The sequence below is a fragment of the Hyperolius riggenbachi genome, chromosome 5, assembly GCF_040937935.1.
Source record: "Hyperolius riggenbachi isolate aHypRig1 chromosome 5, aHypRig1.pri, whole genome shotgun sequence".
Classification (NCBI taxonomy): Eukaryota; Metazoa; Chordata; class Amphibia; order Anura; family Hyperoliidae; genus Hyperolius; species Hyperolius riggenbachi.
In genome coordinates, this window is record NC_090650.1 from 204,640,015 (window position 1) to 204,928,372 (window position 288,358).

General features: G+C 43.7%; 1 protein-coding gene across 1 annotated transcript; it reads right to left on the reverse strand.

The window, feature by feature from the left end:
- Window positions 1-5,757: 5,757 nt before the first annotated feature.
- Window positions 5,758-188,237, reverse strand: RECK (reversion inducing cysteine rich protein with kazal motifs). The gene is made up of 21 exons (XM_068236611.1): window positions 188,070-188,237; window positions 162,249-162,307; window positions 154,137-154,211; window positions 151,774-151,810; window positions 146,499-146,584; window positions 116,193-116,240; window positions 114,409-114,442; window positions 113,510-113,707; window positions 96,254-96,521; window positions 94,772-94,951; window positions 91,756-91,968; window positions 86,827-86,963; window positions 85,177-85,317; window positions 81,299-81,481; window positions 78,999-79,121; window positions 75,622-75,796; window positions 72,142-72,334; window positions 67,308-67,518; window positions 39,196-39,269; window positions 30,884-31,036; window positions 5,758-11,692 (listed from the first exon to the last, which is right to left on the reverse strand). The coding sequence occupies exons 1-21, from the start codon at window positions 188,161-188,163 to the stop codon at window positions 11,477-11,479; spliced, it is 2,898 nt and encodes a 965-aa protein (XP_068092712.1). The 5' UTR covers window positions 188,164-188,237; the 3' UTR covers window positions 5,758-11,476.
- Between the last annotated feature and the right edge of the window lie 100,121 nt (window positions 188,238-288,358).

Below are 288,358 nucleotides of genomic sequence, written 5' to 3' on the forward strand. Positions count from 1 at the left end.
TTTTTTTTTTTTTTCTCACAAAGTGTCATTTTCCGCTTACTTGTGACAAAAAATAATATCTTCTATGAACTCACTATGCCTCTCAGTGAATACTTTGGGATGTCTTCTTTCCAAAATGGGGTCATTTGGGGGGTATTTATACTATCCTGGAATTCTAGCCCCTCATGAAACATGACAGGGGGTCAGAAAAGTCAGAGATGCTTGAAAATGGGAAAATTCACTTTTTGCACCATAGTTTGTAAACGCTATAACTTTTACCCAAACCAATAAATATACACTGAATGGTTTTTTTTTAATCAAAAACATGTTTGTCCACATTTTTCGCGCTGCATGTATACAGAAATTTTACTTTATTTGAAAACTGTCAGCACAGAAAGTTAAAAAAATCATTTTTTTGCCAAAATTCATGTCTTTTTTGCTGAATATAATAAAAAGTAAAAATCGCAGGAGCAATCAAATAGCACCAAAAGAAAGCTTTATTAGTGACAAGAAAAGGAGCCAAAATTCATTTAGGTGGTAGGTTGTATGAGCGAGCAATAAACCGTGAAAGCTGCAGTGGTCTGAATGGAAAAAAAGTGGCCGGTCCTTAAGGGGGGTAAAGCCCTAGGTCCTCAAGTGGTTAAGGGGTCTGAACACCTTTTGGTCAAAATAAACAAAATAAACCTCACCCTAAGGGAGGTATGATAATAGCATGGTGTGGGGATGGATGACAGGCATTAGGCTCCTTTCACACCAGACAACGCGTGCAGGAGCCGTTCTCCTGCACGTGTTAAAAGCCTGCGGCGTGTCGTCAGGTATCTGCGGTGCGAGACAATCAGCGGCGGTAGCTATTAATTGAACCCGACGGAAACCGCCGGCTCCCGGTGGATCGACGCTCCTGGGTGCGTCGGAACTGCAACGTACCGGAACACAGCGTCGGGTGTGAAAGGTACAATGAAAGTCTATGGACTTTCATTGTACCTTGGTTAATGCAAAGAACTGCCTTTTGCGTTACAATGCAGAAAAGGGCTCTGGTGTGAAAGAGCCCTAACTTGCTTTCAGTTGCTGCTCCCCTTCTGAATGCTCTCCTCTGTCTTCTGCAGGCAGACTGGAGAAGATGGAGCAGAGCAGCTGCAACAGTTTGTAGTGCCTGCAGTGGTGTAACACTTATCTTAAAACAGTGTTTTAACACTACTATTACGACTGTTCTGTATATACGGTATTTTCATGATGTAATATGACCACTATCACCCTTTGTCCTTGGAACTGACACTGTTTAGGGCCCAGTAATGCTGGTGGACTTTGTTCCTATAACCAAGGAATTTCCATTCATTGTATTGTGCATTGCAAATTCCTGCAACCTCATTTTCTCCTAGTCCAAAATTTAAGTTGTATGCATTAATTGTCTGCTTGCATGCTGGTATGAATGGACTAATCCTAAAGTGGGAACCTTGACGATTTCCAGTGGGTTGGATTAATGTTAGAGTGCTTCTGCATTTTTGGAGTATTGACATCCTCCATTTTATTTGGCAGTTTTTTTGCTGTGTGTTTTGCGTTGCGGCAAGTGTAAGCTTTGAGTGCAAGGGTTAATACTGGTTTGCATTTTATTTGGCCACATCCCTTTGCACCTCCCTTTCTCCTATGTATATGGTCTAAGCTATATAAATCATGGACCAGAAAAAGTAAAGGCGAGAGTTGTCTGAGATCAGAAACAATGTTTTATAGACAAGTACGTTAAAGAGAGAGGCTATAAGGCCATCTCCAAGCAGCATGCTGCCCTTGTAACAACAGTTGCAAATATTATTAAGATGTTTCAGGTCCATGAAAACTGTAACCAGCCTCTCTGAATGTGGCCACAAGAGGAAATCAACCCCAGAAATTGCAGGAGAATGATAAAAAGCCAATGACAACTTCCAAAGTCCTACAAGCTGAACTCCAAGGTCATGGTCAGTCAGTGTCTGAGTGTACAATCCAGCACTTTGAGCAGCAATGGGCTTCATGGAAGAAAACCCAGAGAAACTGAATTGAAGTATCTCAAGACTGTGGCTCAATAGCTGGGATGAAACCATATGTTTACAAGCTGTTCATTTCAAATGTTTAACCACTTGAGGATCTAGCATTTAGCCCCCCCCCCCCCCTTAAGCACCAGCGCTGGTTTTCAGATCTGTGCTGGGTGGGCTCTACAGCCCCCAGCACAGATCAAATGACAGGCAGGGCGACCAGACCGCCCCCCTTTTTTCCCCACTAGGGGGATGATGTGCTGGGCTAGTCTGATCGCTCCTGCATACTGTGGGTGGGGGGGGGCACCTCAAAGCCCCCTCCACCGCAGGATTCCCCCTCTCCTCCCTCCCTTCCCCGAGAGATCGGAGGCTGCACAGGAACGGATCTGTCCTGTGCAGCCTCTAACAGGCTCCCCGCTGTCATGTGACAGCGATCCCCGGCCGCTGATTGGCCGGGGATCGCTGATCTACTACAACGCTGCTACTGTAGCAGCATTGTAAAAATGTAAACAAAGCAGATTATTTCCGCTTGTATTTACATTTAGCCTGCGAGCCGCGATCGGCAGCCCGCAAGCTATTCACGGAGCCCCCCCGCCGTGAAATGACAGGAAACTGCCGCTCGCGCGAGCGGCTGTTTCCTGATTAATTAGCCTGCAGCCGGCGACGCAGATCTGCGTCGCTGGTCCTGCAGCTGCCACTTTGCCGACGCGCGGTATGAGTGCGCGGTCGGCAAGTGGTTAAGGTAGTGGAATGTATGAGGTCTGCATAATAAAACTAAATGCATAGCTGGCTATAGATTTCTGGGGCAAGGCAATTTCAGTGCTATAAATCTACAGGAGTCTCGTGCCACATTGAACTTTGTGAAGTGTCAAGAGAAATTCTGGGCGGGACGGAGCTTTCACTCATTTTATTACACACATGCCGGAGAGGTAACGTTCCTTATGAAAAGGTCAGTAAACTTTCAGCTTGTTTCCCAAAAGATAGACAAAAATGTCAAATATGTATTTTTGCATGCTAATATTAGTGGGATTGACAGTAGGTTGTGAAAAATCTGTCAGGTTTAGGACTAGTCTATGTCCTCATGGGGAATTTAATTACAAAACCACTGTGGGTCCATTTTCACTACGTGCCGGCATACACGGCTATAAAGATTTGGCTGCGTGATGTGTTCTGAGGCAAATGTGATTCAGCAGCCTACTGATTTCAAAAGGCTGCTTTTCCCTCTCTGAATTCACATGTTTGTATTTTAGTTTAACGATAGTGAGGAAACCTGTAGGGAAAATGCTGCCCCTGGGGGGGGGGTGGAGTTACTTACCTTGGGAGCGGGAAGCCTCTGGATCCTAATGATCTCTCCCCTGTCGTCCTCTGCAGACCTGATCCAGCACTGGCTCCTCCAGAGAAATGGCCAACATAATATTTACACTGCAAGCCTGGCGCAGTATCAGCTTCCCGCTTGGGCTCCAGCAGAAATAGCTGAGCACTATAGTATCTGCTCTACTGCACAGTAGAACAGACCCGATCAGGTACAGCTATTTCCGCCAGAGCCCGAATGGAAAGCAGCTACTCCACCTGCTACTGCACACTGTTCGGATGACTCAGAGGTGAAAGCTGTAGTACGTCTGTGCGATCTGACTTTCCAGGGTGCCAGCACTGGATCAGAGTTGCTAAGGAGGATGAAGGAAGCCTCAGAATGCAAAGGCTTCCCCCTACTGAGGTAATTACCCCCTAGGGGCACTTTTTTCACTACAAGTACTCTTTTTAACAAATTCTGAATTTAGGCTGTATTCAGTATATGATGAGCTGTTGTGCTCTCGGGCAGTCCAGCTCTGTATAAGGTGAGCTCTTGTGCACACGGGCAGACCAGCTCATGCTCGGTATAAGGTGGGCTCTTGTGCATACGGGCAGACCAGCTCTGTATAAAGTGAGCTCTTGTGCTCTCGGGCAGACCAGCTCTGTATAAGGTGAGCTCTTGTGCACACAGGCAGACCAGCTCATGCTCGGTATCAGGTGAGCTCTCGAGCACATGGACAGACCAGCTCTGTATAAAGTGAGCTCTTGTGCTCTCGGGCAGACCAGCTCTGTATAAGGTGAGCTCTTGTGCACACGGGCAGACCAGCTCATGCTCGGTATAAGGTGAGCTCTTGTGCACACAGGCAGACCAGCTCATGCTCGGTATAAGGTGAGCTCTCGAGCACATGGACAGACCAGCTCTGTATAAAGTGAGCTCTTGTGCACACGGGCAGACCAGCTCATGCTCGGTATAAGGTGAGCTCTTGTGCACACAGGCAGACCAGCTCATGCTCGGTATAAGGTGAGCTCTCGAGCACATGGACAGACCAGCTCTGTATAAAGTGAGCTCTTGTGCACACGGGCAGACCAGCTCATGCTCGGTATAAGGTGAGCTCTCGAGCACATGGACAGACCAGCTCTGTATAAAGTGAGCTCTTGTGCTCTCGGGCAGACCAGCTCTGTATAAGGTGAGCTCTTGTGCAGATGGAGAGACCAGCTTATGCTCGGTATAAGGTGAGCTCTTGTGCGCACGGGCAGACCAGCTCCAGCTCTGTATAAGGTGAGCTCTTGTGCACACAGGCAGACCAGCTCATGCTCGGTATAAGGTGAGCTCTCGAGCACATGGACAGACCAGCTCTGTATAAGGTGAGCTCTTGTGCACATGGGCAGACCAGCTCATGCTCGGTATAAGGTGAGCTCTTGTGCACACAGGCAGACCAGCTCATGCTCGGTATAAGGTGAGCTCTCGAGCACATGGACAGACCAGCTCTGTATAAGGTGAGCTCTTGTGCACATGGAGAGACCAGCTTATGCTCGGTATAAGGTGAGCTCTTGTGCGCACTGGCAGACCAGCTCTGTATAAGGTGAGCTCTTGTGTGCACGGGCAGACCAGCTCTGTATAAGGTGAGCTCTTGTGCACACGGGCAGACCAGCTCATGCTTGGTAAAAGGTGAGCTCTTGTGCGCACAGGAGACCAGCTCATGCTTGGTATAAGGTGAGCTCTTGTGCACATGGAGAGACCAGCTTATGCTCGGTATAAAGTGAGCTCTTGTGCATATGGGCAGACTAGCATTAGCTCTGTATAAGGTGAGCTCTTGTGCACATGGGCAGACCAGCTCCAGCTCTGTATAAGGTGAGCTCTTGTGCACATGGGCAGACCAGCTCCAGCTCTGTATAAGGTGAGCTCTTGTGCGCACGGGCAGACCAGCTTATGCTTGGTAAAAGGTGAGCTCTTGTGCGCACAGGAGACCAGCTCATGCTTGGTATAAGGTGAGCTCTTGTGCACATGGAGAGACCAACTTATGCTCGGTATAAAGTGAGCTTTTGTGCATATGGGCAGACTAGCATTAGCTCTGTATAAGGTGAGCTCTTGTGCACATGGGCAGACCAGCTCCAGCTCTGTATAAGGTGAGCTCTTGTGCGCACGGGCAGACCAGCTTATGCTTGGTAAAAGGTGAGCTCTTGTGCGCACAGGAGACCAGCTCATGCTTGGTATAAGGTGAGCTCTTGTGCACATGGAGAGACCAACTTATGCTCGGTATAAAGTGAGCTTTTGTGCATATGGGCAGACTAGCATTAGCTCTGTATAAGGTGAGCTCTTGTGCACATGGGCAGACGAGCTCGTGCTCAGTATGGTATGAGCACTGTAACTTTTGCAGTTGATGAAAAAAAAAGTCAGACCTATAGTTCTGTGATCACATATGTATTACTTTAAGTGACTTAAAACAGTTACAATATTTCAAATCTGTACAATCACATATATAGCATCATAAAGCCTTGTAAAAACATGTATTATAAATATATTCATTTCATAAGCAAAATGATAATATAGAACATAGACACATATGTATTTACTTTTAACTAATTTTGATAAAATGTATTCAAAGTCTAAATACACAATAATTGGGACAAAACATTCATAATTACAATTGCAGTAATAAAAATGTAAAAAAAAATATGCTTAAGAGAATATACATGGAAATAGTGTTTGTGCATATAGTCCTGAGTTAGATACAATTGTGACCTCCACATACACACTTCAGCAGAATTATACGATAAATACATCAGGCCCATAATTATTTGACCTCAATAGTCGCTGGATGGGCCATGCCAAGTTCCCCATCACAATGCACTAGTTGAAACAGAAAGAGAGCAAAAATAGAAAACTTGGGTCACTTAAGTCCGAACGCGAGGAATAAGGAATGCATGGATTCAGCACACAAGACTACTCTTATATTCCATTTGCAAAATGTGATTAAATTATTTGCTTAAACATAATTCTGTCTCTTTACATTTGAGAGCCATATACAATAACACTACGTGATGCACATAGCAGCATATCGCACTCTTGAATGTAAGAGCCTGTGATATTTGGCTGCACAAATTGTCTGACTGCTGTATAATACTGGACATTTGTTAGGGGGGTGGTTTGAGAGAATTACTATCAATAAAGCCATCAAATAATCTACAAAAGTGCTTTCATGGCAGAATCTTGTTTAAAAGATCTAAAAACATTCTGTATAAGACTTCCAAAATTCACTTATAAGAGAAAACATTTTTACATTATCAGAAGTATATTGTAAACACTATACAAAATTACCTTCCTATCTGCAGGAAGAAAAAAAAATACAATACAATATAGGCTTTGGCATAGAAGTTTTCACCCTGGGAAGACTACTTCAAATCGAAATACAGTATAAAGCAAGTCCCCTTTCTTACCATTCCAATCATAGATTGCAATACGCCACTTGAAATGACACATTTTATAGACTAAAAGGGTCCTACATCCATTTGTTTAAATGGAGTTTAACAGCTACCGGACCTTAGTGATTGAAATCTACGCCCTGTTTGGGAGCGGTTATCCCTGCCAGGGCATAGATTTCAATCTTCTATGTCGCGCGTTCTCACTGTTCCTGTCCCCAGTGCTGTACCCACTCGCTCTATCACACTGAGAGCTTCCGTATATTGGGCAGGAGCCAATGGCTCCTGACACCGTGATTGCTGTGAGCCAATTACAGCACTTAAAGGGAATCAGAGATGAAAAGTCTATAAAAAATGAAAAAAAAAAGATGTTATACATACCTGGGGCTTCCTCCAGCCCCATAAGCCTGGATCGTTCCCACGCAGCAGTCCTCTGCTGCCTCTATCGCCGGTCCCGTCACTTCCGGCGGACACGGGCAATTGTACGCAAGCGCAGGGACGCCCTCCATATCTTTATGCATGCTCCTGCACAATACGGAGGGAGTGCATTGCGCTTGCGTCGACTGGCCAGAATGACGGGACCCGGTACCGGCGGATAGAGGCAGCGGAGGACGGCGGTGTGGGAGCGATCCAGGCTGATGGGGATGGAGGAAGCCCCAGGTATGTATAACATCTTTTTTCTGTCTTCTCTGGTTCTCTTTAAAAAGGCACGGACAGCTCTGTGTACCAGAGCTGTGGTAAAAAGATTTTTATTGTTACCAGTAATCAGCCCGGTAACCGGTCCAGTCTGGGTCTTCTGCAATTGCGTGGACCTGCGCATGCGCAGTAGAGTAGACCCGGACTGATCGCGGCTGAATGGCAGACCGTGGGAGGACAGCGACATGTTTATGCTACTGGAGGAAGCCGCGGGTGAGTATCAAATCTTCTTTTTACCACAGCTCTGGTTTACTTTAAGCAGCCAGAGCCATTCAGTCTAGAAAACAAAAACAAACCCTAAACACTGTTGTTTTTAAACTTGGCCAGGCTGACAGAGCTGAGCCAGTTTTATGATAGAAAGATTCATTGTACAAGTAGATGATTGTCAAGGCATAAGCACTTCAATAATATTGTTAAATTGTATATAGGTGTATAAATGCAGATTTAAACCTGGCCTCAGAATAGAAATGGTAGAGGTGAACAAGAGAATGCACATCATAACAATGGACAGAGGCCAGTTAGCTATGTACAAGCAAGAAGTTTTGAATCAGGATGATACCATTTATTGGCTAACTTAGAGATGGATAAACAGTGAGCTTTCGACTTATAAAAAGCCTTCGTCGGACTGGTTCCTGACCAAAACTGAAAAACACAGCTTATATACACTGACATACAGAGGAGAAACATTCTTTAGCAAACATAAATGTAATTAGATGCCTTAACTGTTACTGAGGAGGCTTTCCCAGGCATCCTATCTAAATTGATAAGATCAATAGAATCCTCAACATGACATAAAGCAGACTCTAGTGATGAAGAGACATTGTAAATTCCGAATTCAAATGTACAAGCTATGTACAAGAAATTATTTATAGATCCAAAGCAGGTAGATGTGCCAAAGTTCACCACCAATGGGAATCGGTATTTAACACTGCTGGTGACTGTTGCCAAGGGTGATGCAAATTAAGATAAGGTAAATGTGAGGAATATCAGTGTTCTGTAAGTAGCATGTCTGTTGCAAATATCAATGTAGACAATTTTCTGAAAAAAGCTGCAGACAGGCATGATGCATACCTCCAGCGCAGAATATCTTTGTGAGGGGGAGAGAAGTCTAAACTCTATAAAACAAAACTAAGGATTATCACCAGCAAATAACCTTCACATGTAATACTCGAGAGACTTACGGTAATGCACAATTTCAAACACTAACAACTATACCTCTGGCCCAGAGGTTAATAGCAGCAGTACAGAACATCTTTATTGAAGGTTTACAATTAGAACTGGGCTCATCTCTGACTTCACAAGATACAGGAGGTCAGTAAATAAAACTTTTTATTACATGGAGCTTCTACCAAAGCCCTTGGTAAATAAAAATAGTTTTATTTACTTGCCTCTTGTCTCCTTTAAAGGACAACTTAATAATACGGAGGCTGCTGTATTTATTTCTTTTTAAACAATACCAGTTGCCTGGCAGCCCTGCAGCTCTATTTGGCTACAGTAGTGTCTGAATCACACCAGAAACAAGCATGCAGCTAATCTTGTCAGATCTGACAATAATGTCTGAAACGCATGATCTAATGCTTGTTCAGGGTCTATTGCTAAGAGTATTTTAAGGCAGAGGATCAGCAGGATAGCCATGCAACTGGTAATGCTTAAAAGGAAATAAATATGGCAGCCTCCATATTCCTTTCGCTTTGGTTCTCCATTAAGGCTAGCCAAGTAGGTGCAGGCTAAGATGGGCAAATCGGGAGTCCTCTCTCATGTGATGCAGTATATAGCCCCATCCACTGTGGGCTGGCAGGATGTGAGCTCTGTCCAGTACGGAAGGGAATCAAATGGAATTAAGTGAGCACTCCGATATTACTTTAAAGCTGGCCACTAACAGTCCAATTTCTAGCGAAAAATCGTTTGAGCAATCAGAAATTCTGATCGGAAGTGAAATATTGTAATACATCGTTCACTACACCATCAACGAACCAATCTTTCCTTCCTATCTATCACTACCAACAAGAAAATCCAAATTTTGGTTCGACAAAAATTCATTCGGACAACATTTTTTTCACTCGTTCATAATCGATTGTGTCCACCAACAGAGATTATTTACAACCAATTCGATCAGAATTTCTGATCGCTCGAACGATTTCTCGCTAGAAATTGCACCATTAGTGGCCACTTTAACAATCGTCAATACAGATGGCTATAAGCTGTGTTATAACAGATTGGCAACTGCCCACTACACACTAGCTGCACCCCTTGATTGAATTGCCTGGCCTGGGGAGTGTATCAAGTGCCTGTGAGCAGTAAAGCCATGCTCTTATGTGATTCTTTGTTTTTGAGAAGTTTTTAGATGCCAGTTTCTATTGCATATCATAAGCTTCAATAATGGTATATAGGGATTTTACTGTTAACCTCTGCACTGGTGGCATAAAAGTTAATACTTCCCTCTTCACTGGCAATGTAACAGGTCCTAGGCATGGATCCCACAATGTTCTGTATAGCTGCCAGGTCCCTGTGCTGTAACCCAGACCGGTCACCTATCAGATTGTGAACAAATAGGTAAGAATAGACTTTCCTAGTACAACCCCCCCCCCCCCCCGACTGAAAAAGAAGAATAGACTTTCCTAGTGTGGTGGCTGAATAGTGTAATGGTTAAGGGCTCTGCCTCTGACACAGGAGACATGGGTTCGAATCTCCGCTCTGCCTGTTCAGTAAGCCAGCACCTATTCAGTAGGAGACCTTGGGCAAGTCTCCCTAACACTGCTACTGCCTATAGAGCGCGTCCTAGTGGCTGCAGCTCTGGCGCTTTGAGTCCGCCAGGAGAAAAGCGCGATATAAATGTTCTGTGTTTGTTTGTTTGTTAGTACACTCCATAATAGATAATAGACTTTCCTAGTACACCCCCTGACAGAAAAAGGAGAATAGACTTTCCTAGTACACTCCATAGCAGATAATAGACTTTCCTAGTACACTCACTGACAGAAAAAGGAGAATAAACTTTCCTAGTACATTCCTTGAAAGAAAAAAGGATAATAAACTTTCCTAGTACATTCCATAACAGAAAAAAAGAGAATAGACTTTCCTAGAACACTGACAGGAATCCAGTTCAACACAGGTAACATCACTGACTTTCCTTTTATATATCCTTTTCTATATCTCTAGCAGTAATAGTTAGTAGACAGCATTAGATCAGAATAGGAATATGGAACTCCGAAGCCAGTAGGACATTTTTGTGGAGAGTTCCAGGCTCATGAGAAATCAGCTGTTCTTTTTAAGTTGCATTGGCTGCCTCGCTGCTCTAGGAACTTGCCCTGCCAAGCATTACTGGGTGGTTGTCCATACAGACATGATCCAACTGCACTGACAGAATTCTGCAGCTAAAGTTATGCATGCTAGTCTCATCCAAATATTCACATGTATGTGTATGGAGTGGAAAGAGCACAACTGATGCCAACAGGCCAGCTTATATCAGTTTGCACTACAGCAAGAAGGGTCTTATAGTCAAACATATGTGATGTATCAACAGTGGTCAACTTGTGCTCTTCTACTGTACACAAAAGTGTTGTGTCAAGTTTGTGGATTTTAATCTCCTTGTTGGGATTGTCATTAATTTTACATAAACGGACAGTGTGTCTGAAAGGATAAGCCTGCACCATACAGGCAGATGTGTAGATGCTAATAGGCAAATTCTACAGCCAGAGATGAGATACAAGAGAAGCCATTGGCTGATATATGTCCCAGGTATGATGTCATGTTGAAGTGTAAGGTGTCTTGTGCTGTATAAACTACATATAAAGTGATCACGTTGATTGAAATGCATGTTAACCAGCTTACCACAAAATAATAAAACCTACACCATTTTATAGGGGCTATCTACAGAAACATATACATATGCATAGAGGAGTCTGATTGCCATTGTGTGGAATGCTAAGTATTAGCTTTCTCATTGAATGTGCACGGGAAAAAGACAAATACAATCCTTCACTTCCATATTCTTGCATAGTCAAGTTTGGAAAGTTTCTTGTAAAACCATGTAACTTGAATTACGCAAGCAATACCCTATTTAATTAAAAAATACTTAAAAAAATAAAAGCATGTCATAAATAGCAAAATATATAAAGAAAGTAAATTAGGATAGGAAAACATAAATAAGCGCCATTAGTAACATTTTTTCTAGAGTCTGAATTAAGAGCTAATGATATCTGAACTTCAGACGTGATGAGCGCTGATAACGGCACTTGGGACGCAATAGTCGGACTGTCAGAATTTATAAGAGAATTTATCTTCTCTGCTTCTTTATTGCACGCTTCAATCTAAAGAGAAAAAAAATACAGAAGCAAACACCAAAATAATTATTTATATATTGTATAACATGAAATTGATTGTATTCTATTGTATTTTATTATTATTTTTCCCAAAGAAGTCTTTATTTGAGTAAATGAATAAAGTATAACAATACAATGCATATACATCTTTTGTATCATCATCACAAGGAAAATGGCAACAGAACATAATTTCCTCTCGCAATGCTAAACATCAGGCTTATCAGCACATCTTCTCTAGAATATAGCTATATTTTATAAGTCAAACTCTTGAGGATTACGTTATTTGTGCCTACAATAGCTATAACCATTACTTAAAGCATAACTAGAAACAACTGCCTATTAAGGCATATAGTTAGTAAGTATATAACACCAACATGTGAAGTTGCGGGCTAGATGTTACAGTAGGTATATCTCCACAGTGCCTTCAAGAATGCGCATGTTGCGATCTAAGTTGTTCAGCAGCTTTGGTATTGAGGGTGATAGCGACCCCATATCTATTCCAACTCCAGACTCTTTATAAGAGTGCTTGAAGGGAAAGGTATTCCTCTGTGGTTTTGAAATCCACCCATTGTGCCCAGGTGATGGCAAATTTATGGATTCTATCCAATTTAGTTGCTCTAAGCTCTTCCATATAGTATATGAAATCTACTTTCGCCAGCCATTCCTTCATGGATGGTATTCTATCCGATTTCCACCACCTGGGGACAAGGGTTTTAGCTGCGTTAAGAAGGTGGATCAGGAGGGAATTTCTATACGTCTTGAGAGACATGTCATTGTGGTGAAGGAGTAAGGCCAATTTATTGAATGGTACATTGAAGGAAGAGATTTTCCCTGCCCACTTATGCACCAGTTTCCAAAATCTCACAATTTTGGGACAGTCCCACCATATATGCTCGTATGTAGCCTGTAATGAATCACATCGCCAACATTTTGTGGGGTAGTCTGGAATTATTTTATTCAGAGCCACTGGCGTTTTATGCCATCTAGTAAGAATCTTGTAGTTGGCTTCTTGGACTGAAGAGTTAACTGAGCATTTATGGGTGAGTATAAAAATGTTTTCCCAATCCACCTCTCCCACCTCATCTCCCTCCCCTTTTTCCCATTTGTCGGTGAATGGCAAGGGCGTTTCTTGGTTTAGGTTTTCTAGAGCCTTATACATTAGAGATACTGTATGGGGTACTTCATTACCTGCCTGACATATTTCTTCAAAACCTGACAAAGGTTTACAGAATTGCTGTTTATTAGAGCTATTGCTGATGTATGAGTGAATCTGACGTAAGGACCATGGAGGGATCCTAAAATTCTGATGTGTATCACTGATCTTCCCCTTGACCACAAATTGACATACTTTGTATTCAGCATTAACCACTTCCCGACCGCCTAACGCACAGAGGCGGCCGGGAAGTGGAGCCCTTAAGGACCGGCTCACCCACAGAGGCGGCGGTCCATTTAAGGGCATGGGCGGAGCGATCGCGTCATCCGTGACGCGATCCTCCGCCGGCGCCTGTCACCGCTCGCTCGCCGCAACATCCCGCCGGCTATACGGAAGCGCCGGCGGGATGTTAACCCCGCGATCGCCGCATACAAAGTGTATAATACACTTTGTAATGTTTACAAAGTTTATTATACAGGCTGCCTCCTGCCCTGGTGGTCCCAGTGTCCGAGGGACCACCAGGGCAGGCTGCAGCCACCCTAGTCTGCACCCAAGCACACTGATTTCTCCCCCCCCCTGCCCCAGATCGCCCACAGCACCCATCAGACCCCCCCCTGCCCACCCCCCAGACCCCTGTTTGCACCCAATCACCCCCCTAATCACCCATCAATCACTCCCTGTCACTATCTGTCAACGCTATTTTTTTTTTATCCCCCCCCTGCTCCCTGCCCCCTCCTGATCACCCCCCACCCCTCAGATTCTCCCCAGACCCCCCCCCCAGACCACCCCCCCCTGTTTACTGTATGCATCTATCCCCCTGATCACCTGTCAATCACCTGTCAATCACCCGTCAATCACCCCCTGTCACTGCCACCCATCAATCAGCCCCTAACCTGCCCCTTGCGGGCAATCTGATCACCCCCCCCACACCAATAGATCGCCCACAGATCCGACATCAGATCACCTCCCAAATCCATTGTTTACATCTATTCTCTCCTCTAAACACCCACTAATTACCCATCAATCACCCATCAATCACCCCCTATCACCACCTGTCACTTTTACCTATCAGATCAGACCCTAATCTGCCCCTTGCGGGCACCCAATCACCCGCCCACACGCTCAGATTACCCTCAGACCCCCCCCCCCTTATCAATTCGCCAGTGCATTAATTACATCTGTCCTTCCCTGTAATAACCCACTGATCACCTGTCAATCACCTGCCAATCACCTATCACCCATCAATCACCCCCTGTCACTGCCACCCAACAATCAGCCCCTAACCTGCCCCTTGCGGGCAATCTGATCACCCACCCACACCAATAGATCGCCCGCAGATCCGACATCAGATCACCACCCAAGCGCAGCGTTTACATCTATTCTCTCCTCTAAACACCCACTAATTACCCATCAATCACCCATCAATCACTCCCTATCACCACCTGTCACTGTTACCTATCAGATCAGACCCTAATCTGCCCCTTGCGGGCACCCAATCACCCGCCTACACGCTCAGATTGCCCTCAGACCCCCCTTATCAATTCGCCAGTGCAATATTTACATCTGTCCTTCCCTGTAATAACCCACTGATCACTTGTCAATCACCTGCCAATCACCTATCACCCATCAATCACCCCCTGTCACTGCCACCCAACAATCAGCCCCTAACCTGCCCCTTGCGGGCAAACTGATCACCCACCCACACCAATAGATCGCCCGCAGATCCGACATCAGATCACCACCCAAGCGCAGTGTTTCCATCTATTCTCTCCTCTAAACACCCACTAATTACCCATCAATCACCCATCAATCACCCCCTATCACCACCTGTCACTGTTACCCATCAGATCAGACCCTAATCTGCCCCTTGCGGGCACCCAATCGCCCGCCTACACGCTCAGATTGCCCTCAGACCCCCCCTTATCAATTCGCCAGTGCAATATTTACATCTGTTCTCCCCTGTAATAACCCACTGATTACCTGTCAATCACCTATCAATCACCCATCAATCACCCCCTGTCACTGCCACCCATCAATCACCCCCTGTCACTGCCACCCATCAATCACCCGCTGTCACTGCCACCCATCAATCAGCCCCTAACCTGCCCCTTGCGGGCAAACTGATCACCCACCCACACCAATAGATCGCCCGCAGATCCGACATCAGATCACCACCCAAGCGCAGTGTTTCCATCTATTCTCTACCCTAAACACCCACTAATTACCCATCAATCACCCCCTGTCACTGCTACCTATCAGATTAGACCCCTATCTGCCCCTAGGGCACTCAATCACCCGCCCACACCCTCAGAATGCCCTCAGACCCCAGCCCTGATCACCTCGCCAGTGCATTGCTTGCATCTATTCCCCCCTCTAATCACACCTTGAGACACCCATCAATCACCTCCTGTCACCCCCTAGCACACCTACCCATCAGATCAGGCCCCAATTTGCCCCGTGTGGGCTCCTGATCACTCGGCCAAACCCTCAGACCCCCTTCCGATCACCTCCCCAGTGCATTGATTGCATCTATTTTCCCCTCTAACCACCCCCTGAGACACCCATCAATCACCTCCTGTCACCCCCCTAGCACTCCTATCCATCAGATCAGGCCCAATACAACCTGTCATCTAAAAGGCCACCCTGCTTATGACCGGTTCCACAAAATTCGCCCCCTCATAGACCACCTGTCATCAAAATTTGCAGATGCTTATACCCCTGAACAGTCATTTTGAGACATTTGGTTTCCAGACTACTCACGGTTTTGGGCCTGTAAAATGCCAGGACGGTATGGGAACCCCACAAGTGACCCCATTTTAGAAAAAAAAAGACACCCCAAGGTATTCTGTTAGGTGTATGACGAGTTCATAGAAGATTTTATTTTTTGTCAAAAGTTAGCGGAAATTAATTTTTATTGGTTTTTTTTCACAAAGTGTCATTTTTCACCAACTTGTGACAAAAAATAAAATCTTCTATGAACTCGCCATACACCTAACGGAATACTTTGGGGTGTCTTCTTTCTAAAATGGGGTCACTTGTGGGGTTCCTATACTGCCCTGGCATTTTAGGGGCCCTAAACCGCGAGGAGTAGTCTAGAAAACAAATGCTTCAAAATGACCTGTGAATAGGACGTTGGGCCCCTTAGCGCACCTAGGCTGCAAAAAAGTGTCACACATGTGGTACCGCCGTACTCAGGAAAAGTAGTATAATGTGTTTTGGGGTGTATTTTTACACATACCCATGCTGGGTGGGAGAAATTTCTATGTAAATGGACAATTGTGTGTAAAAAAATCTAACAATTGTCATTTACAGAGATATTTCTCCCACTTAGCATGGGTATGTGTAAAAATACACCCCAAAACGCATTATACTACTTCTCCTGAGTACAGCGGTACCACATGTGTGGCACTTTTTTACACCCCAAGTACGCTAAGGGGCCCAAAGTCCAATGAGTACCTTTAGGATTTCACAGGTCATTTTGCGACATTTGGTTTCAAGACTACTCCTCACGGATTAGGGCCCCTTAAAATGCCAGGGCAGTATAGGAACCCCACAAATGACCCCATTCTAGAAAGAAGACACCCAAAGGTATTCCGTACGGAGTATGGTGAGTTCATAGAAGATTTTATTTTTTGTCACAAGTTAGCGGAAAATGACACTTTGTAAAAAAAAACTATTAAAATCAATTTCCGCTAACTTGTGACAAAAAAATAAAAACTTCTATGAACTCACCATACTCCTAACGGAATACCTTGGGGTGTCTTCTTTCTAAAATGGGGTCATTAGTGGGGTTCCTATACTGCCCTGGCATTTTAGGGGCCCTAAACCGTGAGGAGTAGTCTTGAAACAAAAATGACCTGTGAAATCCTAAAGGTACTCATTGGACTTTGGGCCCCTTAGTGCAGTTAGGGTGCAAAAAAGTGCCACACATGTGGTATCGCCGTACTCGGGAGAAGTAGTACAATGTGTTTTGGGGTGTATTTTTACACATACCCATGCTGGGTGGGAGAAATACCTCTGTAAATGACAATCTTTTGATTTTTTTACACACAATTGTCCATTTACAGAGGTATTTCTCCCACCCAGCATGGGTATGTGTAAAAATACACCCCAAAACACATTGTACTACTTCTCCCGAGTATGGCGATACCACATGTGTGGCACTTTTTTGCACCCTAACTGCGCTAAAGGGCCCAAAGTCCAATGAGTACCTTTAGGATTTCACAGGTCATTTTGAGAAATTTCGTTTCAAGACTACTCCTCACGGTTTAGGGCCCCTAAAATGCCAGGGCAGTATAGGAACCCCACAAATGACCCCATTTTAGAAAGAAGACACCCCAAGGTATTCCGTTAGGAGTATGGTGAGTTCATAGAAGATTTTATTTTTTATCAAAAGTTAGCGGAAATTGATTTTAATTGTGTTTTTTCACAAAGTGTCATTTTCCGCTAACTTGTGACAAAAAATAAAATCTTCTATGAACTCGCCATACTACTAACGGAATACCTTGGGGTGTCTTCTTTCTAAAATGGGGTCATTTGTGGGGTTCCTATACTGCCCTGGCATTTTAGGGGCCCTAAACCGTGAGGAGTAGTCTTGAAACGAAATTTCTCAAAATGACCTGTGAAATCCTAAAGGTACTCATTGGACTTTGGGCCCTTTAGCGCAGTTAGGGTGCAAAAAAGTGCCACACATGTGGTATCGCCGTACTCAGGAGAAGTAGTATAATGTGTTTTGTGGTGTATTTTTACACATACCCATGCTGAGTGGGAGAAATATCTCTGTAAATGGACAATTGTGTGTAAAAAAAATTAACAAATTGTCATTTACAGAGATATTTCTCCCACCCAGCATGGGTATGTGTAAAAATACACCCCAAAACACATTATACTACTTCTCCTGAGTACGGCAATACCACATGTGTGGCACTTTTTTGCAGCCTAACTGCGCTAAGGGGTCCAAAGTCCAATGAGCACCTTTAGGCTTTACAGGGGTGCTTACAATTTAGCACCCCCCAAAATGTCAGGACAGTAAACACACCCCACAAATGATCCCATTTTGGAAAGTAGACCCTTCAAGGTATTCAGAGAGGGGCATGGTGAGTCCGTGGCAGATTTCATTTTTTTTTGTCGCAAGTTAGAAGAAATGGAAACTTTTTTTTTTTTTTTTTTTCTCACAAAGTGTCATTTTCCGCTTACTTGTGACAAAAAATAATATCTTCTATGAACTCACTATGCCTCTCAGTGAATACTTTGGGATGTCTTCTTTCCAAAATGGGGTCATTTGGGGGGTATTTATACTATCCTGGAATTCTAGCCCCTCATGAAACATGACAGGGGGTCAGAAAAGTCAGAGATGCTTGAAAATGGGAAAATTCACTTTTTGCACCATAGTTTGTAAACGCTATAACTTTTACCCAAACCAATAAATATACACTGAATGGGTTTTTTTTTTTAATCAAAAACATGTTTGTCCACATTTTTCGCGCTGCATGTATACAGAAATTTTACTTTATTTGAAAAATGTCAGCACAGAAAGTTAAAAAAATCCTTTTTTTGCCAAAATTCATGTATTTTTTGATGAATATAATAAAAAGTAAAAATCGCAGGAGCAATCAAATAGCACCAAAAGAAAGCTTTATTAGTGACAAGAAAAGGAGCCAAAATTCATTTAGGTGGTAGGTTGTATGAGCGAGCAATAAACCGTGAAAGCTGCAGTGGTCTGAATGGAAAAAAAGTGGCCGGTCCTTAAAGGGAACCTTAACTGAACGGGGGTATAGAGTTTTACTTACCTGGGGCTATTGCCAGCCCCCTGCAGCAGTCCTGTGCCCTCGGTGCCGCTCTGGAATCCTCTGGTCCCCCGCTGTCACTTAGTTTTGTTTTTGACGACTCACCAGTCGCCGGCCGCCATGCGTATTATTGGACGCATTCACCAATGCAATTAGCGCTATTGCGGACCGCAACGCGTACAAAAATACGCGTTGCCGCATTCCGCACGCGTAGATATGCGGCAACGCGTATTTTTGTACGTGTTGCGGTCCGCAATAGCGCTAATTGCATTGGTGAATGCGTCCAATAATACGCATGGCGGCCGGCGACTGGTGAGTCGTCAAAAACGAAACTAAGTGACAGTGGGGGACCAGAGGATTCCAGAGCGGCGCCGAGGGCACAGGACTGCTGCAGGGGGCTGGTAATAGCCCCAGGTAAGTAAAACGCTATACCTCCCGTTCAGTTAAGGTTCCCTTTAAGGGGTAGAAAGCCCTAGGTCCTCAAGTGGTTAATGTCCTGCGTTTTAAGGAATGGGCCTAGAATTCCTGGTCCAAAATCTAGATTGTAAGTTAGACTGGTCAATGGGCTCTTTATAGATGATAATTTGAGCCTTTTGCAGGCCATCTGGAAGGTTGTTGTCATACTATTAATGAGCGCAAATTCACTTATAGCCCTTTTGGCTACAGGGTTAGGAATCCATGGAATGCATCTAACAGGTTGGCCTAAGATTTGTTCATCTAGATCCACCCATAATTTCGCCCCTTTGTGGCATGACCAATCAATGATCCTGGTGAGGATGCAGGCCATATGATATCTCTCAAAGTTTGGTAGTGCCACTCCCCCTTTTTGTTTGGGTAGGAAAAGTATATGCCTATTTATACGTGGAGCAGTTTTATTCCAGATGAAGATTCCCACCCTACGTTGGATTACCTTCAAAAATTGCTTGGGCAGGTGAATTGGTATAGCTTGCAGCAGGTATAATAAACGTGGAAGTACATTCATTTTGACTACAGCTATCCGCCCAAACCAGGACATAGTGAGCCCCTCCCACTTCTTAAGGTCAGTGAAGATCTTAGCTTGAATGTCTAAGAAATTCTGCCTGAAGAGCAGGCCAGCGTCTCTGGAGAGTTTAATGCCCAAATATGTAATCGCTTCCTTGTTCCACTTAAAGGGCATGGAATGTTCAAGTCTCAAGGCCTCTTCATTTGGAACTGTAATGTTAAGAATCTCTGATTTGTTCAGATTCATTTTAAAGTTGGACAGTGTTTCGTAGGTTTTAAAGACCTGTAAAGCAGCTTTTATGGAGGATTCAGGGTTTGTCAAAAATAGAAGAACATCATCAGCATATGCTGCAATTTTATAGGTTAAGTTACCTACTGTCACTCCCTGAATAGCGGAATCCATATTTATATGTCTGATGAAGGGCTCCAAAGTTATAATAAATATCAAAGGCGATAAGGGGCAGCCTTGGTGCGTGCCATTATTAAGTGGAAAAGGATTGGACAGGGTCCCTTTTACTTTTATTTGCGCCTTTGGTTTAGAGTATAATGACATAATTTTCTGTTTTAAGTGGTCCCCCACCTCAATAAAATTCAAAACTTCCTCCATGAAGTCCCATGCTACTCTGTCGAAGGCCTTCTCCGCGTCAACCGAGAGGAGAAGGCCCTCGACTTTTCGCTTTGACATGAACTCTATCAGGGTAATGGCTTTTGTAGTATTGTCCCTGGCTTCTCTTCCAGGGACAAACCCCACCTGATCCTTTCCTATTAATGAAGGTATGATCTGAATTAGTCTGTTTGCGATAACCTTGCTGAAGAGTTTTGTGTATACGTTCAGCAAGGAGATCGGTCTATAATTGGAACAATTTGTGTCATCTTTCCCTTTTTTGGGTATAATCGTGATATGTGCCTCCTGCATTTCTGTCGGGAGGGGTTTATCATTTGAAATTTCATTGAATAATTCAGTCAGATGTGGTACTAATTCAGTCTTAAAAGCCTTATAATACGCCCCTGAGAATCCATCAGGTCCCGGGCTTTTATTTGGTTTGAGAGACTTTATAGCTGTTAGTATCTCATCTTCATGAAAAGAATCCCCCCACTCCTCAATCACTCGAGGGTCAATTTTAGGCATTCCTGAGGTGGACAAGAAGTGACGTATTTTTTGGAGTCTATCCGATACAGTTCCGGGTTGGCTACTCTCTGATTTTAGGGAATAGAGTTCTGAATAAAAATCTACAAAGCTATCTGCTATGTCGGTTGTTTTGTGTAATAATGTCCCTGTTTTGGTACGAATAGCTTTGATATCACCTCCTATTTGTTTTTCTCTGAGTGCTCTAGCTAGGTATTTCCCCGGTTTGTTACCTGCCTCATAAAAGATACCTGTTCTTAAGGTGAATTCCGTCTGGAAACGTCTGTCCATTACTTTATTAATCCGTGCTCTAACATCTTTCAGTTTGGTTATGTTTGTCTGTGAAGCATTGGTTTTTGTGAGTAATTCTAATTTACAAAGCTCCTCAAAGAGGGCTTCTATCTCTCTCCCCTTTTCCTTTCTGAGCCTGGCCTGCTCTCCAAGCAGAAGTCCCCTTGTTGTACATTTGTGTGCCAGCCAAACCGCTGCTTTGCTGACCTCTGGTGTCTTATTAGTAACGAAGAATGCTGCCAATTCCCTCTTAATTTTTGAAGTAACCTCTAGGTCCGTTAATAAGTGTGATGGGAATCTCCATATGAAGGTTTTATCTTGTTTTATACCTAGTTCAATTGTAATTGTCACTGGTGCATGATCTGATCTGGTGCGTGTGTCGATCCTTGCACTCACAAATTTTGTCAAATCTTGCTGTGATAGGAATATATAATCGATCCTGGTCGATTTCTCATGCAAGGCAGACCAGAAAGTAAAGTCCCGTTCAGAGGGATGGCTAGACCTCCACGTATCAACAAGCCTCAACAATGCCAAGTTCTGTTTAATCCTGTTCAGGACTTTGTATCTCGTAGAGGATCTACCATCTGAGGTATCCAGAGATGGATTCAATGCTACATTAAGATCCCCTCCCAGTATAAGCATTCCTTGCACAAATGATAGCAGAATGTCAGTAACTCCGGCTATGAATGTGGCTTGACCTTTGTTTGGGGCGTAAATATTCCCAATTGTGACTGGGGTGTTGTTAAGGAGACCTTTAATAAAAATGTACCTTCCTTCTTCATCGGCTCTACTATCCTGCAATACCCAGGACACTTTACTTGACACCAATATAGAAACGCCCTTAACTTTTCCACCAGGGGCTGTTGCATTGTATGCTATGGGAAATTTATTATCTCTTAGATTAGGGGTTTTAGACCTCTGAAAATGAGTCTCTTGCAGTAATAGTATCTCACAGCGGAGTCTATGCGCTTCTGATAACACCCACTTTCTTTTATAGGGGGAATTCAGTCCTTGTGTATTTAAGGACATTATTGATATCTTGTTTTTGGCCATGTCCCTTGGAGTATTTGTATGACTCCGATAGGGGTCGTTTGTATATACTGAGGCACTCAGCGCTTGTGCGCTCTTCTAAAGATTCTGAACGTTGTGGAGATAAAGTACGCTTGCAGGCCTTTAACCGCTATACAACCTCTTATTGGTGTTGATACAGAGTAGAGGAGATCGAACACCTCTACAACTAATCTGTTAAGATGCGTCAACGTCACCGGATTGTGACGTGTCTTGGGTTGGGGGGGTGAAAAGAAGAGATTGATCTACTCCTACTTACTGTGTAAAAGTTGATATTCAATGCTCTGGTATGTAGATGTGGAGACTGGTTTTAAATGTAGCGCATTGGGGAGACAAGAGTCTTTTTATATATTATAATAACGTAGCTTGCTTATTGGTCATTAGTCGTTTTAGGCGAGGTTCCTATGAGGTAGCGGGCTATATTGGGGGGGTATTGGGTAGTTTAGGGCAGTAGGTAGTAAAGCCCTATGGGTCTTACTAGTATGAGTATGCGAGGCCCCCGAGTGTAGCAAGAGCTCCCCTGTGAGACCCATTAGGGAGCAAGACTCACTTTTCTGACATTGCTGCATACGGATCCCCAAGCAATTGGTCCTTACTTCATTTCTCTCCCCCTGCCTTCCACCCGTGGGATAAGTCCTGTACCGAAACATGTAAGTTATAGTGTATTGTAAATTATATGGTCCCCCTTTTTTCTCTGTGGTCCCCTATGCAGCAATATCGAGCCCTTATAACCTCGTTAAGAGACGAAAGGAATACAATTATCCAATGGCAGCTGCGAAGAAAACATGAAAAGCAATATAATATCTAAGGTACTTCTAGAATAGGTTGGGCATAGCATAAACCAGTGCTAATTATACTTTTTCAGCGGGATGAGAACCTTAAAAACACTTTTGAGGAACTAACATCCTAAAGGCCGAGAGTCCAGACTCTGTGTAGTTACTGAGTGCATATGCATTATGGAGTTTATCTATGATAGCTCTAGCAGTAGCCACTGAGTTCGGCCCCAAAAGTTCAGGTAACACCACAAAATGAGAACAAGAACAAAAACAAAACATCAGGAACGGAACAGTCAGAGGACCCTTTGATGGTTCAATCTGGACTTAAAGTTTTGCTGTGCACCAAGGATATGAGAGTGTCATTGAAACGGCCTCCACTTCCCTCTAGCCCGAGGTTATCCGCACAAATCAAGTGTCTTAACGTGTAGGGAGACTAGTGAAGGCATATCCAAAACAGTACCCTCCCTCTCCTCAAAGACAAGACCTCCGGGCTAGTAAAAATTAGGGGGGGCGTATATATACTATCAGCAAATAAGGCCAGTCAGGGTGAGATAACTATAGATTCCTGTGTAGGAATCCCCCTTATACTTAGCTGTCCTCTTGTGAAGAGCTTGCCGACGAATCATCCGAGGTGCGGGGGCTCCTTTGTCTCTCTTGTCTGTAAGACTTTCTCTTTTCGTTTTCCCGGCTACCTTTTTGCTTGCTTGTATTTCCGAATCGGCTGTGTTCTCCAGATCTCGGCCATGGTGAAGAAATGCCGAACTCCGACTTCCATTCTTTCAGGGTAGGAGCTTTAATTTGTAGTGCGTCACAGAAGGATTCCAATTCCTCTGGTGTTTGCAGCGTATGCCACCTCTCTTGGTACAAGGCACTAAGGCCAAAAGGAAACCGCCATCTGTATATAATTCCTTTATCTCGTAATAATTTTAGAAGTGGTTTAACCACTTGAGGACCTAGGGCTTTCTACCCCTTAAGGACCGGCCACTTTTTTTCCATTCAGACCACTGCAGCTTTCACGGTTTATTGCTCGCTCATACAACCTACCACCTAAATGAATTTTGGCTCCTTTTCTTGTCACTAATACAGCTTTCTTTTGGGGCTATTTGATTGCTCCTGCGATTTTTACTTTTTATTATATTCATCAAAAAAGACATGAATTTTGGCAAAAAAATGATTTTTTTAACTTTCTGTGCTGACATTTTTCAAATAAAGTAAAATTTCTGTATACATGCAGCGCGAAAAATGTGGACAAACATGTTTTTGATAAAAAAAAACCCATTCAGTGTATATTTATTGGTTTGGGTAAAAGTTATAGCGTTTACAAACTATGGTGCAAAAAGTGAATTTTCCCATTTTCAAGCATCTCTGACTTTTCTGACCCCCTGTCATGTTTCATGAGGGGCTAGAATTCCAGGATAGTATAAATACCCCCCAAATGACCCCATTTTGGAAAGAAGACATCCCAAAGTATTCACTGAGAGGCATAGTGAGTTCATAGAAGATATTATTTTTTGTCACAAGTAAGCAAAAAATGACACTTTGTGAGAAAAAAAAAAAAAAAAAAAAGTTTCCATTTCTTCTAACTTGCGACAAAAAAAAATGAAATCTGCCACGGACTCACCATGCCCCTCTCTGAATACCTTGAAGGGTCTACTTTCCAAAATGGGATCATTTGTGGGGTGTGTTTACTGTCCTGACATTTTGGGGGGTGCTAAATTGTAAGCACCCCTGTAAAGCCTAAAGGTGCTCATTGGACTTTGGACCCCTTAGCGCAGTTAGGCTGCAAAAAAGTGCCACACATGTGGTATTGCCATACTCAGGAGAAGTAGTATAATGTGTTTTGGGGTGTATTTTTACACATACCCATGCTGGGTGGGAGAAATATCTCTGTAAATGACAATTTGTTAATTTTTTTTACACACAATTGTCCATTTACAGAGATATTTCTCCCACTCAGCATGGGTATGTGTAAAAATACACCACAAAACACATTATACTACTTCTCCTGAGTACGGCGATACCACATGTGTGGCACTTTTTTGCACCCTAACTGCGCTAAAGGGCCCAAAGTCCAATGAGTACCTTTAAGATTTCACAAGTCATTTTGAGAAATTTCGTTTCAAGACTACTCCTCACGGTTTAGGGCCCCTAAAATGCCAGGGCAGTATAGGAACCCCACAAATGACCCCATTTTAGAAAGAAGACACCCCAAGGTATTCCGTTAGTAGTATGGCGAGTTCATAGAAGATTTTATTTTTTGTCACAAGTTAGCGGAAAATGACACTTTGTGAAAAAACACAATTAAAATCAATTTCCGCTAACTTTTGACAAAAAATAAAAACTTCTATGAACTCACCATACTCCTAACGGAATACCTTGGGGTGTCTTCTTTCTAAAATGGGGTCATTTGTGGGGTTCCTATACTGCCCTGGCATTTTAGGGGCCCTAAACCGTGAGGAGTAGTCTTGAAACGAAATTTCTCAAAATGACTTGTGAAATCCTAAAGGTACTCATTGGACTTTGGGCCCTTTAGCGCAGTTAGGGTGCAAAAAAGTGCCACACATGTGGTATCGCCATACTCGGGAGAAGCAGTACAATGTGTTTTGAGGTGTATTTTTACACATACCCATGCTGGGTGGGAGAAATACCTCTGTAAATGGACAATTGTGTGTAAAAAAATCAAAAGATTGTCATTTACAGAGGTATTTCTCCCACCCAGCATGGGTATGTGTAAAAATACACCTCAAAACACATTGTACTACTTCTCCCGAGTACGGCGATACCACATGTGTGGCACTTTTTTGCACCCTAACTGCACTAAGGGGCATAAAGTCCAATGAGTACCTTTAGGATTTCACAGGTCATTTTTGTTTCAAGACTACTCCTCACGGTTTAGGGCCCCTAAAATGCCAGGGCAGTATAGGAACCCCACTAATGACCCCATTTTAGAAAGAAGACACCCCAAGGTATTCCGTTAGGAGTATGGTGAGTTCATAGAAGTTTTTATTTTTTTGTCACAAGTTAGCGGAAATTGATTTTAATAGTTTTTTTTCACAAAGTGTCATTTTCCGCTAACTTGTGACAAAAAATAAAATCTTCTATGAACTCACCATACTCCGTACGGAATACCTTTGGGTGTCTTCTTTCTAGAATGGGGTCATTTGTGGGGTTCCTATACTGCCCTGGCATTTTAGGGGCCCTAAACCGTGAGGAGTAGTCTTGAAACCAAATGTCGCAAAATGACCTGTGAAATCCTAAAGGTACTCATTGGACTTTGGGCCCCTTAGCGTACTTAGGGTGTAAAAAAGTGCCACACATGTGGTACCGCTGTACTCAGGAGAAGTAGTATAATGCGTTTTGGGGTGTATTTTTACACATACCCATGCTAAGTGGGAGAAATATCTCTGTAAATGACAATTGTTTGATTTTTTTACACACAATTGTCCATTTACATAGAAATTTCTCCCACCCAGCATGGGTATGTGTAAAAATACACCCCAAAACACATTATACTACTTTTCCTGAGTACGGCGGTACCACATGTGTGACACTTTTTTGCAGCCTAGGTGCGCTAAGGGGCCCAACGTCCTATTCACAGGTCATTTTGAAGCATTTGTTTTCTAGACTACTCCTCGCGGTTTAGGGCCCCTAAAATGCCAGGGCAGTATAGGAACCCCACAAGTGACCCCATTTTAGAAAGAAGGCACCCCAAGGTATTCCGTTAGGTGTATGGCAAGTTCATAGAAGATTTTATTTTTTGTCACAAGTTAGTGAAAAATTACACTTTGTGAAAAAAAACCAATAAAAATTATTTTCCGCTAACTTTTGACAAAAAATAAAATCTTCTATGAACTCGTCATACACCTAACATAATACCTTGGGTGTCTTTTTTTTCTAAAATGGGGTCACTTGTGGGGTTCCTATACCGCCCTGGCATTTTACAGGCCCAAAACCGTGAGTAGTCTGGAAACCAAATGTCTCAAAATGACTGTTCAGGGGTATAAGCATCTGCAAATTTTGATGACAGGTGGTCTATGAGGGGGTGAATTTTGTGGAACCGGTCATAAGCAGGGTGGCCTTTTAGATGACAGGTTGTATTGGGCCTGATCTGATGGATAGGAGTGCTAGGGGGGTGACAGGAGGTGATTGATGGGTGTCTCAGGGGGTGGTTAGAGGGGAAAATAGATGCAATCAATGCACTGGGGAGGTGATCGGAAGGGGGTCTGAGGGTTTGGCCGAGTGATCAGGAGCCCACACGGGGCAAATTGGGGCCTGATCTGATGGGTAGGTGTGCTAGGGGGTGACAGGAGGTGATTGATGGGTGTCTCAAGGTGTGATTAGAGGGGAGAATAGATGCAAGCAATGCACTGGCGAGGTGATCAGGGCTGGGGTCTGAGAGCATTCTGAGGGTGTGGGCGGGTGATTGAGTGCCCTAGGGGCAGATAGGGGTCTAATCTGATAGGTAGCAGTGACAGGGGGTGATTGATGGGTAATTAGTGGGTGTTTAGGGTAGAGAATAGATGGAAACACTGCGCTTGGGTGGTGATCTGTTGTCGGATCTGCGGGCGATCTATTGGTGTGGGTGGGTGATCAGTTTGCCCACAAGGGGCAGGTTAGGGGCTGATTGATGGGTGTCAGTGACAGCGGGTGATTGATGGGTGTCAGTGACAGGGGGTGATTGATGGGTGATTGATAGGTGATTGACAGGTAATCAGTGGGTTATTACAGGGGAGAACAGATGTAAATATTGCACTGGCGAATTGATAAGGGGGGGTCTGAGGGCAATCTGAGATTGTAGGCGGGCGATTGGGTGCCCGCAAGGGGCAGATTAGGGTCTGATCTGATGGGTAACAGTGACAGGTGGTGATAGGGGGTGATTGATGGGTGATTGATGGGTAATTAGTGGGTGTTTAGAGGAGAGAATAGATGGAAACACTGCGCTTGGGTGGTGATCTGATGTCGGATCTGCGGGCGATCTATTGGTGTGGGTGGGTGATCAGTTTGCCCGCAAGGGGCAGGTTAGGGGCTGATTGTTGGGTGGCAGTGACAGGGGGTGATTGATGGGTGATAGGTGATTGGCAGGTGATTGACAGGTGATCAGTGGGTTATTACAGGGAAGGACAGATGTAATTAATGCACTGGCGAATTGATAAGGGGGGGGGGGGTCAGAGGGCAATCTGAGCGTGTGGGCGGGTGATTGGGTGCCCGCAAGGGGCAGATTAGGGTCTGATCTGATAGGTAAAAGTGACAGGTGGTGATAGGGGGTGATTGATGGGTGATTGATGGGTAATTAGTGGGTGTTTAGAGAAGATAACAGATGTAAACGATACATTTGGGAGGTAATCTGACGGCGGGTTTGCGGGCGATCTAATGGTGTGGGTGGGTGATCAGATTGCCCGCAAGGGGCAGGTTAGGGGCTGATTGATGGGTGGCAGTGACAGGGGGTGATTGATGGGTGATAGGTGATTGGCAGGTGATTGACAGGTGATCAGTGGGTTATTACAGGGAAGAACAGATGTAATTAATGCACTGGCGAATTGATAAGGGGGGGTCTGAGGGCAATCTGAGCGTGTAGGCAGGTGATTGGGTGCCCGCAAGGGGCAGATTAGGGTCTGATCTGATAGGTAACAGTGACAGGTGGTGATAGGGGGTGATTGATGGGTGATTGATGGGTAATTAGTGGGTGTTTAGAGGAGAGAATAGATGTAAACAATGGATTTGGGAGGTGATCTGATGTCGGATCTGTGGGCGATCTATTGGTGTGGGGGGGTGATCAGATTGCCCGCAAGGGATAAAAAAAAAAATAGCGTTGACAGATAGTGACAGGGAGTGATTGATGGGTGATTAGGGGGGTGATTGGGTGCAAACAGGGGTCTGGGGGGTGGGCAGGGGGGGGGGGGGTCTGATGGGTGCTGTGGGCGATCTGGGGCAGGGGAGGGAGAAATCAGTGTGCTTGGGTGCAGACTAGGGTGGCTGCAGCCTGCCCTGGTGGTCCCTCGGACACTGGGACCACCAGGGCAGGAGGCAGCCTGTATAATACACTTTGTAAACATTACAAAGTGTATTATACACTTTGTATGCGGCGATCGCGGGGTTAACATCCCGCCGGCGCTTCCGTATAGCCGGCGGGATGTTGCGGCGAGCGAGCGGTGACAGGCGCCGGCGGAGGATCGCGTCACGGATGACGCGATCGCTCCGCCCATGCCCTTAAATGGACCGCCGCCTCTGTGGGTGAGGCCGTCCTGCAGGGCTCCACTTCCCCGCCGCCCCTGTGTAGTGGGCGGTCGGGAAGTGGTTAAGGGTCCATCTCTGCCGTAAGGTGATAGGCGATAGGTCTTGGAATATGGTTACCTCTGCCTCATTGAAGAAAATCTTCTCTTGAGACCTTGCTGCCTTCACAATTTCTTCTTTTAGTGGGAAAGAGGCCAAGCAGCAGATAACGTCTCTCGCAGGGTCTGATTCACTGCCTCTCTGCTTCAATGCCCTATGTAGACGTACAAATTCTATAGCAGCATCTGCTTCCTTCTCGAAGAGATTGTTGAAAAGCGATTGAAGGGCTTCCATGAGCTGCGTTGGTTGGATTGATTTGGGCAGTCCCTTTATTCTAAGGTTGTTCCTTCTGCCGCGGTTGTCTAAGTCACAGAAGGATTCCAATTCCTCTGGTGTTTGCAGCGTATGCCACCTCTCTTGGTACAAGGCACTAAGGCCAAAAGGAAACCGCCATCTGTATATAATTCCTTTATCTCGTAATAATTTTAGAAGTGGTTTAAGGGTCCATCTCTGCCGTAAGGTGATAGGCGATAGGTCTTGGAATATGGTTACCTCTGCCTCATTGAAGAAAATCTTCTCTTGAGACCTTGCTGCCTTCACAATTTCTTCTTTTAGTGGGAAAGAGGCCAAGCCGCAGATAACGTCTCTCGGAGGGTCTGATTCACTGCCTCTCTGCTTCAATGCCCTATGTAGACGTACAAATTCTATAGCAGCATCTGCTTCCTTCTCGAGGAGATTGTTGAAAAGCGATTGAAGGGCTTCCATGAGCTGCGTTGGTTGGATTGATTCGGGCAGTCCCTTTATTCTAAGGTTGTTCCTTCTGCCGCGGTTGTCTAAGTCTTCCATAATGCGAAAGGCTTGCTGCATCTGAAAGTCTTGTTTGGAGGATTGCTTTTTCAGCCGTTTAATATCTCCCGCTTGGGCCTTGGTGGTGTTGGAAATTGCTTCCACCTTCGTGGTGAGCGTCTGAATATCACCCCTCACGGAGTCAACCGCTGCTTGAAACGCTGATTTTAGTTCTCCTGCAACCGCGGTCAGGTCTCCCAGAGTCAGTACCTTAGTGGGTGGTTGCGATCCTCCACCATCTACCCTTGTTTTCTCGTTCGCCGCTACCATATCCTTGGGCGTGTTCTCAGGCTCAGGCGCCATCTTGCTTCTAGTGTTAGCACCAACAGCGGCTTTCTGCGGCTTGAAAATTTCCGGGATGCCTCTTTGTGTCTGTTTTGGAGAGGTGTCTTTCTGACCTCCAGCCTGCTTCCCCTGCTTGTCCTTCTCCTTTACCATCGCCACCGGTCAGTTTAAGCTACAGTATTTCACCGAAAGGCGCCTGTCTCCCCGGAGCTCTCTTTCTAAGCAGCCATTCTAGACGGCTTCCGGTCACGCCCCCCCCTATTGTATTTTATTAAACCCCTAGTTCCGCAAACTGAAGACCTAATGTATAAATGTTGTATAGAAGTTGTGTGTCCTAAGTAAAAGTTGAAGTAATGATTTATGTGGTTTTAGTTTGCCTGTGTCTGTAAAGTAAGTTTGGCCAAGTGATAATTGCTGCATTTTTGGCGACAATAGCATCTGTATGCCTATATATAGAGATAACTATAGCATCACTCTTTGAAACTAAGCAGCTTTATTTTTCAAAGCTTCTGATGTAAAGGGTGTTTCCTACAGTGACTAATCAAAATCTCTAATTAGTAGAAATGTTTTAGTAAGAAGGAAATGGGTAATTCTTACCTGTATTGCCTTAGGGTGATTGTCAACTGGTAACACAAGTACCACAATCTCTGATTCCACACTGAGATAGCCAAACACGTCACACTGGGGCACTGAGATATGAAGCCTTAGCTTCTGTAGAATGTCCATGACTGTTATTGGCAGTTTCTTTATCTTGGAAGCAAAAGATTATCTGTTACAAGCCGAGAGATATAAATACTGGCAACCACTGTTCATATTCAGCTAGCAAATTTACATCTTTCTGATTGCAGCCAATTTTCATTTTATGGCAAGTTTGAGTTTTAAGCAGTTATATCACACAAGGCCTGTTCTACTAAATAAGGTAGACTCATGTGGATACCATATCAAGTTCTAGAAGATGTTTTATACCTCCTACAAAGTAACTTCATCACTTCTAATAAGTGAAGACAATTTCTAGACAAGATATAAGTACAAGTAATCCATGTATGAGTCAAAACCCTACATAACTTGTACTATTGTGTAGATGTTAACTTTTGTTATACATTTTTAGTTCTCAAACACATTGAAAAAAATCAAAAACGGGTTCCTATAAACTAAAACAGAAAACAAATCTGGACCAGAATATAAGGTACAGTGTGACCTAGGAGAAAAAGTGAATTGAATAAATGCTCCTACATTTTTTTCTAGGTCATTTTTTTCACAATGTATCAATAACAAGCCTTGTAAGCCACCAGCAAGCAAGAAAATACACAGAATAAGTTTGACAGAATTTTTCAGCTACTTTTTGGTACATTTTCAACTGCAGAGTGCTGAAAAGTTATTTTAAACAGAAGGTGAAAAAATATCTCCTAAGAGAAAGCTTAGGAGAAAAAGTGAATTGAATAAAAGCCAGATTGACTAAGTACACATCAACCGTAGACAGATGTTCCAGATGTAACAATTGGAAAAAATACTAACAGGATGTCTTTTTAGAGACTTGGAGTACCACTAGTTTGATTATTGATGGGCTTCAAGCCTCATGTTCCAGATTTTATTAACTGTAGCTGGAGAGCCACTGCCACCATATAAATGATCTTGTATAGTGGGAGACTTTCATGCTCCAGGTTCACCCACATAATGAGAATCAGAAGATCCTTCTTCCATTTCAGGGTTACTAATTTCCTTGCCTAAAATATGTTTACACAATGTATCGTAATTCTGCAGCTGACTACAGGTCAAACTTGAAAAATTAGAATATTGTGCAAAAAGTTCATTTATTTCAGTAATTCAACTTAAATTTGTGAAACTAATATATGAAATAGGAACCCTTTGTAGGGGTTTTGGATTAATTAGCTGATTAATCTGGCACTTTGAGCCTGGAATATTGAACATTTTCACAATATTCTAATGGACTGAGATCTTGATTTTGGGGTTTGCATAAGCTGTAAGCCATAATCATCAAAATTATAACAAAGGCTTGAAGTATCTCGCTTCCCACGCAATGGCTCTACTCTACTTCATGTAGTAGTTTTATAGTAGTATATTTAGTTTGTAGAACCTATACCCAAAATAATGAATACAAAAACATGACAGAGTACCACTGTCTGCACACATAAATAAATGATGGAACTTGTGTGCACCTGGTGGCTATTACAATCAATGAAATATCCACATATGACTAAAAAGGGTTATGTTTATTCCTGTTAAAGAGAACCCGAGGTGGGTTTGAAGAATATTATCTGCATACAGAGGCTGGATCTGCCTATACAGCCCAGCCTCTGTTACTATCCCAAACCCCCCTAAGGTCCCCCTGCACTCTGCAATCCCTCATAAATCACAGCCACGCTGCTGACAAACAGCTTGTCAGAGCTGGCTGTGTTTATCTCTATAGTGTCAGTCTGCTGCTCTCCCTGCCTCCTGCAGAACTCCAGTCCCCGCCTGCATCCCTTCCCTCCCTGCTGATTGGAGGGAAGGGATGGGGGCAGGGACCGGAGCTATGCAGAAGGCGGGGGAGCAGCTGAGACTGACACTACAGATGTAAACAGAGCCTCACAGCACGGCTGTGATTTATGAGGGATTGCAGAGTGCAGGGGGACCTTAGTGGGGTTCAGGATAGCAACAGAGGCTGGGCTGTATAGGCAGATCCAGCCTCTGTATGCAGATAACATTCTTTAAACACACCTCGGGTTCTCTTTAAACCCACATACAGGTTTTCTCATGTGCTTTTGCAATCCACAAGAAATTCCCTCCCTAAACCTGTGTGACTCTCCCAACCGTTGAAATCTTCAAATGCAACCTAAAAGCTATACTCTTTATGAAAGCTTATAAGCTGACCAAGATCCGTTTAGCCAAATGGATCTTGTTTGTTCCTAGACTATTCAGAAAGGCACAAATAGTTTTATTTTATATGTAGTCTTTCTGTACCTCTTGTGTCCATATCGAAGTAGAATATAAGTTTGAATAATCTGTGTCGTCTCTCCTTATGTATCATGGAACATTGTCTACATTCCTAGCAATACAAATATGCAGTAGTAAGAAAAAGTATGTGGAATTATACGGATTTCTGGTTGAACCTCCTTTGGCAGCAATAACTTCAACCAAACGTTTCCTGTAGTTGCAGATCCTCTAGTGCACAACGTTCAGGAGTAATTCTTGACCATTCGTCTTTACAGAACTGTTTCAGTTCAGCAATATTCTTGAGATGTCTGGGGTAAATCGCTTTCTTGAGGTCATGCCACAGCATCTCAATCGGGTTGAGGCCAGGACTCTGACTGAGCCACTCCAGAAGGCGTATTTTCTTTTATTTAAACAATTCTGTTTTACTTCTATGCTTTGGGTCATTGTCCTGTTGCAACACCCATCTTCTGCTGAGCTTCAGCTGGCGGACAGATGGTCTAAAGTTCTCCTGCAAAATGTCTTGATAAACTTTTTAATTCAATTTTCCTTCAATAATAGCAATCTATCCAGGCCCTGACGCAGCAAAGCAGCCCCAAACCATGATGCCCCCACTTCCATACTTAGCAGTTGGGATGAGGTTTTGATGTTGGTGTGCTGTGCCTCTTTTTCTCCACACACAGTGTTGTGTGTTTCTTCCAAACAACGCAAGGTTGGTTTCATCTGTCCACAGAATATTTTGCTAGTACTGCTGTGGAACATCCAGGTGCTTTTTTGCAAACTTTAAACGTACAGCATTTTTTGGGGGACAGCAGTGTCTTCCTCTTTGGTGTCCTCCCATGAACGCCATTCTTGCTCAGTGTTTTACATTTCGCAGATTCGCTAAAATGGATGTTAGCATATGCCAGAGAGTTTTGTAGGTCTTTAGCTGACACTCTAGGATTCTTCTTCACCTCATTGAGCATTCTGCATTGTGCTCTTGCAGTTATCTTTACAAGATAGCTACTCCTAGGGAGAGTAGCAGCAGTGCTTAACTTTTTCCTTTTATAGACAATGGCCTCAATTCACTAAGCTTATCTCCCGTATTTAATGACGTTTCTATAGTTATCACTATGGAGATGAGGCATGTAGTATTCAGGAAACATTTTACCTCAGGCAAACCTAAAGTTAACTCTTCAATCCTTAAAATAACTCCAGATTTCTAAAGCCGCATCTACACGCGTAGATGCGGCCATGATGCTCCTTATCAATCGAGCTGCTGATGCGGCTCGATTGATAAGATCCGACAGGACGGATCTCCGCACCGCCGATTCCCTGCTCGCTCCCCGCGAGGGGACAATGGCAGGGAATCGAGCGGAAGATAAGCGGCGCCAGCGGGGACGAGCGGGGAATCGAATGCGGTGCACGCGCGGCGAGCGGGGACGCGGCAGGCACGCGCGGGGACGCGGAAGAGGCGATCCGGTGGCTAATCGAGCCGCCGGATCGCAGCCTCATCTACCCGTGTAGATGAGGCTTAAAGTTAAAGACAGGCTGTTAGTTAATGTGAAAATAACTACAGAAGAGGTAACTTAACTACAGAGGAGGTAACTTAACTACAGAGGAGGTAACTTAAGGAATGAAGAGATAAGGTAACTCTCTCACTGGCCTCAATTCACTAAGATCATGCTGGAGATAATAAGGCAAGAGAAAACTTACCTCCACTAGTAAGAGAGTTATTTTATCTCTTCAATCCTTACGTTACCTTCTCTGTAGTTAAGTTACCTCCTCTGTAGTTATTTTCACACGCAGTTAATGAACAGCCTGTCTTTAACTCTGGAGTTATTTTAAGGATTAAAGAGTTAACTTAAAGACAGAAGAGTTAACTTTAGGTTTGCCTGAGATAAAATGTTTCCTGAATACTACATGCCATATCACCATGGTAACAACTCTAGAAGAGTTATTAAAGACAGGAGATAAGCTTTGTGAATTGAGGCCACTGTGTGGTGGCAAGTTATCTCTTGCCTTATTATCTCCAGCATGATCTTAGTGAATGGAGGCCAATTTGTCTTACTGTGGACTGATGAACTGCAAGGCTTTTGGAGATACTTTTACAATCCTTTCCAGCTTTATGCAAGTCAATAAATCTTAATCGTAGGTCTTCTGAGAGCTCTTTAGTGCGAGGCATCATTGACATCAGGCAATGCTTTTAGGGAAAAGCAAACCCGTAACTGGGGTGTGTTTTTTTATATATTGCAGGGCAGCTGTAACCAACACCTCCAATCTTATCTCATTGATTGGACTACAGCAGGATGACACCTCACTCCAATTAGCTCTTGGAGACGTCATTAGTCTAGGGCAGGCATGGGCAAACTAGGCCCTCCAGCTGTTAAGGAACTACAAATCCGACAATGCATTGCAGGAGTCTGACAGCTACAGTCATGACTCATCAAGGCAAATGCATTGTGGGACTTGTAGTTCCGTAACAGCTGGAGGGCAGAGTTTGCCCATGCCTGGTCTAGGGGTTCACATACTTTTTCCACTGGCACTGTGAATTTTTACATCTTGTGTTAAAAAACCCATTTCATTATTTGTGTGGTATTCGTTTAAGACTGTGATTGACTATTGTTGTGACTGATGAAGATCAGATCACATTTTATGACCAATTTGTGCAGAAATCCATATAATTCCAAAGGGTTCACATACTTTTTCTTGCTACTGTATTTATATTTAATATAAGCACACATTTGATAGACCTTCCATGGAGCCCAAGGCCTTTTCATACGTTTTAAACTACATGGCTGTCTCTTCATAATGAAGCCACATTTCATGGGTACACTTTAAAGGGAACCAGAGATGAACATTTCACAAAATAAACATATCAGTCGATAGCTTGTAAAGAATAAATGCTCTACCTGATAATTTCGCCACTCTGGTGTGCCTTTTTTAGTGTTTTTGATCAATTATTGCTCCAGGAAAAATCAAATATGCCGCCGGCTCATATCCCTTCAGCTTTCGGGTTATGAGTTGTTCTGGATGGGCTGTCTAGGCTATATGAGACTAGGCTGCTATCTAGGCTATATGAGAAAAGCTGCTGCAGCCTTTCATCTGTGTGCTTTCATTTTGGTATGATGTGCAGCTGCCTGTAGGAAGAGCACACAGAGCACACAGATCATATTGCATATTGCTCTTAAAACTTGTCTGTTTCAGAGCTTCTCTCTCAGCAGGAGCAGCCCCTCCCATGTCATCACAGCTCTCAGTATGCAAAGCAGGAAATCTGAGCCAGGAGGTGGCAGGCTTGGGCTTGAAAAGACTCCACAGAAGAGTGACTCAGCTATAATTGATTCCAGGTCAAACCTAGACTGAGCCAGTCGGGGATTCTTATCACAGCTGCTAATAGACTAATTAAGCAGATAAGAATGAAACTAAAAGCAGGGTAGTTGTTTACTGTCATGTTCCCACTGATAAATGTAATAAAATACACGAGGGTGCTTAGTCTCTGGTTCTCTTTAATGAGTTACTTTCATAATGATTGAACTACAGTATAATCTCTTTATAATAAACTCGGGTATAGTAATAATTTGGGTATAGTAAACTACCTCTCCAGGTCAAGGCCATTCACCATTATAAGCTATGCGAGCAACGCCTGGTATAGTAAACCTGGTTATAATAAAACTTCTGTTATAGTAAACATGTTTTTTGGCCCCTACATGACGCTGACTTTGGATATAGTAAACAGTGGGTGGCGCATGCCTCATATGTCAGTGTGAAACCCATGGCCTGCTGCTCTCTTTAGGCTGGTGCTGCAAGTCCCACCCACAGAGGTAATGGAGACAATCACAGGAAGCGAGTGGCTGCCTCTATTCAGTGATGGCTGCAATTTTTAAGGAGCCCTGGATACTGTACCAGCATATGCCAAGCCTGGCTATACAGCCCTAAAATATAAACCATGTAGTCCACAAAATGTGCAAGTGCTTGTACTATACCACCAATGAGAGGGCAGAGTTGGTCTTTTGAAGCAGAGAATGTACCAGGACATGCTGGGCCATTTATAGGACAATTTCTGATATAGTAAACCACTTTTCCCGGTCCCTTGGAGTTTACTATAACGAGATTGTACTGTATAGGTACAAAAGTTAATTTAGATTTGAATAGTGTGGGAAGGGGTTACAACCAATCTTGCTTCATATTGCTGTCAGAACCTCCATCTGGGAGGGCACTTCTCACATCCTCTTATTATTATTATTATTTAGTATTTATATAGCGCCGACATATTATGCAGCGCTGTACAGTATATATATATATATATTGTCTTGTCACTAACTGTCCCTCAAAGGAGCTCACAATCTAATCCCTACAATTGCCATATGTCTATATTATGTAGTGTAAGTACTGTAGTCTAGGGCCAATTTTTTAGGGGGAGCCAATTAACTTATCCGTATGTTTTTGGAATGTGGGAGGAAACCGGGGTGCCCGGAGGAAACCCACACAGACACGGAGAGAACATACAAACTCTTTGCAGATAGTGCCCTGGCTGGGATTCGAACCAGGGACCCAGTGCTGCAAGGCGAGCGAGCTTACCACTACGCCACCGTGCTGCTCTTAGAGAATAAGGGCAAATTTAGATATTTTTTCCCCTTGTTCAATAAAAATGATCAGTTGTCTGAATTTCCCATTTTTTCACTACAAGTCAATCAGGAGTGGCAGATATTTCTGATCAATTTTTCAGAAAATTGAATGGTATAGGATAGATTGTCAATTTCCACATTTAAAGACCTACCAGTTCCCCTCCAGGAACTCCTCCTGTCACCTGCAGCCTCCTGGGGATTCCTCTAGCTGCCAATTCCCTTACGGGAACTCCTTCTGTCAGCTGCAGCATCCCGGGGATTACTGCAACTATTCGGTACCCTCCTGTGACCCCCACAGTCTGCTCCCTTCTCTGGTTTCTCCTGCCTGTCTGTTCCCATCACTGGTGCGGCGGTAATCCTGAGGGTCGTGACCTGGCAACAAAGTAGTCCACCACCCACTAGGGATGACGGCCCATCATCCCTTGCGGGTTGCGCTGGTGAAGGACGTGCTCGCTTAGACCCCATGCCCTGGGGCTGCTCGCCCCTTGATACCAGTGATAGGATCAACAAAACCCCAATGGTATGCAAGAACTCTGACACCACCTTAACACAATTAACAGGGTTTTTTGGGGACAGTAAGAAAGAGTCAAAACTACCATCAATTTAAAAAAATGGCATTTCCTGCCCTCAGGACCTCAAAGGATTTGCATTAAAATCAAGGAGGTCCAGAACAGTACCAAAAACAAGATAGCAGCAAACCCCTAAATAAGGCTGTAGCCAATATCCAGACTATCAAAAACTACAATACTTTCTTGTTTTACTTAACCACTTGAGGACTGCAGTGGAAACCCCCCCTAAAGACCAGAGCAATTTTAACTAAATGGGCCACTGCTGCTTTAAGGCATAGCTGCAGGCCTGTACAACTCACACAAGTGATTCCCCCCCCCCCCCTTTTTCCCCACCAACAGAGCTCTCTTGTGCCACCAACAGAGCTCTCTCCCTTGTGTTTATTTATGTTTTAATAAATATTTATGTTTTTTTTTTACTAATTCTTTTTTTTTCCCTAACAAATTCCCTCCCTCCCTCCAGCCGGCCAATCACGCGATCGGCTGTCATTGGCTTCTCTGTGAGAGGCGCTCACTTCTGCATCTAGACCCATTGAGTTATACTCCTGATTGCCTGATGAAGCAGGACCACACCTGCGAAACGCGTTGCACTAAGTGGAGTTCAATAAAATATTTTTGTATTGATCTATTGTGACTCAATTGAGTTTTATATTTTTGAGGGAGGTAAGTCCACCTGAACATCCCCCTCTTTTAGACGGTTTTTAAATTTTTATTCTACTTTGGCGCCTCTGTACACCAAGCCTTGCTGAAATGCACTTGTATAGAGATATGGACATGAATGAATATTACAGAACTTTAAAAAAATTACCTTAGCAAAGAAATTCAGCTTTTCTTTGTCATATAAAATTCTTAATACACCAGCACACACTGGACAACATGCTCCTGAAAGTACAGAAAAGTGACACAAAAAGGTACCACATTATACATCGAAGGTCAGGTATGTATAAGCAAAATGACTTCTGTACAGTCACAGGCATTGATAGAAGACATCCATTATAATATTATAAAGATGCTCAACTTCTCAGTAAATGTTATGTAACAGATGAGGCACTGTCTGCCAACCTCAAGGGCACATCCCAAGTGATTGTATACACATCACAGACCACAAGTATGACTTCTAATATCTTGATTCTATTCCCACAAAGGCAGCTTCCATAATACACACTTGCAATATTCAATCAAAGAACTTGCTCTCTTTATATCAGTAATACGTAGCCAGAAACTTTCATCCAGGGCTTACAGCATAGCCATTCTTAATTGTAATCTTAACTTTGCTTTATCTTTTGTGTTTAGGGAGTAGCGCTTTAACCACTTCAACTTTTTCAATACTTATCACAACAAAATGATCTATACCTTGTTTTTCTCCCCACAGATTAGGATTTTTTGGGCCGATATTTGTTTTAAGTAATTACTTTACATTCTATGCATTTTTAAAGGGAAAATCAAGGAAAAAATGAAAAATTACACAATTTCTCCAATTCCAACCCCTATAGCTTTAAAATAAAAAAAATGCTATGGTACTTGAAAGGCAAACTTGGCGGATATCTGGGCAAACTTGAAATATAAATCTGCAGAGACTTCTGCAGTAATAATTGGGGGGGGGGAGGGAGGAAGATAGGGAGGAGACCAAACGCTCTATTAACCCTCTGGGCGATACAATTACATCGCCCAGAAGGGGGCGCAGCACTTTTTTTTTTTATTTTTTAAATCATGTAGCGAGCCCTGGGCTCGCTACATGATAGCTGCTGCGCAGCGGCATCCCCCCACCCACTCCGATCACCTTCGGCGATCAGAGTAAGCAGGAAATCCCGTTCTGAACGGGATTTCCTGCTGGGCTTCGCCGGTCGCCATGGCGACAGGGCGGGATGACGTCACCGACAATTACATCGCCCAGGAGGGGGCGCAGCACTTTTGAAATTTTTTTTTATTTTTTTAATCATGTAGCGAGCCCTGTGCTTGCTACATGATAGCCGCTGCGCAGCGGCATCCCCCCACCCACTCCGATCGCCTTCGGCGATCAGAGTAAGCAGGAACTCCCGTTCAGAACGGGATTTCCTGCTGGGCTTCCCCGGTCGCCATGGCGACGGGGCGGGATGACGTCATGGACGTCGTGACATCAGAGGGAGTCCCGATCCACCCCTCAGCGCCGCCTGGCACTGATTGGCCAGGCTGCGCAAGGGGTCAGGGAGGGGGGGGTGCGTGGCACGGCGGGTAGCGGCGGATCGGCAGCGAGCGGCGGCGATCAGAAGTTACACGCAGCTAGCAAAGTGCTAGCTGCGTGTAACAAAAAAAAAATTACGCAAATCGGCCCACCAGGGCCTGAGAACTCCTCCTGCGCGACATACCCCGAGCTCAGCTCGGGATTATCGCCCAGGAGATTAAGGCCAAACTACGCTACTGGTTATATAGTAGAGAATGTAGTCTTAAAGAGGAACTCCAGTGAAAATAATGTAATAAAAAAAAGTCCTTCATTTTTACAATAATTATGTATAAATGATTTAGTCAGTGTTTGCCCATTGTAAAATATTTTAAATCCCTGATTTATATTCTGACATTTATTACATGGTGACATTTTTACTGCTGGCAAGTGATGTAGCTGCTGCTTGCTGTTTTGGCAGTTGGAACCAGCTGTAAACAGTCATACAGCGCCCCCTAAAAGTCTGTTTGTGAAAAGGAATACATTTCTCATGTAAAAGGGGGTATCAGCTACTGATTGGGATAAAGTTCAATTCTTGGTCGGGGTTTCTCTTTAAGCTTAGATTAAGAGTATTTTTTATCACTTTTGTTTATATATGGGGATGGTTGAGAAATTTTGCAATCAGTGGGATAGAGGAAATGGAGTTATGAAACATGAGGATTAGGAGGATAGCCTAAGACTAAGATGAAAAAGGGACTCTTTTTGTACTTCCTTTTCCTCTATGCTCATTTTATCGTCCATCTGTACCACTGCATATATGTGACTATATTTTCCCCATCAGGATCCACAGGAACTATGACTGAAGTTCCGAGATGTTTTATATGATCTTTTTTCCTGTGCTGGGATACAATTTAAATGTATTATGAAAAATGATACGGCTTGTTGAATATTGTTAATTGTTATGTACAATTTTCTTTATGCTGCATCAATAAAAAGATTTATGCAAAAAAAAAAAATGCTACCATACATAAAATGCACACATTTTATCTGCCTATTTGTCCTGGTTATCACAAGGTTTGAATTATGTCCCTAGTACAAAGTATAGTGACAATATATTTGGAAATAAAGGTGTATTTTTTCTTCGTTGTGGTTTTCGTTTTCTCATTGCACACTACCAATGATTACAAGCCCTTATTAGCAAAAATAAGAGTAAATACACCCTCATGTCATACATATTTAAAAAATTGAGGCCCTAAAGTAACTATTTATGCATTCTCTTTTCAATTCTGTCACTTTTGTGCTTTTTTTTTTTTACAAGTGTTTTATCCTGATACAAAGTATATGAAAATACCATTTTCAAAGTTCTGGTACAATTGCAGCAAAACTATAAGTACAAATGTAAAAAAATATGTGTATTTGAGTAGGGGTGGGTCTCTAGTCTCCAGAATGGTGACATTTATGGCTTTTCTTGACAGTTCAGACAATCCATGGGCTTTTCTAAGAAAGAATGACTGTATTTCATTTGGTGCAAAAAATGGCCTTGAAAAATCAATTGGTGCTGCTTATGGTTAAGTGTGTATTGCATGGCCAAAAAGCTATCTGATTATGTATATAGGGTATCATTTTAATTGTGACAAGCAAAAGAATAGAATTTTGAGATCTGAGGCCTATGACATTTGATTTTTTTTTTTTTAGCTGCAAACTGAATGAGAAGCGATAACATTTTTATTTTTTACATTTTTTTCCACATTGGCACAAAAAATAATTAAATTACATAGGCCTCATCTCTCAAACACCCCAAATTCTATTCTTTCCCTTGTCAAGGCTAAAATCATAACCTATATACATAATCAGTTAGGTTTTTGGGCACATGGCAGACTGTAAACTACTAATAGCACTAAAGGCCCTTTTTTTCACCAAATGTAACAATGTAATTCTTTCTTATCAAAGGGCCAGGAGTGACAGAACATTTCATTCATGTCATTAATGTTAAGATTCTGAAAACTAGAAACTGATCATCCCCTGGGATCATCCTGCGCATGTGCAGTACGATATGGTCTCCTACTGCGCATGTGCATTACACTCACGGAGGCGGGAGCATGATCGAGGACGCGCGCAGCCAGGGTTGTGCAGGCGCAGTCACCAGTGAATGGCTTTTTAAGCCACTGTGGGGACCAGAGGATTGTTACAGGATGTCGCAGGTACAGGGCGGCTGCAGGGGGCTGGTAGAAGCCCCAGGTAAGTGAAACTCCTTTTTAATGTTTAGTTAAGGTCCCCTTTAACCTCCTTGCCGGTTATCCCAAGCTGAGCCTGGGGTAACACGTGCAGGCGGATTTCTCTGGCCCTGCTGGGCCGATTTTCGCAATTTTTTGGTCCTACACGCAGCTAGCTCTTTGCTAGCTGTGTGTGGTACGCGATTGCCGCTAGGCTAGCTACATGATTTAAAAAAAAAAATTAAAAAAAAATGCTGCGCTGCCCCCTTGCCGCGAGAATTGGACCGGCAAGGGGGTTAAGCAAGGAACACACTAGATGCGTTTGTGCACGTTTTGCCACGGACGGCAAAGTGCGCAGGATTCTACAGTGCACACGCACCTGCTTCAGCACGTGCACGCTCCCACATGTGCTCTTTAAGGCAGGGAACACACTTGTAGGGCCGTTTGCCCCTGCGATTCCCGGGTCTCCGCCGGCTTTTGCGTTAATGTTTAACGCAAATGTTTTCTGTGAACTTTTACACACTCCCGTGTTTGCGGTATCATGTACTTTATGAAAATGTGTGCATCATGCAGCAAAAAGCAGAAAGCTGTGCAATTTAAAAACAAGCAGAAGTTAAGGTTCCCTTTAGGCAGGGAACACACTAGACGCATTTGTGCACGCTTTGCCATGGACGGCAAAACATGCGCGATTCTACAATGCGCATGCTTGTGCACGTGCATCCGCACATGCACTTTAAGGCAGGGAACACACTTGCAGGGCGGTTTACCCTGCGATTCCCAGTTCTTTGCTGGCTCTTTCGTTTGTGTTTTAATGCAAAGTTTTTTCCATAAATATTTTCGCATCTCTGCGTTTACCGCAGCATGTACTGTATGCGAACATGTGTCATGTGGAAAAAAAGCTTTGGGTAGGGAACACACTAGTTGCGTTTGTGCGCATTTTTACATGGACGGTAAAACGCACATGATTCTACAAGCTATTCAAGTCAATAGCCTCGTGCGGGAAACGTGTGTCGTTCACGTTTTGCGTGTTTCCACGCATTGTTAAATTGCACAATTTTCTGCTTTTTTCCCACATTTGCATAATGTACATGCCATCAGAAATGTGGAAACGTTCCCAGAAAAAAGTATGAGTTAAGCGTAAACGCAAAAGTGTGAACACAAAAGCCGATGGAGACTCGGGAATCACAGGGGAAAACGGTCCTGCAAGTGTGTACCCTGCCTTAAAGAACAGGTGTGAGGTGAAAAAAAGATCTATCTACCTTGGGCTTACTCCAACCCCTCGCCGCAGTTCTCCCTCCGTTGCAGATTCCAACCTCGTCAGGTCGGTATCCTTTGCACCTATGTGAGCGCTTGGCAGTGACGCTCGTAACCATGCTCACATGGCCTGCAGCATATTCCCCAGGCGCAGAAGTACTGCGCCTGTGCAGAACGCTCCAGGCCACATGAGCAAGCGTGATCGCAGGCACAGAAGATGCTGACCTAGCAAGGTTGGCATCTGCATCAGAGGGGATCCCAGGATGCTAGAGCTGCGGCAAGGGACAGATAGGCTGAAAGAAGCCCCAGGTTGTCACTTTTAACCACTTCCTGACCACGTCACGCCGATGGGCGGGGTAGCGGCGGCAGCCCCAGGACCGCCTAACGCCGATTGGCATAAAGTCCTGGGGCCAGCTAATGCAGGAGATCGCGCGCAGGCTGCGCACGCATCTCCTGCTTGGGGGCTTCAATCTCCGAGCTATTGCCGCTCGGGAGACTGTTAAACGGCGTGATCACCATCTATTTACATGTACAGCACTGCAATCGGCAGCAGCGCTGTACTGGGGACAGACGTGTCACACAGCTGTCCCCCTGGGGGACAAGAGAGCGATTGGCTCTCATAGGCAGAAGCCTATGACAGCCGATTGCCGTAATTGGCTGGCTGTGGGGAGGGAGGGAAGATATTTAAAGAAACAGGGTTTTTTTTATTAAAAAACACTAACAATAATATTTATACATAAAAAAATAAACATGGGGGAGCAATCAGACCCCACCAACAGAGAGCTCTGTTGGTGGGGAGAAAAGGAGGGGGGGGGGGGAAATCACTTGTGTGCTGTGTTGTGTGGCCCTGCAGCTTGGCCTTAAAGCTGCAGTGGCCTATTTTACTAAAAATGGCCTGGTCACTAGGGGGGTTTAGCACTGCGGTCCTCAAGAGGTTGAAGTGCATATTAGTTTGCGCGGTCAGTGTTGCTCGGATGCCCCCCAATCACGAATTTGAGTAAATCCGTCCACGACAGCATCAAAATCTGGATATGCCATGATCATGGCCTGAATTTGAATCTGAGCTCCGGATTCGACTCGGATTTTAGCCGTGATTACATGTAAAATCTGTGATCATTGCCACGATTGTGGATTTGACTTTAAAGTGATCCTTAAGTCTATAAAAAAAATGAGATTTACTCACCTGGGGCTTCCCTCAGCCCCCTGCAGCCGTTCGGTGCCCTCGCAGCCCCGCCCAGATGCTCCTGCACCCGCCAGCGAACACTTCCGGTTTGGCCGTCACCTCAGGTGAGTAAATCTCATTTTTTTTTATAGACTTAAGGATTACTTTAAGGTTAATACCAAAGCGTGGATTATAAAGGTGATCAGTGGCTATAACTTAAAAAAAAAAAAAAAAGACCTTATAGTTTTTGAGAAAATCAGTTTTAAAATTTCAAATGAAAAAAGTATTTGTGATTAAAAACCGCCAACAGTCGCCGGCTTTAGTGGTTAATAGCAAAGCCCCCTTACATGATATAAACACCAAATTTTCATGATATGTTAAGTAGAACAGTGAGAACAAGGGGCAACAAAAAGACCTTATAGTTTTTGAGAAAATCAATTTTAAACACTGGACGTTTTAAAATGTCCATTGGTCCATTAACAGGGAAAAACTGGATGTTTTAATACTATTGGTGGTCCAGTAGTGGTTAAAGAATAACTTCTAATTATTTAAATTTTACTTAAGTCAGTTTCAATTACTTTTTCAATATGCTTGTAATCTGCTATGAAATAACATTAAGGGTCTGAGCACACTAGCACGCTTCTGTTTGCTTTTCTGCAACACATCAATGTTACAGATGCTGAAAAGCAAACATAACTGGACACAAATGCGCATGTGCTCAGGCTCTAAAAAAATCCTGCAATGCACTGGTCCTTGTGCAAAATCAGCTCCAATTAAATAGACTGTCTCCTGTCAGAGTGAGGAGTGCATTAACCAAAAACAATTAGACCAGCACAAGACATCACTTGAGCACCATAATGTGTGTAAACTGAAATTTGCTAATGAGCTAATATTCAAATCAGGAGAAAAGCAGTACCAGACCAGTCAATGTATTTATAAACCAGACTTTATTTAAACCAATAGAATACCAATAAAAACTATTAAGACAAGACACAGAACACTTATATTGCGCTTTTCTTGTGGTGGACTCAAAGGGCGCCAGAGCTGCAGCCACTAGGACACACTCTATAGGCAGTAGCTGTGTTAGGGAGTCTTGGCTAAAGTCTCCTACTAAATAGGTGGTGGCTAGGAAGAACCGAGATTCAAAACTAGGTCTCCTGTGTCAGAGACACAGCCCATAACCATTACACTATCCAGCCACTGCATTAAAAAAAAAAATCACCGACTAGGTGATCAAGGGGGACAAAGCCAGGATCCATATAATAGTAATTACCGTATATAAGAGAGATAATAAATAGTATTAACAACCGGAGGATAACAATAGAATAATCTTAAAAAGATCAACAACAGTTTCACACTGAAAACCGCTACAAACTCCCTGCTATTTTGCCACAATTTTCAATATGAAACATACTGTTTTTCACATTTATTTTCTGTTTTTCTCTCCTCTCCACTAGGCTGCTGTTACAGTGCTGTGTCTGATCCTGTGCTGCTGCTATTTCTCTGCTCTCCACTAGGCTGCTGTGTCTGCACCTGTGCTGCTGCTATTTCTCTGCTCTCCACTAGGCTGCTGTTACAGTGCTTTTTTTTTTTTTTAGGACATCAGCCAAATTTTAGCCCGGACCAAAAAAAATTACTTCATAGCCATGCTCCTGCGTCCCTGGGCCCAGATTCGCATCATTGTCCCACAAATACTACTACAAACAAAAAAACAAAAAAGAAGAAAAGAAACAGAAACAAGGAAAAAGAAAGAAAGGGAAAATAAAGAAAGAAAGTTCAGCATAGTAGTCGAAAGTCCGCAGAAAATTCTATTTAGGAAGATTAAGTTGAATTCAATGCCCTCTCCCATACTTTTTTAATCTGGTCAATTGCCAAATTCCCTCCAGAGCTAAATCCATCCCCAATCTCTATACTAAAAAAAATGATGTCAACTTTAATTTCCAATCTAACAAAGATAAGGGTGTAGTATCTTTCCATCTATCTATAATTATTTTTTTAGCCATAAGAGAAAAAATATAGAGGGTTGAGGATAAAATCGAATGAGCAGGTTTCTTAGATTGCCCAAACAGCGCCATTACCTCGTCCATTAAAAACTGAGGATTCAACGTACTCTTAAAGAGAATCTGTATTGTTAAAATCGCTCAAAAGTAAACATACCAGTGCGTTAGGGGACATCTCCTATTACCCTCTGTCACAATTTCGCCGCTCCTCGCCGCATTAAAAGTGGTTAAAAACTGTTTGAAAAAGTTTGTTTGTAAACAAACAAAATAACCACCAAAACAGGAAGTAGGTTGATGTACAGTATGTTCACACATAGAAAAATACATCCATACACAAGCAGGCTGTATACAGCATTCCTTTTGAATCTCAAGAGATCATTTGTGTGTTTCTTTCCCACATGCACTGAAGTTTCAGGCTGCTCTTTTCTTCCTGCAAACAGCTTTGCCCTTGTTTGTAATTCCTCAGTATGTGAAAGCCCAGCCAGCTCAGAGGACGATTTATCCAGCTTGTAAAAGATAAGAGAGAGAAGAGAGAAGCTGCTCTAATCTAAATAACACACAGGCAGTGTGCAGAGAGGGGCCCGGAAAGGTGAGTTCATAGCAGAACCACAACACTGAAGAACTTGGCAGCCTTCCAGACACAGGCCGACAAGTCTGACAGGGGAAAGATACATTGATTTATTACAGAGACAGTGATAGTATAAAGTGCTGCAGTTAGCCAGAACACATTAGAATAGCTTTTGGAACTTGTAGGATGATAAAAAACAGGATGCAATTTTTGTTACGGAGTCTCTTTAATGAACCTTTCCAGATCCGCCCAGAATGGTGATATCCCTTTACAACTCCAGAACCAATGCACATAGGACGGGTTTGGGGTTCCACATCTCCAACAGCCTCTGTTATTCCAGGCCCTCTGATCCTCAGTTTTTCGAGGAATACGGTACCATCTGGATACCAATTTGAACTGGATTAGCTTAACATTGGTGCTAGCAGGGAACCATATATCCCTAAATACTAGACTCCAATTTACATTCCTTATCTTAGGTCCCAAATCTCTTTCCCAACCAAACGAAACCTGGGTCTGCTCAGCCTTCTCGTTAGAAATTAAAAAATTATTCATTTTACCCAGCGCCTTATCAGGAGTTGTACTTGCTATAAAGTAAGATTCCACACTATTTAGACTTCTTCTTATGGCAGCCTTTTTTTCCAAAGATGTTACAAAGTTATTTACTTGGAATTTTCCCAGCCAAGTTGATTGGGCCACTGAACCATCTACAAGGTGCCAAATTCTCAGTTCTTCATCTAATTTGTTTATGACAAACCAGCCAGAAGATTGGCCTGGAATGAAATCAGGGTTATCATGCAGCTTCTGTAACGGAGTCTGGTTTCTTGCTTTCTTTGCTTCTTAATTCATCAGCTTTAAAACCGCTTGCAACGTTGGTCGGATAAATGGGTGGGATGATCCGCCTATTAATCCCTGAATCACTTTAGATATCCATGAGAGCGCTTTCTGAAAGTCAACACAACGGGATTCCATTCTGACCCAGGTCTTACCTCCCACAATCTTGTTCCATTCAAGCATCCGCTTTAAAAGATTTGCCTGATAATAACAGGCCAGGTCAGGCGCCGCCAATCCTCCGTCCTCCCTTCTCCTAATAAGCCTATGATATGCAATCCTCGATACTTTATTATTCCATATAAATCTCTGGAAAAGCCTATGTAAGGAGTTAAACCATGATTGAGGAATAAAAACCGGAATATTTTGAATTAAAAAAACAAAAGTTTTGGAAGCAAAAAGGACTTAATAATAGCCACCCTTCCAATAATGTTAAAAATTGGTTTGTTCCAATTTTCCAAGGCACTGGTACAATGCTCCAGAACACCCTTGAAATTTGCGGAAAATAGACCTTGAGAATTACTACAGACCTTGGTCCCCAAATAGGTAATTTCTTTGGTCTGCCACGTAAAATCCATAAAGGCATTAATCCTGGACTTCATCTCTGGACTACATCCCAAGTTAAGGACCTGTGTTTTCTTTACATTCAGCCTATAATTGGTGCATAAGGAGAAACTATCGAGTATCCGCATAACCTCCTTCAGAGAATTAACTGGGTCCGTCAGGGTTAAGATCAGATCGTCTGCGTATGCTTGCACTTTAATCTCGTAGTCCTCCACCACCAGACCGTGGATTTGCTTATTTATCTGTATAGTTTGAATCAAGGATTCTATTACTAAATTGAATAAGATGGGTGATAATGGGCATCCTTGTCGGACCCCATTAGCAATTTCAAACTCCCTTGCCAGGACACCATTAACATTAACACAGGCCGACTGATTAGAGTATAAACATTTAATTCTATTAATGAACGTGGACCCAATACCAAAGTATCCCATAGATGCGAAAAGATATTTTCTGGACAGCCTATCAAAGGCCTTTTCCGCATCGATGGCCAAAAGAATCGCTGGGATTTTGTTCAGATTACTGGAGTACACGAAATTGTTTATCACCATAAGATTGTCACCAATTTGGTGGCCTGGTCTAAAACCGTTTTGTTCCGGGCCCAAAAGCTTGGGCAGCAATCTAATCAAGCAATCAGAATTCATCAAAGAAATAGGTCGATAATTTTCACATTTTTGGGTATCTTTACATAGTTACATAGTTACATAGTTATTTTGGTTGAAAAAAGACATACGTCCATCGAGTTCCACCAGTACAAAGTACAACTCCAGCCTGCTCCCTCACATATCCCTATTGATCCAGAGGAAGGTGAAAAAAACCCCTACAAGGCATGGTCCAATTAGCCCCAAAAGGGAAAAATTCCTTCCTGACTCCAGATGGCAATCAGATAAAATCCCTGGATCAACATCATTAGGCATAACCTAGTAATTGTAGCCATGGATGTCTTTCAACGCAAGGAAAGCATCTAAGCCCCCTTTAAATGCAGGTATAGAGTTTGCCATAACGACTTCCTGTGGCAATGCATTCCACATATTAATCACTCTTACTGTAAAGAACCCTTTCCTAAATAAATGGCTAAAACGTTTTTCCTCCATGCGCAGATCATGTCCTCTAGTCCTTTGAGAAGGCCTAGGGACAAAAAGCTCATCTGCCAAGCTATTATATTGCCCTCTGATGTATTTATACATGTTAATTAGATCTCCTCTAAGGCCTCTTTTCTCTAGACTAAGTAAACCCAGTTTATCTAACCTTTCTTGATAAGTGAGACCTTCCATCCCACGTATTAATTTTGTTGCTCGTCTCTGTACCTGCTCTAAAACTGCAATATCTTTTTTGTAATGTGGTGCCCAGAACTGAATTCCATATTCCAGATGTGGCCTTACTAGAGAGTTAAACAGGGGCAATATTATGCTAGCATCTCGAGTTTTTATTTCCCTTTTAATGCATCCCAAAATATTGTTAGCTTTAGCTGCAGCGGCTTGGCATTGAGTATGATTATTTAACTTGTTGTCAATGAGTACTCCTAAGTCCTTCTCCAAGTTTGATGTCCCCAACTGTATCCCATTTATTTTGTATGGTGCTAGACCATTGGTACGACCAAAATGCATGACTTTACATTTGTCAACATTGAATTTCATCTGCCATGTATGTGCCTATATAGCCATCCTATCCAGATCCTGTTGCAATATGACACTATCTTCCTGAGAGTTGATGATTCTGCAAAATTTTGTATCATCTGCAAAAATAGCAACATTGCTCACTACTGCATCTACTAGGTCATTAATAAATAAATTGAAGAGCACTGGACCCAGTACAGACCCCTGTGGGACCCCACTGCTAACAGTCTCCAATTTTGAGTACGATCCATTGACCACAACTCTTTGTTTTCTGTCCATTAGCCAGTTCCCTATCCATGCACACAGACTCTTCCCCAGTCCTTGCATCCTCAACTTTTGCACCAGACTTTTGTGGGGAACAGTGTCGAAGGCCTTTGCAAAGTCCAAGTATATCACATGTACAGCATTCCCAATATCCATATTAGCATTCACTACCTCATAAAAGCTGAGCATATTAGTCAAACAGGACCTGTCTTTAGTAAACCCATGTTGATGCTGAGAAATAAGATTATTTTCTACTATGAAGTCATGTATAGTATCTCTTAGTAACCCCTCAAATAGTTTGCATACAACTGATGTTAAGCTTACAGGTCTATAATTTCCTGGATCTGATTTTTTGCCCTTCTTAAATAATAAATTTACCTTCCTTCGGGATTAAAACAATTGTGGCCTTATTTGTGATAGTTGAAAAAATCTCAGACTCCTGTACGGAATTAACCATAATACAGAAAGGATTGGACAGTTCTTGGGCAAAAACCTTATAAAATTCATTACCGAACCCATCTGGGCCGGGACTCTTTCCAATTTCCAGATCAGCAACTACCTAAAGAAACTAGTGCTCTGAAATAGGAGCATCCAGCTTTTCTCTTTCCTCACAGCTGAGGGACGGAATTGGCGAACCTAACAAAAAAGTGGACCCATCATTCTTGGCTGGTTCTAAATTCTATAAACTTTGGAAAAAAATTGTAAAGGCTTCCCCTACATCAGCTAAGCCAGAAACCAATTTCCCTTCCTTATTATATATGGATTCAATTAATCTTTTGGCTTTTTCTTTCTGGAGGAGTTCAGCCAAGTGTTTCCCTGAACGATTAGAGTTGACCATATGGTCTCTAATGTTCTTTCTAAGTTGTTTTTGACATTTGCTATTCAACAAGTTATTCAACTTGTCTCTTGCCCTGATCAACTCTAGTTGATTAGAAGGGGATGGATCGCTTTTATGTAGTTTTTCCACTTCCTGCAAAGTTGCCAGCAGGTTGTCTACTGCTGATTTTTTTTCTTTATAAAGTCTACAACTATGTTTTATCATCAGACCCTGCAGAACACATTTCAGAGTATCCCAAAGTAGGGATTCACGCGTATCCTCTGATCTGTTTAGTTGGTAAAATTCAGTTATACATTGTTTCACCTCACTGTTAAGCAGAGGGTCTTTTAATAGATCTACATCCAATCTCCATGTCCTGCCCTTATTACGGTTAGAATCCCAACTCAGAGTTAAAATCAAAGGTGCATGATCTGAATATGTAAACATACAGTGCTGTGTCTGATCCTGTGCTGCTGCTATTTCTCTGCTCTCCACTAGGCTGCTGTGTCTGATCCTGTGCTGCTGCTATTTCTCTGCTCTCCACTAGGCTGCTGTGTCTGTACCTGTGCTGCTGCTATTTCTCTGCTCTCCACTAGACTGCTGCATCTGCCCCTGTGCTGCTGCTATTTCTCTGCTCTCCACTAGGCTGCTGTGTCTGCTCCTGCGCTGCTGCCATTTCTCTGCTCTCCACTAGGCTGCTGTGTCTGATCCTGTGCTGCTGCTATTTCTCTGCTCTACACTAGACTGCTGCATCTGCTCCTGTGCTGCTGCTATTTCTCTGCTCTCTACTAGGCTGCTGTGTCTGCTCCTGTGCTGTTGCTATATCTCTGCTCTCTACTAGGCTGCTGTGTCTGCTCCTGCGCTGCTGCCATTTCTCTGCTCTCCACTAGGCTGCTGTGTCTGATCCTGTGCTGCTGCTATTTCTCTGCTCTACACTAGACTGCTGCATCTGCTCCTGTGCTGCTGCTATTTCTCTGCTCTCTACTAGGCTGCTGTGTCTGATCCTGTGCTGCTGCTATTTCTCTGCTCTCCATTAGGCTGCTGTGCCAGTGCTGTGTCTGATTCTGTGCTGCTGCTATTTTTCTGCTCTCCACTGTGCTGCTATTGTTCTGCTCTCCACTAGACAGCTGTGTCTGCTCCTGTGCTGCTGCTATTTCTTTGCTTTCCACTAGACTGCTGCATCTGCTCCTGTGCTGCTGCTATTTCTCTGCTCTCTACTAGGCTGCTGTGTCTGATCCTGTGCTGCTGCTGCTATTTCTCTGCTCTCCACTGGGATGCTGTGTCAGTGCTGTGTCTGATCCTGTGCTGCTGCTATATCTCTGCTGTCCACTAGGCTGCTGTGTCTGATCCTGTGCTGCTGCTATTTCTCTGCTCTCCACTAGGCTGCTGTGTCTGGTTCTGTGCTGCTGCTATTTCTCTGCTCTCCACTAGACTGCTGCAACTGCTCCTGTGCTGCTGCTATTTATCTGCTCTCCACTAGGCTGCTGTGTCTGCTCCTGCGCTGCTGCTATTTCTCTGCTCTCCACTAGGCTGCTGGGTCTGCTCCTGTGCTGCTGCTATTTCTCTGCTCTCCACTAGACTGCTGCATCTGCACCTGTGCTGCTGCTATTTATCTGCTCTCCACTATGCTGCTGTGTCTGCTCCTGCGCTGCTGCTATTTCTCTGCTCTCTACTAGGCTGCTGTGTCTGATCCTGTGCTGCTGCTATTTCTCTGCTCTCCATTAGGCTGCTGTGCCAGTGCTGTGTCTGATTCTGTGCTGCTGCTATTTCTCTGCTCTCCACTCTGCTGCTATTTTTCTGCTCTCCACTAGACAGCTGTGTCTGCTCCTGTGCTGCTGCTATTTCTTTGCTCTCCTTTAGACTGCTGAATCTGCTCCTGTGCTGCTGCTATTTCTCTGCTCTCTACTAGGCTGCTGTGTCTGATCCTGTGCTGCTGCTGCTATTTCTCTGCTCTCCACTAGGATGCTGTGTCAGTGCTGTGTCTGATCCTGTGCTGCTGCTATATCTCTGCTGTCCACTAGGCTGCTGTGTCTGATCCTGTGCTGCTGCTATTTCTCTGCTCTCCACTAGGCTGCTGTGTCTGGTTCTGTGCTGCTGCTATTTCTCTGCTCTCCACTAGACTGCTGCAACTGCTCCTGTGCTGCTGCTATTTATCTGCTCTCCACTAGGCTGCTGTGTCTGCTCCTGCGCTGCTGCTATTTCTCTGCTCTTCACTAGGCTGCTGGGTCTGCTCCTGTGCTGCTGCTATTTCTCTGCTCTCCACTAGACTGCTGCATCTGCACCTGTGCTGCTGCTATTTATCTGCTCTCCACTAGGCTGCTGTGTCTGCTCCTGCGCTGCTGCTATTTCTCTGCTCTCTACTAGGCTGCTGTGTCTGATCCTGTGCTGCTGCTATTTCTCTGCTCTCCATTAGGCTGCTGTGCCAGTGCTGTGTCTGATTCTGTGCTGCTGCTATTTTTCTGCTCTCCACTGTGCTGCTATTTTTCTGCTCTCCACTAGACAGCTGTGTCTGCTCCTGTGCTGCTGCTATTTCTTTGCTCTCCACTAGACTGCTGCATCTGCTCCTGTGCTGCTGCTATTTCTCTGCTCTCTACTAGGCTGCTGTGTCTGATCCTGTGCTGCTGCTGCTATTTCTCTGCTCTCCACTGGGATGCTGTGTCAGTGCTGTGTCTGATCCTGTGCTGTTGCTATATCTCTGCTCTCCACTAGGCTGCTGTGTCTGATCCTGTGCTGCTGCTATTTCTCTGCTCTCCACTAGGCTGCTGTGTCTGCTCCTGTGCTGCTGCTATTTCTCTGCTCTCCACTAGACTGTTGCATCTGCTCCTGTGCTGCTGCTATTTATCTGCTCTCCACTAGGCTGCTGTGTCTGCTCCTGCGCTGCTGCTATTTCTCTGCTCTCCATTAGGCTGCTGTGCCAGTGCTGTGTCTGATTCTGTGCTGCTGCTATTTCTCTGCTCTCCACTCTGCTGCTATTTTTCTGCTCTCCACTAGACAGCTGTGTCTGTCTGCTCCTGTGCTGCTGCTATTTCTTTGCTCTCCTTTAGACTGCTGAATCTGCTCCTGTGCTGCTGCTATTTCTCTGCTCTCTACTAGGCTGCTGTGTCTGATCCTGTGCTGCTGCTGCTATTTCTCTGCTCTCCACTAGGATGCTGTGTCAGTGCTGTGTCTGATCCTGTGCTGCTGCTATATCTCTGCTCTCCACTAGGCTGCTGAGTCTGATCCTGTGCTGCTGCTATTTCTCTGCTCTCCACTAGACTGCTGTGCCAGAGCTGTGTCTGATCCTGTGCTGCTGCTATTTCTCTGCTCTCCACTAGGCTGTAGAGTTGGGCCGAACCTCCGATTTTAGGTTCGCGAACCTGGTTCGCGAACTTCCGCGGAAGGTTCGGTTCGCGTTAAAGTTCGCGAACCGCAATAGACTTCAATCGGGATGCGAACTTTGAAAAAAAAAATAATTATGCTGGCCACAAAAGTGATGGAAAAGATGTTTCAAGGGGTCTAACACCTGGAGGGGGGCATGGCGGAGTGGGATACATGCCAAAAGTCCCGGGGAAAAATCTGGATTTGACGCAAAGCAGCGTTTTAAGGGCAGAAATCACATTGAATGCTAAATGACAGGCCTAAAGTGCTTTCAAACATCTTGCATGTGTATACATCAATCAGGTAGTGTAATTAAGGTACTGCTTCACACTGACACACCAAACTCACCGTGTAACGCACCGCAAACAGCTGTTTGTGTAGTGACGGCCGTGCTGGACTGGTGCGCACCATGGCGAGAGTGCAGGTTTTGGTGGCTTTACAGCCCATATGGTCGCCTGGCTGATGTAGCTGAATGACAGAACAGTGACTGTCCAGCTGATCAAATTTGGTCTGACCACAATGAGGCAACGACCTTATTATCGTGGGTGTGCCCCCCGAGACACTCATCTAGGCGCCGGTCATTGCTTCATTGTGATACGCAAGCCCCTTCACCACGGCAAGGTAATGATCACGAAGGGGAATGGGCGCATGTACATGCCTTTTCTTTTGTTGTTGCAGCTGCCCGCAGTGCAGCCAGAAAAATTAGGCAGTCATGTACACGCACCAGAAAAATTATTACAGCGGCCGCTGCTAGCAGCGGCCTAAAAAATTCAGCGATCCGCCTGGAGTCCCGGACCCTGTTGGTGGTGGCGGAGAAGGTAGTCAAGCGGCCTGCAGGCAGACATGCTGTGTGGAGGGACTGGGAGCGACTTAGTCTTCTTGGGGCAGGCCAGGCAGCCAGTCACACGGCGTGCAGGCAGAGATGCTGTGTGTGCGGGGACTGACTTAGTCTTGGGGCGGGCAGCAGCCCTCCGGGATCCATGCCTCATTCATTTTGATAAAGGTGAGGTACTTAACACTTTTGTGACTTAGGCGACTTCTCTTCACTGTGACAATGCCTCCAGCTGCGCTGAAGGTCCTTTCTGACAGGACGCTTGCGGCAGGGCAGGAGAGAAGTTGGATGGCAAATTGGGACAGCTCTGGCCACAGGTCAAGCCTGCGCACCCAGTAGTTCAAGGGTTCCTCATCGCTGTTCACAGCAGTGTCTACATCCACACTTAAGGCCAGGTAGTCGGCTACCTGCCGTTCCAGGCGTTGGTGGAGGGTGGATCCGGAAGGGCTACGGCGAGGCGTTGGACTAAAGAACGTCCGCATGTCCGACATCACCATGAGATCGCTGGAGCGTCCTGTCTTTGACTGCGTGGACACGGGAGGAGGATTAGTGGCAGTGGTACCTTGCTGGCGTTGTGTCGTCACATCACCCTTAAAGGCATTGTAAAGCATAGTTGACAGCTGGTTCTGCATGTGCTGCATCCTTTCCACCTTCCGGTGAGTTGGTAACAGGTCCGCCACTTTGTGCCTGTACCGAGGGTCTAGTAGTGTGGCCACCCAGTACAGCTCATTCCCCTTGAGGTTTTTATACGGGGGTCCCTCAACAGGCAGGACAGCATAAAAGACGACATCTGCACAAAGTCGGATCCAGTACCCTCCATCTCCTCTTGCTCTTCCTCAGTGACGTCAGGTAAGTCAACCTCCTCCCCCCAGCCGCGAACAATACCACGGGAAGGTTGAGCAGCACAAGCCCCTTGCGATGCCTGCTGAGGTTGTTCTCCTGCCGCTGTCCCCTCCTCCTCCTCCTCCTCCCCCAAAGAAACACCTTGCTCATCATCCTCTGAGTCTGACTCGTCTTCTGCACACGACTTCTCTTCTTCCTCCTCCTCCCCCCTCTGTGCTGCCGCAGGTGTTGAGGAAACAGCTGGGTCTGATGAAAATTGGTCCCATGCCTGTTCCTGCCGTAACGGTTCCTGGTCACGCTCATTCACAGCTTCATCCGCCACTCTACGCACAGCACGCTCCAAGAAGTAAGCGTAGGGAATTAAGTCGCTGATGGTGCCCTCACTGCGGCTCACCAGGTTGGTCACCTCCTCAAACAGCCGCATGAGCCTGCATGCATTTTCCATCAGTGTCCAGTTGTCGGGCCAGAACATCCCCATCTTCCCAGACTGTTTCATTCTACTGTAGTTGTAGAGGTAGTGGGTCACGGCTTTCTTCTGTTCTAGCAGGCGGGAGAACATGAGCAGGGTCGAGTTCCAGCGAGTCGGGCTATCGCAAATGAGGCGTCTCACCGGCATGTTGTTTTTGCGCTGAATTTCCGCAAAGCGTGCCATGGCTGTGTAAGACCGCCTCAAATGCCCACAGAACTTCCTGGCCTGCTTCAGGACATTCGCTAAGCCAGGGTACTTTGCCACAAATCTTTGAACCACTAGATTCATGACATGTGCCATGCAGGGTATGTGTGTCAGCTTCCCCATATGCAAAGCGGCAAGCAGATTGCTGCCGTTGTCGCACACCACGTTGCCTATCTCCAGGTGGTGCGGGGTCAGCCACTCATCCACCTGTTTCTTAAGAGCAGCCAGGAGAGCTGCTCCAGTGTGACTCTCCGCTTTGAGACAAGACATGTCTAAGATGGCGTGACACCGTCTTACCTGGCATGCAGCATAGGCCCTGCGGAGCTGGGGCTGTGTAGCTGGAGAGGAGAACTGCCACTCAGCCAAGGAGGAGGAGGACAGCGAAGAGCATGTAGCAGGAGGAGAGGAGGTGGCAGGAGGCCTGCCTGCAAGCCGTGGAGGTGTCACAATTTGGTCCGCTGCGCCCTGCTTGCCATCGTTCACCACCAGGTTCACCCAATGGGCTGTGTAGGTAATGTAGCGGCCCTGCCCGTGCTTGGCAGACCAGGCATCCGTGGTCAGGTGTACCCTTGACCCAACGCTCTTCGCAAGAGATGACACCACTTGCCTCTCAACTTCACGGTGCAGTTGGGGTATGGCCTTTCTCGAAAAATAAGTGCGGCCTGGCATCTTCCACTGCGGTGTTCCGATGGCCACAAATTTACGGAAGGCCTCAGAGTCCACCAGCCGGTATGGTAACAGCTGCCGAGCTAACAGTTCCGCCACGCCAGCTGTCAGACGCCGGGCAAGGGGGTGACTGGCCGAAATTGGCTTCTTCCGCTCAAACATTTCCTTCACGGACACCTGACTGCTGCTGTGGGCAGAGGAGCAGGAACCGCTCAAGGGCAGAGGCGGAGTGGAGGAGGGTGCCTGTGAAGGTGGAAGGGAGAAAGCGGCAGAAGCAGATAATGCACCTGATGGAGCAGGAAGAGGAGAAGGAGGGTGGCTTTGCTTTTGTGTGCTGCTGCTGCTTTTGCTCAGGTGGCCATCCCATTGCTGTTTGTGCCTTTTCTCCAGGTGCCTTCGTAAGGCACTTGTCCCTACGTGAGTGTTGGCCTTTCCACGGCTCAATTTTTGTTGGCAGAGCGAACAGATGGCTTTGGTCCGATCTGAGGCACACACATTAAAAAATTTCCACACCGCTGAGCCACCCTGGGATGTGGGCACTATGGGGACCTCAGCAGCTGATGCTGAAGGGCAAGTTGGCTGGCTGTACATAGGTGGCGATACATGGTGCCGGACTCTGCCACCAGCTGTTTCTGACGAAGAGCTGCCCCAGCTTCTTTCAGCAACTTCTCTCCTCCTACTACTCTCTGACTCCCCCTCTGAACTGTCCCCCTCTTCATCTCCTCTATTGGGAACATACAGAGGATCCCTATCATCGTCATCATCGTAATCATCCTGCCCAGCTTCGCTTGCCTCAGACAAATCCAAACATGCATCATCAGTAGGTCCTTCATCCTCCTTACACGTTACATCCATAGTGTTGCCGGGTAACTCAAATATATGAGCTGGTGAAAATTCATCTGGCTGTAACAACAATGGCTGTGCATCAGTGATTTCAACACTAAATAATTCTTGCGAAGTGTCAAATGCAGCGGAAGTGGTGCTAGTAGTAGCGCTGGTGGCTGAGCAAGATGAGGTGTTCTGTGTCGCTAAATACTCAACCACGTCCTGACAATCTTGGGAGGTGATGGGACGTGCCTTCTTCCGAGCACTGTACTGTGGGCCAGGTCCACACGAAATTACATTTACACGACCTCGCGCAGACCTGCCGGGTGGCCTTCCTCTGGCTCTGGCACTACCTCTTCCTCTACCTGTTTTGTCCATATCGGGTATGCACGGAGTGGTATATCACACTGCGTGCACTCACGTAGGTAGGTGGGTTCACTTAACTGCACAGGTATGCACACTGATGCGGTGGGTTCACTGAACAGAACAGGTATACAGTGGCGGGTTCACAGAACAGGTATGCAGTGGCAGGTTCACTGAACACAACAGGTATGCAGTGACAGGTTCACTGAACACAACAGGTATGCAGTGGCGGGTTCACTGAACAGGTATACAGTGGCGGGTTCACTGAACAGAACAGGTATGCAGTGGCGGGTTCACTAAACAGAACAGGTATACAGTGGCGGGTTCACTAAACAGAACAGGTATACAGTGGCGGGTTCACAGAACAGGTATGCAGTGGCAGGTTCACTGAACACAACAGGTATGCAGTGGCAGGTTCACTGAACACAACAGGTATGCAGTGGCGGGTTCACTGAACAGGTATACAGTGGCGGGTTCACTAAACAGAACAGGTATACAGTGGCGGGTTCACTAAACAGAACAGGTATACAGTGGCGGGTTCACAGAACAGGTATGCAGTGGCAGGTTCACTGAACACAACAGGTATGCAGTGGCGGGTTCACTGAACAGGTATACAGTGGCGGGTCCACTGAACAGAACAGGTATGCAGTGGCGGGTTCACTGAACAGGTATACAGTGGCGGGTCCACTGAACAGAACAGGTATGCAGTGGCGGGTTCACTAAACAGAACAGGTATACAGTGGCAGGTTCACTAAACAGAACAGGTATACAGTGGCGGGTTCACAGAACAGGTATGCAGTGGCAGGTTCACTGAACACAACAGGTATGCAGTGGCGGGTTCACTGAACAGGTATACAGTGGCGGGTCCACTTAACAGAACAGGTATGCAGTGGCGGGTTCACTGAACAGGTATAGAGTGGCGGGTCCACTGAACAGAACAGGTATGCAGTGGCAGGTTCACTAAACAGAACAGGTATACAGTGGCGGGTTCACTAAACAGAACAGGTATACAGTGGCGGGTTCACAGAACAGGTATGCAGTGGCAGGTTCACTGAACACAACAGGTATGCAGTGGCGGGTTCACTGAACAGGTATACAGTGGCGGGTCCACTGAACAGAACAGGTATGCAGTGGCGGGTTCACTGAACAGGTATACAGTGGCGGGTCCACTGAACAGAACAGGTATGCAGTGGCGGGTTCACTAAACAGAACAGGTATACAGTGGCAGGTTCACAGAACAGGTATGCAGTGGCAGGTTCACTGAACACAACAGGTATGCAGTGGCGGGTTCACTGAACAGGTATACAGTGGCGGGTCCACTAAACAGAACAGGTATGCAGTGGCGGTTTCACTAAACAGAACAGGTATACAGTGGCGGGTTCACAGAACAGGTATGCAGTGGCAGGTTCACTGAACACAACAGGTATGCAGTGGCGGGTTCACTGAACAGGTATACAGTGGCGGGTCCACTGAACAGAACAGGTATGCAGTGGCGGGTTCACTGAACAGGTATACAGTGGCGGGTCCACTGAACAGAACAGGTATGCAGTGGCGGGTTCACTAAACAGAACAGGTATACAGTGGCGGGTTCACTAAACAGAACAAGTATACAGTGGCGGGTTCACAGAACAGGTATGCAGTGGCAGGTTCACTGAACACAACAGGTATGCAGTGGTGGGTTCACAGAACAGGTATGCAGTGGTGGGTTCACAGCACAGGTATGCAGTGGTGGGTTCAATGAACAGGTATACAGTGGCGGGTCCACTGAACAGAACAGGTATGCAGTGGCAGGTTCACTGAACAGGTATGCAGTGGTGGGTTCACAGCACAGGTATGCAGTGGTGGGTTCACTGAACAGGTATGCAGTGGTGGGTTCACAGCACAGGTATGCAGTGGTGGGTTCACAGCACAGGTATGCAGTAGTGGGTTCACAGCACAGGTATGCAGTGGTGGGTTCACAGAACAGGTATGCAGCCAGACAGGAACAAGTTAAGCCTAACTAATCTTTCCCTGAGAGACAGTCTGCAGCAGCTCGCCCTACTCTCACTAACGCAGGCAGCACACGAGTGACCGTAATGGCCGCCGCTGCCTGCCTTATATAAGGGGGGGGTGGGGCTCCAGGGGCTAGTGTAGCCTAATTGGCTACACTGGGCCTGCTGACTGTGATGTAGAGGGTCAAAGTTGACCCTCCATGTGCATTATGGGGCGAACCGAACTTCCGCAAAGGTTCGCCTGCGGGACGCGAACGCGAACCACTGAAGTTCGCATGGAACCGTTCGCAGGCGAACCGTTCGGCCCAACTCTACTAGGCTGCTGTGTCTGATCCTGTGCTGCTGCTGTTTCTCTGCTCTCCACTAGGCTGCTGTGCCAGTGCTGTGTCTGATCCTGTGCTGCTGCTATTTCTTTGCTCTCCACTCGGCTGCTTTGTCTGATATTGTGCTGCTGCTATATCTCTGCTCTCCACTAGGCTGTTGTGACAGTGCTGTGTCTGATCCTGTGCTGCTGCTATATCTCTGCTCTCCACTAGGCTGTTGTTACAGTGCTGTGTCTGATCCTGTGCTGCTGCTATTTCTCTGCTCTCCACTAGCCTGCTATGCTGGAGCTGTGTCTGATACTGTGATGCTGCTATTTCTCTGCTCTCCACTAGGCTGCTATGTCAGTGCTGTGTCTGATCCTGTAATACTGCCATTTCTCTGCTCTCCACTAGGCTGCTATGCTGGAGCTGTGTCTGATCCTGTGCTGCTGCTATTTCTCTGATCTCCACTAGGCTGCTGTGTCAGTGCTCTGTCTGACCCTGTGCTACTGCTATTTCTCTGATCTCCACTAGGCTGCTGTGTCAGTGCTCTGTCTGACCCTGTGCTACTGCTATTTCTCTGATCTCCACTAGGCTGCTGTGTCAGTGCTCTGTCTGACCCTGTGCTACTGCTATTTCTCTGATCTCCACTAGGCTGCTGTGTCAGTGCTCTGTCTGACCCTGTGCTACTGCTATTTCTCTGATCTCCACTAGGCTGCTGTGTCAGTGCTCTGTCTGACCCTGTGCTACTGCTATTTCTCTGATCTCCACTAGGCTGCTGTGTCAGTGCTCTGTCTGACCCTGTGCTACTGCTATTTCTCTGATCTCCACTAGGCTGCTGTGTCAGTGCTCTGTCTGACCCTGTGCTGCTGCTATTTCTCTGATCTCCACTAGGCTGCTGTGTCAGTGCTCTGTCTGATATTGTGCTGCTGCTATTTCTCTGCTCTCCACTAGGTTGCTATGCTGAGTCTACAGTGTATTTTGCTACTGATATTATAGGCTTGATATCTCAGCGCTCATAGCTTCTACACACTCCAAGTTATAAGGGTAGGGAGGGGACATGTGACAAATTGCAACTTGTTCCTGAGATAGGGTATATTGATGCTATCTTGTGAATAAGTGGTGCTGCGGGGTGTCATTTGGCACAGATGTAGTTTGTGGGGTTCCCTCCCAACCCTTAAAATTTGGAGTGTGTAAGAGCAATGAGTGCTGAAATATCCAGCCTTTAAATGGAGGTAAGAGGGATATGGAGGCTGACATGTTTGTTTCCTATTAAACAATGCAGATTGCCTAGCTGTCCTGCCGATGTAAACTGCCGCTAATACTCTTAGCCACGGCGGACCCTGAACAAGCATGCAGATCAGATGTCTATGACAAGATGGCGCCGGACTCGGACGCCGCGGCCACAGGGCTCCGGTCTTTTTCCGTTTTTTATATGTAATCTGGTCCCTGCTCACCTCTGAGCTCCTCTACACGCTGAGGGAGAACATGCTGGCTCGGCACCAGCCATCGGGTCTCGGTCCGCGAGAACATCAGCCGTTCGCGACCCACGTGCAGGACCCAGCGAGCACCGCGGCAGACATCAGGAAGCAGGACGGAGCCTGCTGATCCACATCGATGCGGCCAGACCACCGGCTTTGCCACCTGCATCAGTCACCCGCATGCCACACAGCCCCGCAGCTCGCCATCCGAAACGGCTCCCTGAAGAGAGGCCCTGTCCACCACACATCCCAGCCACAAGGCCGGCGCAGGTCTTCATTGGCCGCACTGCCGCCCCCATCAGCTGTTGAGCGCCATGTCCTGAGGTCAGCGGATCGGCACGCTCCCTTAGTCAGGGGAGTCCGGACGCGGACCCACCGCTGCGGCTGCCCACGGGATCATCTCGGGAGGCCAGGTGACTTCAGAGTCTGTACAGTCTCTGTACTGTCTCGGTCACCGTCGAGTGAGCTCCACCGCCGGGTACCCTCCACCACCGGGTCCCCCCTCACAGTGCCACTGGGGTGATTGCCAGCGGCTGCGTTCTGAGGCTCCGGTACCGGCTCCAGCTCCTTCGCCTCACCGATCAGCCAGGAGTCCTGGGTCTGGCTTGTCCACGTGGACCGCAGCTGTTTCACCGCCATGTGTCTGTACACTGCTGCTGCCCTGGAATAGCAACTCTACTGGCTGCAGGTAGGCTATCACGCAGCCACAGGGGCGATGCTGCTCCCCATTTTATGTGCCCTGCCACCACCAAAGGAAACCCCCCTGGCCTGTCCATCACTGCTGCCAGCCGGGGTGCCCCAGGCCCCACATCCACCGCCCAAATGTGCCCCCGGGTGCACCCTGACCCCACAGGACACCCCTGGCCTGTCCACCACTGCTGCCCAGCCGGGGTGGCCCCAGGCCCCACATCCACCGCCCAAAGGTGCCCCCGGGTGCACCCTGGCCCCACAGGGCCCTCACTGTGTCTGCACCCTCACCAACCGGACGTGCGGCTTGAAATCAGGAGCACTACTCCTCGGGGCAACCTGATCCGAGTGAACTCTGCTGTCCGCCTCCACCATGATGCCCCTCAGCTTTCTCAGTTTCTTTCTCTCTACTTCGTGGACAATCGGTAGCACCTGTCTTGTTGGGAGCGTGTCGCTGTGTAGCGTCTAGTGCCGAAAATGGCAGCGCTCATATCAGCTCTCATGCTGCTCCTCCAGTCCCACTCTTTTCTGTTCCTGCTATTAGTGTTTGCTGTGCTATGTTTCTGTATTACGTTAACCGTACGTGTATGCTGTAATGCTCTGTTTGCTTTTTATTTTTGCTTTTATTGTTTATATGTATGTACCATGCTTAACTGCATGCGATGCTGCACTCTGCTTAACTGTATGCACAAGCTGTAATGTTGTTCTATGTATGCTTGTCCCATGTCTATGTATGTGCCATGCTAAACTGTATGTTATTTTCTTGTGTTCTTCACCAACGACCCTGTATGTGCCAAAACCAATTCCGGGTACAACCCACCGTTGTACTTGGCGAAATAAATTCTGATTCTGATTCTGATTCTGAAATTTGACAAGATTAGCTGCATGCTTGTTTCAGGAGTGTGATTTTTGCTGGGAACAATTCATTTTTTTTCAGCAGATTTACTGGCCAATCAATTTTCCAATTGTTTTTCTGATCAATTTTCTGATCGTATTCCAGTCACTTCTATGAAAAAAATCGATCAGAAATCAGATTGGACCTGTCGGAAATTATCTATTGAGCCATCTATCTGCCAAAAAAAACTTCATAATTCATTCCTAGCATTAGACCCTACTGACCAAAAAAATCAGCAGCACTGCCAGGCAACTGGTATTGTTTAAAAAAGGAAATAAATACGGCAGCCTAAATAGGTCTCGAACCTCAGGATCCTTTTAATATCAGCAAATGCAAATCAGGGATGAGCTGCATGTGATGTCATTACCCACAAGATTGTGCATCAGTAGGTCGAAATTTAACCATTTCTGAGCATCACGTCCGGGCGGCTGCTCTGCCACGCTTCGGCGCGATCGCAGGCGTGCCCCCGTGCTGTCCCCCGGTAGCCCTGGTATCAGTGAACGGGAACATGGTTCCCAATCACCGATCCGTGTCCCCAGCAGAAAAACCGAAGCGCTCTTACAAGAGGCTTCAGTCTTTCTGCACGGAAAATTTTCGGCGTCCCCCTTGTGCTTCCAGTTAGCCAGAAGCACAAGGAGAAGAAAAAAAACTCAAGGTGGCCATCTTGTGGCCAAATAGTAAAACTACATCTACATATTTTTAACATTACAACTTACACATATAATAACATTAAAAATGAACTGTTTATTTCCCACACCAAAATATTACCCAAATAACATTTTTAACCTCCTTGCCGGTTATCCCGAGCTCAGCTCGGGGTAACCTGCGCAGGAGGATTTCTCAGGCCCCGCTGGGCCGATTTGCATAATTTTTTTTTGTTACATGCAGCTAGCACTTTGCTAGCTGCTTGTAACATTCGATTGCCACCACTACCCGCCAATTCGCCGCTACCCGCCGCGCCGAGCCGCCCCCCCCCCCCCCTGCCCCAGACCCCTGCGCAGCCTGGCCAATCAGTGCCAGGCTGCGCTGAGGGGTGGATCGGGATTCCCTGTGACGTCCCGACATCCATGACGTCGGTGACGTCATCCCGTCCCGTCGCCATGGTGACCGGGGAATCCCTGCAGGAAATCCCGTTGGGGGATGCCGCTGCTCAGCGGCTATCATGTAGCAAGCCCTGGGCTTGCTACATGATTTAAAAAAGTAAAAATAAAAAAAAGTTCTGCGCTGCCTCCTTGCCGGCGGGAATTAGACCAGCAAGGAGGTTAATGGGAAAAAAAATTACAATGTAAAAAAAAAAAAAAAAAAAGGTATAAATAGTTACCTAAGGGTCTGATTTTTTTCAAATATGCATTTGAAGGGGGTATACTATGAACAAATTTTAAATTATAAGCTTGTAAATAGTGATGGACGCAAAACGGAAAAAATGCACCTTTATTTCCAAATAAAATATTGGCGCCATACATTGTGATAGAGACAACATTTAAATGGTGTCATAACCGAGACAAACGGGCAAATAAGATACATAGGTTTTAATTATGGTAGCATGGATTATTTTACAGCTACAATGGACGAAAACTGAGAATTAATTTTTTTCCATTTTTTTCTTATTAATCTTGTTAAAATGCATTTATAAAAAAATAATTATTAGCAAAATGTACCACCCAAAGAAAGCCTAATTAGTGGTGGAAAAAACAAGATATAGATCAATAAATTGTGATAAGTAGTGATAAAGTTATTAGCGAATGAATGGGAGGTGAAAATTTCTCTGATGCATGAGGGGAAAAATCCCCGCGGGCTGAAATGGTTAAATAGACCTACGCTGTGGGAGGGGCTTCACCTTTTCAACTGGATTTCCATTGAGTACTTTTTCCCCTCTGAGAACTGGGTTTTCTCTGACAAACCTGCCATCAGCTTCGCACTGGTGGTGAGTTTATTTCCACCTTACAGTTCCTCTTTAATAGAAATATTTTCATCTCACTTTGCTTTTTACTGCATATAAAACACAGCCATTCCATTGCGTATCTAACAGACATTGGGCGATATTTATTTATTTTTTGTATTTATAAAGCGCCAACATATTACGCAGCGCTGATTTTGCAAATCAACACGCTCGCTCTGTGCATCTGTTGCTATTATTGTGAAGAAATAGGATTTAAACTTTTAGGCCTGTTTCACACCTGTGGCAATTCTGCCGCAATTGTGCTGCGCTTGCAATTCCAAAAGTGCTACATGCATAAACAAGAATCGCAAACACAATCACAACAAAGTGGCATAAAAATTGTCGCAAAATTGCCATGATTTTCAGTGTGAATCAGGCCTTACAAAATCTTACCTAGCTGCAAACTGCAATGGAAAGATCATTTTTAATAAAACTAGATTGAAAAAGAAATGTGTGCAACACCAATCTGCATTCATAGAAATTGTATAAAGTAGAATTATACTTCCTTTACAAAACTCCGTGTGCAACGCCTAGGGATTAGTAACAATTGTTCTCCTTTACAATTTGTGCATAGCCTAAAGATTAGCACGATATACAGATAACTAGGCAGACAGTAGACAGACACATGGACTTCCTTGCTTACCAGGGGGTATAACTGGCTTACAGCCTACTTTGGGGATCTGTGGACACTGAACCGAGGAACACTCCATGTGAAAGCTGCGGTCTGAAAGTATCCCTACGTCCTGACACCGGCCATAGTAATCCACAGCAACCCGATCTGAGTATGCACTGCACACATTAGTATAGGTTTCCCCATTGTGTCCACACACTGGTTCCACAGATTTGCAGAAATGCTATAGAAATGCAAATTGGTCCAGCATTAGATTAAACTGTCACACAGTACAATACTATATGAAAAGCTAAACATGTAATGTGTTTAAAACAAATTAAAACCACAAAGGTGAAAGCCTTAACAATTTTTATGGATTATGCAGGAATCAAAGTAAATGAACATGTGTTTTCTGACTGCTAGAGGACTGAATATTTAAAAGTGTAACTGCAGCAATACAGTGTACCTTGCTATTTGATTTTACTACTCACATCCACTAGTATTAGCCCAGTACTTCCATGCAGAACATCACCCTTTCTAGTGTAGAGACCATCACCCTGTGGAAATCTGTTAATTGGCTGCTCTTGCTACTGCGTCCTCCCTGTCCAATTTGGTGTATGGTGTCTACTATAGAGAATGCCATCCATACACAAAACTATGAGGAGCCCGAGGGCGCTGGAACAGGTACATGTAGACAGATCTCACTCTGAATGAAGGAGATGGATTCCATGTGGCCTGTTTTAGGCCGGTGCCCGAGGTGATAAATGAACTGAGAGAGCATCAATAGATTAGTGTTCCATATTTATAAGGGGTCCTTGTGTTTGGAAGGATAAGCTAATTTAAGGGTAAAGCTTAGGGTAGGTATCATGAATGGGGATCTTGTTTAGGTTAGGTATTTTTAGAAGGTAGACGTTAAGTGGCAGAAAGTTGGGTGGTTGCCAAAACCTGGGACTGGGGATCAAACAAGCAATGCCAAATGCAATCATACACCACTGCTAGAGCTGGCACTGGAAATGATAAGGGTAATGGATTAGTGAGCACCAGTAAACTAGTGATAGGCATTAATAAGGGGAGAGAGAATAGTTTGATCATCTAGGGTTAGAACTAGCATTGTTTTGGGAGAGATTACAGTTAGGCATCACAAAGGTGTAAGTTAGACATCATGAAGCGGAATCTTTTTAATGTTAAAGTGGATCCGAGACAAACTTTTGCTGCCTTAATTTTTCTGCCCCTTACATATAGTTTATTGGGCACTCTACCCCCAACATGCTATTTTAAACTTTATTTATTATCTAATTGCATGTAAAATGTATCCATGCCCCAAGCTCCTCCAGCGCCTAGGCTGCAAGTGCTCATGGGAGCTCAGCCTGGGGAGGAGGAGGAGGAGGAGACTTGCTGAAGCATGCATGAGATTTCAGAGGCAAGAGGGGAGGAGAGCGGAGTGGAGTTTTTACAGGCTGAGGGAAGGAGGTGCAGAGCAGCTTGGCTGTGTAATGATGACAAGCAGCCACCACTGAATCTGTCCTCTGCTCGTCTATTCTGGTCTGGTACGCTGGCTCCTCTGCCAGCAACAGATGCAAATTACAGAGGGTTATCAGAACAGCAGAGAAAATCATTGGGAAACCTCTCCCTCCACTTGACCTCCTCTACGCCACAAGACTGCGCTCTAGAGCCCTGCGGATCACAAGCGATCCATCTCACCCAGGCCACCACTACTTTAACAAGCTTCCATCAGGCCGGAGGTTTCGGGTCATTGCCACCAAGACCGAAAGGCACAGGAACTCCTTCTTCCCCTCCGCTGACAACCTCTTAAACTCCTCCTAAACTACAGCCACGTACCCCCACTCCACCAGGGTCCCCCTGAACTGTAACTGAAGAGACCTGAAGCTGGGAAACTATACTGTAGCGCTACTATGTCACCACCTCTTTTGGCTGTCTAGTGTACACGATCTGCCTTGCTGTCCAATTGTCCACGGTCTGTTAGTGTTACTGTCTTATTGTGCTTTTATATATTGTTTTATTGTAGTATTATCTATTGTCTTATTGTGCTTTTATCCACTGTCTTGCTTTGCTCGGAGTTTGTACGTGCCAAATCCAATTCCGGGCATGACCCAGTCATGCTTGGCGAAATAAATGATTCTGATTCTGATTCTGAAGCAGAATATGGCTGCTCTCATTTGATCACAGGAAGAAATAATCATATACTGTTGAAGCTGGTTTAGGTTTTTTTTGACAGCAGTAAATTCATTTTTGGTTTTGGAGGCACCTCACCTTCTCACTAACTACCAGTTGATTTCCACCTAAGCTGTTTGCAGCTAGATTTACTGTGTAAACCATCTAAACTTTAGATAAGATATATAGACAATGGTGATGTTCAAATAGATGCAAATAGCTTTGAGTTGATGCAAATGTATGCAATTTTTGTTATGAATGCAGCCCCCTGAGGCTTTTTCACCAGCCCCCCACTCTCAAAATCTTCTACTTATAGAAGCGGTCCACTGCATCTTTAAATATCTGCGACCCACATAAAGAAGAGCGGTGCTGGCACCACCCATCCACATGGGTCCAAGTGGGCTGCAGGTTGTCACCTGGGTATGCTTCACTGTCTGTAGCAAAGATATTCTTCAGGCACCACATGAATGGCTGCTTTTCCTCAGGAGGAGAATTCCTCTGTGTTGCAGGACATTCTATCTGCACATGCTGTGTTGGGGGGCATACTATTGGATTTGGTTAAATGGGAGGCATAATGGCTGCACATGTTAACAAGTAATAGTTTACACTACCTAGGCTTAATGTAATGTTTTCTACATTTCTTCATGTATACTCTGGCCCCCCAGCAGTCTGAAGTATGTTGACCTGGCCCTTGACCGAAAAAGTTTGGGGACCCCTGGCTTAGCCTATCTAGGTCACTGGCAGCTATTGGGGGACATGGACACAGAATATAAAGGAGTTACCCGGGCGCAGGCCTCCGACTACTGTATACTGAAGGCAGGCAGCTGGAGCCATAGTGGAGACAGAAGTTTGGGACTTGCCTACAGAGGTATCCAGGGACTGAAGACGGCTGCATATAGCTGACTTCTGTACTGTGAGTAACTTATCCACGGGGGACAGTGCTTACAGCCCACCCCACACAGACACTACAGGAATCCTTAAAGGGGCTGCACAGCACTGCAATATTCACAATAAATACTTGGAAACCTGTGTTTGACACATCAGGAGGATTCCCTGTCATCCGATGAACTAGGTCACTGGTGTATTTCAGTACTGGAAACCAGGAAAACCTTAAACATGCAGTCTGTATGTTGGTACACACAGGACTGACCAAGCCAGAGGCTTCTAGTTCATGCCACCCCCCTTTTTTTTAGCGTTGTGTCACACAGTTTATATACGTATACATTCCTACTATGACTATTCTTTCTTTTATATATATTTTCTGTATTTTTTTTTATTTAGTTTTACACTCTCAGTGCATCAGATGGCCCAAGTGTGTATATAAGGGTGCATGCCTTAAGGGTCATACTGTAAGCTGAAGGACAGACAATGTATATACTGTGTAGATTCTCAGACGGAACTTGAGATAGATAGATATATATATATATATATATATATATATATATATATATATAACATGAAATAGGAGTGAACACAATTGATATCGACTTATGACTTTTTGTGGATAATCACATGATCCCAATTACAAGTGACCTATATATAGATGTATTGCTGTATTGTGGTTGATTTTAATTACCAAGTATTTATTGTGTAAAATCTTTTTGATACCAATTAAGGTGTTATCCTGTTCAAATTAGATACCCTACACTGCCTAAGTCTTGTTTACATATCTCACTTTTGTGAATAATGTCCAAATAATGTGAAAAGCATTGTCAGAATTGTATAGAAATTGTCCCTTGATGCTTAGTAACTACTGTACTGTGTGATACAGTATATACTTGTGTGTATTGCATCACACCAAAAATCGGGAGTTTATGCAAAACAATACATCCAGAGATGACACAGCTGAGTTTGCTATTTTTCTGCCTGGACATTATTCACAGACATTTTAGAACCTTGTAGTACACGTCACATCTTAAATTATTGCTACAGAATCAAAATGGCAACCAATGTCCTCACCTCACAGAGCATAAATCCAGTCTTACTGACTTCATGGTCATGGCAACAACACCATGACCTAGATCCACTCAAGCCTTCTTATAAGACTATTGGAATACTAAAGTGAATTTAAAAAAAAAAAAATAGGTTCCTTGTAGACGCTTTAAGGATGTTGATAAATTTCACAAGCACTACCCAACTGACAGTTTGCAACAGTTAAAAATCAAATACAAAACAAAATATGAATAGACTGTTTACATTAATGATGCAGCAAACATCAGAGTAGAATGATGGGAAATTAGTAATTTTTGGTTGATAAACAATTTTTTTATTTGGCCGTATGAATTCATGAAAAAAATTATAAATTTGATATTTAGTTTAATTTCACTTGTTTACTGCTTTACTTTTCAGATAGTTTACTGCATCAATACATTTGATATGCACAAATGGAAACAGACACATATGGATCTAATACCACTGCGGTCTCTCAATGAACGTAATAAGTAATTTATTGTGTAGGTAAAAATGAAACTATGAAATGGTAGAAACACATAATTAGATGGAGACACATTGTGAATTGCTTTACGGTAACAAAGTTCCTTACTTAAGAAATTAAGAATTCGTATCAGTGTCTGTTTCAGTGAATATCCACTGTAGTCTTGGGAGAGAAAAATAATACTTAGTCAGAATCAAGCAATAGAGAAGAAAAAGGTCTGGAAAATTTCTGTCATTAAAAGTTTACTTTATATATTCTTACCTGACAGGACCCCTTATAAGATAACTGTTTTCCCCTTTGATGTAAAGTGCAGATGTTAGGGTGTTCCACATTGTCGCTATCACACACAGGATCCTGCACATGTTCACACTTTGTTTGTCGAGGGATACATTCGTACTGACGGCACTCAAACTTATCAAAACTGGTGAGGCAGACTTGTCTTCTAACAATGCATCTGCACAAGCACAAAGTCATCAAATTAATTCATTGCATTTAAAGAAATCTGTAACAAAGCTAAACAGTAAGGCCCTGTTTACACTTTATCAGTTGGTACGCTGTTTTTTTTCCTTCTCCATAGCAGTGCATTGTGAAAAATATTTCAGTTATAATGCGTTAAAGAGGAACTCCAGTGAAAATAGTGTGATAAAAAAGTGCTTCATTTTTACAATAATTATGTATAAATGATTTAGTCAGTGTTTGCACGTTGTAAAATCTTTCCTCTCCCTGATTTACATTCTGACATTTATTACATGGTGACATTTTTACTGTGGGCAGGTTATGTAGCTGCTGCTAGCTGTTTTGGCTGTTGGAGACAGCTGTAAACAGCTATTTCCTGTCTGTGAACCTTGTTACATTGTGGCAAACTGTCAAAAGTACCGCGGTCCTCAGAGCTTCTTGTGGGAGGGGTTTCAACACAATATCAGTCATACAGCACCCCCTGATGGTCTGTTTGTGAAAAGCAATAGATTTCTCATGTAAAAGGGGGTATCAGCTACTAATTGGGATAAAATTGAATTCTTGGTTGGAGTTTCTCTTTAAGTGTGAACTGTGCCATTGGAAAACATGGGCATTACTTTGAAATCAGTTTTCCTTTCAGTTATAACTGAGAGCAACTGATTAAGTGTAAACGGGGCCTAACCATTCTCCAGTTTCCCAACCATAGACTATTTCCAAGGCAGAAGTGTCGTTCCCAGTGAATGCTCATTGGTACAGACTGACTATGCTGGAATCAGAATGTGTCCTACACGGTTATTTAGCTGCTTCTCTAATGTATGGGGAGGGGGTTGTCGGAGATATCAAATTATGATGTCCTGGTTGCATTCTGAGAGCATAGGAGGAAGTGCAGAATTGACACTGTGAAAGTGCATTCTGCATTTCATTTGTAGTAGTTCAAATTGGTGAAGTCCCTTGAATATTCCCCCAACTCCATGGCTCCAAGAATTGGATACAATTAAAAAACATATATATTTTTTTCTACAGGAATGATATTTTAAAAATTGATTTGTTAAAAAAAAAAAAAAAAGAATGATCACTGGTAAATCAGTTTGCTGGGAAACCATCCTCTACCGCTATTGTTATTTCCTGGCCACAGCATGCTCCCGCTCAACCTCTCTCCTCTCCTTTTACATAGGGCTGAATAGGCTTCTAGGGACAGAGCAAAGCAGCAATTTGTATGGAGTTTGGTCACCTGGAACGATTACAAGCAATCAAAGTTGCAGGTGTGTAATAAGGCTGGATTCACACCGTGCGTGTTGCATAACGTACACGTTATAATGTGTGTAAACTTCAATGGAGACTTGACATAGGTGTTAATTCAAACATTGAATGCAACACATTAGAATACCGTTAGGGTGGGGGCCGTGAGAGAAGGCTGCACGAGCCGTCCCTGCAAACATGCTTCGCAGCGTGGAACCGATGTCTCTCTCAATAAGAGAAGGGTAAGGTCCCCTAAAATAAGTTGAATAATGTGTAATGCATAGGTTTGCTTCCATTATTTGTATTGTGAGATGCATTAGTTCTTAATGCACCTGTTCTACTGCAATGAGTACAGTTGTGCCTTTATGAGGCTTATTAGCCATATGCAGTGAGTGTTTGTCAGGTGCATCTTGGTTAGATGCGCGACCATTTCATTGAATCTTTTGTTGCATAACATTAGAATACTGTGATCAGTTACAGCATAGAGATGTGAACAAGCCTATACAACTGTCTGGTAAGTGAGTTGACCTGCAGCACAAATGATGTAGTGTGAAAGGACACTTTCGCCAGGCATGCAAGGCAGTTAAATATCTTAAATCATTCTACAATACCAACTTTCATTAATGTGCGGTTTGTACGTACTTGTTAAAGGATGTGCATATAAGTATTACATAACTGCAAAGCCTTTCTCATGGGTGTTAACTGTTAGTGAACCATGAGATACAAGCAATCGGTAAAACCCTATAGTAATATGATCAGAGAGATGTTAAAAACACAAAACAGGTCAAGTGTATCAGTAACTGCCTTGACCTATGCTCATATACCTATACAGTGCTCATCACATACTTGCAATAGCTTTGTAGAGTTAATGGGCCTGATGCTATTCCAGGTGATAAGTAGCTTGCAGATGCGAGCTACTTATCACCTTGCCATCGCACGAGGATTACCGGCAAATCCTATTGCCAGTTTCACTCGTGCGATGGCCGATCGTTAGGGAGCATTACTCAGGCGAAAGCCTGAGTGATGCTCCCTATTCCCGGGCGATGGGGAGCGAGGTTTACCCTGTGGTGCTGTCCATCAGCACCACGGCCTCGCTCCCCACACATGCGCACAACCCGCCGAACATCCGCCGCCATCTTCCGCCTGTGAACCAATGGGGAGCCCCGGCGGCTGAATCAAAGATGCTTTGCCGGGACTCTGTTATTAGTGACTGTAATTACAGTAACTCGTACACTGTAATTACACAGCGGGGACTTGCGGCGAGATGCGGCGGCCGACGGGTGTAAAGCTGCGGTAAGGAATTTAAGCATTTAGCTTTGTGGGGGGTTGCGGAGACGAGCGGCGGCCGGCGGGGAGCTCTGGGGGTCTCTTTATTAAAGGAGACCCCCAGATGCAGCGGCGATGTCGTGCGTTAGCATGTTTAGACCTGCTTTTTGCAGGTCTAAGCTAACGGTCATGTCTGCCTGGAAGCATCGCTTCCCGGAGGCATGCAAAGTGTAATAGGATAGGGTGTAAGGAACTTGCTGGGCGATAATATCGACCAAGCGAGTTCTTTTAGCACCCTGCCTAGGGCTAAATGCAATTGGATCAGGCGACTTTATAGTCGCCTGATTATCGGACTCACCAGCGTTTAACACTGGCGAGTCTGACAATTGCATCAGGCCCAATATCTGCTTGCAACTGTAACAGCATCCAGGAGCTTTTTGTTTTCCTTCAGAATGTGCAGTCTTCCTATTTAAGTAAAAAGAAATAGAATGGCTGCACTGCTACGTGATTTAATTTTGTAGCTACAGTCACTATTTGCAAGCAACTTTGTAGGAAAATTGAGTATCACTACTTTAACTTCTCCCTCTTGTAAATGACACAGTATTAAAAGAGGTTTTAGGGCTGGGTAGACTGCATCAAGTAGTCATATTTGGCTTTTCTTGTATATACCAATCTTAACAGTTAATTAGAATTCCCTCTAACGCTACCCTGCCAAATATAGAACCTGTTGGTGAGACTTGAATACTGTTTTCTGAAACACAGCGAAGTATAACTACTTACCTCTGAGCTTTCTGGGGGCAGGGGTTAGGATTACATGGATCTTTTGAAGAACACAGTCCAAATTCAAATTGGTTATCGAGTAAGCCAACACATCGTGCTATGCAAGCACTGGGATAAGAACGTCCATTTTGACCACACACAGGAACAAACTTATCTGCACAGTTGCAAGGCAATCCTATAATTTCATAAAAAAGTATTACTATAGTTATAGACATATCAAATATAAAAAAAGTATGCCTTGGAGAACCAAGGAAAATGGATTTAACAGATTAAAGTGCAAGCCTGGATTAAAAAAAAAATCTAAACTGAAAGCTAAAGAAATGTACACATTCACCTCATCCATGGTACTCTCCAGGCTGATCTGTCCCGGAATCCCTCTATCTGAAGCTGCTCACAGTACTATAAACCCTTTCACTGTTTAATTCTGGTGGCATTCTCACTCAGTCTGTGAACAGCACTGTGGCCAGAAATTGAGATTCACATAGCGCTTTATACTGGGTCACATGATGGAGCTGTATTTGGATTCAGATTCAGGCAGTGGAGAAACCATTATTATTATTATTATTTAGTATTTATATAGCGCCGACATATTACGCAGCGCTGTACAGTGTATATATATATATATATATCTTGTCACTAACTGTCCCTCAAAGGAGCTCACAATCTAATCCCTACCATTGCCATATGTCTATATTATGTAGTGTAAGTACTGTAGTCTAGGGCCAATTTTTTTTAGGGGGAGCCAATTAACTTATCTGTATGTTTTTGGAATGTGGGAGGAAACTGGAGTGCCCAGAGGAAACCCACGCAGACACGGAGAGAACATACAAACTCTTTGCAGATAGTGCCCTGGCTGGGATTCGAACCAGGGCTGCAAGGCGAGAGAGCTAGCCACTACGCCACCGTGATGCCCATATGGAGGACAGTAATATGTCGCTCTATCCTACAAATTTTTTTTTTTTTGGGGGGGGGGGATGTTAGATATTTACAGTACTGAATACATTAATTGTATACTTATAGTTCACAAGACTAATACATTTGTAATGAGACAGTACAGGCTGAATACACAGGTAATCAGCTTACCAATGCAGAAATGACTGAATGATCACAAGATACACCTACTTAACAGTAATCCTGACCTCTTAAAGCATACATCTGGTGTAACTTAAAGCGGTTTAACACCCAGCATTACAACTTTGCTTTAAAAGATTGCTTACAGCTTACAAACTATTATGCCAGATTTTTTTTTAAGCAGAAATTCACTGAATGGGTTAAACATGACATTTTAGTGTTGGATTTAACTAGGAATCCGCATCCGTTCTTATCTGTAGTTACAAATGTATCTTTATTTGGAATACAAATAGACCTTTGAAAAGCCTGCAGGGGAAGCCCTCTTTGTTCTCTCAGAGCAGTGTTTGTTTGTTACATTGTAGATAGATACATTTGTAACTAAACAAGCAAGCACGAGGAGCATTTCTAGCTAAATGCAGCACTAAAATGTCATGTTTAATCCATTCAGTGAATTTCTGCTAAAAAAAAAATCTGGCATAATAGTTTATAAGCTGTAAGCAATCTTTTAAAGCAAAGTTGAAATGCTGGGTGTTAGACCACTTTAAGTACCAAGAGGTATGTATGCGAATACTGGCAAGTTATAACTACCTGGCGTGCCATCTGTGTAACACTCTTCAGCGGAGCCCTGAATCAGCCAGATTATGGTGCATACCTTTTTTCACTTCCAGTCAGAACAACAAAACGCATAGCGGGACATCGCGAATTTCCCGTTGTACTCGTATGTCCTGCTATGTGGGACATAATTTCAGCGCTGGTTTGCAGACACATCTGCGGGGGGAAAAGGCCGATCTCTCTCCCCTTGTATAGTGGGCATGTAAGAGTACATGCCCACACAGGTGGTGCACCCCTGCCCCAAACCGGAAGTGCGCGATCAGCGCTACCAGTAAGTGACCAATGCATTGAATTTTCCTTGCATTTTCCTTGCTGATTCCTTGCAGATTCCTCGCTTATTCCTTACTGATTCCTTGCTGATTCCTTTCTGCAGATTCCTTGCAAAATTGCATAGAGGAGCAATGGCATCCTATGCAATGGACATGGAGGAGCGTCTAAATAGTAGCCAGCATTTCATTGCTCTAATTCCCAATCAGAATACCAAAGATTGCATCGTGTGTAGTGACATGAAGACACCGGGTGGCAGGCATAAAACCACCTATTATTGCGAAACTTGCTCACGCAAGCCAGGATTACACCCAGGAAATTGCTGTAAAATTTACCATATCTTGGCTTTCTTCTCTGCTACCAGCCAATAGAAGATGCCTAACTGTCCAAATAAGGTATTAAATTAAACGTTATAATGTGTTCTTTAAAATAAGATATACCATGTTACTATGTTATGTTCCATGTTAAAATGGGAGAGAGAGTAAGAGGGAGAGTGCATTTCTGTAAAAAAAAACTCCGAGCAGAAACAACTCCATTTAGGAAAAAAGTGTGGAAAGGGGTCAACCTCCTTGCCATACTTTTCAAAAGTATTTTTTCCTCGTGTTTGGTCAACAATTTATATTTGACTAGAGATCAATATAGTTTTTTAAAATGGAAATGAGGGAGTACTAGTCATTAAACCACAGCTTCCAACTTCAGTTACATTCCAGCCCAATCTGCAAGGTTTTGGACAAGTCAATGAACTCACTGTGCTAAGTAATCAAGAAACATCACAAACACATACAAAGGTTGAGCAGTGGGACAGTTTTGCCCAAACTACGATGTGCATCAGAGTGAACTCTCCACTGTACACACTGGCTCTGTGCAGATTCATGATCCTCTACCCAGCACACAGCTGCCTTCCCTTACAAGTTCAAGAACCCGCCACTGTTTCCAGGACATAGTAGACACAGTGCTCTGCTCTACACACAACACTAAGTCCACAACCCGTCACCAACACTGGCTGGGATTTGCATAATTGACAAATCTCATGATAATGGGAGAGGAATCCACTTCTGTTATATGTGAATATACTGCACAATGTCAATACATTTATCAAAATTACCGGGCTGTGAATTCCACAGATTCTTTGGCCTCTTCACTACAAAAGAACTGTAATCAGCTGCTGAAGTGATGGAGATCACATTCCAGGGTGGAGAATGGGTTCTCACTCTACCTGTACAAAGCTTTTCAGCGCTTGTAGTTGGGACTCTGAACAGTGCTTTTGCTTGTGTATGAGGGTATTTTAGGGAACTTAAAATAAATCTTTACACTATAAACACAAATCTGCTCTGCTCGAAGATCACAATTCCTGATCTGGCAGATTGTAGTGCTCAGGTTTAGGGAAACCACCATTCAAATCATTATACTTGATAGTGAGCTCCTACCTGTAAACATACTTCGATCATCTTCAGAGCTGATTTCATTCAAACACTGACGTTTGGAGCACTGCACTGTTCCAGCAAGGCATGAGCAAATATTGCAGTCCACCTTGAAGGATGTCCCATGATCTGCGATATATATATAAATTAACATTTCTATGTAAAAAGGTAAACCCCGAAAAATAAAAAACACAAGAAATAGATTTTTTTTGTTTTGGTAAGTGCTTCATTTTATATTGAAAAAAAAAGGTACACCTTATAAAAAATTCCATTTTCTAATGTGTTTTCAGTTTGGTTGAAATCTTAAATCTGTCCGCTGTCTGTGTTCAAGTCAATAATAGCTTACATTTTATTTGTGAGCCATTATAGACCTAACCACAATAATATGCAACCATGAAGCTAGAGAAACCTGTAGTTCTCTGCATTATCTGGCATGATTTCAGACATCCTGGATGTCTTTGTGTATTTGTAATAACATAACAAAGGCTAACAGAGAGAAGATCTACAGTATAAATATTTCACAAAACCAAACACTACCCCGTTCAATCCATGAAAAATATCTGGTACACCTTGGAGTATGGATTGGCAAATAACAACGTTATTGATCCATTCATTAAATAAATATATGACAAACACTGTAATCTGCCTCACAATAAAATATGACCATAAACATTATCTCACCTTCATCTGAAGTTTGCTGCATTTACTGGTCAGTGGTCACTACAGTTCAATAGCCATATACATTTAGAATGGATTCCTGCAGATCTGAAATGGAGTGTCACTTATCATATGATCATATAGAACTGTGAGACAGAATTACTGTGGTTGCCACATTCCATGAGAATGGTTCAATAAACTCCCATTTGCTAACCTATGTCCCAAGGTGAACCAGATTTTAATGTTACGTGTAATAATTCTGGCAGAATGGCCAGACCTGAGAAGATGCACTACTCAGGGCCAGGACAACAAGGTCCTCCAGTACTCAAGGCAGAAATACTAAACTACTCCTCCTCACAAACTCATCAAACCTAGGGCAGCTATTTTTCATGCCCCCCCCCCCTTCCCCAAATACCTGCTCAGGCTGATATTGAGATGTGCTTCCTAGCACCATCCCCCACCCAGATCAGATGCTGCTTGCAACCTCTCCTTACTGCTGAACCCAACCCTGGCGCCAGTCTCGCCTCTGCCTCAAGTTGGCCCTGAAGCCAGTACTCTAGTTCTTCACGGTGTTTATAGCTCACATTATGGATTAGTGTGGTAGGTGAGTTTTGACTCTGCAGAATGGCAGATGTTCACAGTATACTGCATTGTTTTGTAGAAGCTTTGTAGCAAATACTACCATGTATGTTAAAAGTATAGCGAGGATTTGGTCAAGCAGAGCTGACTACAACAACCAGCTGAATGTGATCATTTCAACTTAGTTAACCTATTCATTAACTAAGGGGGCAGTTATGATTTCTCATGAGTAATATGGCCATAGAATAGTTTTGTTTGTCAAATAAATTAAACAAAAATGCAAAAACTGTTAAATGATTTCTGAGGTTCTATTCGACTAATATTACATATCTGTAAGGATAAATTCATACATGGTGAAGTTTGATTGTCCTGCAGCAGGAAAGCCTACAGCAGAACCATAGCACTATTTCATATTTAAATCCCTCAGCGGCAGCATGCACTGACAGGGTGATTTCTATTGCTCTCTCCACCCCCCCCCCCCTCCCCCGCTTAGTGACTCCCTGTGTACCACTGTAACGTTGTATGCTCATCTTAGCCTGAGGTCTGCATCTCTGTCATAATCTATAATTACTCTTGCAGATCCTAAAGGTGGCCACTTACCATACAATTAAAAGATCCATTCTTACACCAATTTGATAATTACGACACTTTGTCTTGAAAAATTGAACGCTTTTTTTTTTCATCTGATCGAATTTACCGTTTTTTCTTTTTTATATATATATATATAAAAGATCGGGAGTGATGGATTTTTCTGATCGATTTTTATCAAATTTGTATGGTGTGTGGTAGATTGTCAATTATTTGATATACAGACCCAAGCATTTTTTCCTGAGTTTTCAATCATTGTTTTCATAATTGGGGAAAAATTTTACATATGTGTGTAGTACATTGGTCAGATTTTTGAAATGTTACAATCAATCACAAAAATGTATTGCAATTCTTAAATTGAAAAGATATTAAAAAAATTGTATGGTGTGTTTAGCCTTTAGAGTTAATTTTGAGTAGATACGGATCTAGGATTGGTCTTGTGTTACCACACAGTATATTCTCCATTTCTGTAAATTACACACTTATGCGCTGTCCTCCAACAATGCAGGTCTTCTGTAGATCAACACATTGCAGTTCCATACAGTTTTCAAGAGAACCACTTTGTCCACATGTGCAGATTTTATAGCAGCCAACATCTCGAGATGGTAACTGAATGAGAGTTCCATGCCGCACAAGGAATTCAGATGCTTCTCCAAATTTGCAGCCTAATGAATATTAAATAGAAAGTGATATAAATGTATAATGATGATGGCTGGAAAGGTAGACAGATGCACATCTCCACAAGTACCCTCTCCGCTAGAACTATTTGCAAAAGATGGTGTGGGTAACTGATCAAAAGTTACAGCTACTTCCTGTTTACTTCCAGTTGAAACTTAATTTTCCTCAACACACACTACTAAATCTACAATGAACCTCTTCTCTGTAGATAACAAATTAATAATAACTTTACAGAAAGAATACACTATTTTCAAAGGAGCTATTCAAACTCTTGGCATAACAAGCAAGAATGTGGGTAAAAATACTAGCAACAAAAGTCAGCTATGGGTATGTCTGTTACTCGGAGGTACCGGGCATATCACAATGTGTGAGGTAAATACAGTACAGATTTGCTTTGAGTTTTCCAGAACTATGGCACTAGTTTATGCTGGGAATACACCAACAGTTTTTTCGGCAGATAGATAGCTCAATAGATAACTACCGACAGGTCCGATCTGATTTTGATCGTTTTTCTGATCGATTTTCTCATAGAAGTGAATGGAGGTCGATTGGAAAAACAATTGGAAAATTGATAAGAAAAACGTTAGGAAAGTAAATGTGCCAAAAAAAAAAAAAAACCCCACACATATTCCCTGCATAAGAGACTGGATGGAAAACAAGAAAAAGGGGTCGGAAGACAGTGCTGTTTCTGGCATACTCTGGTGGGAAACGAAGTGCAGATATTGCAATATGCCAGCATAATTTATTTGACCCCTTTTTATCATACAGGCATGTAGTATAAACTGTTGATAATAAACAAACTTCAGTTTGTGCAAATCATGGTTAGAAACATGTTGTTTGAAAGTGTTGCATTGCTTACTACAGTTGTTGCCTGACACACTGATTATCATCCCTTTACTCAATTGTGAATTGTGACATTTTAGCCATTTAGTAATTCAGTCTTGCTTTTCAATACATTTTCTTTTCAGATAAGGTACACATATTTTGCTACTATCTCTACTTGTTATATTGACTAAGCTGTGATTAAAAGCATGCTTTAAAAGATTACAGGTATGCTATAATATACTTATTTATCTAGCAGGAAATAGCTGGAGCATTCCAAGATCTATTTTTTGTTTCCAGACTGATGTACATTAATCACATGGGAATGGTGAAAGTGGTTTTAGATTACTATTTCTGGCCACTGGGATTTGTTAGAAGCCAACCGCCAAGCCTAAAGCTGCAAGATATTTGCTTTACCAAAGCAGACAGCATTTCATTTGAAAAGATCAACTCAAGAATATTGCTTCCTTTTTCTCTAACCTGTATAAAGGAAATTCACAAGCTTTTGCTTTGTTTAACTATTCACTTTACTAATGTCGGGTTGTCACAGATTTCACCTTCTGTTCTAGTTGTAACAAGATATATCAATAAGAAGTACAAAACGTTTGTGAACAGACACCATCACTTTGTCTTAAATCGGTTTCATTTTTCACAAAGACATGCACATTTTGGATCTGATTAGTGACCATGCTAGGCAGCAATTTACCAGGATCAGGAAAGTTCCGATTGTGGTTTTACAGAAAAAAACAAAAAATATGAATTACCTGCCATGGCTTATTTGGTAGATTATTGCTAGATACAGCCAGCAGGCTTATATCAGCTATCTGAAAAAGCAGATACCAGTACTACTGGCACTGTCTATTCAGTCAACATAGAGAAGACTTTAACCACTTGAGGACCGCAGTGTTAAACCCCCCTAAAGACCAGGCCATTTTTCAATAAATTGGCTACTGCAGCTTTAAGGTCAAACTGCAGTGCCACACGACACAGCCCACAAGTGATACAACCCCCCCTTTTCTCCCCACCAACAGAGCTCTCTGTTGGTGGGGTCTGATCGCCCCCAGATGTTTGTTTATTTGTGTGGGGTTTTATTTAATAAAAAAAGTGTTTTTTTTTAACTAATGTACCCCCCCTCCCCCCGCCAGCCAATCCCCGTGGTCAGCTGTCGAAGGCTTCAGCCTATGACAGCCGATCACCTCTTTGCCTTAGGAGGGGACAGCCGTGTCACAAGGCTGTCCCTAGTACAGCGCTGCTGTAGATCACAACGCTGTACCGTTAGACGGCAGTTTCGCCATCTAACAGTCTCCCGAGACTGAAGGCAGGGCTCCGCTCACCAAGCAGGAGATGCGCGCGCAGCCTACGCGCAATCTCCTGCAAAATAGAGCCCCATCGGCGTGACGCGGTCAGCTAGGAGTTAAGCAAGCTGACAAGGAAGATGACAAGATTATTTTAGCGTCACAGAAAACTTCAAGTTAAGGTACCCATACACTACATCGATTTCCTGCCGATATCAGCAGATTCGATCACTGTGATTGAATCTGCTGTGAAATCGTTAACGCAAATGTTGAGCGATTGACCGTTTTCCATCCGAAATCGACTGATTCAATTGATCTGTCCAGGCAGAAAATTTTGCTCAATCACCGGCGGGTCGGTACCGGGTAGTTAGCGGCATTTGATTCGGCGAAGACCGACACAGCAATACTAATACCTGTCCGCCAGCTCGAGTCCTGTGCTGTTCCATTCTTCGGCTGTCCCGTCCTGTGAGAAGGGGAAGTTCAAACATGCTGAAATCGATTCAAAATCTGTGTGCAGTGTACGGGCAGCCAATAGATCTCTCCCTGATCAGATTTGATCAGAGAGGGATCTATCTGTTGGTCGATTTGGCGACAATTGACCAGAGTATGGCAGCCTTAACGTATAGGTTAGGCTGTAAGAAAAGAACCAGGGGCGTAGCAATAGGGGCGACCGCATCGGGGCCCTTGGGCCAGAGAAGCCCCAAGGGGCCTCCCTCAACTACAGTATTAGCTCTCTATTGGTCCTGTGCTCATAATAATCACTTTTATAGATACTTTGAATAGTGGTAATCATTAACAAACTGCTCCCCATCCCCTTCTTGCACCTCTGACAGTGTAGTTGCCATTGGCAGATTTTGGTGCGCCGTATCAATTGTTATGTATGGAGTGTTTGGGGGGCCCCATTGTAAAACTTGCATCGGGGCCCACAGCTCCTTAGCTATGCCACTGGAAAGAACCCTGACAACTTCTATCAAAATGAAAATGAATTACAATCCCTTCATAGTTTATTGACTACAAATAAGCACATACGGAACAAGGCCAATGATTCTGCCGAAAGAACCCCATTTACCTGTGTAGGTAAACCTACAGAAGTGTGCAACCAAAAAGCACAAGAAGTTCCCTTATTGCATAACTCTACCTACTCCTTTAGGCACATGTCCATGTGAATGGGTCCCTTGTGTTTAAAACTGTGACAAGGGTGGTATAGAAGTGGGCGACCATTTGCCACCCCCTCTTGCACAGACAACAGCCTTATGTTAATGTGATAAGGGTTGGTAAAAGGACTCAGTCAGGTGGTCTACTCTCATATGGGAAAGAAACGCCCACTCCCTTGGCAATAAGAAGCTACCAAATGCAGCCTACCAGAAGAGAGGCATACATTCAGTATATTTTTTTGCAAAATGTAAAAGCACGCAATGTATAACTAGGGGATTAGGTCTAGTTGCAGCTACTCAGCCTTTGTAAATCAGTTACATGGCTCTTAGACCTAACAATGTAATATTTTTTTTAATGAAAAACTGGGAGGAGCCAGGCTTTTTTTTTTTTTTAGCTGCCAAAATAATTACCTTGAGCACATGAATATGGAAGGCAAGGTTCCCCAGGAAGGCATTCTTTTCTGTTCACCTCACACAAATGATTTGCTGGACATGGATTTGGGTTACATGGATGTGTAACATCCTCTACCACATAAACCAGTGGACTCGACCCTGTAACAAAAGAATACAAATTATGAAGGGGATTCAAGACATACAAACATATTTTTTAAGCAAACCATTATCTATGATTGTTTTGAGTAGTGCAGACTACAAATGTTCTTTCTTGTATCATTACGGTATCACTATGCCAAAGGAATAATGTCACACACAGTATAAGGGGAAGAAAAGGTGAAACTGCAGTTTCATCTTGTCAGATTGGGCTCCAATTGTGTGCATTCCGAACTACATATATACACATAGAACTACATATCTACAAACTATACAGCCAGGTGTAGCTTTCTTGGCATTCCAGCCTGCAATAGCATCCTGCACTAATGGCACTGGATGCTATAGCGGGTGGGAACGCAAAGAAAGCTACGCGTGGCCCAGGGCGCGCATGCACAGTTGCCGCTTCGATGAAAGTAGCTGGCGGTCGGAGAACGGAGGATCATGGAAGACCAAAACGGGACAGGAAGGCTGCAAGGGGCTGGCAGAAGCCCTTCGGAGGAAGCTTACGGAGGCGGGGAGGGAAGGGACTTAGGCGGGGAGCCGCGCTATACAGAAGGCAGGGGAGCAGCAGTGAGTGGAAGCCATAAGGTAAACAGCAGACTAGTGACAATCTGCGTGTCGCTAGCCTGGCGGTTTTTATAATGGGGGACAGCAGACCACGGGGGAGCCTGGGGGCACCTTGTAAGGACACAGAGGGTGGTGATTGTATGCAGAATGTGCCTCTGTGTCCTAATATTGATGTCACAAACCCACCTCGGGTTCTCTTTAAAGAGAATCTGTATTGTTAAAATCGCACAAAAGTAAACATACCAGTGTGTTAGGGGACATCTCCTATTACCCTCTGTCACAATTTCGCCGCTCCCGCCGCATTAAAAGTAGTCAAAAACAGTTTTAAAAAGTTTGTTTATAAACAAACAAAATGGCCACCAAAACAGGAAGTAGATTGATGTACAGTATGTCCACGCATAGAAAATACATCCATACACAAGCAGGCTGTATACAGCTTTCCTTTTGAATCTCAAAAGATCATTTGTGTGTTTACCTTCTGTCCCCTGCTTCTCTCATGCACTGAAGTGACAGGCTTCCTGCAGACAGCTCTGCCTGTGCCTGTGTTTGTAATTCCTCAGTATGTGTCAGCTAGCTACTTTCACAGCCTAACAGAGGAGGATTTTTATCCAGCTCTCTTCTATCACTGATAAGATAGCAGAGACGCTGCTGGCTTATGTAAATAACACACATACTGGAGTGTGCATAGAGGGACCTGGAGAGGGGTGTGCATAAACAGACCAGCACGGAAGAGTTGGCAGCCTTCCAGACACAGGCCGACAAGTCTGACAGGGGAAAGATACATTGATTTATTACAGAGACAGTAATAGTAGAAAGTGCTGCAGTAAGGCAGAGCACATTAGAACAGCATTAGGAACTTGTAGGATGGTAGAAAAAAACATTGTAATTTTTGATACAGAGTCTCTTTAAAGAACAAAGAAAAAAATTATATGGACTAGCACTTACGAAGATAGGTGTCCAATGGAATACAATCTAATGTATCGTCCGTAGAAGACAGAAGCTCACATATGCTTTCTGCTGTATGGCTTTCCGGGAATTTACTATGATCTCCACACTTTCTTAATATTTCCACACAATCTGTTCTATATGAATAAAGAAAATATTAGAACACAATAATCAATTCTTTCTAAAAGAGACAGTTTATACACTATCCATTATGCTATTATTAACTATTATTATTAAGTATTATTACTGTTTCTATAGCCACAGGAGACAAATAACTACTGTTTCATACTGTTCACGTAGGAGATTGGGGGCAGGGCCGGTTTAAGCAACAATGGGGCCCCAGGGCAAAATAAACCTAGGGGGCCCCCCAACATTTACCCCGGAACAAAAATCGGCATACCTTTTTTGCAGCTGGTATAGTCAGGGTGTGAAGTCACTCCCAATCGGTCGGAGCTTCACATTCTGGCTATCCCAGCCTGCATGGGGGACAAGGGGTTAAAAAGTTTCAGGAGGGGGGACCCCACATAATTTTGTTATTTTTTTTTAAATTCCCACACTCTAAACATAATTTTTTTTTTGTGGGAAAATAGAAAAAAATGCCAGGGATCTTCATACAGCCATATTGCGGCTGTATAGCGATCCCTGGCCAAAGCGCTGCGGCTGCGTATAGACCCCCTGGAAACCCCGTCAGGAAATTTATTGCGCTTTCATTTGATGCATGTAAAATTACACTACCGTTAGGTTTGCTACTAAAAGTGACATTTACCACATTTAAAAGTATACTTTTTTCCTTTAAAACTTTAAAATCGATTTTCTCAAAAACTATAAGGTCTTTTTGAAAAATGTTTTTTTCCTCTTATTCCTAATGATCTCCTTAACATATCCTGCAAATTTATTGTTTCTAGCATTTAAGGTGAATTTGCTATCAACCAATAAAGTCGGCAGGTTTTTAAATGTGTATTTTTTTCCTTTGAAACTTTAAAATCGATTTTCTCAAAAACTATAAGGCCGATTTCAAAAAATTTTTTTTCCTCTTGCAGCCACTGGGGGCCCCTACAAGCTCTGGGGCCCTGGGGCAGCTGCCTCCTCTGCCTCTATGGTAGCGCCGGCCCTGATTGGGGGTAGTCGAAATCACGTGGGACAACGCCTGCTTTTGATGTCCTCTGGGAATGGAAATCAAATGTCTCTTAATTTTGATGTGGAAATGAGCCTGTCTGGTTTCTTCCATTCCCTGAGCAGAATGTCCTCAGTCATGGAGCATGGTACAGTCCGTAGTCCATGTTTCTGTTTACTGAAAAGTGGCTGACGAGAAACTGACACACTTGTAGATGCAGCATCAAAGGTACTTAGTGATACTGAAATGGAAAAAGCATGTGGTCTTTTTCTAGCATGCATCGCTCTCATCTTTGCTGTTTAAACCAGTTAGCAAAGGTGAGCTCTTAGTAGGATGTAGAAACAAAAGAACAAGGGTGCGCTCCTATGGTGCATTCACTTTATTTACAGGTATCACGCTTAAAACAATTGCACTTACATTGAATGTGCAAGTATTGCACATGTAGGGGTCAACCGGAAGAAGGCGTGGCTAAGCAGGAAACGCGTTCTGACGAATAGATGGCTTGCCAGAAGGAGTAGGAGCCGGCGGTTGTCCCCAGTCCACCAGCCTTACATCGTGCACGGACCCTGAAGCCCTGGCCAGGCTCAGGAAGTGGGAGTGACTCGCTGGCGGCCCCCTACATGTGCAATACTTGCACATTCAATGTAAGTGCAATTGTTTTAAGCGTGATACCTGTAAATAAAGTTAATGCACCATAGGAGCGCACCCTTGTTCTTTTGTTTCTACACCTCAGATTCCTGGCACCACCCAGCAAAGGGAGCAGCACCGTGGGCATAACATTCATTTAAAGGGCCATACTGAGCTATAGCTAGCGCCGGATTTACACTTTTCTCTTAGTAGGATGTGCCAGTCAACAAAGCGGCTGATGGTTGACAACATCCTCAAGATTTTAGGACTGTTGGAAAGGAAAAGGTATACATGAGTATACATGTGTCCACTGTACTGGGCAAGGAAGCATCCACATTATTTGAGCCAAGTCCTGAATAAGTGTGTAGTGGCGTCCCTACCATGGGGCGGCCAGGAGCGCTCCGCTCCGGGTGTCAGCTCCAGGGGGGGTGTCATCAAGGCCTCCCCAGAAGCCTTGATGACACAGGAGGGGAAGCAGCGCTGAAGGAGGGGTGGCAGCGTCGGCGGGGAGGGGGGAAATACCCCCCCACATCTCCCTCACCTGGGTCCCCTCCTTCGGCGCTTCCCCTCCACGATTGCCGGCAACGGACACTGACCAGTTTACCCGAGCAGGGCTACGGGAAGATGGCCGCCGACGCCCGCACTGGAGACTAAAATAGACGGCAAGATGGCCGCCGACGCCATCTGGCCGTCTATTTTTGTCTCCAGTGCGGGCTTCGGCGGCCATCTTCCCGTAGCCCTGCACTGATGACGCAGCAGGAGACGGCGCGGGACATTCAAGAGGAGCTGCGGAGAGAGAGGCTGCCTGGGATTCGGAAGAGAGGTTTCATCTGCAGGTAAGTGAATGTTTTTTTTTTCTTTTACAGGTGCACCGGCCACCCACCGCTGCTGCCCACCTACCCACCACTGCTGCCCACCTACCCAGCAGGCTACCCAGCAGGCTACCCACCACTGCTGCCCACCTACCCACCGCTGCTGCCCAACTACCCACCACTGCTGCCCACCTACCCACCAGGCTACCCAGCAGGCTACCCACCACTGCTGCCCACCTACCCACCGCTGCTGCCCACCTACCCACCACTGCTGCCCACCTACCCAGCAGGCTACCCAGCAGGCTACCCACCACTGCTGCCCACCTACCTACCACTGCTGCCCACCTACCCACCACTGCTACCCAGCAGGCTGCCCACCTACCCACCAGGCTACCCACCACTGCTGCCCACCTACCCACCACTGCTGCCCACCTATGCACCACTGCTGCCCACCTACCCACCAGGCTACCCAGCAGGCTGCCCACCTACCCAAAAGGCTACCCAGCAGGCTGCCCACCTACCCACCACTGCTGCCCACCTACCCACCACTGCTACCCAGCAGGCTGCCCACCTACCCACCAGGCTACCCAGCAGGCTGGCCACCTACCCACCACTGCTGCCCCCCTACCCACCAGGCTACCCACCTACCCACCATGCTACCCACCTACCCACCACTGCTGCCCACCTACCCACCAGGCTGCCCACCTACCCACCAGGCTACCCAGCAGGCTGCCCACCTACCCACCACTGCTGCCTCCCTACCCAGCAGGCTGCCCTCCTACCCACTAGGCAATCAGGCTGCTCACCCTTCACCACCTACCCACCAGGCTATCAGCTTGCCAACACTCAAATCTGCTACCGATATTGTGTATTTTGTGGTCAGATCTGCTACCGTCATTGTGTATTTTGTGGTCAGTTTAACTACCGATATTGTGTATTTTGTGGTGAAATCTGGTGCTGACATTGTGTATGTTCTGGTCAAATGTGCCGCAAGATTGAATGATTTTTTTCTGGTCAAATCTGCCGACATGATTGAATGTATTTTCTTGTGAAATCTGCTCACATAACGTGTAATGTCTGGTGAAATGTTCTCGCATTACGTGTATTTTATGTTGAAAGCTTCTGACATTTTGTGTATTTTCTGGAGAAAAGCTGCGCAATGATGTGAATTTTCTGGAGAAAGGTTGACTAAAACTTGGGTGCACTTTTAAATTAGCTCCGCCCCATCCGGTCATAGCCACACCCATTTTTCGTGTACCGTGGGGGGTGTCTTTCAATACCTAGCACCGGGTGTCAAATGCCCTAGGTACGCCACTGGTGTAGTGTGCCAGCGAAGCAGGTAACTTTGGCGCACAACGCTGGGCGCTGTCATAGCACTGGCCAGACCCTACATTACATCTCCCTCTGAGTTGCTACAACTTAGAGTTGGAATAGTATTTAACGCCACCGGGAAGTTTATCGGCAGTAGGGAGAGCCATCACACGTACTCTGTGCCAGGCCTCTCAATCAACAAAGTGACTGCTGGTTGACCATCCTCAAGGTTTAAGAACTGTTGGAAAGGAGAAGGTATCCATGAGTATGCTTGTGTGCATTGTTTTGGGCATAGAAGCATCCACATAATTTGTGGCAAGTCCTGAACATGTTTGGGGTCTGCCAGATTGCATATGTAAGCTTAAACTTGAGTGTGGCAGGAGGCGTGCATGCAATTCCGATTTTTTATATGATCTGATTTTTGTTTCCGTTTAAAAAACATAGCAGCATGCAGTACTTTTTTCATCGGAATCAAAAATCGGATCGTACAAAAAAAATCGGAATCGCATGTAGTGTGCAAAAGGCTGTAAACAGGTTTTTACACATGGTTTTCTGCAGAAGTAGTTTCTTCTACTGTTCACCATGTAATTTGGGAAAAGGAGCCTAAACATAAGAATAAAACTGAGCATTATATGCTTCATATGTACAAGTGAAACTCGAAAAATTAGAATATCATGCAAAAGTAAATTTATTGCAGTAGCTCAACTTAAAAGGTGAAACTAATACGGTATGTGAAATACGAACCCTTTGCAGTTGTTTTGGGTTAATCAGCGGATTAGAGTCTGACACTTTGAGCCTAGAATATTGTAATGGTCTGAGATTTTGATGTTTTCATAAGCTGTAAGCCATAAACATCAACATTATAACAAATACAGGCTTGAAATATCTTGCTTTGCATGTAATGTGTGTAACTTGAATTTGAATTGCTGAAAAGAAAAAAAGTTGAATTACTGAAATAGATGGACTTTTGCCTGATATTCTAATTTTTCACTTTTCACCTGCATGTGTAAGAGCACAGTGATCAAAAACTGTTCAGAAATAATGCTAGAAATAGGTGTGACTTACTTGCAAATGATGCTGCCTCGAGTTCTACCATGGCAAGGTTTAATCTGCAGAGAGCAAGCAATTGCCTTCCACATTTCTGGATGACACTTCCTAATATCAAGGACAGGAATATTCATGAACGGCATCTTGATGCTTCCTTTCTCCCACAGCTTCATGTCATTCATTGCTCCTTGGTCTGATTGAGCATTACAACTCCGGAAAAATTCAGTCGGCCTGAAAAATAAGAACACATTATATTCACTTATGTTCAACTGTAATTTTTTATTCAGTTTTATTGGATTGACATACTGTAAAAATAACATATCATTTATGATAAACATTCAGTTTTTTTCTTTACACACGTAAGATGTGGGAGGACTATGGAAGGTCTGATTGCTTGCTTCCTTAAAAATAAATCCTACTTTCCTGGCCTGGTTCTAACATAATCACTACCAGCTTTCATTTAACCCATTTGCAGATTCAAAAGATTTGTCTCATTTGAGATAAGTGCACTGCTTTTGACCTTAGTCGGCAGAACTCGTTGTGCTGTAAATTCTTGGAATGCTTTGATGTCTCTCTGTTAGCAGAAAATATAAAAATGAAAGCAGAAGTTATTGTCTCATAATGCCCCCTAGTGACAAGTGGCCATAAATACATGTTACAGCAGTACTAATTAGAAGCAAGGACATGTAACAAATAAGAAATAAAAAAATGTGTTAAAATAAATTGGCCTGGAGTGCTTGCAAACCTCTAAATAAAATGGCTGCAGTTTAAAAAGCAACAACATATTATACAGAACTTTATCATAAATATAAGGGGTACCAATGACAAACCAAAATATAGTATAAAGATAAACTCTGATATATAGAGGACCATGTGCAAGTGAGCTTGCACGTATAAGGATAATTTTATGAAGCCAGGTCAGGAGTACTTCATACAATAATACAATTTATTTGCTGAAGCCTAGAGGTAATACAAGGTGATCATCACACCAAAATAGTCATTCATAAACAAACGGGAGGACCTCTATATAAACTGTGTTAAATGGCAATTTTATTGATCTGTGCAGAGATTACAAACACTATGCCAACATTCCTCTATCCAGATTCAGTCAGTAAACAACAATCAGTCTATTTAATTTGCAGAAAACCAACCACTGCAATGGAACATGTCTATTGTGGAACTAAAGTGATCCTTTAAGGCCCATACACACGTCAGATTTTTTTAAACGACGGGTCGTTTGCAGTAGTGGTCTTTATCCAGCGCTGTCCTGCTGTTCTGGAATGTCGTTTTAGTTGTTTAATGGGTTCAGTCAGCCAGCCAGGACTGTCTGTTGATGCGGCAGGAGCAAGTGTTCGTGAAAGGGATGGCTAAATTAATGACAGCAGCGACTGTCTTGAGGACTGATCAGACAGAGGTTGACTTGAGGACTTAGAACCAGTGTCTGGTTTGACCACTACTGGCTGAGGACCTGCATTAGAGCTACAAGTATTAAGTGACAAATGTTTGAGTCATTTTATTATTCTGCAGATTTTATCGTACATTCTCAAGACTATGCTGGTTGCTGTCAGTGTAAACCCAAACCAACAAGTGGTTACACTATACTGTTTGCTAATATTTGCCACTTTTTCCTGGATTCCTAATGACTTGTATCAGTAGGAATGGAGGTGAATCCTGACTCGTCAGTACAGTTTCTAGAAAATGACTGGTTGGAGTGAGCTCCGAGATGTCTCCCAGTGCATCACTGCTGAATATATGCAAACTGAATTATCGCAAATTCTTTCTGTTTTAAGAAAACAAACTTTTGTTTTCCATAGCATTTTAGTAAGGGGGCTTTTAGGACCACTGTAGCTCCTTACACACTCCAATGAGTTCTGGTTCACCATGAGCTTGCTGGTTAGTCTGTACCTCTGGGTGTTTCAAGCTCTACTCCATAGAGCCAAATTAATCCATGCCATGCACTGTTGAGGATCAACCAATCCGAAACAATCTGTATGCATGTTGGATTATTATGGCTCTGTACAAATTAACAAGCTGACATATCATTGCATTCCAGCGGTCCTGGAGGTGTGTTTAGCTTCTAAGGGCAACAATGGTTAATTTGCATATATTCAGCAGTGATGCACTGAGAGACATCTCGGAGCTCACTCCAACCTAAATTATCGCAAATTCTTTCTGTTTTAAGAAAGCAAACTTTTGTTTTCCACAGCATTTTAGTAACTGGGCTTTTAGGACCATTGTAGCTCCTCACACACTCCAATGAGTTATGGTTGACCATGAGCTTGCTGGTTAGTATGTACCTCTAGAAAATGACAAACTGTCTTTAATTAAGTTACAGCATTTTAAAACTGTTTCATTTTTTAGATAAACTGAGAAAATGTCTATTAATATACCACATGTCTATTTATGGGACAGTAGGAGTATTGTCAGATAATGTAAGTGCAGAACCAATTGTGCACTTGAATAGCTCCACCCCAGGGTACAATTAGTGTTTGGTATATTATTATTATTATCATCATTTAGTATTTATATAGCGCCAACCTCTTCTGCAGCACTGTACAGAGTATATCGTCTTGTCACTAACTGTCCCTCAGAGGAGCTGACAATCTAATTCCCTACCGTAGTTCTTTATGTATGTATTGTATAGTGTATGTGTTGCAGTCTAGGACCAATTTAGGGGGAAGCCAATTAACCTATCCGTATGTTTTTGGGATGTGGAAGGAAACCGGGGTGCCCGGAGGAAACCCACTCAGACACAGGGAGAACATATAAACTCCTTGCAGATGTTGACCTGGCTGGGATTCGAACCAGGGACCGAGCGCTGCAAGGCGAGAGCGCTAACCACTACACCACCGTGCTGGTATATCAGATTTTCAGGGTGATCAAACGGTGTGACTTCCTACAAGCCTGACTGTACCTTCCTGTGACAACTACAACGTTACACAAAGCCACAAAAAAGAACACATTTCTGAAGTGGGACAGATTGAGTCCAACATGCAGAGTGGCAAAATTAATGGGCAAACAACGCAACACATACCTATTGTTAAAGTTGGTACAGTATGTTAGGTTCCGACATCCTAACTGGCATGGTTCTCTTACATCTGCCAGGCATGTTATCATTGGCACCTCCAAAGTGTTGTACTCGCATGCCAATTCAAACTCTTGCCAATTTTGAGTATTTCCCCAGCTGGTGCTGTATAATTTAGTACATAATTCCCTAAAACAAAAAGACACATTAAAGCACCCAAATATTGTACTGAAATAGTATTTTTTCATTTCCATTACAAAACTTTTAAAGTCCAATTCCCAATACAAATATGTTGCTAGTTGTATGTAGAGCGGGTGTAAAATACAGTACTGTAAAATGTTTACAGTACTGTAAGGCTACTTACACACTAAGACGTTGCGTTAGGTGCTACGTTAAGGTCGCATAACGTGCACCTAACACAACGTATGGTGGTGCGGGAGAGGACGGTAGAGTGAGCCGCGTTAGGCAGCTCTATCTGCATAAGGTCTCCCAGAGTGGCGCTGATTGGCCGGCGGGACCACGTGATGCGGAGCGAGACACTCCGCATCACGTGGTCCCGCCGGCCAATCAGCGGCCGCCAGTGCAGTGCATATTAAGTAGCCATGTGCGCGGCTACTGTAGCGGCATCTCCCCGCCTCCTCTCCGCCCCCACTGAGCATGTGCAAACAGTCTAACGCGGCTAAAGCCGCTAGTACGCACAGCATGCTGCACTTTCACTACAACGTGCAGTGTTACATGTAACGCAACGTGGGCAGTGTGAACAGCCCACTTGTGTTACATTGCTGTGCGTTGGGGGAGCGTTACAGGCTGCACTAACGTGCGCCTGTAACGTCCCTGTGTGGAAGCAGCCTAAAAATACAGCTTATCTAGTAGTAAAATAGTTGAGCATGCTTGAGTTGCAGACTCATTTTATGTTGTGATTTAACTGTCTGGGACTAAAACATTGTTTTACAAATAAAGGTTTGGTACAGAATACAGCCACAACACTAAGCTTACAAAACGTATTTAACATAAATTGAGGAAGGGCTTTGCTCCAGCTAATTAGAAATGTAAACAAATATGTCCATATGTAAAACATTATAATTACTTTGCCTAGTGAGGTATTGTAAAGAAAAATTAAAGGTATTTATAAAGAAGAGATTTCTTTTAAGACCTCACGATTAAAGAACAGATAGAAGAGAATGAGAAAAGAAACTCATCAATTTATTATAAATTGTATCTCTATCAACTGTGATTGTTTAAAAAGTAGGCAGTTCAAAACAAATTAAAACACTCTGAACCAATAAGTCTGAACTGTGGTATTTTAAACACAATACCCTAACCTTTCAGTTATGATAACCACAGTGTTAGCAGTTGATTTTCAAATGGTCATGGTAAAGAAAATGCCATATGCTGACAATGAAATTTGATTGCTCCACAATTTGCCATTACTAGCATAACTGCTTGGGTGATCTTCAAAAGACCTTCTGGCTCTCAATAGCTTTTATTTACCTGCATATTGATGAATTTGCTTTTGAACAGCAATGAAGTTTAGCCCCATCAAGTCCAGTAGAAGGTGGAGGGGCAACTGTGACCCCAGGATGTGCTGACCTAGAACTTTCCAGAAAGCATTGCCAGAGAGGGTCCTGTGGTAAAGGCATTTTTTTACAAGCAGTGATTATGCTCTCAACAATCTCAACCTCTGTTGTTTTGGTCATGAGAATTGTTTTGCAAGCGGTCCGACAATCATGGTCCTCAGCTCTGTCACAGCAATATAGACCTGTTGAGAATTAAATAAAAATAAAACACTCGTGTCCATACAAACACTGTATACGACTATATTGTGAGATGATGCTTGGCACACAAACCCAATTCTGTGGCACATTTTAAACAAAATGCACACTCCATATCCAAGGATCTCATATAAAGCAAGAATGTCTTTAACCACCATGCTTCCTGAAGTCAGCTGTAATTTTGCCTGATAACTATTACCAACCTTACCTACTGTAGTCTGCTAGTGATTTACCTCGTATCTATTACCAATCTTGACTAGTGGGACCACAATACATTCCTCATATTTGCCTCACCTCCAGTCTAGCAAACCCTGGGTACTAAGCTTGTACCCTTAGTTGTGTGTGGGACATGCGTAGGACTTATGGCCCAGTGCTACTGTGCAGCAAAGTAATCCAGTATCTACCAGAGGTGCTTGTCCATCATCCTATCGTGGGTGTAGTACAACTAAGACTCCATAAAAAAAAAGTGCTTACCAATTGGGCAGTATAGTGGTGTAGTGGATAGCACTCTTGCTTTGCAGTGCTGGGTCCCCGCTTTGAATCCCAGCCAGGGCACTATCTGCAAAGAGTTTTGTAAAGTATGTTCTCTCCATGTCTGTGTCGGTATCTTCCATGCACTCTGGTTTCCTTCCAGATCCCAAAAACATTCAGATAAGCTAATTGGCTTACCCATAAATTGGCCCCATACTACAACAGACATAGGACCATGGTAGGGATTAGATTGAGAGCTCACATAAAGAAAAAAATGCCTGACTTAACCACCACCTAATAAATAGCTGACTGTACCTCTAATTAAAGAGGGAGCGACTTCACTAAAAAAAAGCATCAATAGTCAATAAATACAGCATAGTACATACAGCCCAGCCAATCCTAAGCCGCACACACCTTGACAAAGTTTGCAAGAGGGTGGGTGTAGTGCGTAGCTGAGCTGGTTTAAGTCTCATGGCCTGGGAGCGCTCCCATCAGCAGCGGTAGCAAATCTTTGCATACATGCGGTGTCAGCGCCTGCTCCCTGGCTTAGCTGTACTATCCACTGCGGGTACAGTTCACATCTGCATTGCAGAACAAAAGCTGCATGCCAACAGCAGCCCTATGAACATGCCAGTGCATCATTCTGAAGGTGAATGGATGGTGATCGTGACTGTATCATCGACACCGGGACGTGACCTACAGGTGGTTAGATTTACATGCAACTAATTGCTGTACTTGCTAGCTGAAGAAATGTGTTATCCTTGCTAACCTGCACTGCTATATAGCCCTCTCTGAAGATCTGGAAGTTTGTAAGTGTGGTATGTAGGAGCGCTCATACATGGCCATTATTTTTTTTTTTTAATAGATTGGTCTGTCTTTTTGTATACTTCACCAATAAAGCTGATTTTGTATTTTTTTTGCTTATACCATGAGCAATTATGCTGTATTTATTTATTGACTATTAGATTGAGAGCGCCTCTGAGGGACAGTTAGTGACATGAATATGTACTCTGTACAGCGCTCTGGAAGATGAAGGTACTGAATACTAAATAATAATAATAACCTGCAGATAGTGGTATGTAACAGCAACTCTCAGGCACATATTACCTAGCTACCCAGTGCCATCACTTCTAAGTACCCAACATACCAATAGCTATAGCCTATGTAGATTACTAATATATTTTTTAACCCATGCAAACTGAGTTAATTTAAATCATTCATAATTTGTCTAATGACAAATGAAATAGCAATAATTGGAGCATATAATGCATGTATTAGTTTATTTTGCACATTTGTAGAGACAAAATGTCTGTTGTGTTTTACGGTGAACACTTCAGAATTCACATAACTGTTCTTCAACACGGTTTACAATCTCAAGCCCGTCATACTCTGCACACCCTAGAGCACATTGTAGGGGTTTGTCAGCTAACTTAGATGTAGATTTTTCTGGGCTCTGCAAAGAAGTTGGAGCACTCGGAAGGAAACCCACATACACAAAGCACATTCAGATACCATGTAAATAAAGTCTGCTTCGTACTCTACCACAAGGTGAAGACTTGGGGCCAACATATAACCAAGACGACACATCTGATCTGGTTGTTTTCAGCACAGAACAAAGCAATAATCTTATGCCTGTGAGACAACTGGACAACCACTACCAAATACTATTGGGAAAAAGAATTGTCAGGCCAAGCTTCTTTTTTGTTTTTTGTTTTTTTGTGGGTTGCTCCTGAGGGTGGTCAGAACACATCATGTCTGGCCATATAATCCCTGTACATATATAGCTGTATTTATATATATGCAGACCTGTTCATCTTCCCTGCTGTGTAACAAACAAGCCCTCAAACAATGAGCAATCAGCAATGAGTGAGGGTACCAGTATTTCAAGTATACATCTTCACTATTAATGTGTCACAAAATCAACACAAAGTAGACAATGCATTTGACAGAGACGGATAACATAAAAACAGACTATACATCACAGTATAATGTCAGGTTGTAGACCCGGCCTGATGCACATTTTGCAACTTGAGAGCAGCTGCTTCTTCAAAGGCACAAATGCAAGTCATTGTCTGTCTCCACGATTATACAGTAGAGGCAAAGAATACATGAAACGGGTATTTCATATGAGTCCATACACAGCAGACAGTAACAAGAGCAATCGAAAATGAGGCACTATAAATGCTGACACTGATTCAGTGTGATTAATGATCAAAGATGTTGAGTAGAAGATTTAAAGAGCAGGAAACTTCAGAGGCAAATATTACAACTTCTGTTTTTAACCCACACCAGCTTAGTCATTTATAAAGCCTGTTAAAAAAAAGAGGAATTTGCATCATGTATACAATGTTTGAAAAATGTAGATGCAGAAAACAAAGCTGCTGACTGGTGGATTGAAAAATCCAATACCGAGCAATATTTGCTGTAGCTTTGTGTTAAAACTTAACTATGTCTTCTAGTATGTATTCTTAGTGGTAACCCCGAGCTCAGCTCGGGGTAAGCCGCCGCAGAGGATATCTCAGCCCCTGGTGGGGCGATTCGCTCCATTTAAAGTGCTGTACGCGCAGCTAGCACTTTGCTAGCCGCGCGTACAGCTTGATCGCCGCCGCTATGCTGCTATCGTCTGCACGCAGCAGCGGAAGAGGCCTCCCCGCCAGAGCCCTGCGCTGCCCGGACCAGTAACTTCTAGGCAGCGCTAAGGGCTGGATCAGAGGCGTTTGACATCATTCCGATCGTCGCCATGGCGACAGGAAAAGCAAAACAGGGGAGCGCGTTATATACTCTGTTTGCTATTGATGCCGGCGACAATCGCACTAGAGGGACACATGCGCCCTCTAGTGTTGTTTCATGTAGCTACCACTCTGGTAGCTTTACATGAAACAAAAAAAAAAAGAACCCTTTATGAACCCTTTACCACTGTGATATAATGACCTACAATGAATGCAGCTATGCACCTAGTTAATGTTAACCTCTCTTTTGAGGTCACTCTGGGCATCCTTACAAGTCTCCAACTAACACTACTATTTATTACCCCAAATGAATAGTGACTCCTGGACAATCAGTACTGGTGATAAACACCACTGGTGTACATCAGGACAATGAAAACTTTACAAGAACTACACCCAGCAGAGGTGACTGTGAAGACAAAAAATTATATACTTACCTAAGAAGAGGGAAGCCTCGGGATCATCAAGAGCCTTACCACGTCCTCCAGACCACCATGGCTCCCCGATACCATCTTGAAGATCACAACTGCACTCCTCTTCATGCATGAGCACTGCCATGCTGCACCCACATGAGAAGGATAAGGGGCATACTATGGAGGTGTACAGTAGTGTTGGGCGAACATCTAGATGTTCGGGTTCGGGCCGAACAGGCCGAACATGGCCGCGATGTTCGGGTGTTCGACCCGAACTCCGAACATAATGGAAGTCAATGGGGACCCGAACTTTTGTGCTTTGTAAAGCCTCCTTACATGCTACATACCCCAAATTTACAGGGTATGTGCACCTTGGGAGTGGGTACAAGAGGGAAAAAAATTTAGCAAAAAGAGCTTATAGTTTTTGAGAAAATTGATTGTAAAGTTTCAAAGGAAAAATTGTCTTTTAAATGCTGAAAATGTCATGTTTCTTTGCACAGGTAACATGGTTTTTACCGCCAGGCAGTCATAAATGTAATAAAGAGAAGAGGTTCCATAAACAGGGACCGGTAACGCTAACCCAGCAGCAGCAGCAGCACACGTGATGGAACAGGAGGAGGCGCAGGAGGAGAAGGCCACGCTTTTTGAGACACAACAACCCAGGCCTTGCATGAGGACAAGAAGCGTGCGGATAGCATGCTTTTTACCGCCATGCAGTCATAAATGTAATAAAGATAAGAGGTTCAATAAACAGGGACCGGTAACGCTAACCCAGCAGCAGCAGCAGCACACGTGATGGAACAGGAGGAGGCGCAGGAGGAGAAGGCCACGCTTTTTGAGACACAACAACCCAGGCCTTGCATGAGGACAAGAAGCGTGCGGATATAGCAGCAATGCTTTTTGCCGCCATGCAGTCATAAATGTAATAAAGAGAAGAGGCTCAATAAACAGGGACCGGTAACGCTAACCCAGCAGCAGCAGCAGCACAGAGCACACGTGACGGAACAGGAGGAGGCGCAGGAGGAGAAGGCCACGCTTTGAGACACAACAACCCAGGCCTTGCATGAGGACAAGAAGCGTGCAGATAGCATGCTTTTTACCGCCATGCAGTCATAAATGTAATAAAGATAAGAGGTTCAATAAACAGGGACCGGTAACGCTAACCCAGCAGCAGCAGCAGCAGCACAGAGCACACATGATGGAACAGGAGGAGGCGCAGGAGGAGAAGGCTACGCTTTGAGACACAACAACCCAGGCCTTGCATGAGGACAAGAAGCGTGCGGATATAGCAATGCTTTTTGCCGCCATGCAGTCATAAATGTAATACAGATGAGAGGTTCAATAAACAGGGACCGGTAACGCTAACCCAGCAGCAGCAGCAGCACAGAGCACACGTGATGGAACAGGAGGAGGCGCAGGAGGAGAAGGCCACGCTTTTTGAGACGCAACCCAGGCCTTGCATGAGGACAAAAAGCGTGCGGATATAGCAATGCTTTTTGCCGCCATGCAGTCATAAATGTAATACAGATGAGAGGTTCAATAAACAGGGACCGGTAACGCTAACCCAGCAGCAGCAGCAGCACAGAGCACACGTGATGGAACAGGAGGAGGCGCAGGAGGAGAAGGCCACGCTTTTTGAGACGCAACCCAGGCCTTGCATGAGGACAAAAAGCGTGCGGATATAGCAATGCTTTTTGCCGCCATGCAGTCATAAATGTAATACAGATGAGAGGTTCCATAAACAGGGACCGGAAACGCTAACCCAGCAGCAGCAGCACACGTGATGGAACAGGAGCAGGCGCAGGAGGAGAAGGCCATGCTTTTTGAGACACAACAACCCAGGCCTTGCATGAGGACAAAAAGCGTGCGGATATAGCAGCAATGCTTTTTGCCGCCATGCAGTCATAAATGTAATACAGATGAGAGGTTCAATAAACAGGGACCGGAAACGCTAAACCATCCCAGATGTTCATTGGTCATGTTACTTGGTTGGGGTCCTGGAGTGTTGCGTAGTCATTTCCAATCCAGGATTGATTCATTTTAATTTGAGTCAGACGGTCTGCATTTTCTGTGGAGAGGCGGATACGTGAACCTTGCAGGCAACGGCATTCTTCAAGCTTCGGGTTATTTTGCTGACCACGTGCTCATGCAACTCAGGCACTGCAGAGCGCGCAAAGTGGTAGCGGCTGGGAACCACGTAACGTGGGATGGCCACTGACATCATGCCCTTGAAGCTGTTTGTCTCCACCACTCGATATGGCAGCATTTCGCAGGCCAGAAGCTTGGCTATGCTGGCTCTTACTGCCACGGCCCGGGGGTCATTTGCTGGCAATTTCCTCTTGCGCTCAAACATCTCCGAGACAGACAACTGAACCGTAGGGCTGCACAACGAAGGGCTGTTGGTTGTTGTGTTTGATGAACACTGGGAGACCTCAAGAGCACTACTCCGGAAAGTGACAGTGTCAGCGTCATCTGATTTTTTGGAATGTTTTGAACCACGCAATGGCTGGGCTACTGCTGCTGCTGAGGCGGGTCTGGTGGTGAGTCTGGTGAACCCAAGGGAGGCAGTGTTGCTGGTGGTACCCTGTCCTGCCGCGTTTGCCCACAGAGTGGGATGTTTGGATAGCATGTGGCGGCTCATGCTGGTGGTGGAGAGGTTGTTAATACTTTTCCCCCTGCTCAGGCGGGTCTTGCACACCTTGCAAATCGCCATGGTAACATCCTCAGTGCAGTCTTCAAAGAAAGCCCAGAATTTGGAGCACCTGCCTTGCTGGCGATTTCTGTTTGCGCCTCTTTTGCCTCTCACTTGAACTTCCACGCTTGTGGTGCCTGAAATTGCGCGCCGCCTACCTTGTGGCACAAGGCGAACTCGTGCAGCAGTGGGTTCTTCAACAGACTCATCTGTGCTGCTGCTACGACGGCGATGTTCTCGTTCACAAACAAAATCTGGGTCTATGTCCACATTGTCCATACCCTCCTCTTCCATCTCCTCAAACTCGTCATATGTCATTGTGGGGGGCCGCCGCCGTGGAGTACAGCTCCCCAGCACAACCGTCAGGGGAAACACCTCTTCCCTTGCCCCTCCCTCTTTCACCGGATTTCTTCCTCATTTCACTTATCCTTACAGTACACGCTGACTGGCAGCAGTACAGTGGCAGTACAGAAATGCTATACAGTGGTGGGTGAGCGGTGTACCACTATTGCCAGCAGCGACACAGAGCACAATGCTATACAGTGGCGGGTGAGCGGTGTACTACTGTTCCCAGCAGACAAAGAGTGGCAGTAAACACAATGCTATATAGTGTGGCTGAGCCGTGTACACAGAGTGGCAGTAAACACAATGCTATATAGTCTGCTATATAGTCACCCCGAACGGGGTGATGTTCTGCAGCACCCGAACAGTGGCGAACACTGTTCGCCCAACACTACTGGGAACGCAGATTTTAGTACCTAAACACACGATACAACATGTTTTCCGGGGTCGGACTCTGAGGCACATACAGATGGTCCCGATCATCATCCTCATCATACAACTCTTCTCCTGAGTCTGACCCACCCACCACCTCTGCCACCCCAACATCCCCAGACACAGTCACAGACCCCTCATCGTCCTCAACATTAACTTGGGATGCTGGCCTGAGCCCGACCTCCTCCTCCACATCAGGCCCCATCATCCCCTCAATGGCAGCCCTCATTAATCGCTCTGGCGCCGGACCGATGGACACAACGTTCTCCTCCGGGGAGGGCTGCTGCTGACCACTGGCTGCTGGGGTGGATGTTATAGCTTGCGTGGGGCGTTGGCTGTTGCTGTTGTTGGGAGTGCTGCTCACAGCGGAGGTCTCTGAGGAACTCATGGTGAGCTCATATAGTGGTTGACGGTGAGTGGAGTATTACTGATCCCAGCAATATACACACTGACTGGCAGAGTACGCAATGCTATATAGTCTGGCTGAGCCGTGTACACAGAGTGGCAGTGAACAATGCTATATAGTCTGGCTGAGCGGTGTACACAGAGTGGCAGTACACACAATGCTATATAGTCTGGCTGAGCCATGTACACAGAGTGGCAGTAAACAATGGTATATAGTCTGGCTGAGCGGTGTACACAGAGTGTCAGTAAACAATGGTATATAGTCTGGCTGAGCGGTGTACACAGAGTGTCAGTAAACAATGGTATATAGTCTGGCTGAGCGGTGTACACAGAGTGTCAGTAAACAATGGTATATAGTCTGGCTGAGCGGTGTACACCGAGTGTCAGTAAACAATGGTATATAGTCTGGCTGAGCGGTGTACACAGAGTGTCAGTAAACAATGGTATATAGTCTGGCTGAGCGGTGTACACAGAGTGTCAGTAAACAATGGTATATAGTCTGGCTGAGCGGTGTACACAGAGTGTCAGTAAACAATGGTATATAGTCTGGCTGAGCGGTGTACACAGAGTGTCAGTAAACAATGGTATATAGTCTGGCTGAGCGGTGTACACCGAGTGTCAGTAAACAATGGTATATAGTCTGGCTGAGCGGTGTACACAGAGTGTCAGTAAACAATGGTATATAGTCTGGCTGAGCGGTGTACACAGAGTGTCAGTAAACAATGGTATATAGTCTGGCTGAGCGGTGTACACAGAGTGTCAGTAAACAATGGTATATAGTCTGGCTGAGCGGTGTACACAGAGTGTCAGTAAACAATGGTATATAGTCTGGCTGAGCGGTGTACACAGAGTGTCAGTAAACAATGGTATATAGTCTGGCTGAGCGGTGTACACCGAGTGTCAGTAAACAATGGTATATAGTCTGGCTGAGCGGTGTACACAGAGTGTCAGTAAACAATGGTATATAGTCTGGCTGAGCGGTGTACACAGAGTGTCAGTAAACAATGGTATATAGTCTGGCTGAGCGGTGTACACAGAGTGTCAGTAAACAATGGTATATAGTCTGGCTGAGCGGTGTACACAGAGTGTCAGTAAACAATGGTATATAGTCTGGCTGAGCGGTGTACACAGAGTGTCAGTAAACAATGGTATATAGTCTGGCTGAGCGGTGTACACAGAGTGGCAGTACACACAATGCTATATAGTCTGGCTGAGCGGTGTACACAGAGTGGCAGTACACACAATGCTATAGAGTCTGGCTGAGCGGTGTACACAGAGTGGCAGTACACACAATGCTATGTAGTCTGGCTGAGCGGTGTACACAGAGTGGCAGTAAACACAATGCTATATATAGCGTGGCTGAGCGAGGTGCACAGTGGCAGTACACACAATGCTATATAGTCAGGCTGAGCCGTGTACACAGAGTGGCAGTACACACAATGCTATATAGTGTGGCTGAGCGAGCGGTGTACTACTATTCCCAGCAGACACAGAACAGTAAACACAATGCTATATAGTGTGGGTGAGCGAGCGGTGTACCACTATTCCCAGCAGACACAGAACAGTAAACAGAATGCTATATAGTGTGGCTGAACGAGCGGTGTACCACTATTCCCAGCAGACACAGAACAGTAAACAGAATGCTATATAGTGTGGCTGAGCGAGCGGTGTACCACTATTCCCAGCAGACACAGAACAGTGAACAGAATGCTATATAGTGTGGCTGAGCGAGCGGTGTACTACTATTCCCAGCAGACACAGAACAGTAAACAGAATGCTATATAGTGTGGCTGAGCGAGGTACACAGAGTGGCAGTAAACAGAATGCTATATAGTGTGGCTGAGCGAGCGGTGTACTACTGTTCCCAGCAGCGACACACAATGACTGGGGGGGACCCTGGCTAGCGTGGCTGGAGAGCGAACTACCCTGCCTGCCTACCCAAAGCTAAACCCACAGAGAAATGGCGGAGATATGACGTGGTTCGGGTATTTATTTACCCGAACCACGTGACCGTTCGGCCAATCAGAGCGCGTTCGGGCCCGAACCACGTGACCCGTTCGGCCAATCACAGCGCTAGCCGAACGTTCGGGGAACGTTCGGCCATGCGCTCTTAGTTCGGCCATGTGGCCGAACGGTTTGGCCGAGCACCGTCAGGTGTTCGGCCGAACTCGAACATCACCCGAACAGGGTGATGTTCTGCAGAACCCGAACAGTGGCGAACACTGTTCGCCCATCACTAGTGTACAGTACTTGAGTGGGTGCAGCGCAACCTGCTCATGATGAAGAGGAGTGCTGTCGCGATCTTCAAGAGGGTACCAAACAGCAGTAAGTAGTAAGTAGTAGCGGCCGCAATCAGGAATCTGACATGCTCTGGTTGGATTTTTTCAGGGGTCAGGGCATGGCAACAGTAGGGGCCAGGAGGACGGTCAGTTAGTCAGGCTTGGGTCACACATAAATCTGCACATTTCTGGTCCAGTCCTGTCAGTTGTGCACCCATTTTCTATCAGTTTTACCTGACCGGACTGGAAGTGTACACATAGAAACTCAAAATACAAAAACTGACAGGACTGGACCGGACCGAACATGTACAGATTTATGTGTGAACGCACCCACTGAAACACAAACAAAACTGATGCCAACTGTCAAAAACTGACAGGACAGGACTGGACACCCTTTTATGTGTAAACCAAGCCTTAAAGAGAATCTGTACTGTAAAATTCTTACAATAAAAAGCATACCATTCTATTCATTATGTTCTCCTGGGCCCCTCTGTGCTGTTTCTGCCACTCCCTGCTGCAATCCTGGCTTGTAATTGCCATTTTTATGCAGTGTTTACAAACAAAAGACATAGCAAGTGATAGGCTGAGAGTAGCTCAGTGTGTGAGTCATACAGAGTGTGCAGGGGGCCTGGAGAGGGTGTGTATAGCTTCTATCCAATCACAAGCAGCACAGCACATTCCAGCCTGACTGTCTGAGCCCGACAGAGGAGAGAAGATTAGATCATACAACAGAGATAACACAGCCACTGTGCAACTAGGAAAGGCTGCAGTAAGACAGAGCACATTAGAACAGCTATAGGAACTTATAGGATAGAAGAAATAAGGCTCAACATTTTGTTACAGAGTCTCTTTAAGGGTCAGATTTTTGTATTGTTAACAACAGACAGAAAAATTGATTGCTATTCTTGAATTGAACAGATAGTTAAAAAATTGTATGGTGTGTGCCCCACACACCATACAATTTTTTAACTATCTGTTCAATTCAAGAATAGCAATCAATTTTTCTGACTGTTTTTAACAATACAAAAATCGGACCACTGTACCACACACCTGTGTTTAATTAATTAGATAAGGGCTTACAATTGATGGAACACACAAAAAAAAAAACACAGGAAAAAATACACCTTTATTTCCAAATAATATATTGTCACCATACATTGTACTAGGAACATAATTTGAATGTTGTAATAGCCGGGACTAATGGGCAAATGCAATGGGTGGGGTTTTTATAGTAGCATTGCTATTTTAAAACTATAGGGGGTGAAATTGGAGAAATAGTTTATTTTTTCTTTTGTTTTGTGCATTTGCCTTCAAAATGCATAGAAAATATAGTAATTACTAAAAACAAGTATCGCCCACAAAAACCTTAATTTGTGACGAAAAAAACAAAATATAGATCATTTACGTGTGATGAGTAGTGATAAAGTTATTGGCGAATGAATGGGAGGAGTGCTGACAGGGATAATTGCTTCTGCCCTGAAGGTGAAAACACCTGCGGGCTGATGTATTAAAAAAATTGTATGGTGTGTGTTTCCATGTTATCCCCCACACCAGTTTAAAAAAACTACTGTGTCTAGAGACATGACTCAAAATGTGTAGAAAAGAATTGGTAGATGAGGTTAGTATCAACAGTTAATCTACTAGAGGCAAAATAAATCTTTTGTTTCTTACAAAGGTTTGTCGTCATTGAGGTAAGCTACCTCACGTTTTTGTCAATTTTAAACTGCTTTTAGATGCTTTCATCTATGATTAGGGCGCCTCTTTACAATTGTCTAGTGCATCTTGTACCCCCATACGTGTCCAGTTTGAGGGGTGGAGACAGACCACGCGTGGTCCCCTTTCTTTTACCCAAGGAGTGCGACCGCATCTAGGTCCTCGGTGACCTCCCCGAGTGGTTTATTGTCTCCACATGCTTCCTACGGTCGGTTGCCCCTCTGCAACCCACCTTTGTGAGTAGAATTTCACTTACTACAATTACCCGATTGTATTGACATACTGCACCATTGGGCTCCCCGTTTTCATTCCCTGTGTCCTTTTTCAGAAGGTGTCCTGACACCCACTACTATTTTTTGAAGAGACAGAAGTTCAATCTGTTTCAGTTTTTTTAAGTGATTTCACATGCTCTTTACAAAAAGAAAAAAAGGGTAAAGTCTACTTCTCCTATGGACTCACCCAGCTCTGATCGTGCTTCTTATTAGCTTGAAAAATTAATCAGAGCAGGCGTCACATAAACAAGGAGATCCATTAACAGAAATAATTGTGGATTGCATTCAGTTAAAGGAATTAGAGCTTTGTAGGGGTTCCATCTCATTATCATCTGGGAGAATATGTTTACAAGAAGAATAAACAATGTCTGGGCAATCATATTCTTTTACAGGACTCCTCAGAGTTTCCCAACAGGGCTGCATCTGAAAGGATAACAATAAATATGTATTAGCCTAAGTGATAGAGGAATAGTAGTTGCTGCACCAGAAGGACCACCACCAGTGAAAAGAACACTCAGGATCAGAACATTTAGTGTTCATAAAACATAGTGGCTGAGGCGAGAGAAACGACCAACAGAATAGAAGAAATATTATCCAAGATATAAGGGTGAACTAAAACCAGTCTCCTGAAGGAATTGCATAGCACCCTCATGCATGAAATGTTAATTTATGAATAGGCAGACTTATTAATCTGGTAATCGGGGTCCGCAGAGCAGTAGTACAACAAATTTACCTTTGGTAGTATGCACAGCATGCCAAATTGTATGCAGCAGCATAATAACTTACCCCTGGGCTGGGAGTTCAAAAGGAAGTAAGCACATGCTTAGATTGAGTCTGAGATAAAACCTGGAAGCAGAGAAAGCAGAAGTAAAACGGAAACTTGGATGTTGTGGAAAGCAAAGGGCTTGTCAGACATACAGCAAATATTTCCCTGGCAATACGCCTGAAAACCAGGAAGTGCTAAGTGGAAATGTTCCTCAGAAAAGAAGTCTTCCTAAAGAGCAAGACCAGAGGAGACTGGATGGACTAAGGACCAGGTATGTGAACTTCCTATGTAGCAGTAAGGTAAGGACAAACAATATAGGGAAAACAAGCAGGCCTGCATGTATTTTTCTGTGGTAAACTTCTTCTACCCCACTTAAGAACATCCAACTTACGACTGACCCACCAATACGAACGACCAAAAAAGGGGAACAAGTCAAAAACATTTTTTTTAAAAAAAAACCTTGGAATTTTTGAGAAAATCAATTTTAAAAAATTCTAAGAAAAAATTGTTACATTTTGCAGTACACTATGCTGTATGGCAAGTGCTGCATGCACATGTTATACATTTTAAAGCAAACCTGTGACCCAACTTGGACCCTCTGGACGTTTGTGTGGATTACGTGAAATCAATTAAATTTCAAAATTGTAATTACATAAAGTCGTAATTGCTAAATTTTACATGAAATGGAGTAAAATCTGAGCACAGCTGCAGCCATGAAGCTACACACGTGGTGTTACAAAAGCTGCTTTTTGGCTGCATCTTAATTCTCAAGCGTGCAGAAGAGGTCTAAAAGTATTAGAGGCAGAAGATCAGAAGGACAACCAGACAAAATTTGCATGGTTTAAAATGAAATAAATATGGCAGCCTCCATATACTTCTCACTTCAGGTGGCCTTTTAGCACATCCTTATTCACTGACCCAGAAAAAGCACGCAGATGCGGTAATTTGACTTGCCAGACTTCAATGGTTGCATGCTTACAGGTCCCCCTTTCCCCAAAAGTGCGCTAGAAAAATAAACAAACTGGACCTCCTGTTTAGGATGTCTAAGGATCTAACCACTGCAGCCTTCCAATCCATGCTGGTAGGTTTTTGCAATGGTGATGTCATGTCCAGTTGATGAATTAAAGAATACAAAAAGAGAGACGAATGAAGAAAACACAAAACGAAAGAGTAAACAGAGATTTAAACAAGAAGATAAAAAGCATACAGAAGAGGATTACAGATGAAGAAAAAAGTATAACACAAGAAGAAATAACGATACAGATCACAAGAAAAGTATACAAATAGGTAAAAATAAAGGGTATGGGTTTAAGAAAAAAATAATATAAAAAATGTTTTAAGTAAAAAAAAAAAAAAAAAAAAAAAAAAAGAAGATGTATTGAGTGTATGTTTTAAATTATTGAGTGGGAGTTTTATGAAAAATTTCCCTGACAAATCTGCCAGTCAAAATCTTTCAGACGCATATTTTAAATTCCTGTACATAGTGTTATTTGGCATGAGAACGCTGTTACCATCGATGACAATGAATCACAGTTTTGCTTATTGAGTCTGAAACTTCCAGTTTTTGCTGATCGCACCTCTGGCAAATCACTCACTAGAGCACTTTTGGCCACGATTTAAAAAAAAAAACTTTGTGTAACGATTGTGGAACTTTCTCCGTGATCAGCGCACAACTCGTGCGCTGATGCGGCGGAAATCCTCCACAGGCGTATATTTGCAGGAACCCAGCAAAAGGTGCAATGCACCTGTAGAGGGAAATTCCTGTCGGCAGATGGCGCTGGGGAGTGCAGAGGAACCTATCCTCTGTACCTCCACAAATGCCAGACAGGAATTGTACGAAGCGCAGAACGCAATCGCAAGAGAAGCGATTGCGAATGAGAACGAGCAAAGGGACAGGTTGTATGTGTGTGCGCCAACCTAGTCGCCACCCCACGACAGTGCACACACAACAGCAGATATGAAATAGGAACGCGATCGCGAGAGGTGCGATCGCCAGACGTGACACAAGGCAGATCAGAACAGAATACGAGGTTAGCAAAGGCACAGCAAATAATACAATGAGAACAACAAAGAAAATAACAAACGCTAACTGAACGCGAACACCGCACTCATTCGCAACAGTGCACGCGTTTGTGCGCGGTCTCCACGTGATAAGCACAATACAGACAAGCACGCCTAACTAACCAAGACAAGACAGACACCACACAAACGCGCTTGCTACACGGTTGCCTTACCGCAGGCACCAGCAAGCGCACGCAAACAGACAGACAACGAGAATCGATCAAACAGGAACCACTGCTCTTACCGTCAGAGCCAGTGCGAACCAGGTATCAGAAAGACCCACTGCTCTTGCTGTCAGAGCAGTGTGATCCAAGCACACGACAAACAGAAGGAGTAACCAGCAGCGACCGCAGCCGAGGTTAGCTCCAAGATCCAGACCAGAGGAATCCACTGCCACTAACGCTAGGGCAAGTGCGATTCAGACAGACAGAACAGAAGGATTCACAGCACTAGGGCAGGATGCCAGTGCGATCCAGGTACAGAGTAGCAGGACAGAAGGATCCACAGCACTAGCGCAGGATGCTAGTACGATCCAGGGAGGCAGAACAGAAGGGTCCACAGCACTAGCGAAAAGAGGCTAGCACGATCCAGGGAAACAGATCAGAAGGAGCTACCAGCAACAACCGCTGTTGCGGTTAGCACCTAGACACACAGAACGATTTCCTGTCGCTGGGACAGAACAATCGCAACAGACAAACAAAACAGATAAACAATCCTAACTGCACAGAACGATTTCCTGTCGCTGGGACAGAACAATCGCAACAGACAAACAAAACAGATAAACAATCCTAACTGCACTAGGGAAACCTGCCTAGTGCAAGTTCCAGGAATAACTCTAAGCTGATCTTCAAACAAAGAGCATGGCTGACACTCCTCCAGGAGTGTTTCACAGGAAGGAGTCCTTATTACCAGCCAAGCATTGTGGGAAACAGATAGTACTTATAGAGCAAGCCCACAATGGATGTGGCTAGGCAATTTGTATGATAAACGTATGCAAATTCCTCTGCAGCAAGCTGCAGAACTGACAAAAGGTCTCTCTTAAAGAGACCTGCAGAATGCAGACCTGAACAGTGGTCAAAAAGCTGCCTGTCTGCACAGGCAGCTGAGCAGATTCTCACACTTTGCCAATGAAAGTGGATGGTGGTGAACCAATTAAAGTGATTGTGATTAGAGATAATCAAAGGACATGCAGAATTTTGTTAGCGTTTGTACTGTAATGTAAAGATTTAGACATTAGAGCATGGGAATTGCTTCTGAAAACACTTACAAAACGCTAGCACAAAGCCTAGTGGGTCCCTGGCTTTAGTCTGTATCCAGTGAGTTCTCTGTTCCCTGTTACAGGCAGTTTCATACAAAAAAGCAGCAAAAGAAGATACATATTCAAACACATTATCCAGAGACATACTGCAGGATAACATAGTCTACTGCAACATAATGATGGTAATGTGCTCACTGAGTTTTATGGGCATTGTGTTTCTGGGCACTTTCCATTATTGTGCAATGCATCACACATGACATGTGTGCATAGTGCTAATGCAGGAGGGAGTTTAGGGGTATTGGTGAAGGAGGCCCAGCCCTAAACCCCGCCTACTACTCCCTGGCACCTGCACTGGTGCAGAGATGTGAGGAAGAGATCACATGAGATCCACAGTAGCCTAGAAGCACTGCGTTTAGATGCTAACATAGTAGCTTTATCCTTATTTTCAAAACATTTTGCAAGTTAGTGTCCACTTTTAGTTCCCAGAACTAAAGAAACGCCACATTTTAATACTTCACAAGCCCTCTTGTGTGAAACCTCCACTGATGCCGCCATGCCAGGATACACAGGAGCATTTGTCGAGAGTCACATTTGAACGCAGTCAAGTAAACAAAGCATGTGCTGCGTGGGAAGCGATAATGATGCATGCAGTCATAGCCAAGGTTTGTACACCCAAAACACCACTACCAAATGCACAAATAAAACAGAAGAACCACCTGGACAAATGCATCATACATGTTGTAGGTATTTCAAAAACAAGGCCTAAGCTTTTAAAATCAGGGAGTATTAAAGATTTTAAACCGGACCTGAACTCAGAACATCCGCTCCGCCGATACACAACAGCATAATAACCTTTAAAGAAAAGCATGTATTTGTTACAGCTGATACAAATCCTAAAATAATTCTGCACAGTTTCTACTTCCTGATTCATGGAAGTGAATGTGCTTTCAAATGGGCTTATCTGCCATCTCTGCCTATGGCGGTTATGTGACACAGGGGAGAGATGAAATTACAACTTGAGAAAAATGAGGGGGAAGGAAACAGGCTAAACTCTCTAAATACATACAGGGTGCATTTCTCTCGGTTTTCATTTTGTCCTGTGCAAGAGTTCAGGTCCACTTTAAAGGGAAACAAGAACAACTTACTATCAGCCGGGTTTCTCATGGGATAGGACTGAGTGTAGTTGTTCACACACTGCACTAACTGAGGGCTGATTGAAGCACAGTAATTCTCCACTGCTTTGATCTGTGATGGCCCTGGTGAAGAGTCAGTTCGGAATATAGCTTGACAGTATTCCCGGCAGTTGGTGTGTCGCCCAGCATAGCTGCAACATACAGATCCCACTGAAAGAGAAATCGTGGCAGTTCAAAATGAATTGTGCTGCTTAAAACATAATTGTGTACAGTACAAACTGATGTACTACAACTGAAAAATATATGTATAAAAATGTTCACTAGCATACGTCCTAATATCGAATAAAGTTCACAGAAACATTCAGTTCTTTTCCTAGTGAGATTATTCTGTGCAACTACAAGAGACACAAGAATAGCCCTTAGGAATAACATGCGGGAATTCTCAGTTGTTACGCAACTAACAGTAGATAATGCTATTGTAAGCTTTCAAACCTAACTTCCTTCTTGAGACGTGACACAGAGCTAGTTTAGAGCCATTCAAAACTGGATGTTACATGTAAGGCCGAGCCGGCGAGCACAACATTCAGTCTCGCCTGATCCAGCTACAAATTCGTTGTGATTGCGGATGTCAGTCAAGGAGACTGCTCTGGCTCAGTTATCTGATATCAGCGGTGACCATGACAACCAAATTCTGAGAAAATACTATAGTTCCCATTGCTATGTTCAACCATTAATCTGTAACAAAATATATTCTCCAACTCTTAATACATGAAACCTCCAGATGTGAAAAATCATAAAAAGAAAGTCTTGAAAACATAAATAAAAATTAATGAAAAAGATATGATGGCCCTTCCATATAATTTATACAGCCACATAAAAAATCAGGATCCATTTAAAGACAACATACTTACTTTCATTCCTATTGACACAGCTAATAAGTGCACTCTAAAAAAATAAAGGAACAGAATATTAGTGGTTTAATCAAATATAGTGTAACTGTATTTTTATTTTTTCCTTTAAAATGTATAAGAAGTAAATTGATTCCTGTGGGGAAAAAAACACAAAGAAAGAATAGTTTGTCACAAACAACAATGTATACATCAGTGATCTGCAAACTTGGCTCTCCAGCTTTTAAAGCGGTATCGTCACCATAAAAAATCAAATTTCAACAACAACTGGTCTGAGTGTATTAAGTGATAAAGATTTTAATCCTGCATTCAAAACTTTCAAAACTTTTTCTGCTGTTATGATTTGGAGTTATCCCATACTTAAGGAGCACTGGCCCTTTAGTAGTCGGTGCCAAAGAATTGCAAGCTGGGGGTTCTTTTATCTATAATCTATTCCTCCTTTTCCCTTTATTTCCCTGCCAGCTGCTTATCTGAAACCTAATCCCCTACTCACTTGTGTTTACAAGCAAGGCTGAGGTGACTAAGCGATTGGAGGAGACAAGAAAAAAAGTAAAGGGCAGAAATGACATCACGAGTTAGCCTTAACTGTGGGCAAAAGACATGGCCCCCACCACTAACAAAATTATCGTCATTTACTATATAACATTCACTGAAATCAAAACGTGGACAGTATAATACATGTGTTATGTAAGTAGATCAAGTATTTATCTACTTATGTGTATAGTACCTCAGCGCAAAAAGGGGTGTGGAACTTGCCCCGGGCTATGCAAGCCCACTCGAGATGTAAACAGATGACAGTACAATAGAGGTTACATCTAGCTGCCCAAATACTTGCTGTAATCCCGATCTCTGTATTTCAAGTAATCGCGATATCACAGCGGCTGGGGATAAGAGCTTGCTCGCTCTACCACTTCCTGTTTCCGGTCCGTCAAGCCCTACTGCCAGTAGGGTGCGTGCTGCACTGCAATGTAGTTCCGTGCGCCAATAAAATCGCACCGGACAGCCTAAAAAAGAGATAGGCAACATATAGTGCAGAGAGTAGCGAAATGAGTGGCCACCGCTTAGGAATCACTTACTAGAAGCAGAGCTTGTTTATTGCACGTAATAAAACACGTAGACTCCTCTCCCGACTTGAGTTTCGGCTGTATGCCTTCCTCAAGGCATACAAGTTCCACACCCCTTTTTGCGCTGAGGTACTATACACATTTTCTCCATCATTGGGTCTGAGCCGACCCCACCTCTAGCAGCAACACATTCATCCACACAAGCGCAAACTTTTTCCTTATTTATCTACTTATATATGTGTTTTTTTTCCTGGCATAGTATGGCTGATCCTACTGCTTTAAGGAACTACAAGTCCCACAATGCATTTGCCTTTATGAATCATGACTGTGGCTGTCAGACTCCCGCAATGCACTGTGGGACTTGTAGCTCCTTAACAGCTGGAGAGCCAAGTTTGCAGATCACTGGTATATATCAATAGGGTGTCATAAGTGGTGATAAAGTTTTTTTCTGTTTAAATAAGGACACAGCTTAAAAGTCAAATCTGCTCTATGCCATAAGGGAAAAACAAGAAGTAGGTGTGAAGCGGTTTAGAGAAAACAAATATATACTCTGCTGTTCAGTTCAAATACTTAAATCATGATCTGTTTTTACTGAACTTATGAATGTAAACTTTACTTATGGCTAATAGTACCAAATGTATCAGCATAATCTGTGGAATCCTTTTGCTGAAGCAACAACAACTTGTATTCCCTTTGTAACAAAGGACATCATTACAATCGTACCTCATATTGCTTTCTGCAGGTTTTTAAAATGTCATTCGTTGATGATGCCTAAACAGGAATGATAAAAGAAGAACTTAGTACATACACATTATAAAATCCATTGAAACCACTAAAATGGGGTATTAAAACTTTACAAATTCGGTTAAACTTTTATCACCTATTGGGGTTAATTTTTTTTATATTTATATTTTACCCTTTAAGGCCCTGATTCAATACATTTCTATTTAAAAAAGAAAAGAAAATAGCGAAGTACGTAATTAGTATTGCATTATTATTTCCGGTTTAACCACAAATACCAAATAGAATTTTGTGGCTTAGCTTAGTTTAGTGGGGAACACAAAAGGAAGCGATAGAAATACATTTTGAAGAACAGGAGATGTCTTTGTGCTCTGAATCCACTTAATGGGTCAAAAATAAACTTTCTGGTGTCTACAGGGCAGCATACTAATGTGCAATCTTCCCCTTCCCTTGACTCAAAAAACCATGTCTCTGAATAATGGCGTTACATCCTGTACCAACACTATTCTTGTTTCTCTCACCAACTACAAGAGGAACCCTGGATCCTGTTATCTCTTTCCTGCTTATCTCCAAAGGTTTTTGTGTGCAGACCTCAGCCAGGTTAAACTTCTCCAGACTACGGTCCTCTCCAAGGTCCTCTCTTTGGGTCACTGAGAACCTTTCTCTGGGGCTCTCTAGGAATTATACCTGTATATATTGCTTCCTGTATTTTATAAACCTAAATTATATTTAGGTCCCCGCCACTTGAATACTCTATTTGCAGTATTTGCATATGTGCTTTACTTTGATCCCTCTTTTATCTGGTGCTGAGTTTGCATTGGTATAGAGTTTATTTTGTTTGCTTTTTCTGTAAGCTGGAATCAGTCTTTGGGTTTTCCCTCTCATCTCATACTGTATATGTGAACTATGGAAAGGAGTGGTTGGCAGCAATCTAGGTATGGGCAATGTGTTCAGCTGACACCAGAGTGTTACATAATATAAACAAATGTAAGGTGTTGGCATAAATACTGACCAGTTATGCTGGTACATATATTTTTTCCTTTGTCTGTTAATTCATGCCCTCTTTGAGATGGACTCTAAATGACTTCCATCTTCATTTCAGCTGCCTATAATAGGGACTATAGAAGCGACCATCACAAATCAAAAAGATGATGCGGAATAACTGTTTTATCCTTTTAAAAAAGTGAGCAACTTTGGAGCTAATATTTGTTTTTGTTCAGATGTCAACATTAATACACATTTATTGTCAAAAATATTGAAACCGTGACAGATCAATTCTCATTGTGGAAATTACAAAAACATTAGCCTTAGCACCTAAATAGAATCATATAAAAAACAAATCTAGTCAGATTGCTTCATATGTCAGCTGTGGCTTGATATATGTATCCTACTAATATTATAAATGGGAAAGTTCAGATGTTTGGATATTTGGACATTTGGATGTTTGTTACTCGATCATGCAACAATGGCTGAACGGATTTGAATGAAATTTGGCACACACATAGTACATTACCTGGAATAACATATAGGGTACTTTTTATTCCCATAACCGAAAAGTGGGCGGAGACAAATACAAATTTCACTGGGAAAATGTAAACTGCAGCCATTCTTAGACTGTTAATGGTAGGATTCTCAAACTCTGCACAGTCAGTCACTGGATGACTGGGATTAATATTCAGAAAAGTGGGTGGAGCCTACAAAAGCCAATCAAAATTCACCTATTGATTTGCAAGGGGAATGTTTAATTGCTGCCATTCTTGCACTGTTAATGGCACAAGCCTCAAACCTGGTACAGTTGGTCATAGGGTGACTGAGGGTCAAATTCAGAAAAGGGGTGGAGCCATAGCCAATCAGATCTGTTTCATTTCAATGCAAATTACTGATGCCAAACACTGCAAAGCTCACAAACTAGGTCATTGAGCAATTGAGTAATCGTGTGTTAGGGTTAGAAAAAGTGGGCGCAGCCAACACCAGCCAAATACATGCCTGGGCAATGCTGGGTCATCAGCTAGTAGGTAATAATTATCTGCCCAGAGATATTGCCTATACCCATCACATTCGCCTGCGCATTCATCCACCAGAATATAGTGAGCTGTATCTTATAACATGCTTTTCCATGACATATCCCTCTATACAAAACAGGGCTTCAAATATGGCAGCTTCCATAGGATTCACACATCGGGTCCCTTTTAAACAGTAGAAGATTTCAGCACTATATACAATCAAATCCATAATACCGTTTCCAAAAACCAAGTATAAGAAAGAAAAGTCACTAAAAAGAAAAGCTAGAAAGAAACAACAGAAAAAATTCCTAAGCTTTGAAAGATAAATGTAAATGATCTGTTTTAAGACATGCACATGTGCAAAAACAGCAGGAATAGTATGGTGTCATCTTTCTCCTTGTAAGAGAGAACAAAGCAGCAAGCTGTAACATAAGACATGCAGAGCCAAAGACGTACGATTCAAGTTAATGTTCCTAATATAGAACTGATAGCTCTTGTATTAATGAAAGAAAGACTTGAGAGTCATCAGACTTCCTGAAGACCAGCCAACCACACCAAGTGGAGGTGAAAACTTTCATTTTATTATCTGTTGCTACCAGGTTCTCTGAATGTATCATGTAACATAGAGTCTCTGTCTGAGCACTTACAGTATAGTTTCTTGAAGTAATAAATCTGGCTACATTTACAGCAAACCTACAGTTAAAACTTCCTATTTCCTCTTGCAAAGCATATGCAGATCAGATGTTTTTCTGACATTATTGTCAGATTTGACAAGATTAGCTGCATGCTTGTTTCTGGTGTGATTCAGACACTACTGCAGCCAAATAGATCAGCAGGGCTGACAGGCAACGGGTATTGTTTAAAAGAAAATACATTTGGCAGCCTCCATATTCTTCTCATTGCAGCTGTCATTTAAAGGACACCAGAGGTGAAAGGGATGTGGAAGCTGACATATTTAACCTCCTGAGCGGTATGGACGAGCTCAGCTCGTCCATCACCGCCGGAGGCTGCCGCTCAGGCCCTGCTGGGCCGATTTTTATCAAATAAAGTGCAGCACACGCAGCCGGCACTTTGCCAGCCGCGTGTGCTGCCTGATCGCCGCCGCTCTGCGGCGATTCGCCGCAAGCAGCGGCGAAAGAGGGCCCCCCTAGCCGCCTGAGCCCTGCGCAGCCGGAACAAAACGTTCCGGCCAGCGCTAAGGGCTGGATCGGAGGCGGCTGACGTCAGGACGTCGACTGACGTCCATGACGTCACTCCGCTCGTCGCCATGGCGACGATCTAAGCAAAACAAGGAAGGCCGCTCATTGCGGCCTTCCTTGTTTATTATGGGCGCCGGAGGCGATCGGAAGAACGCCTCCGGAGCGCCCTCTAGTGGGCTTTCATGCAGCCAACTTTCAGTTGGCTGCATGAAATAGTTTTTTTTTTAATTAAAAAAAAAAACCCCCGCAGCCTCCCTGGCGATCTCAATAGAACGCCGGGGAGGTTAAGGGCACCTCTACAGATCCTTTTTAACTATTTCTGAAACCCAGCCAGGAAGCAGTGAGGCACGCTAAAGCTGTGACAGTATTGGGGGGGAATTATGAATGAAAAACCTATTGGGAAAAGTAGCCAATGATAATATTCTCTCCAAATTTCTGTTTGTAGTACAGAACCTATGAAGCGCTCCAAACAGCTAGCCTTTATCTGATCAAAACTGGAAGCATTCAATAGCCAGGCTGGTGTTAATCCAACAGAGTAAGTCAATCTCCGCTGAACTTACAAATCGGTTCTTACCTCCCTGTGCTTGTCCTGAAAGCTTTCACTCTGTTGTGTTTATGAGCAGCAGAATCCATGGACTGAGTACATTTATTTCATATACCAATGATTGGAATTTTTGTACTGCCATTTTATTTCCTTGTTTGCAGAATACTATCATTTGTTAGAAACAATGTTTTTTGTTTTGTTGGTGTACACATATTTGGGTCATTTAAGTGGTGAAGCATTACGTTATATGTATTTTTGATCCACTAGATGGCATCAGTGTGTGAGATTATCAAACATACAGTGGAGGAAATAATTATTTGACCCCTCACTGATTTTGCAAGTTTGTCCAATGACAAAGAAATGAAAAGTCTCAGAACAGTATCATTTCAATGGTAGGTTTATTTTAACAGTGGCAGATAGCACATCAAAAGGAAAATCGACAAAATAACCTTAAATAAAAGATAGCAACTGATTTGCATTTCATTGAGTGAAATAAGTTTTTGAACCCTCTAACAATAAAAGACTTAATACTTAGTGGAAAAACCCTTGTTTGCAAGCACAGAGGTCAAACGTTTCTTGTAATTGATGACCAAGTTTGCACACATTTTAGGAGGAATGTTGGTCCACTCCTCTTTGCAGATCATCTCTAAATCCCTAATGTTTCGAGGCTGTCTCTGTGCAACTCTGAGCTTGAGCTCCCTCCATAGGTTTTCTATTGGATTAAGGTCCGGAGACTGACTAGGCCACTCCATGACCTTAATGTGCTTCTTCTTGAGCCACTCCTTTGTTGACTTTGCTGTATGTTTTGGGTCATTGTCGTGCTGGAACACCCATCCACGACCCATTTTCAGTTTCCTGGCAGAGGGAAGGAGGTTGTCGTTCAGGATTTCACGATACATGGCTCCGTCTATTTTCCCGTTAATGCGATTAAGTTGTCCTGTGCCCTTAGCAGAAAAACACCCCCAAAGCAAAATGTTTCCACCCCCATGCTTGACGGTGGGGACGGTGTTTTGGGGGTCATAGGCAGCATTTTTCTTCCTCCAAACACAGCGAGTTGAGTTAATGCCAAAGAGCTCTATTTTGGTCTCATCAGACCACAGCACCTTCTCCCAGTCACTCACAGAATCATTCAGGTGTTCATTGGCAAACTACAGACGGGCCTGCACATGTGCCTTCTTGAGCAGGGGGACCTTGCGAGCCCTGCAGGATTTTAATCCATTGCGGTGTAATGTCTTTCCAATGGTTTTCTTGGTGACTGTGGTCCCTGCTAATTTGAGGTCATTCACGAACTCCTCCCGTGTAGTTCTAGGATGCTTTTTCACCTTTCTCAGAACCATTGACACCCCACGAGATGAGATCTTGCGTGGAGCCCCAGAGCGAGGTTGATTAATGGTCAAAAACCTCTTTGTTACAGCTGATACAAATCCTACAATAAATCTGCAGTGTTTCTACTTCCTGGTTTCATGGAAGCAGACATATTGTTAACATCCTGTGCTTGCAAATTAGCTTATCTGCCGTGACAGTCAGGTGACACAGGGGAGAGATCAAATTACATTTTGTGATTAGACACAGATGAGGGGGAATTAGACAGGCTAAACGCTCTAAATACATACAGGGTGTACAGGGAGTGCAGAATTATTTGGCAAGTTGTATTTTTGAGGAATAATTTTATTATTGAACAACAACCATGTTCTCAATGAACCCAAAAAACTCATTAATATCAAAGCTGAATATTTTTGAAAGTAGTTTTTAGTTTGTTTTTAGTTTTAGCTATTTTAGGGGGATATCTGTGCGTGAAGGTGACTATTACTGTGCATAATTATTAGGCAACTTAACAAAAAAAATATATACCCATTTCAATTATTTATTTTTACCAGTGAAACCAATATAACATCTCAACATTCACAAATATAAATTTCTGACATTCAAAAACAAAACAAAAACAAATCAGTGACCAATACAGCCTCCTTTCTTTGCAAGGACACTCAAAAGCCTGCCATCCATGGATTCTGTCAGTGTTTTGATCTGTTCACCATGCAGCAACAACCACAGCCTCCCAGACACTGTTCAGAGAGGTGTACTGTTTTCCCTCCTTGTAAATCTCACATTTTATGATGGACCACAGGTTCTCAATGGGGGTTCAGATTAGTGTTGGGCGAACATCTAGATGTTCGGGTTCGGGCCGAACAGGCCGAACATGGCCGCGATGTTCGGGTGTTCGAGCCGAACTCCGAACATAATGGAAGTCAATGGGGACCCGAACTTTCATGCTTTGTAAAGCCTCCTTACATGCTACATACCCCAAATTTACAGGGTATGTGCACCTTGGGAGTGGGTACAAGAGGAAAAAAAATTTAGCAAAAAGAGCTTATAGTTTTTGAGAAAATCGATTTTAAAGTTTCAAAGGGAAAACTGTCTTTTAAATGCGGGAAATGTCTGTTTTCTTTGCACAGGTAACATGATTTTTGTCGGCATGCAGTCATAAATGTAATACAGATAAGAGGTTCCAGGAAAAGGGACCGGTAACGCTAACCCAGCAGCAGCACACGTGATGGAACAGGAGGAGGGCGGCGCAGGAGGAGAAGGCCACGCTTTGAGACACAACAACCCAGGCCTTGCATGAGGACAAGAAGCGTGCGGATAGCAATTTGCATTTTGTCGCCATGCAGTCATAAATGTAATACAGATGAGAGGTTCAATAAACAATAAACAGTAATTGGTGTTGTCCAGAATGCGCACAATGCGTGGGTCGCGTTCAATGCAGTCCTAGGCCGAGGAGGTCATAGCCTAGGGTTAGCAACGTCTGAATCTCACGAAATGTCTCATGCAGGTAGAAGACATATTGTTAGACTTGGGCTCCAAAGATGGGTTCCCTACATCTCTGCAAACCAGAGTTACAGGGCTCCAAATTTGGTAAAATCCCCCATAGGCTTTCATTGGGACTCCTATTTACAGTTCCAAAATCTCACATCTTTTCAAAGGGCAATTGCTCAGCAGTGGCAAATTTTCTAGCATTGTAGGGACCCTTAGGGGGAACATGACTGGTGAGTTTCGGGCCCCTAGGCCAAAGAGGTCATAGCCTAGGGTCACAAAAACCTGTTTATTTGGGCTATTTCAATGGTAGTTATGCTGACGTACATAAATCTCAGCCATGGCCGTTAGCAACGTCTGAATTTCACGAAATGTCTCATGCAGGTAGAAGACATATTGTTAGACTTGGATTCCAAAGATGGGGTCCCTACATCTCTGCAAACCAGAGTTACAGGGGTCCAAAATTGGTAAAATCCCCCATAGGCTTTTTATTGCCTCCCTATTTTTACTTTCCAAAATCTCACATCTTTTCAAAGGGCAATTGCTCAGCAGTGGCAAATTTTCTAGCATTGTAGGGACCCTTGGGGGGAACATGACTGGTGAGTTTCGGGCCCCTAGGCCAAAGAGGTCATAGCCTAGGGTCACAAAAACCTGTTTATTTGGGCTATTTCAATGGTGGCGAGTCTGACGTACATAAATCGCAGCAATGGCCGTTAGCAACGTCTGAATCTCACGAAATGTCTCATGCAGGTAGAAGACATATTGTTAGACTTGGATTCCAAAGATGGGGTCTCTACATCTCTGCAAACCAGAGTTACAGGGCTCCAAAATTGGTAAAATCCCCCATAGGGCTTTCATTGGGCCTACTATTTACCGTTCCAAAATCTCACACCATTTCAAAGGGCAATGGCTCAGCAGTGGCAAAACTCACCAGTCATGATCCCCCTAAGAGTCCCTACAATGCTAGAAAATTTGGTACTGCTGAGCCATTGCCCTTTGAAAAGATGTGAGATTTTGGAAAGTGAAATAGGGAGGCAATGAAAGCCTATGGGGGATTTTACCAATTTTGCACCCCTGTAACTCTGGTTTGCAGAGATGTACGGACCCCATCTTTGGAATCCAAGTCTAACAATATGTCTTCTACCTGCATGAGACATTTCGTGAAATTCAGACGTTGCTAACGGCCATGGCTGAGATTTATGTACGTCAGCATCACTACCATTGAAATAGCCCAAATAAACAGGTTTTTGTGACCCTAGGCTATGACCTCTTCGGCCTAGGGGCCCGAAACTCACCAGTCATGTTCCCCCTAAGGGTCCCTACAATGCTGAAAATTTGCCACTGCTGAGCAATTGCCCTTTGAAAAGATGTGAGATTTTGGAAAGTGAAATAGGGAGGCAATGAAAGCCTATGGGGGATTTTACCAATTTTGCACCCCTGTAACTCTGGTTTGCAGAGATGTACGGACCCCATCTTTGGAATCCAAGTCTAACAATATGTCTTCTACCTGCATGAGACATTTCGTGAAATTCAGACGTTGCTAACGGCCATGGCTGAGATTTATGTATGTCAGCATAACTACCATTGAAATTGCCCAAATAAACAGGTTTTTGTGACCCTAGGCTATGACCTCTTTGGCCTAGGGGCCGAAACTCACCAGTCATGTTCCCCCTAAGGGTCCCTACAATGCTAGAAAATTTGCCACTGCTGAGCAATTGCCCTTTGAAAAGATGTGAGATTTTGGAACTGTAAATAGGAGTCCCAATGAAAGCCTATGGGGGATTTTACCAAATTTGGAGCCCTGTAACTCTGGTTTGCAGAGATGTAGGGAACCCATCTTTGGAGCCCAAGTCTAACAATATGTCTTCTACCTGCATGAGACATTTCGTGAGATTCAGACGTTGCTAACGGCCATTGCTGCGATTTATGTACGTCAGACTCGCCACCATTGAAATTGCCCAAATAAACAGGTTTTTGTGACCCTAGGCTATGACCTCTTCGGCCTAGGACTGCATTGAACGCGACCCACGCATTGTGCGCATTCTGGACAACACCAATTACTGTTTATTGTTTATTGAACCTCTTATCTGTATTACATTTATGACTGCATGGCGACAAAATGCAAATTGCTATCCGCACGCTTCTTGTCCTCATGCAAGGCCTGGGTTGTTGTGTCTCAAAGCGTGGCCTTCTCCTCCTGCGCCGCCCTCCTCCTGTTCCATCACGTGTGCTGCTGCTGGGTTAGCGTTACCGGTCCCTTTTCCTGGAACCTCTTATCTGTATTACATTTATGACTGCATGCCGACAAAAATCATGTTACCTGTGCAAAGAAAACAGACATTTCCCGCATTTAAAAGACAGTTTTCCCTTTGAAACTTTAAAATCGATTTTCTCAAAAACTAAAAAAAAAAAAAAAAAAAAAAAAAAAAAAAATTAAAAAAAAAAAAAAAAAAAAAACTATAAGCTCTTTTTGCTAAAAAATTTTTTCCTCTTGTACCCACTCCCAAGGTGCACATACCCTGTAAATTTGGGGTATGTAGCATGTAAGGAGGCTTTACAAAGCACGAAAGTTCGGGTCCCCATTGACTTCCATTATGTTCGGAGTTCGGCTCGAACACCCGAACATCGCGACCATGTTCGGCCCGAACCCGAACATCTAGATGTTCGCCCAACACTACACGTGACCTGTTCGGCCAATCACAGCGCTAGCCGAACGTTCGGGGAACGTTCGGCCATGCGCTCTTAGTTCGGCCATATGGCCGAACAGTTTGGCCGAACACCATCAGATGTTCGGCCGAACTCGAACATCACCCGAACAGGGTGATGTTCTGCAGAACCCGAACAGTGGCGAACACTGTTCGCCCAACACTAGTTCAGATCAGGTGAACAAGGAGGCCATGTCATTCGTTTTTCTTCTTTTATACCCTTTCTTGCCAGCCACGCTGTCGAGTACTTGGACGCGTGTGATGGAGCATTGTCCTGCATGAAAATCATGTTTTTCTTGAAGGATGCAGACTTCTTCCTGTACCACTGCTTGAAAAAGGTGTCTTCCAGAAACTGGCAGTAGGACTGGGAGTTGAGCTTGACTCCATCCTCAACCCGAAAAGGCCCCACAAGCTCATCTTTGATGGTACCAGCCCAAACCAGTACTCCACCTCCACCTTGCTGGCATCTGAGTCGGACTGGAGCTCTCTGCCCTTTACCAATCCAGCCACGGGCCCATCCATCTGGCCCATCAAGACTCCCTCTCATTTCATCAGTCCATAAAACCTTAGAAAAATCAGTCTTGAGATATTTCTTGGCCCAGTCTTGACATTTCAGCTTGTGTGTCTTGTTCAGTGGTGGTCGTCTTTCAGCCTTTCTTACCTTGGCCATGTCTCTGAGTATTGCACATCTTGTGCTTTTGGGCACTCCAGTGATGTTGCAGCTCTGAAATATTGCCAAACTGGTGGCAAGTGGCATCTTGGCAGCTGCACGCTTGACTTTTCTCAGTTCATGGGCAGTTATTTTGCGCCTTGGTTTTTCCACACGCTTCTTGCGACCCTGTTGACTATTTTGAAAGAAACGCTTGATTGTTTGATAATCACGCTTCAGAAGCTTTGCAATTTTAAGAGTGCTGCATCCCTCTGCAAGATATCTCACTATTTTTTGACTTTTCTGAGCCTGTCAAGTCCTTCTTTCGACCCATTTTGCCAAAGGAAAGGAAGTTGCCTAATAATTATGCACACCTGATATAGGGTGTTGATGTCATTAGACCACACCCCTTCTCATTACAGAGATGCACATCACCTAATATGCTTAATTGGTAGTAGGCTTTCGAGCCTATACAGCTTGTAGTAAGACAACATGCATAAAGAGGATGATGTGGTCAAAATACTCATTTGCCTAATAATTCTGCACTCCTTGTATTTCTTTAAGTTTTCCTTCTGTCCTGTACAAGAGTTTAGGATTGTTAAAAAGTTATTGAACTTTTACAGTTGTGTTGTAATTTAGTTAATGGTTTGTATATACCAAACTGCCGTATGACCAGATTCCCTGCGTTTCAGTTATGTGGCAGCTGCTTGCACTTTGTTACTTATGTCCTTGTGGTCCACAGCTGAGGACTCAGCGCTTCTGGCTGCTTGCATCTTACGTAATTTCTTGCTTTCATCATATTAATGGGCAAAAGCCTTTCTTCCACTTAAGAGGATGCAAGTTAGCTTCTTTTTTGTTTGTGAGGACTCTGTGATAATTACAATAATATAAGGAACATGCAAAGGGGTTGATATCCTGCACATCTACTGCCAACACCATTTTTTCATAATCTGATCCACTATGATTTGTGGCTACAGAGATACAGTATATATCTTCCTTCCTCCTGCCTACCATTTGTGGGAATAGTACCATACCTGCATTGTATGATGTTCTTACCATATTAGTAAGGCTTAGATAACCAAATCCTTACCTATCTTTATCATTTAAAGGAGGTATATTATTAACCTGCTCATATTTGTAATAAATGACAACTATCAATAGATACCGTTTTAAAGCAATATAAGTAATTAATAGGTCAACATTTGTTATAAAAACAGTAACTGTAAAAAAAGATTTAAAAAATCCTGCTATTATCTTTGAAACAGTTTGTCATAAAGATACTGACAGAACCTGCCTTGTGAAGTGATGTGTAGTATGACTCATTTACCGTTCTCCCCCGCCATGCAGTGTAAGCTGTGTGACCGCTGCAGGTAGGTAATCAAAGGAGCAAGAGACATCCATTCTCGTTCCCTCAGTGCCGATTTTAACTGACTGTGCATGCGCGGATTGCGCGCTATGTAGAGGTTCATTGGCTGTGTCACTTACATTGGAGACAGCAGCATTAAACTTCAATTTAGTGCACACATGCACGGTAAGTAAAGATCAGCACAGTAGGAGTGAGAGTGGATTCCTCTTGCTCCTTTGATAATCTACCTGCAGCGGCTAACAGCATGCTGTGAGAGAGAACAGTAATGGGTCATGCCACACATCACTTCACAGGGCGGGTTCTCTGTGAAGATGGACTGTCCTATTGTCAGTATGTTTCGTGGCAATCTGTTTTTAAGTTACATATGCAGTAGTTACATACCGGTAGTTTAGTTGAAAAAAAGACATTCGTCCATCAAGTCGCACGGAAACAATAAATTAATTAAATAACACCATCCTGAACCTGCACTTATCCCAGTTGATCCAGGAAAGGCAAAAACATTACAATGCCTGGGCCTATTAGCCTTTAAAGGGAAAAATTCCTTCCCGACTCTAGATGGCAGTCCGATAAATCCCTGGATAAACTCTTTCAGGAATTACCTAAAAATTATAGCCGTGGATGCCCTTCATAGTTACATAGTTATTTTGGTTGAAAAAAGACATATGTCCATCGAGTTCAACCAGTACAAAGTACAACTCCAGCCCGTCCCCCACATACCCCTGTTGATCCAGAGGAAGGCGAAAAAACCCCCACAAGGCATGGTCCAATTAGCCCCAAAAGGGAAAAATTCCTTCCCGACTCCAGATGGCAATCAGATAAAATCCCTGGATCAACATCATTAGGCATAACCTAGTAATTATAGCCATGGATGTCTTTCAAAGCAAGGAAAGCATCTAAGCCCCCTTTAAATGCAGGTATAGAGTTTGCCATAACGACTTCCTGTGGCAATGCATTCCACATCTTAATCACTCTTACTGTAAAGAACCCTTTCCTAAATAAATGGCTAAAACGTTTTTTCCTCCATGCGCAGATCATGTCCTCTAGTCCTTTGAGAAGGCCTAGGGACAAAAAGCTCATCCGCCAAGCTATTATATTGCCCTCTGATGTATTTATACATGTTAATTAGATCTCCTCTAAGGCATCTTTTCTATAGACTAAATAAACCCAGTTTATCTAACCTTTCATGGTAAGCGAGACCTTCCATCCCACATATCAATTTTGTAGCTCGTCTCTGCACCTGCTCTAAAACTGCAATATCTTTTTTGTAATGTGGTGCCCAGAACTGAATTCCATATTCCAGATGTGGCCTTACTAGAGAGTTAAACAGGGGCAATATTATGCTAGCATCTCGAGTTTTTATTTCCCTTTTAATGCATCCCAAAATTTTGTTCGCTTTAGCTGCAGCGGCTTGGCATTGAGTACGATTATTTAACTTGTTGTCGATGAGTACTCCTAAGTCCTTCTCCAAGTTTGATGTCCCCAACTGTATCCCATTTATTTTGTATGGTGCTAGACCATTGGTATGACCAAAATGCATGACTTTACATTTGTCAACATTGAACTTCATCTGCCATGTATGTGCCCATATAGCCATCCTATCCAGATCCTGTTGCAATATGACACTATCTTCCTGAGAGTTGATGATTCTGCACAATTTTGTATCATCTGCAAAAATAGCTACATTGCTCACTACTGCATCTACTAGGTCATTAATAAATAAATTGAAGAGCACTGGACCCAGTACAGACCCCTGTGGGACCCCACTGCTAACAGTCTCCCATTTTGAGTACGATCCATTGACCACAACTCTTTGTTTTCTGTCCATTCGCCAGTTCTCTATCCATGCACACAAACTCTTCCCCAGTCCTTGCATCCTCAACTTTTGCACCAGACTTTTGTGGGGAACAGTGTAGAAGTCCTTTGCAAAGTCCAAGTATATCACATCTACAGCATTCCCAATATCCATATTAGCATTCACTACCTCATAAAAGCTGAGCATGTTAGTCAAACAGGACCTGTCTTTAGTAAACCCATGTTGATGCTGAGAAATAAGATTATTTTCTACTATGAAGTCATGTATAGTATCTCTTAGTAACCCCTCAATGCAAGGAAAGCATCCAAGCCCTTTTTAAATGCAGATATAGAGTTTGCCTGAGGTAAGATGTACTTCCTAAGGTAAGAGGTTACACATTTTTTAACCACTCTCACTGTGAAGTACCCCTTTCTAAATAGATGGCAAAAACTTTTTTCCTCCACCCGCGAATAATGTCCCCTTGTTCGTTGTACAACCCTAAGGTCAAAAAGCTAATCTGCCAAGCTTTTGTATTGCCCTCTAATGTACTTATTTATGTTAATCAGGTCACCTCTTAGTCATCTTTTTTCCAGGCTAAATAAGCCCAGTTTGTCCAAACTTTCTTGGTAAGTGAGATCTTCCATCCCTCTGATTAATTTAGTTGCCCTTCTTTGTACCTGTTCCAGAAGGTCAATGTCCTTTTTATAGTGTTGTGCCCAAAACTGTATTCCATACTCCAGATGTGGCCTCACAAGTGATTTATACAGAGAGAGTAGTATACTAGCATCTCAAGATATTATTTCCCTTTTTATGCATCTCAGAATTTGTATTTGCTTTAGCTACCACTGCTTGGCATTGTATATGATTACCTAACTTGTTATTGACCAGTATTCCCAAGTCCTTCTCCAAGTCAGATGTCCCCAGCTGTATGCCATTTATTTTATATGATGATCTACCATTGGTGCATCCAAGGTGCATGACTTTACATTTATCAACATTAAATTTCATCTAACACGTGCCTGCCCATATGGCCATGTTGTCAAGGTCCTGTTGTAATATGTCACTATCGGTCTTCGTGTTGATAATTCTGCATAATTTTGTATCATCAACAAAGATGGCTACAATACTCTGTATTCCGTCTACTAGATCATTAATACAGTAAATACATTGAAAAGAATAGGACCAAGTACTTACCTCTGTGGTACCCCACTGCTAACAGTTTCCCATTTTGATTATGCTCCGGTTATCACCACTCTTTGCCTTCTATCCCTTAACCAGTTTCTCTATCCACATACACACATTTTCTCCTAGTCCCTGTATCCTCAGCTTTTGTACCAAGCTATTGTGGGGAACAGTGTCAAAAGACTTTGCAAAGTCCAAGTACACTACATCTATAGCTTTCCCAAGATCTACATTTTTATTCACCACTTCATAAAAGCTGAGCATGTTGGTGAGACAGGACCTGTTTTTAGTAAAACCATGCTGTTGAACTGAAATAAGATTATTCTGTGCTACATAATTTTGTACAGCATCCCGTAGGATACCTTCAATCAGTTTACACACAACTGATGTTAACCACTTGAGGACCTAGGGCTTTCTACCCCTTAAAGAGAATCTGTATTGTTAAAATCGCACAAAAGTAAACATACCAGTGCGTTAGGGGACATCTCCTATTACCCTCTGACACAATTTCGCCGCTCCTCGCTGCATTAAAAGTGGTTAAAAACAGTTTTAAAAAGTTTGTTTATAAACAAACAAAATGGCCACCAAAACAGGAAGTAGGTTGATGTACAGTAGGTCCACACATACAAAATACATTTATACACAAGCAGGCTGTATACAGCCTTCCTTTTGAATCTCAAGAGATTATTATTTGTGTGTTTCTTTCCCCCTGTTCTCATGCACTGAAGTTTCAGGCTGCTTGTTTCTTCCTGCAAACAGCTTTGCCCTTGCCTGTAATTCTTCAGTATGTGAAAGCCCAGCCAGCTCAGAGGACGATTTATCCAGCTTGTAAAAGATAAGAGAGAAGAGAGAAGCTGCTCTAATCCTAAATAACACACAGGCAGTGTGCATACAGGGGCCTGGAAAGGGGAGTTCATAGCAGAACCACAACACTGAAGAACTTGGCAGCCTTCCAGACACAGGCTGACAACTCTGACAAGAGAGAGACAAGTTGATTTATTACAGAGATGGTGATAGTAGAACGTGCTGCAGTAAGCCAGAACACATTAGAATAGCTTTTTGAACTTGTAGGATGATAAAAAACAGGATGCAATTTTTGTTACGGAGTCTCTTTAAGGACCGGCTACTTTTTTTCCATTCAGACCACTGCAGCTTTCACGGTTCATTGCTCGCTCATACAACCTACCACCTAAATGAATTTTTGCTCCTTTTCTTGTCACTAATAAAGCTTTCTTTTGGTGCTATTTGGTTGCTCCTGCGATTTTTACTTTTTATTATATTCAGAAAAAAAGACATGAATTTTGGCAAAAAAATGATTTTTTTAACTTTCTGTGCTGACAGTTTTCAAATAAAGTAAAATTTCTGTATACATGCAGCGCGAAAAATGTGGACAAACATGTTTTTGATAAAAAAAAACCCATTTAGCGTATATTTATTGGTTTGGGTAAAAGTTATAGCGTTTACAAACTATGGTGCAAAAAGTGAATTTTCCCATTTTCAAGCATCTATGACTTTTCTGACCCCCTGTCATGTTTCATGAGGGGCTAGAATTCCAGGATAGTATAAATACCCCCCAAATGACCCCATTTTGGAAAGAAGACATCCCAAAGTATTCACCGAGAGGCATAGTGAGTTCATAGAAGATATTATTTTTTGTCACAAGTAAGCGGAAAATGACACTTTGTGACAAAAAAAAAAAAAAAAAAAGTTTCCATTTCTTCTAACTTGCGACAAAAAAAAATGAAATCTGCCACGGACTCACCATACCCCTCTCTGAATACCTTGAAGGGTCTACTTTCCAAAATGGGGTCATTTGTGGGGTGTGTTTACTGTCCTGACATTTTGGGGGGTGCTAAATTGTAAGCACCCCTGTAAAGCCTAAAGGTGCTCATTGGACTTTGGACCCCTTACCACAGTTAGGAAGCAAAAAAGTGCCACACATGTGGTATTGCCGTACTCAGGAGAAGTAGTATAATGTGTTTTGGGGTGTATTTTTAGACATACCCATGCTGGGTGGGAGAAATATCTCTGTATATGACAATTTTTTAATTTTTTTTTACACACAATTGTCCATTTACAGAGTTATTTCTCCCACCCAGCATGGGTATGTGTAAAAATACACCCCAAAACACATTGTACTACTTCTCCCGAGTACGGCGATACCACATGTGTGGCACTTTTTTGCACCCTAACTGCGCTAAAGGGCCCAAAGTCCAATGAGTACCTTTAGGATTTCACAGGTCATTTTGCGGAATTTGATTTCCAGACTACTCCTCACGGTTTAGGGCCCCTAAAATGCCAGGGCAGTATAGGAACCCCACAAATGACCCCATTTTAGAAAGAAGACACCCCAAGGTATTCCGTTAGGAGTATGGTGAGTTCATAGAAGATTTTATTTTTTGTCAAAAGTTAGCGGAAAATTGATTTTTATTGTTTTTTTCACAAAGTGTCATTTTCCACTAACTTGTGACAAAAAATAAAATCTTCTATGAACTCACCATACTCCTAACGGAATACCTTGGGGTGTCTTCTTTCTAAAATGGGGTCATTTGTGGGGTTCCTATACTGCCCTGGCATTTTAGGGGCCCTAAACCGTGAGGAGTAGTCTGGAAATCAAATTCCGCAAAATGACCTGTGAAATCCTAAAGGTACTCATTGGACTTTGGGCCCTTTAGCGCAGTTAGGGTGCAAAAAAGTGCCACACATGTGGTATCGCCGTACTCGGGAGAAGTAGTACAATGTGTTTTGGGGTGTATTTTTACACATACCCATGCTGGGTGGGAGAAATAACTCTGTAAATGGACAATTGTGTGTAAAAAAATCAAAAGATTGTCATTTACAGAGGTATTTCTCCCACCCAGCATGGGTATTTGTAAAAATACACCCCAAAACACATTATACTACTTCTCCCGAGTACGGCGATACCACATGTGTGGCACTTTTTTGCACCCTAACTGCGCTAAGGGGCCCAGAGTCCAATGAGTACCTTTAGGCTTTACAGGGGTGCTCACAATTTAGCACCCCGCCCACTTGCCAGGACAGTTAACAAACCCCACAAATGACCCCATTTTGGAAAGAATACACAACAAGGTATTCCATGAGGGTAATGGTGAGGTCATTGAAAATTTTATTTTTTGACACAAGTAAACATAAAAATATAAACCGGGGGTGTCCACACTCAAGGGAAATTCAAACATGCCGTCTTATATCGCCAACCCAGGACAGATCAGCAATATCAAGCATGGAAACCGATCCTTCTTCCCACTTTTATGCTTACCCGTTTGGTTTTCAAGCTTACCTCTCCTCTCCCTGCGACAATGTGCAAAAGACCACTGAGTGTGTGCCTACTCCTGTGTCTGGAGTTCCCTAGGTTCTAATAGTGTACCTGCTCATGGTACCTCTCAAAACACTGCCCTACGCATAGGCCAGGCTGGTCAGGACAGCGGGGACAATAAAAACTGGTGTCATTCCTTCTTCCAGTCCTGCTGCAGACACGACAACGTTTTCTTCGGATGCGTTGACCTGGGGCACACGGAATCTGATAGGCGTAATGCCTACCATGCAGTCGGCTAGTTGCATCTGGGGGGGGGGGGGGGGGGGGGCTGGCACCTCCTGGATACAGGATGTCCAGAATGATCTGTTCCTGAAATTGGAGGAAAGATCCAGTTCTCCCAGCCTTACTGTAGAGAACAAAGCTGTTGTAAACTGCCAATTGAATCAGATAAAAAGACACTTTCTTATACCAGCGTCTTGTTTTCCGGGTCATTAAATAGGGCGCTAACCTCTGGTCATTGAAGTCCACCCCTCCCATGTTGACATTATATTCGTGGACGACAAGGGGCTTTTCAATGACCTTAGTTGCCCGTTGAATTTGGACTGTCGTGTCGGTGTGAATGGTGGACAGAAAGTAAACGTCCCTCTTGTCCCTCCATTTCACCGCGAGCAGGTCTTCAGTACGCAAGGCGGCCCTCTGCCCCCGTTCAAGTCTGGTGGTAATGAGCCGTTGGGGGAAGCCCTGGCGACTAGGCCGCGCAGTGCCACAGCATCGGATTCCTTCTAACTTTAAGTGCTGAAAGAGGGCCACACTTGTGTAATAATTGTCCACAAAAAGATGGTACCCCTTCTGGAACAAGGGTGACACCAAGTCCCACACAACCTTTCCACTGCTCCCCAGGTAGTCAGGGCATCCGACCGGCTCCAATTTTGAGTCTTTTCCCTCATAGACCCTAAAACGACATGTATAGCCTGTGGCCCTTTCACAGAGCTTATACAGTTTCACCCCATACCGGGCGCGCTTGCTTGGGATGTACTGTTTGATGCCAAGGCGCCCGGTAAAGCGTAAGAGGGACTCGTCTACGCAGATGTGCTGTTCAGGGATATAAGCATCTGCAAATGTTGAGGACAGGTGGTCTATGAGGGGCCGAATTTTGTGGAGCCGGTCATAAGCAGGGTCTCCCCTTTCATGACAGGTTTCGTCGTCGTTGAAGTGCAGGAAGCGCAGGATGGACTCAAATCGTGTCCTGGACATGGCAGCAGGGTACAAGGGAACATGATGTACTGGGTTCGTAGACCAATACGACCGCAATACATTCTGTTTCATTAGTCCCAAGTGAAGGATAAGGGCCAAAAAGATTTTAATGTCGGAAACTTGGACTGGTTTCCACCCGAAAGGCTGGGCATACATGCTCTCCGGGTGCTCGGTGATGAATTGTGTGGCTTTACGGTTGGTCTCAACCACAATTAAGTCCAAGAGAACCTGGGTGATGAACAGCTGCAACAATTCTAGGGCCATTCCTAGATGAGCTGTCGCCACCTGGACTCCAGACTGGGCGGTGAAAGGGGGCACTACGGGTGCGGCGGAATCAGGGGATTGCCAATCTGGTTGTGCCAGCACCTCTGGGAGTCTATGGGTACTACGGGCCCGTCTTCTTCTTGGTGGCTGCGACGGGGGCACTACTGCACTTGCCACCGTACCAGTTTCAACTTCCATGCTGACGCTCACCACTTCGCCAGGGTCTACAGAAGTATTATTTGAGAGGTATTGGGGTTGGTGGGAAGTGGGGTCTCAGAGGCAATCAAACAATCACGGGACAATCAAATACAATTACAGCACAATCGATTCCAATCACAGCACAATCAAATCTGATGCACTCGGAAGGTGATGGGGGGAGGGTGGGATTGGGTGTGGCGGGAAGTGGGGTCTCAGGCAATCAAACAATCACGGGGCAATCGAAGCTGATCACGGGACAATCAAATACAATTACAGCACAATCGACTCCAATCACAGCCCAATCAAATCTGATGCACTCGGAAGGTGATGGGGGGAGGGTGGGATTGGGTGTGGCGGGAAGTGGGGTCTCAGGCAATCAAACAATCACGGGGCAATCGAAGTCGATCACGGGACAATCAAATACAATTACAGCACAATCGACTCCAATCACAGCACAAGCAAATCTGATGCACTCGGAAGGTGGTGGTTGGAGGTGGTGGGGGGGAGGGTGGGGTTGGGTGTGGTGGGAAGTGGGGTCTCAGGCAATCAAACAATCACGGGACAATCGAAGCAGATCACGGGACAATCAAATACAATCGCAGCACAATCAAATACAAGCGCAGCACAATCGAATACAAGCGCAGCACAGTCAAATACAATGCACTTGGACGGTGCTTGGGGGGGGGGGGTCTGAGGGCGATTTGAGGGGGTGGGGGGTTGATCAGGAGCCTGCACGGGGCAGACTGAGTCCTGATCTGATGAGAGGCAGACACAGGGGGTTACTGATCAAAGATCAGTTAGTGATTGCTGGGGAGGACAGATGTAAACAAAGAGCAGGGGATGTAATCAGAAAGGGGGTATGAGGGCAATCGAGGGCCTGGGCAGGTGATCGGTTACCCCCGCGGGGCAGTTAGGGTCTGCTCTGATGGGTGGGGGTGCTGAGGGGTGATGGACAGGTGATAGACAGGTGATCAGAGGGGGATCAGAGGGGGATCAGGGGGTAAGGTAGCTGTATACAGATGTATACAGTATACAGGGGGGTAGTCTGGGATGGGGTCTGGGGGTGATCTAAAGGTAGGGGGGGGGGATCAGGGGTGACTAGGAGGCAGTTAGGGACCTAAACTAAGGGGCAGCGTCGCTAGTTAGTGGCAGGTGGGGGGGGGGGGGGTGGGGGTTTTGCAGGGGTGCAAGGGTGCTGGGCAGGGGTCTGCTGGGGTGATCAGGGGGGGTATGAGGCCTGGGGTGGGTGATCAGGGAAGCTGTGGGCAAAATAAAGCACTGTGCAATGAAACTTACGAGTGGTTCCTCCTCGCTGGTGGTCTCTGCAACAATGAGACCACGAGGCGAGGAGGAAGCACGTATAAGGCACTTTGTTTACCTAACAAAGTGCCTTATACATCCTGATTGGCTGAATATGCGGATTCCTCCGCTCGCGGCTCTGCTAAGTGGCCGGCGAGCAGAGGCAAAATGCCGGGCTTCCGACTCCCGGCGGAGGATCGCGTCACGGATGACGCGATCGCTCCGCCCATGCCCATACAAGGACCGCCGCATTTTGTCAATACGGCGGTCCTTGCGGCGTCCACTTCCCGGCCGCCATTTGTCTATACGGCGGTCGGGAAGTAGTTAAGCTTACTGGTATATAGTTTTCTGGCTCTGATTTTTTTCCCCCTTCTCGAATTAGGGCCAGTTTCCACTGCAAAGTGATGCCACTGCAAAGTGATGCGAATGCGGCGCCCGCTTCACTTCCACATCTCCCGATGGGACGCGGCTGCGGGTGGATGCGGCCGCGCGAGAATCTGCAGCATGCTGCAGATTCTCGGAGCGCTCCGCACTGCTCCGCATAACATGCACGCAGTGGAAACTCTTCCATTGCTGTGCATGTGTTTCAGGACACCTGCGGTGCGATGCGGCTGTGTAGCCGCATCGCACCACTCCTAGTGGAAACGGGCCCTAAGGGAAAAAAATCAGCTGTATGCCAGTCATAAGGAACTGACCCACTTGAAAGAGATTCACAGAAAATAAGATGGCTTATCCATAACTGAACTTAACTCCTTTAATAGCTCCTTTAGCACCTATTTCAGTAAGGAGTTTCTTGGGCAAGTCTCCTTAACACTGCTACTGCCTACTGAGTGCGCTCTAGTGGCTGCCTCGCAAGCGTTTTGAGTCCGACAGGAGAAAGGCGCTATACAAATACAAATACAAATACTGCCAAATACTGCCATTATTAATACCCGGGGTGGATAGCATCTGGGCCAGGTGCCTTTTCTATCTTAAAAGGGAACTGAAGTAAGAGGTATACGGAGGCTGCCATATTTATTTCCTTTTAATCAATACCAATTGCCTGGCAGCCCTGCTGATCCTCTGCCTCTAATATTATTAGCCATAGCCCCTGAACAAGCATGCAGCAGATCAGTTGTTTCAGACTTTAAAGTCAGAGCTGAAAAGACTAGCTGCATGCTTGTTTCTGGTGTTATTCAGATACTACTGCAGAGAAATAGACCAGCAGGGCTGCCAGGCAACTGGTATTGATTAAAAGGAAATAAATATGGCAGCCTCCGTATACCTCTTACTTCAGTTCCCCTTTAATCATATTTAAGCGTTCCTGCACACCTTCCTGTGTTAGGCAATTCATGCTGAATAAGGAATATTGGGAACAACCCAGGGCCATATTTTGAGTTAAAGGGACTCCGAGCTCTACCTAGAAACAAAATTTGAACTTACCTGGGGCTTTCTCCAGCCCACCATAGGTCGGGAGGTCCCTCGGCGTACTTCTGACCCATCTTCCCGGCCCTCCGAAGAAATAGCACCCGGCGGCTCCCGGGTGACACCGAGACGAGTGTCCTGCTCCCTCTTCCTGATAACTCACGTCCGTCGTCATCACGCCGGCCGCCTCGTGTCATCACAGCGGCCGGGGTGACAGTACTGTGCATGCGTGATTAAACCGTGCATGCGCAGTACTGTCACACCGGCCGCCATGATGACGCGAGGCGGCCGGCATGATGACGACAGACGTGAGCTATCAGGACGAGGGAGCAGAACACTCGTCTCGGTGTCACCCGGGAGCTGCCGGGTGCTATTTCTGTGGAGGGCCGGGGAGATGGGCCAGAAGTACACCGAGGGACCTCCCGACCTACGGTGGGCTGGAGAAAGCCCCAGGTAAGTTCAAATTTTGATTCTAGGTAGAGCTCGGAGTCCCTTTAAAGGCTTCACCTTGGTAAAGACAGAAGCAAAGCAAGCATTTAAAATTTCCGCTGTAGCTCTGTCCTCCACATTTCCCGAATGCAATTTTTTTTATGTTTGTGTTACTGCTATTGTCTTTAATTGCAAATATTTCCCTATTTATTTTTTGCAACTTCAATTTATTTAGTTTTTTTGCACTTGAAAATACACTTGATTTTTTTTTTTACAAATATAGCAAAGACAATGTATGCTGGTTCGAAGGAGATATAACAGTACCCATCATACATACAGTGGGTTGCAAACATGAATCAATTTTATTGGAATTTTACATGAAAGACCAACGCAAAGTGGTGTACACATGAGAAGTTGAACGAAAATCATACATGATTCCAAACATTTTTTACAAATAAATAACTGCAAAGTGGTGTGTGCATAATTTTTCGGCCCCTTTGATCTGAGTGCAGTTAGTTGCCTATAGACATTGCCTAATGAGTGCTAATGACTAAATAGAGTGCACCTGTGTGTAATCTAATGTCAGTACAAATACAGCTGCTCTGTGAGGGCCTCAGAGGTTGTCTAAGAGAATCAAGTTATTGAGAAATGTAAAGCAGGCTTAGGCTTCAAAAATAATTTCCAAAGCCTTGAACATCCCAAGGAGCACTGTTCAAGCGATCATTCAGAAATGGAAGGAGTAAGGCACAACTGTAAACCTACCAAGACAAGGCCATCCACCTAAACTCACAGGCCGAACAAGGAGAGTGCTGATCAGAAATGAAGTCAAGAGGCCCATGGTGACTCTGGACGAGCTGCAGAGATCTACAGCTCAGGTGGGGGAATCTGTCCATAGGACAACTATTAGTCATGCACTGTACAAAGTTGGCCTTTATGGAAGAGTAGCAAGAAGAAAGGCATTGTTAACAGAAAGCATAAGAAGTCCCATTTGCAGTTTGCCACAAGCCATGTGGGGGACACAGCAACCATGTGGAAGAAGGTGCTCTGGTCAGATCAGACCAAAATGGAACTTTTTGGCCAAAATGCAAAACGCTATGTGTGGCAGAAAACTAACACTGCACATCACTCTGAACACACCATCCCCACTGTCAAATATGGTGGTGGCAGCATCATGCTCGGGGGGAGCATCTCTTCAGCAGGGACAGGGAAGCTGGTCAGAGTTGATGGGAAGATGGATGGAGCCAAATACAGGGCAAACTTGGAAGAAAACCTCTTGGAGACTGCTAAAGACTTGAGACTGGAGCGGAGGTTCACCTTCCAGCAGGACAATGACCCTAAACATAAAGCTAGGGCAACAATGGAATGGTTTAAAACAGTGCTGTCCAACTTCGCGGGCATGGAGGGCCGTTTTTTTTTCAGACCACATGGCGGAGGGCCGGCAGACCACAGACCCACAAAATACACAGATTGGCTGCAGATTTACCCACAAAATACACAGATTGGCTGCAGATTTGCCCTGGCCACAAACCGCACTCAGGTTGGCTGCAGATTTACCCACAAAATACACAGATTGGCTGCAGATTTGCCCTGCCCACAAACTGCAATCAGATTGGCTGCAGATTTACCCACAAAATACATTCAGATTGGCTGCAGATTTACCCACAAAATACATTCAGATTGGCTGCAGATTTACCCACAAAATACATTCAGATTGGCTGCAGATTTACCCACAAAATACATTCAGATTGGCTGCAGATTTACCCACAAAATACACAGATTGGCTGCAGATTTGCCCTGCCCACAAACTGCAATCAGATTGGCTGCAGATTTACCCACAAAATACATTCAGATTGGCTGCAGATTTACCCACAAAATACATTCAGATTGGCTGCAGGTTTACCCACAAAATACACAGATTGGCTGCAGATTTACCCGCAAAATACACAGATTGGCTGCAGATTTACCCACAAAATACACAGATTGGCTGCAGATTTGCCCTGCCCACAAACTGCAATCAGATTGGCTGCAGATTTACCCACAAAATACACAGATTGGCTGCAGATTTACCCACAAAATACACAGATTGGCTGCAGATTTACCCACAAAATACAAAGATTGGCTGCAGATTTACCCACAAAATACCTTCAGATTGGCTGCAGATTTACCCACAAAATACCTTCAGATTGGCTGCAGATTTACCCACAAAATACACAAATATTGGCTGCAGATTTACCCACAAAATACACAGATTGGCTGCAGATTTACCCACAAAATACATTCAGATTGGCTGCAGATTTACCCACAAAATACACAAAGATTGGCTGCAGATTTACCCACAAAATACACAGATTGGCTGCAGATTTACCCACAAAATACACAGATTGGCTGCAGATTTACCCACAAAATACACAGATTGGCTGCAGATTTGCCCTGCCCACAAACCGCAATCAGGTTGGCTGCAGATTTACCCACAAAATACACAGATTGGCTGCAGATTTACCCACAAAATACATTCAGATTGGCTGCAGATTTACCCACAAAATACATTCAGATTGGCTGCAGATTTACCCACAAAATACACAGATTGGCTGCAGATTTACCCACAAAATACACAAAGATTGGCTGCAGATTTACCCACAAAATACATTCAGATTGGCTGCAGATTTAGGGCTCGTTTCCACTGTAGCGGTGCGGAATCGCCTGGATTCCACCGCTGAAGAAATCGCATGCGGCTGCGTTTCCGCATGCAGATTTACCCGCGATTTCGCATGCGATTTCGCATGGCAAGGAGCCATGCGAATTTAACCATGTCACTGCCTGTGTTAAGTTCCATTGGCTTTCATGCGAAATCGCATGCGAAATCGCGGGGAAATCCGCATGACAAAGCTGCATGCGATTTCCCTATTGAATACATTAGCGGCGATTCGCCTGCATTCCTGCCGCACGCGAATCTGTCGTGCAGATTTTCCCCGCACCGAAAAACGCCGCCGCCGCCGCACACGTGGAAACAGCCCCATCCACTAACATTAAGTATGCGAATCCGCATGCAGTGCCCGCATGCGGATTCGCTATAGTGGAAACGAGCCCTTACCCACAAAATACACAAACATTGGCTGCAGATTTACCCACAAAATACACAGATTGGCTGCAGATTTACCCACAAAATACATTCAGATTGGCTGCAGATTTACCCACAAAATACATTCAGATTGGCTGCAGATTTACCCACAAAATACATTCAGATTGGCTGCAGATTTACCCACAAAATACATTCAGATTGGCTGCAGATTTACCCACAAAATACATTCAGATTGGCTGCAGATTTACCCACAAAATACACAGATTGGCTGCAGATTTACCCACAAAATACACAGATTGGCTGCAGATTTGCCCGCAAAATACATTCAGATTGGCTGCAGATTTACCCACAAACTGCAATCAGATTGGCTGCAGATTTACCCACAAAATACACAGATTGGCTGCAGATTTACCCGCAAAATACATTCAGATTGGCTGCAGATTTACCCACAAAATACATTCAGATTGGCTGCAGATTTACCCACAAAATACACAGATTGGCTGCAGATTTACCCACAAAATACATTCAGATCAGCTGCAGATGGGCCCACAAAATGCAGTCAGATTGGCTGCAGACTTGCCCACAAAATGCAGTCAGATTGGCTGCAGTTGTGCCCACAAAATGCATTCAGGTTGCCCGCAGATGTGCCCACAAAATGCACTCAGATTGGCCGCAGATGTGCCCACAAAATGCAGTCAGATTGCCCGCAGATCATTTTTACATCTTTCCGTGGCCGTTATCAACGTGTTTCATCCACTCCACTGCAATGATCTGCCCGTGTGACGTCACCACTCCCCAGACAAAGCGCAACGTTACCAGCAGAAGCAGCGGGCGGTCAGTAAAAATGAACAGGCTGCTCAGTGTAATAATTCACGGGAAACCACCCGTGAATTTAGATTGCCCAGAACGCCCCCTCCCTCGTTGTCCCCCGTGCTGCCGCCTGTAACTCACCTCAGATCAGCAGCGGCGGGCAGGAGATCGGACTCGGAGCCAGTCACACCGGCGCATGGCAGCCGCGCGGTGAATTTGAATGGAGGACGTGACATCATCGGTCACGTCCAGCACGTAAAGTCCCCCGTGCGGCTGTCATGCGCTGGTGTGACTGGTTCCTATCTTCTTCTGCTGCCGCCGCCGCCAATCTGAGATGTGTTAGAGGCGGCAGCACGGGGGACAAAGAGGGGGAAGCCTATAAATATATAATATATAGTCCGCGCAGCACGGGGGAAAGGGTTTTTATTTTTTTGTAAAATAAATAAATAAAAGTTGCGCTACACTACAGCATGGAGCAGGGGGGCCGCTGCAGGAGGCCTGGTGGGCCGGATGCGGCCCGCGGGCCGGCAGTTGGACAGCACTGGTTTTAATCAAAACATATCTATGTGTTAGAATGGCCCAGTCAAAGTCCAGATCTAAATCCAATAGAGAATCTGTGGCAAGATCTGAAAACTGCTGTTCACAAACTCTGTCCATCTAATCTGACTGAGCTGGAGCAGTTTTGCAAAGAAAAATGGGCAAGGATTTCAGTCTCTAGATGTGCAAAGCTGGTAGAGACGTACCCTAAAAGACTGGCAGCTGTAATTGCAGCAAAAGGTGGTTCTACAAAGTATTGACTCAGGGGGCTGAATAATTACGCACACCCCACTTTGCAGTTATTTATTTGTAAAAAATGTTTGGAATGATGTATGATTTTCGTTCCACTTCTCACATGTACACCACTTTGTATTGGTCTTTCATGTAGAATTCCAATAACATTGATGCATGTTTGTGGCAGTAATGTGACAAAATGTGGAAAACTTCAAGGGGGCCGAATACTTTTGCAACCCACTGTAAACAATTGAGGATAAAAAGATAAAAAGGAAGAGAAAAAATACATTTAGAACAAGACGTAAAAACTAAATATCAAAAATTACATGAACATAACATCGAACATGCACAGCTTGCATAAATGGCTGGTAACCATGGCATAGTGTCATTAGGGTGTGGGGCCACATGCTATAGAAAAGGATCTATAACTGATATGGTTCTTTAACTAAGACTCCTCCTGTGAATGTGGAGCGAGGATCCCATGTGTTTTCAAATTTAAAACCGACTCTGAGCAGAGCTTTAAAATTAAAATCGGCACTTACCTAGGGCTTCCTCCAAACCCTGTAGCCTGTGAGGTCCCTTGGCTGTCCTCCAGGTCCTCTCTGTGGTTCCGCTGGTGGCCCTGTTAGTGCGACAATTTCATTAGAAGTCTTGTGCAACTGCACATGTGCAGTCCACGCACCTGGCTGGATCACACGCACATTGCCGTAAGACTCCTGCACGTTACGGAGGCTTACAGCGACAAGAGTGTGATCGAGATGGGTGCAGGACGGGCCGCATAGGCAAAGTTGCGCACAACTTCGGCCAAAGTCGCCGCAATAATGGGTCTGCCAGTGGGACCACTGAGGGGACCCGGAGGACGCCGAGGGACCTCGCGGGCGCACTGATATTCCTAACACTTCTCTGAGGCCAGTTTAAAACACACTTCCCAGAAATCCGTAGCAGAAGGACAAGCCCACCAACAAAGAGCTTGCTCAGTCATCAACAGACAGCCTCTAAAGCACAGGTCAGAGTGGGCTAGGCCCCACCTCTTTGGAGTCATAGGGGTCCTAATCCAGTCGTAGAGGATACTAGGTTCCTTCATAGAGCAATTGATAGAGGATCGGACGTTTCCCTACTTATTAAAGAGGTTGGTGTACAAAAAAATCTATATTTGGTTCCTTTAAATACCTGATCTATTTTGCACTATATTTTTGGACATGTTAAATAGAAACAAAATTACATTAGCACTTTACTTTTGCTAAATTTCTTTGAAACCAGGTTCTCTAGAACCATGGGACAGCAGAGGTGATGGTCATGGGGTTTTAAACGGTTGTTAGGAAGTGAGCAATGACCTGCTTTGTTTGGTGAAGGCAGTGTATGATTGCACTGTACAAAACTCCCAGGTGGGTGTTTGGAGCCTGGATTGCTGTTACCCGCTGATGTGTTTCATTCATTGTGATACAGCTGAACAGCTCCTTTATATAAATTGGTCTTTCCACACAAAATCTGCCAGAATATTCAATGGCTATCTGGTGTTGCTTAGCCCTGGCCTTCCCCTGTATTGCATCTTGCCTCTGTGCCCGCTCTGCTACCCTAATCACTGGCGTGACCCGATATCTTGCACTTTTAAATTTTCTCTTTTGCCTTCTGATTTTCTTTTATTGTAGGTTTGTACATATTGTTTCTTTAGTTCATTATGTAGCCAATATTGTATTGTTCACTGGGCTTGGGTTTGGTGGTGCGATTTGGTTATTTGTTCTTCCACTTTTTTACCATATTTCACTAGTATACGGTAAAGTGTATTCTTCTCAATAAAACAATATTTTTCCTTGTTCTGGTTTCAGTCTTCAGCATTTACTGCAGACAGTGGTCGTTCGCTACTGGCTAGTACAGCCACGAAACAACTGTATTGAATTATTCAGCAACAAACATCCTTCTAAAGATATGAAAGGGAAATGGAGATGAGCTTGCTCAGTTTACAAAAAGGTTTTTGCATTGTAAACTATATTTTCCATAGAGAAGAAAATGATTGTGCAAATACAATGATATTTTGGCAAAGTAAAAATTGTTATACATATTTATCACTAGAAAATCTCGGATGGTGAGAACAGTTAGAGTCAACTCACAGACCAGCACCAAAGACCTAGAATATCATCTTGCTGCAGATGGAGTCACTGTGCATCGTTCAACCATTCGGCGCACTTTACACAAGGAGATGCTGTATGCGAGAGCGATGCAGAGGAAGCCTTTTCCTCCGCACACAGCACAAACAGAGCCGCTTGAGGTAGCCAGCTTAAGTTTGGAATAAGGTGCTGTGGACTGATGAAACTAAAATTGAGTTATTTGGGCATAACAAGGGGTGTTATGCATGGAGGCAAAACAACACAGCATTGCAAGAAAAACACCTGCTACCTACAGTAAGATATGGTGGTGTTTCCATCATGCTGTATGGCTGTGTGGCCAGTGCAGGGACTGCGAATCTTGTCAAAGTTGAGGGAGGCATGAATTTCACTCAGTATCAGCAGATTCTGGAGACCAGTATCAGCAGATTCTGAAGTTGCGCCAGGGCTGGATCTTTCAACAAGACAACAACCCCAAACACTGCTCACAATCCACTAAGGCATTCATGCAGAGGAACAAGTACAACGTTCTGGAATGGCCATCAAACCTGAATGAACTAGAGGTGTTTTGTAAAGAGGAATGGTCCAAAATACCTTCAACCAGAATCCAGACTCTCATTAGAACCTACAGAAGTGTTTAGAGGCTGTAATTTCTGCAACAGGAGCATTTACTAAATATTGATTCCATTTATTTTTTAGTAGTGCCCAAATTTATGCACCTGCCTAATTTTATTTAAACAATTATTGCACACTTTCTGTAAATCCAATAAACTTCATTTCACTTCTCAAATATCACTGTGTGTGTCTCCTATATGATGTATTGAACGGATATTTTTTATCATAACAACCAATTTATACAAGAAAATCATGACGATTAACAAGGTTGCTCAAACTTTCGCATCCCACTGTACATTACATCTATATAAGTTTCTCAACAGTTCAAAATGCAGCAAGATATGCTTCTGGTTGCAAACAAACTGTAAGTCAAGACAGAGATTCATAAAAATCACAAAATACTCAATTCTTAACATTTTCAATTAAAACAGTTGTGCAACTGTAAACATATTTAGTGGCAGCACTACAAATATTATTAAGTAAGCCATATTTACTGTATCCACATACATAAGAAAGGATATAGAAAAAATAGTCTCACCTGTTTACAGGCTCGCCGACACTCCGATACAATTGCTAATTCACAGCATCCAAGGCCAACCCATCCATCTGACTTTTTTGAGGCCCCTTTTAGAAATATAGTTTTAAAGTGATGGCTAAAAACATTATTAAATACAAGTAAGAGCATGAGAATTTCAAAACATCCCTGTGCTACTGCGGCATCCAAAAGAATGTGTGGTGAGGTTGTATCACACCTTCTGGTGGAGAGTTTGATCAGGCAAATAATTGCCTTAGCTAGGAACAAAAATGTCTAGGACAGTCATACATTGTAATCCAATTTACAATTTTGTAATCCATACATGATCCAATTTACAGTGGCCTGTGCCAACAAAAATCAGTATTCAAACATGCAGGCTCAGTTTGCCAGGTTACGTCCTGGTAAGAGGCTGGTATAGTAGTTGAGAATGCAAGGACTGGGAAAGAATTGGTGTACATCAGGAAATGGCTAAAAAGCAGGTGACTAAGGACATGTTTAAAGGATGGGTTGAGATTTGCATAGTGTGGTAAATATTAATGATGCGGAGTGAATATTAATGACCAGGTAAATGAAATACACAGAGGGCCCAATCCAATCCACTTTTTCCCTTAAAGAGGAACGGTAGTGAAAATAACATTATTAACAAAATTGCTTATTTTTTGACAATATCCATTTATAGATTATTTAGTCAGTGTTTGCCCTTTGTAAAATCTTTCCTCTCCCCGATTTACATTCTGAAATCTATGAGTGGCGGTGTTATCTTTAGTTCTGCCAGGTGATCTGTACGGAATGTTCGTTTACTGAATGTCCTATGCAAAGAGAGAAATGCTGCTTGCATGGCTGTTGGAAAAAGGTGTTATTTCAGGTTCAAAGACAGCAAACTGTCAGGATCATGATCATGACATCACACTGTGGGAGAGGTTTCACCTCAATATCAGCAAACCTTTGTTATAGCCTTTACGTGCGGTAAACGGTGCTCCAAGCATAGCGCAGGCGTGATAAGCAGTATCACGCTTTTGTGAATCAAGCCAATTGTGTGCTCTTAAAGGAGCTGCTAAATGATTTTTGCATTAAAGCTCTTTTTATGAATGTTTGCACCAGCAATTAAGGATTTAATTTGCTGAATCTATGGCATTTCAGCAAATTTGTTTAAGGAATGAGCCAGTCTTGTACCACTGAAACCTTTGAGTCTATCCCATTTACTGTACTGTTCAAATTCAGCTTGAAACCTAGAAACTGCATTGAGTTATGTTAAAAAAAACATTTTTAACCCTGCCATAGAAGATGTGATCAGTGTGTGTGAAACACAGGGAAAACTAATGAAAAACTTTAAAAGACTGCTCTAATGTACCAAATATACTGGTCTATAAGTGGAGAACTGTAGGCCGGAACCATAGTGTAAAAGTTTAGGGGTCGTCTTATACTCAGGTCAGTCCTCCATTGTTCAACTTATAGCCTATGTGTGTGTGTGTGTGGGGGGGGGGGGGGGGCGGCGGCTCTACCTCCTGTCCCTTGCAGCACCCAAGCACCAGCTACCATGAACCCCCCACCACCACACACATCACTACCCAAAGAAGGGCTGCATCTCTAGATCCTACATCTCCTCCCCTCTGCGCAAGATGCAGAGTGCTGGGGGCAGCATCCTCTCTACTTCCTCACTCACGCCAGTCTACGTGCTTTAGCGTAGCTCTGGCTCCCTTTGTCACATGACTTTGGGTGCCAGAGTTACACTAATGCTTGCAGACCCGCGCAAGTGGAATGTTAAATGACAACTTCCACTGCAGCGCTACCTCTGCATAAGATTACACAGAGGGGGGAAATAGAGAGAGGAAAATCCGTTTCGGCAGTGGTGGGAGGGATCCCAAAATGTGACCTACAGCCCAGAACTACATTACACCACTGCAACTAACAGTCCTTGTCTATGGGATCTACAGCCCATGTAGTGTTTATGCTGCAGGGGGCACCCTATTGCTACAACTACATGCAGATGATAGAGATCTGTGACTTTTCTATCACCATGGCTGCTGCAGCTCTGTGTGTTGCTCAAGGTTGCGGCAGTTTTGTTTTAAAGTTACTATTCAGGGGCATAACCATATACAATTGATTCTCACTGGTGAGCTCTGGAGCAGGGGTTGGGGGGCAAACGGCACATATGTGTTCTATAACCTTTATTATTTCCTCCACCCTACGTTTACATGACTATAACCATGTCGTGTATGCACTGTGTGTAAGTGTGACCTGTCAGTTAAAGCAAAGAAGTGTCACACTGACGGGGGGCATGGGGATAGATCAGAGGGTTAATGGCTACATGTGGGGGTTTGGAGGAGTTATTGGCTGCACTTGAGGGCCAGGAGAGGTTAATGGCTAGAACACTTTATGCAGTGCAGCCATTAACCCATCTGGTCCACAAGTGCAGCTGCTAACTTCATCTGGTCCCCAAGCTCATTACTTGAGTAATTAAAGAATCACTTTAGGAAGGTCAGATATTGGGGTTTACTTATACACAGGGTTGACTTATATTCAAGTACATACAGTAATTTAAAGGCATATTTAACCTACACTAAAGCTAATTGATAACATTGCTGGCTAGAGGACAAATTAGTAGATTGTTTTGTAAGTAATTGATGTGCAAAGTAGAGAACATTATCTGCTTTTCCCTTATGTCTGGTACACACTATGAGATTTTCTGGCAGATTTACTGTCAGATTGATTATTTCCAACATGTCCGATCTGATTTTCGATCGATTTCCAATCATTTTCCGATTGATTTCCTACTGTTTTCCATTCACTTTGATGAGAAAATGATCGGAAATCAGATCGAACATGTTGGAAATAATCAATCTGGCAATAAATCTGCCAGAAAATCTCATAGTGTGTACCTAAGATTTACTGCATTATTTACACAGCTTAGTATTAGCTGAAAACAATCTGATAATTTCAGCATGGCAAAGGCACTTATATCATTTAGCTTATGAGTGAAGTAGAAGTTTGATTATAAACACTTCCAGTAGCTTTAAGGCTCCCTGCACACTGCAAATCCATTTTGCGATTCCTCTTCCGATTCCGATTTTCAATTCCGATTTTCCCTGAATACATTCAACAAAAAAAACGGATAAAAAAATGCAGCATGCAGTAAAGATTAAAAATCGGAATTGGATGTAAAAACCGATTAAGAAGCGGAATCGGAATCGCATGCAGTGTGCAGGGAGCCTAAAGCCATTTATATATTTTTCTCCTATTACTTTTATGCTGTGTTTAAAGGGACACTATGGCGAAAAATTGTAAAATGTAAAATATGTGTAAACCTAAACAAAGAAGAAGCACGTTTTTTCCAGAATAAAACGAGCCATAAAGTACTTTTCTCCTATGTTGCTGTCACTTACAGTAGGCAGTAGAAATCTGACAGAAGTGACAGATTTTGGACTAGTCCATCTCTTCATAGGGGATACCCAGCAAGGCTTTTATTCTTTGTAAAGATATTCTCTAAAAAGCATTTAAACAATGATGCTGACCATCTTCCCTGCTCGCTACACAGTTTTTTGACAGTTGGACAGAGCAACTGCCATTCACTAAGTGCTTTGGAAAATAAATAAATCCCTGAGAATCCCCTATGAAGACATGGACTAGTCCAAAACCTGTCACTTCTGTCAGATTTCTACTACCTACTGTAAGTGACATCAACATAGGAGAAAAGTCATTTTACTCTGTAAAGATGTACTTCTTATTTGAATATTTTTGCACATATTTAAAATTTTAGTTTTTCGCTGTAGTGCCCCTTTAAGGTTTTAGACCATAGACTAACCTTGAGTTTCATCCCACTTTAATCATTGTAAAACTTTGTGCTTGGGGTACAGAAAGAAAAGTATCTTGAGAAAATCAAATATCCTTAAATATTGGAAAACTGGGAGACCAAAAAAACAAAACAAACAAACCCAAAATCGATACAGTAGATGAATAGGCGTGTAAGGATACTACTGTCCTCACTTGGTATTTATTTCCTCCAGCAGCCAGGATTGTTACTCTCTGATAAAAGATATTTTCTGAAGACAAAACTCTGATGGACTACTGAAGACTAGAAGAAGGTGTTGATGAATCAATATTTAACACCTTTGGTTATCAAGCAGGATTTCTCGGAACCTGCACATGCCCAGTTCAAAAGCTCTCATGTGCAACCACAGGCCCTTCCTGGTGAATATTCGACTGACAGGTCAATCAAATATTAAAGATGTCGGGAACGAGGAATGGGAGGGACCCTAAAAACATGAGCAGCAAATATAATGTCAACAGGAAGTCATTTAAGCTACCATAGGCTTAATTCAAAATGGATTGGTTTTGGCTTCAGGTGTTCTTTAATGGGAGAAACTAAAAAGAAGACATATGAAATTGGGATGTAGTAATATAAGGAATACAATGAGAACAACATATGAGGCTATTACAATGAAAATACTGTAATACCTCCTATAAATACACACACTTTTGAGATCATGCCCCCTACGTAATAAAATAACCAATTATCTTAGTCTCCATTTTTACCCTTAAAATGTTTTGTGATAGTTTGAGGAGAAAAAAGTACACAACGGGCTCTATTCACAAAACTTCTCATAAGTGACTTATTTATAATCTATATAATAAAAATAACTTTATGCACATTTACAAGCAAAATAATCACTCAAAGTAAGTTGTTCCTGATTAACTTAATTTCAATATTACTTTTCTTGCCTTAATTATATAATATTTTTGCTCTTTGGGAGCTTAAAATGTAACAGAGATTAGGTGAAAACAGAGGAAAAAGCTTTGTGAATCATGCTCAATGTAGCAAAAAAATACCTTTATTTCAAAATCATCGCTCGTCACTATTTAATATACCAGTGACATAATTCAAGTTTTATGATAAACAGAACAAATAGCCAAATACAAGTTTTTATGAATATTACCATTTTTATTTTGAAACTATAATGGATGAGAACTAAAAAATGGTGCATTTTTTCAATTTCTTCTTTTCCATTAAAACACAAAGAACATAGAACAATTTTTGGAAAAAATATAGCCCCTAAGTAAGGTCTAGTTTGTCCCAAAAATCACCAATATACACATCACATAGGCGTTATAAAAAATCCATCGATGAATCAATGACAAAACTAAAAAGCCAAAACTGCATTACCCCAACAAGCAGTTAAAAGTGACCACTACACTTTTATGACATAATTCAATATACATTAATGAGAAATTTAAAAAAAAAAAAAAACTATAAGTAAAATAAAAAAAAATGTCATCTCACCTGGTAAAGAGGAATTCATACAGTTCCAAATTTCTGTCTGAAAAAAAAAACAAGGCAAGGAGAGTCAGTACAGTATTTTAGTTTAAGATGTAAAAAATACTATTATACAATCCATCCCGCACACGCACCCTCCAGCCCTGCCCCACTGTGATAGACCACGGCACTGATTGGAAGACGCTTGCATGTGGTGAGATGGTGAGTGTAACATCCCACGAAGCATAGCTAGTTCAGAAATAATTTTCAGTGATACAAATTGTACCTTGGTTTAGGTAGACTGTCAACCACCCACACAGGACGCCACCCACGAAAAGCAATTTCAGCTTAAGCCAGTTTTGAACATACATAGCTTTCCATTGAAATGAAAAGGTATCTCCCTGGGATGTTATCAGGAACCAGAAGTCATATCTTGTGAGAATTAAGGGACTTACATACTTGCAACCTTGGCCTTTTCCATTTGTGTATGGGTCCCGCACAACATCTGCCAACTGCTTATTAGCGATCAGGCATGCTGGAAAACCATGATGATTACGATTGTTCTATACCGCCACAAGTGTGCAGCTTGCTTACACTCATCTTCCCCCTCCCCTCTCTACAGAGGAGAATTGCTAAGTAGCATATTTGAATGAGAAAAGGCCCTTCCAAGCAATCACGAGCAACTATTTGGAGCAGCCTTCGCTCCCAGCGTGTATACTATAGTCCTTAATCCTGGAATTTCACATTCTCGGGGTGAAACTGAGAAAAAACATATATTGCTTCCACCAGGCAGAGACAAGAGATTTTACTATCCTGTGCTCATTGCACATTTGCATGCTCATAGTTAATAAAGTTTTATTTTAACCACTTATGTGGTTTACGACAGATTATCTACATCCTGCAGGACTTCAGTTCCTGCCCAGGGGTGAAGATAATCGTCTATTGTGGTGGATGGCCACTGCGTGCTCCCGCGCTTGATCCCGCGCATGTCCTGGCTGCTGCCCTTTAGAGGCAGCAGCCAGGATGGTCCCGTATCCCGTATCAATGATCGCCGGCATCAATGAAATGCCTGCAGTCATTTTAACTAAGGAAGTAACACGTCCACGCATTACTTCTTGTTCATACACTAATACTACACTAACAGTGAATAATGCGCAAGGACATCTTGTGGCCAAATAGTAAAATTACACCTACATACATTTATTTTAATAAAAATACCCACACTTACAATTAAAATTAACACCTTACCTCCCACACTCTTCCATAATTACCCAAATAAAGCTTTTGCATACAAAAAGCCCAAAAAATACATAAATAGTTACCTTAGGGACTGAACTTTTTTTTTGAATATGCATGTCAAAAGGGTATATTACTTTATTATAGTATATAGTGATTACTATATTATTTTTTAAAAAATATGAGCTTGTAATGTAATCGATGCAAAACTGAAAAATTACACCTTTATTTTCCAAATAAAATATTAGCACCACTCATTGTACTAGAGAAATATTTTGAATGTTGCAATAACTGGGATAAATGGGCAAATAAAATGTGTGGGTTTTAATCACGGTAGCATATATTATTTTAAAACTATAATGACCAAAAACTGATAAATAATGAATGTTTTCCTTTTTATTCTTAGGGAGCTGGGTTGGAGAAAATTGGCATTATTGAGAGTGCTGGGAAGGAGAAAGCAAAAGCTTTTCTAAGCGCTTTGTGATTTTAAAAGCTCTTGCTAATGTCATCCTATGTGTGTATTCACACTGGAGTGATGTGATTTAGTAAAAATCTCTCATAGCATTGCATTAGCAAGCGCTTTTAAAATCTCTAGTGTTTAAAAAGCTCTTGTAGTGTGAATCAGCCCAAAGGCTAAAGACACACTGTGAGTTCTTTCTGGGAGCTTTTATCTCCCTCAGTGCTTTTTCAGCTTTTTTTTTAAAGTGCTCCCACTGACTTGCATTAAACTGAGGTAAAATTGTAGCAATCGCAATTTTTACAAAAATCATGATTGCGGCAAATTTACAGCGATTTTAATGCAATTCAATGCAAGTCATTAAAAAAAAAAACACTTGTAAAGCACAGAGGGTCAGAAAGCGCTGAGGGTCAGAAAAGCTCTCAGAAAGTGCTCAGTGTCTCTACAGCCTAAGGATTGTTCTGACATCCACATTTCAGCTGGAAATTCATCTTTTTTATGGCTATATCTACTATATATCCATGTCAGAGGAATTTATTCCTACTTTTTCTCATAGGGACAATTGTAGTTTGAGAAAATGCCTCAACTAAAATAAGATTATTTGCTCCAGATGCGTTTTATATTTATACGGCTACTGTACAACGAATGTCAGATTTTATTTTTATTAGCAGTTGAAATTAATTAGTGAGTCATTCACCATTGATGGAGGACAATACTCTGGTGCCCTCTGTAGTAAATGCTTCTGTTGAGACTCACTTTTGGAAGCCAAAATCTAGAACAAAAAAAAGACAGGCATAAGTAAACCAAATAACATAGAAAATGTTCTAACAGATCAAAGTTACACATCAATAGAATTAGGGCTGGTTCACACGGGTGCTAAAATGACAGTGACAGCAGTTGGAGTAGTTTGTGTAAATGTTGCAGTAAATCCCGTTATCTCCTCTTGGATGCTATGTCTAGCGGCCACCATTGCCTGTGGTCCCATGTCCCCCTATGTACCCAAAACACAACAATGGAACAACAGATACTGATGCGAACCAATACCAAATGCTTTCATTGGCAGTCGCAGAAAAGAGTTTAGCAATGGCTTATACGTATATCAAGTCCTGACAATAACTTGAAAGTAGGAAGTTTTAAATCAGAATGATACCATTTATTGGCTAACTTAGAATCAGATTTTGACCCTATATACAGATCAAACGCTATTTCCTGATATACAAACAGAATGAAATAAAAGACATCATCCAGAAAAAAAATCTACCACCTTGGAAACCTCATATGCACATATTTTTTTTCCTAGATAAAATATATTTATCTATGTTTGACAAGGTCATAAAAACCATTGAAAGCATGGCTATACAGTAATAAGTGAATTGAGCCACCCACGCCTGGATTTGATTTTCAATCTGCAGCAAAATGAATGTTTAAAAATAATGTCATAATGACAGAACAAGACATCCCAGGGATTTACTGTCTTCTCATATAAAACTGTTGTCCTGATCAAAGCCTTGACAGGAGATCAGTTAGTCTGCTCTACAACAGTCAACCGATAATGTTCACAAGATATGAGGTTTCATAAAAGTATAAATTCTTAAAGTAAACAAGTCACAAACCTAAGCAAAATCAGGTGATGACAAAATACACTGCTCAAAAAATAAAGGGAGCGCTAAAATAAGACATCCTAGATCTGAATGAATGAAACATACTTATTAAATACTGTTTGAGCAGACACATGTTGACACAATGATAAAAAGAGTAGCACTCGATCAAATAGGGATAAGGGTGCCCAAGCCTCAATGGATCCTCACACCTTTGGATCCAAACCAGGTATACAAAAGGAGATGGAGGCTGGCACGTCCAAAAATAGAAAAGCTCTTTTATTGGAATGACATATTAAAAACTGTGGCTATACAGCGCTGTATAGCCACAGTTTTTAATATGTCATTCCAATAAAAGAGCTTTTCTATTTTTGGACGTGCCAGCCTCCATCTCCTTTTGTATACCTGAGCAGACACATGCACATTTATGGTCCGCTGGAGGTCATTTTGCAGGTCTCTGGCAGTGTTATTTGTGTTTCTTCTTACACAAAGGAGGTAGCGGACTTGCTGCTGGGTTTTTGCCCTCCTACGGTCACCTCTACATCTCCTGATGTACTGGACTGTCTCCTGGTAGAGCCTCCATTCTCTGGACACTACACTGACAGACACAGCAAATCTTCCTGCCACAGTTCGCATTGATGTGCCATCCTGGATGAGCTGCACTACCTGAACCACTTGTGTGGATAGTAGGCTCCGTCTCATGATGCAACTAATGTGAAAGCACCGCCAGCATTCAAAAGTGACCAAAACATCAGCCATAAAGCATTGGAACTGAAAAGTGTTCTGTGGTCACCACCTATAGGACCACTCAATGGGGGATGCCTTGCTAATTGCGTATCATTTCCACATGTTGTCTATTACATTTGCACAACAGCATGTGAAATTGATTGTCAATCAGTGTTGCTACCCAAGTGGACAGTTTGATTTCACAGACGTGTAATCGATTTGGAGTTACATTGTGTGGTTTAATTGTTGCCTTTATTTTTTGAGCAGTGTATATAGCCATGTTATCTTCAAGACAAACTGCTGGTCAAAACACTCAGTTCCAGAAACTGCTGCTGAAATCAGATGAAAATTAAATTTAAAGTAAAGAGACCTTCCATACTAGTCATTGAAGATGTAAGTCACGTTAACACCCAAAAATATGTCTGACTTACTTTTGTCCTAATTTTCAATACTATTTAATTCTACTCAGAGCCGGGCCAACACATAGGCTGGCGAGGCTACGGCCTCTGGGCGCCTGTCAATCAATTAACTCATGAGCGCACTTCGGATCCTTAAGTGCCAGCCCGCCCTGCAATTTACCGGCCGCTGGTGGCAGTGGCGAGAATTTGTCTCTGTACACTCACTCTCTCTGAGAGAGTGTACAGTTGCCATGGCTACAATAACGCTGCCTGCACCGCCCCCCGCTCTCAAGAGCCGATGCCAGGCATGTTGTTACTTTATATCAACCTAGCATGCAGCTCACTCGTAAGCCCATGCTTACTGTGGCTGACGCTTAGTGGCTCTCGCATGAGTCCCGCCCATGGCCCGCCCCTCAGTCCCCTAGGAACATAACTCTCCTCGGAATATGCAGCCGCGCTAAGCCATATGCAGAAGCTAATTCAACTGCATAGGAGGTGAGAAGCGGCTCACACAGAAGCTAAGGAGTATTGGAGAGGTGGGGAAAGGTCCATAGTAGGTGTGGAGGGGGCTGGAAGCAGGCACTTAGAAAGTGTATTACACAGGCACAGACTACACCTCGCTCCGCTCCGTCCCGCCCCCTCACTGTGCGACCAGCCACAGTTTAAATGGGAGAGCGGCAAGCAGCTACTGACTTCAGGAAAGAACGCACATGTGGGAGACAGATTAATTCCAGCAGGTCTTCTCCCCAAGATAAAGGTAATGGCTGAGAGGAGATGTACAGCCTGCTTACTGGGAGGCCAGTGTTGTTGCTGTGAGGGGCTAACACACTATTTTTGACATTTGAGGAGGACAAATTAAAATATAACTTTTAATATAAATAGCTTTAAAGTTATATTTTAATTTATCCTCCTCAAAGGTAAAAAATAGTGTGTTTAGTTGAAACTCAGGCTATTGTGAGTTTCTGAGAGTAGGGGGATCAGAAAGAGAGAGGGGTCATTGTACTGCAGGTGACAATCCAGCACACCATGCCACCTACCTTTCTGCCCAGTGTGCTCCTTCCCTGCATGACTTCTGGTGAGGTGACAATGCTGCAGACCATGCCACCTACCTTTCTGGCCAGTGTGCTCCTTCCCTGCGTGACTTCTGGTGAGGTGACAATGCTGCAGACCATGCCACCTACCTTTCTGGCCAGTGTGCTCCTTCCCTGTGTGACTTCTGGTGAGGTGACAAGGCTGCAGACCATGCCACCTACCTTTCTGGCCAGTGTGCTCCTTCCCTGCGTGACTTCTGGTGAGGTGACAATGCTGCAGACCATGCCACCTACCTTTCTGGCCAGTGTGCTCCTTCCCTGTGTGACTTCTGGTGAGGTGACAATGCTGCAGACCATGCCACCTACCTTTCTGGCCAGTGTGCTCCTTCCCTGCGTGACTTCTGGTGAGGTGACAATGCTGCAGACCATGCCACCTACCTTTCTGGCCAGTGTGCTCCTTCCCTGCGTGACTTCTGGTGAGGTGACAATGCTGCAGACCATGCCACTTACTGTAAGTGGCATGTCTGCTTCATTGTCACTTCAGCAGGTGTCACCCAGGCAGGGGAGAAGTGCACTGGCCAGAAAGGTAAGTGGCATGGTCTGCAGCATTGTCACCACACCAGAAGTCACGCAGGGAAGGAGCACACTGGCCAGAAACTGGTTAGTCAGTGGCATCATGGTCTATGCTGCATCGTCATCTTGCCATTTGTCACTGGGGCACACCTGGGCCAGATTGGTAAGTAGCATGGTCTACTGCATTGACAACTCACCAGGTGTCACCCAGGGGACAAGCTTGCCAGACAGGTAAATCCTGGTGAGGTGACAATGTAGCAAACCATGCCACTTTCTAGTCAGGCCAGTATGCTTCTTCATTCCTTCCTTAGTGCACCACACATGGTTTATTGTAGTGGCGTCCCTGCTCCTGTGACCTTTGAGAGGGTGGGAGGGAAGGAGGAAACTCTGTATAGGAGAGTGAGGGGAATCTCTAAACACCAGGAACTTGTATAAGGGGAGGGAGGCCACTAGATACCAGGGAACAGTATAGAGGTGGTAGGGGGCGCAGCATATGTAAAATTAGAGTGTGGTTAAAGGTGATGCAGGGGCGTGTCTTAGTGTCCCTCTTTCCAGACTTCAAAAGTTTGGAGGTATGCTTCACTTGATGTGGTCACAGTGCCTGCTTGTGCTTGCTGAGTCTGCCCCCCTTCCTCAGGCATCACGTCACGACGGTCACATGACGTCAGTAACGTCCCTCGCAGGCGTCTTCTCTGGCTGGCAGAGCTGACTGCGTAGTGGGGAATGGGCTGCACCCGCGGCCATAATAATCAAGTGAGTAAGTTAGACAAGTCAGTGCAATGAAGACAGTAAGCTTGCTACAGTGTGTGTCACATAGATAGTGACTGAGTGAGGAATAGTATCCTGATTCCATCCTGACTGACTGCCTGGTTAGTTGTTTGCTGAGATCTGCCTGCCTGCGAGCAAGCAGCATAGTGTCTGTCACTTGTGTATATAGGTGCAGAATGAGTTTGTGGATATAGTATATCATTCATTCTACACCTATGTGGCCAGAATTATGCTGCATGCCTTAAAGTAGTTATCAGGCAAATATTTTATAAAAAGCTTTACTTACCTGGGGATTTTTCCAGCCCCCAGCAGCGGACTGTTCTACGCTGTCACCTCCGCTCTCCCGGTCTCTGTGCTTGGTGCAGAAGCCGACCCCGAGGTCATCCGCACTGCGCATGCGTGAACCGCCGCTGTCAATCAAGCCCATGTTGTACGCAACTTACTGCTCAGGCACAGTAGTTCTGCGCCTGCGCAGTAAGCCGCGTACAACGTGGGCTTGATTGACTTTGGCAGTTTGCACCGAGCATGGAGCCCGGGACAGCGGCGGGGAGTGGAGATGACAGCTTGGGACAGTCGGCTGCTAGGGTTTGGAGAAAGCCCCAGGTGAGTAAAGCTTTTCATTTAATATTTGCCTGATAACTACTTTAAAGGAAATTTGAGTTGAACTTACCTGGGGCTTTTTGCAGCCCCCTGGAGTCCTCCTGTGCTGTGCCCACGGTCGCGGTCCAAGACTCTCTGGCCAGCAGCGGGCCTCCTCAACGCACTCCCGGGGGCGTTTGCCGCATCTGCCATTTATGAAAATTGCTAATGCACATGCGCAGTGTGAGCAAGGCTTGGGGCCGCACATGTGCAGGAGCCGGCGGCAATCAGCCAGCTTTGTGGCGGTCGCCACTGCTGGCCAAAGGGACTTGGACCGATGTGTCGTGGGCACAGAAGGAGATTAAATGGGGGGAGCGCCACTTGGGGGGGGGGGGGGGGGGGGCGCACTTGGGCAGCCCAGCCTCTGTTGGTGGTGGACCTTGTCCCGGCCCTGATTCTACTTCATAAATCACAATTCCAGATACTACCAATTGTTTTCATTTTCACATCAGGCAACTTCTGATTGTGCTTTCTTTCTCACATCCATAGTTTGGATTGCTGTGGAATGTGTGACAGATGCACACTTCAAGCAAATCAGATGAACTGTACAAAGTGATCAGTTGAACAACACTATCACTTTTACAGAAGGTACACAGGATGCCACATGCATATGCATGCAAGGTGGAAAATACAGCATTAGACTCTGAGTTCCTCTGATGGTCAGTTATTAAAATGACTATGTACTCTGTATAATGCTGCAGAACAGGTCAGTACTATATACAGTAAATGCTTAACAATGGAATGGTAAGATACTGCATATTAAAACTTGCTACTTAAGGTGGCCACACACACCATACAATTTTTTTATATTTCTTTTCAATTCAAGAATTACAATCAATTTTTCTGACTGATTGTAACATTTGAAAAATCTGACCAATGTGCCACACACGTTCAATATTCCCTCAATTATAAAAAAAAATAATTAAAATCTCTTTAAAAATTGCTTGGGTCTTTAAATCAAGAATACCCTACACTATTCATAAATACTGATCAGAAAAATCCGCCACTCCCAATAGTGTACACACGCTGGATTCTTGGCAGGAGGACCGGAGCTGCGGTTGAGGCAGAAGATAACGACCGCCCTGGTCGTTATGTTTTGCCTCAACCGAGTTTCATCTAGTCTGTGTACACAGCTTAAAGGACTCCCTGTCCTGTGTACACAGCTTAAAGGACGCCCCGGTCGTTATCTTCTGCCTCAACTGAGTTTCATCTAGTCTGTGTGCACAGCTTAAAGGACTCCCTGTCCTGTGTACACAGCTTAAAGGACGCCCCGGTCGTTAGCTTCTGCCTCAACCGAGTTTCATCTAATCTGTGTACACAGCTTAAAGGACTCCCGAGGCGAATGAGTATATCATTTTTACTCACCTGGAGCTTCTTCCAGCCCCTTTCAGCCTTTTCAGTCCCTCATCGCAGCTTCGGTCCTCCTCGGTGTCCCGCTGTCTGCCCCCACAGAGCACCGACCTGGCAGCGGGTCGTCACTTTTGCGCCTGCACCTTGTGCTCGTGCGTCCATGTCGTCTGGCGCATACTGCACCTGAGGACAATTACTTTGTTCGCCTCAGGAGTCCTTTAAGACAATACTCATTTAAAGTGAACCGAGCATCATTTTAAACACCCAGGGCAGCTCTATAGCAAATTAAAAATGCATTCTAAAAATGTGGTTTATTATTAAACCAAAAAAAACCCTTTCATTTTACCTCATCTTTTTACATTTAAGGCCTTTTTCACATTGGGACGTTGCGTTTGATGCGACGTTAAAGTCGCACAACGTTCCCCTAACGCAGCGCATGTAGGTTATGAAATTGGACGTTATTTTGCACTGTGTTATGTGTCTCTCGGTGCGCCGTTTTTGTTGCATACTGATGGAATGAAAACGGCGCATGCGTTACATTTAAAAAAAAAAAAAACCTTACTGAGCATGTGCAACACACATAACGCAGCAAATGTATTGCTAAACTGTGAAAGAGGCCTAAGGGTTAAAATAGACACCTCTTCAGTCCATGAAAGGACTTGCAGACTCAGAGCAACATATGATGGAAGGCAGATAAGAAATCACCTCATTAGACTTAATTGACCACAAACAAACCCTGAGTCTTCCCCATTGTACTTCAAACAGAAAACATTAGTCACACTTGAAGAATTTAACACCTAGCCTGGATAATGGCGGTGGAAAAGTAGCAGGTGGTTGAACTTCTGAAACATGGCAGCCCTTTCAGCTATTAGAAGCCAGGAGCTGCTTAGATCCCTTTAACAGTAGCCCTGTTTACAGATAGGGACCAGACCAAGAGGGGGTTAATAAAACCACTAAATTCTCACTCCTAGAACCCATGCTAATTAATATAAATTCCCCACTGGAAAAAAAGAGGGAACATGGAGAGAATACATCTCTAACATTTCATTGGTAAAGCATGGAGTTATCCTGGGTTGAATTAAGCTCTACTTATGACCTACCACATAGAATGTAAAGATGGGTGCAAGCTAGGAGCTATGTCTCCTCAATATTATGTGAGCATAAAGCTCAGGGGCTTACAAACTCTGAAGAGACCATCCCAACCTAAACTACAAATGCAAACCTCAATTATGGCATGACACATTTCCTCTCAAATTCAGTAGATACTGCACTGTTTCTGTTGACACTGCTCTTTATCTGCAATGTCTATGGGCAAATGTGCAGATGGAAGAATTGACCAAAAGTAAAGCTCCATACACACGCTTGATTAAAGTCAGCTTAGTTGGCCAATAATGTCCACCTCAGCCGATAATCCTGCCGTCATGCATGTGCCGCTCTGTTGGCTCTCTGCACCCCCACATAACAACAGAACACATCAGCTATACAGCTGACATTGCGTCTTTACTGTGTTGGCCCTGCGATGACATCCGTCACAGGCGTGACATTTTGCTCATTTTTCTAATAATATAACTTTAGGAATTTAAATGTTAATAGAGTCACACATTTTGTTATTCATTTTGTGATTAAGCATCAAAACAATGTAGTATTACACACAAGACAAGACTGAAAATCTGTATTGGACCTATACTAACAAAACAAAGTTGCAAATATAAAAATGAGTGCTTACCTGTATGCACATTTCACGGCACATAGAGTTGTCCTTCGCCTGATAGCAGCATGAAGAATCTATACAAAGCATACATTTACAATGTGAATTTGTCAAAAAATTCTGCAGGATTGCAAAAAAATGTTCAAAACTAAATATTGCTACCAAGTGTACATTTATATGTAGAGTATGAAGTACAAGGACTCACTTAAAGGGACACTTAAGTCAAACAAAAAAAATGAGTTTTACTCACCTAGGGCTTCCAATAGCCCCCTGCAGCTGTCCGGTGCCCTTGCCGTCTCCCTCCGATCCTCCTGGCCCTGCCGGCAGCCACTTCCTGTTTCGGTGACAGGAGCTGACAGGCTGGGGACGCGAGTGATTCTTCACGTTCCCAGACACATTAGCACCCTCTATGCTGCTATATGGTATATGATATATGCTATAGTAGCATAGATGGCGCTATTGTGGCCAGGAACGCGAAGAATCACTTGCGTCCCCAGCCTGTCAGCTCCTGTCACCGAAACAGGAAGTGGCTGCCGGCGGGGCCAGGAGGATCGGAGGGAGACGGCGAGGGCACCGGACAGCTGCAGGGGGCTATTGGAAGCCCCAGGTGAGTAAAACTCATTTTTTTTTGTTTGACTTAAGTGTCCCTTTAAACAGCAAAATTAAATTACAAAAGGAAATAATATGAGCTAAAATTCAAAGAGGGGTAGTCACAACAATTAGGGTGCCCTCACAACTGATGTACGACAGCAATCAACATAAGGTAGGTGCCACCAACGAACCGTGAAGAAACGTCATCAATCGGTTTTCTGATTCCAATTACAATCCAGATTGCTTGTCTAAGGACAGCACAGAGAGAAAAACCTGGGGTCTGCCTATTCTTGTGGCTGCAGCTGTTATCCTGGGAGGACAATGTTTTTCTTTAATTGCCGAGAACAAAATAATCTTCCTTTAGCAGACCACTCACAGTTAGGTGTGAACACCAACCATTTGGCTTGCCACTGCCAGAGAGACCCAGCAGGAGAACAGACTTGTTGGAACCACTCTGGCAATATTTAAAATAACTGTATTGTATGATTTTTGCTTTTTTTAAGAGATACTCTACTTCTGGTCTATATGAAAATGTTATCATGTGATCGGTAAGGTCATGTTGAGTATCCCCATATTAAATTTATGAAGCTGGAATAACCAGCAAACGGGTTATTAAACTTCTCAGTAACAGAATATTCTACGATATTCATGTATGGTATTAAAGTGATCCATATTCTTTGGGGATTGTGAATTTGGTATTATTATCTGTGTGCAATGAATGTGGTCTGAGATATAGGAATGTCAGAATATTTGGGATCGTTGTTCCCTCCACAATTAAGAAAACGCCCAGCAGTCCACCCCTGCTATCACAGCAGTTATCACGCGAGCTGCTGTGTGTAAAGGCTTGCACGCAATCACGTGCACTTTTCACGTGAAAATCGCACATCATTGTGCGCAAACCTTCGCTTATCACGCAAAGTAACGCTGTTCCTTGCGCGTGGCAGCTCGCATGATAACTGCTGTTACAGTAGTTATCACACGTTAGTGAATCAAACCCCATGTATGGATTGAAGCTGGCAAGAGAGCCCATGGCTGCCTTCCTGTGTTCTGAAACAAAGGAACTTTAAATTTCTTGGATTTCCACATAAAAGGACATCTTCCCTCCAAACCTTAAAGTATTCATCTTTTGTTTTTCCCTTTTATTTTACACTGTGCTACCATCTCTATAATTGTTGCTTTCAATCATTTGATGTATATATTAATTATTGATATTGCATTTACAATAAAAGATGTAAAGTCATCTTCTCAGCTGCATACCTGCTTTAAAGAAAACCTGAACTGAAAATTAAAAGACAAAATAAACATACACAAGTCATACTTACCTCCTGTGTAAACTACTCCTCAATCTATTTTTCCTCTCCTGCTTCCTGTTTGTCCACTGTGATCAATGGAATTCTCCGTCCTCCATTTTGAAAATGGCTATTACCCCATAACAGCTTCCTGGTCAGCACACTGTTAAACTGTAACATCGCCCACTTGAGCCATAGGGAAACATGGACACATCAGTTCTCCTCTCAGCTGTAACTGACAGCAACTGATATATAACTGGCAGCAACTGATATATTTCAGTTCTAGAGGGGCGTGGCTACAGAGCATGATGGCTGCCTGATCCATCAGCTCTGTACAGGACACTGACAAAGCGGCTCACTGCGACTTCCACAGCACCCATCCACCGCTAAAAATGGCAGAGGATCGTTACAGAGACTCCCCGGAGTGGACCAGAGTGCAACCCAGGAGGAAAACTTATATTCCCAGACCAAGAAGACTGCTTGATCTTTTTGAGGAAGAAGAGCAAGATGGTGCCCGCCAGGAGGACAGGGGACAATACCAAGGTACAGCATAGCGGATTCCAGCGCATCCAGGGCGTTTTGATGCCCTTAGACATGGCGAAATGTCACCCATCCACACCACCCACACCACCTTGCCACCTAGAAGCTCCTTCCTTGGCACCCCAGAGTCCCCAGCTTCCAGAAGCAGAAGTCCGCTGAAGCAAGGAGGAATTCCGGAATTCAATACGAAATTCCGGAAAAAAGACACGGAAAGCACACGGAAAGAGGTAGGCCAAGCTGTAATAACATCATCTCCAGCGTCCAGCTATACAGATCCCTTCCTTGACATCCCTGAGACTGATCAGCCACTTACATTAGCAATGATGAAGGGCTTAATGCAAACTTTCAGATCTGCTTGGCAATGTGACATGCAGGCGATGACAGATGCTATGACAGCCATTGCCATAAAAACAGACAAAAGGGTCCTGGGAATAGAAGAGAAGCTGAAGGTGGTGACAGGGGCATATAATGAGCTGGTGGTATCTCATGAGGCATTAGTGTTGGAAGTGAAGGAACTTAAGGAGAAACAGACAGATGCAGAAGACAGGAATAGAAGAAATAATATTAAACTGAGAGGAATCCCAGAAAGTGTTACCACAAACCAGCTCAGAAACTATGTGGGGGATGTTTTAAAAACAACCTTGCCAGGATCATCTGATATAGACAGAGTTGTGGATAGAGTGCACAGACTACCTAAGCCCGCTCATCTGGGCCCTAACGTACCAAGAGATGTAATAATGAGGGTGCACTACTACCATATAAAAGAGGCTTTTCTAGACACCACCAGAAGAGGCCAAAAACTCCCACAGCCTTATCAAGACCTGATTTTGTATTCAGACCTGTCACAGAATACCTTGAAAGCAAGGAGAGCATTCTCCACAGTTACTACCACTCTAAGAACCAACAAGATAGAGTACTCATGGGGATTTCCCACAAAGTTAAGAGTGACAAGACAAGGATCAAGATACATCTTCCATTCACCCCAAGAAGGTCTTGATAAACTTGCCAGTTGGAATATTCCTGTATCTGCTCCCAAGTACAGATCATACAACCAAGCTATGGACACCACTCCTGCACAGGAAAACAAAGATGAAGCTGAAAAATCCTCTGTTGCTGGAGCAACAGATACCTGAACTATCTTGGGGATTTCAGTGTCGCTTCACAAACTTTCCCCTCCATAGAACTTTTCTCCTTGCTCATCTTGAGTCTCTTCCCTGATTACACCTTGAGGAAGAGGAGGACTGTTCTCACCTGTTGCCCACGGCTGTGGGCAATTCCTGACGAGATGACCTGGACAGGTCATCAGTTTTTCTTGTTTGTTATGTACTGTATGTCTTTTCTTGTTGTTTTTATGTTTTCCTTTTCAGGTTGGACTGTTTTTGATGCTAAAAACCTTTTCTCAAAAATTGAGAAATCTAGAACCTTTTTGAACATTTTTGTTTATTCTCTCACTTATTGTGACTGCCTATTTTTCTCTATACAAACTGAGTTATTGCTCACTTTATGGCAACTCTGGAGATTTTTCACGCAAAAATTGCTGCAAATGTTCATTTTCTCACGTATTTTACTGTTTTTACCTTTTTTAACATGTTTAAAGCTAAATTTGAATACATTCCAAAAGGTTTATGTAATGCGTACAAAAATACGCAAAAAAAGTTTTTTATATTATCTATATGTCATAATCTCTTTTTTCCCTATCTTCTCAGTGAATATATATGATTATTTTCACTTAAGGAGAAAACACCAAGACCACATAAGAACTTCATCCAGAACTGTAAATACTACGCTATGTAAGTGCATTGATCTTTGTATGTATGTCCAGAACACTTAAGATTATATCTCTGAATGTGAGAGGCTTGAACTCACACAGAAAGAGATATCTCACTCAAAAGTTGATCAAAGATGAAGGTGCTGAGGTAATATGCCTGCAGGAGACACACCTCAATAAGGAAGGGGCCTCTAAGTTTAAATTGTACCAATTTTCTTCCATTTATCACTCCACTTTACAAAAAAAGAAAAAAGGGGGGGTATGTGTGGCTATAAAAGATTCTGTGGGATTCGAATTACAGGAATTCTTTAGTAGTAAAGATGGCAGGATGGTGATATTAGTAGGTAAAATAAACTCGCAGATATATACTATAGTTAATATTTATGCCCCAAATAGTGGCCAAATCAGATTTTTAAATAAAAAGTTTAAGAAAATTGAAAATATGACCAAAGGCAATTTAATTATCGTAGGTGATTTCAATTTAGTAGTTGACCCACAAATAGACTGTTCATATTTGAAGAAAAAAACACCCCCCACCCTAAGACCAACCCTTATGAACCATGAGCTATATGACGTTTGGCGATGCATGCACCCAGGAGAGATAGACTACACCCACTATTCCCCAGTATTCAAATCCTATAATAGAATAGATTACTTATTTACAGATAAATTCACACTCCCCCTGATTAAAAAAATAAACATCAACACTAGGTCATGGTCAGATCACTCCCCAATAGTTTTTGAACTACAAATAATAGGGTCCCCACCTCCTTCTTATATCTGGAAGATGAACAAAAATATATTATATTCAGAAAAGACAGCCCCATTAATAACACAAAAAATAGAGGAATATTTCAAGCTAAATAATAACAATGAAACATCCAAGGCTAATATGTGGAACGCACATAAAGCATTCATAAGAGGGGTTTTCATACAACAGGGATCTATAGAGAAAAAGAAACGGAAGGAAAAATATGAAAATATTCTGAAAGATATTAAAACTATGGAAAAAGCGATATACGATAAAAAAGAAATATCTTTAATACCCAAAGTAGAAGAAAAAAGGAAAGAACTCAGTGAAATGCTATATTGCCAATATGATAAATGGCAGTGTATCATGAAGGAAAATTGGTACTCAGACAGAGATAAGGCAGGCAAGCTTATGGCAAGGAAAATTAAAGGAAGAAGGATTGCACATAGAATCTTAAAGATAAAACACCCAAAGAATAATGTAATGGTACACCATCCAAAAGAAATTGTAGATGCCTTGGCAACCTATTACGAATTCCTGTATAACCTAAAAGTAGACTCAGGAACACACCAACCCACCCAAACAGAAATTGAGAATTACTTAAGTAGTGTAGACCTTCCTTCATTGGAAGAGTTTGAGAAAAAACAAATTAATATTCCTTTCCATATTAACGAGGTTGAAAGAGCAATTAAATCCCTAAAAAGAAATAAGTCCCCAGGTATAGACGGATTCTTAGGAGAATACTATATAAAACACATACATTTACTAAAAGCCCCTCTAACAGAATTGTATAATGAAGTTGCTAAATCAGGTAGTTTCCCCAAAGAGTCATTAGAAGCCATAATCTCACTAATCCCCAAAGAAGACAAAGATCTAAGTGACCCAAGTGGCTACAGGCCCATTTCTCTTTTAAATGTAGACTTAAAAATATACGCAAAAATTATAGCTAATAGGATAGATCCCTTAATCCCAAAATTAATACACCTAGATCAGGTAGGCTTTGTTAGGAACAGAATGACTAGTGATGCTACAAGAAAACTTTTAGCAGTACTACATGAGTTGGAAGGTAGCAAAAGGCCCTCTCTGTTAGTCTCTTTAGACGCAGAGAAGGCCTTTGATAGAGTTAACTGGTCCTACTTATCAAAGGTTCTGCATAAATTTGGTTGTGAAGGCTTTCTACATAAAGCCATAATGGCTCTATACACTACACCATCAGCCAGAGTACTTTCTTCAGGTTCCCTCTCTGATCCATTCAATATAACGAATGGTACTCGACAAGGATGCCCTCTCTCTCCATCAATCTTCATCTTGACACTGGAGCCTTTAGCTCAAAAAATTAGGAATAATAAGTTTATACAAGGAGTCAAATTTGGAGATCAGGAAACAAAAATAGGCCTATATGCAGACGACATATTGTTATATCTGCAAGACCCTAAAACATCACTTACTTATCTAGACTCAGAATTGAGCCTCTTTTCAAAAATTTCTTGCTACAAATTAAATAAAAACAAAACTGTGATTCTCCCCTGTAATATGGACCCCAACACAATATTATCCCTTAAAAAAACAACCCAATATACGTGGAATGATAAATCCTTTAAATACCTAGGTATATATATTACTCCCACTATATCACAAATTTATAAAACAAACTATGAACCATGGATATACGGCGTTAAGACCCAATTGGATTTACTATCAAAACTAGAGTTCTCATGGTTGGGAAGAGTGGCAGCGATAAAGATGATGATCCTCCCCAAGCTCCTATACCTATTCAGAAACCTCCCCATTAAAGTCCCTCAAAAATTTTTTACTCCAATCCAAAAATTGATCAATAAATTTGTTTTATGCAATAAATCACCTAGATTCTCATATGATATACTCACACTACATTCTACAGATCTGGGTCTTGGAGTACCTGATATAGGTTTATATTATAGAGCTACTATCCTGGAACAATCTAGAGAAATATGGGTCGAATCCAAAAAACAATGGATAGTATTGGAACAAACACATAATTCCAATAGCTCTTACAAAGGTTTGCTAGAAACCAAACTGTTATGGAAAACTACATCAAAAATTACCAACCCAATAACAGCTAACACAATAAAAGTATGGAAAGATTTTGTAAAACGTTGCTCCAAACATCCCTTATCCACTAAACAGCTCTCTATTCCACTCCATAATATTCATAATGTGGTCAAAAAAATCTCTATTGATAATTGGATAGATAAAGGAATTATATCAGTTGATAGGCTACTCCAAGACTCAAAAATAAAAAGTTTCAATGATATTATGACAGAATTTGATATACCCCAATCTGATGAATTCAAATATATAAAGATTAAAAAGTTTTTCAAAACACATTTCCCTATACCTATACAGCTCCCTCCCCCAATAGTTAAATTATTAAGCCCAGATCAATATCACATGAAAGGCACGGCCTTATTTTATAGAACCCTTTTAACATCTAAAGGAGACTCCCCTCAATGGCAACTTAAAAAATGGCAAGAATATTTCAAAGAAGATATAGAACAAGAGGACTGGGAGAGAAGTATGAGATCACTTAAAAAATCCTCCCACTGTATCTCACACCATGAGAATCTCCTAAAAATAATATGGAGATGGTATATGACTCCTAGTAAGATCTCTAAGTTTGACTCCAGTGTTTCCCCCCTATGTTGGAGAGAGTGTGGGAGAGAGGGCACCCTAGAGCACATTTTCTGGGAATGTCCCAAACTACAAGGAATGTGGGAAGATATAGATAGATTATTGAAAAAATTACCTGTGAACCTATCCCACATCCCATCAAAAATGGCTTTACTACATTTAAATATTGCTGACCTTCCACCAAGAGAGCGCATATTATACGACCATATTTTTGTGACCACTAGAGCGTTGTTAGCAGAGAATTGGAAAACCAAATATGTACCTACTATTGAAGAGATCAAAAAAAGGGTTAACTTCAATTTATCTGCAGAAAAGAAATGGGCTATGAACACAGGGACTCTAGAAACCTTTACAAATAAAATACAAACCTGGCCTGTACTCTACCCAGAGACTGAAATTTTTGATTTTTGATCTTTGATTTCTGAACAATATTATATTGTATATATGTACGTTGATAAGATTTCTACTTGAATATGTAACTTTGCCTCTCTCTCCTCTTTCTCCTTTTCTCCTTTCCTTTCCTCTTCTATTCATCCTCTCACACTTTATAAGAGATAATAATCAGGTTCTCTTTAGTTCTGGTTTCTATACAAATGCAATAGAAGCTATTAGATTTAGTGTTTTACTTAAACATATATAGAACATAGATAAGATAAAAGTATAAGAATACCTTATGTATCTGGCTAACCAACTAGCACAGACTAGATTTCTATACAGATATAGAACATATGTAGTCTAGTTCACCTGTCCTTCCTACACAGAAAAAATTTAAACTGAAGTCCTATCTGGGTGATCGCTGGTCGGCTGCCTAGTAGGGACAACTTATACCATATTAGGACAATAACTTGATAAGAAAATGGTTTTGGTTCCCTGGGATCTCTGTAGGGTGGTTTTATTCCCCCATTTCCCAGGTCGAGCTGAACCCATTACTGTATATGTACATATCTAGCATCTTGGTGCTCTGGACTGCATACAGATATGGTTATAGGATTATAAACCAACACAGACAAATGTATGTATATAGATTTTGTTATTTTGTAGACAAGAAATACTGTTTGTATCCTGTATGTACCGAAAGTATGTAATTATATCATTTTCTTTCAAAGTTATCGGACTTACTGTTATAAGTCTGCTGTTGTAAAATTCAAAAACTGTTCAATAAAAATTATTGAAACATATATTTCAGTTCTGACAAAATGTTGTCAGAACTGGAAGGGATCACTGTAAGAGGAAAATGGTGAGCTTCTGAGAGGAACTGATGGCAAGGTAACTATGTAATGTTCATTTGAAGTTACCTCATGTGTTTATTTTAAATAATTTTGCTCAGTACAGGTTCTCTTTAAGCAGTAACTGATAAAAAGAGTAGCACTCATCCAAAGCAGGGATATGGGTGCCTAAGCCTCAAAAGATCCTAGCTGTATTACCACTTTTTAATGTTTCAATAAAAGAGCTTTTTTCACGTTTGGAAGTGCCAGCCTCCCATGCTTCTATTACCTGCTTTAAGCAGCGCAGAAAGAATCCTAGCCTTTCTGAAGATTTGCTACCTTAATTGTATTGTATTTGCTACCGTATTGTATTGTTTTAGCCAAAGTAGTGTATTTAACAATTTTTATTCGCAGGTTTAGAATAGTCAGTAGGTCCTCTGTCCTTCTACAGTGGTGGTGGCAGCCCTGTGCCTGAAATGTTGTGTAGTGAAGGGTTTGTGTCCCTCCCTCCTAGTCTGTCTGCTGCCCAATTCCAGTGCTTTCAGTGCATCAATTGCATTCACGAGGTGGGATAATCTGTGTGTTGAAATAGATTGGAAGGCATTGAGCGGTCCCGCAACTAGGGGTGTGTGACAGTAGGTAATCTTTCCTCTGGCGGAAAATGTGGACGGTTCCCCCTGGGTGGTGGCCATGCCTGGAGGTGGGCTATCTGTGATTCTCTTCCCCCCCCCCCCCCATGGGGTGCAGTTACTATGCTCCTGTAGAGTTAGAGTGCTTAGGGTACTGACCCCCCCCCCCCATTTTGGGGGGCATAGGAGGCCTACACGCGGTGCCTCTGTTGAAATGCAAAGTATTTTATGTGGACCAACTCCTGCAGGGCATAGCAGTGAGGATGCAATATGCATTTGATGTGCCCTTTTAATTTGTCAACAAACATTTTGGCAGCCAGCATAAAAATCAGGTGATACCTGGTTTGAGCACACACCTTTTTTTCTTTTAAATGCAATCAAAATAAGTGAAGCCCCTAAAAATGCGAATATATATGGCCAGATGGTAGACCCAGCTCCCATTGTTGTTAGTGATCACGGCCATATTTATAGCGTGGTGTTCACAATAATTGCTACTTTACTGGTTACTAAATGGTGCTTGAAAAAAAAAAAAAAAAAAAAAGCACAAATCTTCATTCTTACCTATGGCATTTTTCCACTGTACTTTGCTGACCACCACTTAACAAAGTAGCGGTATGTGACCCATGGACTTTCACTGCTGCTGTCTACTTTTTTAAAAGTTGTCAGAACTAACAGTGGTGAGTGGCAATCAGTTCCTACAATCAAGCATACCTGTCAATTTTTTCAGATGAGAAAGAGGGACACTTTAAAGGATTCCAGAGCCGAAAGGCTCTGGTAAAAACTGAAGCAGCAGTGGGCAATAATCAAATACCGTTGCTACCACCTCCGTACCCCCGCTGCTCTTCTCCGGTCAGTCCCCTTCTCCTGGGCAACCTCAGGGATTCAAAGCACGGACTGTAAAGGATTGCGGAGATGCCGCCGCACGGTCTGGCAGCGGGGCGGCTGTCTCCGCGTTCAGACCGGCGGTTTCCGCACAGCAGCATGCGTCTGGTTTGTCTGAGCCTTCTAGTGCACACAGATGGAGAGCTACGCGCGCGCACGCTGGGAGGCAGGACCTTTATGCCAGGAGGAGAGGGATCAGCTGATTAGGTTGGTCAGCTGATCCCAGAGCGGACTGTCATTGGCTGAGTGGCGCTGGGTGGCGCTGAGGAGTGCATGCGTAGTCCAGCCAAGCGCACACCCAGGATGCGCTCCCGGAAGCCCCAGGTATGTATAAAATTCTCTGTCCCTCTATCTCAGGTTCGCTTTAAGGGTAATTACACAGTGTGCTGCGGACCGGAGGACTTTCTATGGCCAATTTGAGAAGACCCAGGAGGTGGAGGACAGCAGTGAGGGAGCGATCTGCGTGGAGGGGGCTGGAGGAAGCCCCAGGTATGTATAACATTTTCTGTCCCTCCAGCTCATGTTCGCTTTAAGGGTAATTACGGCACAGTTTCCCTGATCACCAGGGAACAAAACATATCTTATCAACATACTGTAAGCTTGCAAGGGCAGGGATACCCCCCTAGTGTTTCTTGTTTCTGTTGTACTTAACCAATCGGTGATGATTCAAACCAATGCATAGCTCCTCATTTCTACCTCATCATCCTCAAGACAACTGTTTGTGCATGATGCTGGATAATACCTGTTGAGTTCTGTCATGTTTAATGTGTGTGGGGGATTGGATGTAGTATAACATGCAAAAACAGTATTACAAAATCAGTGTCCCACAGTTGGATTTGACAAAAAAACAACCAGAAATAGTTGAAACTAAAAATCCTAAATCCTAGCCATCAATACTGCGTGGTTTGCTCACTTTCTTCCTGTCTGCTCTAGTGGTGGATTCATTACATTTTTTCACTGACATTGTATAATTAACCCTCTATTAAACTTAGTATATGGAATAAGAAAAGTACTGCTGTGCAGTGTCCATATAGAATTAGCAAGATAAAAAAAAGTCCTAAGTATGGTATAGAAGTGATGCTATGCAGCTTCCAAACATATGGCATTTGAACAGAGTCATATCCAGCATAAGTGCTACTGTGCAGTTTGAGTGCAAATTGATTAAGAACAGATTCAAAATAACACCCAAGACACAGAACAAAAGAAGTGCTACTGTGTAGTGTATGCCCATAATGAATAAAATAAATGCTCAGAATTACACTCAGGATGCAGCACAAGAGAAGTGGTACTGTGCTGTGAATGAGAATACTGAATAAGCACAAATACTCAGAATTACACCCAGTGCAAACAACAAGAGAAGTGCTACTGTGCAGTGTCTGTGCATACTGAACAAGAACAAATACTCGGAATTATATAACTAACACAGAACTTTTATATCACGCAGACTCAATTTATATCCTGGCGGACTCAAAGCTCCAGAGCTGCAGCCACTAGGACGTGCTCTATAGGCAGTAGCAGTGTTGGGGCGACTTGCCCAAGGTCTCCTACTGAATAGGGCGAACCCAGGTCTCCTGTGTCAGAGACAGACCCTTAACCATTACACTATACAGCCACATATACAGTGGCTTGCAAAAGTATTCGGCCCCCTTGAAGTTTTCCACATTTTGTCACATTACTGCCACAAATGTGAATCAATTTTATTGGAATTCCACGTGAAAGGCCAATACAAAGTGGTGTACACATGAGAAGTGGAACGAAAATCATACATGATTCCAAACATTTTTACAAATATATAACTGCAAAGTGGGGTGTGCATAATTATTCAGCCCCCTTTGGTCTGAGTGCAGTAAGTTGCCAATAGACATTGCATGATTAGTGCTAATGACTAAATAGAGTGCACCTGTGTGTAATCTAATGTCAGTACAAATGCAGCTGCTCTGTGATGACCTCAGAGGTTGTCTAAGAGAATACTGGGAGCAACAACACCATGAAGTCCAAAGAACACACCAGAAAGGTCAGGGATAAAGTTATTGAGAAATGTAAATCAGGCTTAGGCTACAAAAAGATTTCCAAAGCCTTGAACATCCCACGAAGCACTGTTCAAGCGACCATTCAGAAATGGAAGGAGTATGGCACAACTGTAAACCTACCAAGACAAGGCCGTCCACCTAAACTCACAAGCCGAACAAGGAAAGCGATGATCAGAAATGCAGTCAAGAGGCCCATGGTGACTCTGGACGAACTGCAGAAGTCTACAGCTAAGGTGGGGGAATCTGTCCATAGGACAACTATTAGTCATGCACTGTACAAAGTTGGTCTTTATGGAAGAGTGGCAAGAAGAAAGCCATTGTGAACAGAAAAGCACAAGAAGTCCCATTTGCAGTTTGCCACAAGCCATGTGGGGGACAAGCAAACATGTGGAAGAAGGTGCTCTGGTCAGATGAGACCAAAATTGAACTTTTTGGCCAAAATGCAAAACACTATGTGTGGCGGAAAACTAACACTGCACATCACTCTGAACACACCATCCCCACTGTCAAATATGGTGGTGGCAGTATCATGCTCTGGTGGTGCTTCTCTTCAGTAGGGACAGGGAATCTGGTCAGAGTTAATGGGAAGATGGGTGGAGCCAAATACAGGGAATTCTTGGAAGAAAACCTCTTGGAGTCTGCAAAAGACTTGAGACTGGGGCGGAGGTTCACCTTCCAGCAGGACAACAGCCCTAAACTTAAAGCCAGGGCAACAATGGAATGGTTTAAAAAAAAAAACATATCCATGTGTTAGAATGGCCCAGTCAAAGTCCAGATCTAAATCCAATCAAGAATTTGTGGCAAGATCTGAAAACTGCTGTTGACAAACGCTATCTATGTAATCTGACTGAGCTGGAGCTGTTTTGCAAAGAAGAATGGGCAAGGATTTCAGTCTCTAGATGTGCAAAGCTGGAGACATACCCTAAAAGACTGGCAGCTGTAATTGCAGCAAAAGGTGGTTCTACAAAGTATTGAGTCAGGGGGCTGAATAATTACGCACACCCCACTTTGCAGTCATTTGTAAAAAATGTTTGGAATCATGTATGATTTTCATTCCACTTCTCCCGTGTACACCACTTTGTGTTGGTCTTTCACGTGGAATTCCAATAAAATTGATTCATGTTTGTGGCAGTAATGTGAAAAAAATGTGAAAAACTTCCAAGGGGGCCCGAATACTTTTGCAAGCCACTGTATATCTGTCCTGCATTTATGGATATAGGTAATCTATTTAGGCTCAGCTTCCATTTGTCAATTTTAAGTAGCCAGAGTAGCCTTCCAGTATTAAGCAGTCCTCTAGTAACAGTAGCCATAGTATTAGATAGCTCCAGGTAGTCCCCATTATAGGTAACCAGAAGCTCCCCCACCAGTATAGGTAGCCATAGGTAGCCCCTTCCCCCCAGAAAAAGTACACACCGAGTAAAAGTATTCCGAGGGCCACAAGTAGTATAGTAAGAAGGACCCCCCCCCCCCAGTATAGGTAGCCAGAGGACCCCTAGTTTAGTTAGACAAAGGGATCCCCAAGAAGTACCCCTCCAAGTATATATAGCCATAAGGACACCCCAGTAGAAGTAGCCCCCCAGTATAGGTGGTCAGACGTGATGCACCCTTCCTTCGAGTATAAGTAGGTCTAAGGACACCCCAGTAAAAGTAGCCCTATTTAAAGAGTAAAGGGTTGCCGGCACTACAAAATCTGTAACCGTATCACTGGGAATAAGGAAGGAGAAATGTTCTAAAGGCCACCTTGTTATTGTAATAAATACTGCGTGCTCAGGACAGATGAATGGAATACACACATTGGATCAGCATCAATAGGAAAAACAGTTGAGTCAGGCACTGCAGTGATTGCTGTTTTAATGGTGTTTCAGGTTTAAATAAATCACCATAGTTGTATCAAAAATTGTGACATTTAAAAAGGTAGGTACAAAACATCATCATCAATGAAAAATTCGTCAAGTGCAAAATTCGTCAAGTGCAAGCATCTTGTGCATTCAAACAGTTGCAAGAGGAGGATGTCCTACCATGTCAAGTGGTGGCGGTGGTGGGTGCAGGGCAAAAACGGTAGCCTAACGGCCATTTCGCACGGCGGTGCTTCTTCCGAGGCTGATCATTGACGATGATGTTTTGTACCTACCTTTTAAATGTCACAATTTTTGATACAACTATGGTGATTTATTTCAACCTGAAACACCATTAAAACAGCAATCACTGCAGTGCCTGACTCAACTGTTTTTCCTATTGATGCTGAAAAGTAGCCCTATGAAACCCCACCCCCAGTATAAGTAGCCAGAAGCAGCCTGCCCCCCCCCCCCCCCCAATATAGATAGGCAGAAGGACCCCCCAGTACAGGTAGTCAGATGCAACACCTCCCCCCCCCAGGAAGTGATAGCCATAAGGACGCCCCAGCATAGGTAGTCAGATGTGCTCCCCCCACACACACACTTCTAGTATAGGTAGTCAGACCATCCCCAGCATAGGAAGGTAGAAAGACCCCACCCCCAGTATAGGTAGTCTGACATGACCCCCCCCCCCCCCCACTCACACACCAGTATAAGTAGCCAGAAGGACCCCTGGGTATAAGTAGTCAGAGGTTCCCCAGTATAGGTAGGCAAAAGGACCCCCCAATGTAGATGGACAGAAGGATTATCCCAGTATAAATAGTCAGAAGGAGCCCCTAGTACAGGCATGGGCAAACTTGGCCCTCCAGCTGTTAAGGAACTACAAGTGCCACAATGCATTGCAGGAGTCTGACAGCCACAGTCATGACTCATAAAGGCAAATGCATTGTGGGATTTGTAGTCCCTTAACAGCTGCTGGGCCAAGTTTGCCCATGCCTGTACTAGTAGCATGATGAGAGAGGATGCTGCAGTCATGGAGATGGGGATGCCTGGAGACTGCAGAACGCCAGTGAAGCCCAGGGATGTGAGTCACTTCTGATGTGGTTTACTGCCAATACTCTGAACCTTGGGGGGTGGGGGAAAGGTGGGGGGGGGGGGGTTGCCAGCAGTGGACACCAATTATTTACTACAGGCTCAATACTACTTCCTTCAGCTGATACTATTTACCCTAATTTCAAAGTTTCCAATTCACCCATACCAGCTTACATATCTTTTCAACCAGCTCAGGGAGGTCACAAGTGGCCTTGGAGGGAAGGGGGCAGGGCGGGGATTTTGTATGCCACCCGATTTTAGTGGCAACTATTCTAAGTGGCGTTTTACATATTTGAACATTTTTCTGGAATTTGCGGGGAACGGAATTAAACAGCCATAGGACATTGCTGTAAAATAATGGAACAGTCTGCTACATCCCAGTGGTTTTCAATGACATTGGTGTGATCTGTTTTTATCTTCGTATGTGATTTTCTTTGCTAAGCCTATTTCCTCCTACTACAGTTATTGTCTTTTACCATTGATCAATGTGCATTTATTTAACCTAGGGGTAGAATCGCCACCTGTAATACCTTTGCGGCAGAATGCCGAGACCCAGGCTGCAGCTCGGATTTCCGGGTCCCGGCGAGCCACTGACGTCGCACTCAACTCCCATTGGATAGGCGGAGGACGCGTTCTCAGTACGCGCTCTGACGATGTAAACAGTAACCACGTGTGTGTGTGTTGCGTGTCAGCTGATACGATGGGCTTCTATTGGTTGTTTTCGATTCTGTTTGTTTCTAACTGGTTAGTCCTTGTATTTAAGCATGGTGAGCCCCCCTAGTCATCGCCCGTGATAGCATTTAGCTTTAGCTTATTGCTGGGTATGTGCTCACAAAACTATTTATTCCTGTTGCCGACTCTGCCTTGTATCCTGACCACGTTTAGCCTCTGAGTGATTCCTATTGCCGACTACTGCCTTGTATCCTGACTACGTTTTCTCTACTGGATTACCTGTTGCCGACTCTGCTATTGTACCTGGACTACGCCTACTAGCTGCCTGGATTGACCTCTGCTTGGACACAGACTTGCATGAACGCTGCCTGGACCGACATCGGCTTGTCTAAAGATTACGCCATCTCTGGAAGTGTCCTGGGCTGTCTTGTTACTCTGGAATATCAGCCTCTGCAGTCATCTGGTTTATTCTTCTGGAGTGCCTCATCCTACAGGCCTCAGGTGACTATCATACATATATTTATGAATACTGTGCCCATTGCATTGCTAGAGTTTATAGGTTCTGTTTGGTGGATTGCTATCTGTCAGTCTGTATGCTACATCTAACTGCAGGGTGTATTGTAGTATTGTGTCAGTTAGGAGTTGGGCAGGTGTTACGGGCTGGGCTATAGGTCAGTCATATGGGCATACAGCCTGACCTATAGTCATTGACCAGACAGGCCTGACACTACCATTTTTAACAAGCCCCAGCTGAATTAAGATCCTTTATATGTGGACAGCTCCCCTTATACATTTTGGAGTTGCTATGCTGCACTGGTAGTCTTGACTGTTTGCATGGTATTATACAATCTGAAGACTACCAAAGAATTCTGGGGTGAAACATAGGGCCTAGTGTCAAAAAACTTTATCTTGGCCTGAGGTCACAGGTCTTACAGCAGGACAATGACCTAAAGCATACTTCAAAATGTACCCAGAAATTATTTAAGACAAAGGAGTGCTCTGAAGTTGCCAGTCAGGGGTCCAGATCTAAATCCCATAGAGCACCTACAGAGGGATCTAAAAACAGACGTTGGGAGAAGTAGCCCTTCATATCTGTGAAACCTAAAGCAGCTGGCAAAGTAAGAGTAGTCCAAAATTCCAGCTTCCAGCAGAGAGAATAAAATACTAAATGGCTGTTATACAAAAGTGATAAACATAAGTTATTCCTTCCAAACGGTTTACTAACAAGTATGATCATAATAATAACATTACTAATTACAACATCTCATGGTAAGCCATTTTAGCCAGATTTGCACAGCTAGACTTGAAAGGGTTAAGCTTGGTGTAGAGCACGCATACATTTTCTTGTGATTGAGCATAATAATAACATTTGTATAGCGCTTTTCACCTGTTGGACTCAAAGTGCTTAGGAGCTGTACCACTAACAGGATGCCCAATAGGCCATGGTGGAACATTAGGGAGTCTTGCCCAAGGACTCCATGCTGAATAGGTAACTGGCCGCAGCTAGGACCCGAACCCTTGTCTCTTTGTCAAATGGTGATGTCTTTAACCAGTATGCTATCTACCATTGAGGGTGCCACTAATTTTGCAGTGTGTCAGATTTTTTTTTCTCTGCTCTTTTGTGTTCTTCCAGTGCCAACAAAAGAAATAACCATGACAACACCAAAGCATTTTTAATGGCAACAATTTTCTGGGAGAAGAAGTGGTGTTTTTTTTTACATAAATGCAAAAGGTGACAATATATTTTGGCCATGACTGCCCTTCCTAGTAATAAACAAGTACATATACCAATTAAACCTGGCATATAAAACAAGAATAGTGCTACTGTGCAGTGTTCGTACATTCAATAGAAAAATAATGTAAATCTAAACAAATCACAAGAAGGTCTACAATATACCTCCTTGTGGTTTGTTTGCATTATATTATCAGTCTACTGATGCTAAGGGTGTGTGGTGAATCACCCTGCAATAGGAAGCAGAAGAAAAGGGCGCCGGCAGCTAGTGGACTAAAAGAGCACCGCCATAGACTAATGCAATTATCGTTAATACGGAGAAAAAAGCAGAAAGAAGGGCGCTCGATAAATATCGTTACCAACATTAGAACATTAAAGTTTTTGAAGTATGTCATTTTAGAAGCTTGTACCGTTATAATTTTGGTCATATTATTTCGTTTGTACAAATTTTATGATATCAAAGATATTATAATTTCTATGTGTAAAGGATGTTTCTGCAGGGGGGTGGTTAGGGTTAGGCACCACCAGGGGGGGATGGTTAGGGTAAGGCACCACCCAGTGGGCGATTAGGGTTAGGCAACACCGGGGGGTGGGTTAGGGTTAGGCACCACCAGTGGGGTGGTTAGGGTTAGGCACCACCAGGGGAGTGAGAAATTTTAGGCACCACCAGGGAAGGGTTCTGTGTGAGAGTAGGGTTGGATTAAGCTGTATTGTTGAATTAAGTTACGATTTTTAACATTAATATATTTTCGATAACAACTCCTGTCTGTTTTAAAACCACATTTATTGTTAACCAATTTTGTTAATGATGTTTATCATTATTGAGATCGTTATTTACCGGCGACATTTCGTTATCCAGACGGGCCCTTTTTTCCTGGCGCCCTTTTTTCATGCATGCCTGCAAGGATATTATCTTACTTCAGTTTATGTATATAATCCCTCACAAATATTGATACCACTGTACATACTATAGAAAGACATCTGAAATGACATCTAACTTAAAGAAAAGCACTAATGTGCAGTGTTTGTGTAATGCTTCTATGCTGTGTCTGTAAATAAAGAACAGCTGCTCAGAATTACACCCAGCATATACTGTTGAGCAAGAAAAGTGCTGCTATGCAGTGTCTATACATATTGAATAAAAATTACAAACTGCATAGAAAACAAGAGCTACTGAGTATTGTCTGTGCATACAGAATAAAAGAACAAATACTAAGAAAAACATCCAGCAAACAGAACACAACAAATGGTGTTCTGCAGTGCCCATATAAAGAGTAATTGTACAATCACATTAGGTGACAATGATTGAATATCTGTAGGTACTTTAAAAGAGAAGTATGACCATATGATGAAGTACACAGCTGGTATCTTCAGTGAAAACTGACAAAACACTCAGTAGTTAAAGGTCTTGCACACAGATGCTTGATATTCTTGAACCACCAAGCAGTTACAGCGCAGTTTAGCCACCCATCTGTTGGGGTTTAAACGCCAGTTTTGTAATAATGCAACAAGTTGGCAGCAGTTGTGGCTTGTAACATCTGGCGGACATCTGTCACCTGCTGATTTGCACATGCATGTGCACAGCTCTGCTGAAATGCCATCCCACCACCAGCCACAAATAGGTTTACACACCTGACAGGTAGTAAAACTTCCAATGTCAATCATCCTTGTGAACCAGGCCTCCGGATGATGAAATCCTTGTGAAAGTGATCTGATATCCAGACCTTCTCTGCTGGACAATAAAGCCATCTGTTACACCATGAATGAAAACTTCAAAGGAAAATTAAACGGGGCCAAAGGTAAAATGCTGCTTATAATTAACATGTTATTTCTGCAGCCAACATCACTGGAACTGCTGATCATTTTTAAATAAAGTTTTTACTGCAGATAAGCTCCGATGACATTTGTTGTCCTCAGGGCTGTGGAGTCGGTCCAAAAATCCACCGACTCCGACTCCGACTCCGACTCCTCAGTTTAGGATTCCACCGACTCCGACTCCGACTCCGACTCCACGACTCCGACTCCTCTAATTTGCATATTACAATTTTGTTGATTAAAAGTATGTAACATGAAATTCGTCTCTTAACTGCCAACGCTTAGGAATTTTACAAGACAACTGAAGTGAGAAGGATATGTAGACTACTATATTTATTCCCTTTAGACTAAAACTAGTCCTTGGTAAGAGTACTTGTAAAAGGTACAAACCGGAACAAAGAACATCTATCAGGCCCTAGGCAATATAAGTGTGGGTACATGTAAGAATGATGTGCAGGTACTCTGCAGGGGAATGAGGAGATTGTAAACAGACAACACCTCTGTGTTCAATGTGCACAGCATTCTCAGTGGATTCCCTGTAGCTCTGTGGGGAGTGCATATGTAGAGTATAGTACTACTGTGTAACAAAGTAAACCTGAGACAGATGAAATTAAAGTTTTATACATACCTGGGGCTTCCTCCAGCTGCCTTCAGGATAATCAGTCCCTCGTTGTCCTCCTCCACCACCTGGATCTTCTGCTATGAGTCCAGGTACTTGAGCCAGTCAGGCGTAGTGCGCATGCACACACTCCGCCGCCAGGAGCATACTACACCTGTGCAGCACTATTGCGCAGGTGCAGAATGTTCCTGGCTGTGGGAGCGGCATGCGGCCGGACAGCGCTGACTGGCTGAATTACCAGGACTCATAGCAGAAGATCCGGGTGGTGGAGGACAGCGAGGGACTGATTAGCCTGAAGGGGGCTGGAGGAAGCCCCAGGTATGTATAAAACTTTACTTTTCATCCGTCTCAGTTTCCCTTTAATTTGTAGTCACCAAACCAAATTTTAATAACACATCAAATTATTTGATTTCATCAGCAAAGGGAGTGCATACATTTGCATAAATCAGCATCAATGCGGAATTATTTCCATCTCATTGACCATCTCTATTAGTGACACAGCTACACATCAGGCTTTATTCTTACAGCATAGATGTTATTTAGTATATATAAGAGATTCCTGTGTACACATCATATATACAGTCACAAACAGATATGTATATCTGACCTTAAAAATACGGGGACTGCTTTATTGAAGCAGCACAAGTAACTAATTTTGATTGGTTTATTTCATTTTTGTGGACTAAGCACAGCTATTACTGTATATATACATTATTTTTAATGACTATTATCTGAGAAATAGAACATTTTATCATATTTTCTATTTTAATTACAGTTACAAATTCATTAGGAGTCGGAGTCGGAGTCGGTGCATTTTTTCCCGACTCCGACTCCAGGCACCCAAAATTGCCCGACTCCACGACTCCGACTCCACGACTCCGACTCCGACTCCACAGCCCTGGTTGTCCTATGCCCAGTTTTTACCCAAATTTAAGATTAGACAATTCTTTGTCTTGAATAGACTGTGGATATAACAAAAGGCAGGAAAATTCTCATCAGAGCCAAAACTGTAATACAAATTTTGTAAGGGTGTGTGGAAGTATGATCACATTTGTCATGTATTTATTGCTGTCTGTCACCTACTTCCTGCCCTTTTCACAAAAGCCCCCCTACCCCTCCACCCCCCCCCCCCCCCCACAAAAAAAAATAAAAATGAATGAATGATGAAAATCTCCTAAATAGGTATAAGACCAGAGATGCTTCTTGAACCAGGAGCCCCTCCCTCTCCCTGGGTGTACCTGCCTGCTTTATGATGTTCATTGCATGTACATGCCTGCCTCATTAGGTTACTTGAGGGACACCCTACCTGTCATTTGTGAGACCTTGCTGCCAAATGACATTACTTATCTACCACTTCCTGTCACTAAAATCTACCTATGGCTACCTGCCTATGATTAAAAACAGAAGTTTGCCTTCTTAAAAAAGGTATTTGTGATTATTCAGGTTGGAGGGAGTTTTGAGGTGTCTCATAGTGCATCACTGCTGAATATGCAAATCATCCTTTGTTGTCCCTGATAGCTAAACACACCTCCAGAATAGTTGGAATATAATGATGTGTCTGCTTGTAATATTACAGAGTAATTACCTTCTGTTTTTAGCATAGCATTTTAGTAAGAAGGCTTTTTGATCTCTTTCAGCCCCTTACACACTCCTAGGAGTTCTGGTTCACCATGAGCTTGCTGGGCAATCTGTAACTCTGCCTGTGATTAGAATCTACTTTCTATGACTATTTGCTTGTTTTGTGATTTATATAATCTGTATGGTGGCATAGTGGCTAGCACTCTCGACTTGAAGCGCTGGGTCCCCAGCTGAAATCTGTGCCAGGACATGCATGGAGTCTGTATTCTCTTCCTGTGTTCACATGGGTTTCTTCCAACCACTCCTCCCATGTCTCAAAAACACACAGCTAAGTTAGTTGGCTTTCCCCACAAACTGGCCTTAGACTATGATTGACATATGACTATAGTAGGAATTAGATAAGACTATATACTCTGTAAACTGATGTGGTAGCTGTCAGTACCTACCGTGATCCAGCGCATAAGCAGTAGCGGCTTTACAATCGGGCTCAGGAAGAAATAGCCGAGCCCAGTCGGGTCCACTCTACTGCGCAGGTGACTTGTGCCTGTCCTGTAGAGCGGACCCGATCGGGCACAGCTATTTCTGCCTGAGCCCGATCGGAAAGCCATTATTGTGCAGGTGCTAGAGCACTGAAGGTAAATATTGCAGGCGCTACTGTGGCTGCGCCACATCCTTGTCAGCTGTTGTTTTGGGGGAGCCAGCACTGGAAATGAGGGACAGAGGAAGCCTCATTAGGATCCAGAGGCTTCATCATCCCAAGGTAAGTATCCCCCCGGGGAAGGGGGGGTTGTTACAGATTACCTTTATACAATGAACTGAGATGGAATATGGAGGCTACCATGTTTATTTCCTTTTAAACAATACCAGTGACCTGGCTGTCCTGCTGATCTCTTTGGCATCCGTATCCTCTGAATCACACACCACAAATAAGCATGCAGCTAATCCAGTCAGACTTCAGTGAGAAACATCTGATCAGCATGCTGGTTCCAGAAAGTAATAGAGCAGAGGCAGATGACCAGCAGGACAGCCAGGCAATCTGCATTGCTTAAAAGGAAATAAATATGGCAGCCTCCATATCCCTCTTAGTTCAGGTGTCCTTTAACCTCTACGTACCCTACTGCTATTCTGCTGGATATACCTACAATCTCTTGTTGGCAACAGCCACACCACATATACAGGCGGTCTGCTACTCACAGACAGGCTCTTTTTCAAGGTTATTTGGGTGCAGGTGTCAAATAGACGCCTGTGTTTAATTTTGGTCATCAAGCCCCCAGCCGGTCATTTGGGCACCCAATGTGGCTAGTAGCCAATAGTAGCCTAATTATTTGATTTTGGACAACTCTGGATTTGTTGACATAGTAGAAACTATGTTTTTGGATGTTTTCAATGTGCTTTTAAAGTGTTTTAAACTACTTATAACAGTTTATACAATACTGTGTTTGGGAAGAGGTGCCCAGAATTATAAAATACATTAGAATATTAAAACTGAGAGTGATAGGTTAGCCTGCCTCTCTAGAAGAATGAGACATACAATGGCTACTGGAAAAGATATTTGACTACGCGTTTCGCAGGTTGTCCATGCTTCCTAAGGTTAGTAACTAGTTGTGCCGGGGGCATAGATGAGACAGGAATGTGCCAGCCAGTGGGATGTACTTTATGACCTATGAGTGGCTGAAAACGGCTCTCACGCCAGAAGGACACAGGTCGTCAGAGGAGCGCTGTCACAACAACGTTGGACCGATGGTGGGGTAGTGGTTAGCGCTCTCGCCTTCCATCGCTGGATCCCTAGTTCGAATCCCAGCCAGGTCAACATCTGCAAGGAGTTTGTATGCCCTCACTGTGTCTGTGTGGGTTTCCCCCGGGCACTCCGGTTTCTTCCAACATACCAAAAACATACGGATACATTAATTGGCTTCCCCTTAAATTGGCCCTAGACTATAGTTACATAGTTATTTTGGTTGAAAAAAGACATACGTTCATCGAGTTCAACCAGTACAAAGTACAACTCCAGCCTGCTCCCTCCCATATCCCAGTTGATCCAGAGGAAGGTGAAAAAACCCTTACAAGGCATGGTCCAATTAGCCCCAAAAGGGAAAAATTCCTTCCCGACTCCAGGTGGCAATCAGATAAAATCCCTGGATCAACATCATTAGGCATTACCTAGTAATTGTAGCCATGGATGTCTTTCAACGCAATGAAAGCATCTAAGCCCCCTTTAAATGCAGGTATAGAGTTTGCCATAACGACTTCCTGTGGCAATGCATTCCACATCTTAATCACTCTTACTGTAGAGAACCCTTTCCTAAATAAATGGCTAAAACATTTTTCCTCCATGCGCAGATCATGTCCTCTAGTCCTTTGAGAAGGCCTAGGGACAAAAAAAGCTCATCCGCCAAGCTATTATATTGCTCTCTGATGTATTTATACATGTTAATTAGATCTCCTCTAAGGCGTCTTTTCTCTAGACTAAATAAACCCAGTTTATCTAACCTTTCTTGGTAAGTGAGACCTTCCATCCCACGTATCAATTTTGTTGCTCGTCTCTGCACCTGCTCACTATAATACATACAGTACACTACACAATGCATACATAGACATATGACTATGGTAAGGTCTAGATTGTGAGCCCCTCTGAGGGACAGTTAGTGACAAAACAATATACTCTGTACAGCGCTGCGTAATATGTCAGCGCTATATAAATACTTAATTAAATATATACTGTAACATTTAACAGAAATATGTAATAAAAACAGTATTGTATAATTTGTACGTGAAGACAACTTAGTATCTCTGAAACATTGTAACTCAAGTCGTCTGTAAGTAGTGGGCTGTCTGTATATTTCCTGGTGCCTGGAGATGCTCAATATTTCAGTAATATTTCAGTAATACCTATGGTGGGTGGGAGATTCTTTCCACTCTGATAGTATTATGACATAGAAACTGCCCTGGATTACAGTCATGTATAAGCACAGATGCACTGATAATTATTTTCTTGTGCTACATACTGCAGATTTGCTCTCTACAATAGAGAAAACGGAAATGGTTTGTGTTACTTTTGAACTATTCCTGTACAGTTTGATACTCAGGCTTGTAACTGTTACTAGAATACAATGAAACACTGTAAGGATTAGCTACTCTGCTAACATAATTATAACATGAATACAAACTGTTACAGAAAATGTTTGAAATGTATTTCACTCGATACTTATAAGTATTATTCTCACAGATTTTAGGGCTCAAGACCTTCAGTGTTCGCAACAATGTTCTATTGCTGTCCTTTGAGTGAACGGTTCCCAGAATGCAGAACCACAGCCCTTTATAATAACGCCACATGACCTGGCTACAGCTCAGATTATAGCAGCAGGGGATATATAAATACATGCACAACCCCTGCTACTAGTATACATCTCTTACTTGTTACATTTCTAGGGGTTTTTAACCTATATGCTTTCATTGACCAAAAAGTGAAGAAATAAATGTAATCTTAGGAGGCCAGCAAGGCTGTAGATATTTGCCATGCTTTTAGGAGGCATAAACAAGGCTGGATGTCACAGGAAGCAGAGAACAGATGGTTGGAGTTGTGTCTTGGATCCTGAGGCTGCATAGTTTTGGAAGTGGTGCTGCACCCTTCCCCCTTTTCATCAGCAGTTTTTTTCTGATAGCAGGAAGGAGATGTGCCAGATGCTTTTTTTCCAATGGCAAAAGGCTGCCTGGAGAAAGCTTCTCTCTGTGCTATCATACATATTTCTAAGAGCAGTGCAAGGAATACTTGGAGCAAATGTTCACTAGATTTTCAGATCAACTCATTAAAAAGGTTTGGTTCATTTAAGAGCTGAAACATGACTGCTCTGAAAAGCATCTCTTGCTTTTGGTCACTTTGAACAGTTCTCAACAAATCAACAGTTTACACAATATTTATTGAACTTAAGCCATAGAAAACTTGATTGTGGGGTTGTCTCTCTGTAAAGCTACAAACGTGTTCATGGGGAAAAAAACGGAGTTTTTTTTAAGCGGAATACAGCTAGTGGGCTTCAATAGAACGGACACCCCAGTCCATCACCCCATCATAGCAACGGACCACCTCAGTGAGACTGCGTCCAAAGACACTGTCGTGAGATGTTTGAGAAATGCCATCACTCACCTGCAGCCTGAGGGAGCAGAATAGCCACCAGCAGCAGCAGGCAGAGCCCTGGAGCGGCAGCTGCAGACATGACCCACTCACAAGCCGAAAACATCACATCCTATCAGTGCTGCTTTAGTTACACCCTGCTTCTTTCCTCTGTAGCCAGAATCCCCTCTCTTGCTTCCTTCCTTCTCCTCCTCTTCCACTTCCCCTCACTCCTCCTCTCTGGCCGAATGTCTCCTACCCACTCCCTCTTCTCCACTTCCCCCTGATAACCCCTTCCCTAGAGCCATTCCATTTCCCCCCCTCAGTATCCTCTTTGTTGTGGATGTACAAGGAAGGCAGAGGATTATCCACGCGTCCTCTGGACTTTTTTTTTTTTTTTCCCTTCCAAGTGTTCTTTATCAAACTTTTTTTTGGATCTATTTCTTGTTCTCTGACAGGCAACTTCCACTTTCACTCAGGGATGCGTACCTGATGTTATCAGTCATTGTAGGTAAAACCAGTGACATTGAGAGGTGATGAATGGAAACTGCCATGAAAGTTTCCAAAGAAGACAGTGACATGCCACCTGCGGTTCTCCCTTTGTTCAGCGTTTGTAAATTCAAGCCTTGGCAAAAGGCATGCTGAGACTTCTAGTGCCATAACATTATAAGAATTATTAGACATATGGTGTTACTATTATATTATTATTTAGTATTTATAGTTAAGGCTCTTTCACAGTGCAACGTTAAAGTCGCACTTAACAACAACATGTAACACTCAATAACTTACAGCAATGAAAAATCAATGGGCTATTAATAGTGCAGACGTTGCGTTGGTGTCTAACGCTGCACGTTGAATGAAAGTGCTGCATGCTATGCGTTATACACGTTTTTAGATGCGTTAGAATAGACTGCACATGCTCAGTAATAATTGTTTTTTTTTAACGCATTCGCCGTTTCGTTCTATTACTGTGCGACGAAAACGACACACCAAACGCAGGGCTAAATAACGTCCAAGATATAGTCTTTCAATGCGTTGCATTAGGGGCACGTTATGCGACCTTAACGTCGCATCAAACGCAACATCTTACTGTGTAAGAGGCCTAAGTGTTGATCTTTTCCTTGTCGCTTGACAGAATACACAATCACGTCGCTTTGAAGTTACAGAGTGCATTAGCGTTTATGCATTTATTTTATATATATGGTGTATGCACATTTTCACCCACGTTTGTGTTTTGGCCAGTAACGTTTTCCAGAATAAATTCATTATGCTACACTTGTTTAGTATCAAAAGTGCAAAAAAAAATTAAAAAAAAAAATCTAAGTCTGAAAGCTAATCTGGTTTTCCTATAGAAAACCATATGCAGCAATTTTAATTTTTTTAAATTGTGATTGCACAGAAAAACACAGACATGCATGCAATGGGAAAGAGCCTTAAGAGCCCTTTTCCACTGCAAATTTTAATCACGATTGCAGATATGCTGCGATCTGATACCGAATTGCAACTATTTTACAAATTCGATTTTCAATGTGTTGCAGTGTAAATTGTTTTTGTGTGTTATCAGCAGCATTATGCAATGTGGGATTTTCCAAAGATCATCGGAAAATCATAAGAAAATTTAATAATTCTGCTCTTGCTATCAAATTTTTGTGCGGTCCCATAGACTTAAACGCAAACCCGGGAAAACTGCAGCATGCATTATGTTTGCGGTTACTAAAATCACATCACATTGAATTGCCACAGTGGGATTAGGGTGCAGAAAATTATCTCTGAACCAGTTTTAGAGTAGGATCAGTGGTGAACAGCTCTGTCCCTCAGAGGATCTTACAATGTCATCTCTGCCATAAAAATTATTGATGCTAAATGTATCCTACTTTTATGTAAATGTTTTACAGCTTGAAAATAGACCAATCAAATGCAGCCACTGCTGCATATGATTAGTCCATGCATATGATTAGTTCACTGTCGTGGAATACAAGATGCAGCATAATTATTCTATTTTTTTTTTTTTTTTGATTATTCAATTAAATTATGGATTGTAGAGAAAAACTGAAAGTTTTCTGCAGAGTGAAAATCTTGTTTTGTTTTGTTGAAAAGTAGATAAAATACCTGATCAGGCACGGTGGAACATTTTGTTCGATCAATTTATACAACTAATCTTTGAGAAAAAAAAGCAAAAATCTACCTGTAAATGGCCACCTGAAATGCAATTTTAGGGGAACCAATTAATTTAGAACTGCAAGAGGTTGGCCTCAACAGTTATGTGTCTTTAAAGAGAGTCTGAAGCGAGAATAAATCTCGCTTCAGACCTCATAGATAGCAGGGGCATCCTGCGGCTTAACGGGGGTCCCTTCACCCCCAAATCCCCTCGGTGCAGGTTGGGGCAGGGCTAACCGCCGCAGCCCTGCCCCACGCGCGTCTGTCAGCGCGTATCTCCGCCTCTCCCCCGCCCCTCTCAGTCTTCTTTCACTGAGAGGAGCGGGGGAGAGGCGGCGATGCACCGCTGAAAGACGCGACTGGAGGCAGGGCTGCAGCCGTTAGCCCTGCCTCAAGGAAGCAATAAATCTCAACCAAGTCTACGACCAACTATTGCGGGGGTGGGTTTGGGGGTGAAGGGACCCCCGTTTAGCGACGCAATAGCGGCAGTATAGCAGGGGCACACATGCCCCTGCTAACTATGAGCTCTGAAGCGAGATTTATTCTCGCTTCAGAGTCTCTTTAAGTTAATGTAACTGAGCCTGTATCGAATAAAAACATTACAAATAGATATTTACCTCAGTAGAGAGAAGCCTCTGGATAGTCCGGAGGCTTCCCAGATAACCCCCCCCCCCCCCCCCCCTATTCCTGTGCAGGGTCCTTCTGAACATATCCAAGGAGAGCTTATCGGATAAGTACTTGTGGCTGCATTTCCTCCCTTGTTCTATCATGGAAATACTGAGTATGCGCTTTGAGTGCGCCAGGATAAAAGCGAGATATAAATGTCTTGTCTTATGAGTATGGCCCACACCTGCAGAATAGCAGGAAGCCACTCATGCACCACTTTATCTTCTGCTTTGTGTTACTGCACAGGTGTAGGCTGTACTCGGCTATACTGAGAATGGCTGCGCTTGTAGAAGGATGGTAGTGCACCCACAAAGAAGAAGAGGATTCCGACCAGCAGTGGTGGGGTCGAGGAGAACAAATTCCTCCTCCCCATTGCCGTGCATTATAGTTCCGTGCACAGAACTATGACACGTGGCAGTGGGGGAGGAATTTAGAGGAGACACAGCCAGCAAGCCTGCACATGCGCTGTATGGACCCGCAAACTTCCTTTTCCAGGTCCCAGTGTGAGTATAACTCAATGGGTCTAGATGCAGAAGTGAGCGCACTGAGGCGCTCACTTCTGCATCTAGACCCATTGAGTTATACTCCTGTTTGCCTGATGAAGCAGGACCACACCTGCGAAACGCGTTGCACTAAGTGGAGTTAAATAAAACGTTTTTTGTATTGATATATTGTGACTCAATTGAGTTCTATATTTTTGAGGGAGGTAAGTCCACCTGAACATCCCCCTCTTTTAGACGGTTTTTAAACATTTTTATTCTACTCTGGCACCTCTGTACACCAAGCCTTGCTGAAACCTTGATTCCACCCTCGGTGGAGGGGTGCTACCCCGTTTCCTATCTACAGAGAGCGACATCTTAATAACCTGAGTGGGGTCAGGTTCTAATACTCCCCACCTGCATTTGAAGTGGTTGCCTATGGGTAACCCATGTTTGTGAGTATTTCTTAATATTTTGCTTTAAACCACAACCAACTTAACAATACTACACCGTATTGGGCTCTCGATTTCTCTTTGTTCTTCCAAGCACTATCTTCCTGAGAGTTTATGATTCTGCACAATTTTGTATCATCTGCAAAAATAGCAACATTGCTTACTACTGAATCTACTAGGTCATTAATAAATAAATTAAAGAGCACTTGACCCAGTACAGACCCCTGTGGGACCCCACTGCCTACAGTCTCCCATTTTGAGTATGATCCATTGACCACAACTCTTTGTTTTCTGTCCATTAGGCAGTTCCCTATCCATGCACAAAGACTCTTCCCCAGTCCTTGCATCCTCAATTTTTGCACCAGACTTTTGTGGGGAACAGTGTCGAAGGCCATTGCAAAGTCCAAGTATATCACATCTACAGCATTCCCAATATCTACATTAGCGTTCACTACCTCATAAAAGCTGAGCATGTTAGTCAAACAGGACCTGTCTTTAGTAAACTCATGTTGATGCTGAGAAATAAGATTGTTTTCTACTATGAAGTCATGTATAGTATCTCTTAGTAACCCCTCAAATAGTTTGCATACAACTGATGTTAAGCTTACAGGTCTATAATTTCCTGGATCTGATTTTTTGCCCTTCTTAAATAGTGGGAAAACGTGCGCTGTACGCCAATCCACTGGGACTCTGCCAGTTGAAAGAGAGTCACAAAAGATAAGATAAAGGGGTTTATCTATAACTGAACTTAATTCCCTTAGGACCCGAGGATGCATGCCATCCGGGTCTGGTGCCTTGTCTATTTTTAATTTATTTAGTCTTGCCTTCACTTCTTCCTGCGTTAAGTATTTAATATTACAGTTGGAAGATTGAGACTCTTCTGCCTCTGTAATAACAGTGATGTTTCCCTTGTGAAGACAGAAGCAAAGAAAGCATTTAATAACTCTGCCTTACCTTGGTCATCCACCATTGAGTCCCCCCCCCCCATCCTTTAGGAGTCCAATACAGTCAACCTTTCTTTTTTTAGAGTTGATGTACTTGTAAAAGTCTTTTGGGTTAGATTTGATATCCATAGCAATTTGATTTTCAGCTTCTATCTTTGCCAGCATAATTTCTTTTTTTACAATTTTTATTGCACTCCTTATAATTGTTTAATGTAGCCTCGGTCCCCTCCTGTTTTAGGACCTTATAGGCATTCTTTTTCCTCTTCATTTTATCTCTAACCTTTCTATTCATCCATAGAGGCTTTTTTATTCCTAGACATGTTGTTTCCATATGGGATATACATACTACAATATTGATTGAGAATAAGTTTAAAAGCTTGCCATTTCCCTTCAGTGTCCTCCCCTTGTAGTACATTATCCCAGTTCCCCAAACTTAGTGCCTGCCTGAGTTGATTTAACTTTGCTTTTCTAAATTCATAGTTTTAGTGGTCCCGCTGCACCGCGGCCTATCAGTCACCAGATCAAACGTTATCATGTTGTGATCACTATTTCCCAAATGTTCTTGAACCTGCACATTTGATACATTATCTGGTCTATTAGAAATGATCAGATCCAGTAACACATTCCCCCTAGTTGGCTCCGTTACCATTTGAGTCAAGTTATTGTCCTGTAGTGATGCTTACTTGACTCAAATGGTAACGGAACCAAAAAATGTGCACAGACATTCCTACAAAAAAAGACTGAAAAAATTGTAAACAAATTTGTGCACACGAGAAATTGCGTGCAAACTTTGCTATGACAGGTATGGAAGGCCCCTGTTTGCTTTATAAAAACCATGTATTCCTTTCATCACCTTGCCCATACTCGATTGCCTTCCACCAGCTCTGACGCATTTTGTACCAGGTTTTTTTTTCACCGTAAGAGTTAAGAAACTAGGACTTTCTTTCTCATTCAGACTGTAGCATAACTCACTGATAACCAATTACAAGTCATAAAACTCTTGCATGGCAGAGAAACACTACGGAATGTAGAGGACAGATTAAAAAGGTCAATAGTTAATTGGCTGAAGCCTCTTTCCCTCTTGTTTTCCCCTCCCACACCTCTGTTCCTCTCTGATTGACCAATATTTCTCATGCTGAGACAATTCTCTTTCTGTAGTGGAGGGGGGCAATGCATACACAATCAGGCTGAGGAGAGTAAGGGAGGAAATTATATCAGGATTGGCTTCAAAATAGCCACAGTTAAAATGGGAAATGCTAAGAAGGATTTTCTTCTTTTTTACTGTAGAAGATTCGCTAAAATCAAATCCTGGACTGTGCAATATATGTGTTATGTAAGTAGAGCAAGTATTTATCTACTTATATATGTGTTTTTTTCTGAAATAGTATGGCTAGCAGCTCCTCTTTAACAAACTGTTCCCCATCCCCTTCTTGTACCTCTAACACTGTGGTTGTCCTTGGCAGGTTTTGGTGGGTTGTATCAATTATTATGTATGGAGTGCTTCGAGGGGCCCAATGTAAAACTTGCACTGGGGCCCATAGCTCCTTAACTACGCCACTGTGCCCTTGGGTGTATTTATTAACGTTAATTAGGTTGCCTCTTGTCTAATTTAAATAAGCTCAGTTTATCTGACCTTTCTTGGTAAGTGATACCTTCCATTCCTCTGATTGAGTTGCCTGTTTTGTTATCTGTTCTAAAATTTCAAAGTCCTTCCTAAAGTGTTGTTGCAAAAACTGAATTCCACACTCCAGATGTGGCTTCACAAGTATATTGAATTATACAGAGGAAGTAGTATAGCAGCATCTCTTGCATTTATTTCCCATTCTATGTAAGTCAGTATTAGACATGGCCCGAACCTCCGATTTTTGGTTCGTGAACTTTCGCGAACCGCAATAGACTTCAATGGGGAGGCGAACTTTGAAAACTAGAAAAAATTATGCTGGCCACAAAAGTGATGGAAAAGATGTTTCAAGGGGTCTAACACCTGGAGGGGGGCATGGCGGAGTGGGATAGATGCCAAAAGTCCCGTGGAAAAATCTAGATTTGACGCAAAGCAGCGTTTTAAAGGACTTACGAGGCCAAAAGCACTAAAAAAGTAAAGTACCTGCATGATGTTTAACTGCACAGAGGACGCCATCCGCGCCCTCCGTGCAGTTCCGCCTGAGCTGGCCGCGGCTGCGCAGTCCGCATTGCCGCAAGTGCGGCTGCGCAGCTCTAGGGCCTCCCCCCCGATCCACGCTACAGCTGTTTGCGGTGCGTTACACAGTGAGTTTGGTGTGTCAGTGTGAAGCAGTACTCTAATTACACTCCCTGATTTATGTATACACATGCAAGATGTTTTTTAGGACTTTAGGCCTGCAATTTAGCATTCAATGTGATTTCTGCCCTTAAAGGACTTACGAGGCCAAAAGCACTAAAAAAGTAAAGTACCTGCATGATGTTTAAATGCCTCGTAAGTCCTTTAAAGAGAACCCGAGGTGTGTTTAAAGAATGTTATCTGCATACAGAGGCTGGATCTGCCTATACAGCCCAGCCTCTGTTGCTATCCCAAACCCCACTAAGGTCCCCCTGCACTCTGCAATCCCTCATAAATCACAGCCATGCTGTGAGGCTGTGTTTACATCTGTAGTGTCAGTCTCAGCTGCTCCCCCGCCTCCTGCATAGCTCCAGTCCCTGCCCCGTCCCTTCACTCCAATCAGCAGGGAGGGAAGGGATGCAGGCGGGGACTGGAGTTCTGCAGGGAGCGGGGAGAGCAGCAGACTGACACTATAGAGATAAACACAACCAGCTCTGACAAGCTGTTTGTCAGCAGCGTGGCTGTGATTTATGAGGGATTGCAGAGTGCAGGGGGACCTTAGGGGGGTTTGGGATAGCAACTGAGGCTAGGCTGTATAGGCAGATCCAGCCTCTGTATGCAGATAATATTCTTCAAACCCACCTCGGGTTCTCTTTAAGGGCAGACGGTGCCTTCACTGCGACTCACCAGGTTGGTCACCTCCTCAAACGGCTGCATAAGCCTACATGCATTTTGCATCAGTGTCCAGTTGTTGGGCCACAACATCCCCATCTCCCCAGATTGTGTCCTTCTACTGTAATTGTACAGATACTGGGTGATGACTTTCTCCTGTTCTAGCAGGAGCGTTGAACACAACAGGTAGGTATATGCAGTGATGAGGTGGGTGTACTGAACACAACACGTAGGTATACGCAGTGATGAGGTGGGTTCACTAAACACAACAGGTAGGTATGTGCAGTGATGAGGTGGGTGCACTGAACACAACAAGTAGGTATATGCAGTACTGGGTATTACAATGTGCACCTGTCACACACACAGGTAGTCACTGAATGTGCTGGGCCTGCCTGGCAGTGGCACACACACAGTATGAATTAGCAAGGCTGTCTATGCAACACAAGTGTCAGTGCGACACACAGAAAAAAAAATAGATCACAAGAACAAGATTAGCTCTCAAAAGAGCTGTTGTGGGGTGCTATTTTAGCAATAAGAATCAGCAAGGATCAAGCTAACAAGCCTACAACAGCCTAACTAATCTTTCCCTATGAGAGAGTCTGATGCAGCTGTCCCTTCTCTAATTAATGCAGGCACACGAGTGAGTGTAATGGCCGGCGGAGCCTGCCTTTTATAAGGGGCGGGGGAGTGGCTCCATGAGGTAGTGTAGCCTGATTGGCTAAAATGTGCCTGCTGACTGTGATGTAGAGGGTCAAAGTTGACCGTTATGGTGTACTATGGGGCGAACCGAACTTCCGGGAAAGTTCGCCTTACATGGCGAACGCGAACCACCGGAAGTTCGCCTGGAACCGTTCGCCGGCAAACCATTCGGGCCATCTCTAGCCAGTATTTACTTTAGCTGCTGCTGCTGCTTGGCACTGAATACAGTTGTATATCTTATTATTAACCAGTATTCCCAAGTCCTTCTCCAAGTCTCATGTTCCCAGTTGTATGCATGGAAATCATACATTTATTGGAATTATATTACATCTGCCATATGTCTGCCATTTAATTACATCTGCCATCATTTTTAGAAGTAGGAGGATAGATACATTGTTAAGGCTCATACACACATCAGACCATAGTCTTTGGAAAATGAAAGATCACAGACCAATTTTACCCCCTTTCATGTAGTATGAGGGCCATACCTACACAGTCTATTCTATGGAGCTGAACTCCCCATCAGACAGAAATCTTTGCAAGATGCTGCACACAAAGATGCTGTAGACATTCAAAACATCAGTATCTGCAAAAGATCTGTTCCTGCGAAAGATCAGTTCCTGCAAAATGCATTCATAGTCTATGATATCTGCAGATCATCATACACACCTTGTTTAACAGACATTCATTTGCAGATCAGATCCACTAGGATCAGATCTGCAGATGATTGTTTGATCTGCAGATGAATGTCAGTTAAACAAGGTGTGTATGATGATCTGCAGATCTCATAGACTATCCCAAAACAAGTAGGACCGGCACCACTCTCAAAAATAGTATTTAAAGAGGAACTGTAACGACAAAACGGCCCCTGGGGGGTACTCACCTCGGGTGGGGGAAGCCTCCGGATCCTAATGAGGCTTCCCTTATTAGGGGGACAATAATCAATACCATAACAACAGGCAATAAATCATGGGGTATAAAAACACCATCAGGTCTGTATACAAAAGCCCAAATCATACTCCCGATTCAATCCTCTCGGTTATAGTGTTCCTAGTCTCCTAATCCAAGCTGCCTTTTTCTTAACCACTTGCCGACAGCCCACAGCCGATGGGCGGCGGCAAGGGCTGGGCCCAAACGACCGCAATTCGCCCATCGGCGGCGGTGGGCGTGGTTATGCGCCGATCGCGTCACGCGTGACGCGATCAGGGACCGGCGACAGGCTTTGTCCCCCCTTGCGCAGTAACCCGCCTGCCGTTCGGAGGCGCCGGCGGATTACTAGCTCCGAGATCGCCGCATGCAAAGCATATAATACACTTTGTATTGTATACAAAGCGTATTATACAGGCTGCCTCCTGCCCTGGTGGTCCCAGTGTCCGAGGGACCACCAGGGCAGGCTGCAGCCATCAAGGTAAGCACCCAAGCACACTGATCTGCCCCCCCTTCCCTCTGATTGCCCACAGCACCCTTCAGACCCCCCCCCCCCCCTGCCCACCCCTCAGACCCCTGTTTGCACCCAATCACCCCCCTATTCACCCATCAATCACTCCCTGTCACTATCTGTCAACACTATTTTTTAGATTGGTCCCTAAACTGCCCCCTGGGGGCTCCTGATCACCCCCCCACACACACACACACAATCTCTCAGATCCTCCCCGTGTACTGTATACATCTATCCTCCCCTGTAATCACCTGTCAATCACCTGTCATTCACCCATCAATCACCCGTCAATCACCACCTATCACTGCCACCTTAGCAGACCAATGGGGTTCCTTTTGATTTGAAGAAACCCCATTGGTCTGCTAAGGACCAATGGGGCTCCTTGGAGCCAAAATACAAAGATGCTTCTCAGAGCTCTGAGCTATATAGCTCAGAGCTCTGTCGGGAATGTGTGCAGCGCAGACGCGTATGCGGCGGCGGCGAGTGACGTCGGGTGCGGCCTAGTTACAATGTAACAAAGTTGTTACATTGTAATAACTTTGTTACATTGTAACTGATAGAACATTTCCGAGGCTATTTCGAGGGATCATTTATTTAAAGGGACAGGTAAGTATTAATGGTTAATTAAGAATATTAAAGGACTTTTTTCGTGGTTATGTTTTTTGTTCAATTAAAATACTTTTTCTAAGTGTTTGTGTGTTTATTTACTTTTAACTCTTAAAGGAAATGGGTAAGGGGTACAAGTACCTCTATACTCATTTCTCCTGGGAGGGGGGGTGGGCATCTGGGGGACCCATTTTTAAAGGGGACTCCCAGATTCCACCATGAACCTCCCCCCCCCCCAGGAAATCGCGGCCTCCACCTCCACCGCCCATCGGAGGTGGAGAAGAGCCCCTTGTCCTTGGATTGGACAAGGGCTCGGAGGGGGAGGGGAAAGCTTGGCTGCCCCTCCCCTTCCGAGACCCCCCAATCCATGGACCATGCGGGCTGGTATAGTCAGGGTGCGGAGCCCCACGCGGCCGGTGCTCCGCATTCTGGCTATCCCAGCCTGCATGGGGGACAAGGGGTTAAAGAGGTCTGGGAGGGGGGACCCCACGTCGTTTTTTTTTTAATATTTCCCACACTCAGAACGAAGTAAGTAAAACTCTTCCCACTTGGGGGAATCTATGAAAATAATACACTATTGTTACCTGTGCAAAAAAAACTGACATTTTCTGCATTTAAAAGACATTTTCGCCATTGAAACTTAAAAATCGATTTTCTCAAAAACTATAAGGTCTTTTTAAAAAAAAAAATTTTCCTCTTATTCCCACTGATCCCCTTAATATACCCTGGGAATTTGGTGTTCCTAAACTTTAAGCAGGCTTTGCTATTAACCGTTAAAGTCGGCGGGTTTTTAAATGTTTACATTTTTCCTTTGAAACTTTAACATCGATTTTCTCAAAAACTATAAGGTCTTTTTGAAAAAAAAATTTTTCCTCTTATTCCTCCTGATCTCCTTAATATATTCTCCAAATTTGAGGCTCTTAGCATTTAAGGGGGCTTTGCTATTAACCCTTAAAGTCGGCGGCTACCTAACATTGATACATGCGTCAACTTTTCCGCTTCGGGAGCATGACCATACGCATTCATTTCGTAATACCCGTTGCAATGCGAAAATTACGCTTACGCGAAATTTCACGAAATCCTTCTTCATTACGATTATGTACTTACGGCCATAAACGTAATTACACTAATTACGCGAAATTTCGCGAAATCGTAATTACTCCATTACGCTCATCTCTACCGCTACCAATCAGATCAGACCCCTATCTGCCCCTAGGGCACCCAATCACCTGCCCACACCCGCAGAATGACCTCAGACCCCCCCCCCCTCCTGTGTACTGTATACATCTATTCTCCCCTGTAATCACCTTTCAATCACCCGTCAATCACCCCGTCACCACCTGTCACTGCCTCCAATCAGATAAGACCCTAACCTGCCTCTTACGGGCATCTGATCACCCTCCCACACCATAAGATCGCCCGCAGACCTACCCTCAGATCACCTCCAAATCTGTTCTGCCATCTAATCACCCACTGATCACCCATCAATCACCCCCTGTCACCACCTGTCACTGCTACCCATCAGATTAGCCCCTATCTGCCCCTAGGGCACCCAATCACCTGCCCACACCCTCAGAATGCCCTCAGACCTCAGCCCTGATCACCTCGCCAGTGCATTGCTTGCATCTATTCCCCCCTCTAATCACACCTTGAGACATCCATCAATCACCTCCTGTCACCACCTGTCACCCCCTAGCACACCTACCCATCAGATCAGGCCCTAATTTGCCCCGTGTGGGCTCCTGATCACTCGGCAAAACCCTCAGATCGCCCTCAGACCCCCTTCTGATCACCTCCCCAGTGCATTGATTGCATCTATTTTCCACTCTAACCACCCCCTGAGACACCCATCAATCACCTCCTGTCACCCCCCTAGCACTCCTATCCATCAGATCAGGCCCAATACAACCTGTCATCTAAGAGGCCACCCTGCTTATGACCGGTTCCACAAAATTCGCCCCCTCATAGACCACCTGTCATAAAAATTTGCAGATGCTTATACCCCTGAACAGTCATTTTGAGACATTTGGTTTCCAGACTACTCACGGTTTTGGGCCCCTAAAATGCCAGGGCAGTATAGGAACCCCACAAGTGACCCCATTTTTGAAAAAAGACACCCCAAGGTATTCCGTTAGGTGTATGACGAGTTCATAGAAGTTTTTATTTTTTGTCAAAAGTTAGCGGAAATTGATTTTTATTGTTTTTTTCACAAAGTGTCATTTTCCACTAACTTGTGACAAAACATAAAATCTTCTATGAACTCACCATACACCTAACGGAATACCTTGGGGTGTCTTCTTTCTAAAATGGGGTCACTTATGGGGTTCCTATACTGCCCTGGCATTTTAGGGGCCCTAAACCGTGAGGAGTAGTCTAGAAAACAAATGCCTCAAAATGACTTGTGAATAGGACGTTGGGCCCCTTAGCGCACCTAGGCTGCAAAAAAGTGTCACACATGTGGTATTGCCGTACTCAGGAGAAGTAGTATAATGTGTTTTGGGGTGTATATTTATTCATACCCATGTTGGGTGGAAGAAATCTCTCTGTAAATGGACAATTGTGTGTAAAAAAAATCAAAAAATTGTCATTTACAGAGATATTTCTCCCACCCAGCATGGTTATATGTAAAAATACACCACAAAACACATTATAATACTTCTTCTGAGTATGGCAGTACCACATGTGTGGCACTTTTTTGCAGCCTAACTGCGCTAAGGGGCCCAAAGTCCAATGAGTACCTTTAGGATTTCACAGGTCATTTTGAGACATTTGGGTTCAAGACTACACCTCACGGTTTAGGGCCCCTAAAATGCCAGGGCAGTATAGGAACCCCACAAGTGACCCCATTTTTTAGAAAGAAGATACGCAAGGTATTCCGTTAGGTGTATGACGAGTTCATGGAAGATTGTATTTTTTGTCACAAGTTAGCGGAAATAGATTTTTATAGTTTTTTTCGCAAAGTGTCAATTTCCGCTAACTTGTGACAAAAAAAAAATCTTCTATGAACTCACCATACTCCTAACAGAATACCTTGGGGTGTCTTATTTCTAAAATGGGGTCACTTATGGGGTTCCTATACTGCCCTGGCATTTTAGGGGCCCTAAACCGTGAGGAGTAGTCTAGAAAACAAATGCCTCAAAATTACTTGTGAATAGGACGTTGGGCCCCTTAGCGCACCTAGGCTGCAAAAAAGTGTCACACATGTGGTATCGCCGTACTCAGGAGAAATAGTATAATGTGTTTTGGGGTGTATTTTTATGCATACCCATGCTGGGTGGGAGAAATCTCTCTGTAAATGGACAATTGTGTATAAAAAAAAATAAAAAAAATCAAAATTGTCATTTACAGAAATATTTCTCCCACCCAGCATGGGTATATGTAAAAATACACCCCAAAACACATTATACTACTTCTCCTGAGTACGGCGGTACCACATGTGTGGCACTTTTTTGCACCCTAAGTGCGCTAAGGGGCCCAAAGTCCAATGAGTACCTTTAGGATTTCACAGGTCATTTTGCAACATTTGGTTTCAAGACTACTCCTCACGGTTTAGAGCCCCTAAAATGCCAGAGCAGTATAGGAACCCCACAAATGACTTCATTTTAGAAAGAAGACACCTAAAGGTATTCAGTTAAGAGTATGGTGAGTTCATAGAAGATTTTATTTTTTGTCACAAGTTAGCGGAAAATGACACTTTGTGAAAAAAAACAATAAAAATCAATTTCCGCTAACTTGTGACAAAAAATAAAATCTTCTATGAACTCACCATACTCCTAACGGAATACCTTGGGGTGTCTTCTTTCTAAAATGGGGTCATTTGTGGGGTTCCTATACTGTCCTGGCATTTTAGGGGCCCTAAACCGTGAGGAGTAGTCTTGAAACCAAATGTCGCAAAATGACCAGTGAAATCCTAAAGGTACTCATTGGACTTTGGGCCCCTTAGCACAGTTAGGGTGCAAAAAAGTGCCACACATGTGGTATCACCGTACTCAGGAGAAGTAGTATAATGTGTTTTGCGGTGCATTTTTACACATACCCATGCTGAGTGAGAGAAATATCTCTGTAAATGGACAATTGTGTGTAAAAAAATTCAAAAAATTGTCATTTACAGAGATATTTCTCCCACTCAGCATGGGTATGTGTAAAAATACACCACAAAACACATTATACTACTTCTCCTGAGTACGGCAATACCACATGTGTGGCAATTTTTTGCAGCCTAACTGCGCTAAGGGGCCCAAAGTCCAATGAGCACCTTTAGGCTTTACAGGGGTGCTTACAATTAGGCACCCCCCAAAATGCCAGGACAGTAAACACACCCCACAAATGACCCCATTTTGGAAAGTAGACTCTTCAAGGTATTCAGAAAGGAGCATAGTGAGTCAGTGGCAGATTTCATTTTTTTTTGTCGCAAGTGTAATGATCCCCTCAGCTGGCTGCACAGGCAGCCAGCTGTTTGACCATTCCTTATGTCTGAGAGATGCAGGTCTCTGGATAAGAGACCTGGCTTTGTCTTGCAAGTTCCAGACCTACTCTGCTGCTGAGGGATTTGCATACATTGGTTATGCAAATCATCTAGCTGCTGGCAGTATAAAGGTTGGGATCACCCACAATGCTTTGCTGGTCATAACTGTTTGTTAAATCACTCCTGGAGTGTCAGCCTTGCCTGTTGGATTGTTATAGTTAGTTAGAGTAATTCTGGGGACTGCACTAGGCAGCTTCTCTAGTGCAGTTAGCTTGCTTATCTGTTTTGTCTGTATTGCCTCTCTGTTGCGATTGTCCTGTCGCCAACGGTGGACGTCAGGAAATCGTTCTGTCTGTCTTGGAGTATAGCTGGAGCAGCGGTTGCTACTAGCTATCTCATCACCCTGTTTCGATACTTGGATCGCACTCGCTCTGGCGGTAAGAGCAGTGGATCCTGCTAGCTCTGTTACTTTACCTGCATCGCACTCGCTCTGGCGGAAAGAGCAGTGGATCTTTTCTATCCTGTTTCCCATTCATCTGTCTGTCTCGTCTGAGACGAATGCTTGCTGTAGCCTCGGTGAGATAACCGTTAAGCAAGCGCTCGCGTTCTCTGTTTCATGTTTGGGTGGCGGGGGTTAGTTAGGCGTGCTTGTCTCTGTTGTGCTTAACACGCGGAGACCACGCAGTAAACGCGTTCACTGTTGCGAATGAGTGCCGTGTTCGCGTTTAGTTAGCGTTTGTTATTTTCCTTATCTTCTCATTGTATGATTTGCTGTGCCTTTGCTACTCTCGTCCCCTGTCTTGCCTAAGCCTTGTGTCACCTCTGGCAATCGCCTCTCTCGCGATTGCATTCCTACTTTAGTTTCTGCTGTTGTGTGTGCACCGTCGCGGGTTGGCGACTAGATTGGTGCACATATATACATTCTGTCCCTGTGCTCATCCTCATTCGCAATCACTTCCCTTGTGATTGCGTTCTCACTTGGTTTCCTCTGTTGTGTGTCCACCATCGCAGGTTGGCGGCTAGATTGGTGGACATACATACATTCCTCATCTGTGCTTATTCGGTCTTGTGTCGCTGTAAGCAATCGCCATCTCTTGCGATTGCCTTCTCACTTGATCTTCATGGTTGTGTGTTCAACATCGCAGGGTGGCGACTAGATTGGTGGACACACATACCCTCTGTCGCTTTGATCTCTCTCTTTCAGGGCTATCTTGCCCTGCGTTTCTTCCCTTCGTACAATTCCTGTCTGGCGTCTGTGGCAGGGCAGAGGAGCTGTTCCTCTGCTCTCCACAGCTCCACCTGCCGACAGGAATTTCCCTCTACAGGTGCGTTGCACCTTTTGCTGGGTTCTCTCAAATTATACGCTTGTGGAGGATTTCCGCAGTGTCAGCGCACATCCTGTGCGCTGACCACGGAGAGAATTCCACAATCGTTACAGTATGACCAGCCAAACCGAAATTCCCAGTGTAGAGGGAATTTCCGATTTGTACGATTTGGTCGAATATGGGTCCTGTATCTTTAAGAGGTTTAAGATACTGGACTCTGAAACCAGAGAGGAGTTCATATCAGAATGTTCCAGATTCTTGGCAAATCCTGAATTTCAGGCCACCAATATTTCCACTTGGAGTGGTCAGATTGCTTACAATCTTTTCCAAGGGGATCTGTTTGTGTGGGCTGATGAGTTTTCCTGACACAAGAATCTGAGACATAACCCTTGCAGGTTTCTGGCTCATGTGTTTTCTCGTAAGCTTAGAATTCCCCTGCCAGGCTATTTCTATGAGTTTTTTTCCTGCTGTGCAAGATGCTGATCAGATGGGTTTATGCAACACCTTTCAGTCGTTAGCATATTCTAATGAGTGGGTGCTTGCAGGCCAGTCTGCTGATTCGGCTTGTCAGCCAAAAGATTTGTTGCCCATAGCAACTACAAATGAGGAGGTTATTTCTGTCAAGTCTGAAATGTGTAAAACCATTCAGTATGATAATCAGTTCAATGTTTCTATTGCCACTTCAGGTTCTAAACTGCAGACATGTAAAGTTGCTAAAAAGGGAAAAACTAAAAATTGCAAGCATCTGAATAAAACACTCCCTATTGATGTTTACAATGATGTTGCTCAGTCTCCGGGTTTTTTACCCCAATCCAAAGCTTTTGTGGATCCTTTAATAGGCAGAATTATTTTCAATATTAAAGGAGTAAGAAAGTCTATGCATGTACCTGACCCCAACCCGTATGAGAGCTACTTAGATACCGGGTTGTTTGAGCCCCCATTTGCTCCCTGGGATATTGGAGCTTTGGTTGAGGAATTCGAGATCGATTGGAAGGCGTTTTGCGATTTCTATATCGCAGAAAGCGCAGAGACGCTAAACGCTTGTATAAATTCCGTGTACACTTTGATAGATTCTGATGAGTGTGACAAATGTTTTGTGGATCCAGTGATGTGTGTGTGTGGCAGACGATTTTGGATGAATTGCACACACACCAATCAATTGATTCCAATAAAGAGACATCGTTATCGGATGATTGTTCCTGCTTTTCTGGGGTAAAGCATGTGAGTCTAGACATTGTGCGATCTGAAATGAATGAGTGTACCACTGTGGTTGACTCCTGTGCGAATCCTGAAAGATTCTCTCCTGACTGTGTGCAGTTTGAATTAATACGATCTAAAAATAGATCTCTAAGATCTTCCATCTATGATCCTGCTATGGGGAAAATTCCTAAATTATGCAGCGTCAAAAGTAAAATTAATATGTCTAATAAACTTTCTCCTGTTGTTGTCGCTATTTCTTCTGAAAATGAGTGTTTATGTCACCCTGTTCACACCTGTAAGGGCCCGTTGCCTAGTGACAGTTGCTCCAGTGTTTCTGTTCTGAACGCCTTGCAGTCTGCTCCGCAGATCGCGGAGGTTTGCGCTATGGAAGCGTCAGTTTCACAACCTAAAGCGATTTTGGATTCGCAAGTCTTGCGTTCCGACTCCTCGGATTTGACATTGTTAGCCGAATCTAAGAGTGAGACAGCGCTTCGGTTTTGCGAATCTGATGCTGAAGCTTCTTTGCCTTGTCCAGAGAAGCTTTCTCTGAACCTGTCCTGTACCATGAATGAAGAAATGATTTTCACTCGCACTGACATTTGTGAGTCACTTTCTTGCTCTGAGGAAAGTGCTGATTCTGCACCCTGTACTCTGGATGAATTAATATGGCCTTGCTTAGAATCCCCTGCAGTGTCCCTAGAGGCTCGTCTAGGTATTGCTACTATACTCACCTGTTTTTCTGCAGTTTTGGAGTTGCAAGCTAGTTTGACTGCTACACAGAATTCTGGGTGCAGTGAGATTGAAGTTAGGGAGTCAGTGTGTGTTCCAGTAAATATTCCTGTACATCCCGCTCATGATGATGAAATCCAGTCTCAGCTTATGGTGGAACCATTCCTGGGACATCTGCCCTGCCTGCAGGAGGTATTTATTGTTCAGCCCTGTAACATGGATAGTTCAGAACCCTTCATAGAAAACTTGGAAAATGACATTTCTGAGGTCTTAGTTGATGTTTTGGAGGTTTCCAAGTCCCTCCTAAAGGGTGCAGAACTTCTTGGAGATACCCCCTGCCCCCCAGATCCGTCTGAGGTTTTGCCCACTTCAGTGGGCATTGCTGTTGTGCTGACTACCTTTGCAGCTCTGGTGGAGCTTCACTCATGTGTAGTCAAGGATGATATTACAGCCACAGAGATTTCTGAATTTGAGTCCAAGTCTTCTTTTGAAAGACCAGTACTTGTGGCCTCTAATCGTGATGAATTTTTGCCCGGTCCTGGTTTTGGTCTTGTCGTGTCGGACTCTGAGGTTGGCAGTTCCCCGACATGTCCTGAGGTTTCTCCTGTGCTGGTGTACCCCAATGTGCTCTGTGACCCAGAAAGCCCAAGTATGCCACGGTTACCAGCATGCTCAGATGCTTCCTAGGTGGAGACGTGCTCTGATATTGCCTGCCTGTTTGCATGCCCAGAAGTGGTCCCTGAAAGTCCTGATCTTGATGGATGTCCGGGTAATTCTGAATCCAGAATAATCATTGGTTCCATAGGAGTCCTTGGCTGTTCTCCATGTGAGCCTGGTGAGCTTTCTGGCCTCTTGGGATCTCTGCAGAGCTCCAAAGGGTTTTGGGAGATTCCGGGAGAGATTTTGCTTGATACCTTGGATAGGATAAACAGTGGCTTTTGTTTTGAAAGAGACACTTCGAACAGGTATTGTGGCAGGTTTGGTGTTTTCGGACGCTCCCTGGAAGGTGGTGGGTTTTGTCTGGAGGGTGTCGATGGCTTCTTCTCTGGCATTCACAGTCCTGATGGGTGTTACACTGAGACTTGTAGTACTGATGGGCATGTTTTTGTGGCTTCTGCTTCCGATGAGGTCGGTTTCGGTTGGACTGACTCTGGAATTGGGCCTTGTCAGGCTGTCCCGACCTTCATGAGTCTTCAGTTAAAGTTTTGTGGAAATACCAGTTGTGAGGAACGTCTGGAATCTGTCCCTAGAGGGGCGGATTGGGGGGGGGGGGGTACTGTAATGATCCCCTCAGCTGGTTGCACAGGCAGCCAGCTGTTTGACCATTCCTTATGTCTGAGAGATGCAGGTCTCTGGATAAGTGACCTGGCTTTGTCTTGCAAGTTCCAGACCTACTCTGCTGCTGAGGGATTTGCATACATTGGTTATGCAAATCATCTAGCTGCTGGCAGTAAAAAGGTTGCGATCACCCACAATGCTTTGCTGGTCATAACGGTTTGTTAAATCACTCCTGGAGTGTCAGCCTTGCCTGTTGGATTGTTATAGTTAGAGTAATTCTGGGGACTGCACTAGGCAGCTTCTCTAGTGCAGTTAGCCTGCTTATCTGTTTTGTCTGTATTGCCTCTCTGTTGTGATTGTCCTGTCGCCAACGGTGGTCGTCAGGAAATCGTTCTGTCTGTCTTGGAGTATAGCTGGTGCAGCGGTTGCTACCAGCTATCTCCTCTGTTTGTCTTGCTCGGATCGCGCTGGCCTCTGGCGGTAGCGGCTGTGGATCCTTCTGATCTGCTTCTTGGAGTATAGCTGGAGCAGCGGTTGCTACTAGCTATCTCATCACCCTGTTTCGATACTTGGATCGCACTCGCTCTGGCGGTAAGAGCAGTGGATCCTGCTAGCTCTGTTACTTTACCTGGATCGCACTCGCTCTGGCGGAAAGAGCAGTGGATCTTTCCTATCCTGTTTCCCGTTCATCTGTCTGTCTTGTCTGAGACGAATGCTTGCTGTAGCCTCGGTGAGGTAACCGTTAAGCAAGCACTCGCGTTCTCTGTTTCATGTTTGGGTGGCGGGGGTTAGTTAGGCGCAGTGGCGTCGCTACCATGGGGCGGCCAGGAGCGCTCCGCTCCGGGTGTCAGCTCCAGGGGGGGTGTCATCAAGGCCTCCCCAGAAGCCTTGATGACACAGGAGGGGAAGCAGCGCTGAAGGAGGGGTGGCAGCGTCGGCGGGGAGGGGGGAAATACCCCCCACATCTCCCTCACCTGGGTCCCCTCCTTCGGCGCTTCCCCTCCACGGGCGCCGGCAACGGGCACTGACAGGGCGGCTGATACCCGCCCTCAGTTTACCCGAGCAGGGCTACGGGAAGATGGCCGCCGACGCCCGCACTGGAGACAAAAATAGACGGCAAGATGGCCGCCGACGCCATCTTGCCGTCTATTTTTGTCTCCAGTGCGGGCTTCGGCGGCCATCTTCCCATAGCCCTGCACTGATGACGCAGCGGGAGACGGCGCGGCACATTCAAGAGGAGCTGCGGAGAGAGAGGCTGCCTGGGATTCGGAAGAGAGGTTTCATCTGCAGGTAAGTGAATGTTTTTTTTTTCTTTTACAGGTGCACCGGCCCGGCCACCCACCGCTGCTGCCCACCTACCCACCGCTGCTGCCCACCTACCCACCACCTACCCACCACTGCTGCCCACCTACTCACCACTGCTGCCCACCTACCCACCAGGCTGCCCACCTACCCACCAGGCTACCCACCACTGCTGCCCACTTACCCACCACTGCTGCCCACCTACCTACCACTGCTACCCAACTACGCACCACTGCTGCCCACCTACCCACCACTGTTGCCCACCTACCCACCAGGCTACCCAGCAGGCTGCCCACCTACCCACCACTGCTGCCCACCTACCCACCACTGCTACCCACCTACCCACCACTGCTGCCCACCTACGCACCACTGCTGCCCACCTACCCACCACTGCTGCCCACCTACCCACCAGGCTACCCACCAGGCTGCCCACCTACCCACCAGGCTACCCAGCAGGCTGCCCACCTACCCACCACTGCTGCCCACCTACCCACCACTGCTACCCAGCAGGCTGCCCACCTACCCACCAGGCTACCCAGCAGGCTGGCCACCTACCCACCACTGCTACCCCCCTATCCACCAGGCTACCCAGCAGGCTACCCACCTACCCACCACTGCTGCCCACCTACCCACCACCTACCCACCACTGCTGCCCACCTACCCACCACTGCTGCCTACCTACCCACCAGGCTACCCAGCAGGCTGCCCACCTACCCACCAGGCTACCCACCACTGCTGCCCACCTACCCACCACTGCTGCCCACCTACCCACCACTGCTACCCACCTACCCACCACTGCTACCCACCACTGCTGCCCACCTACGCACCACTGCTGCCCACCTACCCACCACTGCTGCCCTCCTACCCACCAGGCTACCCAGCAGGCTGCCCACCTACCCACCAGGCTACCCAGCAGGCTGCCCACCTACCCACCACTGCTGCCCACCTACCTACCACTGCTACCCAGCAGGCTGCCCACCTACCCACCAGGCTACCCAGCAGGCTGGCCACCTACCCACCACTGCTGCCCCCCTACCCACCAGGCTACACAGCAGGCTACCCACCTACCCACCATGCTGCCCACCTACCCACCACTGCTGCCCACCTACCCACCAGGCTGCCCACCTACCCACTAGGCTACCCAGCAGGCTGCCCACCTACCCACCACTGCTGCCCCCCTACCCACCACTGCTACCCAGCAGGCTGCCCACCTACCCACTAGGCAATCAGGCTGCTCACCCTTTACCACCTACCCACCAGGTTATCAGCTTGACAACACTCAAATCTGCTACCGACATTGTGTATTTTGTGGTCAGATTAACTACCGATATTGTGTATTTTGTGGTCAGTTTAACCACTTGAGGACCGCCCCCAGCCGATGGGCGGCGGCAAAGTCCGGGCCCAAACGACCGCAATACGCCCATCGGCGGGGGCGGCTGCGTGGGTGGCTATGCGGCGATCGCGTCATTCGTGACGCGATCAGCCGCCGGGGACTGGCTCCGCCCACCGCTCGTAGTAACCCGCCGGCCGTTCGGAAGCGCCGGCGGGTTACTAGCACCCGGATCGCCGCATGGAAATAGTATAATAGGCTTTGTAATGTATACAAAGCCTATTATACTGGCTGCCTCCTGCCCTGGTGGTCCCAGTGTCCGAGGGACCACCAGGGCAGGCTGCAGCCACCCTAGTCTGCACCCAAGCACACTGATTTCCCCTCCCCTGCCCCCTGATCGCCCACAGCACCCCTCAGACCCCCCCCCTGCCCACCCCCCAGACCACTGTTTGCACCCAGTCACCCCCCTAATCACCCATCAATCACTCCCTGTCACTATCTGTCAATGCTATTTTTTTTTTATCCCCCCCCTGCCCACTGCCCCCTCCTGATCACCCCCCCACCCCTCAGATTCTCCCCAGACCCCCCCCCCCAGACCCCTCCCCCCGTGTACTGTATGCATCTATCCCCCCTGATCACCTGTCAATCACCTGTCAATCACCCGTCAATCACCCGTCAATCACCAGTCAATCACCCCCTGTCTCTGCTACCCATCAATCAGCCCCTAACCTGCCCCTTGCGGGCAATCTGATCACCCACCCACACCAATAGATCGCCCGCAGATCCGACATCAGATCACCTCCCAAATCCATTGTTTACATCTATTCTCTCCTCTAAACACCCACTAATTACCCATCAATCACCTATCAATCACCCCCTATCACCACCTGTCACTGTTACCCATCAGATTAGACCCTAATCTACCCCTTGCGGGCACCCAATCACCCGCCCACACGCTCAGATTGCCCTCAGACCCCCCTTTATCAATTCGCCAGTGCAATATTTACATCTGTTATTCCCTGTAATAACCCACTGATCTCCTGTCAATCACCTATCAATCACCCCCTGTCACTGCCACCCATCAATCACCCCCTGTCACTGCCACCCATCAATCAGCCCCTAACCTGCCCCTTGCGGGCAATCTGATCACCCACCCACACCAATAGATCGCCCGCAGATCCGACATCAGATCACCTCCCAAATCCATTGTTTACATCTATTCTCTCCTCTAAACACCCACTAATTACCCATCAATCACCTACCAATCACCACCTGTCACTGTTACCCATCAGATTAGACCCTAATCTACCCCTTGCGGGCACCCAATCACCCGCCCACACGCTCAGATTGCCCTCAGACCCCCCTTTATCAATTCGCCAGTGCAATATTTACATCTGTTATTCCCTGTAATAACCCACTGATCTCCTGTCAATCACCTATCAATCACCCCCTGTCACTGCCACCCATCAATCACCCCCTGTCACTGCCACCCATCAATCAGCCCCTAACCTGCCCCTTGCGGGCAATCTGATCACCCACCCACACCAATAGATCGCCCGCAGATCCGACATCAGATCACCTCCCAAATCCATTGTTTACATCTATTCTCTCCTCTAAACACCCACTAATTACCCATCAATCACCTATCAATTACCCCCTATCACCACCTGTCACTGTTACCCATCAGATTAGACCCTAATCTACCCCTTGCGGGCACCCAATCACCCGCCCACACGCTCAGATTGCCCTCAGACCCCCCTTTATCAATTCGCCAGTGCAATATTTACATCTGTTATTCCCTGTAATAACCCACTGATCACCTGTCAATCACCTATCAATCACCCCCTGTCACTGCCACCCATCAATCACCCCCTGTCACTGCCACCCATCAATCAGCCCCTAACCTGCCCCTTGCGGGCAATCTGATCACCCACCCACACCAATAGATCGCCCGCAGATCCGACATCAGATCACCTCCCAAGTGCAGTGTTTACATCTCTTCTCTCCTCTAAACACCCACTAATTACCCATCAATCACCCCCTATCACCACCTGTCACGGTTACCCATCAGATTAGACCCTAATCTGCCCCTTGCGGGCACCCAATCACCCGCCCACACCTCAGAACGTCCTCAGACCCCAGCCCTGATCACCTCGCTAGTGCATTGCTTGCATCTATTTCCCCCCTCCAATCACACCTTGAGACACCCATCAATCACCTCCTGTCACCCCCTAGCACACCTACCCATCAGATCAGGCCCTAATTTGCCCCGTGTGGGCTCCTGATCACTCGGCCAAACCCTCAGGTCCCCCTCAGACCCCCTTCCGATCACCTCCCCAGTGCATTGATTGCATCTATTTTCCCCTCTAACCGCCCCCTGAGACACCCATCAATCACCTCCTGTCACCCCCTAGCACTCCTATCCATCAGATCAGGCCCAAAACATCCTGTCATCTAAGAGGCCACCCTGCTTATGACCGGTTCCACAAAATTTGCCCCCTCATAGACCACCTGTCATCAAAATTTGCAGATGCTTATACCCCTGATCAGTCATTTTGAGAAATTTGGTTTCCAGACTACTCACAGTTTTGGGCCCGTAAAATGCCAGGGCAGTATAGGAACCCCACAAGTGACCCCATTTTAGAAAGAAGACACCCCAAGGTATTCTGTTAGGTGTATGATGAGTTCATAGAAGATTTTATTTTTTGTCACAAGTTAGCGGAAATTGATATGTATTGTTTTTTTTTTCACAAAGTGTCATTTTCCGCTAACTTGTGACAAAAAAAAAATCTTCTATGAACTCACCATACTCCTAACAGAATACCTTGGGGTGTCTTCTTTCTAAAATGGGGTCACTTGTGGGGTTCCTATACTGCCCTGGCATTTAAGGGGCCCTAAACCGTGAGCAGTAGTCTAGAATCCAAAGGCCTCAAAATGACCTGTGAATAGGACGTTAGGCCCCTTAGCGCACCTAGGTTGCAAAAAAGTGTCACACATGTGGTATCGCCGTACTCAGAAGAAGTAGTATATTGTGTTTTGGGGTGTATTTTTACACATACCCATGCTGGGTGGGAGAAATCTCTCTGTAAAAGGACAATTGTGTGTAAAAAAAAATCAAACAATTGTCATTTACAGAGATATTTCTCCCACCCAGCATGGGTATGTGTAAAAATACACCCCAAAACACATTATACTACTTCTCCTGAGTACGGCGGTACCACATGTGTGGCACTTTTTTGCACCCTAAGTGCGCTAAGAGGCCCAAAGTCCAATGAGTACCTTTAGGATTTCACAGGTCATTTTGCGACATTTGGTTTCAAGACTACTCCTCACGGTTTAGGGCCCCTAAAATGCCAGGGCAGTATAGGAACCCCACAAATGACCCCATTTTAGAAAGAAGACACCCCAAGGTATTCCGTTAGGAGTATGGTGAGTTCATAGAAGATTTTATTTTTTGTCATAAGTTAGCGGAAAATGACACTTTGTGAAAAAAAACAATTAAAATCAATTTCCGCTAACTTGTGACAAAAAAAAAAATCTTCTATGAACTCACCATCCTCCTAACGGAATACCTTGGGGTGTCTTCTTTCTAAAATGGGGTAATTTGTGGGGTTCCTATACTGTCCTGGCATTTTAGGGGCCCTAAACCGCGAGGAGTAGTCTTGAAACGAAATTTCTCAAAATGACCTGTGAAATCCTAAAGGTACTCATTGAACTTTGGGCCCCTTAGCGCAGTTAGGGTGCAAAAAAGTGCCACACATGTGGTATCGCCGTACTCAGGAGAAGTAGTATAATGTGTTTTGGGGTGTATTTTTCCACATACCCATGCTGAGTGGCAGAAATATCTCTATAAATAGACAATTGTGTGTAAAAAAAATAAAACAATTGTCATTTATGGAGATATTTCTCCCACCCAGCATGGGTATGTGTAAAAATACACCCCAAAACACATTATACTACTTCTCCTGAGTACGGCAATACCACATGTGTGGCACTTTTTTGCAGCCTAACTGCGCTAAGGGGCCAAAAGTCCAATGAGCATCTTTAGGCTTTACAGGGGTGCTTACAATTAGGCACCCCCCAAAATGCCAGGACAGTGAACACACCCCACAAATGACCCCATTTTGGAAAGTAGACACTTCAAGGTATTCAGAGAGGAGCATAGTGAGTCCGTGGCAGATTTCATTTTTTTTTTGTTGCAAGTTAGAAGAAATGGAAACTTTTTTTTTTCTTTTTTTTGTCAGAAAGTGTCATTTTCCGCTAACTTGTGACAAAAAATAAAATCTTCTATGAACTCACCATGCCTCTCACTGAATACTTTGGGATGTCTTCTTTCCAAAATGGGGTCATTTGGGGGGTATTTGTACTATCCTGGAATTTTAGCCCCTCATGAAACCTGACAGGTGCGCAGAAAAGTCAGAGATGCTTGAAAATGGGAAAATTCACTTTTGGCACCATAGTTTGTAAACGCTATAACTTTTACCCAAACCAATAAATATACACTGAATGGGTTTTTTTTTTTATCAAAAACATGTTTGTCCACATTTTTCGCGCTGCATGTATACAGAAATTTTACTTTATTTGAAAAATGTCAGCACAGAAAGTTAAAAAAATCATTTTTTTGCCAAAATTCATGTCTTTTTTGATGAATATAATAAAAAGTAAAAATCGCAGGAGCAATCAAATAGCATCAAAAGAAAGCTGTATTAGTGACAAGAAAAGGAGGTAAAATTCATTTAGGTGGTAGGTTGTATGACCGAGCATTAAACCGTGAAAGCTGCAGTGGTCTGAATGGAGAAAAAGGCTCTGGTCCTTAAGGGGCGAAAAGACTGTGGTCCTGAAGTGGTTAACTACCGTCATTGTGTATTTTGTGGTCAGTTTAACTACCGATATTGTGCATTTTGTGGTGAAATCTGGTGCTGACATTGTGTATGTTCTGGTCAAATGTGCCGCAAGATTGTATGATTTTTTTCTGGTCAAATCTGCCGACATGATTGAATGTATTTTCTTGTGAAATCTGCTCACATAACGTGTAATGTCTGGTGAAATTTTCTTGCATTAAGTGTATTTTATGTTGAAAGCTTCTGACATTGTGTGTATTTTCTGGAGAAAAGCTGCGCAATGATGTGAATTTTCTGGAGAAAGGTTGACTAAAACTTGGGTGCACTTTTAAATTAGCTCCGCCCCATCCGGTCATAGCCACGCCCATTTTGTGCTTATTCGGTCTTGTGTCGCTGTTAGCTATCGCCATCTCTTGCGATTGCCTTCTCACTTGATCTTCATGTTTGTGTGTTCATCGTCGAAGGGTGGCAACTAGATTGGTGGACACACATACCCTCTGTCGCTTTGATCTCTCTCTTTCAGGGCTATCTTGCCCTGCGTTTCTTCCCTTCATACAATTCCTGTCTGGCGTCTGTGGCAGGGCAGAGGAGCTGTTCCTCTGCACTCCACAGCTCCATCTGCCGACAGGAATTTCCCTCTACACCTTTTGCTGGGTTCTCTCAAATTATACGCTTGTGGAGGATATCCGCAGTGTCAGCGTACATCCTGTGCGCTGACCACGGAGAGAATTCCACTATCGTTACAGCAAGTTAGCAGAAATGGAAACTTTTTTTTTTTGTTGTCACAAAGGGCCTGATTCACAAAGCGGTGCTAACAGTTAGCACGCTGGTGAAAAGCCCTTTATCACGCCTAAACTCAGTTTAGGCATATAAGTTTAGGTGTGATAAGTTTAGGTGTGATAAGTTTAGGCATGATAAGTTTACGTGTGATAAGTTTAGGCGTGATAACTTTAAGCACCAACTGGGTTAGCACCGCAGTGCACAGCTGATCAAAAGTTTTGCGCTGGCAAAGTCTGGTGCACTTCGCATAGAGTTTAATGGCGCTGCTTTGCGTGCGGGACTTTGCGCGTGATCTAAACTTATCTAAACTTATCATGCCTAAACTTATCATGCCTAAACTTATCATGCCTAAACTTATCATGCCTAAACTGGCTTTTCACCAGCGTGGTGCAATGGTTATCACGTCTAAAGTCTCTAACTGGGTTAGCACCGCTTTGTGAATCGAACCCAAAGTGTCATTTTCCGCTAACTTGTAACAAAAAATAAAATCTTCGATGAACTCACCATGCCTCTCAGTGAATACTTTGGGATTTCTTCTTTCCAAAATGGGGTCATTTGGGGGGTATTTATACTATCCTGGAATTTTAGCACCTCATGAAACATTACAGGTGCTCAGAAAAGTCAGAGATGCTTCAAAATGGGAAAATTCACTTTTGGCACCATCGTTTGTAAACGCTATAACTTTTACCCAAACCAATAAATATACACTGAATAGGTTTTTTTTATTTATTTAAAAATGTATACAGAAATTTTACTTTATTTGAAAAATGTCAGCACAGAAAGTAAAAAAAAGCATTTTTTTTTACAAAATTCATGTCTTTTTTGATGAATATAATAAAAACTAAAATTCGCAGCAGCAATCAAATAGCACCAAAAGAAAGCTGTATTAGTGACAAGAAAAGGAGGTAAAATTCATTTAGATAGTACATTGTATGACCGAGCAATAAACCGTGAAAGCTGCAGTGGTCTGAATAGAGAAAAAGGATCTGGTCCTTAAGGGGCGAAAAGACTGTGGTCCTCAAGTGGTTAAGTAACGCTGTCTCCTTGTTCCCTCCCCGCCAGTTCAATGGAACAGAATCAATCACTGTCACCTTAAGTTGTGATACAGAATGCCTCATAGTAGTGAAGTGTTCTGAAACCAACTGGCCCTTTAGCTTATTGCGAATCGCTGATTCATAGACTATGAATGCAATTTGCAGGAACGGATCTTTGGCAGGAACAGATCTTTTGCAGATACTGATATTTTGTGTCTGTACAGCATCTGTGTGTGCAGCATCTTGCAAAGATTTTTTTCTGATGGGGAGTTCAGCTCCATAGAAAAGACTGTGAAGGTATGGCTCTCATACTCCATGAAGGGTGGTAAGATTGGTCTGTGATCTTTCATTTTCCAAAGACTATAGTTTGATGTGTGTATGAGCCTTAAAGAAAACCTGCACTGAAAATTAATAGTCAAAATAAACATACACAAGTCATACTTACCTTCCATGTAGTCTACTCCTCAGTGTCTTTCTCCTGTCCCGCGTCCTTTTTGTTCACTGTGATCAAGGGAACTTTCCGTCCTCCATTTTGAAAATGGCCATTACCCATAACAGCTTTCTGGTCAGCACACAGTTAAACTGTAACATCGCCCACTTGAGCCATAGGGAAACATGGACATTACCTGGTACATCAGTTTTCCTCTCAGCTATAACTGACAGCAACTGATATTTTATTGACAGCAACTGATATATTTCAGATCTGACAAAATATTGTCAGAACTGGAAGGGATTATTGTTTGAAGAAAATGGTGAGCTTCTGAAAGGAACTGATGGCAAGGTAACTATGTAATGTTCATTTGAAGTTACCTCATGTGTTTATTTTAAATATTTTTACTCAGTACAGGTTCTCCTTAAGTGCCTTTAATGCATTCCTTTAAAGTTGGCCACTAACGATACAATTTGCTGAACGATCATTTACAAACAATTAGTGATATGAACAATTGGAAATGATCGTTTGGAACCACTAACGGATAAAAATCTCCGATCCAATCTGATCAGATTGACAGGACCAATCCGAAAATCGGGTCGATTTCATTGATTTGATCAGATTGGTTAGGAGATTTTTGTTAGTTAGTGGCCCCATGCGATCATAGGAATAATCGTTTGTAAACGATCGTTCAGCAAATTGTTAGTGGCCACCTTTACACTTAATCGTGTTCAAACCATTTACAATTATCCACTGTATATTGACCTTTTTAGATCTAGAATTTTTGCTCCCCTATCCTAAGGTATATACTCGCTACAAATATCATCATGGATTTGTTGAAAGTTTGCCTCTACCTCGTCACCTCTACAATGGAGGGGGAAGAGATAGGCAGCACACTGGAGTAGTGGTTAGCACTCTTGCCTTGTAACGCTGGGTCCCTGGTTCGAATCCCAGCCAGGTCAACATCTGCAAGGAGTTTGTATGTACTCCCCGTGTCTGCGTGGGTTTCCTCCGGGCACTCTGTTTTCCTCCCACATTCCAAAAATATACATATAAGTTAATTGGCTTCCCCCTAAAATTTGCCCTAGACTACGATACATACATTACACTACACGATACACACATAGACATAAGACTATGGAAGGGATTCGATTGTAAACCCCTCTGAGGGACAGTTAAGTGACAAGACAATATATACTCTGTACAGCGCTAAGTAATATGTTGGCGATATATAAATACTTAATAATAATAGTATAATTGTAAAAGTGACAGTGCAGTGAGGGGGCAGTAAGCGCGTACACATCCTGTATATCTCACTTACCACATAAGCGCAGAGCCCTGATGAGTTACAGGAAATGACAAAACCAATAGGCGGGATGTGCAGATGTGGAACACGGAAGTAGGTAGCGTGGCACACATTGTCTGGAACCCAGCGGGAAGGCACAGCTGAGAGCCAGCCAGGCAGCCCATGATCGGGGTTGAGCCTGTAAAAACTCAACACTTGTTTTAAATCATTAACATGTGAGTGTTCAATCATAACTTTTATTAAATTAGATTTGCAGTTTTACACTATGGAGGCTATTGGTTTGTATTTGAGGTGAATTGCATATGAAGACTGTACTGAGTATTGAAAAGAAGTGGAAGGAGACTAAAGCCTCATCTACACGCGTAGATGAGGCGGCAATGTTCCTTATCAATCGAGGCGCTGATGCGGCTCGATTGATAAGTTCCGACAGGTCCGATCTGTGAGCCGCCGATTCCCTGCTCGTTTCCCACGAGGGGACAATGGCAGGGAATCGAGCGGAAGATAAGCGGCGCCGGCAGGGACAGGCGGGAAATCGAATCCGGTGCCCGCGCAGCGAGCGGGGACGCGGCGGGGATGCGGAAGAGGTGATCCGGCGGCTAATCGAGCCGCCGGATCGCCTCCACATCTCCCCGTGTAGACGGGGCTTAACAGGCAGGGGGAGGCCTCAAAGTTGCCCCAGATGCGCTGTGGACCCAATCTTACAGAGTCAATATCCAAGGGTGAGTGCTCCATCTTGGTGGTGTCTTTATTTGTTTCCATATATCTTCTGGGATACATCTGGGACCTGATTTTAATATCCATTTGTATAGGACTAATCTGCATGTGTGCTCTTTGAGTAGTTTTATAAATAATTTGTAAATTATTTAGTCAGTGTTTGCCCATTGTAAAATCTCTCCTCTCCCTGATTTACACCCCAAAATGTATCACTGGTGGTGACATCTTTAGTTCTGGCAGGTGACCTGTACGGAATGTTTGTTACTGAGTGTACTATGCACAGAAGGAGGGAGCTTGCTTGTCAGTTGGAAAAAGTCGTTATTTCCCACAATGCAACACAGACAGCAAACTCAGGATCATAGTCATAAACATAACACTGTGGGAGGGTTTTCACCACAATATCAGCCATACAAACCCCCTGCTGATCTATTTGAGAAAATGTAAAGATTTCTTGTGGGAAAGGGAGTCTTGGCTACTGATTGGAATGAAGTTCAATCCTTGGTTAAAGTTCTTCTTTAATTTCCAAAGATTGTTCCCCCACACACATACACACAATCAGTCACACACTTAGTTCATTTTCTACATCAGAAATGGGGTACACAGAGCTCAGCAGGGGGGGGGCACCAAATAGACTGAATGGAATAAACTTGGCTTCCCTTACTGTACACTGCCAGTCGTATGTTACAGACAAACACAAGAATGTACTGCTTCCTTTTAGTCTTCTGGTTGCTGCAATCTGCACTGGATGAAAACTAATTTTGGGAGCAGCAGGGAAGCTCTAATTACAGTAATTACAGTGTGTGTGCTTGTGTGTGTGTGTGTGTGTGGGGGGGGGGGGGGGGCTGTACAGGGAGGGGTCACTGATTATAGGGATATAGGTTCTAATTCTAGAGTGGGAATGGCAAACCACAGATTTTCTGGAGGTTTTGTTGGTCTGCAGAGCAGTTCTGGGTGCACTGGATACTAGGCAGGATAAAGGAGACCTGTTACCAGAGGCGGGACAAGGTCCTCCAGCACCCAAGGCTGAGACACCAAAGTGCACCCCTCCATCCCTCCCCCCTCAGCTGTCACACACTGATTGCTATTAGACTAAGAGGTGCCACAGGGCCCACAACCTCTCCAACACCTTAATATCTAGTTATCTGGCTTGCAGTCACTGCTATGTATCCCCTTTTCTTATCTATTTCTGCTTCAAACACAATTAGGAATGACAGCTGAATGAATTGTGCGCCCCCTCCTACACTGCGCCCTGAGGCTGGAGCCTCTCCAGCCTATGCCTCGGCCCGGCCCTGCCTGTTACAGTAAATTAAGCAGCACTACTGAGGGCATGGTGAACAATCACAACTTTGAAAAATGACATTTTTGAATGGATCCTATAGATAACATAGAATCTGTGGACATGCAAAAAGGGCATTGGAAAAAAAAAGGGCGTAAACGATAAGCTGTAATAGCATTTATAAAAATATTGTGTAGTATTTCGTTTACAAATAATGTTTTACAAATTACAAAACATTTAATAATGTGTATGAAATTGTAAATTGTGAAAACGATAATCTTCCCTGTTTTAAAATTGAAACTTATAATTATGTTTGTTAAAAAAAACCATTATATATGTTTAATCTTTATAATTGTATATTATTGTCAATAACCTTCATTTATCGTTTCTTCATATAATAAAATCTGAAAATATTGTTTATAATGATGACAAAAAAATATAAATGTGTTTGTAATAACTGTTGTAAAATATTAGTAAATATTACTAACATTTTACTACAACTAAACCTAACCCTACTCTCACACAGAACCCTCCCTGTACCTATCCCTAACCATTAGACCCCCCTGGTGGTGCTTAACCCTAAGATCCCCCTGGTGGTGCCTAACCCTAAATGTCCCTGGTGGTGCCTAACCTTAAGACCCCCTGGTGGTGCCTAACCCTAAATCTACCCTAGTGGTGCCTAACCCTAAGACCCCCCTGGTGGTGCCTAACCCTAAGGCCCCCCTGGTGGTGCCTAACCCTAAATCTCCCCTGGTGGTGCCTAACCCTAAGACCCCCCCTGGTGGTGTCTATCCCTAAATCTCCCCTGGTGGTGCCTAACCCTAATGCTGAATACACGTGGTTCGTTCCCGCATCGAATGCGCCGCTCGATTCCCGACGAATCGATTATTCCCGAACATTTCCGAGCGCATTTCGATGATTTTTAGGTCGATTGCCATGGAAAGTATGGCAAATCGACCTAACGATCCATCGAACTGCGAATCGGACATCTCGGAAATAAACGAATCGACGGGAATCGAGCGGCGCATCGACAGGAATCGAGTGCGGGAACGAACCGTGTGTATCCAGCATAAGACCCCCCCCTGGTGATGCCTAACCCTAAAGGCCCATACACACGGGCTACAACTGTCGCCACAAACACGCGGCAGGCGCATGTTGCGGCAACAGGTCCTCCATGTGTATGAGGTGCGCGCCACGAACTGTCGCTACTCAGAGCTGTCGCCAGGTGATTGACCCTGCCAATCGCTGGCAACAGCTGTCGCAGCAACCGTCGCTAGTACTGCTTGTGTATGTGCAGACTAGCGACAGCTACCCACAGCCAGAAGGGAGCTTCCGGCGGGAGGACTAAACTTTCGGCAACAGCTTCCGCCGCGTCTCTGCCTGTTGAGCAGAGACGTGTAGACAGCTGTTGCTCAGGCGGAGCTGTCGCCGAGCTGTTGCGCACACGTCTCCTGTGTGCTAGCAACAGCAACAATGGTGCCCCATGTGTATCAGACCCCCCTGGTGGTGCCTTACCCTAAAACCCCCCTTGTGATCGCTTTATTGTGTGGAGAATAATGTTTTACAAATAGTGACTGTAAAAAATATATTACAATTTACGTTACGTACTGATCGCTTTATTTTGTGAATAATAATGTTTTACAAACAAAAAGGGCCCGTTTCCACTACTGCGGCGCGATTTCGACGGGAAACTCGCGGCAACAAATCCGCATGCGGTTGCGGTTTTGTTGCTGTTTCTATGCAGATTTTCACGTGGAATCACTTGCAGTTTGTACAACGCAATTTTAACCATGTCAAATTTCCTGCTTCCGTAAAAAAATAAGTCTTTAGGGCTCATTCACACTATGGGCTTGATTCACAAAGCGGTGCAAACTGTTTAGCACGGGTGTGTTAAACAGTTAGCAGGTGAAGTGCCGTTCGCGGACTTTGCACGCGCAAAAGTCCACGAACGGCACTTCACGTGTTAACTGTTTAGCACACCCATGCTAAACAGTTTGCACCGCTTTGTGAATCAAGCCCTATGAGTTTTAGTGAGTTTTGACGCACTGCATAGTGTGCGTTTAACTTGGTAACATGAAAGTCCATAGACTTTCATTTAATCATTCACACTACAGTGAGTTGCTGTGCAGTGCTTTTCAACTCGACAGGAGTTCAAACTTATAGAAATGCATGGAAATGCACAACAACTCACAAACCAATTCATGAGTGTTTTTATTCATGCATTTTAATGCATTTCAACTCACTGACTAGTGTGAATGAGCCCTTAGTGTGGATCTAGCAACTGGTGCGGCCGAAATTCCACCAATTTTATATCCTGAGTCTCCCCAGATGTCTGCATTATACGTTGCTGCCCACATCGCCGTGCCAAGAACTTCCTGGTGTGGGTGTATCTATTGTCCGTGCCCAATTGCGGAAGGTTGTGCCTTATGTCATGGTGCTATGTACGCATACACACGTCAATACTTACGCTCAACAAATAGTACACATATTCCAGGAACCAGTTTAGTCTCTGAGGCTAAAAAAGATGTATATGTTACGGCCAGAACCCGAAGTTTGGCCACTTCTAGTTCTGGCCGGCCACTTCGGGTTCTGGCCGGCCAATGTGCGAAGTGGCCGCTGCGCTGCGGCCAATGTGAGAAATGGATTGATTCCTGTGACATTAAGGTATCTTCTGGCCGCAGCGCAGCGGCCAAACGTATAACAACTTAGTTAATTTAATGCAATTACAGTAAGTCGGCGGCAATGTAACAATTCAAGCCGCCGGCTTTTGGTCTGCCTCTCTCTCCTCCCCCCCACCCCGCGTTTCTCTCCTTCTTCTCTTATGGGCAGCCGGCGGGGACATGCGTGTCCACGAGAGTCAATCGTCGCACCAGGAAAGCAGAGCGAGGAGGCTGCAGACATTGCTTCTGCCAGCACCCGCTCTGCAAGAACGGCAGGTAAGCCTGCCGCGACGAACGACTCTGGAGGGGACACGCGTGTCCCCGCCCGGCTGCCCATAGGAGAGCGAGAGAGGCGGGGGGAGGAGAGAGAGGCGGGGGGAGGAGAGAGGCAGAGAAAAAGCCGGCGACTTGAATTGTTACATTGCCGCCGGCTTAATTGCATTAAATTAACTAAGTTGTTATACGTTTGGCCGTTGCGCTGCGGCCAGAAGATACCTTAATGTCACAGGAATCAATCCATTTCTCACATTGGCCGCAGCGCAGCGGCCACTTCGCACATTGGCCGGCCAGAACTAGAAGTGGCCAAACTTCGGGTTCTGGCCGTAACATATATATAAAATATATTAATATTTCAAGTGGACACAATGTTACCCTCTCAAGAATATAACCCATTGTGGCCATCTTGTGGTGGAAATAGAGAAGACTTTTAGACATTTGGGGTAGCAATATCAAGGAAAAATGCCCACATTGCCACAATAAATATAATAAGAAAATTTGGAAAGAGTTTCAAAAATACTCTCAATTACATATTATCATATACAGAATGATATTGCCATACTTCCCCTTCATATATAATATACATATCAACCCCTCCCTAAATCCCTTCAAAACAGCATTTCTTTAAGGTGTACTGGTACATTTTCCTGCTATTTCTAGTGGTCTTACTACTCAAATAATCTTGTTGTTCTTAATACTGACACATGTAAAAGAAAGGATACTGTGCACCTGTCTCCTTGTTCGAACTGCCGTTTTATTTTCTTCACACAGCCTGTGGTAAACAGTTATGACATACATGCGTAAATAACGTCAAACCTGAACTGCTGAAGGTGCTGCGGTGGTTGAGGGAGGGTGACCAGGGACAGATAGGACGACACAACAGCCATTTCACGCCACTCGGGCACTTGTTCACGTGCGTGCCGGACTACGTCTGTCTACTATAGTGTACCAGAGTTCTTAATACTGAGTCCAAGAAGTTTACTCTTTTCTTTTCCTACCTAACTCTTCTTAACTTAAAGAGATTCTGTATTGTTAAAATCGCACAAAAGTAAACATACCAGTGCGTTAGGGGACATCTCCTACTCCCCTCTGTCACAATTTTGCCGCTCCTCGCCGCATTAAAAGTGGTTAAAAACAGTTTTAAAAAGTTTGTTTATAAACAAACAAAATGGCCACCAAAACAGGAAGTAGGTTGATGTACAGTATGTCCACACATAGAAAATACATCCATACACAAGCAGGCTGTATACAGCCTTCCTTTTTAATCTCAAGAGATCATTTGTGTGTTTCTTTCCCCCTGCAGCTATCTTCCACTGAAGTGTCAGGCTGTTTCTTCCTGCAGAGTGCAGACAGCTCTGCCTGTATGTAATTCCTCAATATGTGAAAGCCCAGCCAGCTCAGAGGAGGATTTATCCTGCTTGTAAAAGAGAAGAGAGAAGCTGTCCTAATCTAAATAATACACAGGCAGTGTGCAGAGAGGGGCCTGGAGGGGGGGAGATGCATCACAGAACCACAACACTGAAGAACTTGGCAGCCTTCCAGACACAGGCTGACAAGTCTGACAAGAGAGAGATAAGTTGATTTATTACAGTGATGGTGATAGTAGAACGTGCTGCAGTAAGCCAGAACACATTAAAATAGCTTTTGGAACTTGTAGGATGAAAAAAACAGGATGCAATTTTTGTTACGGAGTCTCTTTAAGTCTTAACTATTGTTCTAAACTTTTATACTAATCAAGGGTCAAGGAAACCGGCCATATCTACATAATTGTTTAGACGCAGAGGACCCATAGCATCTGTTCTGATAATCTATTTTGTCTATTTCCTTAATAACAGTTTGTAACGGTTGGGTGTCGCAGGTCAGATGTCTGATTATTTGGTGATCTGCATAATCACCAATAATGCAGACGCTATACCTGATTATGTGTGATCTGCAGAATCACCAATAATACCAGTATAGCAGCACAAGGAGCTGAGTGTGTAGTGCTTGGTGCAACCGTAACTTAATAGTTTGACGAGACCTCACCAGAGGGGCTGGTGAGGTACTATCAGTACACTGACTATATAATAGAGTACAGTAACTTTAATAGTTTGGCGAGACCTTACCAGAGGGGCTGGTGAGGTACTGTCAGTACACTGACTATGTAATAGAGTACAGTAACTTTAATAGTTTGGCGAGACCTCACCAGAGGGGCTGGTGAGGTACTATCGGTACACTGACCGTATAATAAAGTACCAACCCCAGCAAGCTGGAGATACTAACACTGAAGAGATAGAACCTCCCGAGGAGCGGGTGATTCAGACAGTACTGCAGCCTAGTGATCACCTGAGGGGCAGGATATCAAGACTGTACTGCAGCCTAGTGATCACCTGAGGGGCAGGAGGTACAGACAGTACTGCGACTAATGATCACCAGAGGAGCAGGCGATTCAGACCGTACTGCAGCCTAGGAGCAGGAGGTACAAACAGTACTGCAACTAGTGATCACCTGAGGAGCAGACGATTCAGACTGTACTGCAGCCTAGGAGCAACCGGTCACTAGCAAATAACTTCACCAGAGGAGCTGGAGAAGCTAACACCTCACCAGTGGTGAGGGCCCACTGGTGAGTAGAGTGGTCAGACAGGCAAGGGTTGGCAACAGAGAGGACAGAATCAGAATATAATCGTAAGGCAGAAGAGTAATCAGTAATCAGGCAGAGGTTCAGCAACTAATCAGATGGGCAGAGATACAGAATCAGTAAGCTTAGAGCGTAGTCAAAGGATAGCCAGAATCATACACAGAATAATAAATAACAATGTAATAATATCCTAGTCTAGGTGTGAAGTCCTTGGTTTCAACACCTGGGATCTAGTCTAAGGTCTGAGCGCTAACACGAGATGTATTTACGACAGCAGACAGTGTCTGAATGAAGCCCAGAGGCTTAAGAAGCAGAGGAGACCTCACTGGCACGCCCCCTGCAGTCAGCCAATCCTGGACACAGTGAGGCTCCTCTGACGTCAGTCGACCAGCAGGTCAGCTGACGAGCCTCCTCTTAGCATAAAGGTCCCGTCTGTGTGCGCGCCCGCGCGAGACGGTGACCCCTTGAGAGAACAAACGTTCCATCCTCGGCATCCTAGACGCCGGGAGGACGGGCAGCGGCACGGAGGCAGCTGCGGCGGCGGTGCTGTTCGCCGCAGCTGCCCCGTTCATTACAGTACCCCCCCTCTAGGCGTGGACTCCAAACATGCACCACCCGGCCTATCTGGATGTAACCTATGAAACTCCTCCCTGAGTTCCTCCGCATGCATGCGAGAGAGTGGTACCCAACATCTCTCTTCTGCACCATACCCTCGCCAGTGGACCAGATACTGCAAAGAATTACGCACTCGCCGGGAATCCAAGATCTGTTCTGTTTCGTACTCAGGCTCTCCATTGACTACCACGGGGGGGGGGGGGGGGAGGAGGAGGAATCCACATACACAGCGGGTTTTAAAAGTGACACGTGAAACGTCCTACCACCCCTGAAACTGGGTGGGAGCGACACCATGTAAGTAACATTATTCACTTTCCTAGAAACAGGATAGGGCCCTATAAATTTGGGACCCAATTTAACAGATGGCTGCCTTAGGGACAGATGCCGAGTGGAAATCCACACCAAATCTCCCGGTGCGAATTTCCATTCCACAGAATGTCTTCTGTCAGCTTGTTTTTTCTGAACCGAAAAAGCTTTCCTTAAATTTTCCTTCACCTTTTTCCAGATGTTTTTCATGGTTTCTGACTAGTGTTCCAGAGCTGGAAACGGTGACGTCACCACTGGCAGCGGTGAGAATTTGGGTGATCTCACCGTGACAATCTGGAAGGGAGAAAACCCTGACGATGCAGACCTCAAATTGTTGTAAGCGAACTCAGCGTAGGGTAAAAACTTAACCCAATCGGACTGGGCATCAGCCACGTAGCATCTAAGGAATTGTTCAAGGCCCTGGTTTACCCTTTCGGTCTGGCCGTTAGTCTGTGGGTGGTAGCCGGAGGAAAATGACAACTTTATCCCCATTTGATGACAGAAGGCTTTCCAGAAGCGGGAAATTAACTGGACTCCCCTGTCAGATACCACATCTTCGGGAATTCACTGCAGTCTGAAGATGTGAAGTATGAAAAGTTCTGCCAGTTCATGTGCAGAGGGGAGTCCATTCAAGGGGATGAAGTGTGCCATCTTACTAAACCTATCGACTACCACCCATATGACCGTTTTACCCTCAGAGGAAGGCAGTTCGCCCACGAAGTCCATGGACACATGTGTCCAAGGTTCCTCGGGCACCGGGAGTGCCTGCAAAGTACCAGCAGGAGCCCGCCTAGACGTCTTGCTCCTGGCACAAACCGCGCAGCTCCCCACAAAGTCTTTACAGTCAGAATTGATTGAGGGCCACCACACACTACGACTTAATAGCTCCTGGGTACGAGCCACCCCAGGGTGACCAGCATTTTTATGAGCATGACATGTCTGTAAGACTTTAAATCTAAACTGGAGGGGAACAAAAAGAACCCCCTACGGTTTTCCTCCAGGGATCTCCTGTTGGAAAGGGGCTAACTCAGATGCCCAATCTACCCCGATCTCCTCCTCAGAGGGTTCTGGATCCAGCTCAACGGCCTCATGCACCTGTAACTCAGTAGCCGCGAGAGGAACCTGCTCCAGACAGTGAACATGGCAGTATAGAGACCAGCTTATCAACTGTCTGGTACTCCAATCAATATCTGGGGAGTGCTTTTTTAACCACGGCATCCCTAGGATGACGGTGGAAGTGGATATCTCAAGTACCAAAAACTGCATTTGTTCTTTGTGCAAAACCCCAATCTGACACAACAGTACAGGAGTCTGAGTGATGGTAAGCGGCAGATGGTGGCTGTAGGGGCATCTGTTCCAGACCTGCAAAAGATAAGAATCTGGGGTCTGCTCCATGTGCTATTCTAAAGTGTTCAATCAGTCTTAGTGACCCCTTCCCTGATTTTAGATATGTTATGTGTTCTTGTACTCTCGTTTTAATTTCTCTGGTTGTCATGCCTATATAAAAACAGGCACAAGGGCACCAAATTACATACACAACCCATTTTGTTTGACAGGTGATTAGGCTATCTACCTTACTTTCTATGGGACCCACTTTCACATATCTTCCATGTTTCATCTTGAGACATAAAGTACAGTGTCCACACTTAAAGTTTCCTTTAGGTTGAGCTCTTTCTAGCCAATTCATATTCCTTGGTTTTCTGAATTCACTAGACTTGATCTTACTACCTACAGTGGGAGCACTCTTAAAGATCACCAAAGACGCAATTAAAGCTAACCATACACACCTTCTGTCCCCCCCCCTTCTGTCCCCAGGGTGTCCTCTTCTGTTTGCATGGTATCTCCTTCTGTCCAACCTTCTATCCCCAGTGTGTTCTCTTCTGGCCACAATGTGTCCCCGTGTGTGTCCCTGGCTCCCCTTGTGTGTATCCACTCCCTGTCTGCTTCCCCAGTGTGTGTCTGCTCCCCTCCCCCCTAGTGCCTCTGCCCCCCGGTGTAATTAACAGTGTAGCGACAGTGTCTTAACTAATCCAGTATCCAGCAGTGCCCGTGGGGATCGCAGACCTCTATTCTCTCCCAGCCTGCTCCTCTAGTGACAGCTTCTGCTGATTGCGTCAGAAGAGAGGTCTGCAATCCCCACGGGTGCTGCTGGATTAGGTAAGACACTGCCGCTACAGTTAATCACATGGGGGGAGTGGAAACACAAGGGAGGGGGGAAAGGAGACACGGGGGCGTACACACAGGCAGAGACACATGCAGGGAATGCCCGGGTTGGTGGTTTGTATCAGGGGCGTTTGTAAGCTGGAGATTCCCTGCAATCGTATAAGACACAGGGAATTTTTCTCCCCATTTTTTGGGGAGAAAAAATGCGTCTTATACTGCGGAAAATACGGTACTTCTGACATGCCTAGGAATGTAGCCTGACCTGGGAGGATTGTAAATCCAGAATTCAGTAAGAGGGAAGGCCCAAAACGTCATGTCTCCCAGTTACTATGTAATCTATCACTTACCTTTTGAAGGTGAACTAGCAAATTAGTGCCCTTTGGGCACTTGCCTGTCCACAACTAAGCCTTTATGTGAATATACTGTATGTGAGTACTAAGATTATATGACCAATTGAACAGTAAGGCTAACGACACATTATGATTTGATTTATATATATTTGCAATATATGAATAAAGCAAGTTGTCTGCAAACTTATATTTTTGCTTAATTACACTGATTGTGTCATAATTTAATACTAAAAATGAGGGCACTTTATTATTAGATTTATATTTGTAATATAGTGTAAGCCCTTCTGAGGTACAATTAAGTGATAAGACTATATACTCTGTACACTGCAAAAGATGTTGGTGCTATATAAATACTAAATAATAATAATAATAATATTTGAAAAATGCAAGTTGTATGCAAATATGAATAATGCAAGTTGTTAATGCAAGTCCCTCCACCAGGGAGGGAAAGCTATATGGGTAAGCTATAAAGGGTAGGGACACGCTGTGGAGGAGGAATGTGGAGTGAGTGTTAGTGACACGGGGTTGAGATGTGAATGTTCTTTTCTAATGGCCCGTACTCACGGGCTGCAGAAGTAGCCTGTCGCCAGCACACGTGAGCGTGTGGGCGACAGGCTGGCGACAGCTCCTCGCCAGGTCCCTCCGCGTACACACGCGGAAGAGGGACCAGCGGCGAGACGGAAGCTGTCGCCGACGTTCCTCCTCCCCCCGCCGGAAGCTCCATTTACAACAATGGAGGTTGCTGTCGCTAGTCCGCGTACTTACGCGGACTAGCGACAGTTGCGGGGGAGGTGCGGCGGCGACTGTTGCCATGCGATTGAAACTTTCAATCGCATGGCGACAAGAGCGACGGGCGACAGTTCGGGGTGCGCGCGCGTGCAACGGCCCATACTCACGGGCGACCTGTCGCCACAACACGCGCGCGCCGCGTGTTGAGGCGACAAAAGTCCCTCGTGAGTATGGGCCATAACTTATGATGGGGAGGGTGGATGAAGTGCAATGGAGGGGAACCTTAGTGGGATGTAAGATTTTACAGAGCTGTGTAAGGGGGAGGTGTGTAGATTAATGGCCACACACTGTGAGAAACACCCATAGGATGTGAACAGCTGAAGGAAGAAGATATGACATCATAAGCAGGCGTCTTCCAGGTCCATACTCTCAGATTTATCACATCCTGCTTGATCGAATTTAATACACTGCGTTCCAAATTATTATCCAAATTGTATTTAAAGAAGCACTGAAGCCAGTTTAAAAACGGCTTTTTAACTTTTATTTATGTGAGACATGTTTGCCCCTGCTAAAACGTTGCTATCCCGTGGCAGAACGAAGGGATCTGTACCCCCCAAATCCCGCCGGCAAAATCCACGACTTTCTTGGTCGTGGACTTTGCTGCTCATGGAGTGAGAGCTTTCAGCTGCAGCTCTGCCTCCGTGCGCGTCTATCAGCCGCCGATCTCCGCCTCTCCCCCGCCCCTCTCAGTGAAGGAAGACTGAGAGGGGCAGGCGGAGGCAGAGATACGCGCTGATAGACGCGTGTAGAGGCAGAGCTGCAGCTGAAAGCTCTGCCTCTCACGGAAGCGCTCCCCGCAGTGTGCCCCAGGGGATTTGGGGGGTAAAGACCCCTCGTTCTGCCGCGGGATAGCGGCATTTTAGCAGGGGCAAACGTGCCTCATATATATAAAAGGTAAAAAGCCATTTTTAAACTGGCTTCAGTGTCTCTTTAAGTGCCACAGCACTCATACGTAAACATGACTGTTTGAAAATTATTCTTCTTGTAGTTCTGGGCCCGCTGCAGCCATTTCTGCTTGTGAGCATTGGTTAGGAGAGGCTGAATAGAAGATTTATGAATAACTGCAATCCTCTGGACGATCTTGCACCTTGATGTTCACAGGACTCCAGAGGCACCAGCAGGTTCAAATACCTGTTTTCTGCTTTGTTATGGCATTTTAGCAGCTGCTCTCTTAATCTGATGCATTTGTTTGGCAGAACCCTTCCTCATTTTGCTTTTATCTGCACAAACCCGTATGTGCAGCCATAAATTTTTTAACAGTACGATGATCATGTACCTTGTCCAAGGCATTTAACTTTAATATTAAGTTTTTGTAACGATCGGTGTAACACAGAGAGGATCTGATTACCGGTGATCTGCAGTATCACCGAGAAAGCAGATATATACCAGATTATTGATGATCTGCAGTATCACCGATAATCAGATATATCTCTAACCTCTGGACACCTGAGTGATAAGAGTGTTTTGGTACAACAGTAATACTTTGAGGATCGCACCTGGAAGACAGGTGCAAGAGCAGATTGGAATACTGCTCGGCAACTGGTTCCTTCCGTAGTCTGGACTCTCCACGGGGAGGAGTCAGACTGACAGTGGAAAGGACAGAGCGTGAGTGACACCAATTGAGAAGTGTCACTGACAGATCTGCGAGCTATCTCCTAACAGAAGAGATAGTTCTCGAGGTCGGACAAGCCAGATCATAAACACACGGACAGATAAGGTACAAAGACAGGAGGCAGAAGCAGAATCCAGAGACTAGCCGAGGTTTGGCAACAGAGTATCAGAATGATAAGGTACAAAATCAGAGATCAGAAGAATGGTCAGGAAAGCAGAAGGTCATAACAAATAATCAACAATGTCTAAGCTAAGGTGTGAGTTCCTTGGCCGTCAACACCTTGGAAACTGATCTAGAATATATACAGATAATAACAGACTTCCTAGACTAAGGTGTGAGATCCTTGGCCATCAACATCTTGGAAACTGTCTAATAACACAGATACTGACAAGGTCTGAGTGCTACCACGTAGTGATCGCAACGCCAGACACCAGAGGAATGACCAGCACCCAGTATATATACACTAGCGCTCACTAGCGCCTCCCCTAAGTGCTGGACCAATAGAAGTTGCTGAAATTGTCAGCTGACCGCCTTGGTCAGCTGACTCCCTTCTGACTGTCATAAAGGCCCTGCCTCTCTGCGCGCGCGTCCTCCTGAGCCAGTGTGGACTATCAGTCCCAGCCACACCAGACATGTGTTGTAATGTGTCAGCCTGTTCGAGCGCGGGGGCAGCCGCACCGCCAACCGAGCATGCGGCGGTTTCCCCGCGCTCAGCCACTGTGTCAGTAGTAGGCCTATGCATACCGACTGCCGCGTCGGACGCGGACTCCGCCTCCCTGACCGCTGGGCATGCGGCGGTTTCTCCGCGTTCCGTCCCGCTAGTGGATGCGTGCCTAAACACTCCAGATGCCATGCTAGACGCGGAATCAGCCGCCTCACTCTGAGTATTTGCGTCGGCTCTTCTCACAGTACCCCCCCCCTACCCTGAGGAGTGGACTCCGGACAACTCCTACCGGGTTTCTCAGGATACAAAGCGTGAAATTCCTTTCTCAATTTGTCCGCGTGCATGCGACATTCAGGTACCCATGTTCTTTCCTCTATACCATACCCTTTCCAGTGAACTAGATACTGTACTGAGTTCTGTACCAACCGTGAGTCTAAAATCTTTTCTACTTCGTACTCAGGTTGGTCATCTACCATCACAGGGGGAGGAGGAGTGGCACCCACATGGACTGCTGGCTTAAGCAGGGACACATGAAAAGATCTAACCCCACGCATGCTGGCAGGAAGATCAATGGCATAAGAAACCTTGTTGATCTTTCTGGTAACTGTAAAAGGACCCACAAACCTGGGACCCAACTTGGGCGAGGGTTGTTTCAGGGCCAAATGACGGGTGGACACCCAGACCAAATCCCCTGGTTGGAACTTCCACTCTAAAGAACGTCTCTTGTCAGCTTGACCTTTCTGACTTTGAAAAGCTTTTTCCAAATTATTCTTTACAATCCCCCAATTATCCTTAAATGATTTTTGCCATGCCTCCAGAGCTGGAAACGGAGTGGAAGCTACTGGCAATGGGGAGAACTTGGGCAACTTCCCGGTAACCACCTGAAATGGCGAAAACCCAGAGGAAGAGCTTTTCAAATTATTGTGCGAAAATTCTGCGAATGGCAAGAACTTGACCCAATCATTTTGCGCATCCGCAACATAACATCTTAAAAATTGTTCCAATGACTGATTCACTCGCTCAGTCTGACCATTGGTCTGTGGGTGGTAGCCCGATGAAAATGACAGTTCCATGCCCATTTGACGACAAAATGCCCTCCAAAATCTGGAAATAAATTGGACTCCCCGATCTGACACTATGTTTTCCGGAATACCATGTAATCGGAAAATGTGGATGATGAAAAGATTGGCCAGTTCCTGGGCCGAGGGGAGTCCTTTCAAGGGCACAAAATGGGCCATTTTACTGAAACGGTCAACTACCACCCAAATGACTGACATGCCCTCAGACTTCGGAAGTTCCCCCACAAAATCCATGGACAAGTGAGTCCACAGTTCACTCGGGATGGGCAAAGGCTGCAACGTTCCCACAGGTGCCAGGCGGGAGGGTTTACTTTTTGCACATACTGCACACTCTCTTACATACTCCTTGCAGTCTGTTGCCAATGAAGGCCACCAAGCACACCTAGCAACTAGGTCCTGTGTTCTGGAGGCCCCAGGATGTCCAGCATTCTTGTGTGAGTGAAACATCTGCAATATTTGAAGGCGAAAAGGTAGTGGCACAAACATAACCCCCTGAGGCTTTCCCTCAGGAACGTCCTGTTGGAAAGGGCTTAAAGTTTCCCTCCAATCTTTCCAGGTTTCTGTGGCTGCCAACACAACTTTCTGTGGAATAATAGTCTCAGGATCTGAGGGCTGTGCTGTCTCTGGCTCAAAGCATCTGGACAGGGCGTCTGCCTTAACGTTTTTACTACCAGGAGTGTACGTAATTATAAACCTAAATCTCGAGAAAAACAATGACCATCGAGCCTGACGGGGGCTCAATCTTCTTAGCCCCCTCAATGTATTCCAAATTTTTGTGATCTGTGTAAACCGTAATAGTATGTTCTGCCCCTTCAAGCCAATGACGCCACTCTTCAAAGGCCAATTAAATGGCTAGAAGTTCCCTGTTACCTATATCGTAGTTTTTCTCTGCTGGTGAAAACCTACGAGAGAAATAGGCGCACGGGTGCAATCTGCCCTGTAACCTAGAGCGCTGAGTCAGCACAGCCCCTACTCCAACCTCTGAGGTGTCTACCTTAACAATGAAGGGAAAGGAGGTGTCCACGTGTCTCAGAATGGGTGCAGAGCAAAACAACTCTTTCAAAGTGGAGAAAGCAACTCGAGCCTCAGGGGACCAGTGGTTAGTATCTGCCCCTTTTTTAGTGAGACTGGTAAGGGGTGCTATGACTGTGGAGTACCCCTTTATGAACCTTCTATAGTAATTAGCAAATCCCAAAAATCTCTGAAGGGACTTCAGGCCCACTGGCTGGGGCCACTCCAACACAGCAGAGACCTTAGCAGGGTCCATAGCAAGAAAGGAAATTATGTACCCCAAACAGGTGATAGAAGTTTTCTCAAAAATGCATTTCTCCAGTTTGGCGTAAAGCATGTTCAGTCTTAGTTTGTTCAGCACAAATTTGACGTGAGTTCTGTGCTTGGAAAGGTTGTCTGAGAAAATAAGTATATCATCTAGATATACTAGAACAAATTTACCCAACACCTCCCTGAATACCTCATTGATTAGTTCTTGGAAGACGGCTGGGGCGTTACACAACCCGAAGGGCATCACCAGATACTCGTAATGCCCGTCGGGTGTGTTAAAGGCCGTCTTCCATTCATCGCCCTTTCTGATTCGCACCAGGTTGTATGCACCCCGTAAATCCAATTTCGAGAAGATCTTAGCGTTTGTGACCTGCGTGAATAAATCGTCTATCAAGGGTAACGGATAGCAATTTTTTACTGTAATCTTATTCAGACCCCGGTAATCAATGCATGGCCAAAGGCCTCCGTCTTTTTTCTTAACAAAAAAGAAACCTGCTCTGGCAGGTGACCGAGAAGGGCGAATGAATCCTTTGGCTAAGTTTTCACGGATGTACTCTTGCATGGCCACCTTTTCTGGCCCAGACAAATTGTAGAGATGACCTCTAGGGGGCATACAACCTGAACGGAGATCAATGGGGCAATCGAAAGGGCGATGTGGAGGTAACTTATCCGCAGCTTTGGGACAAAATACATCCGAAAACTCGGAATATTGTTCTGGTACTCCTTCCACCCGAATCCCGGTCTGACCCAAGGTCACCTTCACTAAAACAATGCTGGAAACAATAGGCTGACCAGTTTGTTAGCTGACCCGTGGCCCAATCAAACTGAGGAGAGTGAAGGTGTAGCCATGGCATGCCAAGGATGACTGTGGAGGTAGACATGTGTAATACAAAAAACTGTAATCTTTTCCTATGCAGTACCCCTATAGTGACTTCCACCTCTGGTGTCTGAGACAGAGGATGGTTACGTTGCAGGGGGGAGTCATCCACTGCCGTAACCTAGATGGGTGGTTTTACCGGAGTAAGCGGGATACCCAATCTCTTAGCAAATTCGTAATCCATGAAATTAGCTGCTGAGCCGGAATCTACGAAAGCCTCAGAGACTTCAGATTTATTCTCCCATGTAATCGTACAAGGAAGAAGTAACCGTTTATCTTCTAGGGGTGAGAGTCGTACCCCTAGGGTATTACCCCCAACTACTCCTAGGCAGTAGCGTTTCCCGACTTTTTAGGGCAATTCCGCACTCTATGACCCCCCTCTGCACAATAGAGACACAACTGTTCCGAAATCCTGCGTCTCCGCTCCACTTGAGACAATCTGGACCGGCCAATCTGCATTGGCTCGGGTGGAGGTGAGGCGGGAGGAGATGGAGTCACAGGAGGTGCAGCGTAGGACACCATTTTAATGTTGTTTCTACCCCGGGTCTGTTTTTGATATCGTAATCTGCGATCAATCCTAATGGCCGATGAAATGGCCTCATCGATAGTTCTAGGTTCGGGCTGACTTAACATAAGATCTGAAACCTCGTCTGATAACCCTGATAAAAAACAATCTAAAAGGGCATAGGTGTCCCACCTAGCTGAAACTGACCACCTCCTAAATTCCGCAGCGTAATCCTCGACAGGACTCTTGCCTTGACGTAACATCTTGAGCTTCCGCTCAGAAGTCGAGGCAATGTCTGGATCGTCGTAAAATATCGCCATGGCTTTAAAAAATTCATCTACCGAGGTTAAAGCTACATCTCCGGCGGGCAGACTGTATGCCCAAGTTTGGGAATCGCCTGATAACAAGGCCTTAATAAATGTGACCCTTTGGGCCATAGTTCCTGAAGATCTAGGTTTCAACTCAAAGTATGATAACACTCTACTTCTGAAATTTCGAAAGTCAGATCTGTGACCAGAAAATTTCTCAGGTACAGGCATACGTATGTCTGTGCTAGGAGGGGATCGCACCTCATTCACAGCCGTCTGGAGGGTTTGTAAAGAACCGGACAAGGCGTCAATCATCGTCTTCTGACTACCCAGCACTTGGTTGATGTTATCCACTGAAGTGGCAAGTGTGCCCAGACGGTCAGTGTGTGCGTCCATTTGTTTTTTGGGTCTGGCGTTCTGTAACGATCGGTGTAACACAGAGAGGATCTGATTACCGGTGATCTGCAATATCACCGAGAATGCAGATATATACCAGATTATTGATGATCTGCAGTATCACCGATAATCAGATATATCTCTAACCTCTGGACACCTGAGTGATAAGAGTGTTTTGGTACAACAGTAATACTTTGAGGATCGCACCTGGAAGACAGGTGCAAGAGCAGATTGGAATACTGCTCAGCAACTAGTTCCTTCCGTAGTCTGGACTCTCCACAGGGAGGAGTCAGACTGACAGTGGAAAGGACAGAGCGTGAGTGACACCAATGGAGAAGTGTCACTGACAGATCTGCGAGCTATCTCCTAACAGAAGAGATAGTTCTCGAGGTCGGACAAGCCAGGTCATAAACACACGGACAGATAAGGTACAAAGACAGGAGGCAGAAGCAGAATCCAGAGACTAGCCGAGGTTTGGCAACAGAGTATCAGAATGATAAGGTACAAAATCAGAGATCAGAAGAATGGTCAGGAAAGCAGAAGGTCATAACAAATAATCAACAATGTCTAAGCTAAGGTGTGAGTTCCTTGGCCGTCAACACCTTGGAAACTGATCTAGAATATATACAGATAATAACAGACTTCCTAGACTAAGGTGTGAGATCCTTGGACATCAACACCTTGAAAATTGTCTAATAACACAGATACTGACAAGGTCTGAGTGCTACCACGTAGTGATCGCAACGCCAGACACCAGAGGAATGACCAGCACCCAGTATATATACACTAGCGTTTACTAGCGCCTCCCCTAAGTGCTGGACCAATAGAAGTTGCTGAAATTGTCAGCTGACCGGCTTGGTCAGCTGACTCCCTTCTGACTGTCATAAAGGCCCTGCCTCTCTGCGCGCGCGTCCTCCTGAGCCAGTGTGGACTATCAGTCCCAGCCACACCAGACATGTGTTGTAATGTGTCAGCCTGTTCGAGCGCGAGGGCAGCCGCATCGCCAACCGAGCATGCGGCGGTTTCCCCGCGCTCAGCCACTGTGTCAGTAGTAGGCCTATGCGTACCGACTGCCGCGTTGGATGCGGACTTCGCCGCCCTGACCGCTGGGCATGCGGCGGTTTCTCCGCGTTCCGTCCCGCTAGTGGATGCATGCCTAAACACTCCAGATGCCATGCTAGACGCGGAATCAGCCGCCTCACTCTGAGTATTTGCGGCGGCTCTTCCGCGTTTTCTCACAGTTTTTCAATTAAACTCGTGGATGGTATTGTGTCTCAGGGCTCTTTTGATCACTGAAATCAATCTCAGACACTTCTGATAACTAGTTTTCCAGGTGAGCCCGATTAAAGGAAAAACTTAAAAAAGGGTGTTCCACTTTATTAAGCAGACCACCATTTTCAAGCAATATAAGAAAGAAAAATGATCTCTCTGCTTCCGAAAACTGTGAAATAGTTAAATGCCTTGGACAAGGTACATGATCATCGTACTGTTAAAGAGACACTGAAGCAAAAAAATGATGATATTATGATTTGTATGTGTAGCACAGCTAACAAATAAAACATTAAGATCAGATACATGAGTGTAATTGATTCCAGTACAGGAAGAGTTGAGAAACTCCAGTTGTTATCTCTATGCAAACAAGCCATTAAGCTCTCCGACTAAGTTAGTCGTGGAGAGGGCTGTTATCTGACTTTTATTATCTCAACTGTTCCTGGACTATTTACTTTTCCTCTGCTAGAGGAGAGGTCATTACTTCACAGACTGCTCTGAAAGACTCATTTTGAATGCTGAGTGTTGTGTAATGTGCACATATTATAGAATGATGCAATGTTAGAAAAAACACTATATACCTGAAAATAAAAGTATGAGAATATTTTCTTTGCTGCTAATCTTCTAGTAATTATTCATAGTACACAACCAATTCACTATATCATATATTTTTTTTCGCTTCAGTGTCTCTTTAAAAGATTTATGGCTGCACATACGGGTTTGTGCAGATAAAAGCAAAATGAGGAAGGGTTCTGCCAAACAAATACATCAGATTAAGAGAGCAGCTGCTAAAATGCCATAACAAAGCAGAAAACAGGTATTTGAACCTGCTGGTGCCTCTGGAGTCCTGTGAACATCAAGGTGCAAGATCGTCCAGAGGATTGCAGTTATTCATAAATCTTCTATTCAGCCTCTCCTAACCAATGCTCACAAGCAGAAATGGCTGCAGCGGGCCCAGAACTACAAGAAAAATAATTTTCAAACAGTCATGTTTACTGATGAATGCTGTGCAACCCTGGATGGTCAAGATGGATGGAGTGGTGGATGGTGGGTAGGGTTGCCTCAGTATACCAGTATGACGATATACTGCGGTTTGATTGTGCATGTGCATACTGCATACTGTGGTTTGATTGTGCATGATGACAATGCACCAGCTCATGCTGCAAGGAATGCCTCTGCATAATAGGCTACTAGTGTGGCCCTCATCCTCCCCTGACCTCTATCAATAACTTGATGAACATTTTTTTCCTGCACCTAAAAACTCACTGAAAAACTCACATCATTGAGATTTTTGTGCTGCTTATAGAGTAACATTATCATTATGTGAGATTCTGCATGTGTTTTCCGCACTGTGGATGAACGCAGGTGATTCTAATAAGTGTGACCCTAGCCTTATGTGTAAAGCAGCAATAGAAAACTGTTACAAAACTGATGTAAACTGATGAAAATGGACAGGACTGGAACCGAACTGTACAGATTTATGTGTGAACCCAGCCTTACATACTAGGCCTATGCAAATGTGTACCCCAAAATAAAAAGATGTCAAATGTGTAATAACCTTGTGCAGGGTAGAGGTAAAGGTGCCACCCGTCTCCTACCCGACCAGACTATGGCGTCATCAGGGGTTCAGGAGAATAGGCAGCCGCCACCAAATTTAAAAACTTCTGTGCCAGCCAGTGGCTGCCTCTCAGTAATCCTTTGTCAGGTATGGCTGGATAATATGTGGCTCTGCATCAAACATACAGTATTGTACACATACTGTCTCCAAAATCGGCCGCACAGAGACGAATGAGGGGTTCAAGGGATTAGAGCTAATAACTTTAATTTTACAGAGATTTTGATCTGGAAATATGTAACTTAGAAATCGAGAATCACTCCAGGAACTTCCATTGAGCTGCGTTCTATAATCAGCTGATCAATATGTCAATTCATGAAGCAGACTAAACAATAGACCAGAGCACTATAGAAACCAACAAGGACCTGTCCATTAAGGAGAGTATATGTATTATTTTTATTGTGCATTTTAAATTAACTGAAATTAATCTTAGTACGCTCCTTAATGGATAGGTCCATGACGGTTTCTAGTGATCTCAGCTCTTGCTAATTGATCTATTAGTCAACTGCCTGCTTTATGAATTGGTCTACTGATCAGCTGATTATACGTAGAACATAGCTCGGTGGAGTTTCCTGGAGTGATTCTTGGTTTCTAATTTAAATATTTCCAGATTAAAGTTGCTAGATCTAATCCTTTGAGCCCCTCAGTCATGAGCAGCCTCTGTTAGAGGCCGATCTTGGTGACGATTATATGTACTGAATGTTTGATGTGGAGGCACATATTAGTCATGTCTGCCAAAGAATTACAGAGAGGTGGCCACTAGTGGGGTGCCTGTGTACACCCTGTACAGGAGTTTTTAAATTTGGTGCCAGCCGCCCAGTCTCCTGAACCCGGGAGGCACCTTTCCCTCTACCCTGCACTGGGTTATTATACATTTGGCATGTTTGTATTTTTGGGCTCCCATTTGCATGGGCCCCATATAAAGTATAAGTGTTTTTATCATTTACCTTTTATTGCTTTGACCATTGATGCAGTGAATAAAAGAAGCACTCTAACTTATGTCCTGCATTTTTGTTTTATTAATCCTGAGTGGACATTCCCTGGGTTTATAAGGATCGGGATTACCATACTTCGCAGAGGGATTTAAAGTGGAGACTAGGACCGGGGGCCCCATTCTAATCTACCTGTTTCACAACCTTATAATGTGGGTTGTTACAGGCTGGTAAGCCCCCAGTTTACTTGTCATTGGTGACAGTCACATTGTTTGATACAGAGCACGGAGTGATTCAACTAACTAGAGACTATTGGTGCATTTGGCCTGCGCTGACATAAATTACATTATTGGCTGGACGTAGGGACATTGTCTACACTCAGCAGTAGTCAAACAACTGTTTGCTGGCACTGATTTCAACTTACTAGAGACTGTTGTTGCATTTGGCCTGCACTGACATATACTACATTATTGGCTGGACGTAGGGACATTGTCAACACTCAGCAGCGGTCTGTGTCAGTTTGCTGGCGCTGATTTCTATTGGATACTATACTACTAATCAATGAATTAATGGATATTATCTTAATTATTGTGTTTAATATAACCACCAGTGGGATATAATGTAAAATGATTGTATTCATTAACACTAGGTTTACCACAATAAAAAGGAATTATCAAAGAAACTATCCTTCTGTAATCCCCACATACCTATAGAGCTTTTAGCCAGTAACAATAGAACGCTTTTCAGAAGTCTCTGATCACAGGCTGTGTGAAAGGAATGCATTGTTTATGAGCTTTTTTGTAACAAAGTCTACGTCGGGAAGGCAGGGGCTGTACCATGTAGATAGGTGCCACTTTTCTATCACTATTCACAAAGGAATGATTTAGTGTTTGTTTCTGCACTGCCCACACACACACACTGCTTCTTCACAGATCATATTTTTCAGCTACAGAGAAAGGATCTGAAGAGAAGGAGGCTTACTTTTTTCCCCGTACTTGCATGCTTACACCCACCATTCAGAATGAGCTCTTCCTGGCTGTAATCTCTGTTTACTTTAAAGCAGAGACCCAGGCACACACAGCAGATTAGTTATTTACATACTATTTAATGCTACATCTCTGCTTTCTGTCCTTCTGACGATACAGAATAATAGAAAGCAGAAATATAGCTTCAAATAGTGTGTACATAACTCATCAGCTGTTCCTGTGTCTCTCTATGCTCACGCAGTCTACAGTAAACAAAGTTTAGAGGCAGGAAGAGCTCATTCTGAATGGTAACATGGAACATGCAAGTACAGGAAAAAGTACAGGTCTTTCTCTACAGATCCCGTCTCTGTAGCTAAAAAATATCTCAGCTATTCTCATGTGATCTGTGAGAAAGCAGTGTGTGTATGTAAGCAGGGCAGAAACAGACAGTAAATCATTCCTCTGTAAATAGTGACAGAGAAGTGGCACCTATCTACATGGTACAGCTCTAGTCCTGCTGCCAACACAAGCTGATAAACAAAGCAATTTTTTTTACACAGACTGTGATCAGAAACTTCTGAAAAGCTTTCAACTGTTGCTGGCTAAAAGCTCTATAGGTATGTGAGATTTGCATAAGGACAGTTTCTTTGATAGTTCCTCTTTAAGGGCCTGTCCACACTTGTCAGTTTTTCTGACAAGTGTGGACAGGAAAACTGAGAGTCAATGTTAATCAATGGTCTAGTTCACACTGGAATGTGTTTTTCTTAAGCAGAAAAACAATTGACAGCAATGCAGCACGGTTAGAAAACTCATGCAGAAAAACATGCAGTGAAAAGGATAGACAAGTGTTAATTATGAATAGCATAGAACACGTTATGCTTTTGCTTTGTTTTGTTTTTTTCTTACTTTAAAACAGCTTTTGATAGCCTTTACAGAGAATTATGCTATTATGGTAGTGTAACAAAAGGAGACTTTCATTGTCAAACAATATATAGCAATAGCAAATTGTCAGATTATTTTAATGTTTCAACTGGGATTAAACAAGGGTGGATTATTTTGCTATTTCTCATCACCCTAGCCCTGGACTGACTCATGAAAGAATCAACAAGAGATTAAAAAAAAAGGGTTCTACTGAACATTACATAAAGGTAGCTATACACTGGTCGATTTGCCATCAGATTCGACCAACAGATAGATCCCTCTCTGATCGAATCTGATCAGAGAGGGATCGTATGGCTACCTTTACTGCAAACAGATTGTGAACCGATTTCAGTCTGAAACCGTTCACAATCCGTTGTGGTGGTGGTGGTGCTGGTGCTGCCGCCGCTCCCCCCCTCCCCCCCCCGCACACATTACCTGCTCCGCCGGCGTGACTGCCCCCGGTCACCGCTGCTCCGTCTCCGCTCTGGTTTCCAGGTCCAGAGGTCCAGCATGCTTTACTTCTTCCTGCCCGGCAGGAAGTTTAAACAGTAGAGCGCCCTCTACTGTTTAAACTTCCTGCCGGGCAGGAGGAAGTGAAGCATGCCGGACCCGGAGACCAGACAGAGCGGAGACAGAGCAGCGGTGACCGGCGGAGCAGGTAATGTATGCGGGCTCTATTGCATTGGTCGTCGGGCACACGAACGCCGCTAGTGACACGCTCCATACCCGCGGGCGATCAACGGTAATTTTCCGCACGGAGCGATCGACGGGATCAGACGAAATGGATCGAAATTCGGCGTGTAGCGGGAACGATGTGACAGCAGATTCAATCCCAGTGATCGAATCTGCTGTCGATCTGGCGGGAATCAGCCTAGTGTATGGCCAGCTGAAAAGGGGAGCTGCTGGAAATCTTACTGGCAACCTTTAGCAGAAGATAATTAGATGGTAATGTTGGACCAACAAATGGTAATCTTTCTACCCCAAAATGGTAAATGGTAATCTTTCCACCCCACAATGGTAAATGGTAATCTTTCCACCCCACAATTGAACGCCCCTGCCCAACATCACAATCTCTGTTGATGACACCTCAATATGCCTATTACCCAGGCTCGCTGCCTAGGTGTAATATTGGACTTTAGTCTCCATTCAAGCCACACCTTGACAAACTGTGCTCTTCCTGTCCTTTCTACCTCAAAAACGCATCTGACCTTCTCTCACACAGGACACTACCAAACTTCTGGTGGATGCCCTGATCATTTCCCGACTAGACTACTGCAACTCTATGCTCTGTAGCCTACCCGCTAACTGCCCCGCCTACAGTCTATCATGAACTCTGCTGCACGACTCATTCACCTCTCCTCCCTCTTCTCCAGCCCTATCCACCTCTGTCAGTTCCTTCTCTGGCTACCAGCTACACAAAGGAACTAATTCAAAATCCTGATTCTCGCGTATAAAAGCTCTTTACAACCTATGTCCTCCTTATTTAAATAAGCTTATTTCCAGATATCATCCTACATGCTCCGCTCTACTAACAATATTCTCCTGTCTTCCTCTCTGGTCACCTCTTCTCACTCCCGCTTACAAGACTTCTCTCGATCCTCTCCCTTCCTCTGAAACTCCCTCCCTCAACACATCCATCACTCACTCGCACTTACCATTTTTAGGACCTGAAAACTCACCTCTTCGGGCAAGCATACTCTCTTACCTAGGACATTTTGGCCACTGACCACAATTTTTACCATCTTCTACACAGCTTTCCTTCACCTTTTGTTCTATCTCTTAAACTTTTAAACTGTAAGGCCAATTGGCCAGGGCTCGCTTCCTCTTCTGTCTCTCAATACTGTGTAATGTGTGTACGTATCTTCTAACCCCTATGTATAATGTTGTAGTTCATTGCATCAGCTGTAATTCACCATTGTCTTGTATTGTTAACAATTATATTGTTTGTTTTGCATTATTATTCTTTGTATTCTGTTGTACAGAACCACAGAAGATGCTGTATATGTGGATATAAATCAATAATACTAATAAAAACAATAATAACAATAACATACACATGTGTACGATGACTCTGGCATCCATTATATTGCCCTTCACAAATACCCTCTGCAAACAAAGGGAGAGAAGCCACATCCAAGCAGTGATAAGAAACTGCTTATTGTAGCCTCTGCAATTCAACACGTCTCCAGCGCAGTTGCGAATTGCTCCAGCGCAGTTCATTCATTGCTCTGCACTGCTCGCAGGAACTTCCGGGCAACTGCGTAGGAGCAGGGACAGGGTGGACTGGGAATGAGAAAAAGGGGGGGGGGCACCCCAAGGATCAGGGGCAAAACAGTAAAAACATACCTCTCAACTTTCTGAGATATGAAAGAGGGACACCATAAGACACATCTCTGCCACACCTCCACACATGACCCTGCCACACCCCTAGTCATTCATACCACAAATAATCTATAAGTAATAGATATAGTTTTATAATTCCTACCACACTGGTCTTTTCTATTATCATCAGGTTTTCTTAACCACTTCATCACTAAGGGTTTTTTCCCTTTATGGACCAGACCAATTTTCAAATTTCAGCACTCCTCCCATTCATTTGCCAATAACTTTATCATTACTTATCACACCTAAATGATTTATACATTGTTTTTTTCCGCCACAAATTAGGCTTTCTTTGGGTAGTACTTTTTGCTAAGAATTATTTAATTTTATATGTATTTTAAAGGGAATAAGAAAAAAATGTATTATTTCTCAGTTTTCAGCCATTATAGCTTTAAAATAAAAACTGACTGCAGAAAAAAACCCACACATTTTATTTGTCCATTTGTCTCAATTATTACAATGTTTAATGTGTATGGTGGAAGTATTTTGTGATTTTATATTTCTCAGTGTGCTCTATAAACAATTACAAGCCCTTATTTGCAAAAATAACAACAATATACCCTCATGGTGTACAAACACAAAAAGCTAAGTCCCGAACATAACAATTTATGTATTCATTTTTAAATTCCCTAATTTTTTTTCCTTACAAGTTACAGGTATTTATTTAGGTAACTATGGGGGCAGGTTAGGGGACAAAGGGTTAATGGCTTTTATTCCTTATTTTTATTATTTTATTATTTAAACATTCTAAGCAGAAGAACAAAAACAAAAGTAAAAGTTTTTTTTTATTTTTTACATGCTCTCAATTAATAATAAGTGCTGGTTGTTACAGCACTGATCATTCATGAATCAGTCACTACGGCACTACAGATTGGCTTTGGGAATGTATGTTCCCATTCACCGATCTCAGCTGTAACTGTGGGTTAAATGCTTGAACCCGTGTGCAGGGTGTGCACAGAGAGTCAGTGACGAATATCTACGCCCCTGGGTCTAAGATGAAGTTATGCAGGGCATACATATACAGCCTAAATTTCCATAAGTGGTTAATATTAACATTTGGAAATAAGAAAGGCATCAATTAAAAAGATGGGAATAAAGTTTAGAGTCAATTAAACATATTTGTATGTACAAAAATCGTTACAACAGTTCTGAAAGAGGGACAGAGGAATTTGGTTCTTAAAGAGGGACTATCCCTCTAAAAGAGGGACTGTTGGGAACTATGGGAAAAGGCAATCTAGCCCACCATGAGCTTTATTTTACAGATGCAATAAAGTTCAGGTGTACTTTAATGGACCACTCCAGCGAAAAAGATAAGCAGTTAAAATCTGACAGAACCGACAGTTTTTTGACTAGTCCATCTTCTCATAGGGGATTATCAGGGCTTTCTTTGTTGTCAAATGCATTTCCTGAACGGCAGTTGCTAAATCTAACTGTCAAAATAGTGTGCAAGTAAGTATTGAGGCTGGCTGGTATCTTACTATTTTGGTAGTTAAACTGCTATTTAGGAAATGCTTTTGACAACAAAGAAAACCCTGAGAATCCCCCATGAAGAGATGGACTAGTCCAAAACCAAAGTCGGTTCTGTCAGATTTTAATTGCTTAATTAGAATTCAAATAGTCAGCGACCAATAGTAATAAAGACAGATATTGCTTTACTGTGCTGGGATATGTCCTGAATAACCGATTTTGAGTTGGAGACCAAGTGCGGATCTACTTACTTCACTGCAATTCTACGTTTGGCTTGGCAGCCTTTGATCCAGCATGGTCCTATCCTGTATAGTGCAACGGTGTTCCACACTTTTTACCTCCAATAGTAATAAAGGGTGTGGCCTTTTTGGCCGTTTTTTGGCAGTTCCCCATGAGGTCCATTCATTTGCATGGAGGTATTCTGATTGGTTGCTGCAGACGTGGTGCACTATATAAAGCTTCTGTGTTTCATTATATGTTATGCTGTGTGGCGTGCACAAGAGCCTGGGTGGTTTGAAACGGCGGGCTGTTGCCACTTGAACAGCATTTTTAATGTAAAAACAGAAGGAGATATGCCTGTGGCGAGGGCACTGGTTATACATGCCAAAAAGCCATTCACAGTAGGTGGTGCAACATCCGGTATTAATTCATAGGTTATTAATTGTAGCAGGAGAGAGGAGAAAGCAATCCCAGGAGCAGCTCATCCAATATTCAAATATAACTTTTAATCATCTTCATTAAAAAGAAGCAAGGCTTATTGATGGCAATAAAAACAGAGTACAAAAGTAATGACCCAAGGTTACTTATCTAGTCACTGCAGCAACAAGGAGGTGCGGAGGTACAGTCGACGGCCGTTTCGCCCCCAAATAAGGGCTTTCTCGAGACCGAATACCCCATGCTGTGACCAGTGGGATTTTATAGTGTGGCTTGTCCCCATTCACCAATCGGCACAGTGGAGTACCACCCCTAGTTTCAAACTGGCCTATCACATACAAATTAATGGGAGGCAAAAGGTAAAAACGTCGCTCACCTGTGGAGTGGGAGGGCCTCCAATCACCCACGCTATCTCACCTGCGCACAAGCGCCGAGTGGCGGTACGATCGCGCTGCGTATGGTGCCATGGCGGGTCGCCGTGTCAATGACGTACCCGCCGCAGCCACACCCCCATCTCGCGCGGCTATCAGACGCCCCCGCATGAGACGCAACGCTACCCGGATATGGCACGTCAGTCACGGCCATCCCGCCGCGTCGTGCGCCGCATCCCACCTATGGAGCGCAACGCGCTCCATGTAGTGACGTATGGCATCAGTCAAATGCGCCCAGAAAACTAAACATGCGCAAAAACATATGCTAGGGGTGGCTATTAGCACCATCTAGTGGCCGATTGGTGACATTACATGGGGATAGAAAAAATACAAATTACTACAGCACATAAGGGACCCACCTGGTTCAAAAAAAGAGCATACAAACAAATAAACAAATTACAAAAGAGAAAAAGACGTGTGTTAAAATAACAAGCAGTCATCCTGAGCAAACCGTTACTGGAGTTATGCGGGTAACATATTTAACTAGCATCACATATCATATGTCTCCAAATGGGAAAAGGATTCATTAAAGTGGTTGAAGAAACAAAATGAGGTGGTAATTAAACCTTCTGATAAGGGAGGCAACATTGTATTATGGCCGACCTCCATGTATGTTGAGGAGTGTAGGAGCCAACTAGAGGATGGTGTAACATACAGTAAACTTAAAGGGGATCCAACTGAGAAACATCTGAATCAGCTAAAATTAATTTTGAGGAATGCTGTAGAGGAGGGAGTAATGAGCTGGACTTCTGCCAACAAGCTGATCCCCCCCCCCCCCACCCCCGCAAGCCTGTATGGTATTGCATACCAAAAATTCATATGTCTCCAAATGGGATGTCTCAAAACAGAGGCATCCCCTAGATGTGACTCAAGGGGAATGTCTCCTATATCATAGACAAACCCATAACATTTCTATGGCAATAAAATTTTTTACACAGATTTTAACGGTACATGGGAGGACTCAAATATGACCGAGATTCAGGGCCAGAAACTGGAACCCTGCACTGGTCATTATCATTGCCCTTTAAATCCATTAATATATAACAATAGTATGGAGAGAGGAGATCCCCCTGCCAGGCTAACATGGGAAATCAACAGGCTAACTGAACTTGACCAACAACCTGATGTACTCAGTAAGGGGCTTTCGGTGTGGAGGAAACCTCCCACCGAGCACCCAGTTTATCATGGTACTTCCCATTATAAAAATATGGCCATGTCCAATTTATCATTAAAGCCCATAGGGCCCTCAGTTTGAAGTCTCATGATCCACTTGCTTTCAATTTGCAAGAGTAGACGGTCTTGGTCAACCCCACCTCTGGAGTTTGATGTTACTTTGTCCACTCCAAAAAATTTGAGACAATCTGCATTGGCATTATGCTTTTCCCTGACATGATCAATCAACTTCTTTGCTCCTTTCCCATTTCTAATGGATTTATAATGTTCTGAGAATCTCTCTTTAATGGCTCTCGTGGTTTTCCCAATGTATAGCAATTCACATGGGCATGATATTGCATACACCACCATCTCTGTCTGACAGTTGAAGAAATGTTTGCTTCCGTACCATTTGTTCATGTGCATGAAACCTTTACCATTTTTCACATGTCTACAGTACATACATCTACCACATGGGTACGTGCCCACTACCCTTGATTGGTTCAACCACGTCCTCCTCTGAGGGGACTTGAATTCACTATGTACAAGCTCATCACGTAAATTTTTGCACCTTGTGTACGATATGCAAGGGAATTCCTGACATTTATCTTTTAAAAGGGGATCGGTCTGTAACAGGCTCTAATTTCTTCTTATTGAGTCTGCAATGGTGTCTCCTACTGATTTCTTTTTTTGACTGGGTTGCAGTAGAGTTGACCTTTCAACACTATGTACACGATTCAAAGCTTTCCTTAACGTTTCATCCTCATATCCTCTCTTAGCAAATCTATCTCTAACTTCTGTTATTTGTTGTATTCCTTCTTGTATATCTGAGTTGTTTCGTTTCATCCGGACCATTTGACTGTATGGTAAACTATTTTTTAATTGCTTAGGGTGGAAACTTTCCCCATGCAAAACCATATCTGAGGCCGTACTCTTTCTAAAGGTTTTTGTAGTGATTTGATTGTTGATGATTTCAATTTTTAAATCTAAGAAATCAATGCTATTTCCACCCCAGCTCGAAGTCAAGTGGAGATTCACATTATTCAGGTTTAGAGCTGATATCCAACTGTCAAACTCACTCTGTTTACCTGCCCAGATAATGAGGATATCATCGATATATCTGGCCCAGAGGCGGACCCGAGCGGCAACTCCCCCTCTCCCGGAAAAAATGTGTTCAAGTTCCCAGTGCCCCATGAAGAGGTTGGCATAGGTGGGGGCCACCGGGGTCCCCATCGCAGTGCCAACCTCCTGATGGTACCACCGGCCGTCGAAAAGGAAGGAGTTACCGGTCAGGACCGCCTCCAGGCGAGACAGAACAAATCTGTTTTCCTCAGGGCTCTCCTGAAGCAGCGGTAAAAAATACCGAACCGCCTCTAACCCATCAACATGGCGGATTCTACTGTATAATGAGGTGACATCTACACTTGCCAATTGAAAATGATCTTCCCATTCTACTTCCTGAAGTTTGTTGAGCAATTGTGTGGAGTCAAGAATAAAGGAAGGCAACGCTTCTACCAATGGCTGTAATTTAAAATCCAAAAAACGTGACAGATTCTCAATCACTGATCCAATGGCAGAACAGATTGGCCGACCAGGGGGGCAAGAGAGAATCTTATGAATTTTTGGTATGCAATACCATACAGGCTTGCGGGGGTGGGGGGGGGATCAGCTTGTTGGCAGAAGTCCAGCTCATTACTCCCTCCTCTACAGCATTCCTCAAAATTAATTTTAGCTGATTCAGATGTTTCTCAGTTGGATCCCCTTTAAGTTTACTGTATGTTACACCATCCTCTAGTTGGCTCCTACACTCCTCAACATACATGGAGGTCGGCCATAATACAATGTTGCCTCCCTTATCAGAAGGTTTAATTACCACCTCATTTTGTTTCTTCAACCACTTTAATGAATCCTTTTCCCATTTGGAGACATATGATATGTGATGCTAGTTAAATATGTTACCCGCATAACTCCAGTAACGGTTTGCTCAGGATGACTGCTTGTTATTTTAACACACGTCTTTTTCTCTTTTGTAATTTGTTTGTTTGTTTGCATGCTCTTTTTTTGAACCAGGTGGGTCCCTTATGTGCTGTAGTAATTTGTATTTTTTCTATCCCCATGTAATGTCACCAATCGGCCACTAGATGGTGCTAATAGCCACCCCTAGCATATGTTTTTGCGCATGTTTAGTTTTCTGGGCGCATTTGACTGATGCCATACGTCACTACATGGAGCGCGTTGCGCTCCATAGGTGGGATGCGGCGCACGACGCGGCGGGATGGCCGTGACTGACGTGCCATATCCGGGTAGCGTTGCGTCTCATGCGGGGGCGTCTGATAGCCGCGCAAGATGGGGGTGTGGCTGCGGCGGGTACGTCATTGACACGGCGACCCGCCATGGCACCATACGCAGCGCGATCGTACCGCCACTCGGCGCTTGTGCGCAGGTGAGATAGCGTGGGTGATTGGAGGCCATCCCACTCCACAGGTGAGCGACGTTTTTACCTTTTGCCTCCCATCAATTTGTATGTGATAGGCCAGTTTGAAACTAGGGGTGGTACTCCACTGTGCCGATTGGTGAATGGGGACAAGCCACACTATAAAATCCCACTGGTCACAGCATGGGGTATTCGGTCTCGAGAAAGCCCTTATTTGGGGGCGAAACGGCCGTCGACTATACCTCCGCACCTCCTTGTTGCTGCAGTGACTAGATAAGTAACCTTGGGTCATTACTTTTGTACACTGTTTTTATTGCCATCAATAAGCCTTGCTTCTTTTTAATGAAGATGATTAAAAGTTATATTTGAATATTGGATGAGCTGCTCCTGGGATTGCTTTCTCCTTTCTCCTGCTACAATTTTTAATGTAACCTTGTATCTTTTTTTTATACAATAAAGAAGATTTGCAGTAAAAGAGCTGTGCTGGATTGAAATCTACAACGTACAACACATGCAATTTCTATTGTGGTTTGACTGCCAACATCTGCGCATTAATACACTCCATGAGAGATGCAGACTGGTGAATATATATATATATATATATATATATATATATATATATATATATGCAGGATCTTCTCAAAAAATTAGCATATTGTGATAAAGTTCATTCTTTTCTGTAATGTACTGATAAACATTAGACTTTCATATATTTTAGATTCATTACACACAACTGAAGTAGTTCAAGCCTTTTATTGTTTTTCTTATTGATGATTTTGGCATACAGCTCATGAAAACCCACATTTCCTATCTCAAAAAATTAGCGTATTTCATCCGACCAATAAAAGAAAATTGTTTTTAAAACAAAAAAGTCAACCTTCAAATAATTATGTTCAGTTATGCACTCAATACTTGGTCGGGAATCCTTTTGCAGAAATGACTGCTTCAATGCGGCGTGGCATGGAGGCAATCAGCCTGTGGCACTGCTCAGGTGTTATGGAGGCCCAGGATGCTTCGATAGCGGCCTTAAGCTCATCCAGAGTGTTGAGTCTTGTGTCTCTCATCTTTCTCATCACAATATCCCACAGATTCTCTATGGGGTTCAGGCCAGGAGAGTTGGCAGGCCAATTGAGCACAGTAATACCATGGCTTTATGGAGATGAAGATTTCACTTTTCAGCACGACCTGGCACCTGCTCACAGTGCCAAAAACACTGGTAAATGGTTTACCTACCATGGTATTACTGTGCTCAATTGGCCTGCCAACTCTCCTGACCTGAGCCCCATAGAGAATCTGTGGGATATTGTGAAGAGAAAGTTGAGAGATGCAAGTATTCCCGACCAAGTATTGAGTGCATAACTGAACATAATTATTTGAAGGTTGACTTTTTTGTTTTAAAAACACTTTTCTTTTATTGGTCGGATGAAATATGCTAATTTTTTGAGATAGGAAAAATGGGTTTTCATGAGCTGTATGCCAAAATCATCAATAAGAAAAACAATAAAAGGCTTGAACTGCTTGAGTTGTGTGTAATGAATCTAAAATATATGAAAGTCTAATGTTTATCAGTACATTACAGAAAATAATGAACTTTATCACAATATGCTAATTTTTTGAGAAGATCCTGTATATATATATATATACACACATATATATCAGGGGATGAGCAGCACAAGCCAAATTTTATGCAATATTATGCAATGTATATGGTAATAGAGTAGCACTCCTTTCAGAAGAAACTGTGATGTGCCTGGCTGATGGGACTCACAGCACTCAAGTCCCAGTCATGTCTTCAAATGGAATGTAAGCCGACACCATCCATGTATAATGCACTTTTAGTTTATTAAAAGACAAACAGACATGTTGCAATACAACGTTTCGGAGGCAAACCTTCTTTGTCAAGTAATGTCCGTGTCTCAAAATGCATCACACAAACGTCATCTTATATATCATCACTTCAATATGAATTAGCCAATCACGTCAGTTTGTCGCCTCTGGTGACCACACACCCTCCGTCCAGCCAAGCGGACAATATGGGGAACTTCTCTACACATACCTATGACGTGTTCTCTATGTCGGAAACCTCTCCCCGGTAGGTGCACATCCAGAGGGATAGACTTCTACTACCCCCTGGCTTGAACAGACCCGTCCAGCCGCCGACCAATCAAGACAGAGGAGCTATGGAGCGTCATCAGGTTCATGCCCACTTAGGAGCGGACCTGATGGGAAACCTCTGCTGTGACGTGCGGTGCTAACACCGCTCAGTCGGATTGGCTACAAGGCAGTCACGTGTGTAAACACACTGATGCCTTTCCGGGTCTGATGCGGCCGGCGGCCTAAATGTGCATCGGGGACACCGACCAATAGGAGCAAGGCTGATGTAAACAAAGTCCCACGTGCGCTGATAGCCACACCCAGGGCTTAAGCCTTGCTTCCTAAGGCGGCACAATGCCGCCTAGTCACACGTCATCACTCGGCGCGTGCTAATCATAGCCCGTGTCAATATGCACAGATGACGTTCAACCCTCCAGAGCACAGCCACAAGGGAGGTCCCAGCGAACTAACAGTTACCAAGGAAACTATACATAATTTACATTTCCAATCCCACAGTATATGTATCAATAAAGTACAAACTAACACTATAAAATACACAATAGCTCAAATCAAAGGAAGCATATCATACTCTCTATTCATGCCCCGCGGTTCAAGCGTATCCAATCTGCGTATCCATATCGCCTCTTTATATAAGAGTTTCTTAACCCTATCTCCCCCTCTTCTTAAGGGGGGCACTTGTTCTAGGATCTGGAATCGCAGCTGGCTCACATTGTGTCGCGCCTGCATGAAGTGAGAGGACACTGCTAATTCTTTTTTACACATCCTTATGGCACTCTTACGAGATGACAGCCTAACTTTCATGGCCTGGGTGGTTTGACCTATGTAAAACATGCCACAAGGACATTTGAGGGCATAAACTACATATTTAGAAATTAGGATCTGACCACGTATTTTATATTTAACCCCTGTGTATGGATGGCAAATCATTTTGGCTTTAATAACATAAGACAAGGGTATGTGCCATCTGGTCTACATGATCTTTCAAACACTTTTTTTGTACCAACATCAGCATGTACTATTTTATCCCTTAAAGTTGGAGCCTTTTTATATGACATTTAAGGAAAATTTTGTACTTCAGCAACCTCAGGTAGGCCATCTCTCAATGAGTGCTAATGTTTTCGTATAATATTAGCAATTCCATCACTACATATATTATACTGGCTAACAAACAGGATTCTTCTATTCTGTCCTCTCTTTCGATGGAATTGACCTGTCAAATCTCCCTGCAGCCTCAGCCTAGCCCTGTCCAGGACACTTCTTGGGTATTTTCTCTGTAAACATTTGTTTTCCATCTCATCTAACCTAACCATTTTAATAACTGGGTCTTTAACAATTCTATCAACTCTCTGATACTGACTAAAGAGAATGGACAATTTCGTGGCTGGGGGATGAAAGCTCTCGTAACTCAAGGTAGAGTTGGTGTCCGTAGGCTTTTTGAATAAGTCTGTGCTTAGCCCACCCTGGGACACCCGTACCATTGTGTCTAGAAAGCTAATCTCCTCCAAGTCACTATGAACAGAAAGTTTGATTGATGAACAACGCTGATGTAGTGTATCCACAAATTCTAGTAGGCTCGAATGTGGCCCCTCCCATATGCAAAAAACATCATCTATATATCTATACCAACAATGGTCATATTTAGTAAACAGCTTACTCGTATATACGAACGTCTCTTCATACGTGTTCATAAAGATGTTTGCATAGGATGGGGCCACATTCGAGCCCATCACCGTACCTTATACCTGTAAATAAAAAGAATCTTCAAACAGAAAATAGTTACACGTTAGTACCCACTTTAATAATCTACATAGAAATCTAACCTGGTCCCTATTGTAATCTGATGCACAAAACAAAGTATGTTCGACTGCCTCCACACCTCCATCATGTGGGATGGAGGTGTAGAGGCTTTCATCATCCAATGTTACCAAATAAGCTCCCTCAGGAATGGATGAGATCTTATTAATTTCCTCTAGGAACATAGTAGTATCTCTCAGGTATGATTTCCCAGCTATGACATAGGGTCTGAGTATAACGTCCAGATATTTAGCTAATGGGGAGAAAATAGAGTAGATTCCTGCCACTATAGGACGGCCTGGTGGCTTAAGTAAGTTCTTATGTATTTTGGGGCAGATATAAAACACGGGTATGACTGGATTTTTTTGGATCAAATATTCCTTCAATTGTTCATCAATGATATTTTGGACCAATGTCTGCTGTAACAGTTCTTTGATCTTATTTCCAAACTCCACAGTAGGATTATAATCCAATAGACGATAAGTCATTCCATCAGATAGCAATCTATTAATTTCCCCCTTATAATAGGCTGTGTCCATGATAACTACCGCTCCCCCCTTGTCCGCTTGTTTTATGGTAATCAGTTCGTAATTACTTAATTCCCTAAGTGCCTGTCTTTCCTCAATGGATAGATTATGCGATGGACGGAACTCTTCCATTCCAATTTTTTTCAAAAGTTGTTCCACATCTTTCTGCACATTTTTGACAAATCGATCAATCACTTAACACGAAGACGGATTAAAACTACTTTTTGTTCTTAAAGTTGTTCCATCTAATGTTAGACATTCATCTTTAGATGTCTGTTGTAAAGAAAAAAAAATCTCTGTTGTGGTAGACGGAAGTGGTGCTTCAAACGTATCAATCTGATGCACAAAACAAAGTATGTTCGACTGCCTCCACACCTCCATCATGTGGGATGGAGGTGTAGAGGCTTTCATCATCCAATGTTACCAAATAAGCTCCCTCAGGAATGGATGAGATCTTATTACTTTCCTTTAGGAACATAGTAGTATCTCTCAGGTATGATTTCCCAGCTATGACATAGGGTCTGAGTATAACGTCCAGATATTTAGCTAATGGGGAGAAAATAGAGTAGATTCCTGCCACTATAGGACGGCCTGGTGGCTTAAGTAAGTTCTTATGTATTTTGGGGCAGATATAAAACACGGGTATAACTGGATTTTTTTGGATCAAATATTCCTTCAATTGTTCATCAATGATATTTTGGACCAATGTCTGCTGTAACAGTTCTTTGATCTTATTTCCACACTCCACAGTAGGATTATAATCCAATAGACGATAAGTCATTCCATCAGATAGCAATCTATTAATTTCCCCCTTATAATAGGCTGTGTCCATGATAACTACCGCTCCCACCTTGTCCGCTTGTTTTATGGTAATCAGTTCATAATTACTTAATTCCCTAAGTGCCTGTCTTTCCTCAATGGATAGATTATGCGATGGACGGAACTCTTCCATTCCAATTTTTTTCAAAAGTTGTTCCACATCTTTCTGCACATTTTTGACAAATCGATCAATCACTTAACACGAAGACGGATTAAAACTACTTTTTGTTCTTAAAGTTGTTCCATCTAATGTTAGACATTCATCTTTAGATGTCTGTTGTAAAGAAAAAAATCTCTGTTGTGGTAGACTGAAGTGGTGCTTCAAACGTATCAATCTGCCAGACACCTGCTATTCCACCATGTTATAAGTTATATGTTAAAATAATTGGAAAATAGGACACAGAAATTGCTTGAATCACAGAGAAAAAAAATATAATTTGATTTCTGTGGTAACAAAATCAGGAACACGATACAGGGGGACATTGTGCTAATGAAACAGATATCTGGATTAAAATTGTATACTTTGATCATTGCTGTAAATTGTTCAATACAGTAATGTATGCACTGATATCCTAGACTGTACACAATATAATATAATTAAGTTAAAAGGACAGCATATTAGAGGAAAACTGATAAAAAGTAATTGTTTGTTTATTCTATATGTGCTTAAGTGATAACATATTTATTTTCACTTATGATTTATTGTATACATGTATTTTATCTCCTTAATTATTAAATTTTATTTTCTGAGAAATATGTGAAGATCAAAGGTAGTGGTGATTTTTCTCCCCTTTTCAATAAATTGATGAAGTCTAAGGTACGATAGTAAGTTGGGACAGTAAAATAATTAGAGTATCAGTTGTTTACAGAGAAGTTGATTTCATGTTTCATTGAGTTTATGTTGGATACTAGCAATTGAATACGTACAGTTGCTATGTTCTTTAGTAACGCCCAGTTGTAGTGAAGTATGGGGAGTGTCATGAGGTATATTTAAAGGGACAGCTGTAGTTCTGTCATCTGAGCTGTAGTCATCTAATTTGTAATGGTACAATAAAGTTTAAGAACAATTGTCATTTTTATGGTAGAGGAGTTACACATATATTACTTGCAATTTGCACTCACACACAGCAAGTAGATTTACTGATAAAAGAAACAAAAATACACACAAAAGATTCATGCTGTGAGAAACACAGAAGATGTAATCACACTTGATATTGAAAATACAAGTACACATGAGATTAGCATGTTATGTAAACGCACACACAAACTAACATGTTATTAAACATTTACATAAGACAAGATATTATGAAGTTATGAAATATAACTTTGTGTCCTCACACTAAAATGTGAAAGATACTTAAGATGACATTGTAGTTGAAGACAATGTCATTGGAGTCTAATATTTTGTTTGTTCAAAAATGGAACAAAGTTTTACAAGAGTTATGATACTGCATTTTCTTGTTATAGATTTTAACGATCCATTCACGGTTGGAGATGACATGCAGAGGTGGCAAAGTCACATGACACAAACTAAAGAGCCATTTGAGATAAAGGAATGAATGGCATTTCTGAGGCTCGCAAGGAACAGAAGGGCTTAGGCCTGAAGAACTTTGAAAAGTTTTTTTTTTCCTTTTCCCTCATGAACTGAGTTACAACATAGTTTATACATTGAAGATGAACTGAACTGGAGAAGAGAGATTTAATTTCTCCACACACATATGATTGACTTGACACATTTGAAGAAGGAGTTTTTTTTTTATTGATGTTTTTTGTCCAATTGTTTGTTTGTTCTATGTTAGTGAACAGGGTTCATAGTGAACATTTTTAAGGAAGTTTTTTTTATTTATTAACATATAGATCCAATCATTTTTTTAAATAAGGCAAATTTATGATTATTGTTTGGAAATTGAATATTTTGATGGAAAACATTTCCATAATATATTTTGTATGCAAAGTTATTTTGCAAGTTTGATGGAATCATTAATGAACAAGTTTTAGATGGTATAAAAATTATTGATTCTATAATTAATGGTTTTTATTTAGAGATCTTGAAATCTGATTTAAAGGCAAAGGTCTTAACAAAAAGCAAAGAGCTAGATAGATAACATAATTATGTAAATTTAAAATCAGATGATGTGAAAGTATTATGATACAAATGGCATCAGTATCATGTTCTTTAATGATACATTTTTTATGATATTTTTTAATTTTGATCAATGGTGAACAAAAACATAATTGTCAAATATATGTTTGAAAGTTCAATCTGAAAATATTACAAATTTCCAAACAATAATACAAACTTTTTAAGGAGTTATAACTTGATAAAAAATTACAAGGTATACATTTTATCATATAAATTTGGTATAGATAAATTATATGAATGCTATCAAGATGAATGTATAGCATATTAATGATATCAGTAGCTGGAAGGCAATACATTTTAGTATCTAACATTATTAGGGTGATCCAATGAAGTATATACATTATTATTATTATTATTATTATTATTATTATTATTATTATTATTATTATTATTATTATTATTAATAATGTATCAAATATTTTATAATTTTACAATGGATGAAAAAGTTATGAAATTCAAAGTTTAGATTTGTCATCATGCTTGCATGTTTAGTCCAAAGATATTGATTTGGTTTTTTATAGAGCTATCATTTTTGTCTAATGTGAAGATTTCTGTACACTAACGGAAAGGGTTAACTTACACATTGACACATGAGAAACAAAGAACAGTTGCTGTTAATTATACTGTATTACATAGAGAAGCTTATAAATGCAATTAGTTTGATAAAGTTAACGGTTTCTCTATATAATGTATTGTTATACATAAATTAATACATTTTCCAAATAAGATGGGTGAAAAAATTAAAATTATTAGAATTAAAAAAAATGTTATTAGCTTATCTAAAAACAAGAGGTAGCAAAGTTTAAAAATAATTATCAGTAATATATGATAAAATATAATTTTATAAAATGTTTAATTAACATTTTTTGATAGTGATAAAATTATAAAAAAATATTTATAGAAGTGAAAGTAATTTTAATAAATGATTTAACTTCTATAAACAGGGGGGTATGTTATAAGTTGAATGTTTTGAGATTTTAATCAATTGATCTATCACTGATGGATTTGATTTCTATATTCAGCGAGGGCCCTGCTGAAGAGAGAAGTTATACCTGTGTGATGGCATGCGATTGAGATATCAAAGCTATTGTTTAATATAGTGATAATTTTACAATATTGGTTAATGGATATACAGTCAGTATATTACTTGTTTTTTTAGTAGTTAGCCGAGCTGAGCTTAGCATGTGTCTTCCCTTGTGGAAGTTAAGGTTACAAGGTTATTCCAGAATAAATCTCTGGCAAGCCTGGTTTCAGGTTGCAGGAATTCTCTCCCTGACTTGACAGGTGGTGGTTGTTGGAGGCGGTGTGTAACTCCACCCTAAGTTATTCTAAGCTAAGAGAAAGGCTTCATTCATGACATGACCATATGTGTTAGAAGATTCAAAATACGTTAGTCCTGAGTTAGCAAAAGAGGTTTCACACCATATGTAGCAGCATCATTGCTGGTCCAATCATATGGCAAGGCAGTAGAAGACTGAGACCTAAGATGTGTATAAGAACCAGCAGGAAGGTCTGGACAGGTGGTCACTCATTCACTCACTCACTCACTCACACATACACACCCATTCATTCACTCATTCTCTTTACATGACAGGCACTTATACAAATATACTTATGCTCAAAGAAGAATACTACCATCAATAGATTCCATATACAGATTATACAGCAATTTACTCATTCTGTTTTTATATCTTTTGTAACTGATTTTTGATGTACCAAAGAACTGTGTCTGATTGAATATTGAACATCTACCAAGATTCAATAACGATTAATTAAAATCCACTTCTACATTTTACCATCTCCTGAGGACTTTGTTTTTAAAGGAACGATCTTTCAATTCCCATATTATTTATATTTCACACCAGTTTGCCGGTTTCTGCCCTGGCAATATGAAAGGAAGGGAGGGGTTCCTCTATTACAGTGTTTCTCAACATTTTATTGGCATGTACCCCTTTTAAAACCCTGCACTCACCGAGTACCCCCTAGCATAGTAAACGTTATCACAAGTACCCCTTAACAAATATATATTTAATCGTAGTACATGATAATTGGTTTGAGACAATTTCCAAGCACTTACTATTGCTTTTAATTAAAGAGAGTCTGAAGCGAGAATAAATCTCGCTTCAGACCTCATAAATAGCAGGGGCATGTGTGCCCCTGCTAAAACGCCGCTATAGCGCGGCTTAACGGGGGTCCCTTCACCCCCAAATCCCCCTCGATACACCGGGGGAGCGCTTCCTGGTTGGGGCAGGGCTAACCGCCGCAGCCCTGCCCCACGCGCGTCTGTCAGCGCGTATCTCCGCCTCTCCCCCGCCCCTCTCAGTCTTCCTTCACTGAGAGGGGCGGGGGAGAGGCGGCGATGCGCCGCTGACAGACGCGACTGGAGGCAGGGCTGCAGCCGTTAGCCCTGCCTCCAGGAAGAGACAGCCAGCGACTTTTTCTACGACACACTTTTGCGGGGGGTGGGTTGGGGGTGAAGGGACCCCCGTTTAGCCGCGGGATAGCGGCGTTTTAGCAGGGGCACACGTGCCCCTGCTATTTATGAGCTCTGAAGCGAGATTTATTCTCGCTTCAGAGTCTCTTTAACTAAAATACTTATTTGGTGTTGTTTAAATAAGATTTATCATTTTCTAAAACTCTAAATTGGTTATTCTTGGTTAAGTATATCAAGCCTGAGTACCCCCTGGAACCTTCAGAAGTACCCCCTGGAGTACACGTACCACACGTTGAGAAACTCTGCTCTATTAAATGTAAAATATTTTATATTTGTCACATGCAGCTGAAAAAAAGGCTGCTATTTATTATTGTAATTTAGAAAATAGATTTCTGAAATCTTGTATTTTTAATTTGTGTACACTTTAAGCCACCAGGCTGTCCTATAATGGCAGGAATCGACTCTATTTTCTCCCCATTAGCTAAATATCTGGACATTATACTCAGACCCTATGTCATAGCTGGGAAATCATAGCTACCCCTATGTTCCTAGAGGAAATTAATAAGATCTCATCCATTCCTGAGGGAGCTTATTTGGTAACATTGGATGTTGAAAGCCTCTACACCTCCATCCCACATGATGGAGGTGTGGAGGCAGTCGAACATACTTCGTTTTGTGCATCAGATTGATACGCTTGAAGCACCACTTCCGTCTACCACAACAGAGATTTTTTTTTCTTTACAACAGACATCTAAAGATGAATGTCTAACATTAGATGGAACAACTTTAAGAACAAAAAGTAGTTTTAATCCGTCTTCGTGTTAAGTGATTGATCGATTTGTCAAAAATGTGCAGAAAGATGTGGAACAACTTTTGAAAAAAATTGGAATGGAAGAGTTCCGTCCATCGCATAATCTATCCATTGAGGAAAGACAGGCACTTAGGGAATTAAGTAATTACGAACTGATTACCATAAAACAAGCGGACAAGGGGGGAGCGGTAGTTATCATGGACACAGCCTATTATAAGGGGGAAATTAATAGATTGCTATCTGATGGAATGACTTATCGTCTATTGGATTATAATCCTACTGTGGAGTTTGGAAATAAGATCAAAGAACTGTTACAGCAGACATTGGTCCAAAATATCATTGATGAACAATTGAAGGAATATTTGATCCAAAAAAATCCAGTCATACCCGTGTTTTATATCTGCTCCAAAATACATAAGAACTTACTTAAGCCACCAGGCCGTCCTATAGTGGCAGGAATCTACTCTATTTTCTCCCCATTAGCTAAATATCTGGACGTTATACTCAGACCCTATGTCATAGCTGGGAAATCATACCTGAGAGATACTACTATGTTCCTAGAGGAAATTAATAAGATCTCATCCATTCCTGAGGGAGCTTATTTAGTAACATTGGATGATGAAAGCCTCTACACCTCCATCCCACATGATGGAGGTGTGGAGGCAGTCGAACATACTTTGTTTTGTGCATCAGATTACAATAGGGACCAGGTTAGATTTCTATGTAGATTATTGAAGTGGGTACTAACGTGTAACTATTTTCTGTTTGAAGATTCTTTTTATTTACAGGTACAAGGTACGGCGATGGGCCCGAATGTGGCCCCATCCTATGCAAACATCTTTATGAACATGTATGAAGAGACGTTCGTATATACGAGTAAGCTGTTTACTAAATATGCCCGTTGTTGGTATAGATATATAGATGATGTTTTTTGCATATGGGAGGGGCCACATTCAAGCCTACTAGAATTTGTGGATACACTACATCAGCGTTGTTCATCAATCAAACTTTCTGTTCATAGTGACTTGGAGGAGATTAGCTTTCTAGACACAATGGTATGGGTGTCCCAGGGTGGGCTAAGCACAGACTTATACAAAAAGCCCACCTCTAGCACAGTTAAGCATATAAATGAGCGGAGCTCATCATTCAGTTTGTAGCTAGTAGAAGGTGAGGTGTTTTTAATTTCATTTCTCCCATTTAGTAGACCCTTGGGCTTTTGGCATGGTTCCCACTAGAACGCTGATAAAACTAGCATTTTTGCCTGGTTAGAGTAGGACTCACCAGATTGGGGACACTTTGACGCAGTTGGTGAGCTTAAACGTGTTAAAGCGTAACCAAGAGCCCGTTACTGTTTTCCTGTTGTGTGCTGAAGGGGCACTCCAGTGATGTTGCAGCTCTGAAATATGGCCAAACTGGTGGCAAGTGGCATCTTGGCAGCTGCACGCTTGACTTTTCTCAGTTCATGGGCAGCTATTTTGCGCCTTGGTTTTTCCACACGCTTCTTGCGACCCTGTTGACTATTTTGAGTGAAACGCTTGATTATTCGATGATCATGCTTCAGAAGCTTTGCAATTTTAAGAGTGCTGCATCCCTCTGCAAGATATCTCACTATTTTTGACTTTTCTGAGCCTGTCAAGTCCTTCTTCTGACCCATTTTGCCAAAGGAAAGGAATTTGCCTAAAATTATGCACACCTGATATAGGGTGTTGATGTAATTAGACCACACCCCTTCTCATTACAGAGATGCACATCACCTAATATGCTTAATTGGTAGTAGACTTTCGAGCCTATACAGCTTGGAGTAAGACAACATGCATAAAGAGGATGATGTGGTCAAAATACTCATTTGCCTAATAATTCTGCACTCTCTCTCTCTCTCTCTCTCTCTCTCTCTCTCTCTCTCTCTCTCTATATATATATATATATATATATATACATAGACCCTAATGCTAGGTACACACTATACAATTTTCTGGCAGAGTTACCTGCCAGATTGATTTTTTTTCCAAGATTTCTGATCTGAATTTTGACCAATTTTCCGATTGATTTCCATTCACATTTATGGAAATTGATTGGAAAATTGATCGAAATTCAGATCGGACATTTTGGGAAAAAATCGATCTGACAGGTAAATCTGCCCGAAAATTGTATCGTGTGTACCTAGCATTATTCAATTCACTTTTTCTCCTAAGTTTTCTCCTAGGAGATAATGTTTTATCTTCTGTATAACCAATTCTGCACCGCTGGTACAAAAAATACAAGATTTCAAAAATAAAATCTGTTTTCTAACATTTATTGCAGGAACCCCTCCCTTCCTTTCATAATGCCGGGACAGAATCTGGCAGACTGGTGGAGGAGATAAAAAGCAAAACACAGGCTGCTACTGATGATGTCACAGAGGTTATCTCAGCTTGTGTGAGATTTCACATAAATGACGCCGCTGTGAGGGAGGGTAGCTGATGACAAACACACCCATGATTCAAAACCTCCTACTAAGCTCAGAAGTAATGGCTGCCACCTGTATAACCCTAGTTATGAAAAGAGAAAGATGAAAAGCATGCACTGAAATTCTCATAGGCTTGAAGGAGTGTTTATTTATCTTTGTATGTGTCAGAGTGGTGCAACTAAATATTTTGAATTAAAAAAATGTTTGGTTTGGGTCCACCTTAACAACCAGGGGGTGTAGCTATACATACTGTACCTGTTTGTTTACCTCAGTGTTCCCGATTGGCATGTCGCAGACTTACCGTTCCGCCGCAATCTTGCCCTTCCATTATCAGGGAATGAGAACAGCTTGTTCTCAAATCCGATCAGTGCCTGTGATGAATGAGAAGCTGTGGTAGCGAGACGCAGCCTCTTATTCACAAATCCCAAAAGGTAAACACTACTTCCATGTTCTATTAACCCCCCTAGTGGTATTCCCAAGCTGAGCTCAGGCTGAGTGTCAGAGCTGAAAGCGGTAAGCCCGAGCTTAGCTCAGGCTAGCTCAAACTGCCGCTCCTGTATATTTCCTGGGTCCCGCGTGCGATCACCGCTGCGCAGCGGGACTCCAGGCTTCTTTCCTCAGCCACCGGGATCCCCTTTACCTCTGCTGTTGTTTAATAAAAGCTGATTGGCCCAATTATGCTTTGTATTGGATACAAAACTTTTTTTTCACAATTTTGACTACTCTCTCTGCCTGCTACTTGTACCGATCTCTGTCTGGATTTTGACTACTCTTTGCCTGCCGCTTGCCCCGACCTCTGACTGGATTTGACTACTCTCTGCCTGCCGCCTGCACCGACCTCTGCCTGCCTGTCATCTGCTATGGTGTTAGCCTCCAGAAAGCATCTCACGGCGGAAGCACTGGTGGAATTTGAGGACATCGATCTGCAGTCACTGGCAGACTCAAGTGACAGCAACGCACCTGGAGAGCTGTCATCTGACTCAGGTAGCGAGAGCAACAGTCACTCCATCACCACCGAGGTAGGCTGCGAAACACAACCCCCTGGCCTACTTGCAGCTCTTCTTCACTGACGCGGTCATTGAAAAAATAGGAGGAGACTAACCGCTATGCCACCCAACAACTGGCTACTCCACAAGGGTGCTTTTCCAGGAGCAGAACATGGGAAACGGTCACCAAACTGGACATTTGGCTCTTGTTGGGCCTAATTATTCTGCAGGAAGTGTGGGGGAAGTCCCTGCAGAAATGGTATTGGATCACCAATAAAATTATTGTAATCCCTTTTTTTGGAACAGTGATATCCGAATATCGCTTCAGTTTGATAATGAAGTTTTTGCACTTCGCCAACAATGACACCTTTGAGGAGTCTACCCACCCTGCACTAAAACTTTAAAAAAAATTGGGAGGAGTATCAGCTCTTTGTTGAGAACTTCTGGAGCACTTATGTTCCACAGAGGGACAAGAGTTGGATGGCCTATAAGGGGAGGCTGAGTTGGATACAGTAAATAGCATCCAAGCGGGCCCCCTTTGGCGTAAAGTCATACATGCTATGTGAGTTGGCAACCGGTTACATCTGGAACACTATACAATATAATGGCAAAGGCACCAAGATCAACCCCAGGTTCAGAAACTAGGTAATGGCAACATCCTCTGTACTGTCTCTGGTTGAGCCATTACTATTGTGTGACCACTGATAATTTCTGCAGCTCCCCTGAACTTTTTGAGTTCCTCATAAAGCATAAGACTGATGCCTACGGCACCGTTAGGCCTGACAGGCGGGAAATACCATCAGCAGACGCTGCAAACTGGGGACATAGATGTTTGGCAAAAGGGGAAAATGCTGGCTCTCTGCTGGCATGACAAAAAGGATGTCTGTCTCCTGAGCACAGTACATGACATGTCGACTGTCACCACCAGGACAAGAAGAGGTAAAAAAAAATCCAAAAGCCTCAGGTCGTGTTGGGCTACAACAGCACCATGGGTGGTGTGGACAGAGCCACCCAGGCGATGACTTTTTACCCTGCAGTAAGGGAGCAGCAAAAAAACCCCCGCCTACATCCTTTACAAGCAGCGAAGTGACAGGCCAGTAATGCTACGTACACACATGCGACAACGATCGTTCGTTGAGAACGACGAACGAACTTTTAATTGATGAAAGAACGACCTAAGTAAAGATAGTTTTAAAAGGTGTGTAACGATCTGATCGTTAGAACGAACGTTACATCACGTAAAGCAACTATTGTGCCTGCGCATAAAAATGAGAAGTTTCACAGAGAAATAGTGAAATGCGCATGTCAAGCCTAGTACGAAAGACCGTTTCCAACGATGTACTACTTTTGCAAACGATCGTCGTTGGTTAAAATCCGCCGAGACAGAACTTTCTTTTGTAGCGATTTGGCTCGTTCGTCGTTTGCCTTAATAGTCGGTGGTTCGTTTTTTGTAACGATCGTCGTTGGTAAAGATCGGGGAACGATCGTTACAAATGACTATAGTCGCATGTGTGTACGCACCTTAACACACACTGACTTCATCTGGAAGATATGTAAGTGCATCTGTCTGAAATACCAGACTGCAGCAGATGCCAGAGTTGGACGCCATGCCTCCTACACTGTGAACCCGGAGTACCTCACTGGCCCTCACTTCATGGAATATATTTCACCAACTCCCCCAAAAAATGCACCAACCAGGACATGTGCAGGTATATAAGAAGGTTACTGTGCCCTTGCAGAGAAGAGGGACAGTACCCTGTTTGAATTGTAATTGTTGCAGTGGGATACTCAAAGGCAATTTCATTAACCATCCCTCTACTGGTGTTAAGATGTATATCAAGGGGAGGTTTTCCTGCTTGAGTCTGTACATACTGTATGGCCTCAAGTGCCCTTGTGGGCTTGTTTACATCAGGAAGACGGAGAGGCTGGTGAAACAGCGGATTCAAGAAGATAAGAGAAGTATAACTATTCTTGGGAATGGTAAAAAAGAGTATGAAACTCCTGTTTCATACGGTAGCTCAGTTGAGATGGTTTGTGATGGACGAGGAGCCTGTTCCTCCAAGAGGGGGTTGATAGGACAAAGTTACTACTGCAAAGGGAAGCAAGGTGAATCAAGATATTTAATTGTGTACACCCTAATGGTCTAAACAAGTGCTTGAGCCTTTGGCATCGTATGAAAAATGTAAAATGCAAATTTCGGGACCGGTCTGGGTGATGTATTCCTCAGAGATTTCCTGGAGTAGACACATTATTGTGTGAGGAGCGGTACACCTGAGGAAGGGCAACGCCCGAAGCATTTTGTGTGTACCAATGTGTGTGCTCCGAATACAATTTGATATTGCAAGCCATTGGTGTGCCGTCTCCAAGTTTGTTCACGACATGTGCTATATGCTGCTTAAAAAGTGACGAGAAGGGGAAAAAAGTAGGAGAAGAATCATGATTCTACTGCCCCGATTGTGATGTTGCCCTCTGTGCCGTTCCCTATTTTAAAATCTACCATACTCGGGAGGTGTATTAGGAGTATATATGTAAATACTGCATACTAATCTGCTGCCTTATTTGTACAGTTTTGCTATTTTATTTTATTTAGTTTATTGATAAATGTAATTATTTCATCAATTTTGTGTTCCAGTCTTTTATTTAAAAACAGAATGTCTACTAGACCTTTATTCTAATATATTTTGGTGAGTTAAGACTTAAAGAGAATCTGTACTGTCCAATGTACAAAAATAAACATACTAATCAAGTCACTGTGATCTCCTGGATCCCTCTTTACTGTTTCCGCCGCAATCCTGGCTTTTAATCGCCAGTTTTAGGCAGTGTTGACAAACAAAAAACATGGCCGCTAACCAGGAAGTGATGTTTGTATGTGTGTGTGTCTCTGTGTGTGTGTATGTATATGTGTGTGTGTGTGTGTGTATATATATATATATATATATATATATACATATATATATATTTATATATATATATATATATATATATATATATATATATATATATATATATATATATGTACATATATATATATATATATATATATATATATATATATATATATGTATATATATATATATATATATATATATATATATATAATGTCATGGTATACTACAAGTTTTTATTACATAGTGAATTATCTGCACTCCAGTCTGAGATTCTCAGTTTCTCAAGATGTGACAGGCAGCTCCCTCCCCCCCTTAGCCTCACAAACTGCATCACAGACAAGCTGAAAGGAATGAACAAAGCACACAGGAGTGAGCCTAGAGGGGGCGTGGAGGGGGTGTGCATAACTTGTATTCATTACAACAGAGGGAGCCCATTCCTCCCTGGGTCGACAAAGCTTGACAAAGAAAAGAAGATTAGATATATTACAGAGACAGTGCAACTAGAAAAGGCTGCAGTAATCCGGACCACATTAGAACAGGTATAGGAATTTATAGGATAGAAGAAATAAGGCTGAACATTTTGTTACAGAGTCTCTTTAAGAATTGGAGGCCTAAAATTCTTGAAAAAAATTACAGCTTTTAGACCCATAAATCCAAACAGAAATGCACTGTTAGGGAGGTAAATAGAACACAGAAGTAAGTGTAGCCTGTGGCCAAAAAGTAAAAATTCAACCAAACACACCATTACATACATACATTATATTCACCAACATACATTTGTATTAAATTTGAACCCCTTACACCCCTACACTACACTGCACTTTTACCAAAATAAAATACTTGTAAAATAAATAAATAAAAAGACACCATTTAACAAAAAAAATACATAAATAGTTACCTTATGTGAGCGTGCATAACCACGCCCATCTCTAGCACAGTTAAGCATATAAATGAGCGGTGCTCATAGTTCAGTCAGTAGCTAGTAGAAGGTGAGGTGTTTTTAATTTCATTTCTCCCATTTAGCTGACCCCTGGGCTTTTGGCATGGTTCCCACTAGAACGCTGATAAAAACTAGCATTTTTGCCTGGTTAGAGTAGGACTCACCAGATCGGGGACACTTTGGCGCAGTTGGTGAGCTTAAACGCGTTAAAGCGTAACCAAGAGCCCCTGTCACTATTTTCCTGTTGTGTGCTGCAGCACCCTCTGTATTTATATATTTCTTATGGAGATTGGGGTTCTCCAGTGCTGCGTGCATGCTTTGCATAGTATTGCATAAAATTCGGTTTGTGCTGCTCATCCCTTGGCTTATATTATTTTCCCCTGTGAGCGTGCATAACCACGCCCATCTCTAGCACAGTTAAAGAGACTCTGAAGCGAGAATAAATCTCGCTTCAGAGCTCATAAATAGCAGGGGCACGTGTGCCCCTGCTAAAACGCCGCTATCCCGCGGCTAAACGGGGGTCCCTTCACCCCCAACCCACCCCCCGCAAAAGTGTGTCGTAAAAAGGTCGCAGAATTTCCCTTCCTGGAGGCAGGGCTAACGGCTGCAGCCCTGCCTTCAGTCGCGTCTGTCAGCGGCGCATCGCCGCCTCTCCCCCGCCCCTCTCAGTGAAGGAAGACTGAGAGGGGCGGGGGAGAGGCGGAGATACGCGCTGACAGACGCGCGTGGGGCAGGGCTGCGGCGGTTAGCCCTGCCCCAACCAGGAAGCGCTCCCCGGGTGTATCGAGGGGGATTTGGGGGTGAAGGGACCCCCGTTAAGCCGCGCTATAGCGGCATTTTAGCAGGGGCACACGTGCCCCTGCTATTTATGAGGTCTGAAGCGAGATTTATTCTCGCTTCAGACTCTCTTTAAGCATATAAATGAGCGGTGCTCATAGTTCAGTCAGTAGCTAGTAGAAGGTGAGGTGTTTTTAATTTCATTTCTCCCATTTAGCTGACCCCTGGGCTTTTGGCATGGTTCCCACTAGAACGCTGATAAAAACTAGCATTTTTGCCTGGTTAGAGTAGGACTCACCAGATCGGGGACACTTTGGCGCAGTTGGTGAGCTTAAACGCGTTAAAGCGTAACCAAGAGCCCCTGTCACTATTTTCCTGTTGTGTGCTGCAGCACCCTCTGTATTTATATATTTCTTATGGAGATTGGGGTTCTCCAGTGCTGCGTGCATGCTTTGCATAGTATTGCATAAAATTCGGTTTGTGCTGCTCATCCCTTGGCTTATATGTATATATATATATATATAATGTCATGGTATACTACAAGTTTTTATTACATAGTGAATTATCTGCACTCCAGTCTGAGATTCTCAGTTTCTCAAGATGTGACAGGCAGCTCCCTCCCCCCCTCAGCCTCACAAACTGCATCACAGACAAGCTGAAAGGAATGAACAAAGCACACAGGAGTGAGCCTAGAGGGGGCGTGGAGGGGGTGTGCATAACTTGTATTCATTACAACAGAGGGAGCCCATTCCTCCCTGGGTCGACAAAGCTTGACAAAGAAAAGAAGATTAGATATATTACAGAGACAGTGCAACTAGAAAAGGCTGCAGTAATCCGGACCACATTAGAACAGGTATAGGAATTTATAGGATAGAAGAAATAAGGCTGAACATTTTGTTACAGAGTCTCTTTAAGAATTGGAGGCCTAAAATTCTTGAAAAAAATTACAGCTTTTAGACCCATAAATCCAAACAGAAATGCACTGTTAGGGAGGTAAATAGAACACAGAAGTAAGTGTAGCCTGTGGCCAAAAAGTAAAAATTCAACCAAACACACCATTACATACATACATTATATTCACAAACATACATTTGTATTAAATTTGAACCCCTTACACCCCTACACTACACTGCACTTTTACCAAAATAAAATACTTGTAAAATAAATAAATAAAAAGACACCATTTAACAAAAAAAAATACATAAATAGTTACCTTATGGACTTTTTAATATGTAAGTCATGAATTTGTAAATAAATGCTCATAATTATTGTGTTAGTATTAAAAAATCACAAAACGGAAAAAAAATACACCTTTATTTCCAGATAAAATATTATCGCTATACAGTACATTATACTAGGAAACATTGTAATAACCGGGATAAATTGGCAAATAAAATGTGTGGGTTTTATGTATCGTAGCACATTTTATTTTACAACTATAATGGCTAAAAAAAACTGAGAAACAATGATTAATTTCCTTTTTTTTAATTATTATTACCTTTAAAATGCATATAAAATAAAATAATTCTTATCAAAAAGTACCAACCAAAGAAAGCCTAATGTGTGGTGAATAAAATAAGATATAGATCATTTCAATGTGATAAGAAATGATAAAGTTATTGAATGGCGAATGAATGGAAGGAGTGTGATGTGAAAATCGCTCTGGTTTTTAAAGAAAGCCTGACGTGGGCTCATAAAACAATAATACAAAAATGATGCTACCTGATCCAGGAGGCTGGATGGATCAAGTAGCCGGCAAAACTGCCGCTCTCCGCCGCTCCTGTGGACCGCACCAGCCCATCTCTAGGTCATGACGCTGGAAAGAGAGAGATCTCTCTCTCACTGTGTAACGATTGTGGAACTTTCTCCGTGATCAGCGCACAACGCGTGCGCTGATACGGCGGAAATCCTCCACAAGTGTATATTTGCAGGCACCCAGCAAAAGGTGCTACGCACCTGTAGAGGGAAATTCCTGTCGGCAGATGGCGCTGAGGAGTGCAGAGGAACCAATCCTCTGTACCTCCACAAATGCCAGACAGGAATTGTACGAAGCGCAGAACGCAATCGCAAGAAAGGCGATTGCGAATGAGATTGAGCAAAGGGACAGGTTGTATGTGTGTGCGACAATCCAGTCGCCACCCCGCGACCGCGCACACACAACAGCAGATATGAAATAGGAACGCGATCGCGAGAGGTGCGATCGCCAGACGTGACACAAGGCAGATCAGAATAGAATACGAGGGTAGCAAAGGCACAGCAAATAATACAATAAGGAGATACGGAAAATAACAAACGCTAGCTAACCGCGAACACCGCACTCATTCGCAACAGTGCACGCGGTTATGCGCGATCTCCACGTGATAAGCACAATAGAGACAAGCACGCCTAACTAACCATTAACAGACAAACATGAAACAGAGGACGCGAGCGCTTGCTTAACGATTACCTCACCGAGCCTCCAGCAAGCGTAGCGGACAAGACAGACACACGAAAACAGGGACAAACGAGAGATAGGATCCACAGCACTAGCGAAAAGTAGCTAGCGGGATCCCAGGAGACAGAACAGAAGGATCCCCAGCGCTAGCGAAAAGTAGCTAGCGCGATCCCAGAAGACAGAACAGAAGGATCCCCAGCGCTAGCGAAAAGTAGCTAGCGCGATCCCAGGAGACAGAACAGAAGAGATAGCTGGTAGCAACCGCTGCACCAGCTATACTCCAAGAACAGAGATCAGAACCATTTTCTGTCGACCACCTTTGGGACAGGACAATGGCAACAGGCAAGACAAGACAGAACAGGCAATACAGATAATACAACCTGACTGGGCTAGAAGGGGAGCCTAAAGCAACCCCCAGGAATTAACTATACTAGATAGCAATGGCTGACACTCCAGCAGTGTCCATCAGGAACAGACCATGGAAAGGAAATGACCAGCAAAGCCTTCTGGGAAACATAAAGCTCTTATAGTGACAGTCATCAAAGAAGGCAGGTAGGGGATTAGCATAACGAATGTATGCAAATTCCCCAGCAAGAGAACAGACCAGAAACTTGCAATGGAAAGACAGGTCTCTGTTCCAGAGACCTGCAGCCCACAGACTAGAGGAATGGACAAACAGCTGTCTGCCTGTGCTGCCAGCTGAGCGGATCATCACAGTACCCCCCCCTCTAGGGATAGATTCCAGACATCCCTCAAAACTGGTATCCTCACAAAACTCTAACTGAAGACTCATGAAGGTCGGGGCAGCCCGACAAGGCCCAATTCCAGAGTCAGTCCATCCGAAACCGACCTCATCGGAAGCAGAAGCCACCGAAACATGCCCATCAGCACTACAAGTCTCAGCGTAACACCCATCAGGACTGTGGACACCAGAGAAGAAGCCATCAACACCCTCCAGACAATATCCACCACCTTCCAAGGAGCTTCCAAGAATACCAAACCTGCCGCAACACCTGTTCGAAGTGTCCCTTACAACACCAAAGCCATTGCTGATCGTATTCAGGGCACCAACCAAACCCTTTCCCGGAATCTCCCAGAACGCCTTGAAGCTCCGCAGAGATCCCAAGAAGCCAGAACGCTCACCGGGCTCACATGGAGAACCCCCAAGACCCCTTATGGAACCTATGATCATTCCAGACTCAAAATTAGCAGGACACCCATCAAGATCAGGACTTTCAGGGACCACTTCTGGGCATGCAAGCAGGCAGGCTATATCGGAACATGTCTCCACTGAGGAAGCATCTGAGTACGCTGGTAATCGAGGCACACTTGGGCTTTCTGGGTCACAGAGCACATCGGGGTACACTAGTACAGGAGAAACCTCAGGACATGTCGGAGAACTGCCAACCTCAGAGTCCGACACGACAAGACCAAAACCAGTACTGGGCAGAAAATCATCACGAGTAAAGGTCACAGGTACTGGTCTTTCAAAAGAAGACTCGGACTCAAATTCAGAATTTTCTGTAACTGCAATATCATCATTGATTACACATGACTGAAGCTCCACCAGAGCTGAAAAGGTAGCCAGCAAGGCAGCAATGCCTACGGAAGAGGGCAACACCTCAGAAGGACTTGGGGGGCAGGAGACATCTCCTACAAGTTCTGCACCCTTTGGGAGGAACTCGGAGATCTCCAGAACATCATTTTTCAAGTTTTCTAAGAAGGATTCTGTACTATCCATGTTACAGGGCAAAACTGGAACTTTATTTTGTGAACAGGGCAGATGTCCCAGGGAAGATTCCACCACAAACTGAGACTGGATCTCATCATCATGAGGGGAATGTACAGGTATATTTATTGGAACACACACTGACTCCCTAACTTCAATCTCACTGCACCCTGAATTCTGCGTAGCAGTCAAACTAGCTTGCAACTCCAAAACTGCAGAAAAACAGGTAAAAATAGCAGCAATACCTAGACGAGCCTCTAGGGGCAGGGCAGGAGATATTGTACAAGGCAATATTGACTCATCCAAAGTACAGGGTGGAGAGTCAGAACTTCCCTCAGAGCAAGAAAGGGGCTCACAAACGTCAGTGTGAAAGGAAAACATGTTTTTATTCATGGTACAGGGCAGGTTCAGAGAAAGCGTCTCTGAATAAGGCAAAGAGGGTTCAGCATCAGATTCGCAAAACCGAAGCGCTGTCTCACTCTTAGATCCGGTCAACAATGTCGAATCCGAGGAATCAGAACGCAAAACCTGCGAATCAAAATTCACTTTAGGTTGTGAAACTGACGCTTCTATAGCGCAAACCTCCGCGATCTGCGGAGCAGACTGCAAGGCATCTAGGACCGAAACACTGGAGCAACTGTCCCCAGGCAATGGGCCCTTACAGGTGTGAACAGGGTGAGACAGAGACTCATCTGCAGAAGAAATAGTGACATCAACAGGACAAACTTTATTAGGCATATTAATTTTACTTTTGACGCTGCATAGTCGAGAACTTTTCCCCATAGCAGGGTCACAGACGGAAGATCTCAAAGATCTGTTACTAAATGATAAAGGATCCCACACATCCTTGAGGAAACCGGCAGACTCATGCCGATCACAATCTGCAGGAACATCCGAGAAACAGGCATCAGATCGCACAGATTCAGACTGCACACTGTCAGGAGAGAATCCTTCAGGATTCGCACAGGAATCAACCACAGCGGCATACTCATTCATTTCAGATTGCACAAAGTCAAGACTCTCATGCTTTACCTCAGAAAGGCAGGAACAATCATCCGACAACGATGTCTCTTTATTGGAATCAATTGGTTGGTGTGTGTGCAACTCATCCAAAATCGTTTGCCATACATAGATCACCAGATCCTCATCATCCTTGTCACATTCATCGGAATCAATCAGAAGGTACATAGAATCAAGACAAGCATTCAAGACATCTTCGCTTTTTGCGATGTAAAAATCGCAAAAGGCTTTCCAATCAAAATCGAATTCCTCCAGTAAGGCCCCAACATCCCAGGAAGCAAATGGGGGTTCAAACAGGGCAGTATCCAGATAATCTCCATAGGGGTGGAGTTCAGGAACAAGAACAGATTTTTTAACTGCTTTAATGTAGTGTGCGATCCTACCTATAGCAGGATCCACATAAGCTTTGGATTGGGGCAAAAAACCTGGAAACTGATCAGCAGATGCATTATAAACATCATTATCATACTGCATGGTTTTGCCCATTTCAGACTTGACAGAAATAACCTCTCTATCTGTGGTTGCCATGGGCAATGGATCTTTCTGCTGGGAAGCCTTCCTAGATCTTTTACGTTTAGACTTAGAGGCTTTGGATGGCTGCTTTATGGATGAAAGAGTAGATGGAACAGCTGATTGAGCTGCTGACAACAACTCATTAATGGGGTATGGTAATTGAGGTAATCTCAGCCAATTGTGAATTAAAAAGGCCAAGAATTTCAGGAGTCTTTGACTCAGGGTGGTATGATCTAACACATCATAACCCCACATTGACATTTCGCCCCCCAACAGAATGTAGACCATTTTGGGGCCCAGGTAGACACTGGGGTGCATTGGAATTCAGGGTTCGCTAACAGTTTCGTACACTCAGACAAAAATTCGTCTGCTGATTCAGGTTCAAGTTTTTTAAATCTCTTAAAGGTACAAGAGCCATATTTGACAAAATCGTACAAATCGGAAATTCCGTCTACACTGGGGTTTTGGGTTTGGCTGGTCATTCTATAACGATTGTGGAACTTTCTCCGTGATCAGCGCACAACGCGTGCGCTGACACGGCGGAAATCCTCCACAAGCGTATATTTGCAGGCACCCAGCAAAAGGTGCTACGCACCTGTAGAGGGAAATTCCTGTCGGCCTATGGCGCTGAGGAGTGCAGAGGAACCAATCCTCTGTACCTCCACAAATGCCAGACAGGAATTGTACGAAGCGCAGAACGCAATCGCAAGAGAGGCGATTGCGAATGAGATTGAGCAAAGGGACAGGTTGTATGTGTGTGCGCCAATCCAGTCGCCACCCTGCGACCGCGCACACACAACAGCAGATATGAAATAGGAACGAGATCGCGAGAGGTGCGATCGCCAGACGTGACACAAGGCAGATCAGAATAGAAAACGAGGATAGCAAAGGCACAGCAAATAATACAATAAGGAGATACGGAAAATAACAAACGCTGGCTAACCGCGAACACCGCACTCATTCGCAACAGTGCACGCGGTTATGCGCGATCTTAACGTGATAAGCACAATAGAGACAAGCACGCCTAACTAACCATTAACAGACAAACATGAAACAGAGGACGCGAGCGCTTGCTTAACGGTTACCTCACCGAGCCTCCAGCAAGCGTAGCGGACAAGACAGACACACGAAAACAGGGACAAACGAGAGATAGGATCCACAGCACTAGCGAAAAGTAGCTAGCGCGATCCCAGGAGACAGAACAGAAGGATCCCCAGCGCTAGCGAAAAGTAGCTAGCGCGATCCCAGAAGACAGAACAGAAGGATCCCCAGCGCTAGCGAAAAGTAGCTAGCGCGATCCCAGGAGACAGAACAGAAGAGATAGCTGGTAGCAACCGCTGCACCAGCTATACGCCAAGAACAGAGATCAGAACCATTTCCTGTCGACCACCTTTGGGACAGGACAATGGCAACAGGCAAGACAAGACAGAACAGGCAATACAGATAATACAACCTGACTGGGCTAGAAGGGGAGCCTAAAGCAACCCCCAGGAATTAACTATACTAGATAGCAATGGCTGACACTCCAGCAGTGTCCATCAGGAACAGACCATGGAAAGGAAATGACCAGCAAAGCCTTCTGGGAAACATAAAGCTCTTATAGTGCCAGTCATCAAAGAAGGCAGGTAGGGGATTTGCATAACGAATGTATGCAAATTCCCCAGCAAGAGAACAGACCAGAAACTTGCAATGGAAAGACAGGTCTCTGTTCCAGAGACCTGCAGCCCACAGACTAGAGGAATGGACAAACAGCTGTCTGCCTGTGCAGCCAGCTGAGCGGATCATCACACACTGCAGCGTGCAGGGAGGTGGGGGAGTGGCAGGGGGTGCAGCCAGGGAGAAAGAGCTGCCCAATGCCTGCAGGAACGCCCCTGGTGGATGTTTTTTAGAGCAGAGAATCCCTCTCCTCTATTAACCCTCAGAGATAGCGAAAAATATTGTTGCAAATCTCGGGGGGCTATAGCGCAGCGGTGGGGGGACAGAGAGGCATGTCATGAGGCAGAGAACATGCCTCTGTGTCCCATCTGCCCCCCAAGGAACTGCCTTGGGTTCTTTTTAATAGGAAAGAAACTGTGGCTGGAAAGTGGTTAAAATAACCTTGCAGCTCCAGCAATTGAAAAAGTACTGAAAAGTAGGTAAAAAGTACTGTCAAAATTATTCCGAGTATTTTCTTGTTTGCTGGTTGCTTAACTACTTACTGCACCAGGTGCAGTATAATCACTCCCTGGGAAACTTCATTTGAAGTCCCAGGGCTGCGAAAATTAGTCAATAGGAGCAGGCGGCTACCATTACCGCCAGTTAACGGGGTCATGAATGAATGGGAATGCAGTTCCCATTCATTAATCTAAGTCCCCGATTCAATGAATGCCGGCGGCTATGAGATGCCTGCATTCATTGTATCTTCCTGTTGTTACTGTGCACGCATTACTTCACACCCTTACGTAGGTGAATCAGACATCTTATGGCCAAATAGTAAAACTACTTAAAAAACATTTTATTCAATAAAAATATCTACATTTACATATAAAAAACTATTTCCCATAGTACCCAAATATTTTTATATATCTATAAATATTTTTTATTTATAGATATATAAAAATATGTACGTGAAAAAAATACATAAATAGTTGCCTTAGGGACTGAACTTTTTTAATGTGAATGTGAAGGTATGGAGAGGGTATGTAACTGATTTTTTTTTTTAAATTTGCAGGCTTAGAATTAGTGATGGACGTAACGTATATCACAAAAATCTGGATTGGACGCAAAGCAGCGTTTTAAGGGCAGAAATCACATTGAATGCTAAACGGCAGGCCTAAAGTGCATTAAAACATATTGCATGTGTATACATCAATCAGGGAGTGTAATTAGAGTACTGCTTCACACTGACACACCAAACTCACTGTGTAACGCACCGCAAACAGCTGTTTGCGTAGTGACGGCCGTGCTGGACTGGTGCGCACCATGGCGAGAGTGCAGGCCGTGGTGGTTTTCAAGCCCATATGGTCGCCGGGCTGTGGTAGCTCAATGATAGAACAACAGTGACTGTCCAGTTGATCAAATTTGGTCTGTCCACAATGAAGCAACAACCTTATTATCTTTGGTGTGCCACCCCCCGAGACACTCATATAGCTGGCGGTCATTGCTTCATTGTGATACGCAAGCCCCTTCATCGCGGCAAGGTAATGATCACGAAGGGGAATGGGCGCATGTACATGCCTTTTGTTTTGTTGTTGCTGCTGCAGTGCAGCCAGAAAAATTAGGCAGGCATGTACACGCACCAGAAAAATTAGTATAGCGGCCGCTGCTAGCAGCGGCCTTAAAAATTCAGCAATCCGCCTGGAGTCCAGACCCTGTTGCTGGTGGTGGAGAAGGCAGTCAAGCGGCCTGCAGGCAGATATGCTGTGTGGGGAGCGACTTACTCTTGGGGCAGACAGTCACACGGCATGCAGGCAGAGATGCTGTGTGTGACGACTGACTTAGTGTTCGGGCAGGCCTGAGTGTGCTTTGCAGACCAGGCATCCGTGGTCAGATGGACCCTCGACCCAACGCTGTGTGCCAGAGATGTCACCACTTGCCTTTCAACATTACGGTACAGTTTAGGCATCGCCTTTTTTGAGAAAAAATTGCGGCCTGGTATCTTCGACTGCGGTGTGTGGCTTTGCTTTTGTGTGCTGCTTTTCCTCAGGTGGTAATACCATTGCAGTTTGTGCTTTGTAATCATGTGCCTTCGTAAGGTAGTTACCTACGCGGGTCTTGGTCTTTCCATGGCTCAATTTTCGGTGGCAGAGACTACAGATGGCATTGCTCTCATCTGAGGCAGACACATACAAAAATTTCCACACCGCTGAGCCGTGGGGTGATGGTGGTGGCGGCCGACTCAGTGTTAAGTGGGGTGCCAGAATCAGAGCAGGAGGAGGAAGATATGTCACGCTTCCGTGCGGAAGCTGAGAAAGATGAGGTGTTCTGTGTTAAATAGTCAACTACGTCCTGACAATATTGGGGGTTGATGGCACGTGCCTTCTTCTGAACACTGTACTTTGGTCGAGGGCCGCACGAAATCACGACAGCGTGACCTTGAACAGACCTGCCAGGTGATCTGCCTCTGCCTTTTGTTTTGTCCATATTGGGGGGGATGAAGTGAAAGGTATGCACTGACTTGACTAATACAATGTGCAGTCACACAGGTGCAGTTAACAGGTATGCACGGAGTGGTATATCACACTGCGTGCACTCACGTAGGTAGGTGTATATCACACTGCGTGCACTCCCGTAGGCAGGTGGGTGCACTGAACACAACAGGCAGGTATATGCACTGATGAGGTGGGTGTACTCAACACAAAAGGTAGGTATATGCAGTGATGAGGTGGGTTCACTGAACACAACAGGTAGGTATATGCAGTGATGAGGTGGGTTCACTGAACACAACAGGTAGGTATATGCAGTGATGAGGTGGGTGCACTCAACACAAAAGGTAGGTATATGCAGTGATGAGGTGGGTTCACTGAACACAACAGGTAGGTATATGCAGTACTGGGTATTACAATGTGCACCTCTCACACACACAGGTAGTCACTGAATGTGCTGGGCCTGGCTGGCAGTGGCATACACACAGTATGAATTAGCAAGGCTGTCTATGCAACAGCAACACAAGTGTCAGTGGGACACACAGATCACAAGATTAGCTCTCAAAAGAGCTGTTATGGGGTGCTATTTTAGCAATAAGAATCAGCAAGGACCAAGCTAACAAGCCTACTAGAGCTTAACTAATCTTTCCTTATGAGAGAGTCTGATGCAGCTGTCTCTTCTCTAATGAATGCAGGCACACGAGTGAGTGTAATGGCCGGCAGGGCCTGCCTTTTATAAGGGGGGAGTGGCTCCAGGAGAGAGTGTAGCCTGATTGGCTACAATGTGCCTGCTGACTGTGATGAAGAGGGTCAAAGTTGACCCTAATGGTGCACTATGGGGGTGAACCGAACTTCCGGAAAAGTTCGCCTTAGTTGGCGAAAGCGAACCCCCGGAAGCTCGCCGGGAACCGTTCGCCGGCGAACCGTTCGCGCCATCTCTAGCCATACGTTGTACTAGGGAAATATTTTAAACATTACAATGTCCGGGACAAATGGGCAAATAAAATGTGTGGGGTTTGTCCACAGTAGAACGTTATATTTTAACACTATAATGGCCGAAAACTGAGAAATAATGATTTTTTTCAATTTTTTTCTTATTATTCCAGTTAAAATGTATTTAGAATAAAATAATTCTTACCATAATGTACCTCCCAAAGAAAGCCTAATTGGTGGCGAAAAGACAAGATATAGGTCAAGTCGTTGTGATTAGTTGTGATTAAGTTATTGGCGAAAGAATGGGGTAAAATCGCTCAGTGGTCAAGTGGTTAAAGGACATTTTATTGATAAGAAGTAAACATATCATATTATATAGGAAAAAAGTCAGAATAAAAAGTTAATTGAATAGAGGCCATAATCTCATGACAATGATAACTTCTGCAAGCCAGCTATCAAGTGAGTATTAGTAATAGCACTTCAAATTCATGAGATATATGCATCATCCTTCCTCAAAAGCTCTTTTGGCTTTCAACACATATTTTGGCGTACGTTAAAAAGGGGCGCTGGGAAAAAAGGGCGCCGGGTTTTTAACGATAAGCATGGATAACGTTTAAAATTGTATTGTACTGTATTTCGTTTAAAATTAATGTTTTTTAAAGTAATAAATCATTAAATAATGTGCATTAAATCGGCAATTGTAAAAACGTTAATCTTTCGTTTAAATAGTGAAACGTATAATAACGTTTAAATTTTTTTTTACTAAGTAACCCTCCCTGTACCTACCCCTAACCCCTAGACCCCCCTGTTAGTGCCTAAACCTAAGACCCCCCCTGTTGGTGCCTAAACCTAAGACCCCCCTGTTAGTGCCTAAACCTAAGACCCCCCTGTTGGTGCCTAAACCTAAGACCCCCCTGTTGGTGCCTAAACCTAAAACCCCCTGTTGGTGCCTAAACCTAAGACCCCCCTGTTGGTGCCTAAACCTAAGACCCCCCTGTTGGTTTTTTCGTTTAAAAATAATGTAAAAAAAAAAAAAAAAAAAAAAAAGTACTGTTTTTCGTTTAAAAATAATGTAAAAAAAAAAATATTGTACTGTTTTTCGTTTAAAAATAATATTTAAAAATGTATAAATCATTAAATAATGTGTAATCATGAGAAACAGTAATAAAACATTAAGTCTCCGGGCGCCGCTTTTAAAACGTTAGTTTTCTCCGGCGCCCTTTTTTCCTATCGGGCGCCCATTAAACGATATTTATTATAGGAGTGAATGGCGGCGCCCGATTTGTCCACTAGCCTCAGGCGCCCGAATTTACTGTTTCCCATATTTTGCATATGAGCAGACTCATTGAAAAGAGGAAGTCTGCAGGACCTCTGCACAAACTCTTATAACTGATGCAGCTACTGGCGTAGCTACTGTACAAAGTATCTCAGAGCAGTCTTTGGACCTGCCCCCATGCCAATCTTAAAGGGACCCTGAGCAGTACCCTAAAATAAAAAATGTCACTTACCTGGGGCTTCCTCCAGACCACCGTAGGCCGCAAGGTCCCCCGGCCTCATCCTGGCTCCTGACCATGTCCCTCCAGCGGCTACCATTACCGGCGACAACTGAGCCGGGTGTCGGGCCGGCTCTTCCTGCTTAATGAAGCTCCTCGTCATCACGCAGGCTGCTATGCATCATCACGGTGGCCGGCGTGACAGTTCTGCGCATGCGCGGTTTTCTAAATCTAAACTGCACATGTGCAAGGCTTTCACGCCGGTCGCCGTGATGCAGCATAGCAGCCGGCGTGATGACAAGGAGCGTCATAAAGCAGGAAGAGCCGGCCTGACACCCGGCCTGGGTGTCGTCGGTAACGGTAGCCGCCAGAGGGACACGGACAGGAGCCAGGATGACGCCGGGGGACCTTGCGGCCTACGGTGGGCTGGAGGAAGCCCCAGGTAAGTGACATTTTTTATTTTAGGGAACTGCTCAGGGTCCCTTTAAAGAATGACTATCGTGAAAAAAATAAAAAATGTAAAATACATGTATACACAAAAAAATAAGTATGTTTCTTCTAGAGAAAAATTAGCTATAAATTACTGTTCTCCTGTGTTGCTGTCACTTACAGTAGTTAGTAGAAATCTGATGGAATTGACAGGTTTTTGACTAGTCCATCTCTTCATGAGGGATTCTCAGTATTTCATTTATTCTCTATAAAAGCATTCCCTGGAAAGGATTTATAGAAAGATGCAGGCCATCATCCTACTTGTTTCTGGCAGTTGGACAGAGCAACTGAAGTTCACTAAGTGCTTTTGAAAACAAAAACAATAAAAAGAAACTAAGAATCCCCCATGAGGAGACGGGCTAGTCCAAAACCTGTCAGTTCTGTCAGATTTCTTCTGCCTACTGTAAAGTGACAGCAACATAGGAAAAAAGTAATTTATAGCACATTCTACTCTGAGAGAAATGTACGTTTTATTCAAGTGTGTCAATGTGTTTTAAATGTTAAAACTTTTTGCAACAGTGGTCCTTTAAGTCAGATTATTGGGTGGGGCTGGGGCTGGGGAAGACCCAGCTGTCATGGTACACATTGGCACCAATGACAAAGTTAGTGGGAGATGGAAGGCCCTCAAAAATGATTTTCAGGTACTTGGAGATAAACTTAAAGCAAGGACCTACAAGGTGGTGTTCTCTGAAATACTGCCAGTGCCATGTGCTACATCTGAGAGACAGAGGAAGCTTAGGGAGTTAAATAAGTGGCTGAGAAATTGGTGTAGGAAGGAAGGGTTTGGGTTCCTGGAGAACTGGGCAGACTTTGCAGTCGGCTACAGGTTCTACAGCAGGGATGGGCTGCACCTTAATGGGGAGGGTGTAGCTGCATTGGGGGAGAAGATGGCTAAACGGTTGGAGGAGATTTTAAACTAGGATCTGGGGGGAGGCAGGAGGATAAAGTCTCAATATGTAGACAAGATAAGGTAAAAAGTCAGTGGGAGCCTAACATTATGGGGGGTGGAGAGGGGGGTGGAGAGGGGGGTGGGGACAGTGTAAAGATTAAGGAGGTTGGTCAAACTTCAAGTAGCCCATTTCATGTAAACAAAATTGGTAAATGTGGTGGTAAAAATAAAGAGTGCATGGTAACCAATGCTCGGAGCCTTGCAAATAAAATAGACGAACTAGAGTTCATTCTGAATGACAAAGGCTATGACATTGTGGGAATAACCGAGACATGGATGGATGAAAGCCATGACTGGATAGCTAATTTAAAAGGATACAATGTGTTTAGGAGGGATAAAACAGGGAAAAAAGGTGGAGGGGTTTGTCTCTTAGTTAAGAATTCTTTTACAGCTGTCCTCAACGATGAGATGGAGGAAGATTGCGAAGATGTGGAGTCCGTTTGGGTAAATATTCATGGTGGAAATAAAAGATGCCAATTGCTTATTGGGGTATGCTACAGACCACCTCATATTAATGAAGCTGCAGAACTGCGATTACTACAGATTGAAAAAGCTGCAAGTAAAAATGAGGTCATAGTTATGGGCGACTTCAACTTTCCAGACATTGACTGGGGTATTGAGGCTATCCATTCTGGCAAAATCAGCAGATTTCTGGCAGCACTACAGGACAATTACTTGACTCAAATGGTAACAGAACCAACTAGGGGGAATGCACTACTGGATCTGATCATTTCTAATAGACCAGATAATGTATCAAATGTGCAGGTTCAAGAACATTTGGGAAATAGTGTCGTCAATGACAAGGAGCGTCATAAAGCAGGAAGAGCCGGCCTGACACCCGGCCTGGGTGTCGTCGGTAACGGTAGCCGCCAGAGGGACACGGACAGGAGCCAGGATGACGCCGGGGGACCTTGCGGCCTACGGTGGGCTGGAGGAAGCCCCAGGTAAGTGACATTTTTTATTTTAGGGAACTGCTCAGGGTCCCTTTAAAGAATGACTATCGTGAAAAAAATAAAAAATGTAAAATACATGTATACACAAAAAAATAAGTATGTTTCTTCTAGAGAAAAATTAGCTATAAATTACTGTTCTCCTGTGTTGCTGTCACTTACAGTAGTTAGTAGAAATCTGATGGAATTGACAGGTTTTTGACTAGTCCATCTCTTCATGAGGGATTCTCAGTATTTCATTTATTCTCTATAAAAGCATTCCCTGGAAAGGATTTATAGAAAGATGCAGGCCATCATCCTACTTGTTTCTGGCAGTTGGACAGAGCAACTGAAGTTCACTAAGTGCTTTTGAAAACAAAAACAATAAAAAGAAACTAAGAATCCCCCATGAGGAGACGGGCTAGTCCAAAACCTGTCAGTTCTGTCAGATTTCTTCTGCCTACTGTAAAGTGACAGCAACATAGGAAAAAAGTAATTTATAGCACATTCTACTCTGAGAGAAATGTACGTTTTATTCAAGTGTGTCAATGTGTTTTAAATGTTAAAACTTTTTGCAACAGTGGTCCTTTAAGTCAGATTATTGGGTGGGGCTGGGGCTGGGGAAGACCCAGCTGTCATGGTACACATTGGCACCAATGACAAAGTTAGTGGGAGATGGAAGGCCCTCAAAAATGATTTTCAGGTACTTGGAGATAAACTTAAAGCAAGGACCTACAAGGTGGTGTTCTCTGAAATACTGCCAGTGCCATGTGCTACATCTGAGAGACAGAGGAAGCTTAGGGAGTTAAATAAGTGGCTGAGAAATTGGTGTAGGAAGGAAGGGTTTGGGTTCCTGGAGAACTGGGCAGACTTTGCAGTCGGCTACAGGTTCTACAGCAGGGATGGGCTGCACCTTAATGGGGAGGGTGTAGCTGCATTGGGGGAGAAGATGGCTAAACGGTTGGAGGAGATTTTAAACTAGGATCTGGGGGGAGGCAGGAGGATAAAGTCTCAATATGTAGACAAGATAAGGTAAAAAGTCAGTGGGAGCCTAACATTATGGGGGGTGGAGAGGGGGGTGGAGAGGGGGGTGGGGACAGTGTAAAGATTAAGGAGGTTGGTCAAACTTCAAGTAGCCCATTTCATGTAAACAAAATTGGTAAATGTGGTGGTAAAAATAAAGAGTGCATGGTAACCAATGCTCGGAGCCTTGCAAATAAAATAGACGAACTAGAGTTCATTCTGAATGACAAAGGCTATGACATTGTGGGAATAACCGAGACATGGATGGATGAAAGCCATGACTGGATAGCTAATTTAAAAGGATACAATGTGTTTAGGAGGGATAAAACAGGGAAAAAAGGTGGAGGGGTTTGTCTCTTAGTTAAGAATTCTTTTACAGCTGTCCTCAACGATGAGATGGAGGAAGATTGCGAAGATGTGGAGTCCGTTTGGGTAAATATTCATGGTGGAAATAAAAGATGCCAATTGCTTATTGGGGTATGCTACAGACCACCTCATATTAATGAAGCTGCAGAACTGCGATTACTACAGATTGAAAAAGCTGCAAGTAAAAATGAGGTCATAGTTATGGGCGACTTCAACTTTCCAGACATTGACTGGGGTATTGAGGCTATCCATTCTGGCAAAATCAGCAGATTTCTGGCAGCACTACAGGACAATTACTTGACTCAAATGGTAACAGAACCAACTAGGGGGAATGCACTACTGGATCTGATCATTTCTAATAGACCAGATAATGTATCAAATGTGCAGGTTCAAGAACATTTGGGAAATAGTGATCACAACATGATAACGTTTGATCTGGTGACTGATAGGCCACGGGGCAGCGGGACCACTAAAACTATGAATTTTAGAAAAGCAAAGTTCAATCAAATTAGGCAGGCACTAAGTTTGGTGAACTGGGATAATGTACTACAAGGGGAGGATACTGAAGGGAAATGGCAAGCTTTTAAACTTATTCTCAATCAATATTGTAGTATGTATATCCCATATGGAAACAAAATGTCTAGGAATAAAAAAAGGCCTCTATGGATGAATAGAAAGGTTAAGGATAAAATGAAGAGGAAAAGGAATGCCTATAAGGTCCTAAAACAGGAGGGGACCGAGGCTGCACTAAGCAATTATAAGGAGTGCAATAAAAATTGTAAAACAGAAATTAGGCTGGCAAAGATCGAAGCTGAAAATCAAATCGCTAGGGATGTCAAATCTAACCCAATAAAAGTTTTACAAGTACATCTAAAAAAATAAAGGTTGACTGTATAGGACTCCTAAAGGATGAGGGTGGGAACTCAATGGTGGATGACAAAGGTAAGGCAGAGTTATTAAATGCTTTCTTTGCTTCTGTCTTCACAAAGGAAACAGCACTGTTGCAAATTACAGAGACAGAAGAGTCTCAATCTTCTAACTGTAATATTAAATACTTAACGCAGGAAGAAGTGAAGGCAAAACTAAATAAATTAAAAATAGACAAGGCACCTGGCCCGGATGGCATGCATCCTCGGGTCCTAAGGGAATTAAGTTCAGTTATAGATAAACCCCTTTATCTTATCTTTTGTGACTCTCTTTCAACTGGCAGAGTCCCAGTGGATTGGCGTACAGCCCACGTTTTTCCATTATTTAAGAAGGGCAAAAAATCAGATCCAGGAAATTATAGACCTGTAAGCTTAACATCAGTTGTATGCAAACTATTTGAGGGGTTACTAAGAGATACTATACATGACTTCATAGTAGAAAATAATCTTATTTCTCAGCATCAACATGAGTTTACTAAAGACAGGTCCTGTTTGACTAACATGCTCAGCTTTTATGAGGTAGTGAATGCTAATATGGATATTGGGAATGCTGTAGATGTGATATACTTGGACTTTGCAAAGGCCTTCGACACTGTTCCCCACAAAAGTCTGGTGCAAAAGTTGAGGATGCAAGGACTGGGAAGAGTCTGTGTGCATGGATAGGGAACTGGCTAATGGACAGAAAACAAAGAGTTGTGGTCAATGGATCGTACTCAAAATGGGAGACTGTTAGCAGTGGGGTCCCACAGGGGTCTGTACTGGGTCCAGTGCTCTTTAATTTATTTATTAATGACCTAGTAGATGCAGTAGTGAGCAATGTTGCTATTTTTGCAGATGATACAAAATTGTGCAGAATCATCCACTCTCAGGAAGATAGTGTCATATTGCAACAGGATCTGGATAGCATGGCTATATGGGCACATAAATGGCAGATGAAATTCAATGTTGAAAAATGTAAAGTCATGCATTTTGGTCGTACCAATGGTCTAGCACTATACAAAATAAATGGGATACAGTTGGGGACATCAAACTTGGAGAAGGACTTAGGAGTACTCATCGACAACAAGTTAAATAATCGTACTCAATGCCAAGCCGCTGCAGCTAAAGCTAACAAAATTTTGGGATGCATTAAAAGGGAAACAAAAACTCGAGATGCTAGCATAATATTGCCCTTGTTTAACTCTCTAGTAAGGCCACATCTGGAATTTGGAATTCAGTTCAGGGCACCACATTACAAAAAAGATATTGCAGTTTTAGAGCAGGTGCAGAGACGAGCAACAAAATTGATACGTGGGATGGAAGGTCTCACTTACCAAGAAAGGTTAGATAAACTGGGTTTATTTAGTCTAGAGAAAAGACGCCTTAGAGGAGATCTAATTAACATGTATAAATACATCAGAGGGCAATATAATAGCTTGGCAGATGAGCTTTTTGTTCCTGGACCTTCTCAAAGGACTAGAGGACATGATCTGCGCATGGAGGAAAAACGTTTTAGCCATTTATTTAGGAAAGGGTTCTTTACAGTAAGAGTGATTAAGATGTGGAATGCATTGCCACAGGAAGTCGTTATGGCAA

Bases quoted from the DNA above. Each gene is read 5' to 3' on its own strand.
- RECK (XM_068236611.1), bottom strand. From the start codon at position 188,163: ATGTTTTCGGCTTGTGAGTGGGTCATGTCTGCAGCTGCCGCTCCAGGG. The intron at 72,335-75,621 runs GTAAGTAGTTAT...GTGCTTGTGCAG, and splicing joins TGCCCCCAGAAAGCTCAGAG to ATGCATTGTTAGAAGACAAG. The intron at 67,519-72,141 runs GTAAGAATATAT...GCATTTCTATAG, and splicing joins CTTATAAGGGGTCCTGTCAG to CATTTCTGCAAATCTGTGGA.